The sequence below is a fragment of the Globicephala melas genome, chromosome 8 (assembly GCF_963455315.2).
Source record: "Globicephala melas chromosome 8, mGloMel1.2, whole genome shotgun sequence".
Lineage (NCBI taxonomy): Eukaryota > Metazoa > Chordata > Mammalia > Artiodactyla > Delphinidae > Globicephala > Globicephala melas.
In genome coordinates, this window is record NC_083321.1 from 107,224,490 (window position 1) to 107,503,207 (window position 278,718).

General features: G+C 50.4%; 6 protein-coding genes, 1 long non-coding RNA gene and 3 pseudogenes across 15 annotated transcripts; 5 read left to right on the top strand and 5 right to left on the bottom strand.

Moving 5' to 3' along the window:
- Positions 1-11,081: 11,081 nt before the first annotated feature.
- Positions 11,082-11,269, bottom strand: LOC115841514 (small ribosomal subunit protein uS14-like; annotated as a pseudogene).
- A 12,805-nt stretch (positions 11,270-24,074) lies between these two features.
- Positions 24,075-33,907, bottom strand: LOC132597743 (glutathione S-transferase Mu 1-like; annotated as a pseudogene).
- Positions 33,908-45,265: 11,358 nt separating this feature from the next.
- LOC132597728 (uncharacterized) lies at positions 45,266-56,529 on the top strand. Its single transcript, XR_009565025.1, has 3 exons — positions 45,266-46,225; positions 48,149-48,299; positions 53,119-56,529. It is a non-coding gene; the product is annotated as an uncharacterized lncRNA (long non-coding RNA).
- On the bottom strand, positions 52,024-52,948 carry LOC115841520 (protein FAM162A pseudogene; annotated as a pseudogene).
- A 5,090-nt stretch (positions 56,530-61,619) lies between the features above and the next one.
- Positions 61,620-120,296, top strand: JAM3 (junctional adhesion molecule 3). Of its 2 annotated transcripts, XM_030841808.3 has the most exons (9): positions 61,620-61,721; positions 113,106-113,171; positions 113,652-113,765; positions 116,845-116,997; positions 117,412-117,614; positions 118,145-118,244; positions 119,059-119,188; positions 119,270-119,324; positions 119,597-120,296. In XM_030841808.3, exons 1-9 carry the CDS (start codon positions 61,673-61,675, stop codon positions 119,630-119,632), a joined length of 906 nt encoding a protein of 301 aa, XP_030697668.1. In that variant the 5' UTR covers positions 61,620-61,672; the 3' UTR covers positions 119,633-120,296. The 2 variants fall into 2 exon arrangements, with proteins under 2 accessions (XP_030697668.1, XP_060160301.1); XM_060304318.1 differs by lacking the exons at positions 113,106-113,171; positions 113,652-113,765 and having other exon boundaries at positions 61,663-61,721.
- Positions 120,297-122,238: 1,942 nt separating this feature from the next.
- On the bottom strand, positions 122,239-180,182 carry NCAPD3 (non-SMC condensin II complex subunit D3). Of its 5 annotated transcripts, none has more exons than XR_009565028.1 (35): positions 180,059-180,182; positions 177,604-177,758; positions 174,830-174,992; positions 168,449-168,633; positions 167,662-167,829; positions 167,493-167,551; positions 167,210-167,297; positions 165,020-165,153; positions 163,717-163,789; positions 162,862-162,987; positions 162,475-162,727; positions 162,014-162,070; positions 161,663-161,752; positions 155,588-155,661; positions 154,925-155,059; positions 153,676-153,896; positions 147,347-147,538; positions 146,925-147,022; positions 146,713-146,828; positions 143,276-143,383; positions 141,084-141,198; positions 140,873-140,983; positions 138,275-138,513; positions 137,541-137,620; positions 132,843-132,980; positions 132,570-132,703; positions 132,190-132,389; positions 129,871-129,981; positions 128,191-128,373; positions 127,577-127,731; positions 127,306-127,433; positions 126,180-126,257; positions 123,301-123,490; positions 123,058-123,214; positions 122,239-122,334 (listed from the first exon to the last, which is right to left on the bottom strand). XR_009565028.1 is itself a non-coding variant. In XM_030841682.2 (34 exons), the coding sequence occupies exons 1-34, from the start codon at positions 180,120-180,122 to the stop codon at positions 123,109-123,111; spliced, it is 4,527 nt and encodes a 1,508-aa protein (XP_030697542.1). In that variant the 5' UTR covers positions 180,123-180,182; the 3' UTR covers positions 122,513-123,108. The 5 variants fall into 5 exon arrangements, 2 of the variants coding, with proteins under 2 accessions (XP_030697542.1, XP_060160300.1); XR_009565026.1 differs by having other exon boundaries at positions 122,259-122,334; positions 123,023-123,214; XR_009565027.1 differs by having other exon boundaries at positions 122,314-122,337; positions 123,023-123,214.
- A 619-nt stretch (positions 180,183-180,801) lies between these two features.
- On the top strand, positions 180,802-202,240 carry VPS26B (VPS26 retromer complex component B). The gene is made up of 6 exons (XM_030841793.3): positions 180,802-181,205; positions 188,834-188,990; positions 193,228-193,392; positions 195,390-195,565; positions 197,013-197,155; positions 197,550-202,240. Exons 1-6 carry the CDS (start codon positions 180,983-180,985, stop codon positions 197,694-197,696), a joined length of 1,011 nt encoding a protein of 336 aa, XP_030697653.1. The 5' UTR covers positions 180,802-180,982; the 3' UTR covers positions 197,697-202,240.
- THYN1 (thymocyte nuclear protein 1) lies at positions 199,946-204,521 on the bottom strand. Of its 2 annotated transcripts, XM_030841830.3 has the most exons (7): positions 204,236-204,519; positions 202,707-202,888; positions 201,896-201,964; positions 201,454-201,546; positions 200,846-200,941; positions 200,449-200,599; positions 199,946-200,147 (listed from the first exon to the last, which is right to left on the bottom strand). In XM_030841830.3, the coding sequence occupies exons 1-7, from the start codon at positions 204,276-204,278 to the stop codon at positions 200,101-200,103; spliced, it is 681 nt and encodes a 226-aa protein (XP_030697690.1). In that variant the 5' UTR covers positions 204,279-204,519; the 3' UTR covers positions 199,946-200,100. The 2 variants fall into 2 exon arrangements, with proteins under 2 accessions (XP_030697690.1, XP_030697683.1); XM_030841823.3 differs by having other exon boundaries at positions 199,946-200,599; positions 204,236-204,521.
- A 118-nt stretch (positions 204,522-204,639) lies between these two features.
- On the top strand, positions 204,640-222,657 carry ACAD8 (acyl-CoA dehydrogenase family member 8). Of its 3 annotated transcripts, none has more exons than XM_030841745.3 (11): positions 204,642-204,822; positions 209,112-209,212; positions 209,648-209,817; positions 210,434-210,543; positions 210,943-211,019; positions 211,333-211,470; positions 214,824-214,959; positions 215,042-215,139; positions 218,543-218,695; positions 219,263-219,365; positions 221,843-222,657. In XM_030841745.3, exons 1-11 carry the CDS (start codon positions 204,714-204,716, stop codon positions 221,893-221,895), a joined length of 1,248 nt encoding a protein of 415 aa, XP_030697605.1. In that variant the 5' UTR covers positions 204,642-204,713; the 3' UTR covers positions 221,896-222,657. The 3 variants fall into 3 exon arrangements, with proteins under 3 accessions (XP_030697641.1, XP_030697605.1, XP_060160302.1); XM_060304319.2 differs by lacking the exon at positions 204,642-204,822 and adding an exon at positions 204,845-205,271; XM_030841781.2 differs by lacking the exons at positions 214,824-214,959; positions 215,042-215,139 and having other exon boundaries at positions 204,640-204,822.
- A 16,818-nt stretch (positions 222,658-239,475) lies between these two features.
- On the top strand, positions 239,476-277,315 carry GLB1L2 (galactosidase beta 1 like 2). Its single transcript, XM_030841882.2, is given in 20 exon segments — positions 239,476-239,595; positions 249,473-249,670; positions 251,877-251,945; positions 252,503-252,598; positions 254,593-254,701; positions 260,931-261,023; positions 263,688-263,769; positions 267,174-267,193; positions 267,195-267,245; positions 269,968-270,052; positions 271,284-271,421; positions 271,903-271,983; positions 272,383-272,489; positions 272,987-273,126; positions 273,362-273,434; positions 273,668-273,746; positions 275,360-275,447; positions 275,680-275,791; positions 276,177-276,293; positions 276,437-277,315. Coding segments are annotated over 20 exon segments (1,911 nt in total). The 5' UTR covers positions 239,476-239,509; the 3' UTR covers positions 276,524-277,315.
- The last annotated feature ends 1,403 nt before the right edge of the window (positions 277,316-278,718 follow it).

Genomic DNA, 278,718 nt, shown 5'->3' on the forward strand with positions numbered 1-278,718 from the left:
TCATCCAAAGAAGGTGATGTTGTGTATATGGTGGGATTGGAAGGGAGTCCTCTATTATAAGCTCCTTACGGAAAACCAAACAATTAATTCCAACAAGTACTAACTTGTTGGAACAGTTAGACCAACTGAAAGCAGCACTCAACGGAAAGCATCTGGAATTAGTTAACAGAACACACATCATCTTCCATCAGGATAACGAAAGACCACATGTTTCTTTGATGACCAGGCAAAAAGTGCTACAGCTTGGCTGGGAAGCTCTGATTCATCCGCCAGGATGAATATTCACTAGACATTGCGCCTTCGGATTTCCATTTATTTCAGTCTTTACAAAATTCTCTTAATGGAAAAAAATTCAATTCCCTGGAATACTGTAAAAGGCACCTGGAACAGTTGTTTGCTCAAAAAGGTAAAAAGTTTTGGGAAGATGGAATTATGAAGTTGCCTGAAAAATGGCAGAAGGTAGTGGAACAAAACAGTGAATATGTTGTTCAATAAAGTTCTTGGTGAAAGGAAAAATGTGTCTTTTATTTTTACTTAAAAACCGAAGGCACTTTTTGGCCAGCCCAATATTTTATATACAGTAGTGTGTATATGTCAATCCCAATCTCCCAATTTATCCCTCTCCCCCATCATAGTTAGTTTAAATTTAAAGAGCCAGATGTGGCTTGTGGGCCCCATATCAGTTGGTGACCGCATGGCCCCCAGACACCACCGTCACCCTGGTGTTGTCTGGCTCCGATCGATGTCCAGCCCATCCTTCCCTGTCGGTTACAAGATCACTGACATTGGAACTTAGGTTTAAACCCCTATTTAGTCCAAGAAGAGATGCCTTACTTTCATCATATTTGCAAAGCAGATTTATATCTTTAGCTTTTCATTATACCTTTAACCTGCTGGATGACCTGTGTCTCTTCAGTTTAGGGTATAAATTCTGCCGCTTCCCCAGGAGCTGCTCCCCCATGTGTGCCTGAGAAGCTGAGACAAACTGCCTGACAGGAAGGGAGAAGATAAAGTTATGTCATGAAGACTCTCAACATCAAGAAGGAATTTAGACACAATGCCCTAAGACGTGAAAAACTGTTGGCAATTTCAGAGCCGAAAGGGACAAAGGAGGCAGGCATTTAAGGAAAACCTGGTAGATTTAAAGCCTAGCAGAGCTGAATTCGAGTCCTTTAACCAGCTATGAATAAGCGACTTAACGTTTCTGAGCCTCAATTTCTTTGTCTGTAAATCGGGGATAATTCTCACCTGTATTTGTCAGGGCTCTCCAGAGAAACAGAACCAACAGATGTGTATAGAGAGAAGTTTATTTTAAGGAACTGGCTCACGTGATTATGTAGGCTGGAAGTTCCAACACCTGCAGGGTGGAGGCCCAGGGGAGCAATGTTGCAGCTCAAGTCCAAAGTCTGTCTGCTGCAGAATTCCTTTGCTCAGGGGACATCAGGCTTTTGTTGCATTTGGGCCTTCAACTGATTGGACGAGGCCCACCCACATCATGGAGGACACTCTGCTTTATTCTAAGTCCACCGATTTAAATGTTAATCTCATCCAAAAATACCCTCGTGGAACAATCAGACACACTGCAGAACCACATCTGACTTGCATCTGCACACCTTGGCCCAGCCAGGTGGACACACAAAGTTGCCCATCACTGCCCTGCAGTGAGGGTCACAGTCACTCGTGTATTTGGCAGTGTTTTGTCAAATGCTGGAAGAACGTCATCATGGGGGAAAGAGTGTCCATGGTCTGGAGGCCGCGTGCGGAACTTAGTGAGAGGGTGAACGGGGTCCTCGCTGGCAGGAGGTGGGTCAGTGCAGAGACAGCTGGGATCTCGGGGCCCTGGATGCATGTGGAGCAGGGGAGAAGTGAGCGTGGGTGGCGCCTTAGGACACGAGAGGACGCAGAAGACAGATCCCAGAGGTGGTCTTGTGGCTGGGTTCCGGGGGCCGTGGACACTAAAGCAAGGACTTCCGTTTACTCACAGGGGCAGGAAGCCGACCCCAGGCCGGCCTCCTCTCCTAAGCAGGTCACTGTGGCTGCCTCTGCCCGTGCTGTGTGTTCACGGGAACCTCTTCCCTCAGCTTCCCTGCAGCCCCTGCCTCACACTGCTCAGGTATCTGCTGGACATAAATACGCGTCTGGCGCAAACTTCCCTGATCGCTCTGCATGTAATCTCCGTGCCTGAGGCCCGACCTCGGGTTTTTTTTGTAAAGCAAGTGCCTGACAGGCTGTGACTGCAAGGCATCCACTTCTGGGCAGCAGGGGTGGGGGCATCTCGCGTAAACACACGGCCAGACCCCAGCCAGGCCCCTTTGCTTTAGGGACCCTGGTTGATTTCAGTGACTGACGGCTTGGGCCACTTGTTTTCTCTCTTTGCGCTTTAAATTCCTGCTCTTCTGTTTTAAATTCACCAATAAAGCCTGAGCCTGTGAAACCCCAGGCCCCCACCCTCGACCCCAGTGAAAGCAGAGCCCCAGGCCGTGCTCGCTCGCTCACCCCCCACCCCGCAGCCCCTCACAACTCGCTGTGTGGCCCCAGGTGTGCCGTGTAATTTCCAGGACACGATGGTTGTTGCTGAGGGCATCTTGCAATCAGTAAGAACAACAGAGCCTGTCCTGCCACAGCGCTGGTTACGGATAGGCCGAGACCAGCAGACAACAACCACACACAACAACCACACGCTCAACAACCGCACACGCAGCAACCACACGCGCAACGACCACACGCGCAGCAACCACACACTCTACAACCACACACGTAGCAAACACACATGCAGCAACCACACGCGCAACAACCACACGCGCAGCAACCACACGCTCTACAACCGCACACGCAGCAACCACACGCGCAACGACCACCCACACACAACCACAGAGAACAATCTCACATGCGACAACCATACACAACCACACACAACCACACACATAATCACACAGCCACACACAACCACACACACAGCCACCACACACACCCCATCTCTAACCCCCCAGCCTCGCCCTCGCCCTGGTCTCCCTCGTCACTTCCACGCAGTTTGTGCACCTGCTCCCTGTCCGCCTCGCCCAGGAGCAGGACAGCTCCGAGAGGGGAGAGCGTCCCTCATCTCCACCGTGTCTCTGATGCCCAGAGCCGCAGCTGGCATGTATCAGAGACACAGATAACTTGCTGAGTGAACAAATGAGTGAACAGATGAACCTGTGAGGAGGACGGGAGAGGCCGGAGCCGATGCTCCAGCCCATCCTTCCCTCCCCTCCCCCGCCCAGGCTGTGGTGGACCCGCCCAGTGTCACTCGAGGCCCCGAGGCCGTGGGCGAGCCCGGGCTGCTCAGCACTGCGGGGCCTCCTGGCAGAGCAGACGTGGCCGTTAGGAGCTTCGTCTCCAGGAGCGAAGCGGGAGCTACTCTCACGTCTTGGCCTCCAGACGGCAGGTCCTGACCCAGAAGTGGTGGCAGGGATGCCCCCTGGTGCCCGGCTCCCCCTGGGACTCCCTTCAGGGACAGTCATCACCCACCTCCCCCCAGCAGCCCCATCCCCATGACCCCTTGGAAGGAAGAGGCCTGTGAGACGGGCTAGGGGGGCCTCCACCTCCCTCCTTTCTCCCAGCCGAAGGGAAGCAGCTTCCCACAGGAGTGATTTTAAAGAAAAAAAACTTCATGAGTAATATTTCCAGATAAAAAGTGCCAGGCACGTAGGAGGAACTTATTATACACGTTTTAAAGGAAAGAATAAGGAAACTTTGCCAGCCTCCGGGTGGGGTGGGGAGCCACGCCGGACCACAGCTGAGAGCCACGGCCGGCTGTCACGTGGCATCGCGTCACCTCCCTCAACATGCTCCTTCCCGCCCACCTGTGAGGACAGTGTTGCTGTCTGTACACAGGGACCTTAAACAGGAAACAGGTGCAGCCCCCCTGGGGCTGAGAAGGCGTAATTACAGCTTTTCCAGACCATTCGCCACTGACCGCGTGATCTCTGGGCACTGGCTGGGAGGACCCTCTTCCAAAGTGGGGGGTCCGCTGCGGTGCCGGCCGAGGCAAGGCCACGGGACAGCCGTGGGGGGCAGGCCAGTCATCCCGCCCCTCTGGGCAGGACCAAGGCAGACCGTGGCCACCTCTAGACCCCTGCACGGTGCACACTCGCCGCCGAAACAGAGGACTCCACGGAGGCCCCTGGGGATTGAGGACCAGAAGACCTGCTTCTGGTTTCAGCTCTGCCTTGACCTCGGCGTGTGCCCTGAGCCTGGGTTTTCATCTGTCTTCTGGAAGGGGGCAGCGACACATCCTGAGGCTTGAGAGGATTTCACGAGGTGCTACATGCGAAGGCTGAGCACAGGGCCGGGCCAGTCCACGGCCCCCTCTGGCCCTGCCCAGGAGGCCCTGCCTCACTGAGCGACGTGCCTCCGTGACCTGGTGGAGGAGACTGGCCCCTGGATGTCTACCCCCAGCTCTGTCCCTGAGTCTCTGGCCATGAATCGCACCCTTACCCCGTCACCGGATGACAACAAGAGGGCTTGTGCAGGAGGCGCTCAGGAAGCTGTGTCCGCTGTGGCAGACGAAGTGCCTGTCCTCTGGAGGCAGCAGCACGGGGCGGGGCGGGCACGCACGGCGGGAGAAGGCCGCGGGTCTCCAGATCCTCTCCAGGTCCGCACGTTCGTTTGCTTGCTTGGTGAGCGGTCGAAGCAGGGGCTGAGGGGACACAGGGACGCTGGTGGTAACGTCCCACGACACCACGCTTGCACTTAACGTCTCCTCTTGTCCCAGAGCCCAGAAAATCCTGGTCGGATGTGACACCTCTACCAGGAAAGGCTTTGCGACAAGGCCGGTCTGCTGGCTGGAGGCCTGCGGCGGCATCATTAGTACCTTCCCGGGGTGACCAGCCATCTCAGCTTACTGGGGACCGAAGTGTTCCCAGGACGTGGGACCTGGGTGAGTGTGACAACCAAGACAGCCCTGAGCACCACGGTGGGCTGCCCCATCCTTCCCATCCCAGCGAGCCCCCCCAGTCATTCCAAACCAGCCTTCCTGCTTGAAGCCCTCCAGCCCATACCTCCCTCCATCCCTGCTTGCAGCAGAGAGACAGGTGGGCAAGGCTGTGCCCGTCTGTGTCTCGGGCACTTTCAGGGCAGGACTAGTCTTTCTAGAAGCTGAGCTGGGTTAAGGACTGAAGGTGGACTCCAGAGGTGGGTGAGAAACCAGAGGCCTGAGCCATTTTATTAATGAAAAACCAGCCACTTTGTTCACAAAGCTGGGCCCAGCCCCTCCAAGTCTCCCCCTCAGGACTGCGGGTTCCTACTTCCTGGCTGTACTTGAGAAGGCGGTGACGTGCTGCTAACAGATCTGACGAAAACACGTGTAATTTAGACACAGCAGCAAGGCGGTGGTCTCCTCCCTGGGCCTGCGTCCCGGGGGTCTCCTCTGCCCCCTCACCAAAGGAGCTGAGGGCCAGGACCAGGGCTTAGCGGCCTGGGTCACAGCCTTGGGTCTCAGGATCTAAGATGTTTCCTACTTTCAGAGCATTTACGCCCTTCTAACTGCGACAGTCCTTACCTCACCTCATTTTTTTCCAGAAGAGGTTTATTTGTTTATTTTTCCAGCTTTACTGAGATGTGATTGACACCGAACATTGTGTAAGTCAACTCATCACTTCGTACACCTTGAACACGTCACCCCTTGACCCCGCTCAGCCTCCTGAGCTCCAGCCCCCGCGTGAGCTGCACCAGGTCCAGCCTGTCTGCTCGCTGCTCAACAGCATCATCTGGCAAGCCCGCCAGGCTCTGCGGCGGCCCAGGCAGGGGAGGAGAGAGTCACTGCCGCATCCTGATGGGTAAACCACAGGCTCCAGTGACCTGAGACGCGGCCCAGATGTCCCCGCCCCCAGGGGCCCCACTTTATCCATCTCAGCCAGGCCTGAAGCCAGAGGAAATACCTTTCAGGACAGACTGTACCTGCAGAGCTGTCGGCGAGAAGTCTGTGGGTCTCTAAATGCTGCGCTCGTTCAGACAGATACCAAAATATAACAGAGGTGTCAGCTTTTTAAAACTGCATCTTTTATAGTTTTCTCAAGTTGAAGGAGCTTACAGCAACATCACGTCCTCTGGGTGATTGCCTGCAAAGACCACACACGTGCGCACACACACGTGTGCGCGCGCGCACACACACACACATGTGCACACACACCAGTGCTGAGGATGGGTGGGCTGAGGTTCTTCCCACAGTCCTTCTAAGTTATCAGCACTGATGGAGAGACAGATGTTGGAGAGGCAAGTGCAAAGGACAAGGACCCCCCCCCCAATCAATTGCTGTGACCTTCTTTGAATCATCATGACAGAACAATTCTTATTCCAAACAGGAAGCGTTAACTCTTTATTTATTTACATCTTTATTAGAGGATAATTGCTTTACAATGGTGTGTTAGTTTCTGCTTTATAACAAAGTGAATCAGCTATACATATACATATATCCCCATATCCCCTCCCTCTTGCGTCTCCCTCCCACCCTCCCTATCCCACCCCTCTAGGCGGTCACAAAGCACCGAGCTGATCTCCCTGTGCTGTGCGGCTGCTTCCCGCTAGCTCTCTACCTCACATTTCGTAGGAAGCGTAACTCTTGATGGCAAACCAGAGGATCTGGTCTGTGGGACTCAAGCCACACTCCCGAGCATCGTCCATTACGATTTCTCTGCGCGGAGGCCACCGAGAAGGGTGCTCACGGGAACTTGACATGTGTCACTTTGTTACTTATTTTTTAAAAAGCCTTGAATACACAGGTATTAACCCCTGTTTTACAGATGACGGGGTAGTGGCTTAGAGAGGCTGCGGGGAGACTGGAGGTGTAGGCCCTGAGGAAAGGCTGGAGATGGAGATTGCTTTCAAAAATACAAACTCTGGGCTTCCCTGGTGGCGCAGTGGTTGAGAGTCCGCCTGCCGATGCAGGGGACACGGGTTCGTGCCCCGGTCTGGGAAGATCCCACGTGCCGCGGAGCGGCTGGGCCCGTGAGCCATGGCCGCTGGGCCTGCGCGTCCGGAGCCTGTGCTCCGCAACGGGAGAGGCCACAACAGTGAGAGGCCCGCATACCGCAAAAAAAAAAAAAAAAAATACAAACTCTGCTTGAAGCTTCCACAGCTTCTCACGCACTGAGTCCCGAGGCTGCCTGTGGCTGCGAGGCCCCACCCCAAGCCCATCCACGCCCCCCTCCTGTCACCCTGCCGCACCTGGCTGGTACCTCCTCGGGGCCACCCCCCCAGACGTGACTGTGAGAACGAGGAAGAGGCGCCCACCCTGGGCGGTGCCGGCCATGCAGGCCCTCAGCCTGGAGAACAGGCTGGGCTTGGCTGCCATCCCTCCCACAACAGTCCCCAGAGCCGTACAGAGCAGCCACCAAGCTCAAATATTCCTCAGAGAGGCCCCCGGCCCCTAGTACTTGCTAAGTCACGATTGTATTTTTTACGTGTTTATTGGTTCATATTTGTCACCACCCTCTTGGCTCAATGAGAACAGGAACTGTACCTGACTGAAGTCCATGGTACACACTAGGTATTAAATAAATATGAATTACATAAATAATTGAATGAGTGAATGAAACAGCAAGGTATGCTTAGATTAACTAGGTCACCTATCGGATTCTGAGAGCATCTCCGATCAGGGTAAAAGACTCTGATGAGATGGACGGAATGGCCCCAACCAGACAATCTGGACCTTCTCCTTGTGCTCAGTGTCATATTCTAAATTTCCAGAAGAGCTCTACTTGCTCACAACTATTTCCCCCGTGGGGACCACAGTCCCTGACACACGGTAGGTACTTTATACATTTTTGTTAAATGAACAAATGTTTCTGGCAAGTGTGGTTTCAAAGCAGTCACATTTCTGTGTTTAAGCCAGAGTCCTGTTTCCTTGATCAAATATTAACCGAAAATCATATTTTCTGGAAATTATCAGAACGATCCCTAGAAAATTCAGGGTCTGAGCATTCAAACATCAGGATGTTAAACGAGTAGATCTTGCTGTCCTGGTCTCTTTACAAACAACAATAATACAATGCACACAGTAAATGCAAATAGTCTCCAACCAAATCCAGTCTCCACCATTTTCCATCAAGGGCCCTTCGGAAAAGCGTCTTCCCTGAGCCTCAGTTTACGCACCTATAAATGCAGGTAATAAGGATGCCTACCACCTAGGGGAGCTGTGAGGATTAGACTAGGTTTCTCCTGGTACATGTAAGCAGCTACTATTATAATTGCTTGAACAGAAGGCATCACTTCAGAAGGAAGCCGTATACAGCTCTGAGAAAATATTGTAGAAAAGTTTTCCTGACATCATTCTATATACAGAAAAAAGTCAGGCAGTTCCTTGAAATGCGCTGCCCCAATGAGAGTATTCCCTCCTGATGCCACTTCTCTGGCAATCAACAATCCAGTTTGAGGTGGATTCTGATTGGAAAAAAAAAAAAATTGGCAACAAAAATGTATATTGCAAAACAAAATGTGTTGCTTTTAAAGTGATTTTGGAGCCTCAGTAATTAGTCTAGCAGGTTCCAAAGATACATTCTGTAGCTGTCATTCAGTATTTGTTTCCTTTGGTTATCTGCCTTTCTTTCAAAATAAATACATAAATAAAAATAAGCTGGGGAAACATGTGTTCTGAAGCTGCCTGGGATGACAGGGGCCCCGCCCTGGTGGGCTCTGTTTTAGGAGGAGCCCCCTTGGATCCCACACTCTGTCTTCCTGGCAGGCTGCTCTTGGGTCACTTCTCAGCTCTGGTGGCTGCTGAAACAAGACAGATGCTGCTGTACAAAATAACTTGAGAACATACCAGAGCCTGTTGCTTCCAGCACTTGGAAAATCTTGACATTCAAATATGCAAATATTTTATGGCACGAAGCGAAAAAAAGGAGAGAGAAGGAGCTGGAAAGTCACATTTGAAATGAAACATACTCGAGATGTAAGCAAACTCTGGATTATAATTAAACTGGTGCTATTATCAGAGAAGACCTCGGAATTGGCTGCGATCCGCCCAGGGGGTCTCCTGTGTCTGCGAAGCCACTCAGTGGGTCCTCAGCCCCTCCAGGTTGGCCGGCGCGGCACACGTGGAGCCGGGTGCACCTCCTTCTCTGCCGGCCCCCAGCCCCGTTGGCTCAAAGGGCAGCCGGCAAGTGAGAACACTGTCTTCCTCCATCTTCAACAGTGTGATATTTATGTTTATTTTAAAAAGCAGGATGTCTTCAAGGATGTGGATTAAAACTCTGTCACGCATCCAAGTCCTCATAAGCTCTGAGTGCCCTTCTAGGAGCTGTGGAGATGCACACGGTGGGTTGTACCCTCAAACGGTGGTGTGAAAAGAAAAACAAACCGGAAGTCCCAAACCAACCTGGTCACACCACTAACAGCTGAGCTAATTCCATCGTCTCGTGACTTTTTAGTCTCCATCTCCTCAGGTGTGTTAGAGGAGCTCGTCTAGAAGATTCCAAAGCCGCCTTCCCGATCTTGGGTTCTGTGAACAATGGTAGTGGGAATGTAACAGAGCAGGACCATATGGGCCCGTATCCTCGCCCGTATCCTCCCCTGGGCTCCCCTCTGAAGTAGCCAGATCATAGTACCTGATGCACACTTCCTGAGTTGCTTTACAGATGCTAAAACCACCACCAAATGGAAGATGTTAACTACCTGATGACCCAGGCCTCCTGGAGCCTCAGGATTGATAATGTTGACCCTGTGACCTCACCATCAACCAACCAGAGAACTGCGCACGAGCTGCTCGCATGCCCTGCGACCCGTCCCCCTCACCTGGCCTTTAGAAATGCTCTGCTGAAAGCCTTTGGGAGTTCGGGGGGGTTTGGGGGCATGAGCCACCGTCTCCTTGCTCAGCTCTGCAATAACCCTTTTTCTGCTCCAGACTCCGATGTTTCGGTATTGTTTGGCCTCACTCTGTGTCAGGCACATGAACTTGTGTCTGGTAACAGGAAGACTGGAACCAGGCAGATTCTGGTCTGAATGATGGTCTCATGATTTTCTCGATTATGTGAAGTTGGCCTGTTGCTTAAGAGAATGGACCCTGGCTCTCATCTGTAAACAGGGATAACAGCTCCCATCTCACAAGGTCGCCATAAAGTTGAAATGTAGCTTTGTAAGCAATGCATTTGCCATAGAGTAAATTCTGGTTTTGAGACAGGCTGGGTCCTGGGCCCTTTGCTGCAGGACCCGCACCTGGACAAACATCTCCTTGAGCAACAGATACAAAGAAACTATAAGGGACTAAAAATAACTGCACGCCTGCCTCAGGGGGTGCAAATTATCAACAACAAGATACAAAAAGGTCACAAACCAACAGCCACTTCTGAGGTGCCGCAGGCAAGAGCAGGGTCCTGTGTACAGTCCCTGCACACAGCACCACCAATGGGGTGGGCAGACCACCTAAGCCCCACCTCTGGCCGGACCCTTGCGTCCATCCCTACCCTCACCCCATTTAAGGGACCAGCCCGCCCTCCTTGGGGAGCAGCAAGGGCACCTGTTACTTGCTTACACTCCCTGTGCTGCAGGGGCCCCAATAAAGCCTTGCCTGAATTTCCCCTCTGGCCTCTGATCAATTTCTATTGATTAATGAGTCCAAGGACCCAGGTCATTAACAGTTTCATTCCCTCTTTCTTAGAATTTCTTCTCCTTTGTCAAGGAAGCCACAGAGTTCAGCTAGATGAGAGAAGTGAGAGTTTGTGGCTGGGAACCTGCAACGGTGACCCCATGGGTGCCATGTTCTAGACGCCCGAGGTAACTGTGAAGGTCTAGGCTCAGATCCAATCATCCATGGGACTAGTCACTTAACTGAAGGACCACCCTTGGCACTCTTTATATATAAGTTGCCATCCTCTGATGCCAAATGCACGTCCAGTGCCGCAACATCATCAGGTGGTGTGTATTTAGCGAATAGCAGTCATTTTTATTATCAATCTAGCAGTAAGAGGTAACCTTTACCACCTGACTTCCCCTCCCCCATAAATCACATGAAGATATCCAGAAATGAGTTTCATCGTGGGTTTTTCTGAAGTTTAAAAATTTTATTTTATATACAAAGAGTTAGTATTGTTTCTGAGGAAGGTAGATATGCTTGATGACCCACTCAAGAAGTTCACACTTAGTCCAACCTAATGAAGCCGATGTCCTTCGCGTACGGGCAGAAACACGGGTGGCGTATATTGAGGCCATATTCCCGGATCACACCGTGCCGGTCTGAGCGAGAACCCTGGCCAAATTTTCCCAGATGGCTCCAGTAGAGCTACTGGTGACCCATGTTGCTTTCTCAGCTGCAACGAGGTAAAAGCTCATTGCGGTTTTTTGGGGTTTTTTTTTTAAATAAATTTATTTATTTAGGGCTGCGTTCGGTCCTCACTGCTGCCCACGGGCTTTCTCTAGTTGCAGCCAGCGGGGGCTACTCTTCATTGTGGTGCGCGGGCCTCTCACTGCGGTGTCTTCTCTTGTTGCAGATCACAGGCTCTAGGCGCGTGGGCTTCAGTAGTTGTGGCACACGGGCTCAGTAGTTGTGGCTCATGGGCTCTAGAGCACAGGCTCAGTAGTTGTGACTCATGGGCTTAGTTGCTCCACGGCATGTGGGATCTTCCCGGACCAGGGCTTGAACCCCTGCGCCCTGCATTGGCAGAAAGATTCTTAACCACTGTGCCACCAGGGAAGCCCCTCACTGTGTTTTAACTTTATCAGTAACACTTATTTGACAGATACTGAAATTTATTGATTTAATTAATTCGCCTGATTCCTCTGGCATTTGCTCCATGTTTTTTAATACTGAGACAAGCTATTTACCAGGCACTATGCTAAGCCCACAAAATAAATGAGAGGAACATTCTTCAGTTTGATTGGATAAAGGAAGGCTGATTTATCAATAGGCTCGGCTCCAGTAAGACATTATTGGGAAGGGCATGGTGAAAGAAACCTCGTCACAGAGAAGCACACCGTATCAATAATCTACTGCTGTTTTACAAACCACTCCGAGAAAGAAACAGTTGCTGAAAACAATGAACATTTATCGTTCTGCACAGTTTGTGGAACCCAGGAGGAAGCCGACAGCAGCTCTGACGGATGGTCCCGGCTCAGGGCGTCTCCTGAGGCTGCAGGCAGGTATCAGCCGGGGCTGCGTCACCTACAGGCTTGACTGGGGCTGGAGGACCCACCTCCCGGCGGCTCAGTCACACGCCGGGAAGTTCCCCTGGTTTTTGGCAGGAGCTTGTCCCTGGTAGACCCCTCCACGGGGCTGCTGGGCTACCTCCTGACGAGGCAGCCGGCTTCCCACGGCTTCCCCCTTCTGTGCCTCTACAGCTTCCGACTGGGCACCCAGGTGTGGACGGGGACCTCGAGGGGTGTGGGTCCCAGCAGGTGAGGGTCATCGGGGGCCATGCTGGAGACTGGCCATCACATGGATGATTGGAGAAAGAGAATGGACTTTAGGCCACGGAGGGGGACAGGGGACAATAATTCTAACCAAAGGCAAGGAGAGGCAGGAACAAAGCCATCCACTTTGTTGGATGGGATAGGGATAGAGATCAGAGAGCATGCAGAAGCCACCAACGTTCGCCCCGTTAGGAAGGTGGGTGGTAGTCTGGCCATCAGGAGCCTAACCCCGCCGCAGGGAGTGAAGGCAAGACAGAGGCGGGGGAGGGGTCAGAGGCAGTGGGAGGGCTGATGCTGCCTTGGGGGAGGGGTGGCAAGCAGAGAGAAGGGGTGCTGGTGGGGGGGAGCGCGTGAGCAATGCAGTCAAAGCTCTGGGACACAAAGGGGAGGCGGGCAGGCCTGGGGAGGGACACGCCATCCTCCTGGACGCTCAGCTGCCGTGCTCTTTCCATCAAAGGAAACCATCCAACTGGTGCTCGAAGCCCACCCCCGGCTGGGGCTCCGGTCTTCCCTCGTTCCACAGTCCAAGCCTCACAACTTTTCTTTCCTCATGTGGTCCTAGGACAATGCCAAGAAAGAAGCATTTATAAAGACCTCGAACTAGGAATTTTCACCAGGACATCAGCCTCCATGAGGCCCAGCAGCTTGGACACTGACACTGGGTCTGGCTGGGATTTTTCTCCCTTTATTGATTTATGTGGTCGGTGTTGTAACAGAAATCACCATGAGTTACATTTAAAAGCTTTACCCGCACGAAGCTTATCCGCACGAAGCGGATAAGTATGTTTCCTGCGGCTCTGTGTCCTTGCCTGGGGCGCATCCCTCGGGAGTGCTTCCAGACTGGCAGGCCAGGTCCGGAAGGCTGGGCACAGGACTAGCGAGGCAGCCTGCAGGCACTGAGTGGCCCTGTGGCCTCTGCCCAAAGTGGTGCCCCTGGAGGCTGCACCCAAGCCCACAAGCAGAGATGGCAGCGGCTCGGCTGCACTTTTTTTTTTTTTTTTTTTTTTTTGGCGGTAGGCGGGCCTCTCACCACCGCGACCCCTCCCGTTGCGGAGCACAGGGTCGGGACGCGCAGGCCCAGCGGCCGTGGCTCACGGGCCCAGCCGCTCCGCGGCATGTGGGATCTTCCCAGACCGGGGCACGAACCTGTGTCCCCTGCATCGGCAGGCGGACTCTCAACCACTGCGCCACCAGGGAAGCCCTCGGCTGCACCTTTGAGAGGCTGACGGCGACGAAGCTGGCCTCGCAAATGGAAGGAAGGCGAGGAAGGTGCGGGGAAACTGTCCAGCAGTGCTTCACTCTCTGCCTGGGCCACCGCACAGAGTGGCTGTGACCCCGGCCCCCAGCTCCATGGGGGCAGTGAGTCTGAGCTCAGAGACCATGGGTTGTGATGACCCCATTTACCCTGGTGAGTAATAAAATCAGGGCCCATCTGCTCAGATGCTTTGTCCCTCGAGGGAGGACCAGGGGCAGGACAGGCCGACGGAGAGATGGAAGGGCAGCCAGGACCTTGTCGCCCACGAAATGACGCCATCTGACAGGAGAAGCCGGCAGAGACCGACCTCAGACCCCCTGGGGGAGGAGAGCTTCTCCACCAGCTCCCACACTCTTCAGGGCTCGAGGTCGGTGAAGTAGGTGTCGGGAGCCCTGCCAGGATGCAGCACATCTGGCCAAGATCACATTATGCAAACGGGACTGCCAGAGGAAGAGCTGAGACGCAGATGCCCAGATCCCGAGGGCAGAGAAAACAGCATCTCCCCGAGCCCTCGGTTCAGCTCAAGGCCGTTCACCATCCCCATCCCAGTTGCCTGGGAAAGCCCCACAGTCATGGCAGACTCCCCGGGAGGGGCTCAGCCTCTGGGTCCTTTCCCTCCAGCAACGCCCCACGGCAGAGCCCCAGCTCCACTTCCTCGAAGAGGCTGCTGTGGTCAGGCCCTCATGTGGGGACTTTGCAGGGCTCTGCTCTCAATCCAACTCCTATACGAGGTGCACTGGTACTTACAGGAATTTCCCAAAGAACGACACTTTGGGGAAGGAGCGGGGATGCTTGGAGGGACTGGCATGTCCTTCCTCATCTGCTCACTGCCTCCCAGGCATCCACCGTGTGTTGAGCAGCCCACAGGCCACACGGGGATCTTGGCTCCGGGAAAAGCAGAGCTGCTTCAGCGTCTCCAGGTTCCAGCCCGTAAGGAACTTACCATTTCTCCATTCACAAAATGCGAAGCCTTCAGAGTTTCTAGGTAAAGCAGAACCTACCTACCCCCGAGGTAAACTTGTTGACTTGTAAGTAAGACCACACACACTGTGTGCACAGGCTATATCCATGCTGCGCTCAAAAGGAGAGTTTAACAAAGGGGTCAAGGCTGAATAAATGAAAACAGGTATTTTACCTTTTTGAAAACCTGCCCAAAAGTTCATCACTAGCACTCAGCTCTCTCGAGTCACCCCGTGACCTCTTACTCAGTCCATCTCTCACAGATGACAAGACAGCAGCAAGATGCTACAGCCAGAAGTTTACCCCTATCTGCGCCTCTGTCCTCTAAGTCTTTGAAAATAATTTAGGATCCAAGGGAGGGAGCGTTTCCTGAGGGAGCAGCCAGGAACAGATTAACCAAATGATATCAGAGTGCAAACCCGCTTACCTTAATGTATGCATCATATAAATGCTTAATGTCTAGTGTTACTTCTTTAAAGTTTGCTCTTTTTGTCCTGTGGATGGCTGCCCATATCAGGATGTCTGTCTTTAGACTTCTGATTCCTCAAAGACAAGTCTTTGTCTCGAATAACAATTGTTATTTTATTTTATTTTTTTTTATTTATTTATTTATTTTGCGGTACGCGGGCCTCTCACTGCTGTGGCCTCTCCCATTGCAGAGCACAGGCTCCGGACGCGCAGGCCTAGCAGCCATGGCTCACGGGCCCAGCCGCTCCGTGGCATGTGGGATCTTCCCGGACCGGGGCATGAACCCGTGTCCCCTGCATCGGCAGGCGGACTCTCAACCACAGCGCCACCAGGGAAGCCCACAATTGTTATTTTAAAACATGAAAAAGTACATGATTCTGAGTGGTTTTCACCAACATGGAGAACAGGGCCCTCAGGAAGAAAGCAAGACTGTCCCCCTACTCAACATTCCTCCCCCACCCCACACCCCCTGCTCCTCAAGTTAAGAGAACCTTGAGGGGAGGCCTTTGAGATTTGACAATGTATCGAGCAGAAGGGTTGAGGGGAGTGGGTCCTGCTGCCCGGAGACCATTAAGCTGCTGATGGAACCCCTGGAGGTTAGGGGTGGGAGGATGTGACAATGGTAAAATGTTCCCAGTAATCAGGAACAGAGGGTTCGTAAAAGCAGACAAGAGAAGATATTTGTCAGGGACACGTGATTAAGTGTTAGAAGGAGTACGATCCTGAAACTGGGGTGGACAGAGAGCCAGAAGCCACCAAAGCCAAGCTACACTTGTCACCAAGGGCGAGGGGAGCAGCAGGTTTCACAGTTCACGTTCCCAAGGAGTGGTGTGTCCTCCCCTGTTAGTTCCAGGCACATGGTCGGTGCTCATGAGACACTTGTGCACAACAGGACTGGAGGATTCAAAAATAAAAGGGTCTAAAGCCAGAAACATCCACTCCTCCCACCTGTGTCAGACTGCCTCGGGGTTCAGCCCGAGGTGTGCACGGCAGGCTGGCCCCCGTGCCCGAGTCTCACACCTTCCAGGGGGAGCTCACGCCCAGCTCTGCATTCCTCCTTGACTGCGCTGTTCCCTGGTATTTTTAGCTTGGCTTCTTAGCAGTTCCTCAGATGCTTCAAGATGCTCACGGGTACGTCTCGAGAACTACATAGTACAAAACTGAGGAGCTCTCCCAAGGCCCGCCCACTGCATCTTTATTCCACAGTCCCACCTACGAAGGTCTCTGTCTTGTTCTCCTGCCAGTTTTCCTCTCTGACGGGCTTGGGTGCCAGAAGCCCAGGCTGGATCCACCCCATAAATCAACCTGAACTCTGGCATGAAATAAAAGAGAAAGCTTTTAAAGATATTACTTTTCTGTCATTAGGCAAAGAGACAGTTCTCCAATGGACTGACAACCTTCATCTGACTTTCAGGGGCTAAGCAGATGGCTTATGAGCAAGGAAGCTCTCTTATGTCAACTTCAACAAGGGAAGCAAGGCTCGGGGAGGGCAGATTTGCCTATGTGACACCCAGTGATAAACACATAAGGGTATGTATAAGGTGGGACCCCCTTTCTCTCTTTAGGAAAGATGGCAGCAAAACCAATGAAAGTCAGATGGAAAGACTTTCCTGCTCTTAGGATGGCCCCTCCCGTCTTAGAGGTTTAGAGACGTCTGGATCATCTTCTGCATACGAAGCTTAAAAACACTTTCCCTTATAAGAAGTTCAGGAAGAGGAGAGATGACTTTAAAGCAATTACATCTAAAGGTGAGCGCAGGGTGAACTACAGGTGAGTTGGGGTAGGGGGAGAACGTTGAGGAAGCCCTTGGTCACCTCTGGATTTCAGGTTCCCCTTCTCGAAAAGGTGAAAATCGTGAAGACCTCTTCAGCCTCTAACACTGCATCGTTCTGGAGATCTCACCCAACTTGAGAAGAAGTTGATTCTAAATGGTGAGTCCTGGGGTTTATAAGTTTCCACCACTGGTAACTGGCAAGTCCGTTTCTCAGTCATTCGCAGTGGAATCTTGGACGCCTCTGATGCCACAAAGAAGAGGGAATCGTGGCCAGGCAGAATCCAGCTCTCAGAAAACCCGCACTAACAGGGGCTGCGGGGCCAGTAGTCTTCTAATTAAATGAAGACCTTTTCACTTGGCGGGGGTTAGTGAGGATGATGGGGGCTGGGGAGACTGAGGCAAGAAACTAGGGGAGGAGAGCCAAGACCTTCTTTTGAGAAAGCTGCCCCCTTTGGGGACTTGGAGGGGAGGGGAGGGGACCAAGGAAGAGAAAAGATTATGTCAGAGGAGAGCATGCAGTATTTATTCCTGCACTCCTGGACAAATCGCAGGTGACCCTATCATGATACTCCTGCCCGGATCCTCAACATGCATTTAGACACGGGGCAGGTGACAGAGAGGGCGGACCCGCCGCTCCCGCTCTCAGCAGCAGTCACCCGGGCTAGAAGCGTGGCAGGGTCTTAAGACGACTGTCCTCTAGTCAAGCCTTTGTGCCAAGTGCCTGTTCTGCGTTGCCCTCATCATCTGGAAAACCCACCTCTGTGTTCTTGGAGCAGATCCATCGGTCCTGGCTGAGCAGACAGCCTGGTCAGAGAGCACAGTGGTTGGCTTCTACACAGGCGTCTGCCCTTCCTTACGAGAACTCCCGCTCTTTCCCTCTGTGAAATCATAGGCGTCCAGCAGGCAAATGTGCCCTCCCTGTGGCCCCTTCTCCTTCCTCTGGTCAAGCCTTCTCTTGCTGAAGTTAAGGAAGAACTGCTAAGCTCGTAAGCCATCTGGTTGGCCCCCGAGGTCACGTGATGGGATAAGTACCTCTCGCTGAGATGCTCCCTGCTGAAGGAGGCTGCTGTCACCACACGCTCTCTGAGCATCTTCGTCATCTTAGACTAAGTTGCCACAGAAAAGACATCCCCGCCTCTCGCCACCTGGAACAGACATCTTGCTTCTGTCTGTTTTATTGGTTGCTGCCTTATTCCCTTCCTTGCTTAAAAAAAATCTTTCCTCCCTTGCTGGTGTCTTAATTCCCCTCTCCTTTGACTGTAATTTCGGCAGCTCTGCTATTTAGCTCCGTGGTGTCATAGCAGACTGTTGGTGGGGAAGGAACTGTGCTAAGTGACAGAACGTCAAAATCCAGGACTGGCTCTGGGTGGTTAGCAAGCCTTCTTCAAAGCTCGCTGCCATTTCATAGCTGTGCAGGGACTTCCCTTTGGCGAGAGAAGAGAAAGCAGCCTTAATCCACTACTTCCCACTCCTACACGTCTAACACGCCCCCCCAGGCGGTGTCCAGTGGGCCTTTACTGCCCGCAGGACATGGCCGTGACCATATTCCTCCCCTGGTGGAAGGAGACATGGCAGCGGGGGGGGGGGGGAGGCGGAGGGTATGGGGGGTTTGGTGTGGCCATCCTGCTCCAGAGCCCAGAGGGCCCAGCACTGCACTTCGGAACTTGGAGAGGCCGCCTTCTCCTCTGTAGCCTCAGCCTGCTGACCCATAGCTGAGCTCACAGAACCATCCAGAAACCACTGCCTTGGTCCACACACCAAAAAGACTCAGGATGTGGTAGAAAAAAGAACGAGCCTGGAGTCAGTGTTCCAGCCCGACTCTGTCGCTGCTGACGGACCGAGGGCCAGATGCGAAGTGGGAGTCAGATGACGAGAGGTGTCGGCCTTCCAGTCACACACACCTGTTAGAGGGTTTTAAAGAGAAGGATTACAGCTTATGCTGTGCAGTCTGTAAGGAAGTTGGCCTGGGACTTTAAGACCCCTATGTTTTGACAGTTCACAATTCCGATTCTTTAATAAACTCATAAACCCTGAAACTGGGGTTATAACCATCAGCAATTAGAAAACCAGTCATCTATTGAACACATACTGTGTATCACTCTGCTCTTTCCCTTGAGAGGCTTGAAATGCAGACGGGCTATATTTTTTTTAGGTCAATGAAATACATGCTAGCATATGCTGAGTGACACACGACAGCATTGAGAAAGCAGAACGTCCCCCTGGGTTCCGAGGAGGAAGCAATTACCCAGAAGGCCCCAGTGACACGTCTGCCCAGCCCAGCCCCCCTACACGACCTTCACCAATTTCCATCTCAGCCAGGAGAAGCCAAGCACAATGGATTATTGGGAGGATGTTTTGAACTCCAGGTTTTTCTGTCTCAAGGACACAGCGGGTGGTCCCAGGCCCTGCCTTCCATGACAACGTCTCTCTCGCCAGCCCTGCGGTTTGGGAGCAGAGCTAACAGGAGGTGCCCGTGCTGGCCCCTGGAGAAGGGGCGCTGCTTGGAGCTGTGTCCATCTTTCTCAGATGCGGAGAGCCAGCCAGCAGGAGACGTGGCACCATTTGCATCTAATCCGTCACCCAGCCAGGACCCAAGTCTTTGCATTTCCCTGGGTTCGTAAACTGTCAAGAATTTCCCCCTGCATTTCAGGGGTGAGGAAACTACAGCTCGGAGTGCAGAATGACGTTCACCCAGGTTTCAAATCCACTAGAGCAGCGCCTTGCTGACAGTACTGTTTGGTAAGGCCCAGTGTCCGGGCAGACTCTCAGATGAAGCCTCCCTGGCCAGCCCTGCTGTCATCCCCCACCCCCCGCCGCCCACGAGTGGGACCTGGGACCGAGCCCAAGCACAGTGGGCACACCGAGCTGGGGCGGCGGCTTGCAGGGGACAGACCTCTCCCTAGGGAGCCAGTTACTCTTGCTGCTTGGTTTATGTTTTTGGAATAAATCACTGGTGTAATAATAGAAATGAAGGCGCTGGAGTGAAACTTCGTGACAGAAGGGCTCCCACTGGCATCTTGATCAGCTGTGGGTTTCTAGAGCGGTCTAGGGGGAGAGGACAGTTCTGGGGCTGGAAGGGACTTGAGAGACCATCGTGTCCAATTTTCTCATTTTCCATGAGGTCAGGGTCAGTGACTTGCCCCGGGTCCACACCTGTATCTGACTTTCCTGCTGGGGGAAATTTCCACCATGACACCCTCCCCCCGGTGAGGAGAGGAGAGATTTCCAGTGAGTTCCAGGCAGCTGGACACCCGCCTGGCGCTGCCCCTTTTGCATTTTCCCTTCCCTCACACCCTTCCCCTAGTTGACCCCCAGTGGTCCAGCCAAGCACCACCTTCTCTGGGAGCTTCCTGCTCCCCAGGTTGACTTGACTGTCCCTCTTTTTTGCTTTTAAACTCCTTTTGCCTGTGTCCATTATGGCCAAACATGGGTCATCACGCTGCAGTGAAGCCATTGATTTACCTGGCGGCTTCCTCACTCACCTGAGCACTGCTCGAGGGCAGAGACCCGGTTGTAGCATCGTACCCAGCACATAGCAAGGGTGCACAAGACGTTTGCTGAGTGTGTGCAGAAGAGCTCACGTGGCCAGCAGGAGTCTGGTCTGCAGAGAGGTGGGCGCCCCTCCCCGGGCAGGAGCGAGGCTTGGAGAGCACGTCTGGTGGGGACAGAGCAGCTGCACCCGGAGCAGCGCGTGGAGAGGAGGCGGTGGGGGGCACACTCGGGCTCAGCTGTGGGAGTGTGATGATGACAAGTCCAAGTGTAAGGAAGTGATGGCATTGCCAGGAAAGCCACGAGCCGCCCTGGAAGCAGGAGAGATCAAGGAAATGGGAGGCACAGAGGCTGCAGCAGAGACTGTGGGACTTCCACAGAGGGTTGATTCCTGCAGAGTCAGGAGGCTTATCCAGGCTGAAACCCCAAAGGGTCCAGTGCCCCCCGTGCTCCACCGCCGAGGCTGTCAGGCCAGGCAGACCTCAGGACTCCCGTGACACTCAGTGCCGGGCACGGGATGCCTGAAAGGGGTCGAGGTTACACAGGGTTGCCACTCCGCCCCCAGAGCTGGGCCGCCACGTCATGCTGGGCGGGACGGCCTCTGCGGTGGCAGGAAGGCCCAGGCGTCTGATGACCTGAGCGTAGTCGTGCTCTCCCGCCAACGAGCATGAGCTCCTAAACAAACCGATTCATCTCGCCAGGTGTCAGCTCCCTCACCTGGACTCCCACGTAGCTACCCTGAAGCTACCTGCCCCTCTGGCTCCCCACGGAGCGTCATCCTGGGCCCCAACCCTCTGTCCTGTCCCCTCCCCCCACCCCGGGGGGACAAACTCTGCATCTTAAATGCCTCGTGGTTACAGACTCAGCCAAGTTTTGCTTGTGGCAGAAATTCACAGGAGGACCAAGACCCGATATCCAACTAGAGGATGGACAGGAGAAATCCTTCTAGCATGGGGGACGTGTCCTGAGTGACAGCCTGGGACTGACAGCTGGAGGGGACAGAGACAAGCCAGTTTGTCTTCCTGCTCCTTCCTTCTGCTCCTATGGGGGGCGGGCACTGTGATAACCCCCCATCCAGGCCCCTCCCCTTCTCCTTGGCACAGTGGCAGGAGCGGCTGGTTGACCCCCCGTCTGAGAAGCCACCTTGCCCCTAGAAGAGCCCACCTCAGCTCTGTAACCCCCCCTTTCCACTCTGCTCTCCCCGTACTAGCAGCTCAATCGATACACCGATGGCTGTTGTCCTGGCCTTCAACGGCAAGAGGCCACAGCCCACACATGCCAAGCGAGGAGGAAGTTTCCCAGGAGCGTTTTCTGCGGCTCTGAGGCCAGTGGAGGCCGGGGCGTGTGTGAGGAGCTGGACCTTGGGAGAAGGACTGGGCTTCTGGGGGCAGAGAACGGTGCTTCACGGGCACCAGGCCCCTCCCACCGGCAGGTGCAAGAACCAGGATCTTGGTGACTTGGTTCCCAATCTGATGGTTCAGTCGCCCTGACTGTAGAGCCCTTGGGTCTGTGGGGCTGTTCTGGAAGCATTCTGCATCCAGAATTCAGACAGGCCCGAAGCCCAGGCCTCTGCCAAGGAAAAATGGCCTTTGCTCTTCCCAAGGTCATAATAAACACCGGGAAATAGAAGGAAAGCTGTGTGTGAGTGCCTCACACTGGCTGAACAGGCCGGCTCATGGCAGCGGTGCCCAGAACGGTCAGGCCGTCGGGGTGGTCAGGGCAGGAGGGAGCCCACGGACACCAGGATGGAGGCAGCATCTCAGCGGGAGCCCCAGCAGAGCCCTGGCCCCCTCGGGTGGGTGTCCTCAGCTGTGATCTCACGGGGGCTCTGGGACTGCCGGGTGGTCCGCTGGTCTGGGATCGCCCTGCAGGCTCTGGCCGAGGCCTCCTGGAGGTTAACGTGGTGACATCCCGAACTTTGTACCTTTGCACCTCGTGTCAACCACCCCGTGTTTGCATTCTGGCAGCCACTTGAAGTCCCATCCTTGTTCTTCTCACCGGTCAAGGATCCTTGCTTCTCCTTTGGGATAAAGAAAAGTTGGAGGGACTTCCCCGGTGGCACAGTGGCTAAGACTCTGCGCTCCCAAGGCAGGGGGCCTGGGTTCGATTCCTGGTCAGGGAACTAGATCTCACATGCATGCGGCAACTGAGAGTTCACGTGCCACATCTAAGGAGCCTGCGAGCCACAGCTAAGGAGCCTGCAAGCCACAACTAAGACCTGATACAACCATAAATAAATAAATAAATATAAAAAGCTTATTAAAAAAAAAAAAAAAGGAAAGAAAAGAAAAGTTGGAAAAGAATTAGACTCTCTTTCAAGGCATATGTTTGGTGTCGCCCTGGCCTGAGATGGAGCATTTGACGAGAAACCTCCAAGGTCTAGTATCTTGATTATTTATGAAAATGGTATCTTGATCATTCTACACTGAATGTTCACACTTCCCCGACTTCTAGTTTCTAAGACTCCGAACCCAAGCCAGAAGGGGTACCATCTAGGTCTCCTCAGAAGCCAATCAGGCATTTTCAAGATATGTGCACCTTTGGTACCTTCCCAAAGGTGGCTGCCGATAATAATGCGGCCTCTTTCGTTAAATATTTATTGGGTTTGGGGGGCAATTTGCATCATTGTGTCACCCAGCTTACTGTTCCACTGTGACCACAGTGTACTATAAACCTGGTCCCCTTGGTCAGGATTTCTTCCTTGTCTTTGGAACAGAGGCGAGAAACTGATGAAAAGTTACCTTCTTCGTTTAGCGCAGATGCTCAGTGCTGCCCTGCCCGCCTCTGCTGCTACAGTCTGGTCCCCACAATCCCTATGAGCAGGAATTCTATTCTCTTCTTATGGGTGAGGAAACAGCCTCAGAAAGGCGGGGTCACCTGAGCAGAGCTAGGGAGTCCAAACTGGGTTCATAGCCAAGTGCCTTAACTGGACAACCTGCCAGCCTCTCCCATCAGGGCCGTCCCCAAACCCCTCACTTTTCTGGTGTGGGCATTATCACTGCTTCGCCTGTCCAGGGCCCTGGCAGTGTCCACCCTGGGCTCCGCCCCTAATTCTCAGAAAAGACCCCAACCTCCTCACATTACCATTGGAAAATGAAAGAAAAAAAAAAAACACCTTTGATTCAGAATCAGAAGCTCATCAGCTTAGGAAACGCTGCTTTTTAAAGTGCCTCTGAATCACTCACCTTTCCCACAAGCCTCCCCCTCCAGCCTGCAAGCGGGGCAGGTGAGGCAGGGAACAGAGCAGCCACGAGGAAGCTTCAGCCCTGAGTCAGCCGTGCCTCCCAGGCTTTCTCCTCCGTGGATTAATCACCTCCGATTACGGCTCCTGACTGGGTGCGAGTCACTCACGGCGTCACCTCCTTTGTCTGACCCTCGCCTCCCTGCCATCCGGCTGCTTGTTTGTCCAAGATGCTGGAGCGTGCTGTACTTGCTGGTACCCCCAAAAGGAAGCCCGGCAGACAAGTGACTCAGGAATCAGGACCCACCAGCCTCCCCCTCACCGTCTGCTCTCAACACCGTGCGCCTCTGGGGCAAGAAGAGGGGCCGTGAGATTGCTCCCCCCAGAGCCTGCAGATGACTGATCCCTCGGCTTGCGGATCGGATGGTACCCTGTGCTTCTCCCCAGCAGTGACAAATAAAGCCATCATTTCCCCATCACCCTCTGAGAGGATGCCAACAGCCCACCCGGCCTGGGGGCGTTCCAGGGCTCCCCCGCAGCTCCCCTCACCTCCCTCTCTAGCCCCCCTACCACCTGCCAATGAAGCCTGGGGCGGCTGGGCCCCTGCTGCCTTCCCGCTCCCTCGGAATCGCCGAGCCTCCTTGCTCTGGCTGCTGATCCAGGCACATGGTACCCAGAGGCACCGTGCCATCTGCCTGCCCAGGGACACCCACCCAGGGACACCAGCCCGGGCTCTCTGCCCTGAGCCACAGGCATGGGCGCATCTCTGTAGCATGGCTCAGTCTACAAGGACGCCCTGAGGTCGCTTGCTTTGACCGGCGCATAGCCAACAGTGACTCTACACAGCGTCCCCCAAGAAAATAGGGTACACTGTGACCCCTGCTCCTGGGAGACAGGGAAACCCAGCTCCAGGAGCCCACGCACCTGTCCCACCTCGGTGTTGTGGTGCCAAGTGTGGAGCAGGGACTCCGCACGTCGTGGTCCGGCCCTGGAGAGATGACGTGAAGCACCGTGAACACCTTCTCGGGCGCCTGAGCGCCAGAACCGGACAGAATGTGGCTGGACCCTGCTCTGCCTCTGCTTCGTTTGGTGGCAGGGGCTGTTCTAAGCGCTTTTCAAATGTCGTGCTGCCTCTTTTAACTCCTTTGGGGTGGGACTCGTCAGGATCCTTGGTGTGTGCCTGGGAGACCGGAGACCGGGCCCCGAGCTCGCAGGCTGGGGTCAGGCCGGGGCGCCCTGGTCCACGGCCCCTCGCCCCTCCGACGCCTAACTGCATCGACTTGGCAGATGGCTTACTTTTTTGTTGCTTCAATATTCTCGTCTCTAAACATCAGTGGTGAGGGAACGTACTCCCCCGGCGTGAGGGTTGATGGGACCCTGTGGACAGGTGTGGAAGACGAGGAGCTCAGGGCCTGGGCACAGCAAACACACGTGGTTTACACGGCCGACCTCGGGGGAGAGCTGCGAGGCGGAGGAGGGCGGGAAGGACGGAACATTCAGGACGGTCAGGAGGGTCACCCCACCCCTATTCCCAGAGGTCCCCAGTGGGGCAGATGGTAGGTTTCAGTCCCCGTGGGGGTCCCCGGGTAGCACGCCGTCTGTCCCTACGCTGCCGCGCTCACCCCTTCCTCTGTGCGTACCTCCCAAGCCTGTGGATCAGCCAGTCCCTGAGATCATTCTGACTCTGAAAGCAAAAGCCTCTGTAATTGCGGCTCTTACCTACTGGGGATCTTAGTCTTCTTTGAGAGTTGGATAAAAACTATAAACTCTTTCTCAGAAAAATCCACATACACAGAGATACACAAACATGTTCTTAGAAATCAGGGGTGATCATCCGACCCCAAGATTACGAGCTGCTTTTCCATGTAGTCATGAAGGATCCCGGGGCCGTGGCAGCAAGGCTGGCCCAGGCTTTCCCCTCCCAACCTCATAAGCACCTCAGCTCTGCTGGACATGCACTCCCTGCCTCCCCCGAGAGCATCTCTGGACAGTGCCCCACTCCCACGCCCAGCCGCCAGTGCAGAAGCTGCAGCGGTGGCGGCGATGGCGCTGGTGACGGCAGTTGCTAAGGAGCCAGGAGGCTGGGTGGGGGAGGTGAGTGGGCAGCAGCCCAGCAGCGCTGCCCCTTATGCAGGTCTGAGCGCCTCGGGCCCTGGAAACGGTGCTCCCAGCTGGCTGCCATGGCAACTGGCAGGCTTGGGAAACTATTCATCAGGGTCTGGACAGATTTCTCCAGCTCCCCCTGCTCTTTCTTCTCCCTAAGTGGCTAACTGAGGTGTGAATGGGTCTGCTGGATGCAGGCCAGGGGCACAGAGGGCAAAGGGCTGGTCACACACCCCACACGGCAGGCTCCCCGGGAGGCTGAGCGACCGGTGACGGGCCTGAGCCAGCTCCCAAGCGGAGGCCCGACCCCAGAAGCAGGACGCTCATCCCTCTTCCAGGGGCCCCGGCCCCCTCCTGCCAGGGACCGCTGGCTCCTGGCCCAAGGAGTCACCCTAGGAGGGAGACCTACCTGCTGTGCCCCAGGTGAGCCAGCGGCCAGGTGGGATGGGTCTTTTCCAGCAGGGCCACTCAGAAGATGCGGGGACCGCGGAGGGTCAGGCTGACAGGAGGAATCAGGAGATCGGGACTTAATGGCACTGGGTCTGATTTAAGCGAGGCAAAGGGACAGAGGAGGTCAGAAGTTAGTGAAGTACACAGTCAAGGCCACCAGTCACTGGTCTGGCTGTCGGGCCACTGAACACCACCAGCATCTGAAGCACCGTCCAGTCATCTCCACTGGGTGGTGATTAAATGGTGTGCCTCTCGCGGCTTGCTCTTGGAGGCCGCCTTCCGAGTGAGCCATCGTCCTCCTTTTGAGACCAGAGAGCTGGGCTTAGGGAGACCAAGCCACTTGCCCACGTTGTGCGGCCAGAAGGTGATAAAGCTGAGATTTGAACTGACGTCTGTCTGCCTGCAAATCCGTCTCTTACTGACGTGCCAGCAGGTGGCAGAGGGACCAAGGCTGCGGGGCTATGACCTGTTCACCTCTCCAGACAAGGGCAGGCCCGTCCGAGCTGGTCTGGGGTTCAGGGCGCTCGCGGTCAAAGTGGCCCCTCGCTGTGCATTGGTCACCTGTGGCTTTAGACCAACAGTTACATTTCTCCTGAACCCCGGGATCTGCTGTGCGACCACTTTGCATCATTGTCTTTAAGACACGTGCCCGAGAGTCTGTGACCGGGGCTCTGGTGCCTGGCGGTGACTCCAGGAAGCTCCACAGGAAGAAGACCCTGGACAGGAATCACTGGGCCCTCCTCTGTCAGAACAACTGGGGCACCTGGAGGATGTCACCTGGTCTCGGCTCTCAGAAGCTTGGAGGGCAAAGCGAGGGGGCTGGGCCAGCTGGGATCATGAGAGGAAGGGGACTAGCAGTTAGAAGCACCTACTACGCTCCAGGGATTCTAGTACATTTATTGCTGAATCTTTTTTCTTTTTCCTGCAGGTATGTTGAAAGCTTTACTGGGGTTCAGACAGGGCTGGGCCGGAACCACACCGGGAAGCAGGGCCAGCACACCAGGCCAATTCCAGTCTTCAGGGCAGGGCTGGGCGCTCAGAGCGAGCGCTATGGGCCAGGGGTCTGGCTGGGCTCCCCATAGCAGAAGGCACCATGGAAGGGAAGGGTCGTCTGGTTGTCTTTAGTGCAGGAGGGACAATGTGGGGTGGGGAGGAACTTTGCTGAAGAAAAGTGGGGACGGAAGCTTTAAAGGATAGATGAAAAGGGAGTTGGGAGGGAGATAAGGGGGCCGAGAAGGCATCCAGAGTGAACAGAAGGAGGAAGAAAAACACAGATGGTTCTGGGTGCACGAGATCCAGCTGTTTTCCAGGGCACCAGCTCCCCACTCCCGTCTCCTGGTTCCAGGACACTACTTGTTACCCCACATAGAGCAATCTTTAGAAACAGGGGGCCTGGAGGCAAGTGAGTGGACTTCGTGTAGGCAGAGATCTTCTTCAGGCCCTCAAAATGGGAAATGAAGTCTTTCAGGTTTGGGAACTCATGCAGGCGCTCGGGCTCACGTATGCAGTGCACGTCGGGATGTTATAGCCAGGAAGTCCACATAGGTGAGCTTGCTCCCTGCAAACCAAGGCCTCTTCCCCAGAAAATCTGAGAAGAGCCTCATCTTTCCAGGGGTCTCCTTCAAGCACGCAGGCTTCAGTTTCTCACAGTCAGAGCTGTAGCAGGTCCTGGCCACGTACAAGCGGACATCCAAAACCTGGTTCTCCTACATCCACGCGAATCTTCTCTCGCTCTGTCTCGCCGCAGGTCGTGCTTGCGAAGGACGGCGTTGCTCTGGGGGAGCTCGTGAGCCGCATCAGTCAAGTGGGGCAGATTGGGGAAGTCCAGGCCCAGCTTGGATTTCTCACTCAGCCGCTGGCTCCTGTCATAGTCGGGAGCATCCCCCATCGTGTACGTCCTCTCCACATCGTTCGAGTCTGTGTACTCTGGGAGCAGGCGGGCGGCGTGCACCAGCCCGCGGATGTCCCAGTAACCCAGGATCGTGGGCCGGGTGCTGGTTTCTGTGCTCCGAGTGGAGATGCTTCACAGGAGCTGGGCTGGAACTTTATTGTTGAATCTTCACTCGAACCCTTTAAGGTTGGTAGTGCTACCCGTGTTAGGGAGTGAGCTCAGAGAGGTTGGCGATTTGACCCAGAACAGCAGGACTTCAGCCCAGATTTAACTGGCTCCAAGTCTGTCAGGTTTCTCTTCTATTCTCTGACCTCCCACAAGCACGGGCTGCTCCTCGGGCCTGTGGACGCCAGGGAGCCCCGATTCAGCCTCTTAGCTGGGAGCCTACATAGCCTCCTTCCTCCTCAGGCCCCATCACTACACGGCAGATGGGCATCCTTCATCCTCCAGCTACTTCTATTTCTCTTTCCATTCTTCTTTCCCTCCTGGCTCCATCCAAGCAGGAGACCAGGAGGCACAGCCAACAGGCAGAAGCCAGAGCAAGGCTCTCACCCCATCCCCCGCTCCGACCACAGCAGAGGTGGAGACTGGGGTCCTCACCAAGCCTGAGTACAAAGGAGGGTCATCGGGGAAGCCTGGAGACGGGGTCTCTGCCCCAAGCTGCAGGCTGTGCATCTCCAAACTTTCCTCCACATCTCTGCTTCCTTGGGAAGCCTTCACATCTGCAGGCCACGGCAGGATCTCAGGGTGTCCTCAGTACCCCTCTCTCTGGGATGGACGCCTTCTGACCAAGCTCAGCCTGTCTCTGGAGTCATGTCCCCTTTTGGAATTGTTCCTTAGGGGGCAGCTTGCAATCCTGCGAAGCGCTCAAGATTGGGGGTCAGAAGATCTTTGTGCTGTTCCCACTTCTGCCACCAACAAGCTGGGTGATCTTGAGCGTCTGGGCCTCGGCTTCCTCTCCTGTAGTCTCTGGACTAGCTGGCCCATCCTAACACCCTGCACTGTCCTCCAAGCTCTGCAGTTCCTCGGCCCCCTCCCAACCCAGCGATGCCTCCACCCCCAGCAGCCAGGTGCCCCTGTCCTGTGCCAACCTGCCAAAATGCAAAGTGCGCAAGGCATTTGGTTTGTTGGTGCTATGATTCCTTTTGAGGCAGGAAGTCGAATTTAAATTGTGCCCCAATCAGCACAAAAGCCGGGAAGCTCGGGCCTTCCACACAACGGATTATATAGAACAGCTCAGCTCTTCTTCCCTTTATTTCCCTCTCTGTATTCCTTCTCTTTCCCAGTCATTCAGTCAAGTAACCTGTATTAAGTGGATGTGTCCGCGAGGCTGGGTGCAGACGTGTGATCCAAGCCGACAAGCGCTGTCGGGAGGACTTGTGGTTCCCCAAGAATACGGCACAGACCGCGGAAGGACAGAGTTCCTCAGTGCCTCTGCTCCCGCACCAATGGTATTTGTCGATTTTATAGTGAGATCATGTTTTCTGTGCCCGCCTCCTGCCTTCTCATCCAGGCAGGAGATCAGGCTGCTCTCTTGCCGGGGCCTCACCTCCAACCTGGATGGGCTGACCTAGTTCCCGCATCTCTGGCACCAAAGACGAGGGTCTGAAGATGTTGATGTGCTAGCCGTGCCCATCCAGGCAGATGACGGGACGCTGATGGAGCTGGTGGAGGCAGTGACGTCGCTGGCCTCTCCGGAGGCCCCGGGCATCCGTGCTCCTCGCTGAGCCCCCCCGAGGGCAGGGGATGCCCGTCTTCCCCGTGCAGAGGCCCCGGGCATCCGTGCTCCTCGCTGAGCCTCCCCGAGGGCAGGGGATGCCCGTCATCCCCGTGCAGTGCTGGCGCCTCGGCATTCCACGCCTGCTTCTCTAGAGCTCTGTGCGTGCACCCAGTGCTCGCACCCCTGCTTCTTCATTTCATCTTCTCGGCAACGCGGCGATGCAGGATTCTTACTGTTGCTTCCTCACAGATAAGGACCTGAGCTCGGAGAGGCTCATGAGCGCCCCAGACCTCACAGCTGGACCGGCCGGGCCGAGCTGGGCTCACTGAGCTCTCACGGCACCAGCTGCGCACTCGGGAATCTCCCTGGGGAATCCGAGGGGCCCCAGCTCACTGCTCTCCTAAAACTGACGACACCTGCAGCCCCAGGGCAGGGGGCCCGGAGACCCCGAGCCCAAGCTCTCCCTCCACCGCCTCACACTGCATAGGAGGCCAGGGCTCGGGACACGAGAGCAGGGGGGGTCAGCAAGGAAGGCAGCGCTCATGAAAGGGAGCCACAGGGCACGGCTGCCCTTCCCCACCTGAGGACCACACCGACGGAACCTCCTCGGTGGGATAGAGTGTTTGAAACAGAGTGGGTGTTGAAGGGTTTGTTAGATTTGTTTTTCTTTTCCAGACAGAAATAAAAGAATGTTTAAGAGAGTATTAGGACATTGGCCCAGGAGTCCCATGTAAAACCGAGGTAGGTGTCTCGGGGCGGAAGTGTCCTCTTTGGGCATCGGAGGCTGGCTGTGTGGGCGGGAGGGGCTGGCGGGAGCCTTCCCTGGAGAAGAGGAGGTTTGCCTGCACCGCAGCTGCCGGAGGCCCCACGACCAGCCTCGAGGCGAGTCTGTGTGGCCAGGTGCCCGTCAGCTGGGTGCCGGGGCTCATAAGGAAGGGGTGCACGGGGCCCACCCTGGGAGTTTAGACCAGAGTCAGGAGCTGTGGAGGAGGGATGCGGTCCCCTCCGACAGCCCACGGGCTTCATAAAGGAGGGTTGCCCCAGCCACCTTGAGGCTGCACTGACCACGTTGTCACTGAGAGACAAAGGCCGGGCAGCTTACGAGGAGGTGGTCAGGGGGCAAAGAGATGTGAGGAATGGGAAAGACGGAAGAGAAAGGGAGCAGAGGTGGGGGCTGGACCCCGAGGATGGGGGAAGACGGGCAGTTGCTGTGAAGGTTAGGCAGAGAAAGAAGAATAAAGCAGAGAAGGAATCCCAGGGCCAGAAGATAAAAAGGCAGAGAGAGGAGCCGGCAACCAGGGGGGCCGGGTGATCATGAGCCCCGCCCCACCTCCCAGGCTTGTGGCCCCTCCGGGCCTGCTCCCCCCTCCTCCCTGTTTTCCCCTCCCCCCGGGGGGGCCGGGGGGCAGTGTCTCAGGCCCTCCTCCCTCAACTGCCACTTTTCTCTGTCCTTCACCGGCCACGGCCAAGGGCTGGCATCCCAAGCCCAGCTGTTTGTCCAGCGCTGCAGGTGCTGGTGGAGCAAGTCCCGGCCCGAAGCCACAGTTCCTTCGTTTCTGAACCTCCCACACGAGTTGTAAGGGGGGTGCAATAGGGCAGGTGTAAAAGGATTGTCAGTCACCAAAGGGTCAGGTGCTTGGGGCCTACGTTAATTTCTAGGACTGAGCTCCTCAAATCCCTTCCACGGGAACCTGTCCCCGAGGTGTGGGGCTTCCTGCCCCCTGACCTCACTGTTTTGCTGGTCCTCGCCCTGCAGCGCAGGCCTCACACTGGAGGAGGCACCGAGAGGGTAGGCGGCCTCACCGATACTTGCCAGGCAGTTAATCCAGGCTGGGGTCGGAGACAGGGACGCAGAATTATGGGGTGAGAAGTTTTATTCTTTATTCCTGAAGCAGATCCAGGCTGTTAGCACTGAGAATAGTCTAGGTGGATTTTCAAGGAGCTGCTGAATATGTATGATGGAGAGAATCTGAACACGGGAGAAACAGCAGAGACGCGAGAAGAAACTGGATGGATGAAGGCCGAGGGGAGGAAGGTGGGACTGTGGCACGGATGGACGTGGCTGGACAGGGATGGGGGGAGAGGCAGGAAAAAGGAGGCTCAGGAGAAAGGAAAGGGAAGAGGAATAGAGGCCAAGGGAGCGGGCCAGCAGCCGGCGGAGCGGCCAGACGGAGCAGCACACGGCAAGGCCTGGCCGCCAAGCCCCGTGGCTTCCGAGGGAAGCAGACGCTTCCAGGGAGCATGCGGCGGATCCTTGTTGACTCGGGCCCAGCGCAGCCCGGAGGAGCGACCCAGTCCCTGCCCTGCGAGGTTCTGTTCCCTCCTCTCCACCCTCCTTCAGGCTCCGCCAGCCCCTCGTGGGTCCTGGTGGAGGCAGAAGCCACCACATCTCACCCGGGAGATGCGCTCTGGGGGTGAGTGTGTGCAAGGTGTGTGCGGGTGTGCAAGCAGGCAGGAGGCCAGGGGAGGGGCAATGACTCGGGGGCGATGGGCCGGGGCGGGCCCGACCTGCCGGCCGAGGGGAGGCCAGCCTGTCCCGTCGTGCCCACCGGGAGCACCTGCAGCTTCTCGCTGCCACCGACTTTCCTTTCACCCAAACCACCAGACTGCCACGGCCCCGCTCGGCAGGAAGGGCTGGGGTCCACCCCGGGTTCTGGGGCTTCCCTGTCCTCATCCTCTCCTGCTGCTACTCACGGTCACTTTCCTCCCCCTGCTTCGGGACGAGGGCAGTATCTACATGGTGTCCCACCCACACCCCGGCCCCTCCGCAACCCAGCAAAGCCCTTGATGGGAAGGACGCTGAGAATGACCGGGGAGGGCGGGGTTCCCACAGGCCCCAGCCCCCTCCTCAGTCCAGGCCCCTCCCACGCTACCCTCCACCACCCACCTCAACCTCCCTTCCCAAGGGCGGCCCGAACACTACAGGGACACCGATGCCCCTCACTGCCCCTCCACCCAAGGTCAAGGGCTCCCTCGGTGGCCCAGAGGGGAGAGCCAGGCCCTGGGAGGGAAGTGGTGGAGGAGGACAGCGGGGCGGGGGGCACCCGCGGGAAAGACAGGTACCAGGGAGCCAGATGGGCCTGGCGGGAACAGAAGTTAAGTGGGAAGAGACGGATAAACAGCAGACATCAAGCAACCAGCCAAGCATATGCTCCGCAAGCAGGCGCCACCGGCCCCCAGCGGGGTGGGGGGGTGTGGACCCACGGCAGGCGGCCCCGGCACCCAGCGGGGTGGGGGGGTGTGGACCCACGGCAGGCGCCCCCGGCACCCAGTGGGGCGGGGAGGTGTGGACCCACGGCAGGCGCCCCCGGCCCCCAGCGCGGTGGGGAGGTGTGGACCCACGGCAGGCGCCCCCGGCCCCCAGCGGGCTGGGGAGGTGTGGACCCACGGCAGGCGCCCCCGGCACCGTGTGGGGTGGGGAGGTGTGGACCCACGGCAGGCGCCCCCGGCCCCCAGTGGGGTGGGGAGGTGTGGACCCACGGCAGGCGCCCCCGGCACCCAGCGGGTGGGGAGGTGTGGACCCACGGCAGGCGCCCCCGGCACCCAGCGGGTGGGGAGGTGTGGACCCGCGGCAGGCGCCACCGGCACCCAGGGGGCGGGGAGGTGTGGACCCACGGCAGGCGCCCCCGGCACCCAGCGGGGTGGGGAGGTGTGGACCCACGGCAGGGCACGGTGGAGTTGCTGCGGCTGACTGTCGCCTGGCCGGAACCAGGGGTCGAGGCCCCCTCCGTGGAGCCTCAGAACCACGGAGCAGCCTGTGCGGGCCGGGTGGGGAGGAACGCCCGGCCGCCTGCCCCAGGGATGGTCTCTGGCGGAAGAACCGAGCCCCAGACTTGGACGTCTGAATATCCAGGTGCCGGCTCCAGGACCCCAAAGCAGAGACCCAGGGCCCGAGCAGGATTCAGGGGATGAGCAGAGAAGCAGGCCTGGGCTACCCAGGAAGTCCTGGAGCCCCGCGGTGCCAGCTTCCAGATCGCAGCCCAAGCAGGCCAGAGCCCTCACTCGGGTGATGTCATCCCTTCGAGCCGCGGGGCGGAGCCCGGCTGGAGCTCTGCGGACTTCACAGGCTCCACCCCCACACCAGCTCAGCTGCAGGCCCTGTCTGCCCGGCTCCAAGCAGGCCTCCAGGCCAGCCTGCCTTCGGGAAACTGCAGAGCCCGAGGAGGGAGAAGGGAGGAGGGGCCCCGCACACTCACCCCTGCAGAAGGCTTACCTGGGGCCCTCATCCACCCCATCGCTGTCCACCTAGGGGAACCCCGAGCTTCCAAGGCCCCGAGCCTGCTGGCAGGAGGCCCTTTTCCTGGTATTCCAGCCTCAGCCTCCCTCTCCCCCCAGAAAGTCCAGAAATGTTCGTCTGCTCTGCAAAGTACCAGGTGTCCCAGTGGAATGTCTTCTCTAAATAGTGCTGCGGGAGGACGACCAGGGAGACAGGCCCTGTCCTGGGCTCATTAGCGCTGAGCTAAAGGAATAAAAGCTCTGAGCTGAATCTGAGACTGTTCTGAGCCCCAAAGCCAGACAGCCCTCCTACAGAATGGCCCCATCACCTCTCACATGCTCCTGTGGACAAAAGCCAGCTAGAGGCCAGCTGCTGGCCTCCTTCCATAGCTGGCACTGGCCCCAGCGTGCTGCCCGCCCTCCTTGCGCTACCCCGGCCTGTACCAGCCACCATGGCACAGCTCACTGAGGACTCAGGCTCGGCCAAACCCGGCCTTCCCACGCCCGGCTCAGGGTGCTAGTGGGGGTTGCCTCGGGGCAGTGGAGCTGGGGTATCGCAGATTCAAGAGCAGCCCATCCGCACCACAGGGCCTCCCGTCCTGGCAGCGGCTTGGCACGGCTCCAGGGCCCAGGAGCAGAGAGGAGCTCTCCCAGGCACAAGCCCACAGGAGCCTGGGAGCAGGGCCCACGTGAGCCCACACGCCCAGGGCAGATGCTGGACCCCGTGCCGGCACTCCTGGATCTTCCTAAGCCCTTGGCCTTGTAGCCAGGACGTGTCTGGGGCAGACGAGAGTGAAGATGAGGGTGACACCAGCGGGAAGGAAGGGGGACTGGGAGTGAAATTTCTGCTTTGGTTCACTGAGCCCTGGACCAGGAGCCCTGGCAAGAGCAGCTGCGGGACCCACTCACACCGGGAAAATGCTGCCCCTACCTTTGCTGGCTCTCGGACTGGACATCACACATGGGCCCAACGGCCCTAAGAGCCCATGTGTCACGCGTGTTACACTTCCCAGGCTGCTTCCTCATATATCAGGGCTGGTTCCCATAACATTGCCATGATGGAGATAAAGCGATGGTACTTTCATTTACTCTGTGGATGAGGAAAGTGAGGCTGGATTTGAGTATCTGTTTATTGATGGCCTCACAAGGCAAGTGAGGTTATGCAAGGATAAATGAACCAAGGAACTTAATATGAGCCGGGCTGAGCGGACAGCCCAGGCTCCCAGCCTCCTTCCCCACATGACATTGCTGCCCGTACTCAGCCCTGAGGGAAGAGGCGCGGCTGGGAAGACGTGTCCACCCAGGGATGCTGCTTGAGGAAGGAGGGGGTGTGTGACGGGTGGACTGTCACCCTGCACGGGGCCTGGAACAGAGGGGCTCAGGGCGTGTGAGCACGCACTGCACTGCGCGTTTTCAAGGTGAGCTGGGGAAGGCACGTGAGCGTGCTGGAGGTCACCGTGCAACGTGCATGTCGGCCCCCGAGCCATGACAGACACGGGACGGGAAGATGCCCAGGGAAGGGAAGGATGTCTTCCTGCGGAGATGTGAGCAGGGTCTGGGTGTGTTTGTCTGGGTGACGGTAAGAAGGAAGTTCTGCAGACAGGTTCACGCATGTGTCCACGATCGTGGCCTTTGCGTCGGGTGTGCACACGTGGACCTGTGTGTGGGCGCCGGTGAGCAAGTGTGTAAAGGAAACTAGCACACCTGGGCCAGGCGCTTCCTGGTGCTGCCGCTAAGATGCTGAGTCAGGCGCCTCTGCTGTCCTCTCCCAGGGGCCTCAGGGCGTCTTCCTCCCCAGACAGAAAGGTGAGTGAGCCTGCTCCCCCTGCAGAAGCACCTCCACTCTCCGCCCTCCACATCTGCCGTTCACAGAGGACCTGAGTGGTCAGTTAGAGACATTTAAATTCCAGGAGTGCCGAGGAGGCCCAGGAAGAGGGAGGAAAAGGCGGCGTGGATTCCGATGGAGGGACTGGAGTTTGCAGATCTTACCACTCGGCACCTGGAGCCCCTGAGTCCTGTTGAAGCCACGCTGGGCCAGAAGCACAAAGGCCAGGTGGCGCCAGGACCTGCCCCCTTCCATGCCCAGAGCCGCAGCCCACAGGCCCTGGAGCAGAGGGGCTGCATCTCCCCCGCCCACCCCGTCTGCTCCCAGCAGGTGCCCCAGGCTGAGGACGCGGGGCGTCCCCCGTGCAGGGCGCCCAGCTGCCCAGGAAGCCGACCCTGTCGAAGCCCACCCCCTCCATCTCCAGGTGTCTGGGCTGCACTGATCTGTGAGGCCGTTACCTCTGTCAGAGCAGGCGACCTCGGCCTCAGGCCTAAAGTGGGGGGGTGGGGGGCGTGTGACTGATGAAGGAGGTGAGCCTGCGGGGGCCGGGTGGCCGGGAGCACAGCGCGGGTCTGGGCCCAGGTCCCAGCCCCCCTGGGGCGTCAGCACATGGAAGCTCTTCTCCCCGCCCCCTCAGTGGAGGACACACCTGTAGGGACCACGGCAGAGATTCTGGGCACATCCGTGCCGGGAGGAGCCTCAGCTCTACTTCAGTGTCCAGCCCCCTCATTCCACAGATGAGAAAGCTGAGAGCCCCGAAGCGGGGGGGCTTGGCCAGGGTCACAGAGCTTGTCAGGCCGCACCACGACTTTAATGTGTTAGGATTTCTGCAAATGGGTCTTCTATAGTTTGGTAGGACTTAGAAATGTTTCCATAGCCTGGACTGTCTGGGCCCTAATCCACACTGTGATTAAAATTCAGCCGCACACCTCTCGCTGGGAAACGCAGCGATGGAGCCCTCAGCCCAGGCCAGGCAGCTGCTTCTGCTCCTCAAACAGGGCCTCCACGCACAAGGCCCTGCGTCAGCTTCCCGGGCTTGTGAGCCCTTCCAAGGCTCGGCAGACTTCTGAATGTCTGTGCTCTGGACATTCTTCTGGAGAGAAGCTTACAGCCTTAATTGATTTACAAAGAGATGCGGGAGGTGAAAGGTTGAGAATTGTTGCCTGAAAGCATCAGGAATCCAGACGCCAGAGAAATCAGATCTTCACAGCCAGTTGCTAAGCGCCTTTGCAGCATTTACAGACATAAAAGCATTGGGCTCCTGTGCCCTGGGTTTATGCGTGTATATTTTTCAATATGAAAGCGCTTCTCAGCTCTAGGATGTAAGTTCCTCAAGGGCAAGTTTCTGGCCCACTTGTTCACTCTCTAAGCCATCCTCGGAGCCTGGGTCAGGGCCTGGGCAGATGAAAACGCGATTAATGTATTGATCTAGGCGCTTCTCTTCCATGCCCACCACTACCTGGTCTGCAGAGATGACAAGAATCGCAGTCATATGGAGGCAGTGACTCAAGAATTGCACGAATTAGTTTATGATTCAGTGCTGATTTTTCAGCACCCTTTTCATCTCCTGTGAAAGACTGATCACCTTTGGGGAGGTGAAGGCAAACCCAGACCTCCTGACGCATCCTGGGAGGCGTTCCACCACTGCCCAAGACCATTTGGTGGGGTGCGGGGGGGAAGGTTGCTCATGCAGACAGGAGGGCAGAGCTTCCAGAAGCAGGGCAGCTGTGCCTGGCATGTCTCAGACCCCGGACCTGGGGAGTCTGAGTCCTCAGCTGCAAAGAGAAGAATTCTGAGTCCACCGAGGACCAGCGTGCCTGGCCTCAGGACACAGGCTGCAAGCCCCGGCCTCTCCACCTTGCCTCTGACCCTACTTTCCTGTCCCACTTTGTAGCCTCTGCAGCTCAGCCACTAAGCCCCCCGGGGATTAAGACACTGGAGGAGGGGGCCGGAGGGCAGCTCATCTGGGGGCGGGGCCGCCTTCCCGGGAGGGAGGGAGGACGGACCAGGAGCTGGGGTCCCAGGCCCCCTGGACCCGCCCTCCTCTCCTTCTTCAGGCTTGCCTGGGGGCGGGACACTCCTTTGGGGAGCCGAGCTCTGTGCAGTGGCTGCACAGCTGCTGCTTCTGTCTGGGGCTAAAAATAGCCTCCTCTCTGCCCTTGTCCAGCTCAGGCTGGGCCAAGGCTGAGAGGGGGACTCATGGGCAGGAGGGGAAACAGGTGGGCAACACTCAAGTGCTGCCCGAACGGGCACAGCCTAGGGGACACAGGGGACCCCCCAGGGGGGACAGAGACCCCCCAGAGGAGATGGGGGACCCCCTGGGGGTAACGGGAGACCCCCTGGGGGAGACAGGAGACTCAGGTCCTGCATATTGACTCTGACGCCCCAGAAACTCCCCCAGGGAAGGGATGGGGTTCCTCGGGGCAGTGCTTCTGAGGGGAAGGAGGCGTGGAAAGACTCAGCCAGCTGACCTGGCCCTTAGGAGGTACTTGCCAGGTGCCTGCTTTCACTGGTTGAAGCACCACAGACATAAAAGGACCCTACGATGTAGGTGGTGGTATTATTATTCCCTTTGGCAGTTGAAGAAACAAAGGCCCAGAGACACGAACTCGGAAGCCACGGAGCCATCAGGTGGAGGCCGCAGCCCGAATGCAGAGCCCACCCCAAGCACGGCGACGCCCAGCTGGCCTGGGTACAACCGTCTGGGAAGAGGACACGGGGTCCCAGAGCTGCCCCGAGGAGACGGGCGCGGTGGCCCCGGCACCACCCTCCAAAGGGCTCATCGTAATCCTGGACACAGGACACGTCCCAAGGCCCAGAGCCACTTCCTCAGATTTGCTCCGAATTTTCAGGTAAATCCTCTCTGGCCACCACATCCCCGTTTCCTGACAAGGCCCAGGGACATGATGTCCAGCTAAGTCCTGGTGAGTAGGGACCCCAGAAGATAGGGTGGAGACTTTGCCTGCCAAGCTCCCCAAAGCCACAGGACCCCCCTTGGAGGGTAATTTTACCTCTGAGGACAGAGTGTGAGACCGAGGGTCTGTGCAAGGACTTGTGCACGACTTGGAGACAGGATTGTGTACGTGTGTGTGCGTGTGTGCTCAGTCTGGAAAACTGGTGACTCATTGAAAAAGGGAGATTTCTGACCCAAAGAGCTTATTTTCAGCTATTTTTATCTCCTTTTGTATCTTGGCCCTTTTTCCCCTTGTCTTTTTCAGAAGTGGAGGAATTTGGGGGCAGTGAAAGCTGTGTGTACGCATGTGAGGCAAAGTCTGGGCTGAGAGGGGACCCCTGGGGGTGCAGGGACGGTGCACACAGGGGTCTGCGGGTGCACACTGGTCCCCTGCTCTGGTACGTGCACATGTGGGCGTACAAGCAAGGTCCCTGCCCTTCCCCCACCTGCAGGAACGCTCTGACGGAGCTGGGCTGTATCTCTGCATTTTCCCGTTGACCTCTGCCTCCTCCCAGGCCCCAGCCCCTCACACCCACCCAGGTGGGTGCCCTCACGTGAATATGTGGACACAGACACAGTCCTGGGCCCCTGTCTCGGGAGTGGCCCTGGACCCTGAATTTTCTCTATTCTCTGCCCTGCCATCCTCACCCCAAAACACTGACATCTTCTCAGGAAGGTCTTTCTCTGCTCTTTCTCTGCTCTGCTAGGGAACAAGAACTGGGCTTCTCTGGAGACTCACCCATCCCTCCCACCCACCCACCCACCCACCCGCCTTGGCCCTGAGAGCCAGCAGTGGTCCGGCTAGCTGGGGCCAGCTTGTGCAGGGGTTTGGGGGCCTGGCCACTGCTCAGAGAGGCTGCTCAGAAAGAGGGACAGGAGGAGGGGAGGTGTTCTCTGATTTCTCCACCTCGGGACCTGCCCCTGCAGAGGCCAGAGCGGCCTCCTCTCCCCCCCGCTCCACAGGGACAGCGCAGGGCGCAGAGTGTGTCCTTCAGGGATCTAGAAGGCCTGCGTGTCCCTTACCCAGGGTCTATGTGGACGTGACCATATATGAGCACGTGTCCTGGTGTCACGAGGCACACGTGCACACGTGCAGATTCTGCACAGCGTGTGACAGACACTCTCGGTGCCACTGCGCATGGGCATGGCCACCTCCGCCGGGGCGGGGGGGGGCGTGCAGGTGTGTGCCCACTGTGTGTATGCGTGGGCAGACAAACCGGACACATGGCAGTGCCCTGTGCTGCTCCCTGAGAAGCAGAGGGAGCGGAGGACGCTCCGGAAGGCCTTCACCGGAAGCCGCTCTGGCCTCTGCAGGGGAGGGATGGAGGGGGGGGGACAGAGGGCCAGCCCCTCCGAGGGCTAATGCCCAGTGTCCACTGCACACCAGGAGCTACAGAGCCTCTGGGCATCCTGAGCTCCGCTACGTCCCGCTGAGCTGGGCTGTAGTTCACGCCCGGCTCAAAGGCCCTGGCCAACGGAGGGGCCCGAACCCAGCCCGTGTGCCCGGAGGGGCCATGTGTCCGGTTTGTCCGCCCAGACAGTGCCTGGGCGTGGCGGAAGGAGCAGGCCGCATGGGGCGGGGGTGGGGGGAGGTGGGGTGGGGTGGAGGCAGACCCCGCCAGCCGGCCGCCCAGTTTCTGGTCCTGCCCTGACTCTGGCTCGGCAGCCTGGCCTCAAGGAGAAGAGGTATTGAATTATAATCCTCTCTTCTCACCCTACATGGAAGGGAAAATCTTTGGCTTTCTTGAAAGATCTGAATCCCTTCCAAGGGGTGCCTTCTAAGCGTCTATAAAATGGGGATCCTGATGGGGCTGCCCCACAGGGAGGTTCTGAAGATTCATTCAGGGGAAGGGTGAAATACACACTAACTTATTAGTCATTATCATCGGCCTGCTCTGTGAGCGAAGACAGTGGTTCTCAATCGATGGTGTCCCGGAGGACGTCTTGCAGTGTCTGGACACATGTTGGTTGGTGAAAGCTGCCGGGCTGGGGGAACTGGCCTCTAGGTGACAGAGACCAGGGATGCTGCCAGCGTCCTGCGGAGCACAGGATGCCCCCGCACAGGTGACAGAGACCAGGGATGCTGCCAGCGTCCTGCGGAGCACGGGATGCCCCCGCACAGCGGAGCACGCAATCCGAGAGGCAACTAGTGCAGAGGCTGGGAACCGGGGCGAGGAGCTTGCGTTCCTCCTGAAGGCAACACGCTGATGACGAGCTGAAGCACAGAATGACACAAGGAAATCTCGGCTCTAGAGAGAAAAGTCCAGCCAAGTTGTGACATGACTACAGAGCTCAATTAGGGGCCCTGCAGACCTGCAGATCAGCAAGGTGCCATGAGAGGGGCCCGGGGTGGCAGGGAGACCAGGAAGGGGGCACCCGGAGAACTGGCCGGCGCCGGGGAGGGAGGACTGGTGGGGCCGGGGGGATGCTAAGGCTTCTAGCTTGTGGGACCGGGCAGGGAAAGACTCTGTCTGGCCTCCAGGAGTCGTAGTTGGGGCGAAAGCACCTCCAGCAACCTGGACATCAGCCGTGTCCCCTCCACTGCCCCCACCCTTCCCCCAAGGCCCCCTTCAGGAGAACCCTCCGCACGCCCCTGGGGCCCCGAGAGATGGGCATCAGATCTCCTCCTCCTCCCCCATGGATGAGTGGAGATAGAGGCCCCTCAGCTGACCAGCGGCAGACAGAAGAGGACACTCTGGCCCCGAGGCCAGCACCCTCTGCAGCTTCCCAGGGGCCGGAGCTGCTGGGGGCAAACGGGAGGACGTGAAGCCAGGTGGGCTTGACCAGCACGCAGACTGAGCCCCCTCTAGCCCCGGTTCCCCTGCCCCTTCACACAGGTTCTGAAGACAAGTTACAGGACACGGGGAGAAACCCCCGGCGGCCACGCCATCAGCAGGTGAACAGGTGGAGTCCTGAGCTGACGCCAGAGCAGTTTAAGACATCACCTCATGGGGAGGGCAGAGGACAGCCCGAAGACAGAGAGGCCCCGGCGTGGTCCAAGGAGCACTGGGTAGGGACTAGACCAGAGCTCCAGCCCACACCGTGCAGCCCGCAGCGGGTTCCTCACCTGTGCGGGTGACCTCTGACTGTCTAGGTTAAGGATGGTGGTAGCACTTCTGCCTGGACCACTGGGTTGACAAGGACTCTGAGGCTGTGGTTGACTTGTGACACCTGTGGGGAATGCCCGGGGATGCTAGTCAACATGTTGCTACTTCTCTACCATCCTGATTAAGAGCAACGGACAGGGGTCATTTGTAAGGGCTCTTCCTGCCCGCAAACTCTATCATTCTATGATTTCAATGTTAAATTTCCAGGCACTGGCTGGAAACACAGTAAGTCAGAGCAGGAGGGGATTGAGTGGGTTAGAACCCTCAGCGCGGGCTTTGGGAAGGAGGCGGCACTCCAAGAAGCCGTGCGGCTGCCTAGTGCATTTTCTGTACTGGAGGTGGGAGGACATTTATGGGCAAGAAAAGGCGGCTGAGCAGGGGCTGTTTCCGGTGCAGGAGGAGGAGGCTGGCGCCACGGGAACACGCGGTCTCCGTCTGGGCCAAACAGGATCACATGTGTGAGGTCGGTGGTGCGTGAAAACCAGAGCCAACTCCGTGGGAATCCAAAGAGCCAGATGTCCCTGCGCACGTCATCCCAGGGGTCCTCGCCCATGCCCCCTGGTGAGCGCCGTCAGCAGCCTCCCCTTGAGGAGGGCACACAGGTCAGGGCCGGGGGTGACTGGCTCAGGGAGAGCCTGGGGGTCAGCCTGGCTCGGGTTCCGACGTGCAGGCGGGACCTCTGCTCTGTGGCTCCCTCCTCTTCAGAGCAGTGGAGATTCTCTGAGATCCAGAAGGAGGGCAGGGACAGCTGCATCCCAGGAAGAAAGACCTGCCCGGGGAAGTGGACTGCCCGACAGACCTCAGCCAGGGACACCGGTGTGGGCGCTGACCACAGTGAGCGCCTCAGGCTTGGGTCCCGGCTCCTGGACGCTTTCCCCAGGCCCTACCTAACCCAGACTGCAGAGAAGGCAAGAGGGCCTGAAATTCCAGGACCTCGGGGCTCAGCCTGTGAGGGTGAAACAGATCCTGCCCGCCCCCCCCACCCCCCCACCCCACCCCCCGGCTCCACGGCAGCCCGAAATGAAATTCCAGCTCACTTCAGAAATCCTGGCTCAGCTTGGCCCCGCCCAGGGCCGCAGCTCCCTCCCCTGCACTGTCACCCGCGCCCGCCCCCCCCACCAGCCCTGCTGGTCGCTGGGCACTTCTGTCCTTTCTCCCTCTTCTCTGCCTCTCCTGTGCCTGCCTTCCCTCCCAGGTCTCCCCAGCTTTTGCTCAATGGGACCCAGGAAGGTCTGCTGTGCTTCTCCTGCTGCCAGGTGCCCGGGCAGAGGGAAGGCTGTGTCCTCTCCTCTAGGACTTGTCCACATCCACCTGGGCCATCTGGGCCCGGCTCACCGCCTGCCTCCCTCCCTGCTGCCCACCCGGCTCTTTCTCAGCTGGTCCCACTCATCTCAGGGCCCCTTGAGGTCCTTCCTCTAGCTCCCCCGTCTAGGCTCAGGGCCACCTGGGCCCCCATGAAACGTCCTCGCTTTGAGGAAGGGGCAGAGGGTCGCGATGGGCCGGAGGCTCCCGCGGACCACCAGCTGCTCCGACTGCCCCCCCCAAGCTCTCCTTCTTGTCCACAACATGCTCCCTCCCAGGCCACTGGGACCGTGTGGCCATCCTCACCATCGGGAAGTCCATCCTCACTCCCAGCCTGGTGTCACTCCCTCTCATTCTGGGGAGTAGCCGGCAGGACGCTGCAATGGTGTCGCCCCCCAAAACACACCTCCTTACTTTCTCCACTTTTCCAGAGCTTCCAGTCCCAGCCCCCTGAACCTGAGGCAAAAGAAAAAGCGCTTTCCTTCCAGCAAGTCGTAAAGGGCAGCAACACTGGGCATCCCCAGGGGCCTCCGGCTGCCTCACAGAAGCCCGTGGAAGCCCCTCGACTCTGCATGGACTCCCGAGCCCTGCTTTCTCCCGGGGCCCCGGGGCCTGCGTCCCTTGGCCAAGCCTCTCCCCAGTCTGTCTACAAAATCACTCTGGGTCTTATCTGGGCTCCCTGACAGAACCATGTTGTGACAGGCAAATGGGCTCCGGTGTCAGAGACAGGAAGCCCAAAGCTGCATCTCCCTCTGCCTGGAGAGTGAGGTGATAAGAGAGCAGAGAGAGGGCGGCCCTGCAGCAGCCAGGGACCTGGGAGCCGGCCCTGACCTCACCTGCCGCTGGGCTCGGGCGGATGCAGGAGTCACAGGGTGCTGTGGGCGCCCCATCTTCCCATCAGCCCCGCCTGATGCTGGACTAACAGGAGGGAAAGGAAGGCATCCCCACGGGGCCTGTGAGGGTGACCTAAACCCCCTTCCAGTGGGAATAAACGTCAAAGTGCTACTTCTTAAAGGGGCCACCACCTGGCTGGGCAGGTAAGAGGGGCTGGAGCAGGTAGATCCTGCTGGGGGTGCAGCAGCCATCCTGGCCCATCAGGTCCTGCTGTCTTTAGAACAGAGGCCCCGTTACATAAGCTCCAGCTGACTTGGTAGAAGCTATGACTAAGAAAACTTTCCAAAGACAGTTGGTGGCCCTCCACCCCCTCTGAGTGGTGAGAAACCCCCCCCCCCCCACGGAGAGGGGGGCAGAGATTAGGGCTCTGAGGCCCTGACTCACCACACACACAAACACTCCCCAACACTCTTTCCCAAAACGGTTCCCGCCCACCCGTCCGCCCTCCTACCCGGGCTGGTGACAAAAAGAACACCCCAGAGATTTTGCCAAGTTCTGGGCCAGGCTGAGCCCAGGGAACATGAAATTCCCTGTGGAGTGGGAGGCCGGATCCCCACAGAAGCAAACAACGTCCAGTCAGGGGACAACAACGACTGCAGCCCACCAAGATCACCGTGTGGTTTCTCTAATAGCCGGGGCTACTCTCCCTCAAAGAAGAGCTCCCAGCTCTGTAATCACAAATATTAGCTTGTAAAGGGGTCTTAAAGACCACCCTTAGCCCGTCCGCGGCCACCCCATTTCCAGGCACCTACCCATCCACGCACGTATCCATCTATTCCGTCACCAGATAGTTACTGAGCTCCTACCATGTGTCATGAACGGTCCAGGCAATGGTGACCCAAAGACTAGTCTTTCCTCAAGGAGCTAATCGCCGTGTAGGTGAGAAAGGCAAGGAGGCAGCTGCAGCCCGGTGCGCTAAGTAGGGGACAGGAAGAAGGCTCGTTCTAGAAGCAGCAGGGGTGGGGTGGGAGTTGCGTGGAGACTTACTGAGAGAAATGACACCTAGGCTGAGATATGAACGAGAAGGACATTCCCCTTTATTCACTAAGGGGTCTGCTCAGCACGCAGTGTGGCCAGAGCAGTGCCAGGCAGGCTCCGCAAAGACGAGCTAGGATGGTATCCACTAGTGGAGCTGGCCGCCTGGCAAGGGTGTAAAATAGAGGCCCAGACGCCCGGGCTGTACGGTGAAGCACCACCCAAGAGAAGGGTCCGTGAGTCCCCGCGTGGGTCCAGGAGAGGACGAGGGGATGGATATGCAGTTGGGAAGGTCAGGAGAAGCTCCAGGGAAGGAGTGGAATTTGGGTTCACTGTGGGGATGGATGGAACTTAGAGGCACAGATGAGGTGGGGTGGGCACCCCAAGCAAACGGAAGGACACCAGCAGACTTTAAGAGCCAGCGCTGTCTGTTTGGGAGGAGGAGAACAGACCGGTGTGACTGCAGCATGAAAGAGGATGTGATGGCGGCTGTGGCTTGAACACAGACCGAGGCCTTACAACGGGTGGTTCTAAAATTTAAGGCGAGGCCCAGAGAGGCCAAGCAGTTTTCTCAAGGTCACAGAGTTAGTAGAGAAGCAGAGTTCACCTCCAGCGCTCCTTCTGCTGGCCCTAGGCCACGGATTCCCCTCCCAGGCTTGGGGCCCCTCCCTGTGGCCCACTCCCCTCTCCCCCGCCACAGGGGTCTTGCCCTCACGGCTGGTAGATCCCAGGCTGCCAGTGCAGGCTGCCCGGCTCCCAATCCTGCATTTTTAGATGAGTACGGAAATGCTCTTAAAGAGGGTAGAAAAGTCATCTCACAGCCTGGGTTAGGGACTCGGCCCGGCCCAGCCCAGACTGAAATACCTGGAATTTCCCTAGCTGGCCCCTCTCCTCTTCCTCACCCGACCCAGATCGCTGACCCGTGGGTTTACTATAGCCCTTTCTGTGCGCCGTCCACGTCAGTCCCCAGAAGTCCCTCTGAACAGTGGGCACAGAACCGACAGCTGGGGTTGGAAGACAGCGCTGCCTGCGTTAGGGCGGGGTCGGTGGGGAAGGAGCCGTGGTGGCAGGAGCGGCCGCCAGGTGGCGCCATGAGCCTGGCGCCAGGCCAGCCCGTTGGTGGCCGACACCTCCTGTCTGGGCGGCCGGGTGGCTGTCCCGAGGGGCCACGGTGGGCTCTCCAGCGGGATCGGAGCACGGGGGAGGCCCAACCCGGGGCTACCCTCTGCCCCCTCCTCTCCTTTGTCAGCCGTTGGGGACCACGCGGTTGGATCCTACTCAGGTGGGAGGGCCAGCGTGGGGAGCGGGGAGCTGGAGGAGGGTGTGTGTGTGTGTGTGTGTGTGTGTGTGTGTGTGTGTGTGTGTGTGTGTGTGTGTGTGTGTGTGTGTGTGTGTGTGTGTGTGTGTGTGTGTGTGTGTGTGTGTCCTTGGAGTTGCTTTTTTTTTTTTTTGGCTGCCTTGGGTCTTCATTGCTGCGCACGGGCTTTCTCTAGTTGCGGCTAGCGGGGGCTACTCTTTGTCGTGGTGCATGGGCTTCTCATTGCGGTGGCTTCTCTTGTTGTGGAGCACAGGCTCTAGGCGCGCGGGCTTCAGTAGTTGTGGTGCATGGGCTCAGTAGTTGTGGCTCACGGGCTCTAGAACGCAGGCACAGTAGTTGTGGCGCACGGCCTTAGTTGCTCCACGGCATGTGGGATCTTCCCGGACCAGGGCTCAAGCCCATGTTCCCTGCATTGGCGGGCGGATTCTTACCACTGCGCCACCAGGGAAGTCCCTGTCCTTGAAGTTTGAGAGTCAGGGTGGGACAGGTCAAAGATGCTATTTTCTTAGTCTAACAAGCTTCTTGGAAACAAAGCCAGTTCTTGGAGGGAAGCCAACCCCTGGATGTTTGCTGCTGCCCCAGAGTCAGATATTTTAAGGGGTTTACCCATGAGATAACCATAAAAGGGAGTCAACTTCCGGTTGGGTGCTTCTAAGAAGCTTCCTCTCTGTTTTTCATCCAAAACCCAGCCTTCCCAAAGTCCACACAATCAAACACTTCTCCCACCTCAGTTCATTTCTGTGGTTAAATATGCATTTCTACAAATGTCATTTTCCACACACACACACACACACACACACATACCCCCAACAGCTTTCTGCAACACACAGCTCAGACACACATCTGCGCACATGGGTTCCTCCCCACACCAGCCCACATCCCCCCGACTCCACCTCCCCACGCTTCTCACACGGGGGCTCCACACAGAATTCGTGCATGTTACCTCATAGGCACTGCTCCACGCAGACAGGCAGATGCACACCCCTGTGCACGCACATGCGCGCATGCACACACACACACACACACACAGAGACACCGAGACAGCAGACACAGGGTGATGCAGAGACAATAACAACCCCACGCAGGGTGAGGCCTGATCACCGTTTGACCTTGGGTGAGCAGTTTGTTTCCCTCTCAGCACAGGCTGGCTCTGAGCTCAGCTTGAGGAGGGAGACGAGGAGAAACAGGACAGTCTGTCCTCGGCAATGAGGAGAGGGAGCCCCGGCTTTGGAATCTTCTGTGAGGTCAGGGATGAGGGAGATGCGCTCGGCTCCGCAGGAGCCAGGAAGGGTTGCCTTTGAACTTGGCCTTCGCAGGTCAGCCAAGGGAGTTTGTTGATGCAGGAACAGAAGTTACAAGAGCGTGGGGCTGCGTGTGTTCAAAACAAGGGGGAACCTGCAGGAGAAGGGAAGGACCACACCACAGAGATGGGAGCAGGGCTGGGACGGTGGGGACCAAGGAGCCAGTCAGAGAAAAAAAAAAATCCCAGACGCGGGAGAGGGGATGGAAGCTGAGGGGGACCGGAGGAGGACCAGCCTGGGACTGGGGCGATGGGAGCGCGGGGGCGGGGAGCCCGGGCGGCCGGTTGGCAGCTCAGCCGCTACTTAGGAGCACACGCGCCCCTCAATCCTGATTAACAGGAATTAGTGGCGTGCGCCTAATCCACCCGCGCTCCGTTAGTGCTCTCAGGCCTGCAGAGGGACCTGGCGGCCCTCCCCACCCGGACCGGCCTCCCTGCATCTGCTGACCGGGGCGTCTAGCCAGGGGCAGGAGGAGGACGTGGTGGCTGGAAAACTTTCTCCACCGAGCTGCACAGAACACCCATGCACTGTACGTGTGCCCTTTCCTTTTCCTTCTTCCAAAGTCCGTGTCCCTTGTTTCCCGTAGATCATCACAGCACGGGAGACCACGCGATCCATGCCCGTGAAAGAATTAGGAGAACAAACCCAGAGAGCTGGGAGAATTTAACCCAGGACTGCCTGCTCAGTGGACGACTCTGGGCATCCTTTCTCCCCGCCCAGCCCAGCCTGAGATGATGGTGCCTGATTTGCTCCTGGAGGAAGGAAAATAGGAGATGGGGTGGGGGGAGGTGGGGGAGTTGGGGGGAGGTAGGAGGAGGAGGGGGGAGGCGGGGGAGGGGAGAGAGGCGGGGGAGGGGGAGGGGAGGAAAGAAAAGAGCTGGAGAGACTTGAACTTGCGATGGTGGCTGGGTCAGAGTCAGCATGCCCTGAGCCCAGACCCAGTGCTTTGTGACTGAGGACCCCGACCTCCTTCCGGGTAGCGTGGGAAGCAGACTCAAGGTGATGAGGATTTGTGTGGAAGAGAGTGCCCTCCCCCCGCCCCCGCAGGGGGCAGTCAGAGGGTGGGGAGAGAAAGGGTGCCTTTCAGGCAAAGCCTCAGCCCCAGCCCATCCTTAGAGGAGCCTGGAGGGAAAGCCAGGGAGCTGGGCCTCATCCTAGGAGAAGAAGCCCCTCCCCACCTGGGACACTGACTCCCAGGCACTGGGCTCCCTGAGCAGGGGAGTGCTCCGGGGGCCCCAGGCAGTGCCCTGAAGAGGGGTGGGCCGGCCACCCAAGGGAGGGAACAGAAGCTGGGGGAGCATAGAGCCGGCACTCTCTGCTACTCACAGAAGGCTTGCTGGTGTCAGACCCTCACCATTCCCATAAAAGATAGCTAACTTAGATTTCTGAAATGTTTCTTCCCTTCAGGAGTTCACAGACCAGAAGAAAGACAGTTGCATGCTATATACACGTGCACATAAATAATGACATACTGTGATAGATGCTATTTCAGAGATACCCTCCAAGAGGCTTTGGAACACGGCGTAAGTGCTTAGTTCTGCCCAGGGTGTGTCGGGAGTGTAAGGTGGGGCTCGATCCCCTGTTAGAAAGCCTTCTGTAATTCCCGTCTCCCGTGGGATGTGGTACAAAGCTCAGCCTGCCATCCAAGGACCTTTGCTGGAGACCCCTTCACCTCTCCACTGATCTGGAAGTTGAAAACTTCTTTCCTTTTAAGGAGCACCCCCTAAATGTTCCAACTCCATATGCTCGAATTTTAAGTCTAATTTAAACATTAACTGTCCTCCCTATGCTCTAAGTGTCTTCCACCCCTAGTTTTTTATGTTATTAGTGTCTAGTAGTTTGGCTTTATTTTTCAAAATTCACAGGCTAGGTTACTATTATTATTATATTGTTGCGTGTTTTTAGAGCCAGTGCTTACTTGCAGATGCCCACCTGCTTTTACCAAAGCTTTGGCTCATCTTTGCGTCTTTCATCCCGTTGCTTCCTTCTGGATTGTCTCCTCCTTTTCCTTTTATGCTTTTCTTTTAGAGCATCCTTGAGCAGCTCTTTCAGCACATGAGCAGCTGATCTGCTCTCACATTTGTACCCTTACTCTTGAGCCCTGCTTTACTGGGAGGTAGAATCCTGGACTGACTCCTCGTTTCCCTCAGCTCTTGGGGGCAGTTATCTCCTTTTGTTCCAGCCTCTACTATTGCTGCTGTTATTCCCTTGTAAATAGCCCATCTTTTCAACGTAAGTAATTTTGGGATGTTTCTTCTAGTTTTGGGTTCTGATACTTCACCCTGTTATATCTAGGGATGGTCCATGTGGCTGGGTGATTAAACGAAGAGGAGACATTTCTTTATCCTGGGCTATCATGTGGGATACCCCCTCAAACTAAGGATTCATGTCTTTCATCAATTCTGGAATTTCTGAGCCATTATCTCTTCAGTTACTGCTTTTTCCTTGTTCTTATTTTATTCCTCTACAATTCTTATCCTCTATTGCACATCTTAACACCTTTTTCACATTTTCATGTCTTTACTTCTCTGTGCCTCATCCTGAGTAATTTCCTAAGATCTCTCACTTTGCTAATTTTCTTTCAGTCAACTGTCAATTCATCCACTGAGTTCTTTTTTTCCCCCCTAAATGTTTCATTCCTAGAAATGTGAGCAGGACCCCATGGGGGCCTTCCCGGGACAGGCCCTCCCCCAGATCCTCTGCTTTGCTCCTCTCTGAAGTACCTAGATAATAGTGTTTGATGCACATTTCCTGAGTTGTTTTGTAGATGTAAAAAACCCCCCTCTCCAACAAATGGAGGAGGTTAACTCCTTGAGGACCTTGAGCACATAACCCCAGGCCTCCTGTTGCCTGAGGACTGATAATGTTAACCGGTGACACCACCCTGCTGCCTCACCATCAGACAGTCGGAGAATTGTGCACAAGCTGATCATATACCCTGCGTCACCTCCCCCCGCCCCCCCACCCCAAACTTTTAAAAGTGCTTTGCCAGAACCCTTCAGGGAGCTCGGGGCTTTTTAGGGCATGAGCTGCCTTGTCTCCTTGCCTGACCTTGCAATAAGGCTTTCTCTGCTCCAAACTCTGACGTTTCAGTTTGTTTGGCCTCGCTGTACATAATCGGGCACACGGACTTGCGTTAACAGAAACTCTCTGTGGCTCTTTTTCTTGTCTTCTTAGTCCTTCCGGTGCCCTTTTATTCCTCCATATTTTTCTAGTCCTCTTATCTCTGTGCACTTTGTAGGGCAACTTATTTTGTTGTCTCTTTTGGATTATTTCATTATCTCAGGATTTGGGGGGAGTCTCCCGCTGGTCACGGGCTGCCTCTGAGGCAAGCTGCCTTCTCCGGAGCTTGTAAATCATGCTTAGCATCCTTGCCACGTTGTTTATTCTGCGGGGCCTTTACAGGAAGAGTTGTCGGTTTGCTTCAATTGGTTGCCCCGAGGTTTCCCCATTGTGAGAACGAGTTTTACATTAATTTTGGGGTTTGGGGATTTCCACACCCTGAGAGATGGTGTAAGTTCACATCCCACACCTGGAAATTTTTTTTTTTTTTGAGCTTTGACTTAATCATACATTTTATTTCAATATATCTCCAAGATACAACACTTTAAAATGCTTCTTTAGAAGTTAAAAATGGTATTGTTCTATGAAGAAAGATGATACACTTTTAAAAAGAAGTACAATAGATTTTACCCATATTTAAAACCCGTATTTAGATAAGACGTAACATAAGTGTTCCAAAATAATCAACACAAACTAATCTGCTAAAATGTATACAAAGCAATGCTTTCTGATGATACATTTGCAAGTGATAAAAATCAAAGAGCTTGATATCTAAGATGAAGCTAAGGTTAAAGTACTGTAAAGTACGTAGACAGACACAATTAACGTCATCGGATAGATTATGGAGCTGTAGGTAGAGTGGTGCACTACATTTTACTGAGTATTTTATTAAACCAAATTCCCAAACAGCTGCATATATTGCTTTTTAATCTGCTATAACCCTCTGAAGAGAACCAGCAGGTTGGGTTGTTTATGCGGACCTGCCACCCGTTAATACTCTTGAAGCACGTGAGAATAAATGAAATGGAAACCGGCATCCATACGTAAATGTGAGACAACCTGGCACCCTCGTCGCACTGTAAGTAAGATACACAGCAGATGCAAATGCTTAGTTTTCAACACTAATTCAATAAGAAAATGCATTTGATAGATTTTCATAACTGAGAAATTTAGTGTAAAGGCAGACGGAAAAGGACCGGTTGGGGATTGTAAGCCGTGGAGCAGAAGAGGTGACTGTGCGGGTCCCAAGCAACTCCACAGCGCTGGGATTTCAAAATCCTCAGAAACTTGTGGCCAGACCTCCATCATCACCTTGCCGGGACTTTTTCAAAGACTGTTCTCCTAAAAGCCTCTGTCTACCAACCAGCACGTCTGACAAAGGCATAGTGTCGTCTGGCTGCTTCCCAGGGCTCTCGAGAAACACCAGGGTGTTTGGGGAGGTTAGCTCTCCAACATGCACCTGGGCAGTGTACTCAGCTGGCCCTCCTTCTCTCTTCATAAATGAGGACACAGAAGAGAGAGAAATGCAGAACTAGAAACCATTTGGCTTCTGGGGAGATGTCACTTTGGTAATGGGAATTAAAGTAAGGTACGGGACCTGACTCTCTAAAGAAGAGTTAATATTAAAGTTCAAGTAAGTTGTCTCACTTTTCATTCTTTCATTTTTCTCAAAAAAGCTGAGGCTGCTTTTAACCTGGATCAAAGCCGTAAAATATAGACAAGTCATTTCTTTAAGAAAATTTATTTGTAGCTCTAGAGCAGAATTAGGGAACTCATACCACATTCATTTGAATAAGGCCTGTTACTGCAACATTGTTTCTAGATTTTCCAAATCCAGCCAACATGGATATCTCTGCTACTCTGTTTTGGCCTTCACAGCAGCTTCTTCTCTCAGACCAGCCTTCTTTTCTAGGTTCAGGCTTGTTAAAGACTCGTTTCTTTTGGCAGCCTCCTTGCCCTCAGTAACCATCAAGGTGCATCCTGCCACTGTCTAGGCAATCATTACATAGCCGATCTTCACCCGGACCTTGTTCTTTGCAGCATCGAGCATCTCAAACGAGACAGTCTCTGGGATTTCATCTTCCTTTTTGAAGCGACCTGACCATGTTAGGATCTTCTTCTCCCAATCCGTAGGCTTATGCAATGGCGCTCTGTGGCCGTAAGTTTGGGCTGGAGGCTTTGGACTTTCCTGGAGTTTGTTGCAAAATCCATTTATTCTCTTCAAATCAGAGTTTCTGGTAAGCCTTAAAGATGAGAAAGCATCTCTTTCACAGAACCTAAAATAACTTCCGGCCGCTGGGCACAGGCCAAGGAGGCTCCCCATGGCCGCCTACTCCGCCGACCAACACAGTGCCCCAAGGCCGGCAGTGGCACAGGTAAGCTCAAGGTCGCCTAGCGCTGCGAACAGAGACCCGAGCAGGACTCTGGGGCGGGGCTTCCCACACCTGGAAATTTGAGTTTCTCACAGGAAACTGTTTTCTTTTTCTTACCCAGAGCCTAGGGCAGAAAATGATGGATGGAGATTTTTCCTAGCCAAACTCCCCTGAAGGAGCCGGGATTTCCATCCAGAGTCCTGCTGCCCATGGGTCCTAAGGCCTGTCCCCTTGCCCGGTGTGGTGATGAACTGCTCCCCTGGTTCTGCACCCTCCTCCTCCCGTTAGCTTTGCCATGGCTTCAGTTTGCAGACTTACTATTTTGGCTTTAAATTCCTTCCTCGTTTCTGTTGCTTATGGATTTCTTTATTTTGAACTCAATATGCATTTTAATTTTTCGATCCTATTTTATGGAGACTCTCCCTGTGTGATGGAACAGAGCAGTGGAGATCCATGGTAGCTCATTCTGTGAGTTACTTGATGCCTAGGGCATGATTATTTTTCCTCCTCTCTCTCCTACCGGACTGTGGGCTCCTTGAAGAAGGAAACTGTGCCCATATTATTTCTGGTTCTTCGCTCAGTACCGGGCACAAACACAATACGCATGGCCTTTGCCGGGTGGATAGTTAAATGATGGAAGGTGACTATCAAAGGTTATACAGCTCTCTCCACATCTCCAGGAAGAAGATTTCCTCAATCATTCCGAACACAAAGATATTCTTTTATTCTGAAAAATCTTTTACAGGTGATTCTGTAGCATATGTCATTATTATGACATCTATGTGCATGTGTTTCTCAACATTCTAATGTGGTCATCAAGCCAGCACCGCGTGGCAGGCCCTCAGAAGACGTGACACAAGGCCAGCACTGACCCGTGGTCCTCCAGCTGGAGGCCGTGACTTGGAAAGCATGTCTATCACGTGATCGTTTGCCATGATTTCACTTATGGAGAGGACTGTGTTTGTTTGGAGGAAAATGTTCACCAGGCCTACTTGGGAGAGCAGCTAAGCCTTCAGGGAACTTGACAGGGAGAGGCTGCTGAGGCCTGAGGCCGACAAGGGCAGCATTTTCCTGGTTGAGGCCGAGGCAGAGGGGGAGGGGAGGAGTGGAAGCCAGGAGGGTGAAAGCCACAAGCTTGCCCCATGCTGTCCTCGGGATGGCACGGTGCTCCCGAACCTGTGCACGTGTAGCAAACATAGAAACGCAATGATGAGAGATCCACAATCACAGCCTGATATTTAACCAAACTTTCCCAGATATTAATAACTAAAGTAAAAAAGGAAGGCAAAGATATGGACCTTAAGTGGCACAATAAATAAATTTAACTGAATGTATATCCAGGAGTCTGTACCTAACTGAGGCAGGAGACGGACGGGCCCCAGGCTGAGCAGCTGGAGTCTGGCCCCTGTGGACAGAGACCCCGAGATAAACATCATAGCAGGAGCAGGGAGAAGCCTCTTCCCCTAACCCCAAACCCTGGAGGAGGGGTTGACCCCCAGAGGGACTCCAAGACAGACAGCCTTCCTGCAGCAGAAGAGGACACCCTGGTCTCTCTCCGGTGCCTCCAGGAAGTAAACACTCCGTCGTACCATTTGTGTGAAGAGAAAATTAGCTCTCATTGGAGGGTTGGGGTAAAAATATCTCCAGTCTGTAAACACATCGGTTGGGGCATCCTGGAGGCACACGACTGGAGCACCACGGGCTGCAGGTGCCTGTCTGCCCTGCGTCTTCTCACCCCCACAGGTGCTCCTGGCTCTGCTTCAGGACAACCGGGTCGCACACGTGTCCCCAGCCCTGGAGCATAGATTAGGAAAAGTTTCTCACTTTTCTCCAGGTCAGTGGAAAAGTTCTTGAGACCAAGTGGAGGGAAAGAAAGAGCTGGTCTGTTTTCTGTCTCAGCAGATGTCCTTCTGGAAGGCGATGGGGGGTGTCGTTTACCAGCATCCCTGACCCCTCTTCCCGGGCATCCTGGCACCCAGCCAAGCCCTGTTTCTCTGCTTTCTCAGAGAAGGTGCTCAGGCTGACACCCCGACAGGGAGCTGGGGTTCCTAATTCTTAGGGCTCTCAGCCCGGGAGAAGCAACTCCTATGTCAGGCTTCCTCGTGGCCATGTTGCTGTCCATCCCTGTTGGTGGTACCATGGCTGCCTGTACCCCGGTGAATAAAGAGGCCCTGACTGATGCTGACCCTGGGCAGAGGGGAGGGGCTCTTTCTTCCACCCACAGCATGTATGATATCTTTACTTAAACGCACACACACACTGACACACTCTAGCACATGGCACAGAGCCTCCTTCGGGTGAAGCGTGTAAGGCCTGCTCAATCGCTTCTTAAAAAAGTTTCTCTCTAGGAAGCCACTGTAAGCCCAAACTTTAGCATTAATATGACCTTTTTCGAGTGAACCCCTACAAAGGAGAGGAACGTGCAAATAAATCAAAGTGCAGACTTTGCTTCTTAATCCAGCATAAGCAGCATGTCTGGTTGGTACCCCCAGAAAAATGGGGTTCACTTCTTGGTGGGTGTGGAGCCAGAAGACACAACCAAGCCAGAGAGTGGGAGAAGGGAGGGTTTATTACTGGCAGCAAGTGAGGAGAACACAGGGGATCTTCCCCGAAGCAGTGTCTCCCGGAAGAGCAAAACTGGGGAAGTGTTACCCTAAGGGTCACATGCATCTTCATGAAGGGGCTTGAGCAGAGGCAAACTCAGCATAGAATTGGGGCAAAGGTCAACAGAGTCCACGCTTGAGGGTCCACATCATTGCTCTGTCCTCCTCCTGGGTGGGGGCCTTAGTTCCTGCAGAACTCAGAGACTGGATCCCATGTTATATGTAGCCCTTGAAGAGGAAATGGGACTCTGTTCTACTTCTGAGCTGTTGTTTCTTGACTGCTTTTCCTGTGTTCCCACATTCCCTTACTTCTCTGAGAGCATTGATTACTGAGACCTGTTCAAGGGCAAGCGCTGTGGCCAAGATTCGATCACAAAATGGCTCAGGCCAGAAATGCCTTCTCTTATGTCTAGAAAGCCATGCCTGGTTCTCTCTCTCTGGGGACACCCTACTCTATCGTTAAAGGGGATGTCTGCTACTTGCACACACAAAAATTGTTGCCTGCCATTTCAGTAAACAAAGAATGCTGCCTGCCATTCTGGTAAACAGTGAATGCTGCCCACCAGCAAGCCATCAGACGCTGCAGCCCACCCTGCTGTGAGCCCTGAGAGGAACTCAGGACGGAGGAGAAAAGGATACAGGCCCTAGTTAAGGTGCACCTCAAAGGACTGATTTCAATGAGCCCAGACTCTTGCATCCTCCCATACATAGAAAAGCACTACAGTCATTAATTTGAGATGTCTGTTTATTTTTGTGATTAGCAGTCATCTTTTGATGTTTGACTACCTGTGATTTTTTTTCAGCAAAAACTTCTCTACATCCTGGCTCTCCCCTACCTCTTTGGAGCAGTCCCTCAGAGCTATCTGCGAGGCTGTCTCCCCAGCTGTTGACCTCAGTAAGGTCCCGAATAAAACATAACTTTCAACTTCCAGGTTGTGCGTTTTTTTTCAGTCCACATACTGTTTCCTCAGGTTATGGAGACGTGTCCTTCTATTAAAAAAAAAACGAAGGAAAGACATTGAAGAGAAAGAGAAAATGGTAGACGAGACAAATATGCGAGAACAGAGTTGGAAATACTGCAACAAGTTGGGACTTGACGAGAGGGAACCTGGAGCCACAGAACCTTGGATCAACCCAGCGGGCGTGCTTACTGGGAGGCTCTGGGGTCAGTGACTTCCCTCTCAGTGGATCCTGCTCTCTCCTTCCCGGAGGCTGACTTCAGGTCGTTGCTCTGGTGTAGAATGCACAGCAAAGGAGCAGAAGCACAGTCCTGTTACTTTTTCAGAACTTAGTCACACTGAAACTGAGCAGGACCCTGTGGGGCCTCAGGACACAAAAGTCTTTCTGTGTTCCCCATTTCTTGTTTGCAGGAAATAGGCTTCATTCAGCCTCCAAGACCTTCCCAGAGTTCCAAAGGGCAGGTTCAAACAGATGCTAATCAGGGAAGGGAGGGGATGCAGAGACAAGGGAGGAGCAGTCAGGAGACAATAGTGCAGCCTTGAGGCAGGGTCCTGGTGCCCCCTCAGGGGATGCACATAACAATGTCTTTGAGCTGTTTTGCAGAGACTGAAACTCCCACCAGGTGGGAGAAGTTAACTGTATGCTGCCCACAAGCATGTAGACCCCAGACCAGTTGGAGCCAGGTTGATGACGTTGACCCCTGATTACCTCACCACCAATTCTTCTGATTGCAGAAGAATGTCCACCAGCTGATCACACCCTCCTGTTTCAACCATTACTATAAAACTCCTCACTACACGCTCCAGGTTGGGACACACAGTTTTGAGGGCATTAGCGCATTGAGGCCCCCTTTGCCTGGCAAGACAATAAAGCTATGCTTTTCTACTTCACCCAAAGCTCTGTCTCTGAGATTTAATTCAGTGTTGGGGTACAGAGGCTGAATTCGGCATCAAAACGAAAAGAATAAACACACTTTGATGTAAATCTCCCTCTCTGCTTCTCATTCCTTCTGACCCATCTGCAGACTTAAGTTTCTTTTCTTTATCAAGACTTTCCAGGACTGTTATACCATTTTGCCCAATCTGAACCAAAATAGTAGGAAAGGGAAGGGGTCCAGGCAACAAACATGTATTGAGCACCTGGTATGCTCCAAATCTTTATCTCACATGATCTTCAAAATGACCATTTGAGGTGGGTATTGTTATCCCTATTTTACAGACAAGGAATCCAAGGCTTAGAGAAGTTAAGCAACTTTCCCAAGTTTACAAAAACCAAGAATTGGAATCATTGTCCTTCAGACTCCAGAGCCCATGTCCCCCCATGTTGCTTCCAGCATCTCTCCAGTCTGTTTGGAGGTGAGTTTTTTTTGAACCCAAGTTCGTGTGCTCGACGCACAGTGAGGCCAAACAAACCGAAACATTGAAGTTTGGAGCAGAGAAAGGTTTATTGCAGGGCCACGCAAGGAGAATGGGTGGCTCGTGCTCAAAACCCCCATACTCCCAGGTGGTTTTTGGGGAACAGTTTTTAAAGGCCAAATTGGGGGTGAGGGCTTCAAGGTGTGTGACTTCCTTCTGTTTGGTTGGTGGGGACGTAACAGGGCAGTGCCCCAGGAATCTTGTGCTCAGCCTGAAATTACCATCCTCCACCTGGTGGGGGCCCTGGTTCCTGCTGAAGAACTCAAAGACGTATTGTTATGTAAATCCCTTAAGGAGGAAACAGGACCCCTCTTTATGGAAGCACTACGGTTTCTCAGCTGCTCCTCCCTTGTCTCTGCAGCCCCCCCCTTCTCTAATTAGTAACCATTTGCATCTGTCCTTTGGAACGCAGGGAAGGTCTAGGAGGCTGAAGCCTTTTCCCTGCTGTAGACGAAGAGTGTCGGCCGCCATATCAGTAAACAAAGGATGTTTCGGCCATCAAGGCCTCAGCCACTGCAGCTGCCCCCAACTGTATACTCTGAAGGGACTCAGGAGGGAGAAAAACAGGATACTGGCCCTAGATAGTTAAGGAGCATATCAAAGGAATGATTTCAATAAGTCCAGACTCTTGCATCTTCCTATATGTAGAAAAGCACTTAATTCCTTAATTTGAGATGTCTGGTTTTTCTTTAATTAACAGTAATCTCTTGCTGTTCTGACCATGTGGTTTTTGTTGCAAAAATTCCTATATATCCTGGCTCTTCCCTCACCTCTTCGGAGCAGTGCCTCAGAGCTATCGGAGAGGCTGCCACCCAGGCTTAAGTCCTCAGCAAGTCCACCAAATGAAACCCAATTGTCAACTTTTAGGTTGTGCATTTTTTTTCAGTCAACACTACAAATAAGAAACGGGGGACACGGAAAGGCTTTTGTACCTAGGGGTACCCCACAGGATCCTGCTTGATTTCAAGTCTCGAAGGAAAATTCAACTCCCCGTTTGCTACTTGATTTGCGCTTTGTGTTGGTTTGAAAAGCATTGCAAATGCTTTTGTTCAAGTTTAGCACAAATGTATTTAGTTCCCTGAGCTCTTTTAAGACATGTATCTCTCCTTAGTAAGCCACCATTAGAAACAAGCGTAGTTAGTTGGATAATGTGGTGATAGAAGCACAGACTCCACAGCCTTGCTCACTGAATGCGTCCAGGGCTCTGCTGCCTTTCTGCACAGGGCCAGAGCTCTCCAGAGAACAGTGAAATCATAAGGAGGAGCAGATCACTTGACAGTCAAGTGCCTCCTACCATGTCACTAGTTAGGCTCCATTCCAGGATCCTGTCTCAGCCACTAGTCATGACATGTGTACTCCATCTGTGAAGGAAAATCAGTGTTTTACAACGAAGCACCTGCATTCACTCTCATAGGAACCTCTGCTCCATATAGAATATTCATGGAGCCTTTCTCTGTGATCTCGTTCTGAGTTTCAAAAGATTCCCTCGCGGAAAAGACCATTTAACAGACAGAACAATTTCACAACGCAAACACAGGAAATTCAGCAGGAGAGAAGAGGCACTGATACTGAAAACTGCTCTTTCCACAATCAGACACCACCTCAAATTTCCCAGGTCACCACAATGGCAAACATGCCTGAGCATATAAAGGGAGCATATAAAGGGAGCTAAAGGGAATGGCAGAGCAAAGAGAGAGCAGAAGGAAAGTCAATGAGCCTAAGTAGAATTCTACTGTTTCTAATTTCTCTATTGTGTTTAGTGATGGGACAGACCATCACCATAAAATAATTTTTACTTGTGACTTGGGAACATGGTAAACTAGAGCAGAAAGAAGGTTTAGTAAAGGAAGACAATAGAAACACAATAGGTGATGGAGTTATTTCAATATTTTTATTCTGTCTTTATGAGATTTGGAGGAATGTAATTAATTCACACTTACAAAAGTGTGAGCAGTTACAAAGACATAAAGAAGATCATATACTGATGACAGTTGAAGCATATCCTTGTCAACAACGTCAATCTATTTCATGTTTCTTGGCATTCCTAATTTAGTATAGTAAGTTATATATGTGTATACATACTTATTTTTTAATTAATTAATTAATTTTTGGCTGCATTGGGTCTTCATTTCTGTGCGTGGGCTTTCTCTAGCTGTGTCCAGCGAGGGCTACTCTTCATTGCAGCGCGCGGGCTTCTCATTTCAGTGGCTTTTCTTGTTGCAGAGCACGGGCTCTAGAGTGCGGGCTCAGTAGTTGTGGCGCACAGGCTTAGTTGCTCCGCGGCATGTGGGATCTTCCCGGGCCAGGACTTGAACCCGTGTCCCCTGCACTGACAGGCGGCTTCTTAATCACTGTGCCACCAGGGAAGTCCCTGTATATATATACATATATACACACTTACAAAATTCTACTTTTGTAAAACCGATGCAGGGGACACGGGTTCGTGCCCCGGTCTGGGAAGATCCCACATGCCGCAGAGCAGCTGGGCCCATGAGCCATGGCCGCTGAGCCTGCACGTCCAGAGCCTGTGCTCTGCAACGGGAGAGGCCACAACAGTGAGAGGCCCGCATACCACAAACAAACAAAAAAAACCTAGGATGACTGTATGAAAAATGAAGTCCCTAAGTTAAACATTAAAAAATATTAGTCATTGGAAAGAAACTCTGTCATATTTTACTAATAACTATACTGAGAATTCTGTTTTGACTCTGTTGCTTCCTGGAGCATTAGGGATGTACTTTCTACGTTGGATGTAAAACAAGCTATTTCAAGAATTTCCCACAGTGGGACTTCCCTGGTGGTCCAGTGGTTAAGACTCAGAGCTCCCAATGCAGGGGGCCCGGGTTCGATCCCTGGTCAGGGAACTAGATCCCACATGCCGCAACTAAAGATCCCATACGCAGCAACAAAGATCCTGTGTGCTGTTACTAAGACCCCACGCAGCCAAATAAATAAATAATAAAAGAATTTCCCACAGTATTAAATGTATCAAGATCTCCTGCATCCTTGAGTCCAATTTCCAGTATGTTTAATCCTCTTCATTTTGTGTGTTGGTCCTCAAAAGATTCTGTTCCATTTTTCCTCCCTAACCTTAACATTTCCCAATATTCAGAAATCAGAGCAAAGAATTATCTTGCTTTTCTGCATAACAAACTATTTGGTATACCATCATGCTTTTGATCTAACACAGAAACGAAGGATTATGTTTATTTTAGAAATACATCATTTTTATGTACTGTATAATGCACGTCTTGCTTATGTTTTATACAGATTTCAGCGCTTTCCCCTCTCATCACATTTACAGTCTGGGCCCCAAAAGAGGCGCAGGCAATAATGCTTCCACAGTAACTGGGCTCCATCCTTATTTGTAAAATAAGAAGCACTTCATTTCTCAAATTTTAATGGAGCGTTCCTTCCCGGATCTGTAGTGACAGATTCATTTTATAGATGTGGAAATTAACCCCGCCCACTCTTGAACGCGCTCCTTCACCTCCTTCCACCAAATTCTTTGAAAGAGACCCCGGTATCCCGGTCCAGAGCATCCCTGCCTCCATAGCAACCAGACTCGTCTCGGGCTTCCCGTGCACCATGGCGACGGCGCGCCGCCGTGGTCGCTATGGTGACCGGGGCGGGCGCAGGGCCGCGGGCAGGGCGCCTGCGCCGGGAGCGGGCCCTCGGCCCCTCAGCTGCTCTCGACATGGCGCTGAGGCGGCGGCCCGCGCTCGCCCTGCTGCTGCTCCTGCGGGGTGAGTACGCGGGCCTCCGCCGGGCGCGGCCGGAGGAGTCCGGGCGGAGTGGGGGGCGGGCGCGGGGGCCCGGGGGTGGGTGGTGCGGGAGGTCCTGGGTTCAGGGAGGGGAATCCCGGGGATGCGGGGGTCCGGTCCGTGTACGGGGTCAGGGATGTGGGGGTCCCGGGGTCCGGGAGGGGCGGGGAGCGGCCCCGAAGGTGCGGGGGCCCCAGAGGTGCGGGCCCCGGGTCGGGGTAGGGGGTGCGGGCCGGGGAAGAGGTGCGGGCGTCGGGGGTCCCAGAGGTAGGGGAATCCTGGCAGTCTGAGGGTCTGGGTGCAGGGCGTCCCGGGGTGCGGGGTCCGACCCGGGGCCCGTGGCCCTGCGCTCCATCACTCCTCGAACAAAGCCGACCCGTTCCCGGTCCCCTTTGTCCCGCCGGCGCCCAGCCCTGCAGCCCGCCCTGGAGTGGCCCGGGGGCGGCTCGGACGGGGCGTTGGTCTGTCCTTCCTCCCCCCAGCCCACCCCCAACACCCCCAACCCCCGGCTGGAGGCCCCGGGCAGCCGGACGGCGAGACCACACGCTGGGGGCCGTCGGCGCGCGCTAGGCGCTCGAGACCGCGGTCCCACGTAGTCCTCAGAGCAGAGTCCAGAGAGAGCACTGAGCCCGAAGTCTGCCCCCGGGAGCAAGGGACACTCAGACCCGGGGTCCCGAGCGCCGCGCCAGCCTCGCCTGGGGCATCAGCAGTTTCCCCCCGTTCTCGGGTCGGTCTGTGGTCTGCTTAGTTGCCATCGTCATCCCGTGATGTTTGCCAGAGTGTACACAGCGAAGCCCCAAGTGACTGTTTGGGGGTGGGGTGGGCGGCGTACTAGGAAAACAAAGGCTCCTGTGTTGGAGGCTCATTGTGGGGTGGTCCTCGGGGGTGACGTGAACAGTGAGGGTCCGGGCAGAAGCCGGGGAGCAGGGCTCTGTGATGAGGACGAAGTTCAGGGAGTAGATGTTGTCCCTATGCTGTGCTTGAAAGTGGTTTCCACAAACGTGTGGTTGGGAGAGATGAATGATCAAAGGCTAGCCAGGGGACAGGGGTGTCAGGAATGTCCCCTCCCGGCTTTGTTGGTCACACTGACAGTGTCCTATTCACAGACTGGAACAACTCCCTATTGAGAAGATCTGTTCACATGAGAGTTTGCAGTTTTTATCGCAGAAACATTTGGCAGTTTAGTTCAGGAATGAGTTTCAAGTTGGTGGTTTGTTAGTAAAACTAGTGGATGCTAAAGGCCTTCACATCCCCTTAACTTATTTTTAAAAAAATTCTTTTTAATTTAATTTTTTTTTAACCACTGGACCGCCAGGAAAGTCCCCATTAACTTCTTATTTTGGTATCCCGGAGGGGCTACTTGTGTGCTAAGGACTGGTATTCACCTGTAGAACACAGGAGGGATAATCACAGTTTTGCAAAATAGCACTAATGACAAAGAATAGAGGTGGTAGGATGTATTAATACACTTTGAAGGGATGTAGCTATCATTTTTAGTAGGGAGCTCTTTTCTGTTATTTGCTTATGCTCTAAATATACAGTAATATCTTGAAAACTGTATTCGGTCACAGGGCATCACAGCTGTGTCTCTTCTATTTTCATGATTACACTTTTCAATTGCTATTATTTATGCGTGTTCGCATTTAAAAAAAAATCTGGTTCCTGATATAATACAAACATTCTTTATTAGCTACCCTTTGCCAGGCTCTGTTATAAAAATTTAATATGTATTAATTTAATATTGATAACTCTAAAAGGTTGTTAGTATCATCTTGCCCATTTTGTGGACTAAGAAACAAGTACGGAGAGATTCAGTAACTTGCTCAGGGTGACATCCCATGTGTTTCAGATGTGGAAATCAACCATTTGTGTTAATCCATTTTTTTGGTTACTTGTACTATTCTGTTTGACATGGAGTTCTTGTTATGGATCATTTTAACCAGATTTTTAAATGTTCAACGCTGCGTGGTTTGTAGATAAAGTATTCTTTTGTTGAATTGGTGACAGGTGCAATTCATCTTTGCAAATGTTATATACCACATGTCTTTTTTGAATGATTATGTGGTAATTATTGTCGGGTTTCCAAATCTTTTGATGTCCTAGAGAAGTGCTTCATTTAGAGTTAAAACAGTTACAGTTTGTGTATTCTTGGGGTAAGACAATCTGTGTGTGAGAGTTTAGCAAAATCTGAAAATCATAATTTCCAGGAAATTTTTGAAAAAAATTGTAAATTTTCCATTTGCATATGTTTGGACCTCTGAAACATTTTTAAATGACCTATTTTGTGTTGTTTTCAGTCTTTTGAATTAATTATATCTGACTGATATAAGCGTTATCAGACATGCATGTGCATGTGTGTGTTCAGAAAAACAAGGACCACCTGCCCTGAAGCATGCACTGCTACAGATCAGCTGTTCATTCCTGAAGGGCCTGTTGAAGGCATTTGTTCTGAGTGCTTCAGGCTGAGGAGACTGAATGGGCAGCTATTAGAGATTCTTAATCACAAGTAATTGCAGCGGTACAGACAGACAGAATGTTCACACACCCAACCCCAAGCTCTGGGAAACTTGCTCTTAAGGCAGCCTGGCGGGGCAGGCTTCAATCAATTCTTTTGAAAGAAACCAGGTTTGTATGAATAGCCCACTTTCTGAGATGGCCATATAATGTGACCGGAGAGGCCGTCGATTTAGTACAATCCAGCCAGCAGCTGTTAGCGATGTAATCTTAGCAAATTCCTTCTCCATAAATTCTTTGCATTTTTTCACAAGCACAAGTGGAGTAAAACAAAGGAAAATTTGTGTGTGGATGAAGTCAGGATGTATGGAGTCTGCTAAGTGATACCCTAGTCATGACACTGGATTCTCTTTAAGACAAGTGTATAATCAGGTGGTGAATGTGATGCTGTTAGGGCTGAAGCCGATTTCACATCTCCTGTGTTTACCCCCTGGATGCTCACAGTACATGCAGATAGCTTCAGTGGAGTCGAAAGGGTTCCTGAAAGAAAGTTTTGGTAAGCACATTCTTTTACACCTAGTTTAGTAAGGACAGTATCCACTGTGGTTCTATATGTGGAGATCTAAGGCCTTAATCTTCTGCCTTTTCCCACATGTCATGACACACACAAAGCTTCCTGAGAATTAGCCCTTGTTTCTGATGTCTAGGAATGCTGTAGTACTTTGTGTTGGTGTGTTTTCTTTGTTTTTAAGTAATATCTACTATGTGTTTTATATATATATATATATTATTTTTCCCATGAGTAGTTAGTATGTACAGCTGAGGTTTCAACGCTGTTCGTGTAGAAACATCTAACTCGTTAATAGATTAGGACTATACAAACATTTTTTTCTTATGCCGTCTTTCATTTTCACAGCATCCCAAGGCTTCTATGGTTCAGCTTTCTTTCTGCAAAATATTGCTCAAATCAAGTTCTGCCATGTTCACGTTGTCTGCTTTGCCCAGCTTAACCTCAGCTCACAGTGATCTTTACTATCTCTGAAGCGTAGCTTGTAGTCTGTAGCTCTGTTCAGTACAACAGACATTTACTGAGTATCTGTAATATGTCCTTCATGCTAGGGGTGCAGAAAGGGACAAGGCATCCCAAGCCCTTGAAGAGCCAGGGTTACTGCATGCCGAATTATGTTGCACTTTAGTTGTTGGGTGTAAATGCATTTTATCTTCTCAGTGTTATTAAAAATCCATTGGGAACAGAGGCTGAATTTAATTTCTTTTGTATCTTTCCAGGGACTATAGTAAATATTGCCTTTGTCACTTGAAAGTCAGTTGACATTTCTTAAACACTTCCTATGCGTCCAAGCATTTTTTTATGTATCTTATCTCCAGTGACCCCAGAAACTTTTGGAAATTCTTGGTTTTTACTACAGTAAAAACAGGAGTTTTTGTGGAAGAACGAGAATGGCATTTCTTGACTTGGTTTACTTTAAACATCTTCTTTCTCTCATCTACTCTATGTAGTTACATGAGGTTATGAAGAAGAAAAACATGGGGAAATGCTTGTGGAGTCATTTAAGTAACACAGTCATACACCATAGGATTCCAATTACACAAAACATCTTTTCCTTAGAGGAAAAACATCTGGAAGATAGTGAACCAAAATGTTGATAGGTGCTGTCTTTGAGTAGCAGGTCTTATGGCTGATTTAAAAAAAAAAATTATTATTTATTTACTTTGGCTGTGCTGTGCAGCACGTGGGATCTTAGTTCCCTGAACAGGGATCGAACCTGTGCCCCCTGCAGTGGAAGCGCGGAGTCCTAACCACTGGACCACCAGGTCTTATGGCTGATTGTTTTCTACTTTTCTCTTGTTTTTCTGACTGATTCTTTTGGGGTTTTTTCCCCCCAAGTTTTCTTTGATAAGGATTTTTTTTATATAATGAAAACAATTGCATTTTGGGGGCCTCCTAGACAAAATAGTGGAATTTTAATTTTGACACTTAGTAAAGATTTTCTTTTAAAGTGGGAAAACTTAGTTAAAAGTGATAGCATGTGATTGTGGCTTTTTCTAGCTCTTGAATTAATGTCAGCTGCAGTGCAAGAAGGACGGGCAGCCTTGAAGTTGGGTTTGATCACGCATTCTTTGTGACCCATTTGAGAGATTTGCTGTTCCTGGCTCTTGGGTTGGGCAGCCAGCTGTGGCATCCTCCGCAAGTGCTTAGCTGGAAAACTGAAAGAGGGTTGATGAGAATACCTGCCTCTTCCTTTTTTTGAACAAACAAACGGAATCATCTGAGGAGCTGCTTTGCTCTGCCTTTTCGGCATCAGCCCGTGTTTACTGGACCCCTCGTTCGTGCCAGCCGGGCAGCTCCTGGGGGACTGTTTTCTTTGTCTTGGGTGATACAAATACCAGGCCAAATTGACTTCCTTGGGAAACAGACTCTGAAAGATGTTTCCTGAAGTAAGCTGACAGCTGAAGTTCCCTTATCACTTCTTCCTGCCCACCAGGACTTCCTCGTGGGATGTCTTTCTCTAAGGAAAATATTTGACGTCTTTAGAATGAAGTGCAGCTGTCTGGAGGATTACAAGGAATGCAGCACATCCTAAGACAACTGCCTTTTCTTTCCTTTTTTCTTTTTTTTTTAAATTTGGTGCCATGTTTTTCCTCTAAAGTGTCTCTACCAGGGCCCTGGAGCTCAATCAGCCAATCCATCATTATTAGGCAAAAATCTCCGTTTTCATGGCAGTAGAGCTTTCCACAGGCAGAACAGGGACAGCTGAGATAAGCGCTTCCCCAGACCAGAAACATCACACAGTTTAGGTAGTTAATGAACAGAGTAGCACTTTGGGTCAATGTTTTACGTGTTTAGAAGTGAGAGCACTTACTTTGGGCTGGCCTGGTAGAGGAAAATTTCAAGAAGCAGCTGGACTTTTGGCAGTAATTTGGTTGACTTAGTGCAGATTTTTGGGGAATGGACGTGTTAGGGGCCAGTGAAGTGGAGGAAATACCGTGAGCAAAGGCGTGGCGTTGGGAATGCATATGTTGTATTTTGGGACCAATGAGTTATCATAATGATAACTAGTAACAGCTGCCAGGCACTGCGGAGAGCGCTACGGTACGGGGGTCTTAGCCCATGTCAGCGGTCAGTCCCTTTAGGGCTCACGTTGCAGGTGCTGAACCTGAGGCTCAGGCAGGTTAGTTACCTGGCCCAGGTCACAGCTGGTAAGTTGAGGAGCCAGATAGATGGTCATGGACCTTATTATGTAGGTTCTAGAAATTCATGTGGCAGTTTGAAGCAGGAAGTGATCTGATCAAATGATTTTACATGTGTTGGAATGATATTATATTCAAGATGGTGGGAGAGGGTAGGTCAGTTAGGAAGCTTCTAGAATAGTTCACAGTCACTCCCTTTAGGGTAGGTCTATTGATGTTGAATTCATTTTTGTTTATATCCGAAAATATCTTTATTTTCATCTTGTTCTTGAAGTATAGATTTACTAGGTATGTAATTTTAGGTTGACAGTTATTTTGACTTGGAGCCTGGGCTCCATTACACGGATGCTTTCTGGTTTCCATCGTTCCTGTTGTGAAACCTGCCGTCACGTCATCAGCCTGTCTTTCTCCAGCCACTTTAAAGATCTTGTCTTCTCTTTGGCGTTCTGAAATGTTACTGTGTGTGTCTAGGGTGCATTTCTTTTTAATTATTCTACTTGTTAATTTGTTACACTTTGTGTATCTGTGACTTTATATCTTTCTGGAGAATTCTCAGGTAGTATGAGTTCAAATACTGCCCAGCTTCTATTTTCGTAACTCTTTCCTTTTGGAACTCTGATTAGGTATATTCAGTCTTCCATCTTCCAAGACTGTTAACCTTTCTGTTGTAATTTCATGTTCTTCTTTCTTTGTGCTGTTCTGGGTTATTTATTTAGTTTTGTTTTACAATTGTTTCTTTTGCCAGCCATGTCTAATCTGTTATTTAACCAATGTATGAAGTTGTTTTTTTAACCCATTATATTCATTTCTAAAAGTTTACTTGATTCTTTTTATAATCTGGTTTCTTTTGCCTGCTCATTTTCACTCCTTTTTAATTTTATTTATTTATTTTTGAAAAAATAAATTTTATTATTTTATTTATTTATTTTTGGCTGCGTTGGGTCTTCTTTGCTTCGCACAGGCTTTCTCTGGTTGTGGCAAGTGGGGGCTACTCTTCGTTGTGGTGCACAGGCTTCTCATTGCGGTGCTTCTCTTGTGGAGCATGGGCTCTAGGCGTGCAGGCTTCAGTAGCTGTGGCTTGCGGGCTTCAGTAGTTGAGGCTCACAGGCTCTAGAGCACAGGCTCAGTAGTTGCGGTGCACGGGCTTAGTTGTTCACGGCATGAGGGATCTTCCTGGACCAGGGCTCGAACCCGTGTCCCCTGCATTGGCAGGTGGGTTCTCCACTGCGCCACCAGGGAAGCCCTTACTTTTTTATTTTTAAACATTTCACGTACAGCTGTTTTATATTCTGCATGTGAGACTTCAAATATCTGACGTTCTTGGGGGTCTAAATCTAATGTTTGTTGTTTCTTATGACCCTTACTTGCAGTGACTTGTTTTTCTTTACTCGTAAATGACGTTTGGTTGATCGCAGATCACAGATCTGGGGACGCTTTGTGTGAGAGACATGGTCATCTGGGATGGCTTTCAGGGCCTGGCAGGGTTGGGAAGTCTCAGGCTCAGCTCTGCCTTCCTGCTGGCCCATTGGCGCAGTCTCCCTAATGACCCTCAGGGTCATGCCCCACCCATCCTATTATTTTCTGGGTTCAGCCTACAGCTATTTTACTTGCTGCGTTAAAGATCGCCCCCTTCTCGAGAGCCCAGAGGTGCAGTAAAAACTGCAGTTTGCTTGCGTGGGCTCTCCAAAGTTGGAGTGCCGAGGCCTTTTGGAGAAGCTAACCCACAGCTGGAGCTGGAAACAAGAACCTCGGCTTTACCTAACGTAGGCCCCCTTCTATATAACTTAAGGGTCACACACCTTCCTTTAAAAGTTTATATTCTGAAGGTAATGCTTTTGTTTTCATTTTTCAAGTATAAAATGAAATTAAAATATTGGCTCTGCTTTTTCAGAGCACATATACGCCCACGAAGGTCTGATAGGGTTGGGGGAAGGGGTTGAATGAGTCTTGCTAAGTAAGCATCACTGCTGTCAGGATGGGGCTGTCCTGTTATAAAGACATATATATACCCAACTGCACAGCCGTTATCCCCATCCTTGGGTGGGTTTATCTGAAGAGTAATGAGCATTGATCATTTGAGACGCAGCAACTTAAAATTTGGAGAATTACTGCTGTCCCACACTATACAGGTGTCTGGGACAGCAGCTCCCCACTCTGCTGGTAACAGGACAGGTGAAGAGCTCTCCAGGTTTTCAGATTCAGATGCCTACAGGGTGAGGTGAGAGGGACCACCCATCCCAGGCTCCGCTGTCCGCTGCCTCTCAGATCCTTTTCTGGGTGGAGGAGGGAGCACACGTGGGTGTCAGGAACTCTGGACCCACTTCCCAGCTTTGCACGTGATTCATTTGGGGACCTTGGGGAAATAATATTGGTTTTAATCCAAGTCGCTTGAAAGTAATTTAAGCAGCATTCCTCTTCTCCTACCACCAACACATTCACATTTCTTTCCCCTGTTAGATAACTCACAGTGTGAATTTCAGATCCAAAGAAGTGGTTTTATGGGAATACCAGAGAATTTTTAACTGATTCGTTGAATTACTTTATTTGTTAATTAAAAATTCATTTGAAGGTTTTGAAAGCCCAGTTCATAGAAATGTCTTCCTCTTCTGAAAGTTTGGAAGTTTTTAGAGCCGGGTAACCTTGGTTGGAAGCCCTCTTCTACTCCAAGAGGTTAGGAAATTACATCTTTCAGAAGCTCAGGTTTTGTGTTTGTTTGTTTTTTTAATCTGCTACAACCTTACTTACTGGATCTAGTGTTTTAAGAGTTCCTGTGTTTGTTTACCAGGAAGAAAAAAATAGACCACTATTTGGTTGGGTTGGTAATCTGTTGTTTGATATCTAGTGTCAGATATGGAGTTTTCACTCTGACCGTATTTGGTCTCGCTTTTAAGTCCACTGCCAGTAGAGAACGTTAGCCGTGAACCTCTAGAGCAGTGGTTCAGTAAGAACAAATGTTTGTGTCTTTAATTCACCAGGTCCTGTTTCAGACCTTCGTCTGTGGAGTAGTTTATGTCAGGAACACCGTGTAGATGATGGAAGTTATGGCCCTTTTTTCCAAATAGTACTTTCATGTACATATGTGGAAATTTTATATACTATTTTGGGGGTTACAACCCCCAGAAGATCATTTGTGACCTGAGGGTGAGAGGCCTCCTCGGGGGCCCAGGGTCCCTGGAGTGTGTCTTCTGAAGTAGATGCTGACTGCATGCAGAGCTCAGGACTGGTATACAAGTGTGTTCTTTTATTATTCTGTTATTTCTTCTTGCCCTTAACTCCGTCCCAGCCTGACTTCTGTGAGGCTGTGTTATGGATGGTGACTGTCCGTGTGAAGCATCTGGTCGTAATTTCCGTACATTTCCAGTTTAGCTCACTCTGTGGGTAGGTCAGAGGGAAGACTTTGATTTAAATGGAAAACAAAGTATGCACGTGGCTTCAGAGATGCTTAATTCTGCGATTCTGCAGTGCTCTGTCGTGTTAGCACAGGTCCAGGAGGTGTGCAGGGTGAAGCCCCAGGAAAAACAGAGAAACCCCTGCTGGAGCTGCCTTTCCATCTCCCTCGGTGTCCGTGTCTGTGTCTGTCTGTCTCTCCCCTAGGCAATGGTGATGAGAGAACAGGCCTAAAGGACGTCTCGTGATGTTGGATGAGGGATCTGGCCCTTGCTGAAGCCAGAACAAATACCCTCCTGGTGGCCCCGTGGCTGACCCCCCTCCCCTGCCCCCTACATGTGGTTTGCAGCACAGAGGGCTGCTCCCCCTGGGCATCCTCAGGCTGGTGACTTTCTCTGGGACGAGTGCGTTTTCGTGTTTTGTTCCCTCTTCCACTAACACATCTGCTTTCTGTGCTGTTCTCGGCAGGTACGTTTTCTATGTGCAGAGTAAATAAAACGTGTTAGGACTTTGGTGTTTCTGTCCTTGTGCGAGCAGCGCCTTTCAGCTCCCAGTTTTTTCTTTTCTTTCTTTTTTTTTTTTTTTGCGGTACGCGGGCCTCTCACTGTTGTGGCCTCTCCCGTTGCGGAGCACAGGCTCCGGATGCGCAGGCTCAGCGGCCATGGCTCACGGGCCCAGCCACTCCACGGCATGTGGGATCTTCCCAGACCGGGGCACGAACCCGCGTCCCCTGCATCGGCAGGCGGACTCTCAACCACTATGCCACCAGGGAAGCCCTCAGCTCCCAGTTTTGAAGCTACTCCTCACAAAACTTGGAGGAAGACTCTTTAACTGGCGCTCAGAGACTCCAGTCTGGGGGTCCTGTCTTGGCTCTCCTGCCCTGCCCCGCAGGACTGGGCTGTACAAGTCCTGGGCTCCAGCAGGGGCGCTGCCTTCACGGGAGAATCGCCGGGTTTGGGCTTCGGGTGGCGGAGACGAGGCACTTTGGCGTCCACACCAGCCCTCTCCGTAGAGGAGTTGGGTTCTAGAGAAGCGTAGCCTTTTCCTTTTCTTCTACAAGATAATGGCTATGTCATAAAGAGAAAATTGACCCTAAGAGTGTATTCACTCAATTCAGTTTTGTCGGGGAAATCACGCGATTTGGAGCATGGTCTTGGGCTCTGTAGAAGTGTTCCATCACTGTCTCCTGAATCACCCTTGTGTGTCACCATTTGTTTTATTGTCATGGCCCATCTACCCCAGTGCAGATCACCCTCTTTCTGTTCAGTTCCACTCATTCCCTGGTATCCAGCTCAACACACTTCTCTGTAAAGGCTTTTTTAGGTCTCTAGCCTGTAGCGATCTCTTCCTTTCTGAATTCCTGTTCATCAGGAAGAACGTAAGCTACACCAAGGTTTGAATCTCAGCTCCACTGTAGGACTTGTCCAGGTCAATCTCCTTACCTATAAAAAAGCAGAAAAACATATAACTTTGTAGGATTGTTTTGCAAACCAGTGACTATATATAGTGTTCCTATCAAAGTTATCTATATGAGTGCTAACAAAAATTACACTAATCGATATAGTAAAATTACAATTAATTACATAATTAAGTGCTTAGCAGAGGGCCTGGTGTAATAAGCTCTCAGTGCTGGGTTTTAGAGATTTACTGTCACTACTAACTGTTGATGCTGCTGCTAATACTCCTATTACTACTTTACTACAATTCATTTAATCCTCAATTAATCAGAGGCAAATGCAAAATGAACCTTATCAAGTGCAGGCTTTTGGACTCCTCCATTACAAGGAGGCCCCTTCCCAGGCCCCAGGTTTCGTCTTAGCAGTGTCCTCAGATTTGCAGCACTTAGACGCCTTAGCTATAATCAGGTAAGACTGAGAAGTTCTCTTCTTCCCCTCTGCTGCCTTCGTGGCCTTGCACTGGCCCAGCACAGGGAGGTGAGTGTCTGTTCTTAGTTGTGGTTTGGGAAAGGGGCAGGGGGTTCACTAGCCATTTTAGATGGGGGCCGACACCTATTTCTATTCAAACAAATTACAACCTGGACAGATGAGAAACCAGGGCCTAATTTGTACGTTTCTTTTTTTTTTTTTTTTTTTTTTTGCGGTACGTGGGCCTCTCACTGTTGTGGCCTCTCCCGTTGCGGAGCACAGGCTCCGGACGCGCAGGCTCAGCGGCCATGGCTCACGGGCCCAGCCGCTCCGCGGCACGTGGGATCTTCCCAGACCGGGGCACGAACCCGTGTCCCCTGCATCGGCAGGCGGACTCTCAACCACTGCGCCACCAGGGAAGCCCTGTATGTTTCTTAATTGTTATTTTAAATAATTTCGAGTCAGAAGACCTGGTTTCTACCTTGGCCTCTGATACTTTCAAGTTTTGAGGCTGTAATTGTCTCCTAATATATCCGAGCCCTCTTCTCTTTATCTACAGATAAATACCCACTTTACAGGACTCTTAGGTGCATCAAGTGAGACTGTACGTGAAAGTGGTCCTGTACATTATAAAATGCTATGCGGATGTAAACAGTGTCGTTCTTGGCTTTATTCCCCTTGGGTTCTAGGATTTTATTAGTCCTCTGGTTCTTTTTTTTTTTTTAATTTTTATTGGAGTATAGTTGATTAACAATGTTGTGTTAGTTTCTGCTGTACAGCAAAGTGAATCAGTTATACGTACACATATATCCGTTCTTTTTTAGATTCTTTTCTCATATAGGCCATTACACAGTATTGAGTAGAGCTCCCTGTGCTATACAGCAGGTCCTTATGAGTTATCTATTTTATATATAGTCCTCTGATTGTTTAGGTTACAAACCTCATTTAGAGGAACTTTCTCATACTAAAGCTTCCCTGATGCCTTATTTTGATGAGATAGCAAGTTTTTACATTTATTTTTTCTGTGTAGGAAAGACATTTCATCTAAAGTACATATTGGTGTCCTGATTTTTTCTTAGAAAAACAAAAATCCAGTTTTAAGTTTCAAGAGTAAAGAAGAAGAAATTATCTGACATTCTTGGATTTAAAAAGTGGTTCAGTGATATTTGTAGAAAAGATTAGGCCTCTTTTGCTTGGGGACATTTTCAGGCCTGCACTAGCAAACTTTGAATAATAAAAAGTTTCAGTGGAAATTCCAGCATATCTTTAAGTAGAGGAGCTGCCAATATAAATCAGTGTGTTTACATTAAAAATAAGCATCTTTTTAGATAAATAGCTATGAAGAATGGATGAGTTCAGGACAAGAAAATGTCACGTGAGTACATAGGCCTCAGTATCCACAGGAATCCCGTGTCCTGGGACCAGGGTGCCACGTGATGGTGGGCGCCCTCAGCTGCGGGCGTGTCCAGAGAAAGTAGGGGAGAAAATGGAAGAAAGCCCTGAGGAACTCAGCAAGTCTCTGCCTCTGTTTAGACCCAAGGGGCGTGTAGTTTCCAAAAAGTGCTAAAACAGAGCATGCATTAGGCATGGAGTCTGGCCTCCCAGCTCTCCTGGGTTACGTCCCTGCTCAGTTCAGGGCGTCAGCTGAAGAGCCGAGTCCTGCAATCCGCCTCTTTCCAGACCCGCGAGATAAGATACTTAAAGCCATTCCCTCTTCCTACGAGGGAGGTTGGTGTCGGACTTCTGTGGAGGAGGGAACCGTCTTACAGGCCTGATTTCTCACCACCTGTCTGGTTACAGGAGGCCTGAGTTCACCCTGGTTTACACTTGGTCTCAGCAAGTCCTCCAATCCTCTTTGTTAGCTTTATACCCAGAGAAGTAGTATTTACCCCTCAACTCAACAGACATGTAGGTTATAGAATTTTGGAGCCGAAAGAGACTGTGAGACAGGGTTTCTCAAGCTTGGCGCTGTTGACATTTTGGGCCTGTTGATCCTTTGTTATGGGGGCGCTGCCCTGGGTGTTGTGGATGTTTAGCAGCACCCCTGGCCTCTCCGTGCCACTACTAGCACCCCCAGCTGTGACACCCAGAGACGACTCCAGGTGATTCTGGGTGACCCGGGTGGCAGGGTCTCTGCGGTGGAAACCCTCTGCTGTGAGAGGCCCAGAGACGCGCAGTGCCCAGCTGGGGTCATGACTCCCGCCTGAGTGGGAGTGTGGAGCTACCCCCACTTCCCAGTTTCCCCTACCTTAACACAGAGTGGAAACACCTCCTAAAAACTATCTGCAGTTGCTGCTCTGCGTTTCAGGGCGTTTTTGCACGTAGGATGGAGTCCTGGCTGGTCACCTGCTCCCTGCCTCATGTGTGGGAACAGGGTCCTTAGCAACACCTTCACCTTAGATTAATGACATTCTCAGCTCACGCTGCTGGGGTCTCTTTCGGGCATCAGTGACAAGCTCAGTGTCTGTTGCAGAGACACCTCCTGGCCTGGGCTGGCCTTGAGCGGGGAGAAGGCTGACTTGTGGCCGTGAGTCAGCTCTACAGGTTTTTTTCTACTAGCGGAGAAGGAAGCATTGTCAGGAACGCAGAATCCAAACTACAAAGAATTAAGAACAATTTAAAACTGTATTTTACTTGTAATAATATTTGTTATATTTCTGACCAGAGAATGTTTACTTCAGGTTTATGTTTTCTTGCTTTCTTTTTCTATTACAAGATGCCACTTTAAAAATCTCCCAAATCATGGAAAGTCATTTTAAGGTGTGATCTTCAGGTTTTTAAATTTAAAACCTATTCTTAATTTTCCTCTTCCAGATCCGTGCCCTTCTTGGTGCCGTAAGATGGATACTGATTGCCTTTATTAAGGGCTCTAGCCCTTGAGTTCGTGAACATTTCATGCTTCCGCAGTTGTGAGCACGGTTTCGTCTTTTCCAGTCATTTCCCGTCCGTGACAAACCTGTCCACTTTGTAGGGCGCACGGGAAACATCCCCCTTGAGCTTCGCCACTTCATCCCCCAAACCTCAGGGTCCCCCACCCCCACCCCGAGTCCAGTCCCTATTTATTGAGTGACTGCTGTATGCACAGGGCATCACGATGAGGTGTGGCCAAGGCCGTGCCCCTCCCCGCCCGGGGAGGAGACAGCGCTGGCCGCTTCTTCCACGCCCTGTGGGCCTCTGCCTGCCTGCGAACGCACGCGGAGGCTGCGGTGTAGACTGCGGCGTAGACGGCTGTTGTCTAAGGAGAGCGCCAGAAAGTTCTCCTTCGGAGAGGAAGGCTCAGCGCTTCCAAGCTAACAAAAGTCTTCCGTTGGAAAGAGGTCTGTTAGTGAAGCAAGCTAGTTCTTACAAAAAGCACAGTAACCAAAGCCAGATAAAACCCATTAGAAGGTTCACGTGAGATATTCGGAATTTGCAAAATTAGCTTTAATGAGACGGGAAAGGTGCAAACTGTTTCTTCCAGGGGAAGATCTGCTTTTCCCAGGCATGTAAAGCCAGAACCAGCGGTCCCTGAGCCGAAAGGCTCCCAGGCCGAGTTCCCTGTGCGGTGGGTCGGTGTCACCTGTCACAGGTGGGAAGCCTTCCGCTGCATCCATCACCCCAGGGCACCGTCAGGGCCCTCAGCTGACGACTGGCTGTGAATTAGACCAATAGCACTGCCTTCTCTTGTGTTTTCAGGCCTGATTTTTATGGTCTTCTGAAGAGCCCGCGCTGGCCCCCGCCTCCGACCTCCTGCAGAGTCTGCTCTGGCCTGGGGCGCGGGTTACAGCAGCACCAGCCTGGAGGGCGCCGAGGCCGCTCCTGGTCTAGATGTTCTTTTCCTCACCCCCGCCCTCTACGTGGTGGAGGGTCCGGTGCACGCGGTGAAACATGATGCAGCCGGCCGGGTGAACTCTCCCCAAGCTTCTGCTTCCATTAGGAGAGGGCTTTGAGGTGACCCCCTGTCCCCCTTTTTAGTGCCTTTCTCTGGACCTTCCGTGGAATGACCACTTTTCTGATCCAGACGAGTTTCCGGGACTTAATTGCAAGGCCCCGCGTTTCCGGAGGCATGGCTGCTCCCCCGCTGCCCCTGCACCAGCCCCACCCCAGGGCCCAGGGTCCACCCACACAGCCTTTCCTGATGACGACGAGGGGGCGCCACGCAGGGGAAGCACAGTGCTTTTCAGGCCCAGATGACGAGGAAGATCCCTCAGGAAGCTGTACGCTGAACGGGGTTGGGGGCGGGGGGGTAGCAGGATGAAAAAACCTGTCATCAGGCTCCCGTTAGCTCTAAGACCACCTTGCGGTCCCGCTCTTCGTTTGTGTGTCCCAGCAGGCGGCGAGCTGGTACTCCTTGGCGGCAGCATGCGTGGAACTGCACGCGGCAGAACAGCAGCCCGGGCGAGAGTGCACGTGTGGGGCCGCGCCGACCCTCTCCGCGGGCTCTCCTCTCTGTTTGGGGGGCGGTCATCACAGGGCTGCCTCACGGGGCTGCCCGGAGGACTGTGAGAGCCCAGAGCCTGCAGGGGCCGGTGCTTGGCACGCAGGCATGCTCCTGAGGACGTCGGTGCGCGTGCGTGTGTGAGAGATGGCGCGCAGCCCTGTATCTGTGTGGACATCTGTAATTCATGTCATGTACACACACACACTGCATTCTTGTTTAGTGTATGGCTGTAGTTTTCACTTGGAACCTGCATGTCATTCCTGTTCCCGAGTGTACAGCTCATTTTAAATTGCTTTTCTGTGTTAAATGTTGCCACATGAGAGGGCTGCTTGTCACGTACAAGCTATTTTCTGTTTTTAGAGACCTGCTGTCTTCCTTGGTTCTGAAACCGCCCTCGCCTTCATGTGATAAGGAGGCTGGGGAGGAGGGAGGAGAGGCTGGACCCGGATAGCCGAGTTGCTTGGCTCAGGGAGTACGCTGGGCCTGAGTTATAACAGTGGGAGATTGGGCATGTGGGTATCCTGTTAATTTATGGATCTACAGAAACGAAAAAATGAAACACTTGTCTGCTGAGACAAATTATCTAAAAAGAACACAGAGATTCCTGCTTTATTATTTATCTGGAATGAGAACAACACATTTTTTTCGGAGCTCCAGTTTGCTTTTTCCATTTCATTTTGCAAATTATTTATTTTTGAGAAATGAAAATCAAATACATTTAAGGTGCATGTATATGTGCCATGTAATTTTTTTAATTGGATTACAGTTGTTTTACAATGTTGTGTTAGTTTCAGGTATATAGCACAGTGATTCAGTTATATTTTTTTTCAGATATTTTTCCCTTACAGGTTATTACAAAACATTGAGTATAATTCCCCGTGCTATACAGTAGGACCTTGTTGTTTATTTTATATAGTTTGCTTTCTTAAAAAATTTTATTTATTCTTTTGGCTGCATTGGGTCTTCGTTGCTGCACGTGGTCTTTCTCTAGTTGCAGCGAGCGGGGGCTACTCTTCCGTTGCAGTGCGTGGGCTTCTCATTGCAGTGGCTTCTCTTGTTGTGGAGCACAGGCTCTAGGCACACGGGCTTCAGTAGTTGTGGCACTCAGGCTCAGTAGTTGTGGCTCATGGGCTCTAGAGCACAGGCTCAGTAGTTGTGGCGCACGGGCTTTTTGTTGCTCCGCGGCATGTGGGATCTTCCCAGACCAGGGCTCAAACCCGTGTCCCCTGCATTGGCAGGTGGATTTTTAACCACTGTGCCACCAGGGAAGTCCTTACAGTTTGCTTTTAACTTGTGATTTTTAACCATTTCTGCACTTCGCCATTGTTTGCTTTATTCCTTGGTACATTGTAGGGTCCCATTTTAAAGTTCAAAGACAGGGCCCAAAACTTAATTCTGGCTGTGTGGGGAAGATTGTTACATGGTCTGAGAAAAATCAGGAGCTCCTTCCTTTTGAAAACTATGATTTTACTCACCCATAGGATCATGCAGAAGGACAGAAATGAAAGTGCTTGAATTGTCACTGGTGTCTTTCTGTAGCTGAGTTAAACAATGGATGTGTGGGGTGCAGGCAGGCGTGCAGCCCCGGTGTAGGAAGGTGTAGTGAGGACAAAGCGGCATCTTCAGGCAACCGTGTTGTTCCTGTATCCTTATGCCCTAAGCTCCTCAGAATGGAAAAAGTCCGGGTACCTCTGTACCTGTGCCCAGTCTTGGGAGTGAGGGCTCTGGCTTAGACCTGCTGCATCCTTATTCTGCAGGTCACCATGTCACAGGGCCACCCACCTGAACCTGTTTTTCAGTTTTGGAAACTTTTAGAAAACAGTTGAGATGTAATTGACATATAATAAACCACACGTATTTCGTGTAGTTTGTTAAGTTTGGCCTGTACATGAACTCCTGTGACTTCTGCCACAGTCAAGATTTTGGTTCTGTCCACTGCTACCAAGTTTCCTAGTGCCCCTTCCTCTCTGCCCACCGTCTCCATCCCACCCCATCCTGCCCTGGCCCCAGGAACCACTTACTGTTTTCTTTCACTGCACGCTGGTTTGGATTCCACAGAGCTTTGTGTAAATGGAATCGTACCATAGGTACTCTTTCTCATCTGGCTTATTTCCCTCAGTATAATTATTTTGACATGTTGCAGCAGCATCAGTAACTCACTTCTTTTTACGGATGAATGGAAATAACTGCAGTTTGTTCATCTGTTCATTGTTTATGGTTGGTTGTGTTGTTTCCAGTTTTTAGCTGTTACAAATAAAGTTGCTGTGAATATTTGTGTACCAGTATTTCTTTGAACATCATTCTCTTTGGTAGGTATCTGGGAAGAGGATGATATATAGATAAATAGAATGAACCAAATGATAGGCATGTGTTTAAATTTTAAAGGAACTGCCAAGCTCACTTCCAAAGTGATTGTGCCATTTTACACTCCTACCTGCAGTGGTTGAGAAATCCAGTTTCTCGCATCCTTGTTGCGAAAAGACTTGACCTAGTCAGTCTTTTTAGTTTTAACCATCCTAATAGGTGTGTAGTGGTGTCTCATTACTTTAACTTACGTTTCAATAATGGCTAAAGATGGGGAGCATCTTTTCTTGTGTTTCCTTTCCATGACGCCTCTGTCTCAGTTACCCTACTCTGCCGCTTTGGGGTGAGAGCAGTAAGTAGATGAATGGGTGGGGCTGTGTTCCAGTGAAACTTTATTTATCCAAATAAACAAACAACAGCAAGAGAAAACAGGGAGCAGGATGTACACGGCCTTCGCATCATAGTTTGCTGACTCCTGACATAGATGATCCAGATGTCTGCAAATAAAGATAGATTTACTTCTTTTCCGATCTGGATGCATTTTAAAATTCTTTTCATGCCTGATGGCACTGGCTAAAGTGTCCAGTACAGTGTTGACTGGAAATGGTGAGAGCAGATATCCTTGTCCTGTTCCTGATCTTAGGGGGAAAGCAGTCTTTTATCATTAATCATAACCAATCTTAGCTGTAGATTTGTTGTGGATACTGTTTATCAAGATTAGGAAATTCTCGGGGCTTCCCTGGTGGCACAGTGGTTGAGAGTCCGCCTTCCAGTGCAGGGGACACGGGTTCATGCCCCGGTCCGGGAAGATCCCACATGCCATGGAGAGGCTAGGCCCGTGAGCCATGGCCACCGAGCCTGCACGTCTGGAGCCTGTGCTCCACAACGGGAGAGGCCACAACAGTGAGAGGCCCGCGTACCACAAAAAAAAAAAAAAAGATTAGGAAATTCTCTCAAGCTGGTTTGTTGATTCTTTTTTTTTTTTTTTTCTGTTTTCTATCTCAGGAAGTTCTTTTCTATTCCAAAAATTTTTATCAGGAATAGTAGATAATGGTTAGATGGTTGGTTAATGGATAATGGTTAGATTTTGTCAGATTATTTTTGGATTTATTGAGAATGTCATATAGTTTTTCTTTTTTAGTATGATGAATTATATTAATTGGTTTTCAAATGTTTAGGCAAGCATCTATGTTCATGAGATATGTTGGTCTGTATTTTCTTTTCTTATAATGTGTCTAGTTTTGATATTGGGGTACTGCTGGCCTCATAGAATGAATAAGTTGGGAAATATTTCCTTTTCTTCACATTTCTGGAGCAGTTTGTTCAGAATTGGTATTATTTTTTCTTAAGATGTTTTGTAGAATTTACCAGTTAAGCTGTCTAGGCCTGGAGTTTGCTTTTGTGGGGAGGTTTTTAACCTCTATAAATTCTTCTTTTTTTAAAAAAAAAAAAATTATTTATTTATTTTTGGCTGTGTTAGGTCTTTGTTGCTACGCACGGGCTTCCTCTAGTTGCGGTGAGCGGGAGCTACTCTTCATTGTAGTGCGCGGGCTTCTCATTGTGGTGGCTTCTCTTTGTTGCGGGACACGGGCTCTAGGCGCATGGGCTTCAGTAGTTGCGGCAGGCAGGCTCAGTAGTTGTGGCTCGTGGGCTCTAGAGCGCACGCTCAGTAGTTGTGGTGCGCAGGATTAGTTGCTCCGCGGCATGTGGGATCTTCCCAGACCAGGGCTCGAACCCGTGTCTCCTGCATTGGCAGGTGGATTCTTAACCACTGCGTCATCAGGGAAGTCCCTAAATTCTTTTTTTTTTAAATAGACATATAGATATTCATCTCTTTATTAAAGAGTAAAGGAAAGTAAAAGTACTCATAAAGTAAAACTCTGAGTGCAAGTTACTCATTTCTTCTTGAATGAGCTTTGGTGGTTTGCGTCATTCAAGGAATTTATTTACTCTGAGTTGTCAGATTTGTAAGCATAAACTTGCTCATAATGTTGTCTCAATGTTCTTTTAATGTCTGTGCAGTTGTAGTCACCCCTCTCAATTCTGACGGTGTTACTCTGTGTCTTCTATTTTTCCTGACCAGTCTAGGTAGAAGCTCATTAATTTTGTGATCTTTCCAAAGAGCCACCTTTTGGTTTTATTAGTTTTTCTCTATTTGTCTGTTTTCTCTCTTGTGGCCTCTGCTTTGATCTCTGTTATTTACTTTATTCTGCTTATTTTGGATACAATTTGCTTGTCTCTTTCTGCTGTCATAATGTAGAAGCTGAGATCGTTGATTTGAGACCTTCTCTTCTAATATAGGCCTTTACTGGTATAAATTTCACTCTACTGCTTTAGTGGCCTACCACAAATTCTTATGTCATGTTTTCATCTTCATTCAGTTTAAAATACTTTCTAATTTTCTTTTGATTTCTTCTTTGACCTATGGGTTATTGAAAATTATGTTATTCAGTCTACAAATATTAGGGATTTTTCAGATACTTTTCTGTAATTGATTTCTAGTTTAATTTTATAGCTAGAGAACAGACTTTGTATGACTTGAATTTTAAAAAATTTATTGTGGTTGGTTTTATCTCCCAGAATATGATCTACTTTGGTAAATATTCCATGTGCACTTGAGAAGAATGTGTATTTTACTGTCTTTGGGTAAAATGTTCTATAAATGTCAACTAAGTCACATTGACAGTGCTTTTTAAAATCTTCTGTATCCTTACTGATTTTCTTTCTACTTGTTCTGTTAATTACTGAGAGAAGTGTATTGAAATGTACCCAATAATAACTGGATTTATATATCATATAACATAGCTTTGTTATTAGGTGCATAATTGTTTAACATTGTTATGTCCTATTAACAAATTGAAGAATAAAAATCATATGGTAATCTCAATATATGCAGAAAAAGCTTTTGACAACATTCAACATCGATTTATGATAAAAACTCTCAACACAGTGGATATAGAGGGAACATACCTCAACATAATAAAGGCCATATATGACAGGCCCACAACTAGTATCATATTCAGTGGTGGAAAGGCAGAAGCATTTTCTCTAAGATCAAGAACAAGACAAGGATGCTGACTCTCACCACTTTTATTCAACATGGTATTGGAAATCCTAGCCACATCAGACAAGAAAAAGAAAAGGAATCCAAACTGGTAAGGAAGAAGTAAAACTGTCACTGTTTGCAGATGACATGATACTATACATAGAAAGTCCTCAAGATGCCACCAAAAAAACTAGAGCTCATCAGTGAATTCAGTAAAGTTGCAGGATACAGAATTAATATAGAGAAATCTGTTGCACTTCTGTATACAAACAGTAAGCAATCAGAAAGAGAAATTAAGAAAAAAATCCCATTTACAATCTCATCAGAAAAGAATAAAATACCTAGGAATAAATCTATGGAGGTAAATTACTAGTACTCAGAAAACTATAAGACACTGATTAAAGAAATTAAAGATGACACAAACAGATGGAAAGATATGCCAAGTTCATGGATTGGAAGAATTAATGTTGTTTAAATGACTATACTACCCAAGACAATCTCCAGATTCATTGCAATCCCTATCAAAATACCAGTGGCATTTTCCACAGGACTAGAACAAATAATCTTAAAACTTGTTTGGAAACACAAAAGATCCCAAAGAGCCAAAACAGTCTTGAGAAAGAAGAACAAAGCTGGAGGTATCATGCTTCCTGATTTCAAACTATACTGCAAAGCTACAGTAATCAAGACAGTATGGTGCTGGCACAAAAACAGTTGCACAGATCAATGGAACAGAATAGAGAGCCCAGAAATTAACCCACACATATATGGGCAATTAATCAATGACAGGAGGCCAGAATATACCTCATCAATAAATGGTGTTGGGAAAACTGGACAGCTACACACAACAGAATCAAACTGGACTACTTTCTCACCATATACAAAAATAAACTCAAAATGGATTAAAGACTTAAATGTAAGACTGAAGCCATAAAACTTCTAGAAGAAAACATAGGCAGTACACTCTTCGATATCAGTCTTAGCAATATTTTTTTTTTCAATCTGTCTCTTCAGGCAAAGGAAACCAAAGCAAAAATAAACATATGGGACTACATCAAACTAAAAAGCTTTTGCACAGCGAAGCTTATCAACAAAGTGAAAAGGCCACCTAGTGAGTGGGAGAAGATATTTGCAAACGATATATCTGATAAAAGGTTACTTTCCAAAATATAGAAAGAACTCATACAACTCAACATCAAAAAAACCCCCAAACAACATGATTAAAGGATGGGCAGAGGAGCTGAACAGACATTTTCCCAAAGAAGACATACTAATGGTCAACATGAAAGGTGATCACCATCACTAGTCATCACGGAAATGCAAACCAAAACCATGATGAGATGTCACCTCACAACTGTCAGAATGGCTGTTATCAAAAAGACAACAAATAACAATGTTGGTGAGGATGTGGAGAAAAGGGAGTCCTCATGCACTTTTGCTGGAACGTAAATTGATGCAGCCACTGTGGAAAACAGTATGGAGATTCCTCAAAAAATTAAGAATGGAACTACCATGTGATCAGCAATTTCACTCCTGGATATTTATTTGAAGAAAACAATAATACTAATTGGTATTACTAATTACTAATACTAATTGGTAATACTATTGGTAAAAGGTATATGCACTTCTGTGTTCATTGCAGCACTGTTTACAGTAGCGAAGACATAGAAGCAACCTAAGTGCCCATCAACAGGTGAATGGGTAAAGAAGATGTGATATATATATATATACACACACACACATACATACATACATACACACACACATACACACACATACACACATTGTGGAATATTACTTGGTTATAAAAAAAAAAGGAATTAAATCTTACCATTGGCAACAACATGCATGGACCTAGAGGGTATTATGCTAAGTGAAATGAGTCAAAGAAAGACAAACATTGTATGATTTCACTTATGTTTGAAATCTAAAACACAAAACAAATGAAGAAACATAACAGAGACAAGGTCATAGACACAGAAAACAAATAGGTGGTTGCCAGATGGGAGGGGGGGGAAGGAAGGAAATAGGTGTATGGGTGTGAAATGTGCAGTGTAGGGAATGTAGTTAACAACTGTGTAGTATCTTTGTATGGTGATGTATCGTAACTAGACTTACGGTGATCATTTTGAAATGTATAGAAATATCAAATCACTGTTGTGTAACAGGAACTAACATAGTGTTGTAGGTCAGTTATACTTCAGTGAACAAACTCATAGAAAAAGACATCAGATTTGTGGTTACCAGAGGTGGGGGCTGGGGGAGGGGGAATTGGATGAAGGCAGATAAAAGGTACAGACTTCCAGTTACAAGATAAATAAGTCCTAGGGATGGAATGTACAACATGATAAATGTAATTAACACTCGTATGCTATATATGAATGATGTCAAGAGAGTAAATCCTAAGAGCTCTCATCAGATGAAAAAAAATTTTCCATTTCTTTAATTTTGTATCTGTATGAGGTAATAGATGTTTACTAAACTTACTGTGATAATCATTTCATGACGTCTGTAAATCAAATTATTATACTATACACCTTAGACATACAGTTCTATATGTCAGTAATATCTCAAGAAGACTGGAAGAAAAATAAAAATAAATAAATTGTAATTATATCCTCTTGATGAATCGACCCCTTTAACATGAGTGACCTTTCTAAAAATCCCTGTTAATATTTTTTGCTCTAAAGTTTACTTTGTCTGATATTAATATAGGTACCCCACTTTTCTCTTGACTAGTGTTAGCATAGTATTAGGTGGGCCAAAAAGTGCCTTTGGTTTTTTTAAGTAAAAATAAAAGACACATTTTTCATTTTCACCAAGAACTTTATTGAACAACACATTCACTGTTTTGTTCCACTGCCTTCTGCCATTTTTCAGGCAACTTCATAATTCCATCTTCCCAAAACTTTTTATCTTTTTGAGCAAAGAACTGTTCCAGGTGTCTTTTCAATTCCAGGGAATTGAAATTTTTTCCACTAAGAGAATTTTGTAAAGACCGAAATAAATGGAAATCCAAAGGTACAGTGTCTGGTGAATATGGCAGGTGAATCAGAACTTCCCAGCCAAGCTGTAACAGTTTTTGCCTGGTCATTAAAGAAACATGCGGTCTTGCGTTATCCTGATGGAAGATTATGCGTTTTCTTTTGTCTAATTCTGACCGCTTTTTGTGGAGCGCTGCTTTCAGTTGGTCTAACTGGGAGCAGTACTTGTTGGAATTAATGATTTGGTTTTCCATAAGGAGCTCATAATAGAGGACTCCCTTTCCAGTCCCACCATATACACAACATCACCTTCTTTGGATGAAGACCGGCCTTTGGTGTGGTTGGTGGTGGTTCATTTCACTTGCCCCATGATCTCTTCTGTCCCACATTATTGTACGGTATCCACTTTTCATTGCTCGTCACAATTTGTTTTAAAAACGGAACGTTTTTGTTACATTTAAGTAGAGAATCGCATGTGAAAATATGGTCAAGAAGGTTTTTTTTTTGCTTAACTTATGTGGAACCCAAACATCAAAGTGATTCACATAACCAAGCTGGTGCAAATGATTTTCAACGCTTAATTTGGATACTTTGAGTATGTTGGCTATCTCCTGTGTGGTATGATGTTGATTGTTCTCAATTATTATTGTCTCGATTTGATCGCTATCAACTTCAACTGGTCTACCCGACTGTGGAGCATTGTCCAGCAAGAAGTCTCCAGCATGAGACTTAGCAAATCACTTTTGACATGTTCGATCAGTCACAGAACCTTCTCCATATGCTGAACAAATCTTTTTGTGCGCTTCAGTTGCATTTTTACCTTTCTTGAAATTATAGAGCATAATATGCTGAAAATGTTGCTTTTTTCTTCCATCTTCAGTATTAAAATGGCTACACAAAAATTCACCAATTTTGATGTCTTTTTTTAAATGCATGCTGATATGACAGCTGTCACATACAATCTAACAAAATTGTTTCGAATGAAGTTAAAGACAACTAAGTGCTACTAGAGACATCTTACAGAAAAAAATGAATGGAACTTTTGGCCCACCCAATATATTCTCTTATTTCTGATCTTTTTGTATCTTTATATTTAAAGATGTCTTGCATTTTAAAGAACTCTGACAATCTCTGCCTTTTAATTGGGATGTTTACACCATTTACATTTAATGTGATTATTTTTTATAGTTAGGTTTACATCTATTATTTTTCTATTTGTTTTCTACATGTCTTTATCTGTTCTTTGTTCCTCTTTTCTCACTTCTTTCATATTATTATTTTATTTTATCTCCTTTGTTAGTTTCTTAGCTATTACTCATGAGCTTGACACATTTAAAGAGTAGTGGTTGGGTATTTTGTAGAATGTCCCTCAGTTTGAGTTTTTTTGATGTCTTCTCATGATTGGCCTTGGGTTATAGATTTTGAGGGGGTAGGTGGGAGAATTCCATAGAGGTGTAGTACCCTTCTTATCATCATATTACCATGACATTTCACTGATGATGTTGCCTTGATCTCTGAGTTTAGGTGGTGGCTTCTGGGTTTCTCCCCTGTGAAGTTACTGTTTTTCCTTTTTTGAACACTATTAGAGGTTCAGCCAGCCTACCTCAAGGGGAGGGCAGAGTATCAAATAGTTTGTGGACGTATGAGAAACCACCACAATAGCTAATAAGTATTTGGTGGGATCAGATATTCTGAAGCTGTCCAAATATTCTGTTTCTCTTTAAAGTTTTTCAACTAAGTTTGGCAATCATCAGTGGATCTTGCCTGAAGCAACTATTACTTTGTTGTTCTAAAGGTGGTTTTCTGTTTCCCTCATTCATTCTACATTATTAATTGGGATTCTTCCGTAAAGAAAGTTCTCTGTCTCCCTTCCATTTGCTTATTCATTCACTTATTCCTATCTAATGGACTCATGGATACTTATTTTATTCTTTGTGTGATAACAGTCTATCGTTTATTATTCCTATCTAATGGACTCATGGATACTTATTTTATTCTTTGTGTGATAACAGTCTATCATTTATTATTCCTATCTAATGGACTCATGGATACTTATTCTTTGTGTTACAGCAGTCTATCATCATTTATTATTCCTATCTAGTGGACTCATGGATACTTATTTTATTCTTTGTGTTATAACAGTCTATCATTTATTATTCCTATCTAATGGACTCATGGATACTTATTTTATTCTTTGTGTGATAACAGTCTATCATTTATTATTCCTATCTAGTGGACTCATGGATACTTATTTTATTCTTTGTGTGATAACAGTCTATCGTTTATTATTCCTATCTAATGGACTCATGGATACTTATTTTATTCTTTGTGTGGTAACAGTCTATCGTTTATTATTCCTATCTAATGGACTCATGGATACTTATTTCTCTATTTGTGTATATTTGAAATAAACATTGATTTGTACTAGTGTCTCTGACTGGTCCAGCCCTACAGGGCTACTTCTGGCTTCTCTCTTTCATATTCATAACTTTCTTTGACAGTGAGAAACGTGGCTCTCGTTATTGATGACATCTTTATAGTTTTTATTTACTCAACCCTGTTATACATGTAAAGTATTTTCAGAGTTGCTAACCCACGCTGCTATGAGAAGTAAATTTATCAGCTAGAGTGCAGTGTTTGTGCAAAATTCTTCTCTTGGTAGCCTTGTTATATCCAGTCAAAACACTGTTTCCCAAAGTCATTTATGTCAACTCCTTTCTTCCCCATCTCCTTCAGTGAGGTTATTTTACTTGTAATACAGTTAGCTTCATTTCTCAGAGTCCGCATTCCATCCTGGTTCCCTGGACATTTTGTATGATGCATATTTTTAAATGTTCACGCAGTATAATGTTCACTCTCTGTGGTGTAGAGTTCGGAAGGGTTTGGTGAATGCTTGGCCGTGGATTCACCGTCATGGTACTGCACCCTAATATGTCCATCAGGCAGCCCCTTGCCTCTTTTTAAAAATGAAGTTATTTATTAAAATAAGTTATTACATGGATCCTTATAGTGTATTTTGGTATTAAAATAAACCATATAATGCTAAAGTCATTTCTTCAGAGCAGCTTTTGACATGAAATACCGTGCAGGTCAGCCAGAGCTGGAGTTCTTGTTAGGTTGAAATCAGCAGAGAAACAAGCGAAGACAACCATGGCTTTGCTCGCTTTTTGTCCCAGGGTGGTAGAGTCTTTGATGTGGCTTCCCAGGGAAGAATTTCAGAAAATCAGCATCTCTGATCTTCCTGTCCATAGTGGAGCTGGTAAAGACCAGGTTAAAAAAATCAGACTGAAGCTGCCACAGCAGATGTTTGAGCTATCTCTAGAGCCGACTTTTGGTCTGTGTTCCATTTCCTCTTCTATCTCCTTTCTTACACTTCTGCACTTTCTCCCTTTTCCTATGTTTGTTTTTTTTTATGCTATTTCTTTTCTTCTTCTTCTTCTTTTTTTTTTTTTTGCTGTGCTGCTTGTGGGATCTTAGTTCCCCGACCAGAGATCAAAACCATGCCCTTGGCAGTGAATGTGTGGAGTCCTAACCACTGGACTACCAGGGATTCCCTTCCTGAATTCATTTGTATGTGCATTTATTCAGTAAACTTTATGTATTTAGTCGTGACTGTGCCTGTGTCACTAAACTCTAGATTTTTCTCTCATATTTCCTTGTTTCTTTCTGTCTCCTTACAACTAGCTTTAATGTAAAATTAAAATATTTATTTTTTAGCATTATATTTTTGAATATATATGTTTAATTTGGTCTGAATTTAAAATATAAGTGGATTGAATGTTTCAGTCTTTCTTGAGACAAGAAAAAGCAAATTAAATTGCTTTATAATGATTTGTTTAGTTTGTGTATGACTCAGTGGCCATCCTCCCATGTTAGAGAAGAAATAGAATCTATTCTTCCACCTCAGGTGGGACGGTACTAAAACCAGTGTGTATAGACTCCCCCCACCTCCCCACCCCAGCACTTTGGTCCCCACTGGAGTATTTCATAGCTTTTCCAACATGCTGACCCTAAAACCCACTTACTGTAGCTCAAATTTGTTTCCTCTTGTTGGTGGATCAGTGGAATAAAACAGGAACAGAAACAGCACCAACAGGGGACTTCCCTGCGGGTCCAGTGGTTAAGAATCTGCCTTCCAATGCAGGGAACACGGGTTTGATCCCTGGTAGGGGAACTAAGATCCCACATGCCACAGGGCAACTAAGCCTGCACGCCACAACTACTGAGCCCGTGCGCTCTAGAGCCCAAGTGCCACAAGTAGAGAGCCTGCATGCTGCAACTCCTGGGCCTGCGCACTCTAGAGCCCAAGCACAACCACAACTAGAGAGAAGCCTGCGTGGCACAAGGACAGTCCTGCGGCAGCTAAGACCCGACGCGGCCAAAAGAAACATCGGGTGCCCTGCCTCCACTGTGGTCCTCAGCAGTGACACACCCCTCGGGCCTTTGACCCAAGCAGCAGGCGACCCCCAGCGCCTCTGGGATGGGCTGCACAGACACACTTGGAGGGTTTCTCTGCGGCTGCGAGCATTCGTCCTCTAACCCTTGGCATTCTCTGACCCCAGAATCTGTAATAGCAGAACGGGGCTCACGCTCAGGGCCAGGTTTGTGGGACTTATTTCCTGAGGAGGCGTTTTACAGAATGACATGCTTGACACATGGTCTGTGATGGTCACACATACTTGTCAGACCCCAGTGCCTCTGAGGCTTTTGTGTGTTGATCTGGGCTTTAGAGCCAGGGCTGGCGTACGTTTGGTCCGACTGGTCTGCGGTGCTGGGTTCATGTGACGATGGTGCCCGCCGTCCACCAGGCCCACTGGAGCCCGTGCAACTGGTACCCGTTTCAGCACAAGCCCAGCTCATGGGGAGAACAGGGCCCTGCAGCATCTCTGTCCATGCACAGACATGCCTGGAGCTGCTGCAGACACCGAGGACCACTGCACTGGCGCCACAGGCGTGCTGCCTGCCTGGGTGCCCTTTCCCTTCCTCTCCCAGGCCCTCTGCCTCCACCCCACTCTGCTCGGCTGCACCCCCCTTCCTCTACCCTTCTGGGCCGACTCCCCAAGCTCTGGTTTACTGAATGGTTTGACGCCAGTGGGCGTGTAGGACCCAGCCCTTCCCTCTTTCCCCCCGGTTGTCCCCTTCGGCTTCCTTTAGTGACGGGGACTCCTCCCTCGGTAACCCCGGACGGTTTCCCTGGACCGTGCCTGAGATGAAAGAAGGAGGGGGGTCCCTCCAGAGCATTAGCTCTTCAGACACTCTGTCCAGGTGACCGCTTGATGGACTTGTATCTGCTTTGACCTGGCCCGGTTAGTCGGACTCATGGTCAGAAATCTTCCACGGCTTTGGCTTGGAGATAGAATTAAGTGAACTCACGTCAGTAGTGCCTCAGCTGACGTCTTGCTGCTGAGCCGATCCCTGGAGCAGGATGTGACCGTGCCGAGACTGTCTAGTGTCGCCACTGAGCATTCTTCATGGGGCACATGTGCAGTTTCCGATAAACTCGGGATTTAGAACAAGACACGCCGTGGCCAGGGTATGAGTCAGGGCTCTCCAGAGAAACACAACAAACAGGATGTGTGTGTGTGTGAACAGAACACAGTAGAATTTATTTACCTTATGTATATATCTTCTGTACAGATAAAGAGATTGATTATAAAGAACTGGCTTGTGTGATTATGGAGGCTGGTGAGTTGACACTCTGCAGGGCGGGCTTGCCGGCTGGAGACCCAGGAGGTCTGAGGGTGCCGCCTGGTGGAGAAACACCCTCCAGCCTGGGGAGACTGGTCTTTTTGATTTGTTCATGCCCCTCAACTCATTGGATGAGGCCCCCCACATTATGGAGGGCAGCGCACTAAAAGTTCACAATGTAATGTTAATCACATCCAAAAACACCCTCCAAGCTGACACTTGGACCATCACAGCCAGATTTATTTGGAATTCCATGATGTTTGGTTGGGTCTCTTTATACTTTAGTATGTATGTATGTATGTATTTTTGTCTGCACTGGGTCTTCGTTGCTGTGCGTGGGCTTCTGATTGCGGTGGCTTCTCTTGTTGCGGAGCATGGGCTCCAGGCGCGCGGGCTTCAGTAGTTGTGGCATGTGGGCTCAGTAGTTTTGGCTCACGGGCTCTAGAGCGCAGGCTCAGTAGTTGTGGCGCAAGGGCTTAGTTGGTCTGCGGCATGTGGGATCTTCCCAGACCAGGGCTTAAACCTGTGTCCCCTGCATTGGCAGGCGGATTCTTAACCATTGCACCACCAGGGAAGCCCTATACTTTAGTTTTAAGGGTCTCTTTGGATAACAATGTAGTTTAGCCAGAGTAACAACGGGCCATCTTTTTTTTTTTTTTTTTTTTTGCGCTACGCGGGCCACTCACTGTTGTGGCCTCTCCCGCTGTGGAGCACAGGCTCCGGACGCGCAGGCTCAGCAGCCATGGCTCACGGGCCCAGCCGCTCTGTGGCACATGGGATCCTCCCGGACCAGGGCACGAACCCGCGTCCCCTGCATCGGCAGGAGGACTCTCAGCCACTGCGCCACCAGGGAAGCCCTACAACGGGCCATCTTTAACCAGAGCTTCAGCTGCCTGTGTTCTTGTCAGAGCCCGTATTTGATGGGTTTACTGTGGATTCTTTGCTGTGTGTCTGGAAAATATCACTGACATGGACTTCTCCCCCTGCTCTTAAATTCCTCTAAAAATCGGTTAAGGAACCAGAGCAGTGTTGAAAACATGCTGTGGTATGGGGTACTTCTCTAGGACGGGTTCTGCTAAGCAAGCACACAGAAGTTGTCTTGAGGATGGCCATGCAGTGTTCTCGCTGGAGAGCCTGCACTGCCGTTTATATTTAGCCTGGAGCCCGGGGGAGCAGCGAGGCCCGCAGTGGAGCCACCGTGCGCCCGCACTGCTCCAGGCCTGGTCGAGAGCGGGGGACATGCTGGATGGAATGTCAGAGGCTAAATATAACTCTTTACAGAGCCAGACACACATGTGACTTGGAGTGGAAACATTTTCTAAAAGAGCTGCTTTTTGCTCTCAGTTTACAGTAATGAATAGAAACCCAAATCAGTTTGACTTCTTGTTGAGAGCTGTCTCTGCAGTTAAATGATCTCAGGTGCTGTTGAAGGTAGAAGGAAGGCCCTCACCCCGTGCCCATCCAGGAGCCGGCAGGCCTGTCTTGCTGTGTTCAGATTGGTTTTGTTTCCACAGGAGGAAAAGATGGGTAGTTTCCACTTCACACCTTGATGTGTCTGGATGTGGGTTGAGTGGTGGACGTTGGCATTTCGTTTTCCCTTGGTCTCACTCTGCGCCGGGATGCGAGCACCGGCGTGGGCTCCTGGGAGAGCTGACCACAGCAAGGCAGGCTCTGCTGAGTCAGGGAGCCTGGGGCCGAGACTGCCTTACCTCCACAGCTGTTCCGGCTTAAATGTACTTTTTTTGTTTTTGCGGTACGCGGGCCTCTCACTGTTGTGGCCTCTCCTGTTGTGGAGCACAGGCTCCGGACGCGCAGGCTCAGCGGCCATGGCTCACGGGCCCAGCCGCTCCGCGGCACGTGGGCTCTACCCGGACCGGGGCATGAACCCATGTCCCCTGCATCGGCAGGCGGACTCTCAACCACTGCGCCACCAGGGAAGCCCTAAATGTACTTTTTTATAATACTTTCTGTTGTTATTAGTTCCTTTGCCTGAGGATTCACAAGCACTGTGTGGTTAGTAATTTCTTGAGAAAGTAAAGGGGAGCAGGCAGCGTCCTCAAGCCCAGCCCCAGGGCTGTGCCTCTGTGGACCTGGCTCTCGATTTGGGGTGGCCCTGACTTCATGAAGGGCTCAGTGGGGTTGCCAGATGGGCCGCACATGAGAATCACGTGAGAGGCTTGGAGAGACACAGATCCGGGCCTTTCCTAACCTGCTGAGTTAGAATCTGGGGCGTGTGCTCTCGGGCCGAGGAGGGGGGTTGGGAAGCGGGCTTTTAAACGGGCCCCCTGAGGTGATCCCCCCACAGCCTGCCTGGCACCAGGCCCCCAGGCCCTGGCACGATTTCTGAAAGTTCTCCCGCAACCGCAGTAAGAAACTGTACTTGTCTCTAAGAGCCGCTGGGATGGTTCCAGACCAGGAGAGAGGCGGGCAGACGGGGGGCCAGGAGCCACTGGGCGCAGCATGGCCTCCTCCCCATCTGCCTGCCCCTCCACTCCCCCGGCTTCCCGGCGGGAAAGGGTGGCTGCTGGAGATGCCATCGGCCCGTTGTTCCCGAGGCTTTCTCAAGGCCGCTTCCCTTGCGCCTCGGCTAAGGGAGGTCCGGAAGAACAGTGGGATATGAGCTGGGCTTCCGGGTCTGACCCGGGCTTCCTTAAGCTCCGGTCCCCCTCACACACCCTTGTTGCTGTCTCTTCTGGTTCTGGGCGTGTTCCTTCTCGTAAGAGACTGTGTGAGCCAGAGCCGGGAAGTAGGAACTGGCTTCTGGTTCTCGCTCTGCGCTCACAGACGTGAACCAGCTGGGCTCGAGTAGTCCCCCTGCCCCACGACGGGAGCTGGGGGGCTGGAGCGCGTTCAGGAGGGGCTGGAGCCGACGCACAGGATGAGACGCCCGCAGCACCTGGGCCTTCCCACTCCCTCCCGCTTGGTTCCTCTCTCTGTGTTAGGTCATCCTGCAAGCTGGGCATCGGTCCTGTTCCGGGGAAAGGCCCCAGCGGTTCAGTTATCCTTTTCAGCATCGTCGTGGTTGAGCCGCAAGCAGCAGCGGACCCGCACGCCCCCCGACTCCTTGTGTGCCTCGAGGCCTCGCGTTCCCCGTCCGTCAGCTCCTCTCCCGGAGCCCTGCTGGTGGTGAAGTTTATTCTCCATGCGGCACCCCTGCCCCAGCCCACCCTGGTCGTCTCAGGAAGAGCATGTTTCCCTTGCCGGCCACTGTCCAGGGGGGTGGCATCCTTGACATCCTGGAGCCCAGCTGCTTAGCCAGATGATACTGGAACTTAGAAACGGACCCCGGTCCTCTGGCTCTTACTCTGCATCTGCTGTGCCGGGCACCCCAGCCAAGGGGCAAAGGCTGCTGTCCAGGGCACTGACTTATGCAGACGATGCCTCCGTGTGCCTGCCCTGCCGCCATCGCTCTGTTTCTTCCAGCTGAGCCCGCGCCGCAGGGCCCTTTGGGTCCCTTTTTGTGCATGACTCTGTCGTCTGTGTCTGAGTGCAGGCCTCCTGACCCGGGGGGCCTGTCCCTGAGTCCTCCAGGCGGGATTCCCGGCTGGGGCCCTCCCTCACAGCAGTGCCTTGTCCCTCACGCTTGGCAAGCAGATACAGGAAGGGGCACTGCTGGGTGGTCTGGGGACGAGTAGTGGAGATGGCTTAGGACGTCTTTGACGAGCCAGGGCAGCAGTCAGCCTTGGTCAGCCCTAGCTTCCTACTAGAAAACTTGTGCCGGACGCTGCTGTTCACGGCCTGGGCGTGTTCCCCGTGTCACCCTTCTGAACCTTGGCTCTGTCTCTTCCTCCCCAGGTCCTGCTGCTTCTACCTGTTGGGCCTTAGGAGAGTGGGTGGGTCCTCCCTGCCGCTCTAGTAACCGGGTGTGGCGGGCATCCACAGAGCAGAGGTAACCTGGCCGTTGGGCCATTTTAGTGTCACTTCGCATTTGGGGAAAGAAGTAGTTAGATTGTAGAGGACAGATCCTCAGACTTCTGTCATCTGCCACATTTCTCGTCACGTGTGCATCACACATAAAACCAACCGCGTTTTCTTTTTTTTTTTTGGCTGCGTTGGGTCTTTGTTGCCGTGCACGGGCTTCTCACTGCAGTGGCTTCTCTTGTTGTGGAGCGTGGGCTCTAGGCCCGTGGGCTCAGTAGTTGTGGCTCACAGGCTCCAAAGCGCAGTCTCAGGAGTTGTGGCGCACGGGCTTAGTCGCTCCACGGCATGTGGGATCTTCCCGGACCGGGGCTCCAACCCATGTCCCCCTGTATTAGCAGGTGGATTCTTAACCGCTGCGCCACCAGGGAAGCCCCCGACCGCATTTTAATGAATTCTTTCATGGAGTCACAGGGAAAAGAAGGAACTGTAGACAGTACAGTGAAATGGGAAGAGAGTTGGACTGAGTCTGAGGATGAGCTAGAGGACGAGCTGCATCCTCCCCTGAGGCCAGTCCCTTAGCTGCTGCTTCGTAACCTGGAAATGCCACTCACCCTCACCGTCTTGAAGGGTGAGCTGAGGAAGGAGTCGGAATCATCCTCACCTCTGTCCCCAGCCCTGGACTGTGCCACCTCTGATGGGCGTGGTTTCAAGAATAAATAACGCCATTGTAATAAGCCACTTCAAAGCATGATGCCTCTGGAGATACAACTTAGTTTAACATTTTTCAAACAAGTAGGCCCAGTGGAGAATAGAGTGACCACTGCTGCTCCTAGAATAACGTGAAGAAGGGCACAGAGGACAACAACAGGAAGAGAGACCCACGAGGCTGGACATCCTGTCCCCGCATGCGTCGTCAGCTCCTGACCCTGCCCTCCCTGCCCCGGTGTGTGGCAGCGTGGCTGTTCGGTTGGTATGAAGTACCTCCCGGCAGAAAGCACGTATCAATTCTCACAGTGAGCCAAGTGGTGGTATTTTTTGCTTGTAAAAATAAAATCAGAGCCTTTTGGGTGTTATTTACAAGAAGAAAAAAGAAAGGGAAAAAAGATTTCCCTCCTGGGTTTTAGCCTTGGCTCAGCACTGAGCTGGTATATTTTTGTAATTATTATCAGCTGGAGAACACACCAGCTTGAGGTCAGGTTTTCTCCTTAACATAGTTGGAAATGCCATTCTGTGTGGTTTCATAAATCCTTTGTCATCTCTGCTCACTTGCAGAGATGGCCCTCCCAGGAGTGGACCCCAGTGTCTGCATCCTCAGAACTGATCTGTACCCCAGCTGGGATTAAACACCATCGAGCCAGAAGACCAACAGCCTTTGCCAGCTATGAATTCAAGCATATTTTGATGCTCAAAAATTTAGAATTTCTGGATTTAGTGTAAAGTCAGGAATCATCACTTTGATGTTTTCTTTCTTTTTTCCTTTTCACTGCCTTTCAGTCCTCTTTTTTTCAGTTCTTCTTGTTCCCCTTCTTTCTTTCCTTTTTCTTTTTTAGCCTGTCTCTCCCTCTCGTGTCTTAGACGTTGTATTGAATTTTCTTGGAATTCTCATTTGTATTATTCCACTCATGGTATCCAGGGTTAATATATTTTCTGGCCTCTGGCCTAAAGCCATTAAGTATGAAACTTACTGTTCCTTGGGCCACTAGAAGAATGTTGGTTCCTATAAAGCAAGTATAATAATAACAATGATAATAAATGACCCCTCTTCTAAATGTTTATTTATCAATTATTGGTGAAAGAAGGGTAAAGAGTAATATTTTATAGTTGGAAAAAATGAGGGGTGCAGAATCACACTGAAAGTCAATAAGAGTATTAAAAATAGGGCCCAGGGCTTCCCTGGTGGCGCAGTGGTTGAGAGTCCGCCTGCCGATGCAGGGGATGCGGGTTCGTGCCCTGGTCCGGGAAGATCCCACATGCCGTGGAGCGGCTGGGCCCATGAGCCATGGCCGCTGAGCCTGCGCGTCCGGAGCCTGTGCTCCGCAGCGGGAGAGGCCACAACAGTGAGAGGCCCGCGTACCGCAAAAAAAAAAAAAAAAAAAAAAAAAATTGGGCCCAGATTCTTGATAGTAGTTCATAGCTTTAGCATATAGAAGAGCTTTGAAAATGAAATTAAAAGCCCAAGACTGACTGGATCAGTCCTCTGTTCTGGACTGGACCGCCTAGTTCTTCTGTGTTGAAAACACATTTGTCAGTCCTACTTGAAGCAGTGAATCCTGGGAAATCATGGAAACCAAACCTGCCAGTTTCCCAACTTACAGTGAGAGGTGCACTGTCAGAAGTGACACCAAAAGAGCAAAGATGGTGAGTTGGACAGTCCTGGGCTTGGATCCTGGTTCTCCGGCCAGCTTCACTGTGCTCTGCAGGCTTCTTTGTGACATTTATCATATTCTATTGAAATCGTGTCTCTCTTCCTCACAGTCAGTTACATTTCCAGAAACTCTTGCATCTCAGGTATGGTGGTAGGGAATTGGAGATGCATAATAATGGCTGAAATAAAAAAGAAAAAGAGCAGCAATTTTCACCTGCAGTGAAATCAGGAAGAGGTAGAATAGGAAACTCCAGGCCCTTGTTCCCCGACAGAAACATTGGAGAAACAAACAGGAGCTGAAACAACTGTGTAGGAGATCTGGAAACAGTCGAAGGTTTATAGCAACCACGTCAGTACCTGATCAAGAAAAAAAGATCTTCAGAGTGGTAGGAAGGTTTCATGAGACATTTTCTCAACCTTGCCCCACCGTCTACCCAGCACATCCTCCTCCCCTCCTCCCACCAAATTGGAGGGAGCAGAGCAAACCCTATTTGCAAATTATTGTGTCTGTCATTCTCACCTGCCTGGGGATACCTGAAAGGCTGAGACGAGGGGCTTGTCTTTGTCTCCTTGGGATGTAGGTGGGAAAGGCAGCAGGCACTGCTTGTAAGAGCTACAAGGGGATCACAAACCCACAACTGCCTGAAGAGATTCTGGGGGAGGCACACAACAGGCCATCTGAGGCTCAGGAGAGAAACTGTGGTGAGACAGGGAAGGTAGGACAAAAGCAACCACATCGCATCTCAAGGTGACCCCTACACTCTGAGCAAGCCTAGCTGAGAGGTGAAGGAGTACCTACAGAGCCAATTTGCAAAGACTTGGGAGAGGGGGCTCCTCCCTGCCTCCCTCCCTCCCTCCCTCCCTCCCTCTCTCCCTCCCTCCCTCCCTCTCTCCCTCCCTCTCTCCCTCTCTCCCTCTCTCCCTCCGGGTGTTTTTGTTTGTTTTAGCTCTTGGCATTCAAGGGAATCTTAATCAGAATGTTATTTGAAGATGAGGTAAAGGAACCTCAGTTATCATGCTTGAAAGGAAATAGTGTTTGAGAAAAAAGTTTGGAACTCAAAACAAATGCACTCCTATAGCCTTCAACAATAATAATTTTGAATACACACATGTGTGCGCATGCGTGCGCACACACACACACACACACACACACACACAGGGCACAGGATCTGATTTCCAGAGAAACTGCTTTATAATAGATGCCCAGTTTTCAACCAAAAAAAATCACAAAGCATACAAAGAAACAGGAAAACGTGGTTCATTCAAAAGAGCAAAATGAATGAACAGAAACTGTCCCAGTTTCTGAGGAGGCCCAGATATTGGGCTTACTAGACAAAGACAAATTGTCTTAAATATGCTTAGACTAAGGGAAAACATTATATGAGCAACAAAGTATCAATAAGGAGAAAAGTTATAAAAAGGAATCAAAAAGAAATTTTGGAGCTGAAAAGTGTAGTAACTGAAATGAAAAATTTACTGGAGGGGATAAACAGCTTATTTGAGCAGGCAAAAGAATCAGTGAACTAGAAGATAAGAAAATTGAAATTATCATGTCTGGGAGAAGAGAGGAAAAATAATGGAGAAATGTGAACAGAGCATGTATGTTTGCTAGGCTGCCATAACAATATCACAGACTGAGTGGCTTAAACAACAAATTTATTTTCTTACAGTTCTGGAGGGTAGATGTTCAAGATCAAGATATTGGCAGAGTTGATTTCTTCTGAGGCTTCTCTTTGGCTTGCATATGGCCACCTTCTTGCTGTGTCCTCGCATGGTCTTTCCTCTGCACACACATCATTCTATGTGTCCTAATCTCCTATTTTTATAAGAACACTAGTCAGATTGGATTAGGGCCCCTAACAGCCTCATTTTAACTTATTACCTCTTTAAGGACCCTATCTCCACATATAGTCACATTCTGGGTTGCTGGGGGTGAAGGCTTCAATATATGAATTTGGGTGGCAGGGGGACACAATTCACCCCATACAGAGCCTAAGGGCATTGTGGGGTGCTGTCAAGCTGACCAAGATATGTTTTTTTTTAACATCTTTATTGGGGTATAATTGCAAGATATGTTTTATGGGAGTCCCAGGAGAAGAGGGAGAGAGAGAGGCAGAAAGGTTATCTGAAGAAATAATGGCTGAAAACTCCCCCAATTTGACATATAGCATTTATCTACAAATTCAAGAAGCTCGGTGAACTCTAAGTAGGATAAACCCAAGAGGACCCACCCTGAGACACATTATAATCAAACAGTCAAAAGCTAAAGACAAAGAGAGAATCTTGAAAACAGCAAGTGAGCAGTGTCTCATTACATACAGGGGATACTCAACAAGATCTTAAGCTGATTTCTCATCAGAAATGTTGGATGCCAGAAGACAGTGGGATGAAAGATTTAATGTGTTGAAAGAAAAAAAAACCCAACAACAACACTGTAAACAGAAGATTTTATATCTGGCAACACTGACTTTCAAAAATGAGGGAAAAATTAAGACATTCCCAGAAGAACAAAAGCTGAGGGAGTTCATGACCACTAGCCCTGCTCTACAAAAAGTGCTAAAGGAAATCCTTCAAGTTGAAATGAAGCAACACTAGACAGTAACTCAAAGCTGTATGAAGATCTAAAGATCTCCAGTAGAGGTAATTAATGGACAAATATAAATGCTAGTCTTATTATAATTTCGGTTTGTAACTGCACTTTTTATTTCTGTAGAATTTAAAAGATAAATCCATTATTGATAAGGCACACAATGTATAAAGACGTAATTTGTGTCTTCAGTAACATAAGGGGTAGGACAGAGATTTTGTATACAATTAAAGTTAAATTGGTATCAATTCAAGTTTGTAATTTTAGGATGTTATGATAATCCTCATGATAACCACAAAGTTTGGTTATCATGAGTATACACTAAAGGATAGGAGAAGGGAATCAAAATGTGTCAGTACAAAAAAAATCAACAAAATACAAAAGAAGGCAGTAGTGGATGAAATGAGGGACAAAAGAATAATATACACAGAAGACAAGTAGCAGAACAGCAAAAGTAAGTCCTTTATCAGTTAATTAAATGAATATGGATCAAACTGTCCAGTCAAAAGGCAGAGATTGGCAGAATGGATGAAATAATGTGATCCAACTTTATGCTGTCTACAAGACACTCACTTTAGACCTAAACACAAATAGGCTGGTAAAGTGAAAGGATGGAAAAAGACATTCTATGCAAATAATAACCAAAAGAGAACTGAGGTAGCTATAGTCATATCAGACAAAATAGACTTTAAGTCAGAAAACAGTTACAAGAGACAAAGAATGACAATGTATATTGATTCACCAAGAAAACATAACAATTATAAACATAGGCATGAAATATCTAAGCCCCATAATATATGAAGCAAACATTGAGAGGATTGAAGAGAGAAACAGATTGTTTTACAATAATAATCGGACATTTCAGTGCCCTACTTTCAATAACAGATAGACAAGATAGAAGATTAATAAGGAAATATAGGACTTGAAGAACAATATGGACCAGTCAGACCTAACATATACAGAACACTACACCCCAAAACAGCAGAATACACATTTTCCACATGTGCAGATGGAACATTCTCTAGGATAGATCATATGTTAGGTCAAAACACAAGTCTTAATTTAAAAAAATTTTTAAGCATATAAAGTATCTTTTCTAATCACAGTGGAATGAAGTTAGAAGTAAATAACTGAAGGAAACTAGAATATTTACAGATACGTGGAAATCAACATACTCTTAACCAATGGGTCAAAGAAGTTAAAAGGAGGTTAGAAAATACCTGAAGAAAATGAAAATGAAAACACAACATACCAAAACTTAGTGGGATTCAGCAAAAGCAATACTAAGACATGTAAATTAAAAAAAAAAAATATATATATATATATATATATCTCAAATCAGTGACAATCTTACACCTTTAGGAACTGGACAAAGGAGAACAAACTAAACCCAAAACTAGCAGAAGGAAGGAATTAGTAAAGATTACAGCAGAGGTTAATGAAAAAGAGAAAAGAAAAACAGTAGGGAAAAATCAATGAAAACAAAAGTTGCTGTTTTGAAAAGAACAGCAAAATTGACAAACCATTAACTAGATTCAGTAAGGAAAAAAGAAGACTTGAATTACTAAAATCAGCAAAGAAAGTGGGGCTATAACTACTGATTTTATGGAAATAAATAGGATTATAAGACAATGCTATGAACAAGTATATATCAACAAGTTGGATAACCTAGATGAAATGGACAAATTCCTAAAAACATAAAATCTAGCAAAATGTAGTCATTAAGAAGTAGAAAATCTGAATAGAACTACAGTAATTAAAAACAGAAAAGCTTGGACCTGGTGGTTTCATTGATGGATTCTACCAAACATTTAAAGAATTAATACCAGTCCTTCTCAAACTCTTCCCAAAGATTGAAGAGAATACTTCCTAACTCATCTGTAAGGCCAGCATTACCCTGATACTAACACCAGGCAAAGCCACTACAAGAAAGCTGTAGACCAATATTCCTTAACATTGATGCAAAATTCTTCCAAAACATACTAGTGGATGGAATTCCACAACACACTAAAAGGATTATACACCGTGAATGAATGGAATTTGTTCCCAGAATGAAAGAATGGTTTAACATATGAAAATTACAGTAATGCATCGCATTAATAGAATATAGGAAAAGAACCACATGATTATCTCAGTTGATGCAGAAAAAATATTTGACAAATTCAACACCCTTTCATAATAAAAACAGTAAACTAGGAGTAGATGAGATCTCCTTCAACATAATAAAAGATATATGAAAAACCTTATAGCCAGTGTCATAATTAATGGTGAAAGACTGAAAGGTTTTTCCCTAAGATCAGGAAGAAGAGTAGGATACCAGAGCTCACCACTTTTGTTCTACATAACATTGGAATTTCTAGCCAGAGCAATTAGGCAACAAAAAGAAATTTAAAAGTTAATCCAAATTGGAAAAGAAAACATAAAATTATCCCTATTCATGGATGACTTAATCTTATACGTGGAAAACCCTAAAGATTACACCAAAAACAAAACAAAGAAACAAACAACCCTGTTAGAGCTAATAACAGGAAAACAGAAAACAAAACCAACATACAAATATCAGTTGCATTTCTATACACTAACAAAGAACAATCAGAAAAGGAAATTAAGAAAACAATCCCATTTACAGTAGTATCTAAATGAATAAAATACTTAGGAATAAATTTAATCAAGGAGGTAAAAGACATAGTACACTGAAATCTAAAAAACACTGCTGAAAGAAATTAAAGGAGATACAAATAAATGGAAGATACTCCATGTTTATGGATTAGAAAATCTAATATTGTTAAAACTATGGAAAGCCATCTACAGATTCAATACATTCTCTATCAAAATCCCAATGGTTTTTTTTTTTCAGAAATAGAAAATCCCATCCTAAAGTTTTATATGGAATCTCAAGGGAACCCAAATAGCCAAAGTCATCTTGAAAAAAAAAAAAGAACAAAGTTGGAGGACTCACACTTGCTGATTACAAAACTTACTATGAAGCTACAGTAATCAAAACAGTATGGTACTGGCATAAAGATAGACGTATGGACCAATGGAACAGAACAGAGAGCCCTGAAATAAACTCTTGTGTATATAATCAAATAATTTCTGACAAGAGTGCCAAGACCATTGAATGGAGCACAGTCTTTTCACCAAATGATGTTAGAAAAACTGGATATACACATTCTAAATAATGAAATTGGATCCTTGCCTTATAAAAAATTAAAATGGACCAAAGACCTAAACGTATGATTTAAAACTATAAAATTCTTAGAAGAAAACAGTGGAAGATATTCATGACATTGGATTTGGCAATGATTTCTTGGATGTGACATCAAAAGCACAGGCAGGCAACAAAAGAAAAAAATAGGTAAATTGGACTTCATTGAAATTAAAAACTTTTGTACATCAAAGAATACTATCAAGAGAGTAAAAATACAACTTCGAGTGGGAGGAGGTATTTGCAAAGCACATATATAACAAGAGATTAATATCCAGAATATATAAAGAGCTCCTACAACTCAACAACAAAAACCCCAAACAATCCAATTTAAAAAATGGCAAAGGATTTGAATAAACATTTCTCCAAAGAAGATATGCAGATGGTCAATAAACACATGAAAGGATGTGCATTATTAGCCTTTATGGAAATGCAAATAAAAACCACAATGAGACATCACTTCACACCCATTACGATGGATATTATTGAAAAAAAAAGAAAAATTACGAACATTGGTGAGGATGTGGAGAAATTCGAATCTGTCTGCATTGCTGATGGGATCATAAAATGGTGCAGCCACTGTGGAAAAGCTTGGGAGTTCTTCAAACAGTTACACATAGGATTGCAATATGATCCAGTAATTAAGCTTCTAGGTGCATACCGCAAATAGTTGAAAGCAGATAGATATTTGTGCACCACTGTTCACAGCAGCATTATTCACAATGGCCAAAAGGTAGAAACAACCTAATGTCCATCAACAGATGAATGGATAAACAAGACATGGTATACAGTCAGCACTCTGTATCTATGGGTTCCATATCCCTGGATTTAACAAATGCAGATCCAAAATGTGTGAAAAAAGATTCCAGAAAGTTACAAAAAGCCACACTTGAGTTTGCCTCGCCCTGGCAACTTTTTATATAGCATTGGCATTGTATTAGGCGTTATAAGTAACCTAGAGATGATTTAAAGTACCTGAGAGGTTGTGTAGGTTATATGCAAATGCTAGGCCACTTCATAGGAAGGACTTGAGCATTCATGGATTTTGCTAGCTGAGGGGTGTCCTGGAACCAGTCCACTGCAGATACCGAGGGATGACTGTATACGTACAGTGGAATATCATTCAGCCTTAAAAGGAATGGGCTGCTGCTACATGTTACATGGATGTACCTTGGAAACATCATCCTGCATGAAGTAAGTCAGACATAAAAGGACAAATATTGTGTGATTCCACTTGTGAGGTCTGTCAAGTAGGCAAGTCCAGAGACAATGGCCTGGAGGTTGCCAGCGGCCAGGGTTCCGAAGAAGTGGGGAGCTGCTGTTTAATGGGGATGGGGTTTCTGTTTGGTACGATGAGCAAGTTGTGGAGACAGATGGTGGTGTTGGCTGCACACATTGTGCATGTACCTAATGCCGCTGAGGTTTTACACGTAAAAGTGGTTAAAGTGGTAAATTTTATGTTGTGTATGTTGTACCAGAATAAAAAACATTGTTAAATAGTGATGATGGTGAGACAGTGGGAAAAGTGGAAAACGCAGTGAGAGTACAAAGGGCGGAGCCCCACGTCTCACATTCAGTTGTAAGAATCTCCTGAGATAAAAATACCACATTTGATAAAGGGGGAATCTTGATGTCACCCTGACTCCTGTTTTCTCTGTTCACCAACCTTCAGCTGGGTAGGAACAGCAGACTTTCTACTTGCTGCTGCTGCTTTTTAGAGTCCAAAAGCAAAACCTCAGACATTACTGTTCAGTGAAACGCACTGCAGATTATTCATGACCACACGAGTATTCCTTTTATATACTTTGCTCATGAATACGGTTACGCCAGTTGATTTAATTTTTAAAAAACATTTATTTATTTGGCTGCGTCAGGTCTTAGTTGCGGCACACAGGCTCTTTGTTGCGGCGCGTGGGCTTCTCTCTAGTTGTGGCGCGTGAGGTGCGCGAGCTCAGTAGTTGTGGTGTGCAGGCTTAGTTGCCCTGCGGCATTCGGAATCTTAGCTCCCTGACCAGGGATCAAACCCGCATCCCCTGCATTGGAAGGCGGATTCTTAACTACTGGACCACCAGGGAAGCCCCATGCCGGTTGATTTTTTAACTGATGTATTCACTGAAAGAATTCAGGAGACCTTACATAAAAATTTTTATCTAACTTTAAATAGTTGTTAAGTATATATATGATTTCTGGTGTATTGTGAATATCAATGCTTTAAAACTGTTACTTCAGTTTTTTGCATACCCAACCGATTCCAAATGCCATACTGATTTCACTATCATCATTTTAGAAATAGAGAAGTGTTCTACGATTTAATGTTGAAATAATTATAGATTCACAGGAAGTTGCAAAGGTAGTACAGAGTGGTCCGGTGTACCCTGCTAAGTTTAAAAACCAAAATTTAGAAAGAAAACTTTCCTACAATGAATTTTTGGTCCAGCCCAACTCTGGAAAACAGTTATTAGTTTCTTTAAAAAACTAACCATGCCACAACATACGACGAGGGTTTGTGCTCTTGGGCATCTGTCCCAGAGAAAAGGAAACTTATGTTCATACGAAAGTCTGTGCACAAATGTCACAGCAGTTTTATTCATCATAGCCCCAAACTGGAAACAACCCAGACGCCTTTCCGTGGGTGAGTGGTTAAACACAGTGTGGTGCATCCCCGGTGCGGAGCGCTGCTTGGCTGTAGAAAGAAACAAACTGTCATTACACACAAGGTGGATGGATCTAAAGGGCTTTATTCTGAACGAAAAAGTCAGCCTCAAAAGGCCACCGACTGTGTATTTCCTGTTATATAGCATTCTCCAAATGACAGAATTATGGCCATAGGGGACAGATTAACATTTGCCAGTGCTGAGGGATGGTGAGGGCCTGCAGGAGGGAGGTCTTTGGTGATGGAAGAGGTCTGTGTCTTGACTGCAGTGGTGGTTACAGGAATCTTCACATGTGATAAATGAGGTACAACCATCCACATACACTGTACACGCGTCAGTTTTCTGGTTTTGATACTGTGCTGTAATTATGTAACCATCGGGGGAGGCTGGGTCAAGGTCACATTAAATGAACACAATATACTTGGAACTTACCACACCTGCCTCCAGAGGACAGTCTTAAATTTCTTTCGGAGGATTTGAATAGAAACAGACAACTACACATGTCTTAGATTCCTTCTAAGTCCAAGATTTAATAATGGATTCCTGGGCAAGATGAAAAATAGAGTAGCCACATTACAGCTCTGTGAGCAAACTGAATTCAACTAAATGATTTTCTGGAAAACTCAAGGAGATCCAATCTAGAACATAAAAAATGCACATTGATTTATTCGGTAAACACTTTTGGAGTCCCTGCTAAATACCATTCCACACTAGATTTGAAGATAGATGAGTGCGTATGATACTTGTTTCTTTGTACTGTTGATAGAATGTAAGCTCCATGAGGGCATAGATTTTTATCTTTTATTCATGTATCATCCCTCATGTTTAGGCCAGTATCTGGCTTATAAAAGGCAATAAATAAAAAATTGCTGAATGACTGGATTGTCCCAAAGAGCTTAGAGTCTGGTAGGCGCAAGCCAAGGTTGGTATGAAATTAAAGAGGAACAGCTGCATGTGATGTATGCTGTAATGGATTTTCCCCTTTTCTCCTTCCGTCCAAAATCCCTTTGCTGAGTCTTACATAATGTAGCCTCAGTGTATTCCGACAGCACCAGGAGGTTGGCTTATGTCAGAACCTCATGCCCAGGCACTGGCTCATATCCGGAGGAGTTATGTGCGATGTCGTCAAGCGTTTGGTCTGGGGCTTCCAATCCTCACAAACACTGTTCTGATACACAAGTTACTTCTGTATTTTAAAGTGGGACCCTGGGCTGTTGGAGGTGGGCAAAGTAAGGAACGTAACCGTCTTTACATTTAAGCACAGCTTGGGAGCAGAAGGAAATGCTGAGGAGAGACTCAGCACGGGGCCTCGGCAGAGCCAGGGCCCGGCTGCTGTGAGCCATCGCTTCGTCTAGCTCTGCCCTTGCGCATGTGGTTGGGCAGGAGAGAGTCAGGCCTTGGGGTGCATTCACCTTGGCCACAACGCAGGGGAAGAAAAGAGGTGATTATCTCCATCATCTGGGGCTGTGTTACCTTAGCTTCTTTTAGGTTATAAGAAACAAGTGGTCTTGGTTTCCCTAAGAGGTTTATTGTGAAGAGTTGGCCCCCGTGACAATCTGACCTTTGTGGACACTAGAGGAACCTCAGTGTCCCCTTGTCCCCTGGCTCATCTGTCGCCAGCTCTGCATCCTCAGGCTCTACTTTAGCTGTTTCTCTCATGACTGTAAACTCTCTAGTTTATTCTCTTATTTCTCTCAGCTTCATACTTCTCAAGAGAAAGCCTCAGATTGGGTTGTCCTGTCATTATCCAGTCAGGCAAAGCTCTGGTGACTTACCTCTAAGGCCCCTTAGGTGGCCTTTGGGTCGGAAGCTGATCCCTGGTCATAGTCATTTGGGACCACAGTTTTGGTGTCTCATCACCTAAATTACAGTGATCACACTGAAGGGACTGTCTGAGGTCATTTTCCCTAGAGGGAACCTGTGTGGCCTTGGTAGATACTCAGAGCGTCCCGTGTTCCTCTCTGTTAGTGGGTCCCTGGCGGCTTCTGGATGGAAGGAGCAGTGGAAAGGGCTGCATTAGTGTGGGTGGGTTTCCCCAAAAGGAGTAGCACGTGGTTACAAAACAAAACAGAGCAGGCGCCACTTGTCCTGGATCTGAAATCTAAAGTAGAAGTGACTGTTTTAGCAACTAATGACAGTTCAAGTATATTATACTTCTTCTTCTTTTTTTAATTTTAAAGTTTATTTATTTATTTATTTAGGCTCTGTTGGGTCTTCGTTGCTGTGCGCAGGCTTTCTCTAGCTGCGGCGAGCGGGGGCTACTCTTCGTTGCGGTGCGCAGGCTTCTCATTGCGGTGACTTCTCTTGTTGTGCAGCACGGGCTCTAGAGCGCAGGGTCAGTAGTTGTGGCGCACGGGCTTAGTTGCTCCGCGGCATGTGGGATCTTCCCAGGCCAGGGCTCGAACCTGTGTCCCCTGCATTGGCAGGCAGATTCTCAACCACTGCGCCACCAGGGAAGCCCCTATACTTCTGATTTTCATCCCTATTATTACATTCTTTAAGGCTTCTGCTGTAATTAATGAAGTCTTACTAAATAAGACAGGAAGCATCAAAACACATACTTGGAATGTATACATGTAGCCGAACCATTAAATAAGATTTAAAAATTAAAAAAATGGATTGTTGTGACCTGCAGCTCAGAGTACAAGTCTTCACATTTTCTTACCTGGTGTGGTAAGCTGAGGTCCAGGGACCTTAATGAGGGTTAACGTAGGAAGGCCTTCTCTGGGGATGGCATATTCTCCTAGAGGCCAAGTGGCTGAAGAATGACATTTTGTAGGTGGTCAATGTACCTAGTTGATCTTGTCTCCAAGAAATCAGCTAAGACATTTTGAGACCATGATAACTGATTTCAGCGTTGTTTAAACACGTGGATAGTCAGGTGCTAATTTTGAAAGAGATCACCATGCAAATAGCATATTTTGATTCCATCGATAGCTTCATTCAGCTAAGCTTCATGAAAATCGCCATGTTGTTATTTTTCTTATTTTACCAAAGACTGGTGCAAACTTTTTAATGGATGGAAATCACGGGTTAGATAAACAGCTAATCCAACAAGGTGGTCTCTTACCTGGTTGGTAACTGTACCCAGAATGTCCATGCCATCATGCAGGGGAAGGTACCAGGCAGGAGGGAGGAATGACAAGAAGGCCCATGTAGGTCTGGGAGATGATGAAAAGAAAATTCTTAAAAAAATTTTTTTTATTGAGGTAACATTGATTTTAAAACATATAAGCTTCTTGTGCACAACATTATACTTCTACTTTTGTATCCACTACAGCAGCTTACCACCAAGAGTTTACTTTCCACGCATCACCATATTGACCCCCTTTACCCATCCCCACCCCCTCTGGTAACCATTACTCTGTTCTCTGTATCTACGTGTTTGTTATAGTTTGGTTTGGTTCATTTATTTTGTCATTTTGTTTGTTTTTTTATATTCCATGTATGAGTGAAATCATATGGTATTTGTCTTTCTTCACCTGATATTTCACTTAGCATAATATCCTCAAGGTTCATCCATGTTTTTGCAAATGGCAAGATTCCATCCTTTTTTATGGCTGAGTAATATTCCATCCCTCACACACATATATACACACACATGCCACATCTTTATCCATTTTTCCATTGATGGCCACTTAGGTTGCTTCCATATCTTGACTACTATAAATAATGCTGCAATGAACATGCATATATCTTTTATAATTAGTGTTTTTTTCTTCTGATAAATACCCAGGAGTGGAATTGCTCAGTCATATGGTAGTTCTAGTGTTAGTTTTTTGTTTGTTTTTTGTGGTACATGGGCTTCTCACTGCTGTGGCCTCTCCTGCTGCGGAGCACAGGCTCCGGACGCGCAGGCTCAGTGGCCATGGCTCACGGGCCCAGCCGCTCCGCAGCATGTGGGATCTTCCCGGACCGGGGCACGAACCCGTGTCCCCTGCATCGGCAGGCGGACTCTCAACCACTGCGCCACCAGGGAAGCTCCCTAGTGTTAGTTTTTTGTGGATCTCCATACTGTTTTCCACAGTGGCTGCACCAATTTACATTATCCACGTGCACCGTGGTTTCCTTTTCTCCACATCCTTGCCAACACTTGTCATTTCTTGCCTTTTTGATAACAGCCATTCTGACAGATATAATGTGATATCTCATTGTGGTTTTGATTTGCGTTTCCCTGATAATTAGTGACGTTGAACATCTTTTCACGTCTGTTGGCCATCTGTATGTCTTCTTTGGAAGAATGTATGTTCAGTTCCTCTGCCCATTTTTTAATCAGGTTATTGGGGTTTTTTATTGTTCTTTATATATTTTGAGCATTAATGCCTTATTGGATATATGATTTGCAAATATCTTCTCCTATTTGGTAGCTTGTGTTTTCATTCTGTTGTTTTCTTTGCTCTGCAAAAGGTTTTTAGTTTGATGTGGTCCCATTTGTTTATTTTTGCTTCTGTTTCCCTTGCTGAGGAGGCATATCTAGAAAGATATTGCTAAGACTGATGTCAAAGGTATACTGCCTGTGTTTTCTTTTAGAGTTTTATGGTTTCATGGCTTACATTCAATCTTTAATCCCTTTGGGGTTGATTTTTGTATATGGCATATGATAGTCATCTAGTTTCAATTTTTTTTTTTGCATGTGGCTGTGCAGTTTTCCCAACACCATTTACTGAAGACTATCCTTTCTCCATTGTATGCTGTTTGCTCCTTTGTCATAAATTAATTGTCCATATATGTGTGGGTTTATTTCTGGACTTTCAATTCTGTTCCATTGAGCTATATCTGTTTTTCTGCCAATATCATGCTGTTTTGAGTTCTAAAGCTTTATAATGTAGTTTGAAATCAGGGAGTGTGATATCTCCAGCTTTGTTCTTTTTTTCTCAGGATTGCTTTGGTTATTCAGGGCCTTTTGTGGTTGTATATGAATTTTAGAATTTTTTGTTCTATATCTGTGAAAAATAAAAATGCCCTTGGGATGTTGATAGGGATTGCATTGAATCTGTGGTTGCTTTAGGTAATATGGACATTTTAACAGTGTTAATTCTTTCAGTCCATGAGCACAGAATGTCTTTCCGTTTCTTTGTGTCTTCTTCAGTTTCTTTGAACAATGTCTTATAGTTTTCTGTGTACAGGTCTTTCACCTCCTTGGAAAAATTTATTTCTTAGATTATTTTATTCTTTTTGTTGCAGTTGTAAATGGGATTGTTTTCTTAATTTCTCTTTCTGCTAGCTTGTTGTTAATTTTTAGAAATAGAACAGATTTCTGTATGTTGATTTTGTACCCTTCAACTTTACTGAATTCATTTATTATATCTAATAGTTTTTTGGTGGAGTCTTTAGGATTTTCTGTATATAAAATCATGTCATATACAAATAGTGATAATTTCACTTCTTCCTTTCCAATTTGGATGTTTTTATTTATTTTATTAATTTTCTTTTTTTTTTTTTTTTTTTGCGGTACGCAGGCCTCTCACTGTCGTGGCTTCTCCCGTTGAGGAGCACAGGCTCCGGACACGCAGGCTCAGCGGCCATGGCTCACGGGCCCAGCCACTCCGCGGCATGTGGGATCTTCCCAGACCGGGGCAGGAACCCGTGTCCCCTGCATTGGCAGGTGGACTCTCAACCACTGTGCCACCAGGAAAGCCCCTAATTTTTTTTCTTTTTTTTTAAATTTATTTTTTGGCTGTGTTGGGTCTTCGTTGCTGCACACGGGCTTTCTCTAGTTGCGGCGAGTGGGGGCTACTCTTTGTGGTGCTCGGGCTTCTCATCACAGTGGCTTCTCCTGTTGGCAGAGCACAGGCCCTAGAGCATGTGGGCTCCAGCACTTGTGGCGCATGGGCTCTGTAGTTGTGACTCGTGGGCTCTAGAGCGCAGGCTTGGTAGTTGTGGCGCATGGGCTTAGATGCTCCATGGTATGTGGATCTTCCCGGACCAGGGATCAAACCTGTTTCCCCTGCATTGGCAGGCGGATTCTTAACCACTGGGCCACCAGGGAAGTCCCCGGATGTTTTAATTTTCTTTTCATGGCTAATTGCTCTGGCTAGGACTTCCTGTGTTGAATAGGAGTGGTGAGAGTGGGCATCCTTACCTTGTTCCCAATTGTAAAAGAAAGCTTTTAGTTTTTCACTGTAGAGCAGTGGTCCCCAACCTTTTTGGCACCAGGGACTTGTTTCATGGAAGACAGTTTTTCCTCAGACTGGGGGTGGGGGGATGGTTTAGGCAGTAATGTGAGTGGCAGTCAGGCGGTAACGTGAGCGATAGGGAGTGGAAGATGAAGCTTCGGTCGCTTGCCCGCCGTTTACCTCATGCTATGTGGCCTGGTTCCTAACAGGCCTACCGGTCCGCGGCCCGGAGGTTGGGGACCCTTGCTGTAGAGTGTGATGTTAGCTGTGGGTTTGTCAATTGTGGCCTTTATTATGTTGAGCTTCCTTCTATACCCATTTTTTTGAGAGTTTTGTCATAAATAGGTATTGAATCTTGTGAAATGTTCTTTCTGCATCTGAGATGCTCATATGGTTTTTATCCTTCATTTTGTTAACGTGGTGTATCATGTTCATTGATTTGTGGATGTTGACCCATCCTTGCATCCCTGGGATAAGTCCCACTTGTTCATGGTGTATGATCTTTTTAATGTATTGTTGTATTCAGTTTGCTAATATTTTGTTGAGAATTTTTGCATCTATGTTCATCAGAGATAATTTTCTTTTTGTGTGTTATCTTTGTCTGGTTTTGGTATCAGGGTAATGTTGGCCTTGAAAAATGAGTTAGGAAGTGTTCTATCCTCTTCAATTTTGGGGGATAGTTTGAGAAGGACAGGTATCAAATCTTTGAATGTTTGGTAGGATTTACCAGTGAAGTTGACTGGTTCTGGACTTTTGTTTGGGGGGAGCTTTTGATTACTGTTTCAGTCTCCTTACTAGTGATCTATTTAGATTTTCTTTCTTCATGATTCAGTCTTAGAAAGTTCTATGATTCTAAGAATTTGTCCATTTCTTCTGGGTTGTCCAGTCTGTTGTTGGGTAGCTCTCTCTTAGAATCCTTTTTTAAAAAGTACATTCTTAGAGGAAGGTCTTGAAAGTTCTAGGGGCTTTGTTCTGGGACTAAGAAGGAAAGTGCACTCTGAGAATTCTCTTTCTCCTGGGTTCCTTCCAGTGAAGGTCAGACTCAGAAAGCAGTCACCCTGCTGTATCTAAGAGACTTTGTTTTGGAACATGACATTTGACATCCTCTGTGGTTCGTGACTGAAGCCGCCATGAAGGGAGAGTCTGATGTCAAGTGCGGGTTCTCTGCTCTTTTAGTGTCGCGTTGTCTCTGATTTTACTTTTCTTTTTTCCCTCAGGCTGCTTGATAGGGGCTGTGAATCTCAAATCCAGCAACCGAAACCCAGTGGTACAGGAATTTGAAAGTAAGTCCAAGGAAGGGTTTAGGCAAAGGGGCACCACTTGGTGATCTGGCAGCTGATGCAGGATAGACACACACGGATGTGTCCTGCCCAAGAGGCTTGGGGGTGGCCGGCTCCCCAGCAGCCATCTGACGTGCACGTGTGAGCGAAGCACCGCTTCAGCAGCCCGCGGGCAACTCTGCAGGCTTTCTGTTGGCTGAAACCTGATTCCTGGCCTGGCTTTGCGTTTACAGAACCAAGAACGTTCTTATATACAAGCAGAGTATTAGGGGGAACGTGTGCTCTCTTTAATAAAAGTCTTTGCTAATCATCTATATTGTTTTTCTAGCTAAAACTAAAGTCTCTTGGAGCCTGGAGCTAGCTAGATTTTTAATCTACACGACAGACCTAAATATACATGTAGCTTGCAGGGTCTGGGTATACAAGTGAACCTAAAATTGTTCCACATTCACTGACAGTTCTCTTTCTTCCCTTGCTCATTAGGTGTGGAACTATCTTGTATCATTACGGATTCACAGACAAATGACCCCAGGATTGAGTGGAAGAAAATCCAAGATGAACAAACCACATATGTGTTTTTTGACAACAAAATTCAGGGTATGATCCTGTGGTCCTCTCGTTTGTACAGAAGGCCCAGGCATGCACTTGTGGCCAAGACTTTGCTCTAACTGGACCTGCATCTGTAGCCAGGATTGGTGTTCTGTCTTGTTTTACATATGGAAAAGTCAACATGCAAAAATAGTGAGAATAGTGTATGGAACATCCCTGCACCTGTGACCCTGCTTCAGTAAATATCACGTAATCAGTTAGGATTTTAGTCTACACGCAGCCGTAGCTTTTGAGGTATCTGAGTGAACATTCTCCGAGGCCATCTCCCTATCGTGACCCACGACTTTATAAGTGACTTCATTAGTAGGACAGTATGGAACAGCAGGGGGACAGCAGCGCCCACTGTACACACCTGGGTGCTGAGCGCACCATGCGGGAGGGCAGGGTACGGGCTGCAGGGAGGCGCTGGGCCATGAGCACGTGGGGCAGAAAGACGTGGAAGCGCAGGGAGCTTCTCGGAGGGACCGCTGGCTCTCGGCCCAGCAGGAGAGGGCGGACACGAGGTGGATGGCGCTTGGAAGGCCTCAGGAGGGGCGTGATGTGGTCCCACTGATGCTTTAGAGAGGGGGCTGGTGGTGGGCACAGCTGAGAGCAGGGCCCAGTTCAGGATTCTTCTGCAGAGGCCAGGAGGGGGTCAGGGTAGTGTGGATGGGGCGGGGGATTGTGATGGCGGGAGGGGGCCACCCCGGGGGACAGCAGGCGGATGGAAGAGTCGGCGCAGCTGCAGAGGCGGGCAGCCCCGATCCCTCTGAGAATGTGACAGTGGGGGTTTCAGGGAAGGGGTGGAGACTTTGCGCATCAACCTGAAATTACGGCCTTTCTGCCTCAGGTCCTCCACATCATCGGGGGTCATGGGCTCTTAAAAACAGTTCTGTTTGCCCACCAGTATCCTCCCACCTCTGGTTTACGAAGAGATGGCAATGCTATTCTCAGGAAACAAATCGGTTTTCTCTGGCAGCTTCATCAGGCTGTTCTTGATAAGCCCTGACCGAGCGGGAATGTTCTTAAGCAACTTTCTGTTTCTTCCCCCCCCCCCCCCCCCAGAAATTGCCACACAAAATAGAGGCCTGGAGGGAGGCCTTGCCTAGGGCAGGGCTGTGCCACCAGCGCCTGGTGGGTTTGCGTTTACTTGTTTCCCACACGGTGGACGCTCTGACCCCTGCTGGTGCCTGGATGACGAACCTTCCCGCTAGAAAACACCGTCAGAAACGTTCGTTCTCTTAGCAAAAGCATTTTGCCGTTTCCATCACGTGTGGTAAATCCTTCCTAGACTTGTCACCAATTAGCAGGTTTAGTAAATTCGTTTCTAATTTTTGTGTCATTTTCTTTTCTAACTCTTTCCCTATTTGTCAGTGCCCGGGTTCTTTGTGCTTCTTTGAAAGAGTTACTGTGTCCTTTATGCTTTAAAAATGTTTTAATTGAGACACAGTAATTCACATAGCATGAAACTCACTGTTTTGAAGCGTGTAGTTGGTGGTTAGTGCATTCAGCAAAGACGTGTGGCCGTCACTGGCAGATTCCAGCACATCCCCGCCCCCAAAAGAAACCGTGTCCCTTCTTCCCCAGCCTGGCAGCCACTAATCCACTTTGTGGGTCTGCCTGTCCTGGATGCTTCCTATAAATGGAGTCATACAATATTTGGTCCTGGCTTCTTTCACTTAGTGCATCGTTTTCAAGGTTCATCCATGTTGTTGCAAGTGTCTGTACTTTGTTCTTTTTAAAAATATATATTTATTTGGCCTTGTCGGGTCTTAGTTGCAGCACGTGGGATATTCATTGCGGCATGTGGGATCTTTAGTTGTGGTGCACGGGCTTTAGAGAGCACAGGCTTAGTTGCTCCACGGCATGTGGGATCTTAGTTCCCTGACCAGAGATTGAACCCATGTCCCCTGCACTGGAAGGCGGATTCTTAACCACTGGACCACCAGGAAAGTCCCTGTTCTTCTTTATATCGATGAATAATATTCCATTATAGATATGCCGCATTTCATCAACTGCTGTACATTTGGGTTGTTTCCATTTTGGGCTATTATCAATAATGTTCATAAACATTGTACAGGTTTTGGTGCAAACGTAACTTTTCACTTCTTGGGGATAATTAGCAGGAGCACAATTGTGGGGTCATGTGGTATCACATGTTCAGTTTTTTGAGAAACGGCCAAGCTCTTTTCCACAGTGGCTGGACGATTTTACGTTCCCTTGGCTGTGTGTGTTTCCCCGCATCCTCAGTAACGCTTGAGATTATCCATTGTTTTGAGTCCAGTCATCCTAGGGGGTGTGAAGTGGTATCTCGTTGTGGTTCTGACTTGCATTTCCCTGACAGCTAATGATGTTGAGAATCTTTTCACATGCTTATTGGCTATTTGTCTATCTTTTTGGAGAAATGTCTATTCAAATCCTTTGTCCATTTTTAATTAGGTTGTTTATTTGTTGAATTGCGAATTTTCATACGTTCTGTATGCTAGTCCTTTGTCAGATATATGATTTTCTCCCAGTCAGCAGATTGTCTTCTTACTTGCTTCTGTCCTTTGAAGCACAAAAGTTCTTAATTCATTATGAAAGGCTCATGAAGGCTGATATAACTTTGTGTGTGTGGGCTTGTGCTTTTGGTGACCTAAGAGATCACTGTCTAATCCAAGGTCATGGTTATTCACGTCTCTGTTTTTTCCTAAGGGTTTCAGTTTCAGCTTGTGCAGCAAGGTTTGTGTTGTGTGTGGTGTGAGGTAGGGGTCCACGTCATTCTCTTGCATGTGGGTACCCAGGTGTCCCAGTACCATTTGTGAAATGCTGTTTGTCTTTTAATGTTGTTTGACTTGTTTTCTCTTTTAATGGGGAACCCTTTCTGGGAATGATGAAAAGGAAAGGAGGCCCTTGCCTTAACAACAGAGACACATGGCCAAGTCCTCTTACAGCCCAGGCACTCCCTTGGTGCTCGGCATTCTCACAGGAACGGAGACGAGCCAGTTGCAGTTTTCCTGCCGAGGCACCAGAGATGGCCCCAGAACCTCCTCCTTCAAGCAGCAGAGCTGTCTGTAAAGAGCCCCTCAGTGCCCTGTCTTCTGTACAGGAGACCTGGCCGGCCGTGCAGAACTGCTGGGGAAAACTTCTCTGAAGATCTGGAACGTGACCCGGACGGACTCAGCCCTTTACCGCTGCGAGGTGGTTGCTCGGCACGACCGCAAGGAGATTGATGAGATTGTCATCGAGTTAACTGTGCAAGGTGCGCGTGCACGTGGGGTGGTGGCCCCTGCCCTCGGCTCACGCGCCTGCCTGTGGGGAGAAGACCAGCTTCCTTCCTTCGCTTCTACGGTCACGTCCCCGAGGGTGTGGCGCTTGGCGGGGCAGGGTGGGGCAGGGGAAGCTCAGGCTGCCTGCGTTGGGTTGGAGGTGAGGAGAGAAGGGGAGCTTCTGCCTCTTCTGTCCACCTGCTAGAGGGGGTGGAGGCACTGGGAACGCTGGGGGGTCACCTACGGGGGCAACCACAGGCAGTGCGAGCCACGGGGGAGCAGGCCTGCCCGCGACGCAGCGTCTGGAACCCGGCTGGCTGACTCGTTTTTGGAGCAGGTTCATTGTGGGCTGTGGTAAGAACAGGGCCCTGTTGCTGACCGTAACCCCTGCCGTGCTTCTCCTGCAGTGAAGCCGGTGCCCCCAGTGTGCAGGGTGCCAAGGGCTGTGCCTGTGGGCAAGGCGGCCACGCTGACCTGCCAGGAGGGCGAGGGCTACCCCCGGCCACATTACAGCTGGTACCGCAACGACGTGCCACTGCCCACAGATTCCAGGGCCAACCCCCGGTTCCGAAACTCCTCTTTCCTCTTCAACCCTGACACGGGCACCCTGGTAAGGTCTCTCAGAAGGGGGGCGGGTGCACACGTCTGTGTCGTGGGAAGAGCAGTTATTAAGAGACAGTAAACTTTACGAGACAGCAGCTTTGAGCCCCGCACATCGGGGACCCTGCCCTCCCTTTATAGACAGAAAAGTTGTAAAGTTGTAAGGGGGCCAGGGAAAGGGGGCAGAGCCAAGGGGGGGACAGTGACTGAGGAGGGCGTAGGTGGCCTGGCCGGTGCTGTCCTCGGGACAGAGTCGGGAGGCAGCTGGGACTTACTCCCTGGCCACACGTCTGATGTTGAGGAACTGCTGGCTGCATTCAGCACGGTCGTGATGTCGTGGGCACGACTTTTAAAAAGTCCTTCTAGAGAGACACAGATGTTCGTGGACGACCCCGTGGTGGGGAGTGAGGAGGCAGTGGGTTGGAGTCACAGGCACGTGAAGCCCGGCTGCTGCCGGCTCTGGTGCCCCTGGCATGGAGGGGGCTCACTGTGCACCAAGCCCTGCTGTCGGGTCCCCATTCACTCCCAGTCCCCAAACAGGTGTTCAGCGCCATCCACAAGGAGGACTCGGGCCAGTACTACTGCATCGCCTCCAACGATGCGGGCTCAGCCCGCTGCGAGGAGCAGGACATGGAAGTGTGTGAGTGTCTCTGCCGAGCCTTGCCCTGCAGACCGGCGGGTGCCCCTCAGCTGTGACCCCCCCCTGCGCGGGCACACGGGCTCTGCCCGGGTCCGGTGGGAGGAGGCGAGGACACACCAAGGAGCAGCTGGAGGACTGACACGCTGGTCCTCTCCTCATCTTGTAACTCTTAACGACGTTCCATGAACTCCATTTCTTTGGTAACTGATAGAATTATCGAGATACAAGGTTCTCCAGAAATGTATCAAGTTTAACCGTTTTGCAGTAGCGGTAAGCTGAAACCCAGGGTTTAGCCCCAGTAATTCTGCCCTGTTCGGGTGCTTCTTTCTCTGGGGGTGTTGGCTCTAAGGGGGGTTGAGGGCAGGACGGGGTTAGACTTCAGGGCCCCCCTCACCTGTGGAGTCAGCCTCCAGGCGACTCTTCTGGCTGCTGTCAGATTTGGGAAGCTGCTCTCGGCAGGAGGAAGATTCCTGGGCTTTGCCCCAGACCTCTGGACTCTCTATGGATAGAGCTTGGGAACTGACGTTATGAAATCAAAATTTCAAAGACTTATTTTTAAAAGTGCACTCACATTCAAGAACGCTGTACTAGATAAGGGAGAATTTTTTCTTCCTTAGGACTCTGGCTCCTAGCTGTCTTTGTAGTATAACCATGTCGTCCAGTAATAATGTCCCCAGATGATTGTTATGCCCCGCAGGCAGTGCCACACGGCTTTGGCGCAGCGGGTGGGTGTCGTGGCCTGTGGGCGGAGGTGTTCCGGGCCGGGAGGGGCAGGGGCAGCAGGCCGCGTCTTCTGACCCCTTCTCTTCTCCAGATGACCTCAACATCGGCGGGATTATTGGGGGAGTCCTGGTTGTCCTGACTGTACTGGCCCTGATCACAGTGGGCATCTGCTGTGCCTACAGACGTGGCTACTTCATCAACAATAAGCAGAACGGGGAAAGGTGAGCCTGTCCTACCTGCACAAAGCTCCAGTGGGCATTTCTGTGGTCCACCGGTGGTCACTCGGCTTCCCTCTGTTTCAGCTACAAGAACCCAGGGAAGCCGGATGGAGTTAACTACATCAGGACGGACGATGAGGTAAGGCAGCCTAGAGGCTGCAGTGTCCCGAGCAGGGAAGATGACATTCCCCTGAGAACCAAGCAGGTCCGTAGAAGAGATTTCTGAGTCACGTCCGAAGCGCGAGCCCTCAGCCCTTCCCCTGGCTGTGCGCTTGCGGGGCACTCAGTCCACAGGCCTCACGGCCTCTCCTCAGAGCACGCTGTGGGGAAGCGGTGTCAGGCTCCCTTCCCACCGCACGCTGGGCCCTGCGTGGCCGCGGGCTGCCCTCTAAGCCAGTGTTGGCCTTGCAGGGCGACTTCAGACACAAGTCCTCATTCGTGATCTAGACGGCAGCACGGCCGCACGCACATGTGGATACCTCCACGGGGGACCCTGCTGGGAGCAGCCCTGCGAGGGGAGCCAGACGGGGCTGGACACGCGCACGAAAGCTTTTTGTTTTGGCCAAAGTTGACCGCTACTCCTTTCTTACTTTTTAACAAGCCACACGAATAAAAGAGTTTTCCTCAAGATGGGCACAGTCACAAGGCCAAAAAGTGACCGGGTTCTCGAGGCCGACCCCATCGGGGTCTGGGTGACCTCAGGGCGGGCGCCAAGGGCCCGGGAGGCACGGTGATCTGCTCCGTGGCATCGGCATCGGTATCCAAGGGCTGGCAGAGGGGGGCAAGGCATGAGCCTCAGCTGCAGTGACCTGGCTTCACGGTGGCCAAGTGGTCAGGCCACTTCATCCTGAGGCTTTGCTGTCACTGTCCTAGTGTCCATCTTGGGGAATCTCTTTGGGTCAGCATTTTATAACAACAGTCCAAATCAGGAAGGTAAATTGCTTGTTAGAAGGAGGGAATCTTCTTACCTGTAGGAACCCTGCTCATCCATGGCGGGTCCCAGTGTTGAAGGAAGACCTTCATCTTATGCTAAATCTGAAATGGTACTGATACTATGTTCTGCTTTTCTATGGGTATTTTATAAAATTTTACATTCTAAATTTTTGCTAAAGGTGTATTTTGATTATTGAAAATTTCTATTTAAACTGTAAATAAGTTGTCATACAATGTTAAATAACCTCTTTTTTTAAAAGTTCAACTTAAGGCAGGAGCCCACGCTACTCCTGTTCAATTGGAAACACCACTCAGTGTTCCTTGTGCTTAGGAAACCTTTAAGAAAATTCCAGTTGAGTACTGTCTTGGTCTGTTTGCGTCTCTCCAGAAGAGACATGAAGGGCTCTCGGGTTGGCTTCAAGCTGCCTCTTCCTTGGGCTCCTCAGACCACCTCTGCCCCAGACCCACAGACGCGGTGTGCAGACCGTGCTGGTTGGTGCCCGGGGTGGGGCCGCATACCTGCTCGGAGTAGCATTGGCTCCTGACTCCAGGCCAGTCCGACGCCCCGACGCTGGCCGTGCGTGGATCAGCCCTACCTAAGGGTGCCGTTCACGTACCACGTGGGTCAACCCAGGATGGCGGCAAGGGCGGGGTCCTCGGTGTGGCACCCCAGCCTGACTTCCCTGGGACAGAGGTTTTTGGTTGAAGATGGCTCAGGAAACAGCAGCCCTGCTGTCTGGCTTTTAAATTCATTTTACTTACTTGTGTAGTTCATACGACGGTCCAGGGCCAAAGGCAGTTTTGAAATCAAATCTGTTAAAGACAATGAACCCCACTGTCCCTCTCTGCCATAAAGACAGCGCAGGTTCTGTCTCGCCGCACAGGAAGCTGTTGTGCAGGGTCGCGAGGCCAGCCTCTGAAGAACAGCAGGAAGGGCGGCCGGCGACGGTCTGACTGACGATGGGCAAAGTGTGTGCCTGAGTCAAAGGCAGCTTCCTGATCGTGCCCCACATGCTGCCTGCTTTGTGGGGGCGTCAGGAACAGCACCCTTTGTTCTTAGCCTCAGACACGCTGCTGTGTTAACTCAGCGTGAAGCCCTTGGGACCAAGGAGCTTCTCAGAAGGATGCCTCCGACTCTGTGTTACAGGATGGTTTTTATGTAGAAGAACATAGTCATCTTGGGATGAAACTTTCAGTGTCTTACTTGAATACTCGAGACTTGCGTTGCCCTTTCTTTTCTGAGTCGTGTGAACGCTGTCATGGAGTATTGGCAGCAGCAGAGGGCAGCACCTCGTCATGCTAGGGTGCCTGACTTCTTCCATCTGTGTCTTGAGAGCGCAGACAGACCTAAGACTGTCCCTTCATCCTCAGCTCCTCTGGGTGGAGAAGGGTAGGGCCCTTCCACCTGTGGGGGCAGCTCCAGCCTCCTCCTCGGTTGTCATAGTGATGGGGTAGTCTTCTTGTACCCTAAAACCTCCGCCCCGGTGCCATGTGACCTGGCTCTGGCTCTGACGGAGGAGAGAGGAGTGTGGGGTCTGGGAGGTTGCTGCCCGTCACTGTAAAAACGCAGACAGAAAAGGAGCATCGAGTGATTTTAAGATGTAAACGTTGCTGGAGACGCGAGGCCACATGGGCTGCTGGGGCCTTGGTGTGGCTACAGCTGTACACAGTGCCACAGACCTGTGCTACTAACACACCTGTGAGTTGGTATTTCTTAAACCTCATTTATAAAAGCTTCTAAAAAAAAAGCAGCTCGGTCTCTTCATTTCTCTCCTTCCTGTGTCATGTCAGGCATGGCCCTAGGTTTGAAGTGCTGGACGGAGGTGAGGGTATTCACTTAGGGGCAGCCCTGTGACTGACTCCGTGCATGCGTGTCAACACACACGGGAGCTGGGGGGTCATGACGACATCCACCCTCTTCATCCAACCACCCCGTCATGTGCAGGACACGCAAACAGCAACCCTGTGCTTTTACTTCTGTAGAACTGGGATTAAGACGTGAACCAACCAAATTTCTTTCTGGTCATTTTTGGACAAAACATGCACATACAAGGGTTTTAAGGTTACCTGATGGCGCCAACAGAGGAACCTAAGGCCACTCTCCTGCGGGAACAGCCCTTAGCGGACTACGCGCATGTCATCAGCGCTGCTGTTGCTCCGGGTAAGAAACACAGAGGGTTTTCTTAAGCAGAGACTTGTAGTCTATGCTAAGATGTCTGCTGTGAGGAAAAAGACAGAGGCAGGGGCAGAGGACCTGGACGTTAAAGACAGATTGAGTCCTTTTTCCCTAACGGGGAAAGATTTGGGTTCTTAAACACTTTATGTCAATTAAGTACCAATTAAAGCCCTGCGCTAAAAATACTCGAAGGCTGTACTCATACTTTTATTCATTTGAAAAAGCTTTAAAAGTCTGCAATTTATAAATAAAAATAGAAAAAATATTACAATCAAGATTTTGATATCAGATACGGGAAACTATGTACTTCGTATAAGGAACTGAAACCAGCTACCAGAAGCTTGACTATAGAAGAGAAAGCTCAGGACTGTGTTCTTTAAGGACCAGAACAGCGCTTATGAGAAGGGACTGGATATCTTCAAAGTTTTTTTAAATTCACAAATCTCTCGGTTTATTGCACACAATTAGCACATGACACAGGTTGGCAGAAGTCGGGAAAAGAGGGTCACAAACCACGGTGGGGAGAAGCCAGGGAAGGAGGCCTTTCTGCAAGAGCAGGACCTCCAGTCCAGCAAGGGTCCCTGGAGAAGCAGAGTGGGAAGCCGCCCTCTGGCAGCCTCCTTCCATCTGGAGTAAAGTTACAGTATTAAATGCTTAAGGCATTTCTCTAGTATTTTACACTTTTTAGCCAGGCATTTCATAAGGAGAAACTGAAAAGGTTGACCAACCACACAGGTGAAAAGCTGGGCGGCGCTGGACTCACAGGCGAGCCCTTTGCTCACAGTGGAAGCGTCTGGGGCCAGGGGCACAGTGGTCAGTTGGCTGTTTTCAGGGGGGCCTTGCGGCGTGACCTCCTGGGGGCTGCGCTGTCCTTTCCTCTGGCGGGAGATGTCACGTTCCACTGCGGGGGCTGCGGGGGCCTGGGGGGAATAGGCGTGTCACCTGGGGTGGGACAGCCCCCCGCCTCCCAACGGGAACACCTCTGGGCGGGGGCCAGGGAACTTACGGCATGTCGGGCAGTGACAGACAAAGAACGTTGTCCCCGTGGCCCGGGGCCTCTGACACCCCCAGACTTCCTGGGGTGCCGGCACGGCTCGTGGACCTGGCCGGGGGGGAGTGGCCTCTGACGGGAAAGGGTGTCCGGGGTGAGCTGATGTAGCTGAGTCCCGCTCCAAACGTGACATTCTGGATGGTCCCTGGGTGGAGGGGAGAGTCAGTGGAGGGTTAGTGAAGGCCTTCAGGGAGAGAAACTGAGCAAGGTCAGATGCGGGTCTTGCTATGGGTCCACCCAGGCCCACGCGGTGCCCAAGCCCGGCCTCCATCATCGGGCCACCCTGCAGGACCAGACCGCTGGCCTGACCGCCCTCCGAGCACCGGCGCGCACAGCCTTGGCTTCTCAACAGCCACTTGTCGTGCCTGAGGCCCCACCCGCAGCTCAGATCCCCCTGCAGAGCCCCCTGCTCTTCCTGTCACTGCTCCAGAGTCCCCTGAAGATGCTGCCCTGCTCCCTCCCTCTGGTCACTGCAGCCCTGCTGCTACCCCGGATGTCCCCTCGCCTGCCACCTCCCCTCCCACCTTGGTCAGACTTGGGCTCTGCGTCCCACCGGTTGTGTGAGCTACCCTGGGAACCTCGAGTTTCTTAATCTCTAAAGGGGAAACACATGCACCTCCCTGAGAAGAACTGCCAGGTTTGAATGAGATCACTTGTGTTAAGTCCTTAACACAGTACTCGGTACAAGGTAAGTGCTGAAAACACTGAACCACGACTGTCGTTTACTACCTGGGTCCCCCCATCCCCAGAGGCAAATCTGCCCAGATCCGCGTGTGCATCCCGGTGGCTCCGTGCTCAGGGGGCCCGGCCCCCACTGCCCCTGAGACGCCCCCACCCCGTACCCGGTAGGCACGCTGTCACTGCACGCGCCAGGACGGCCAGGCTCTGGGCATCCCCTGCACCGTGGCTGGCTAGCGTCAGTGCATCCCTGGTGCCGTGGGCCCAGGAGCCTCTCGCGCCCCCTTAACAGGCAGCAGCAGGGTATGTTTCCACCGCTGCTGTCCAGACCCTGGGCCCCTGGGGGCTCTGAGCCCCCTCCCCGCATATCCTGGCACGTCCAGGCAGCAGCACCTTCGCCACTGACTTACAGCCTAAGAGGGACTTGCTACCCGCCGCCTCCCCCCATTTTCAGTTAAAATCTGGCTCTGAAAATCCCTCATTTCCACTCAGCAGGAATGCCATGTCCACACCGAGTGCAGCCGAGACCACTTCCCCATGGTCACCCCACCTGAGAAGTGGTGACAGAACCGGTACATAAACCAGAGAAGGCAGAACGTGGGCTTCTTAAGTTATCTGGTAATTCTCAGAGGAGGGAGAGCTAGGAGGCAACCTTCCAGCATTTCTTTCTGGTTCAGTGTGAGGAGAGAGCCCCAGGAATTTTACATTCAAGAGACTCGAGAAGTAGTCTCACTTCCAGTGCAAATCCGAGTGGCAGCAGCCGGGCCTCCTGTGAGGGGCACGTGCGGCCAGGACAGAGCAGGGACTGGGGGACAAGCAGAGGACGGGAAATGCACTCCCTCCCACAGCATCTGGCACCAAACCGCCAGGACAGGAGCACAGAGCATACACCGCACTCTTCTGCTTGAAAAAGGGTGACTTTTTACATATATAACATTAGACCCCAATTACCCCTGCTCTTCATGACAAAAGCTGTCACGATTCAGGCATCATCTGGGGAGGGGTGGGGTAGGAGTTCTGTTCATCCATTAATCTCCCTTCACAGGACGACGGATGAAAATCATCTCTAACCCGTTAAGTATTCTAAGAGCTCACAGGTAACAGAACCACCAGGCAAGGCGCAAGAACACAGCAGGTGCCCAGTAAGTGCCCGCTGATGGAGCACGACTGCACGATGGCCCAATGCCCTGAGGCCTCGACACCACAGGGAACGGCGTGTTCCGCTCCTCCTGTAATAACGCCTAGGACCAGTGCCGAGAAAGCAGTGGGGCCGGAGAGAAGCACCCAAGTCCTTGCCCAGCTCGGCCACCACCTGACCTCTCGTCCCGCCGGCTCGCAGCCCTTGCCGTCCAGGCCCGGACAGCACCCCCAGACGTGGTGGAGAGCAAACAGTTACAAACCAAAGCCAGACGGACGGTGAAGGACTTGCAAGTGTGGTGCCAGGGGCACCTCATCCACTCTGAGGGTCAAACGGGGCTTCTTCTGGAAGTGAAGGGGTGATGGCTGGGGGAGGGGCCCCAGGACGCGGACGCCAGGAGAGCGGGGCTCCTGCACCCTTGGGAGGACTGCCCACACTGGGGTGCAGAGCCAGGGGCAGGTGGCGGGAGATGGGCAGAGGCCCATGGGCCACGCCAGGCGGGGCCTTGCAAACATACTACAGACTCTGGACAGGCAGAGTTTCTTCATACTGCAGTAATTTTCTCAATGGTTTTTATGGGTTTTGAGATAATAGGCTATATATAAAACGAGTGATAGGAATAAACACACTTCTAACTCACCTCTATTTTCAAATAGAAGGAAAGCACGGGACATTAGAAAAACCTCCCAGTAGGAGAGGACACAGGCTCTCCTCACGGCCGGCAGGGGAGGCCTCAGCCCACTCAGGCAGCCCGCAGTGACGCGCGGTGCCACGAGCGCTGAGGCCTGGCCCCTGAAGCGGGTGGCCTGAGGTGCTGGCCACCTGAGGTGCTGGCCACCTGAGGTGTTGGCCACCTGAGGAGTCACCAGGTGTAAAAGCACCTGGAAGAGGTCGGCGGTCAGCTGTGCCCAGTCTGACCTGATGCCCCGCGACGTGGCTGAAGCAGCTCTGCTGCGACCCCCGCACACGCGGTACCTGCCGCAGTCAGAAGAACGGCTCGTCCCCGCGAACCACTTACGGTCAGGGGTGCTGATCGCCCGTTTAGTTATGAGGTCAAGAGCTCCGCTGGACTCCTGCTCCAAGCCCTGCGAGGACACTGGGATGAAATGGGAGAGCGTTACCTCTCCGAAAACCCAAACAGCCCCAAAGACAAAACATTCCAATGAGAAAAAATACTTGCAAACTACACAACACACTTACTGTCCCAAATAAAGTATTCTTTTAAAGAGGTAATTCAGAAAGATACAAATAAATGACAAACACGAGAAACAATGGCCTTTTCTCACTGGGATTCAAACAAGTGGAAATGAAAATGAAAATTTTGGGTCTATAAAGCTCAGCAGAGGGCTTCCCTGGTGGCGCAGTGGTTGAGAGTCCGCCTGCCGATGCAGGGGACACGGGTTCATGCCCCAGTCCGGGAAGATCCCACATGCCGCGGAGTGGCTGGGCCCGTGAGCCATGGCCACTGAGCCTGCGCGTCCGGAGCCTGTGCTCCGCAACGGGAGAGGCCACAGCAGTGAGAGGCCCGCGTACCGCAAAAAAAAAAAAAAAAAAAAAAAAGCTCAGCAGAGAAAGTGGAAAATTATGAAACCAGCGTTTCTCTGTAGGACCTGGGCTCTCATGGGCCACGGCAGGGATGTCACTGAGGGGAACTGGAGACGACAGTTTCACCATCAAAAGGTTAAGACGTTCAGGGGGGTTAATCCTAAAGATCACACACATACAAGACTGTATGTTCCAGGATGTTCTTTGTGATGTGATTTGTTTCAAAACGTTGAGAAAACCTACATTTCCAGGAATGGGCAGGTGAGCAACACGTCATGGCTGCCAAGGCACTGCAGAAGGGTGACGGGAAGCCCTCCCCGTGTTGCTGTGGTCGTGGGATTGTGTGCACGACAGTTACAAAGCCACGCAACCTCCACCACAACTGCATACACAAAACCACACACACACCTCACCGCTACGGCTGGGTCTCCACATCACCCCATTCTCCAGATCTTCCATCATAAACAGGATTGTTTTACTCCCTGTGACCCCAAGTCCCCAAAGTCCCTTGTTTAAAGACAACAAACAGAAATGCTTTGATGGGGAAGGAGAAGGGGGCCCGGGTCTCCGAGAGCCCTGGAGCCGCCCGGTGGACTCACCGCGCTCAGTGGGCTCGCCTGGGCCCTCGGGACACATGGTGAAGGGTGGCAGCCCCACGCTCCGGCCGCTCGACTCCACGGCCTTCTTGACAGAATTCAGGATGGCGATGGTGCTCGGCGACATGGGCCTGTTGTCGCAAAGACACCAGTGAAGCACAGAGACGAGACGTGCCCTCATCCTCCCTCAGACCCAATCTGCGCCAACATGCGAACAATGCTCAGGGTGACCTGGGAGGTGCCTCTGGGGATGTGGTGACTCGGCCCTGCACACCTGGCTTTGGGCACCAGCCTCTTCAGTGGCCCAGTGTCCAGGGACAGAGGTGCGTGGGCAGCATGGGGCCTGGATGTGGACGCCTGGCTGGCGGCGGTGCCCACGGTGCCATTTTCTCGGCCGGCAGGAGCTGGCATTTCCAAACTTGGAACAACCTGTCGCAGAAGAGAAATTAAGACTATGTATCTTCCAACACTTAACGTCAAGAAATGTTTACACCCTCTGAGCAGTTCCGTCTCAGACCCCCGCCCCCGGCAGCTGCCTGGCATGGCACTCACAGGGCTTTCAGGGATTCTGGGAGAGAAGCTCACCCCAAGGGGGCTGTGGGGGAGACCAGGTTCTCTGCCATCAAAGAGCAAGGACCCTCAGCAGGGTCCTCGCTCTCCAGGAACTTGCACGCTCCCCACACTGGGACTCAGGACTTTCCAGATGGGCGGGGGCGACGGAGAGAAGGCCCTTGGCGATGCTGTCCACGGGACACGGGAACACTGAGACACCCTCAGGCCTCCAGCCACCCCAGGGCCTCGCTCAGACGACCGCGCTCACAAGTGCATGCTGGGACACGCTGGGGAGGCGGGTGGCAGGGAGCAGATGGAGAGGGGCCGCCCACTCACCTGCCCGGCCTGCACCCCCTGGGCGCTCGCGGCCGCCCTGTCTGCATCGGCCTGCCTCGCCAGCTCCTGTTCCTGGGCCAGCTGCTCCTGGTACCGTTTCATGTCGTACTCGAGCTCTGAGGCCAGCTGCTTGTCAACCGCGAAGAAATCCTTGATTTCATCTCGGTAATCCTGCATCACCTCCTAAAACAGACCCAAGGCATCCGTGAGCATTCTCTTGAATAAGTGAATGAGCTCTCCCACATGACATCATCAATAACAGGAACATGCCGAGACCAGGCGGTTCCCACTACATCGACCAACCAGTGAACCTGACGGTATCTCCCCAGGAAGTGCCGGCTGCACGGTACTGACCACACGAGCAGGGGCCTGAGCCCCTGGACGCTTCCCACATATCTGCCAGGTAACCCGAAATCCCACATTCTTAGCCTAAAGCAGCCCGTCACAGGGCACAGAACTACCCTGACAGCTGGATGGGGGTGGAGGTGTATCTGGGCAGCCTGGCTCGGCTCTGGGTCACCCACCAGTTCAAAGGGTCTTGTGGTGCCATGAGGCAGCCCCTCAGGAATCCCAGCCAGAGGCTGGGGAGCGGGCAACACACAGTGTCCTGGCTGGAGCCAGTCACGGGGGGCTGTCCACACTGGCTTTCTCAGGGGATGTAGCTGCGGCTCGGAGCCAGATATCTGTACAATCTGACAGAGGCTATGAGTACATCAGGGCGAGGATGCTCTCAGGTCTTAAGGACGGATGCCAGGACCCAGCCTCTCTGCCTTAAGGAAGAAACCATTTTCCCTAACATGTTGGAGGGAGAAAAGATCTACTGTGGCCCCACATTAGGGGATGAGACCCGCCCAGTCCTCCAGCCGCCCCAGGGCTCCCAGGTGGAGGAGAGGACTGCGGGAGCTGCTCCGATGGGGTCCACACGAAGCCGTGCCACCCTCCTCGGTTAAAGCCGTGTGGCCGTGCTCGGTGTGTGCTCAGAAACGGGGACTTCCTTTCCTCACGTGTTTAAGGAGTCTACCTAGGACCTAAGCTCTTTTTATTCCTCTGAGGTTTAGCAGGGCAAAAAAAACATGAGTGACCTGAAGTCCTCATTTTCTCCACAGTCAGCCTGTCTTTCCCACCTTCACTTCTGTAGGATAAAGAGATATTTGAAAAATCATTATTAAATCTAATTTTTCAGCGCCCTTTTTGGAAAAAAATGCTTAGCATTTTTTGAGGAAGAAAATAGCCTAGTGTAAACAAAAAGGAAAAAAATGCTGCATTTCTTTCTAATTGAAAGATTCTGCAGAGAGGCCTGAGGCCTCATTTATGTCCGCTCTGCATGTACGCGTGCCCCACTGCGTAGACCAGGATCAGGACGCCCCGAAGCCACTGCTCTGGGCAGCATCTCCCGACTGGGAACCCAGAGAGTGAACTAAGACGAGGGCTCTGCTTGTAGCCGCAGCTGAGAAGCTTCAAAACTGAATGTAATTGTCAGCAAGGACACAAGACTCAACTGCCCGCAAAAGGCAGGACCAGCTTCTGAAGAACCTGTGGAGTCAATCTGTCTTCCCCCCAGTCAGAGGCCGGCCTGGGGCACAGCTCCGAGCGCGGATGCACCCACGGTAAGGACTGCAAGACACCCTGAGTAACCAACAGGGGCGTGGCACCAACCACAAATCCCAAGGCCGACTTTACCCTGAGATACTGCATGAGTTCCCGCAGAGCTGGGATCTTATTCTTCTCTAGTACAGACTTCAGGGAGGTGATAATTGGAATAATATTTTCTATGAAATTCCTCTTCTGAACCTGTGGTAACACAAACGAAGACTGTTTGAGATGCACAAAGTTCTGAAAGACAAAGACTTTCCCTCAGCCTAGTTCTGCCTGCGTGGCCGATCTCATTCACGACCTAAGTTTACTTTTTATTTTTGATATGATTCTGGGGATTGGAGAGGAACGCCACCTCAGCCGGGGAGACTGTAAAACCATTACCTCAAAACGCTCAGAGGGCTTTGTAAAGCAGGATGCAGACAAGTACTATTCTTATTTCTAAACAAGAAAAAGAAACTAGAATTACAGTTAACCCTTGAACAACCCCAGTCTGTAAGTTATCGAGATTTTCAACTACGTGGGAAGAGCGGGGTGTCGGTGCCCCAGCCCCTACACTGCTCAAGGGACAACTGAATGAAGAACTTGACACAAGCTCCAAACCTCCCCACAATCCACCACGGGCCCCTGGCTCCTCGCCGGGCCCCTCCTTTCAACATCCTCCCTGGGACTGGGGACATCGCGTGCCTGCAGGTGGGAGGGCGATGCGGGGAGGGGCCGGGCCTGGAGACGGTTTGCGAGTCCCCCTCTGTAACTCTGCACACGTTTAGAACGTGCTGGGTATTTTACACAGTGCCTTCGCAGTCTTCACCAAGAACAATCACTAACCACAAAGGTCTGCACTAAATCTCTTAGAATTAAAAATAACTCATTACAGTAGCCCACACATGCAAGACTGTCATTCTGAATCTGAAAATTATTCTTTTCCTCATTTAAAGTCACTAGTGTATGTTCCTTACTTGTAATCCACTCATTTCTAAAAAATCTTATCAGAGTTCTTGAAACAGGAGAGCAAAGACTAAAGGAATAAATAATTTAATAAAGATGAGTCTGAGCAGAGGCTAAGTATAGGGACAGCCTTAAAAAATGGCTTAAATGCATTCACTCCACAAATATCATCCAACACCTTCTCTCTACCAGACACAAGGCTAACCTCCAGGGCTACAGAAATGAAGCCAAGAACTTTTGCCTTCAAGTTACTTCTAGGCCAGGCTGTGCGTTACAATGTGTGGCCAGGTGACGAGTGGCAGGTGTTAAGGGACTTTGGAAGAGGGATGCCTAAGAGGGAAGGAGGAGGGCGGGATGTGTATCAGGGAAAACCCTGGGGACGTGTAGGGATTGGGTGGCAGCAGGGGAGGACGGGGTGGGACAGGGCACCTTGGGCAGAAACGGCAGCACACAAAGGCACAGGGCAGGAGAGCACGTCTCCACAGAGGCCAAGAGTCAGCGGACTGGAGGGATGGGAGGAGGCGTGGAGGGAAGGGCGTGCTGTGCACAGAGGAGTTCTGTGTGCCTTGAAGAAGAATTGGGATTTTATCCAGAAGGTGACAGGAAGCCACCAACCCACTTATTAAAGATATCATTGATGAGGTGTAACTTACATACCACAACATTTGCCCGTGTTATGTGAACAGATGAACGAGTTTTGGCACAAGTATATGCTGAGTAACCAACACTGCATCTAGATAATCACCCACGATCCATGGCCCCAAAAGTGCCCTGCTCCCCCTCTCTGCCTCAGTCTATTTTAAGCAGGAGAATAAAAAGATCAAATCTGCACTTAAGAAAGATTACCCTGGCAGCAAGGCGGTACACAGCCCAGAACAAAAAGAAACGAGATGGAAATGGTACAGGTTAAATAAATGTGGAGCTAGTGGGAACGTGAGACAGACAGATTTGTGGGATGAATGGACAGGACCTGGGGACACACTGGATGTGACCAAAGTCCACTCCTTTGGGTTCAGAAGGCTTCAGGGCTCAGGTGGCGATGCAGGCTCGGTACCAGAACCTGGGCCTGGTGAGCACCACAGCTGTTGTTCGAATCCCAATCCTCACACGCACCGGCCAAGCAGCGCTCTGTGCCTAGCCTGCCAGACTCAGGCTCCCTTTAGGGTAACTTGGCAGATAAAGGTGCCCTTCTCCACAACAGAGCCCCCGGGAACCACGATGAGAGAGACACGTAGGAGGGAGAGATGACCAATTCTGCCTGAGATGCCCGCAGCACAGCCAGGCCACAGGCTCGCAGGTCCAGGCTTGCAGGAGCCGCTGGAGGCACAGGCACAGGTGGAGAACAGCACCCCCCAGGTGAGCATTGAGGCCAATGGGAAGAATGAGGCGGGGCCTTGGCAGACACCCGGAACTCGGGGCGGGGGTCGCACAGGCCCCTTCAGGGAGTAGCACACTCACCTGGGAGATGAGCTTCTTCTGCGCCTCCTGCATGACCACATTGGCCAGGGCCAGGTCCTCCTCCTCCACGAGCTGGTCCTTGTCCGGTTTAGCCCTCATCGCCAGCAGCTTGATCTCCTTTGAGCTGAGCACCTCGAACGCGTCCGAAAGCAGCTCGCTGGCTTCCATGTCCAGGGGCAGGACGCCGTCGGCAAAGCACGCTGGAGGAAGCAGAGATGGGCTTCTGAGAGACGCTGCCGGGGGCGGGGCAAAGGGGGATGCACAGCCGGTGGTCCGTCGGCCTGCACGGCACAGCTGACGGCCAAGGACATAAGGGGCCCTGGCTGCAGGGGAGCTGGGTCCTTCACACATGTCTCATCCCCCACGCCGGCCGGTCCTACCCAGGATGCTCAGGCAGATTTTGGAAGTGATGTTGAACCGCTGCTCGTCTGTGAAGTGCTCCAGAAGGAACTTGTAGATTTTCATCCGCTTCTCCTTGTTTGTCTTCCCCTTCAGTGAGAACAGCCGCTTCTCTCTAGGGCAGAACAGGACCCTCTGAGCACTGCCCGTGGGCAAGGCCGAGAGGAATTCACTTCCAACGGCAGCTGGAGCCACCCGCACGCCCAGGAGGTGATGCTGCCCGTCTCCCCACACTCCGCCCCAGCGGCGCTGACCTCTCCGACTGGGGGAACCTGTTGTACTTCTCATGCTTCTCGTAGCTGCTGAAGTGGAAGATGCACTCGATGAAGTGCTGGAAAAACATGGCAGGGTTCCTCTTCAGCAGGAGGTGGGCCAGGCAGAACTTCCCAGTGCTGCGGAGAAGGGGACAGGGGACCGTGTGCTACCGGGAGACAGCCTCTAAGTCACACCAAGACCCTGCAACAGAGGGGACCGTGGAGAGGGTGGGCGACAGCTGCACTCCCGTCACTCGGCTCCTTGGCCCATCCTGCCCTGTGAACCCAGGTCTCACCACCAGCTCTCCCTGCAAAGCTCACAGGCCGCTGTCACTCACCTACACCTCACATGTGGGACTCCCCCCCACCCCACCGCCAAAACCGCTCCTTCAGGCGGACCCACTGGCCACGACCACCGCGAGTGAACCTCACCCTCCCACCCCAATTGAACTCTGAACCTTCTCGAGCACCGGGATTAAGCACAAGAGGTTAGTTTGGGTCAGCAGGACAAGGATCTGCCACAGGCGGCAGCTGCTCGACCCAGGCTGCAGAGGGACACATAGGGCCCAGCGCCCAGGACCCCAAAGCAGGCACACGTGGACAGGCGAGCGAACGCCCAGGCCTGGCCTCCGCTCGGGGGTCAACCCGAGGCAGTGGAGGCTGGCTCTGATCCGGTCACACCGGCCAGACCAATCTGTTCGAGCTCAGTGGAACTTCCACCCGACAGGAGCCCCGCCGCTCCTGGGGGGAGGAGCAGCAACAAGCACAGTCTGAGCACTTTGCTCTTGGCCTTGGGATGCGCAGGACCCCAGGAGAGCCCCTTCCCCCGATGCTCTCCTTCAAGCTAAGGGTAAACTCAGTCTGTTCACAGCACACACACCCACTACGAGTCAGAGGAGGCAGGTCAGAGATCTCGACAGTGACGTGACCTGCTGCCAACAGCAACCCTCCAACTGTTCACCCTGACACCCTGCAACCACAGAACAGCGAAAACTCTACCTACCAAAGGGAGTTCCCTGGGGAGGAGGCCTGAGCGCTGTTAAGCGCCCTCAGTCCACTCCACACAAACCTGCTCAGCCTCTGAAAGCAGGCTGGAGGCGGAGGCCACAGGGTCAGAGGAGGGGCTTTCCTGACAGGGTCACTCTGCTAAACCAGCAGTGACCACGAATGGAGAAAACCACTAAACAAGCAAAAACATCCCCAAGAAACAACCTGGCTTCACCCCTGAGGTATCCGATGACAGTTAACCCTTCAAGGGTTTTCGCAGCTGCCAGACTTGGAAGTCATTCCTATGAATACGTACAACCAGACAGAATCCAGCGATGCTTCTGCGAGAAGACGGGCTGCTTTAGGCTTCCATTTGATGTCACATGCTCATCTACTCACTTTAGGTCAAGAACATGTACAGGTGGTGACTGATGGGCAAGCACCCTGGTGAATAACCAGCTTAAACAACTGTACAAATAAATTCCACAGTTTAGGGAATTCCCTGGTGGCACAGTGGTTAAGAATCCACCTGCCAATGCAGGGGACACGGGTTCAAGCCCTGGTGTGGGCTTGAAGCCCTGGGCAGGCTGCTGGTGAGAAACCACATCCTCCACCAGGCTCACACGAGGCTCAGCCTTTCTTCTGGACGCTCCTGCCACGCGCCTGTTTTGACCACTCGGTAAGTACTTCCTGGTTTTCTCCATTCCAAACCCCAACATCGCTGCTATGGTCTGAATCCCAGTTTGTATCCCCCCGAATTCCCATGTTGGAAACCGAGCCCCCGAGGGGGTGGTATTAGGAGAAGGGCCTTTGGGAGGTGACTGGGTCACGAGGGCAGAGCTCTCACCGACGGGGTAAGCATCTTATAAACGAAGCCCGAGTCCCTCCTTCCCTTCTGCCCCGTGAAGACACGGTGCCGTGAGGACAGGGTGAGAGGTCTGCTCTCTGGAAGCGCCTCACCTCACACTCTCCACCTCCAAATGCAGAGGGGCAGTTCCTGCTGTTTATCGGCTGCCCAGTCTGTGGGACTTGTTCTAACAGCCCAAAAGGCCTGGGACAATCTCTCAGAGCCGTTTCAGTATCCACACAGCCTCCTGGTCCCCCAGCTTCATCGACTCAGGGACCGCCCCCCACCAGGACTGTGTGTCACAACATCAGAGCCCCCACTTCTGAGGTCGGACAACCCACCCTCACCTGCCGACCCATGAAGCTTTCTGACTCCCTCATCCCCTCACGTGTCCTGCAGGGAGCCCTCTGGATCCTCAATTCCTCCTTTTTCTCCCAAACCAAGCCATCTCTGCCTTACTTCCTTCTCTATCTCCATGGCCCGTCACTGTAGTCACCATCTTGCCCTAAACCCCTCCGGCCCCTGCCTTCTTGCATGCCCAGAGCATCTGCCCAGCTCCCCTGAAACAGCCCACCAGCCACCTGGCCATCACCCAGACTGCTGTGCTACACGGGCACCACCTAGTGGACAGACGAGGAAACAGGTCATATAATTTTGTAGCCCTCATATTGGGGGTTTACAGGACCAATTAAAAATGTTGTGCAAGAAAACCATAATTCGAAAAGATACATGCACCCCAATGTTCACTGCAGCACTAGTCACAATAGCCAAGACATGGAAGCAACCCACATGTCCATGGACAGAGCAATGGACGAAGATGTGGTACGTATATACAATGGAATATTACTCAGCCATGAAAAAGAATGAAATAACGCTATTTGCAGCAACATGGATGGACCTAGAGATTGTCATACTGACTGAAGTAAGCCAGACAGAGAAAGACAAATATCATGATATCACTTACAGGTGGAACCAAAAAAAATGGTACAAATGAATTTATTTACAAAACCGAAAGAGTCACAGATGTAGAAAACAAACTTATGGTTACCAAGGGGGAAAACGAGGGGAGGGGTAAACTGGGAGATTGGGCTTGACATACACATACTACTATATATAAAATAGATAACTATTAAGGATCTGTATAGCACAGGAACTCTACTCAATACTCTCTAATGACCTACAGGGGAAAAGAATCTAAAAAAGAGTGGATATACGTATATGTATAACTGATTCGCTTTGCTGTACAGCAGAAACTAACACAACATTGTAAATCAACTATACTCCAATAAAAATTAATTTTAAAAAACGTCATGCAATTTTGTTCATGCCAGAATTGCCAGGAAATCTACCACCTGGACCAAAAATAAATTCACAGGGCTCTGCCGCTATAGTCTCTTGGGAAGAGCTGTCTTAGCAGATACATATGGAAAAATTAAGGTGTTTAAAGTAAGCAGATAGGCCTGACCTTTGGCCTAAAAATAGAGGACAGATTTAGTTTTTCAAACCTTTTCAAATCATGCTCCACATTTTTACCATGGTTCAAACAAATCCAGATCGCAGGGATAAAATGGAAAGATTTAAGGGGGAGGGAGAAAATGTTACCAGAAGTACTGGTTTTCTCACTACAGTGGAGATGTCTGCCTGTCCTAGTTTCCTTCTGACTCATGCTCTCATCACCTGTGGAACAGGCCCTGCATGCGGTCTACGGAGCGAACAAGGCTGTAACATACACGTGGAGGAGCTGACGCAAGGGGAAGACACCAACGTGCAGGTTAAACACCCACCCTCCCCTCCCGGGTGTGTCCTCCCAAAGCCCCCCAGCACTGGTGCTCCTGCCTGCTCCTGGGCCGCACGTGGCACACGGGCTGCAGGGCCGGCCTGGGGCAGAGGGGGAAGGTGAGAGGGCACGGCATAGCTGCCCCATCTCTTTCCCAATTATACACAGAAAAAGAAAGCATAGCAGCCTTAGCTTTTTCCTCTCTGACTCTAGACGTGCTAATTAGGATGTTAACCTTCTACCAGTTTACTATGTAAAATGTTTCTCCTTGGAAAAACATACCCAAAGGAAACCGAACAGAAATCCTTCCATGGGACTAGAATAAACCACTGGTGACCATATTTAGAACCAGAGGAACCCATTACTATATGCTATTTATAGTTAATGAATCTGTAAAGACCTCTTCCCAACTGTGGTAGCTTCTGCCATGCATTCAACATTCTATTTTCCAACTGCAGACTTGCTTTAAAAAGAATTACTCATGTAATATAATCAAGGTTAGCAAATTCTGTGAGATCATGTCTAAACCCCTTGAAAATAAATCTTTAATTATAGAAGGGGAAGAATTAACAGTGGCAAGGCAGTCCCCCTGCCTTCCAATTCTTGGGAAACACCCATTTCCAAGGAGCCTTGTAAACTATATGATTTCACACTGCAATTCTGTGTTAATCCCTAGAATTTCTTCCTTACAGTTTCTGCACTTAGAAGAAAGTCTGAACTCTTACTGTACTGGCCTAGAAGTCAACAGTTACTGGCTTCTGCTCTGACAGCTGACCACAACAGAGGCTCACACTGCTCTTCACTCCTCCGTTTGGAAGAACAAAGTGTCAGCAAATGTGGTCAGTGCTGGGATTATTCGATGGTCAATCTGGACAAGGGCTTCTTTGTTTTTTGTTTTTAAACTTATGTGAAAACTAAAGCTTTGTTACACAGCTTAGCATTTTAAAAATCGGCTAATTTTCCGGCAACTGCCGAAGGTTCACTAAATCCTAAATAACACAACTCTAAACCAGTTTTAAAGAAAAAGAGATCTTTTCCAGAAACTAGGCCAATCACTCGGCTGGCTGGCGTGAGGAAAAAGACTCACCTGGCGATGTCTGGGTGCGGGTCCACCAGCGTGCTGACGAACCGGAAGAACAGGGAGCCCTTCCACTTCACGAAGTCCTCCTGCTCGAGAGAACAAAGGCTCACGCTTACAGGGGCCTCAGCACACAGCCCTCTGTCCCTGGGGCCATGGGCGCTCACATGGGAGAGTGTGGGCAGGAGAGCCCGACCGTGACTCAGTGCCCCTGCAGGCGGGGAGGCGGCTGCACCCCGCACGAGACAGTGAGGGCATGGACGCATCAGAACAGACACACAACTCACTTAAAGATCAAATAGCATTTTCCCCTCACATCAGGCTACACACGCGCTCTCGAGCTCTGTCCACGCAGACGTGTCTCTGCAGGCTCTGGGAGCATGTCTGCAAGGTCACTCGGGCAAGCGCAAGGGCCCTCGTTGTACAAACGATGAACGTCCGTCTGGGAACACCGACCGTTCACAGAATCGGAACCAGACCTACTCGTCTATACGTGCTTTTCTCTACGTGCTGTTTACTTGTGAAAACAAACTTCACCCTGCACAACGGGATCTCTGGACAAATACTCAGAAAGAATATTAGGAAGTATCAATCTGTTTAAACGTCTGTCCGGAACGTCAGAAGAGTGGTATGTGAAACTGCACGTGAGCAAATACCTGTGCCTCTACTACGGTGCAGCCCGACGCCTACACTGCTCAGACCCCCGAACAGGAGCAGCCGGCCCGGCGAGCCCTCATGCGCACCTGCAGGAGGTTAGTGAGCAAGAAGAGGGTCTGCTTGCGGATGAAGGGGTCCGAGTCCTTCAGACACACAGAGATGTTGGGGATGTACTTGTCCACCATGACCGTGTACCGGACGCAGAGGTCGCACAGGACGATGACGACGTTGTTGCGGACGGCCACATCCCCGCACACCTCCAGCTCCCGCACCAGGGCCGGGATGCTCTTCTTTGCAAGATCCTCGTGCTGCAAGCACAGCTTCCCTGCCACCGAGAAAGAAAGACACCCTGACTCTATTCTCATTCTCTGCCTCACATTTTCTCCAGCTGTATCCTGCTATGGATTTTACTTAATCAAAGTGAAAACATCACATCAACAATCACAAACAAAAACTCTAAGGCAGACAGACCCATACTAAATATTAAGAAGCACCATATACCCCCGGGTTTCACAAGGCAGACACTCTGAGATGTTCCCTCACTTCCTTTTAAAGTCAACAACTGAATTTTGGAGTTATCAACTTACCTGGAAAATGACGAATAAAATGTAACCGATGATACTTTTTACTTTTGATTATACACATAATTGATAGAAGCTGAAAAGTTTAATAATGAACTTGAAATCTGAGCTAGGTGAATAGATAATCGTGTCATTTATTTCACTTCTTGTTCATAGTTAGAAGAAGGAAGGCTGTTGTTGAGTTTTGTGTTTTTTTTTTTCTGGCCCGGGGAACATTTTGCTCTTATTTACACTTCTGAGATTTCTGAAAAATAACCATTATTACCAAAAATTCGTAACTCACGTTGAGTACACAATCACAAAGAAAATTCAAATTTTGTTTGCGAATACTGACAGAAGTCGGTCTTCTTAAGATAAACAACAGTGTGAGGTCATGGAAAGTATCAAATAAACTGTCTCTTTTTCTGTGTCAGTGTGTTAGTTTCTGCTTTATAACAAAGTGAATCAGCTATACGTATACATATATCCCCACATCCCCTCCCTCTTGCGTTTCCCTCCCACCCTCCCTATCCCAACTCTCTAGGTCACCGCAAAGCTCCAAGCTGATCTCCCTGTGCTATGTGGCTGCTTCCCACTAGCTAGCTATTTTACATTTGGTAGTGTATATACGTCCATGCCACTCTCTCACTTCATCCCAGCTTCCCCTTCCCCCTCCCCGTGTCCTCAAGTCCATTCTCTATGCCTGTGTCTTTATCCCTGTCCTGCTCCTAGATTCTTCAGAACCATTTTTTTTTTTTTTAGATTCCATATATATGTGTTAGCATACGCTATTTGTTTTTCTCTTTCTGACTTACTTCACTCTGTATGACGGACGCTAGGTCCATCCACCTCACTACAAATAACTCAGTTTCGTTTGTTTATGGCTGAGTAATATTCCATCGTATATACGTGCCACATCTTCTTTATCCATTCATCTGTCGATGGACACTTAAGTTGCTTCCATGTCCTGGCTATTGTAAATAGAGCTGCAATGAACATTGAGGTGCATGTGTCTTTTTTTTTTTTTTTTTTTTGCAGTACACAGGCCTCTCACTGTTGTGGCCTCTCCGGTTGCGGAGCACAGGCTCCGGACACGCAGGCCCAGCGGCCATGGCTCACGGGCCCAGCTGCTCCGCGGCATGTGGGATCTTCCCAGACCGGGGCACGAACCCGTGTCCCCTGCATTGGCAAGCGGACTCTCAACCACTGCACCACCAGGGAAGCCCGCATGTGTCTTTTTGAATTATGGTTTTCTCAGGGTATATGCCCAGGAGTGGGATTGCTGTGTTGTATGGTAGTTCTATTTTTAGATTTTTAAGGAACCTCCATACTGTTCTCCATAGTGGCTGTATCAATTTACATTCCCACCAACAGTGCAAGAGGGTTCCCTTTTCTCCACACCCTCTTCAGCATTTATTGTTTGTAGATTTTTTGATGACGGCCATTCTGACCGGTGTGAGGTGATACCTCATGGTAGTTTTGATTTGCATTTCTCTCATGATTAGTGGTGTTGAGCATCCTTTCATGTGTTTGTTGGCAATCTGTATATCTTCTTTGGAGAAATGTCTACTTAGGTCTTCTGCCCATTTTTGGATTTTGTTTGTTTGATATTGAGCTGCATGAGCTGCTTGTAAAGTTTGGAGATTAATCCTTTGTCAGTTGCTTCATTTGCAAATATTTTCTCCCATTCTGAGGGTTGTCTTTTCAGCTTGTTTATGGTTTCCTTTGCTGTGCAAAAGCTTTGAAGTTTCATTAGGTCCCATTTGTTTATTTTTGTTTTTATTTCCATTTCTCTAGAAGGTGGGTCAAAAAGAATCTTACTGTGATTTATGTCATAGAGTGTTCTGCCTATGCTTTCCTCTAAGATAAACCATCTCTTTATGATGTGAACTGCAAACTTATTTCTTCATTCCCAGAACTCAGTGCAGTGCCTGGCATACAGCTCTTGAAGAACAGACTTCATGGTGCTACATTATGAGTATAAAAAAATCACAGGTTTGATGGTAATAAATTAAACAGGGAGTGTCCTGCAGAGCTGGGCACTCCTACAGTTACCTCCCGAGCTTACAAGCTTATAAATCACAAAGCACACGTGGAGAGGCTGCCCCGTGTCTCCTTACTCACCCAAGGTGATGACGGCATGTGCTCTGATCACAGAGGGCATGACAGAGCCCTGGAACTGGGAGATGGGCTGGGAGGATGCGGCCTCACTGCTGCCTGGGTCCGACATGGTCACTACAGGAGGGAAGAGAAGGCAGGAGAGGCCTTGCTGCACTGCTACAAGGCAAACCCAGCCCCGAAGCAGCAGGCGCGGAAGGCACGCCAAGGGCCTTACAATGCTCCGTGCTGGCAGAAGCAGCCAGGATGGACTGCATCAGCAGGAAGGCTCTCTTGTCCACTCTGGCTGGACAAAGTTGGGCTACGTCTCCTAAGGTAAAAATGTACTTCACCTGTAAAGAGAATTGGTTTTGCAGTAAGAATAAGTCAAAAGAAAAATGAACTCTAGCTAGGTTAAGGCCATGTCAGTGGAGTACTTTTTCTGTCCCCCAAATTAAATGGCTGTTTTTTTTCCCTGCAACAACACACAGCCATTGTAAAAATCCAGTCACTGCTTCAACTAGGGTGACTGTATAGGTTTATCATCTGTATCTAGATACTCCTGCAAGTCAAAGGGGTGCTATGACAACAGAGTGTACCTCGGTGCTTCTGGGTAAGTGGGGACACGAAACAGCTGACTTACAATCCTGCCACCCACAGACACCATCCTTGTTTTTCTGTATGACTTTCTTTTCAAAGTATTTTTATAGTCACAGGGCTTCCTGTTTGCTTTTCTCACACTTGCCAGTCACAGTAGGTTGAAGTTCGTGATTCTAAATTTCAGTATCAGGCATCCTTTCATGTCAATATATACGATCAATATGTTTAATGACTACATAAATATGTTAAAAACTCTGAATGTCATCAAGGTTGACCGCACTATTACTATACATTTATGTTGACATAATCCCTTCCTGTTTGCATCAGCTCTGATGGACACCTTTGCGTCCTGGGACAGTGTTCTGCCTCCTCAGAGGGGAAGTGCGGGGTGAGAGGGCATATAGCCTGTTGCACGCTTTAAACTCACTTCCAAACTGTCCTCCTGCTTAGCTTACTAGTAAGACTCCTACCAAAACTTGTGAGAATTTGCTTCCTCAAGCCACCACTACTGTGTCTTTATTAAGGACCTTCAGCTGAACAGTTAAGTAATACTTATTTTTTTAATCGTAAAAATACAAGGGTGATGCTAAATAAACAGTAAAATGTTGAATAAAGGCTTTTTAAGAGTAAAAAAGCTAATAATAAGGATGTGTGTGTTTAAAAAGAACTGAACACACTGTATCTCAGTGGATTAGCGGCACATTTGAATTATAGTTAAAGAAGAGTGAAATAAACAATATATATAGGGCAAACTTCTCCATATATTTTGACCAAAGGGTAAATTTTGGTGACATATTTAACAGGGAAAAAAAAAATCTTAGTGGGGAAAACTCACTGGTCATAATAAGCGTTTTTCTTAGACTGGGTAGGGAATCCCAGACAAATTAGCGGAGCAAGACCCTCCAGAGAAACCCTGGGTCGGGACCACTCTAAACATTGCGATCTCTGACCCAAAACATCTGGGATCTTGGTGATCAGGATATTTTTATTACTGAACTGGGTCCGTATTAATGCCTTGGCACAAAGGGTCTTCTCCTCCAACAAATCTAAACACGGCCATCAATCCCCAGGTCCAAGTGCAAGGGGCCAAAGCAGGAATTGAACACAGAAGGGAAGTGCTCTACTAATTTTCAAACAGACAAGGAAAATGACCAGTTTTGGCGAAATGATGGACTAGTCTGAAGGGCATCAAAAAGCAGCTCATTTTTGTCCTTATGGGACAGTGTCAGATGCTGGAATCAGAATCACCACGTTTTGTTGACAGTCAGCTACTTGAACCAGAAAGCGGGCCCCGCGTTCACTGGCTCAAAGGCACCTCTTCACGGCACCATTTCTAAAGCAGGGTGCATGCCACACGCTCTCACTGCTCCCAGGGCAGCAGCTTCTCCAGCTCTCAAATATTCCATTTGTTTTAGACATGACCTGGGAGCTGCTCTATAGTCTGATATTCAAACAGCTTGCCAGACACATTAGACAATTAAAAAAAAAAAATCAAACCAACAAGCCAAAAGAACAAAGAGGATGCTCACTTTACTCTTTTCTCACCTTATTACTTCTGAGCTCACAACACACACTGTGTTTTCCCTGTTGGATCAGGAATCTCACACAACCCAACTGGGAGAAGGATTTACCATCATTTTCCCCCAGATGATAAGTATGGGAGAGAAAAATGAATAGGTCACCGATAAAACATTCTAAAAAAACAAGTAAGCCCCAGGCTAGGAAAATCCTTTTCTTGCTAAGAGTATTGAAAACGCACCTCACAAAGCCGTCTACAGGCCCAGCCGACACAAGCAGGAGAGGAGGACGCCAAGAGCAGCAGCTACTCACCGCCAGGTCTTCGTTCATCCTCCCGGTCCCGTCCTCCTTCAGAACTATGTCAGAGAGGCAGCGCACACAGGCAGAGAGCACGTCCCCGCACGCCTGCACCAGCAGTCCCTGCGGCAAGTCAAAGGCCATCTCTGAAGGGCACCGTGCGTCCATCAGACTGCCCGCGACACACAACTTGCTCACAAGAAACTCTATGGCCTTCAAATGCATAAACCGCAAGCCATGGAAACCCCAGCCATCATGCTTTTGCATCTTTGCTCTTTTAGCAATCTCGCAATGCAAACTGGCTAAGTAGAATTCACGAAGAACACTTATGTATGTTCTTTGTAATATACTATATTTACTACAAACATATATATTTATGTATTATCTTTCTTTCTATTGTTACATTTGCCCTATAAGAGGGAAAGACATCTATTTAGGAAGATCTACTGCCCTAATTTATAAGAGATCTGTAATAGGAGTGCTCCCCCAATAGAGAAAAACATTGCAATTCTTCTGGCATATGTAGATGATGAATTAACTACTGTAATAAAGAGTATATTTTAAAAACACATAGAATAAAAAAGAACAGTTTTTACCCTCCTGAAATGTATTTATTAGAGAGAAGTTTTCAGAGTCTCTTATTAGTTAAAGTGACCTCAAGGGGGTCCCACCTCCGGCCCACACATCTCACCACGCTTATGGGCCAAGTGAGGAGCTCGGTCACACCCTATAACCCGGAAGCCACTTTTCCCAGGAGGCCGTCGCTACACACCCAGGCTGAGCTGAGTGGCTCCGCCCCAGGACCGCCATGTTACCAGACACTCGGTTCTGTTTCAGGAATTATTCTAAGACGTTGGGATTACAGGTTAATGTGTAGGTCTCCCACACTATGCGGCAGGTGCCTTAGGAAGGGGCAGTGTGAACCACACCCCAGGGAGTGCCCAGCAGCAATACCACAAGACGGTACTCTAAGTTTGCCAAATTGCTGGCAAACCACCATCACGATCCAGACATTTGTAGTCTGACTCAGCCTAAAATGTGTCAAAGCTATTGTCTTTATTAACGTTTTACAAAATGACTGCACTTAAGATGTTAAGAGACTGCACAACCTGGAGCTTCTGAAATGCACGTGCTCTGTCCCAGCCTGGCTGAGTCCTTTAGGCCCAGCACCCGGCTGCTAGTGAGAGGAAGACCTCAGAGTCTGGGCGAGCCGCCAGCCAGCCCGCCCTGGGCTCTCTCCATGCAGGGGCTCCTGTCACGCTTCCAGTGTGACTCCCACGAACCAGAGAGACGTGTCCAGAGGCAAGACTGTCCAGTCTAGGCAGACCTCAGTACAGTTTTTCTTCAGTTGGGCAAAATCTGTCTCCTTGCAATTTCCACCCCCTGGTCGAAATCAGTGCTCTGTGACGCCAAATAAATCCAGTTCTCTGTCCTTTGGGTCCTTCATTCATGTGTATTAAGCCAGGCAGCCGGCCTCCCCACACTTCCTTCTCCAGCTAAACACGCCAGGCCCTCAGCGCTCCCAGCCAGCCTGCTCTGTCACCCTGCTGACTGCTCTCCTTGGATACATCCATCTGGTCTCATCCACGTTCTCTGAATGGCTGTCACTGAGACAGAATGGCAGTACGTGGCCTTAGAATCGAGTGTACAGACAGCAGGACGAGCACCTGTTCCAGACACGATCTCTACTCCCACAGTCCACACCTGCACCCACTTCTTCAACGACAGCCTCAGAATGCTATGAGCTCACACCAAGCTTGCAGAGAGCAACGATGCCCAAAGACCAAGCCTCTCACACGTGCTGCTGTTGAGCTACATCTTGATGGTCTATTCTTTGGGTAACTTGTTTTTCTCCGTAAAATACAGGACATTCATTTACAGATAAAAGAAGCCCAAGTACATTTCTGGTCACTTGGATGTAAAGTATCCTGAGATTCTGGGAAGTCTCAGGGCCTTAGTCCACTGCCCACCACCAAGGGAGGTGGTCTTGGCAAAGCTAACACCCTGCTCTTCTCCTAACGCAGCAGTGAGTTCTTCTCCCTTCTGGGTCTCAGTTTCTATGTTTGATGACAACTCAGCCTTCCCCACAGACTAACAATGACACAACTTACTGTTCTAATGACTGTGGCCGGTGGTGGGCAGACATTTAGTCTTTACGGCTCTGGCTCCCCGCAATGCAGACCCTCTCCAGCCAGTGCTGGGGAGCCACACAGCCCCAGGAAGCGGGGCCCGTGGTGCAGGCCTGGCTCCGCACTAACAAGCGACATGCCGCAGACACTTGGGGGACAGCGCCCTCACATTCTGCCACAGAACCTTCATTCTTTCCTACAGCGTTTGTTCCTCATCTTCTTTTGTTTTGTTTTTACCTGTTTTCTGCTATTCAAATATGCTCCCTACTTAGGTAATGTTCCTTATTTAAAAGTTTTTCACACACTTTCTTCGATCAGAGATAAATAGAAAATCAAATAAAGCAAGTATCCTCTTCACCAAAAAGTGCCAAAAGGTTTATGCCAGGAAAACACCAGACACAGAAAGAGCTGGGCATTTTTAATTAACTAAATTTCAACCTGCTTTAAGTCCTAAGCAAAAAAGTTACAGTATATTGTCTTACTACAATGGTTAACTTATCAGGAAAGGACTTTTTAAAAAGAACTTATACAAGAAAATGAAGCTTAGGAAGGTGGCAAGTAGCTCAGACGAAGCAATAATGTTTTTATTCTGGGACATTTAAATATATTTCAGCAATTACTTAATTTTTGACTTCTAAAATCATTATTAATAACCCCCAGTCCGAAAATTTTTCATTATGATTAGCACTGTCTAGGAGTATATTTCATGATAAAAACTGAATACATGGTAGTAAGATAATTTATCATTAGAGATACTTAAATGGATAGCTTTGGGGGAGTCAAAGTAACCCTCTGTGTCACACAGAACGCTGGTTTGGAGTTGTGATGATGAATCCACAGAGAATGTCAGCAGGAGGCTCTGGGAACTCTGGGGACAAGAGATACTAGGGTGACAGGATGATGACTAATCAGAAATCTTCTGGTCTGGAGGGAAGCCGTGACTAGGAGGAAACCGCTTACACATCCTTGGAGTGAGGGAGGAGGGTCTAACAGGCTATTGTGAGCACCGAGGTTACGATGATTAAGACAATCTTGTAGATTCGATCCTGGAAACAGGTGTCCCGCCAGGTGTGCTTCCTAGAAGACACTGGTACTCAGAACCAAGGAGGTGACCTCCTAAAGGAGCTGTGTGTCTTCAGCAGCCAAGATCTTCTTGGGGACTGTCAACTGCTTGTCACGTAGGTGCTTCCTTGGAGAACTAACTGCTGGGGACCACCCACCCTTCCATGTTCTCCGCGGAGAACACGCCCCCAGCTTCAAGGCAGAGCTTTATGTCTACGTACAGACAAATGACAGACACACCCAGGAGAGTCTGTAGCGTACCTGCTCCTCCGCTGGCGTCTCTGCAGATGCTCTACAGAGTCTTTGCAAAGTATCAACAGCTGGGCTGATCAACTTTGGTGACCACCAGAATCCATTCAGCTTACTTTTGATAACATCTAAAAAAGAGAGTTAATTCCCTTGAAGTTTAACACTTAAAAATATATATAAAGTGAGAGGCAAAGCCTTTTCACGATTCTCCGGTAGACACTCACCTGTCACCTTGTTCCGGGTGCTCTGAGGAAGATGCTTTGCAATATGCCCGATAACACAGAGGATGTGCCCTAAGGTGTCTGCATTGGGGTCCTGCTGCCTGTGGAAAGGGCAGAAGAAATATCAGTATAGAACCAAAGTAAAAATTGCTGCCAACAAAATACTTTTCTTCTGGATTACCAGTACTGGAGGAAGTAGGGTAACATGGTTTAGGAGTCGAGTTGGGGAGCATTAAGGCACTTAATGTACTTGGACAATCAAAGCCTAAAAGTGATTCTTTTTTTCATGTTTGTTTTTACGCCAGAATTTAAAGAAAAGATCTGTGTATATTAACAGCTATGAAAGAGCCCACTTCCTTAAGACATGAGCTTTGTTTCCAAGACTCTCTCGTGTCTGGTGGCAGCTAAATCACAAGCATGCGAACCTGCTTATTTTCTCCCAGGACTTTATGATTTGGGTGTAGTCCAGCGTGGGTGACGAGCCAGCAACCTTGGAGAGCAGCATCCAGGCCGGGGCAGAGTGCTCCTTGCCAGTGTGGGAGAGCACATTGTTTACAAAAGTGGAGGAGAACTTATCTTTCTTGGACCAGACATGAAAAGCCTTATCTAAATAGCGGCTGGAAAAAAAGATGAGAAAGCAGAATTGTAACTGTAAATACACAAAACTGTTCAGACCTGCCCCTCGGTGAAGGGTATCAACTTCTGCTCTAGGATTCTGGCACATAAAACATGTAAACAGAGGTTCCTGGCTAGTGGCTCATCTGATAGCAAACTAGGTATCTTTCTAATTATTATTACACTGAATAAGGTATATTTACCCCTCCCCTGCCCATAAAGTATTTATTTTTAAAGAAAATAATAAAATTTCATAATTCACTTGAGACCCTCTAAAATTTCTATGCAAACATATGGGGTAAGTTACCAATAACAGGTACATCCAGAGTCTACAGGGTTTTAGTGACAAAAAAATGTAGACATTGTCCTTTTTTCAATGGAAGGATTGGAGAGAAATGACATCCTAGCATTTAAATATGGTGATATTAAATGAGCTCGACTTTGCTATGACCTGCCAATACCACTCAGAAATACATATATCAAACTTTTCTAAAATAAAAAATGCTTCTGATGTATTAAAGTGTTTGTGTGATGTCATTGCTATTTTTAAACCATTTCTTATTTTACTTTTTCCTATAGCACTGAATGACATCATATGACTCATGAGACAAATGCAGTATTATATATTTAAGTGGAGAGACAAATACATTCCTTCCCCCAATTAATTTCTTCTACTGCTAGGCACACAGACTCAGATTAGCAAGGCTTTCTCATTAAATGAAAAAAAGAATTCTCAAAGCACACAGAAGGCAACTATAAGAAAATAAACACATCTACACACAATAAGCATATGCATATAAATGAATGGTTTTATTAATAAATTAGCTTTTGGTTAAAAATCCATCTAGAGTTTTACTGCAAACGACTAACATAATTTATATGTGACTGCTATCCAAAAGCAAGATACATGAAATCAACAAATATTTAAAAGTTTATGTACAAGCATCACAGAGTATTAACTGAAGTTTACTGCAGGAAGCCCACAGAATGACAAAACATCCTCTGAACTTCCAGGTCTGAGACCTCAAATCTGGCTCCTCTCTGACCACGCACACCCTCCACATGGGCTGGGCCGTCCCCAAAGCCTCCCAACTGGACCCTCCATTAGCCACACTGCCCATCACAAGCAGGGGATGGCGCACCACTCAGAATGCGGTTCAGCAAACACCACCTGGTTTCCTGAAAAGCACTGCCGACGTCTATCCTAATATCAAACCAAAGCAACACCCCTCAGTGCCCATCTCAGCGCCCCCTGCTGGACAGAACTGACCACGCTCTCCCTTACACTCCAGTCGACTTGTTTGACCTTCTCACTAATTCCTTTTCTTCTAATCACACCAACTGCTGATTTTGAAGAGGTCTGTTCTTAGTCATCTTCTCTAACCTACAACCTAACTCTGGGCGATGTCCTCCATCACCAGGATCCTCGCAAGCACACACTGAAAATGGGACTCCATCCCCAGCCCTCCCTCCACCCCCCGCCCTGCCCCACCTCTGCTTTCCGGGCCTTGTTCAACAGCAACCCCACCCAGAAGCCCTTTCAGTTAGGATTCCTGGAGCGGCAGGCCTCTAAGCCTTTGCGTTGCTATTTCCTGCCTGGAGACCCTCACCATTAGGCCTGCCTGGTTACTCTCAACTCTTTCCACCTCTAGGGATGATTGAGGTCACACTACCATCAAAAGGAAGCTACCCTAAACTTAAAAGCAAGAAGAAAAGGTAAAAACCCATACTGCTCCACGTGCTCCCTGCTGGCTGCCGTGACTCCCTTTCCACTGGACTGTGGGCAACCAGAGTGGAGGGTGCAGGGCGTCCTCAGCCCTCAGAGCCCGTGCCCCCTCCCTGGCTTCCCACCGCTGGACAGCTCCTCTTCAGCCAGCTGCTTCCCCTGGACCCGGGTCGCCATGCCTTGAGCTCGAGTCATTCACCGGTGGTCTGTCCTCAGACTCTGGTCACAGACACAGCCGATCCATGACACCTCCTGTGCTATGAACTCCTGGGGCCCCTGCAGCACACACCACGCATGCGCCCGTGGCTCTGCACTGGCTGCGTCCTCCACAAGAGCACCTCCCGCCTCTTGTTAACCGCCAAGGTTCAAACTCGAAGCTCACCTGTTCTGTGAAGTCTCCTGTCCTGAGCAGATCCTGGAATCCTAGTTACTTTCTGTTTATTAAAGAACTTATCACAAGAGTTTATTTATAGAACTCTATTCCACTACCTACTGTTCTCAATCCTTTTTTAAAATTGATTCCCTTGTTCAGTGGCTCTCACACTTTTTCTGCTCAGGGCCCTTTTAAACTCTTAAAAATTACTGACTGCCTCGAAGACCTTTTTTGTTCATGTGGGTTATACCTATCAATATTTGCCATACTAGAAGTTAAAACAGAAATTTAAAAATACTTATCTATTAATTTGTCAGAAATAATAATAAGCCAATTACATGTTAACATAAATAATGCAATTCCTTCCCCCAAAAAACCTGGTATCTTTCTCAAAACAAAAAAAAACTTGGTAAGAACAGTGACATTGCTTTATACTTCTGTAAATCTCCTTATGGACTGGCTTAAACAAAAGACGTGCATTCTTACATCTGATTCTCCATTCAATTTATTTCAATATCATCACATGGCTTCTGGAAACTCTAGTACTGTCAAAGAGTAAAAGTGGCAATGGCACATGACATCTTAATATTATGATAAAGGCTGTCAACTAAAAACTGCCGCTTGCCATCTGCCTCTACAAGGATGAGGTCACTGGCCATTGCAGTCCCTTGACCTTCCACACCTCCTGAGAGGAGTTCTGGGCCAAGACCAGGAATGAGGCCCTCTGTGCTCTCGGAAAACTGGCAGAACAGGCCTTCAGATAGGCAGGTATTTTCAGGGAGATTTTATGAGCCCAATTTCTTGCATCTTCTCATACCTAGAAAAGCCCTAAAATCCATTAACAGACACATCTGCTCCTCGTGACCAGCAGCAACCTTCTACCAAGATGTGTGCTTGATTGCACGTACGCCCCTCACCAAAATCACATATATACTGACCCGCCCCCCCCACACCTCTTCAGAGCAGTTCCTCAGTTACAGAGAGGCTGTCTCCTGGACTACAGTCCTCAGTAAGCCCCAAATAAAACAACTCACAGCTCTCTGTGTATGTGTGTTTTTAAGAGGACAAGAAAGAGTCTAAGCTCCTGAATCCACCACACTTTGAGAACTGCTACCCCTAATTCTACCCTCTCCTTCCTAACTTCAGCAAATACGTTGTTTTCTAAATCGTGGTAATGTACATAACAAACCTTATCTTTTTAACCATTTTAAAGTACAGAGATCAGTGGCATTAAGCCCATTCGCACTGTTGTGCAACCACCCACCTCCAGAGCTTTTTCTCACCCCACACTGAGACTCTGTACCCCTTAAGCAGTTCCTCCCCACCGCCCCTTTCTGCCTCCCAGAGTCCAACTATTCTAGGGACCTCACATAAGAGGAACCATCCAATATTTGTCCTTTCGTGTCTGGCTTATTTCACTTAGCATGTTTTCAAGGTTCATCCACGTTATAGCATCTGTCAGAATTTTGTGACTTCTTAAGGCTAATATTTCATTGTGTGTATAGACCACATCTTATTTATCTCTTCACCAGTGCACGGACACCTGGATCGTTTCCACCTTTTAGCTGTTGTGGATCGTGCTGCTGTGAACATGCTGTACTGGGCAAACACTGAGCATCACTTTATGGAGAAGAAAAAGGCTAAAAGCTCTAGTGTTCATATTATGTCCTCTTTTGTGTTTCTCTCTCCCTGTTCTCTTTGTTTCCTTTTATTTCTGGAGCTCTCTCCTCCTACTTTATAAAGTGTATCCTTTCACATACTGTTTTTTTTTTTCAGAAACTTTATCCCTTTCAATCATCCTCGATATTTTCTACATACTGGTTTTCTGACTTCAAATATGCACAGGTGTTTCCCCCATCTTAAAATGAAAACAGAGAGCCTATGAAGGAAGCTATGACACATCTTAAATGCAGGTAAGTTAAAGACCTAACTATAAAGGGGAAAGAAAAAAATCAAACTTCTAGGAGATTATATGGGAAAATATGTATATGATCCTGAGGTAGGAAAAGATTTCTTTAAAAATACATTAACCATAAAGAAAACCACTGACAAACTGAACTCATCAAAACACATCATTAAGACAGTAAAGAGGCAAATCATGGGATAGGAGAGATATCCGTAATACATACAACAATGCTTGTACATAAATATATAATGAACACTTTGGGGTGAACAAGCAAAAGAGTGACAGCCTAATTTAAAAAAAAAAAAAGGGCCAGAGACCTGGGCAGGTAATTCACAATATGAATATCTAAATGCTAATCCACCTATGAAAAGAGGCTCAACTGCATTAGTCAACATGGCAGTGCAAATTAAAACCACCAAGAAATACCAGTATTGGTCCAAAATGGACCAAAATGGCTAAAAAGGAAGACTGACAACAGGAAATGCAGGCCAAAATCTTGAGTAACTGGAACTCTCATTAAGTGCTGCAAGGAAATGTAACTTGGTCCCACCACTCTGGAAAGCTGTCTGGCAGTAACCATGAAAGATGAGTAAAAGCACACTCAACAGCACTGCTCTTAGGTGTACACCCAAGAGAAATGTGTGCCAAAGATACACATGGGAATATTCACAACAGCATTATATCTCGTAATAAAAAACTGGAAACGACCCACAATCTATTAACTGTTGACTGGATAAATAAGCTGTAGCTTATTCACAAATATCATACACACAGCAGTGGAAGTGAATGAGCTATAGCTGCACACAATAACTTGAATGAATCTTGTACTCCTTTGAGTAAAAGGAGTCGGACACACAAAGAATACATACCACATAATTCCACTTACATGAAGATGAAGAGTAGAGAAAACTCACACATGGTGTTAAAATCACAGTGGTTGTTCCCTTTGAGGAGGGAAGGAGAGCGATTGGAAGGAAGAGTTTTCTCAGGCCGAGCAATGTTCTATTTCTGGACGTGGGTGGTGGTTACATGGCTATATTTTTTTGATATTTATTGATCTTACAGTTTGTACGTTTTTCTATACGTTATATTTTAATATAAAAGTTAAAAAAAAGAAATGAAATAAACCTCCCAACAGTTTCTCATGAGCTAGTATACACTGGGTGTGCACAGTAAGATATCCCTAAGAAAAGCAAAAAAGTAGTTGATTCTACTGCTGGCTAAATTCCTCTCCCTTCCAGGAATTTCAGCAAGGCATATAGTTGGCAGTGATAAAATATTTAATGAGTGAATGCATTTTCAGTCAGATTTTTAACAACAAAAGGGACCTTAAGAGATCGTGTAGTGTAACCGACTCTTTTTACAAATGAGAAAACTAAGGCCCAGAGAGATGGGGTGATTTGCCAGGGCCACAGACGGTATGCTAAATCTATTATTATCTATCAGTATCTATTTTTTTTTAAGTTTTATTTTATATTGGAGCATGGTTAACAATTATTAGTACCTATTATGATACTAAATCTATTATTCTTTTCATTGGATGATAATTCCTCCATAAGTACATGTAAACAAGCAGGGAGGTGTTTCTTGTATGATAAATTTAGAAAAAAAGGAAAGAAAAAGACAGTCAAGGGAGCACAAACACAAACTAGCTGCAAGATTACTGCAGTAGAGCTTAAAATTGATCAGTGCAGGTGCTAACTCTTCACCGCATTGCTCACTGAACAGTGAACACCCAGCATATGTTATCAAATGGAAAAAATGCTGCAGTGTGATTAAGTCAACCGACCCAATAAAATGTCAGAAAAAGTCTAACTTGTCATACCCAGGAAGTCATCTATCATAATAACTAGTATTGTGGAAAGTTAATGTTAACATAGCAAATCCATTAATGTTTTCTACTACATATTAAGACATCAATTCGAAGCTGGAAAACACTCAGAGAAAAGCAAAGGAAGGCTTCACAAAAACTGTCACCACAAAAATGCTAAGAGATTTGAACTAGCTCAAGGGAAAAAGATCAAGATTGAGTTTTCGTATATTAAGCAATTTGGAGAGCTGATTTTCCGAGATCGACACAGGAATTTATAACGAAAGCCCTCCCATAAGGACAACCAGTTGCACACAAACGTACCCCAGTTCCTGGCTCTCTGTGCTCAGCAGTGTCAGCAGCGTCCAGGCGAGCACCTGGCTGTTGTCCCCGTAGTGGAACTGACCATGATGCCTGATGTTCTGCAGCAAGAGCTGGTCGAGACACTCCAGGGCCTTGTCCTGCACGGTGTTCTCACTGTCCATCACGGCCGGGACAACCCCCCCCAGCCAGGCCTTCTGTACCTGGACACACTGAGGCTGTGCCTGAGGAGTTGAAAGTCAGGAAGTCATAAAGACGCCTACGCTATCACAGGTCTGAACACAAATCGGGGAAGCTGTGATCGATGTTTTAGGATATGTTACAAGTAGCTGCTCACATAATTACAAATAAAACATACAGTGGAAAAAAAAATCAACATTCCAAATATACGTGAAAAACAAATTCAAGCTCCAGTAACTGTAAATCAGTAAATACTGAAATTTTAAATTTATTTATTTATTTTTGGCTGCATTGGGTCTTCGTTGCTGCACACGGGCTTCTCATTGCTGTGGCTTCTCTTGTTGCGCAGCATGGGCTCCAGAGCACAGGCCCAGTAGTTGTGACACACGGGCCTAGCTGCTCCGTTGCATGTGGGATCTTCCTAGACCAGGGATTGAACCCGTGTACCCTGCACTGGCAGGCAGATTCTTAACCACTGCGCCACCAGGGAAATCCCATACTGGAATTTTAGATTTACACAGTGATTATCTCATTATTGGTAGTGAAGCAGCACTTTTTCGTAATTCAAGATCGAGAGCAAAGAGTAAATTTTTATCCGAAGGAGTAATTAGAATAGATGCTAACAGAGAAAGTCAAAACATGCATTGCTTAATGCCTTCTATCATGAAATAAAGAAAAAAACTCACTTTTAAAATTCTTCAAAAATTAATTATTTGGCAAAAGTAAATTATATATAGGATTAGTGGATCTGCTCTTTTGGCAATATCACCTATATAGGTTTTAATGGACAAAAATTAATCTAGGCCTCTTACCTAACCAAATTTTAAAATTCACATTTCTATATGAGATTTAACCTGAAGTCAACAGAAAGCTAACCATTAGCATTCTCTAGCATTAGTCATGTTATATTTAATATGAAATGCAATCTAGCGGAGGTAATGGACAGATTCCCTTCTCTTACACTGTAGAATCCTACAGTGGACTTAGGAGAGTTTCTAACAGGTACTTCATCAAGCTCAATTATTTGTAATGTAAAATACCACCCATCAGACACACGATGGCTGCATCTCACCATAAGAAGCTCCGTGAGAGACTGCAAGGCCTGCTTGCGTACAGACACAGCAAGGTCCCGACACCGGTCCTGCAGGATTGACAGCTCTTCTTTCATACCCGAGACGTCACAGTGCTTCAAAATGCTCACTAAGACCTAGAAGGTCATGTGTAACATGAAGGGGTGACTTAGGCATAATGTCAATACAAAAAGCAAAACTGCAGACAAAACACTGCCTTTTAAGTTTGTGATTCTTTCATTTTTGAGATCACAGATCCATCCCTCCTCCCACCTTTTAGAATCTGATGAAATTTAACACCTTTCTGGAGAAAACCCGACATACATTTTATACAAACAAGTACTCTGAAACAATTTCAGGGGTTTCATGAACCCTATCAAAATCCATCCATGGTCCCCAAGTTAAGAATCCTTATTCTAAAAAATGAAATTAAGGATATAAAATTGTGATTCCTAAAAAGCCAGCAACCCAGTAGGAACACGTAAGAACAGATGATCCTTCAGTTCATCTATGTAATTTACATTTAACAGGAACAAGGTGAACTAACATTAAGGGAAAAGTGAGTAATGAATATGGCCGAAGGGTTTTTAAAATAGTCTCTTGTATCTTCAAGTTGGTAGTGCTTAAAAAGAGTACATGAAAAGAATGTCCAGAAAAACTCACACCTGGAGCGCAGACTTCCTGACGTTGGTCTTCTCATCTCCGACCCTGCTCCTCAGCATCATCATGAGACCCCTTCCTGTTGAGGAAACAGCACAGTCATTACAGCCTGAGCACACCACACAATCCTGAGAACATGCTGTAATCCCAGACTGACTCATTAGCTGGTTTTAAATCATAAGAAATCAGAGCATGAAATGACATAGAAAAAGAAGAAAATTCAAATAATTAGTTACTCACAATAATGAAAAAGGTAGAGTAGTAAAATTTTATAAGGGCATAAATTCTGGAAAATTTAATTTTAAATCCAGGCTGCTAAGTCTAAAATTCTGAATGAATTATTCAGATCTCTATTCTGTTTACTACAAATGGTAAGATCTAAACCATCAGGTTTTTTAAAGACTAAGTAAAACAATACATAACAGTAGCTTTAAAACCTTTCCATTAATGGTCCATTTACACTATTATAAATTACTGAAGACTCCTAAGAGCTTTTTTAATGTGGATTATATCTTTTAATATGAATTAGAAATTTAAACTGGGAACTGTAAAAAGATTTAATAATTCATTTTAAAATAACAAGGCATTGTTATAAATGGTATATTTTTTAACTAAAAAATAACTATAGTCCAAAACAAAAAAAATTTAGTGAAAAGAATACCACTGATTTACATTTCTGCAAACTCTTTAATGTCTGGCTTAATAAAAGACAACTGGATACCCATCTCTGCTTCTATCTGCTTCTGCCTGTCTGGGACCTCTGCAATACTCCAAATTACACTTTTGAGAAAATCAGAGTGTAGAAGGTAAATAACATCTAAATATTATTACGAAAACTGTATTAACTTCAAGGACCCACTGAAGGAGGCTTAGGGACCCCAAACCACACTTAAAAACTGCTGAGGTACAAGAAAGAACATTAAAAAATGAAACAGAAAGCAATAAAGAAAATCAATGAAATCAAAGTAGGTTCCTTGAAAAATATCAACAAAATTAACAACATTTTCCTAGACTAAGAAAATAAGAAAGAAGTGTCAAATTGCTAAAATTAAGAATGAACGAGGGAACATTACTACTGACTTTACAGAAATAAAAAGGTTACGAACACTACGAACAATTTTATGCTAACAAATTAAGTAACCTAGATGAAATTTCTACAAAGATAAGAATTAGGGAAACTGACCTAAGAAGAAACAAAGACACACTACCCCCCATACACAAAGGGCCAGGACCAGACGGCTTTACTGGAAAAGCCTGCCAAATGTTAACAAAATCGCCAATTAACAAAAATTAATATCAACGCTTCATAAACTCTTTCAAAAAACATAATCTCTTCTGTTTCACTTTCCACCTCCCTCTGTGAAGCCAGTATTATCCTGAGAGCAAAACCAGACAAAACAGCTCAAGAGTACAACAGACCCAAATCCCTTCTGAATATAGACATAAAATCCTCAGCAAAATATTAGCAAATTAAACCTAGCAAGATACAAAAAGGATTATACGCCATGCTTGGGATTTATCCCAGGACATGGGAAAATCACTCACTGTGATATACCACCATAGAACAAAGGACAAAGGCCACGTGATCATCTCCATAGACACAGAAAAAGTATTTGCAAAATCCTACACCTATCCATGATAAAAACACTCAACAAACTCAGAACAGAAGGAAACTCCTGCACACCGATAAAAGGCCATCCTGAAAAAACTCACAGCTAACCACTCAATGGTGAAAGACGAAAAGTTTTCCCTCTAAGAACAGAAGAAAGACAAGAACCTCTACTTTCCCCACTTCTTTTCAACACCACTAGAGGTCCTAGCCAGGGAAAATAGGAAAGAAAAAGAAATAAAGGCATTCAGGCTGGATAAAACAAATAACTCTATTCGCAGATGGCATGATCTGATATGTAGAAAATCCTAAGGAATCTCTCTCTCTCTCTCACACACACACACACACACACACACACACACACACACACACACACCCTTTTAAGGCTAGTAACAAATTTAACAGTGTCACAGGACACAAGATCAATCATCAAAAATCAGTTGTAAAACCTAGCAATAAACAATTCAAAACTGAAATTAAGCAAGCAATTTCATTTACAATAGCATCAAAGAGAATAAAATACTTAGGAATATGTTTAAAGAGCAAGAGTTATACACTGAAAACTACAAAACATCATTGAAACAAATTAAAGGAGACCTAAATATAGAAAGGCACCCCTTGTTCATGGATTGGAAAACTCAGTATTTTTAAGATGGCAATACACCCCACATGGATTAAGAGGTCAATCCCCATCAAAACGCAAGCTGGCTTTTTTTGCAGACGTTGACAGTTGAACCTAAAATTCATATGGAAATACAAGAGACACAGAATAGCCAAACCAAACCTGAAAAGCAAGAACAAGGATGCAGAGCCCACACTTTCTGATTTCAAAATTACTGTAAAGCAACAGTAATCAACACAGAGTGGTACCGGCATACAGATGGACAATGAAATATCAATGGAATAGAATTGAGAGTACAGAAATAAGCGCATATGCCTATGGTCAACTAATTTTTGACAAGAGTGCCAAGAGCATTCAAAGGTGAAAAAACAGTCCTTTAAACAAAGGGTGCTCCATCAATTTGATATTCACATGTGAAAGCTGGACCCCTACCTCACACCATATGCAAAAATTAACTCAAAACTGAACCAAGACAAAAATGTAAAAGCTAAAACTATAAAACTCTTAGAACACCATCAAGAAAGTGAAAAGATAACCCACAAAATGAGAAAAAGATATGTGCACATTATAGCTGATGAGGAACTTGGATGCAGAATAGATCAAGAACTTTCACCTCAAAAAGATAAGTGGGGGGCTTCCCTGGTGGCACAGTGGTTGAGACTCCACCTGCCAATGCAGAGGACACGGGTTCGTGCCCCAGTCCAGGAGGATCCTACATGCCGCGAAGCGGCTGGGCCCGTGAGCGATGGCCGCTGAGCCTGTGCTCTGCAACGGGAGAGGCCACAACAGTGAGAGGCCCGCGTGTCGCAAAAAAAAAAAAAAGATAAGTGGACATTTGGGTTGTTTCCACCTTTTTGGCTATTATGAACAATGCTCTTATGAACATTCTTGTACCAGTTTTGGGTATGAATATATTTTCATTCCTTGAGGGTGCACACTCAGGAATCATATCAGATCACGCCATCTGTGAACTGCTGAGTCATGTGGTAACTCTATGTCTAGCGTTCTGAGGAACTGCCAGACTGAATGAACACACAAAATGTGGTCTATCCATACAACGGACTATATGCAGCCGTAAAAAGGAACAGAGTACTAATACATGCTACAACACAGATGAACCCTGAAAACGAGTGGTGGATGAAAGAAGCTATCCACAGAAGGTCACATGTTGCGGGATTCCATTTATGTGGAATGTCCAAAATAGGTGAATCCACAGAGATAGAGGCAGGGGGGAGGGGAGAATGGAGAGTGACTGCTCACAGGTATGCGGTTTCTTTTTCAGCTAATGAAAAGTTTCTGGAAGTTGATTACACAATTTTATGAATAGACTAAAAACCACTGAATTCAATACACTTTAAATGGTGAATTTTATGATATGTGAATTCTCTCTCAAAACACAACCAAAAAACACCAACAAAGGTACTTATTAGCACAGTGACTGGCATGTAGTAACTATACAAATTTTTTAAAGTATAGTTAATACCAATAATATGTCACTTTAGGGACTTCCCTGGTGGCGCAGTAGTTAAGAATCCACCTGCGAATGCAGCGGACACGGGTACAATCCCTGGTCCAGGAAGATCTCACATGCCGCAGAGCAACTAAGCCCATGCACCACAACTACTGAGGCTGCGCTCTAGAGCCCACACACCACAACTATCGAGCCCACACGCCAGAACTACTGAAGCCCGCACACTCTAGGGCCTGTGTGCCTAGAGCCTGTACTCTGCAACAAGAGAAGCCATTGAAACAAGAAGCCCGCGCACCGCAACGAAGAGTAGCCCCCGCTTGACACAACTAGAGAAAGCCAGCGTGCAGCAACGAAGACCCAACACAGCCCCATCCCCACCCCCCAAAAAAGTCACTTTAGTTTATCAAAAGTAAGATAGGGGACTTCCCTGGTGGCGCAGTGGTTAAGAATACACCTGCCAATGCAGGGGACACAGTCTCGAGCCCTGGTCTGGGAAGAGCCCACATGCTGTGGAACAACAAAGCCTGTGTGCCACAACTACCGAGCCTGCGCTCTAGAGCCCGCGAGCCACAACTACTGAAGCCCATGCACCTAGAGCCGATGCTTTGCAACAGGAGAAGCCACCGCAAAGAGAAGCCCGCGCACCGCAACGAAGAGTAGCCCCCACTCACTGCCAACTAGAGAAAGCCCGCATGCAGCAACGAAGACCCAATGCAGCCAAAAATAAATAAATAAAATAAACACATTTATTAAAAAAACAACAAACAGTAAGATGGGAACATGGTTGCTATACATCTGGCAAATTTTTATACTTTGGAAGCATCATTAAATCAGTACAACTCAATAGTGTTCGCAAGTGTCTGTGCAAGAGTGAATCTGTAACTTGCTCAGACTGGAATTAAACCAGACATTTTTCCAGATTAAATTTGTTTACATATTTTAGGGAATCTGTTTATACATAGAGTTATTGCTCTGAATTTGAGTAAAACATGCTAATATCTAGTCATTTAAACGTAATCTTCCAGGCTGCAATGATAAGTAATGATCCTCATGGCACTTCACATGTGCTTCAGCATCCATCTCACAATATTACGATTTTACGTACACACATACCTGCCTCTCCCACTGCTCCTTAAGAGATGGAACTATGTTTTGTCACAGTCTGTACCTGCAATGCCTTGCACAGATTGGGAGGGACCACAAACATGTTTATCGAATAAACTAATAAATCTCATTATATCACTTATCCTCTGCAAATGTTCCCTCTTTTTTCTTTTGAAGTCACTTCTCTAAACATAATTTCTATAAACCTGACAACAGCCCTTTGTGAAAGACAGGGAAGGTGTTAGGATCAGAAGTGACAAGCAGGCAGGGAGTTCTGCTGACTCCCATGTCTTGGGTCATGCAGCTCTTTAGTAGCAGTGTTGGGACAAGAATTCAGATTGCCTCTCATTTCTAATGTAGTTTTTCCCCTACTGCATTACGCTATGTCGTAGTATAAGTGAAGGAAAAGCCCAGAAAAGTAAAGTGACTTTCTCAAGACCATACAGTTAGACAGAAACAGAATCTGAGAGTAGCTCCACGTCTACCTACTACCTAGCCCAGGTGTGTTTCTTCCCTCCCGAATCACACTGACACTTTACCATCCCAGATTATTCTGGCTTCCATAAGTCACTGAAAGAGAACAGGCATCATTTGTGTTCAGAATCCCGTGCTGGGATCCACGGGAGAGAGCACCCTATAACCACTCCACACGATGTGTATGACCCATTAAAGAACAGTTCATACTGCTGGTGAAGAGAAATTATCTAAATTCTGAACTTTTTCAATGGAAGCTTGGGCTCACAGTTCCCTACCACGTATTAAAAATGGATTCTGGGATGGCTTAATCAGAGTCAAGATGCCAGGTGGAAAAAGTAATAAGGAATAAAAAATAGACACAAGGGTGAGTACCATAGTACCGTTTATCTTTTCCGCTCTTCCGTGATGACTCTTCTCCAAACACAAATTTAATTTCTACTGCACCTTTCCTAGTAACTGGTCCTTTCTGGCCAGCAAGCCCAAGTGTTCAGAACAATGGACTTCACTAAGGAAATAAAATATTTGCTAACATTCTCTTAAGTGTGACAGAAATACTGGGTTTCAGTACATGACAAGGGAAATGTAGCTTATTCTTTATCTTAAAATGAAATATAGTATAGTGCAAAGACATCAATTAAAGATATAAAATAAAAATTATTCTATTTTTAAGGGAAAAAAAGTTCCAATTCTTGAGGGTGAATTAGTCAGAAAAAAAGTCCAAGGTTTTGAGGCTCTACTTACAGTTGTCTGAAATCCAATAGTTATTACTCATCTGATAGGGATAAAATCTGACATACCCCTATATCCAGCTGTTTCACCACTGTTGTCTATATTGATCACCTCTGAGCCTCCAGAAGGGTTAAATGTCTGCCTCTGATAGGAAAAAGCTTAAAAATAAATTTTAAAAAAGCCCAGTCAGTACAGTAAAAACTTGTTATACCTTTAAGTAATATAAGCATGGCATATTCCACGTTTAAGTTACTACACATCATTACTGAAATGAATTTCAATTTCTTTGATGAAGAAAAAAAGTGCAGTATTAAAACAGGTAATATGGAGATAGAAAAAAACATTCAAATATTCAGCAAGTCCTTTAATTAAAAGGACAATTATTCAATATCTGACAATATATTGACCCATTTCATTACCTGATGAATTTTTCAGTGAAGCGTCATGGTGGCTCTCTATTCCTGAAACTGCAGGAGCTAAAAGTAAGCAAGTAGATAAGAGAGAAAAGTCTTAGTATCAAAAACCATTCATACATATTTACAGAGGAATCAAAACCCAGATAATTAGGCCTGAAGACAAGACAGAGTCTAAATGCTGACAGTTCAGTGTTCTCCTTGCTGTGCATTAAACTGGTCATCAGACCCAATACAGCCAATACCAACGACGCAAAGGAATAGTGACAGCGGCCAACCACCTCAGCCTGAGGTCGAGAATACGTTAACTGCTTAGTAAGGCTCGTCTAAGAAGTCATTCGACACTAAAACCTACTGAAAGGGTCTCTGAGGGTCCCAGTCTATCACAGCACATCTATTATTTCTGCCACCACAGCTTCTGGACCAGCAGGAGCCAGACCCGGCCTCATGGTGCTCGGCACACTCACTGTTCACCAGAAGTTCCAGGACGCTCTCTGACGCAGCTGTAGCAGAGAACTCCAGGCAGTGCGCAAAACTGGACAGTGCCTTGCTGCGCACAGTCGGAGCCTTGTCTACACAGCGGGCAAACATGATTTCCTGCACCAAGAACTTATGCTTCAGGAACTTCTGATGCTCTGGGGGCAGCGTGCCGTCCACCTCTCGTTCAGGCAGTTCCAGCAGAGCCAAGACAACATCAAGAGTGAACACCCGGTACGGAATCTGGTAAAGCAAAATCGCACGCATCTCCGTCAGAGATAAAGAAAACTAATCTTCAGAAACAGATCTTCAGATCTAGCCGTCACTAGAAGGTTGCAGAGCCAGGAGCCACAATTTCACGCAGATGTAGCTCCTACCTTGGCATTTCGTGAATATCCATAAAGCCAGGCCACGAAAGAAGCATATTCCGCACAAGGAAGCTTGCTGAGCAGCTGGACCAGGGACTGAGCTGCACTGGTCCGGTACTCGGATTTATCGACCACCTGAAACACAGACCCTGAGAAGCTGCCCAGCCAGTACCCAAAGCAGGACGACGGAGACGCATGTAGTAGTGCGATCGGATGATCGCTGAGTGAGCCTGGCTCGGCGACAGTGCCGAGCGTTTACATGTTACAGAAATGACTAACCAGTTCTAGGTCTCAGACCCCTTGGGAAACTAGCCTATAAGAAACCTGTACGCCCACTCCTCAGCGCCTAATTTCAAAGAGTTTATGGACCCCTAGGGTCCATAGAGTTCAGGTAAAGAATCATCTGTCCAAACTGTTATAAAAATTTATGAGACAATAGTAGAAATGTAAACACTGACCGGATACTGGACAATACTAAGGAATTACTGTGAATTTTTTAGGTGTGTTAATATTTTGTGGTTATGTTTTTAACGAGTTCTTATCCTTTAGAGAGACATGAAATATTTATGTCTGAAAGGATATGATGAAATTTGCTTCAAAAGAAAAATCCAACGTGCGTATGTGCTGGAGGAGTTACAGCTTATACAAAATCACTGAAGACAGTGTTCGTCACACTATTCTATTTCTATTTGAAATTTTCCAAAATAAAAAGTTGTTTTCCCCCGAAAACCACACTAGAGGGGAACACCTAGTGAATATACTAAATAAAACAACGTTTAGTAATGATGTAGACTCATTTCCAAGAACACACATGCATGTTTACCTTCATGTGTATTTATACACCCTCATTAAAGCAAACAGTACCTTGACACAGATGTGCTGGAGTAAGACACGAAGGACTGGAAACATACTTTCTTTTAGTTCATCCACAAGTGAGCTATAAAAGGAAAGAAACACAGCCATGGTTTGTAATACACCTATAATGACAATAAAGTAGCAATTTTCCTTGAATCTGTTCTCAAAAATAGAGAAATTTCTACCTTTTCAAAATCCTAACTATTAAAAACAATCTACCCCTATACTGCAAGCATTGTGAGTGCATGGATTGTAAAGACAAAGTGTCACAACAGAACACCAGTCACCACGCCCCAGGTGCTCTCCGAGCTGCTGTGAGCAGTCAGCCAGTCAGGGAGGGGCAGGGGTGCAGTCCTCACAGGGCCCTTGGACTGCCGACGACGTTTCATATTAAGGCTGAAATATATGCTTTTGAGGTAGAGGATAGACTGAGACACAGTACCACCTAGTGGTAGCTCAGTGAAATGCATTTCTAACAGCACCTCTCCAAACTGTAACCCCAAAAGAAACTATTATAATGCCCAGATTGGACCCATTTTCAGTGTTAAGTTTCCTTGCACCATTATAGGAATATTACTGCAATTTGTGACATCATGAACTCATGGAAGAACTAAAATGAGTGTTTCTACTTAAAACATCTTAGTTATTTAATGTTTAAAAGTCCTTAATGAGACACTCGCTCAAGGATCAGACAGCAGCCTGCACCTGGACTGAAGCATCCACACCCCACGTCTGCACCCACAGCACGCACCGCGGCTGCTTCCAGGTATGTACACACTCTCACATACACATCTTCCCCTTCTTCCCACCACCTCCATGCTGCTGCCGAGTAGCCAGTTAACAGAAGAAAAGAAAAGCCGAGGACACGGCAAACATGTCTTCCCCAGTAAAGCCCAGACACAGGACTTCACAAGTGAAACTAAGTGACTCTTGAGGGGAGAATTAGTCTATCAATTATTGCTAAAGAAGTTAAAAAAAAAAAAAGTGGCAAGGAACAAAAAGATGGAGACTAAGAGGAGAGAGAAAAAGAAAAGGCGGAGGCAGACTTGGAGCGGCTAACACTAAGGCCGCTGTCAGAACTCAGAGCTGACTTCACAGGCTGGCCCACAAACTGCAGACCCCTCATCCCCGCAACAACACCCCAGACCACACAAACCAGATGAGCTACCAAGTGCTTTATTTTGAACTCTGAACCACAAACAGCCCAGACATTTCTTAGTTTCTAGAGGTGTCAGAAATCCTGGTTAGTACAGGGCCCAGAAGACTGAGGGAGAGGGACAGAGGGTAAAGATCCGAGCTGTGTGTGTTTCACCTGACAAACTGGACTGCCTGGTTTTTACCACTGATGGCCGGAGAAGTGATGGCAAGGGGGGCGTGATGGGAGCCTTTGCCCACTTCTAACATTAATATTACATAGAGCATTCGATGGAAAACACATCTGATAACCTGGAAGAGAAAAGAAAGTTCAGTTTAAGGCATGACAGAGAATTCCAGGGCCTTGGAGACCGTGATGCAGACCACAGTGAACCACTTCAAGGACCTGAAGTTAAATGAGGCTGACACAGGTTTTGCTTCAACACTAAGGATGCACTTCCTGGACGATGACCAGGTATCAATACGTGCACAACGCAGCAGTGTGAAAGTGCTGCGTACAGATAATGATAGGAACTCCAGCTGGCTTCTCTGCTCGGCCTCTCGCACTCCAGCCCAGAAGTTAGGGACTATAGAGAATTAGCTGTAACTTACAAAGGGCAAAGGATGCTACTGATTAGCCCTTACAGAAAAGAGGAAAGTGATTCTTTACACCTGTATTACACCTGAAGCTTACAGAGCACCTTCCAATATACCATCACACATCACTTACTCAGCTACTTAATTCATTCATCCAGTAGATAAAACAATTTACTAGAAACCAAATATGTGACAGGTATTGCATTAAGCACGTCCACGTGTTACTAGATGTGACCACACTTTCTCTGAAACCTCTCAACTCCACGAGGTCAGCAAGGCTTTTCCATTTTGTTAATACTTTTACTATAATCTCTACTTTATACATAATAAAAGACTCCCAAGGTGAGTTGTCCGAAGTCAAGTAATTAAAGGTCAGGCCACAGCCAATGTCGCCCAGCATCAGGGCAGCACTTTCACAATGAAGAACACCATGTCCTTAGAGACACTGTTGCCTGAAAGGATAATTTCCCAACCTCCTTATCTCCTAAAATGTTAAAAAGGGCTCAGGAATTATGTTTTACTGTGAATGCTATCACATCCATATTTCAAACAGAGAAGTGACAATGACATAATAACGAAATATGGGGCGTTTTCTAAACAGCAGGCATTGTACAGAGGCGTTCTTCCCTGTAATCCTCCTCAGAAATCCACGAGGAAGGGAAGCCTTTCACCCTCTTTGTCCAGATGAGGAAACCGAGGCCTCACAGGAGGACATAGAGGCAGTGAGGGGTGAGGCCCAAGTCTGGACAAAATGCAGAGCCCTGAGTGCCCAGGGCCTTCTCATTCACACATCGTTGCCCCTGGAAACTTGGTGTATCGCAGCCACCAAAAGCACAGGACCTTGGTCCGTCACGTTTTTTGCAAACTCCTGTTTCATTAACAACATCCAGGTTTAGTAACACCCTACTGCTTAAAAAGCCGTTAACTCCAGTGTCCAGAGCTGCAGGGCTTCGAAGGTCACTGGGGGCAAATCCATATATGAATGCTAACCAGAAGCGTGTTTGCACAATCATCCACTAAAACACAAACACTAACAGAAATACAGGGGCACACGGGAACTGCTGAGGGAAACTGGGAAGTCTGTGACTGTCTAACTCTTCTTCTCAGAAGAGTTTGGTAAATACTTCTGTAAAAGTAATGCTCAGGGGGCTTCCCTGGTGGTGCAGTGGTTAAGAATCCAGCTGCCAATGCAGGGAACACGGGTTCGAGCCCTGGTCCAGGAAGATCCCACATGCCACGGAGCAACTAAGCCCGTGAGCCACAACTACTGAGACTGCACTTTAGAGCTCGTGAGCCACAACTACCGAAGCCCACGCGCCTAGAGCCTGTGCTCCACAACAAGAGAAGCCACACCATGAGAAGCCCGTGCACCACAACGAACAGTAGCCCCCGCTCACCGCAACTAGAGAAAGCCCGCGTGCAGCAACAGACCCAACACAACCAAAAATAATAAATAAAACAAATAAATTTATTTAAAAAAAAAAAGTAATGCTCAGTAGCTTATCTTTTCCTCTACCCAGGTCACACTGGAACCATTCTTTATGCCTTAACCCAACAAGAACTTCCTGTGGCCACCAGGTACTTGGATATAAGCCTGGAATGAACAGTGGGCACCACGTAGTGATGGGGATGATTTTCATTATACAAACGTCCTCAAGTCATGACAATGACCTAGTGAGTTCACACGGCATCACATCAAAAGCTTCCAGCATCCCACGACCCGCATGCTTTCACTTCAACCAGTAACTCAGTGGGGTCCTGTCTCCCTTACCTTATCTCCTTCTCTGTGAATTGGGGAGCACAGCAAATACAATCCATGATAGGCCAGTTCTGGTATGTATTTTGCTTGGTTAAGGTTTCTAAAAAAAAAAAAAGCAAAAGATTAGTTAATGGATGTGATTTCACTTGGAATAGCTCCTAACCCTATAAGCTATATCTAAATGAATAAATTCTACCTGTGTGCCAATTAGGGTAAAATGGCATTAAGGCTTCTGATGGAGCAAAACTCATTGTACCATAATTAAATGTTAGCACTGGAAGATTTAATGGCTCACCTGGCTTGTGTAACATGAAATTCGTGAACTGGTTCAAAATTAGTCAATGCAACGAAGACCTGGAAAACAGAGACCAAGAAAAGGCCTGGTTTTTCCCACTCTTTAAGTATTAGCCCGTCCGTGTTCTCGCTCTTTGAACTTGCCCAAGGTTCCTGGAATTCTCACTTACCTCTACACAATTCTGTATACATTGTGGCTTTTCTTTCAGGGAAAACTTGAGCAGAAGCCTTAAAAAATTCTTCAAGACGTGAAAGATGGCATTTCGAATTTGACAAAGGTCTCGGGAAGAAAAAGAAATATTCTCTTCATCCTCTTGCTCTTCAATCACTTCATCCATCTAGATTATGAAGAAATGTACAGCTGACTGTGTAGTACTGCCTAACAGTTTGTCCCGACTGGTTTCAATGTACCCAGTCAAGGGTAGTGAAACTCCAGGTGGGCGCTGGGTCGCTGACCAGGTGCCTCGACTGCTTGGGGTCTCCACAGCCGCAGCTGCTAGCCACTGGACCAGATGGAAGCTACTACAGTTTCTAGTTCTATACTTACACGTCAGTGAGATTTCTTGGGTTTCGTAGAAGTTCTGGTGTCAATGAACCTCTACCACCCTACCTAGTCACATAAAAATTAGGAATTAATGTTATTCTATTATGTTCTATGGACGAGAGTCCTCAGGATACTTCGACCACCATCTCTAATGACAATAAAATAATGTGGCAAACACACCTGTTGGCCTGTGGTGAGCACATCTGGGAACAACGCGGGAGAGAGATGATGGGGAGGTTGGGAAGATGGTAAGGGGAACATACGCTCAGCGGTACATGAGGCGACTGCAAGTCCTACGGGAGGGATGGCGGACGGCACGCTAGGGCTTTGGTATAATCGTGACCCCTGAAACCCTACCTTAATATAAATTCTTAAGTAAATCAGATATGCTTCACGATTCCACTCCCTCTTACCTCCATCTCCTCTTTCCTGGGGGGCCTTCCTCTCTTCCTACTCTCCCGTGGGTTGGCCTGAGCATTCTTTGGTTGTTCTTTCTTTCTTTTCGGATTCAAGCTGGATTCCTGAGGCCAGCTCTTCTTTAGAATCTGAATACATTTGTCAAACATCACTGGGTGGAAAACTTGGTTGGCTATACTGCCTATTCAAAAAGAATAAAGAGTAAGCAGGGTAGGTTTAATTGTCTTGAAATACGTCTGTAACAACAACCAAAAATTAAAAAGCAAAACCAGACTTTTCCTTAACTTTGAATAACAGTGAACCTTTAGCAAAAAAGTTCCATTCAACTTCAGCCCTAGGCAGTGAGCAACAGGCCTCATCATAAATAAACAATGAGATTTCCGTAGCTGGCTCTAACGGAGTAAGTGGTTTTACACTTTTCCTCCTGCCATAAACAACTATACAACTGGACAGAAATTTACAAAGTGACCATCTAAGACCCAGAGCAAGAGGTAGCCTAGCCACACAATCCCCGAGAAAAGGGAAACCAGTGAGATAAACCCTAAAATTGACCCGATTCTGTGTCTGGAGGCAATGTCTGGACAACAGCAGAAAAATGATGAACCCAAGCACACTCTGATGGACTTACTAAGTCAGGAATACAAGGATCAGTGTCAGGAAGGCAGGGTGGCTGGAATGTATGGAGCAGAGCACTGGAAACGAGGAAGCCACATGAAGACAGTGCTGAGAAGTCTGCACAGGGCTGACCTTAGCTAGGACGCATGGGGCGAAATCCATGATGGTGGGCAAAGAAAACCTCCAAGCAGGTGGGAGATGGACAGTTTTCGGAATGCACACAGGGGAGAGATACGTCGGAGCCCCAGCCAGCCACAGTGACCTGGAACATTCACGACACACTCGGAGAGAAACACACCTTAACAGCAGGGCTAAACTAGCTCCAGAGTAAAGGCTACTTTACATCTGCCCCAACAAAGCTTTCAAACAAGCCTCAAAAGGACCAAGTTAATGCACCAACAGCTGCCTATCAAAACATACTTAAACACTACTTAAAGGAAAACAACAAAACCAAGACACTCAAAAACTTCACATTCAAAATGTCCAGCATCCAATAAAAAGGTACTGGGCGGGGCTTCCCTGGTGGCGCAGTGGTCGAGCGTCCGCCTGCCGATGCAGGGGACACGGGTTCGTGCCCCGGTCCGGGAAGATCCCACATGCCGCGGAGCGGCTGGGCCCATGAGCCATGGCCGCTGAGCCTGCGCATCCGGAGCCTGTGCTCCGCAACGGGAGAGGCCACAGCAGTGAGAGGCCCGCGTACCAAAAGAAAAAATAAAAAACGTACTGGGCATCCAGAGAGAGGAAAACGTGCCCTGTGGTGAGAAGAGAATCGTCACTAGAAACAGTCCAAGAAATGACAGAGCAAGCAGAGAAGAACCGTAGGGCAGATATTATAAATAAGCTCCAGAATTAAACAGTAGCAAACAAAGCAAGAAATGAAAATATTTTATAGAATCAAATGGAACTTCTGGATCTGAAAAAGAAAACGTCACTGGGTGATCTCAACAGCTGATGAGATGCTACAGGAACAAAGGCATGTGAACTTTAAGAAACAGAAGCACAGAAACAAAAAGAAATTAATAAAGGCCCTGGGACCCATGGGAGAATATCAAGCAATCTAACATACGAGTAATTGGAATCCCATAAAAAAGAGAGGGAAGAAAATACCTGAAGGAATAATAACTGGAAAATTTCCATCTATGTTAAAAACTACAAATTCACAGACCCAAGAAGCTCAATGAACCAAACTATGATGAACACAAAGGAAATCCCACCAAAGGGTAGATAATCTAATCAAATCAAACCTAATAATCTAATCAAATCAAAACAAATAGAGAAAATCTTCAAGGTAACCACGCCAAAAAAAAAAAAAGACAAAAACACACAGAACAGCAATGATAAGAGTCATGCAGACTTCTCATCAGAAGTGAAGTAAACCAGAAGACAATGAAATAACACCCAAAAAGCACTGAAAGAAAAAAATCTGTCAACCTAGAATTCTATATTCAGCAAAAACATTCTGGAAGGTGAAAGATACTTTCATGGAATCAAAATCCAAGACGGTCGATGGCTAACAGATGCACAGCATGAGAAGAGTCAAAGAGAGTTCTTCAGGCCAAAAGAAAATTACGTGAGATGAAATCTTTTAAAAAGAAAAGACATTTATTTTTTCATTTTCTAAAAAAATTATTTAAAAGATAATTCAGAGAAAAATGTTATGAATAAATTGTGTGGTTTACAACACAGAAATTCAACGTATAACTACAACAGCACAAACAGGAGGGGAGAAAGGAAAGCACACTGTCTTAAGGCTTTACGTTATCTATAAATAAGTAGATTATCGGAAGACAGACTATTAAAGTACTTATCGTACACCCAAAGCAAGCACTTAAAACATACACACACAAATAAGTATAGTTAATAGGCCAAAAGGGGAGATAACATGGAATACTAAAAAAATACCCAATCGAAAAAGGGCAGGAAGAGGGGAAAATGGAACAAAAAACAGATGGAACAAACAGAAAATAAATACCAAGAGGGCAGGAACCCAACCATATTGATAATCAATTATCTAAATTGTCTAAATGTCCCATAAAAAGGCAAAGATTGTTGAGAGGATGAAACCCAGTGATGGGCAGTCTACAACACTGTTTAATTACAAATGTGAAGACATGTCACATGTAAATCATGAGAAAGGGTGTGCCAACCTAGGACAAGTCACATGATAACGAGAAAGGCCATTTTAAGATCAAAGTAGATTTCAGCACGATGAACACAACCAGACAAAGAGCGACATAACACCAAAGGGGACACACGCAATCACAAATATGTTTGTAACCAGCAGACTTTCAAAATACCTGCCTTTAAAATTGGCAGACTTGAAAGGAGAAACAGGTAAGTTAAAACTATACTTGGAGATTTCAATGCTCTTCTCAGTAACTGAGAGAACAAATAAACAGACTATCAGAAAGGATACAGAAGACCTGAACAACCGCAGCAACCTACTCAACTTTGACAGAAAAGAGGTCCCCCAAAGGCAGAATGCACATTCCGTTCAAGGGCAAACACAAGATTTACCAAGTCAGACCTTGTGCCGAGCCATTTAAAACAAAAACAAAAAGTCAGCAATTTAAAAGTACTGTAGTCATATAAAGTATGTGCTCTGATCTCAACATAAATAAAATAGAAAGCAATTACAACATTTCAGGAAATTCCTCAAATATTTGGAAATTAAACACACTACTAAATACCTCAGAGGTGTAAAAAGAAATCACAAGAAAAATCAGAAAACTGCTTTGGCCTGAATGGTAATGAACAGATTATCAAAATCTGTGGGATGCAGATAGAGCAGTATATATAGAAGGAAATTTACAATATTACGTATATTAGAAACAAAGAAAAGTGAGAATAAAGATCTTAAGAAGTTAGAATAAGAACAAATTAAACCCTAAATAAGAAGGCAATAAGAAATAAGACCAAAATCACTGAAATAGAAAAGGAACAATAGAGTATAATCAATAACAGCAAAAATGGGTTCTTTGAAATGATCAATCAATAAATCTCTATCTAAACTGATGAAGGAAAAAAAGAAATGCAGATTACCAACATCACGACTAAAAGAGGACATATCACTACAGATTCTACAAACAAAACACTTCTTTCAACGAAAACTCCAGGCCCAGATGGCTTCTCTAGTGAATTCCACCAAAAATGTGAGTAAGAAAAACAACCAATTCTTCACAAACTTCCAAAATACAGAGTAGGCAAGAACACTACCCAACTCATTCCATGAGACTGGTATTGCCCTGAAACCCAAACCAGATGAAGGCATCAAAAAAAAAAAAAAAAAAAAAAAATCCCTTATCAATACAGATGCAAAAATATTCAATAAAATATTATCTAACTGAATCTGGCAACAGATTAAACACTATGACCAAGGTCATGCAAAACTGGCTTAACATATGAAAAAAATCAATGAATATATCACTAGAATGAAGAACAAAAACCACATGATCACCTTACAGATGCACAAAAGCAAATGACAAAATCTAATACCCATTCATAGTAAAACACTCAACAAACTAGGAATAATAACCTGATAAAGGCCATCCTCAAAACACCCCCGGGGGGCATCATACTTAAGGGCAAAAGACTGAAAGCTTTCCTCCTGAGATCGGGAAGAAGATGCCCAACTCCCCACTCCTATTCAACAGTGGACTGGAGCTGTTAGCCAGGGCAACGAGGCAAGAAAAAGAAATAAAAAGCACGCAGACAGGAAAGGAATAAGGAAAATTATGTCTATTCACAGATGACATGATCTTATATATAAAAAATCCTATTGGAACCAGTAAATGAGTTCCACCAAGTTTCAGGGTGCAAGATCAATTATCAAAAATCATAGCCAAGGGACTTCCCTGGTGGTCCAGTGAGTAAGATGCCATGCTCCCAAAGCAGGGGGCCTGGGTTGGGTGGGGGAGGGATGGATTGGGAGTTTGGGGTTAGGAAATGCAAACTGTTATATACAGGATGGATAAACAATGAGGTCCTAGTGTACAGCACAGAGAACTATATTCAATATCCTGTGATAAACCATAATGGAAAAGAAAATAAAAAAGAACGGGTGTGTGTGTGTGTATGTATATATATAAGACTAAATATAACATAAAATTGGAAATCAACTATACTTCAATAAAAAAGATAAACTGTACTTCTATACACCACCAGTAAACAATTGGAAAATTAAATTAAGAAAACAAGTTCATCTACTATAGCGCAGAAAAGAATAAAATACTTAGGAATAAATTTAACCAAGGACGTGCAAGAGTTTTGTACCCTGAAAACTACAAAACAGGGGCTTCCCTGGTGGCGCAGTGGTTGAGAGTCCGCCTGCCAATGCAGGGGACGCGGGTTCGTGCCCCGGTCTGGGAAGATCCCACATGCCACAGAGCCGCTGGGCCCGTGAGCCATGGCCGCTGAGCCTGCATGTCCGGAGCCTGTGCCCCCGCAGCGGGAGAGGCCACAACAATGAGAGGCACGCGTACCGCAAAACAAACGAACAAACAAAAAACTACAAAACATCATCAAAACCAATGAAAGCCCTAAATAAATGGAAAGACGTCCATGTTCACGGATTGGAAGACTGAACACTGCTAAGACAGCAACACTCCCCACACTGATCTACAGAGTCAATGCAACCCGTCAAAACCCCAGCTTTTTGGAAAGAAGTTGATGCACAAATCCTAAAATTCATATGGAAATGCAAGGGATCTTGAAAAAGAACAAACCATGATCAAATATTAAGTATCAACAGCACCCCAACCATAATCCAGAAACATTTAAACACTGAAGGTAACTGGCAGAAGTACGACTTGCTGGAAAGCTGCAAGTGGCCCTACGAGTAACAGCCAGCCCTCAGCTCTGGGCTGAATCTCAACCTTAATCGGAAGGCGCTGCGCCCAGCAAGGAAAAGAAGAGTGAAACTGGGTTTCCAAGGCCACCACTTTGCTAAGAGCCCAGTTACACCTGAGATACCGCTTAGTAAGTGAGTTCTTTGGGAGCTTATTATTTCAAGTCATGATGGGAGCATTAACAGTAAAACAAACCAGTGTTCCAGGCTTTACATATCTCTTCACTAATTCCCAAGTCATATGGAATAGGCCTTTAACATCTACTATGAACGCGCTGACATGAGCAACGTCGAGCTGCAAGGCGGCTGACCCTGATTCTCTTCCACGTGAACTCAAGGTCCCAAGCTGCAGCTCCCTCTGCGCCCCACCCTCTCCTGCCCTGGGCTGGGGTGAGTGGGGAGGAGGGACTCCTTCATGGCTCCCACCCGAAGGAAGCAGGGGGAGCATCACAGAGACACCCCTCCCCCGTGCTTCCTTCCTCAGCCTTACTAACTGTGCTCTGGCCTATTGGATGAGAACAGTCCCAACTACTGTCCACACCCACGCGGGGGAGACAACAGTTCCCTCTCCCCCGCCCCCAGCACTTTTCTCAGCCTGGACAGGGTGTCAGAAGGCAGGGCAGTATCGGAATGGTATGCTGGGTGGGGTGGGTCAGAGTGGAGCTCTGAAACACCCCCTCCAGCCTTACCCCTCTCAGACTGCTTGTATTAGGTTACAAACCCAGCATAACAGCATCAGAAAACACATTTACAGTTAAACAGGAGAGCTTTCTGGAACACCTGGAACATGCCACGTGCTTCACAGATTCCCTCTCACCTAGCCTCCCAGTGAGGAAACAAAGTACAAGTACAAAACAATGGAGACAAATTAAAAACTAAAAGCCCTGTCCTATCACACCAAACACACATACTGTACCTGGTACTTCCAGCAGCAGAAAATAAAGCCCAGCGGCATGAAGGCCAAATTCCCGCTGCTGGGCACTGACGTTTTTCTTAAGGACCGTCTGAACGAAGTGATGGAACAAGGCCATCAGCGCGTTGTGGGAAATGCTGTTCTCCATGAAGAAGGTCCAAATGCTCTGGGGGAGGGGCGAACCATAAGAGCCAATAATTAGAGAAATGGGAAAATCTCCTATTATCTGATTTTTCTGAGTACTTTTAGTGCCCTATAAAAAAGGGAACAGACCATTCTGGCTCCTAATTGTAAATGTTTGTCATTTCACAGGGACTAAAACAAAATTTAAAAGTGTATTATTGAAAATTACAAGGGGAATTCCCTGGTGGTCCAGGTGTGACGACTCCACGCTTTCACTGCTGAGTGCCTGGGTTCGATCCCTGGTTGGGGAACTAAGATCCCACAAGCTGCATGGTGTGACCAAAACAAAACAAAAAAATTACAAAGATAAATAACTATAAAAGAAACTTAATTAACCTTTCAAAATAACTTTGGGTAAGTTTGAAGCACATATATTTCTGAAATTACTATACCTAAAAGCTACACCAAGACTATGGGGGCACCCTATATCAGTAATTATGCAAACAAGTTACTCTCCATGTATGTCAAATGTACCGCAATTCATTTATCACTCAAATTACTAACTGAAGAAATCAGAGCAACTTATTTAAATTGAAATGTTCTATGGGCAATGGGAGCAGGAGAGGAAATACCGTGAAGTGTCTCCCTCAAGAGATTTCAGAAATAGCCTAGGTAAGACAGGAAATAAACCCTAGAGCATAAACCACAATCTTATTAATTTTATCACTGTTCTATGCTTTCTCCTATTAAACATGTGAACAGGAAATAGGTTATTTGTATAAACCAAACATAGCAGGAACTAAATATGGTTTATTCTGGGCTACTTTAAAAAAACATAAGCTCACAAAAGTTCAAGAAATCAGACCTCGTATATACTGCTTCCCTGAAAAGACAGGGAAAACTCTCCTCTTTCCTTCACCACGAAGCTTCTGGAAGAAATGAGTTACATCCTCATCCCTAAGGCCATCTCAGCTCCACTCCACTCACCTGTAACTGTGACCCTGGGGGACCCAATCACCTCTGCAGCATTTCATACCTGATAAAAGCTAAGTTCACAAAACTCTATTAACTCCATCTGAAAAAAAGGCCCTAGTTGTTAGCCCTCCTCCCCAATTTCCACAACCGTAACTCCAGACCATGCCGTAACACACATTTAAAAAAACAGATGAGCAAAACACAGTTGAACAGTTGGCTGTTGAACAACACAGGGCAAGTCCAAAGTCCTTGTGGAATTCATAGCCGGCCCTCTACAGACACAGTTCCTCCACATCCATGGTTCTGCATCCACAGACTCAAACAACTGGAATCGTGGAGTCCTGTAGTTACTACTGAAAAACTCTGCAGGTAAGTGGGCCTGTGCAGTTCAAACCCGTGTTGTTCAAGGGTCAGCTGTACTGTCCCCAGGGACCTCCCTGCGTGTAGCAATTCCCACTTCAGTCCATCTTCGGTCAAGAACATCCGTCTGAAACAGATCTCTTCAAGTCCCTTAGTCTACTGCTCACTAGAACCTCTTCCTCGGAGAGCTGGATGTGAGAATGAGTGGGTTAATCTATGTATGATGCTTAGACCTGAACCTTGTATACCACAAACACCTCACCCTCGAACCCCACTGTGGTCCCCACTTACAGCTCAGTCCTGTGTGCCCCGCCCTGCCCCCATCCCCTCGGCACCCGTTGCACATCCGCACTGTGATGATCCCTCCGTAGGCTACCCTAGGACTCGCATTACTGCAGTCAACATTCTATCCATTTGTGAAGACTTGCCTCCAGCTAGCTATTTTCTTTCTGGGACCCACCCAATCTCACCACGCTCCCTTTTCTATGCCCCTATGAGATGGCATCTAACCTGTCCTAGAGCAGTTTTTACAATGCAGACTCTGGTGGCCTGGTGCTTCTCCATGCCTGCGGATGTGGTCGCTGGACATGCCTAGCCAGTGCAACGCAAGTGGGCCCCCCAAGAGCCAGTGCTTAATTCTCCCCTCTCCCCCAGGTAGGGGGAGGCTCTTTACCTTAACCATCATGTTACCTGCTGAGGTACTTCATGCAGTACTCAGCATTACGCTTAATGAATGTTTAACAGGATGATTTAATTTTTGAACAGCTACATGAAACCTCTAACTGAAATATTTTTGGTAATTTAGATCTTTCAGAGATGTTAATATCTAAGTATTCTTTGTTCTGCTTTAGAGTCCCTCAGTTTTTGAAAAGCAGTTAATGATCTAAACAGTAATAGGTAGAACTCAGTATTTAAAGGAACTCTTTTTTCCATTTTTAATTCAACTCATCCCTTTTCAGTTTTATATCCAGCTTTCCTAAACTTAAGGCATGCCCGAATTGTTATTGCATTGTCCTTGGCCAACTTTTCCTATTTGGTTTATCTGCTTTCCCTCCTTGCCTTGGCCTTTATTCTTTTCCTTTAATTTGCTGTTGTAAACAGTGGTCATGACTTGAAAAAGAATCACAGATTAATACCTTGAACCTCTGGAAGGAAAGCTATGAGGCTACCCCAATAAATGAACCACATTCTTTATGCCACTCTTTATCATACTCCTTCTGAACTATACACTAAAAAGACTAAGCTTTAGATGATAATAGGGCCTTTTATCTTCCACTTCTGACAACTAAATGGCTAGCTTGATTTTTTTTTTTTTTTACCTCTGTAGGTCCACGCTCCCCAGCAGCAAAAGTTAAAAGACTGTCATAGAGATTTGTGAATGCGCTCAGTCCGGTCTGCACGATCTCTGCTTCTATGGTGGGATCCAGAGGCTCAGTTTCCGTGAATTCCAGTTCCCATACTGTGCCCACCCATTCTAGTGGGAAAATGCAATGAAGTCAACAAATGTTCTATAATAAGAAAGACCAATAAGCTTTAGAGGCTGAGTACATTCATGAAGAGAAAAGTTTACTAGTCACAACTCACATTTAACTATACCATACAGGTGAGGCAGAATTAGAAGGAAGCAGAAGAGGTTAGAACATCTTTTTTTAATCATTAACTGACAGCTGGCTATTAGGTTGGTCATCATCTAAAAATATCAAGAAGGAAAACACTTTTCAGATGTAACAGTTTGGGGGATGATCCAGCCTTCCCGTATGTTCAATCTGGAGAAGAGAAGGTTAATAAAAGGTTGCCTTAGCTGTCCCTTTGTGAAAGTCTTACAATCAAGTTAATAAACCCAAATAAAGTGTAGAACACAAAGGGACAGCTGAGGCAAATGACTATTTAACATGCTTTAATTACTCATTCACTCTTCCCTAACTGATCTCCTAACAAATACAATCAGCTTCCTAAAAATGTTCTTGCATCTTTTCTTGCCTTTTTCTCTCATACATTCTCCCACTTATTTTATATGCATATTTTTAAATGCACACCCATATTTCTGACCTCATTTCTGAATCGAAACTACGAAGTCCCAGTGATAAAAGATCTGGAATCAGAAAATCAATATATTCAACAAATGACAGCTATTATCACGTCTACAATGGATAGGTGTTAAAGCCGTAGTAGACAGTACAACAGTAGAGAGCAGATGGAGACTGGGGGAGGCAGGGGGCAGAGGTGGGAAGGAAGACGATCCTTCAGCTGCTCCAACACGTGGGGGTTACCAGGGAAAGAGGTTACCAGGGAAAGAGACACCGAGAAGGGCATCCCAGGCAGAGAGGACCCCATAACAAAGCACAAAAGGAAACAAAGTATCACCTGTTCAGAAACCAACACCATCGTAACAGCACTGAGCTCAGCTGTGAAGGGTGAGTTGTTATCAGCACTTACTCAGCAGGTAGTATAATGCGGCCGGTCCCTAGGGGCCTTCCCAGAACAGCCCCTCCCCCCATGCGCTCCGCCTGCCTTTGTCTGCAGAACAACTTGAGTCAAAGGATAAACATAATGAGAAAACTGAGAAAATGCAGAAAGAGAGAAAAACAGTCAAGCAAAGCAAAATAATAATTAGCCAATAAACAAAGTCAAGGACCTTTAGTTCCTCCTCAAGGACTACAGATACTAGTCTGAGCCATGTCCTTTGAGCCGTTTTGCAGACACTGAAACACCCCCCCAACAGGTGGGAGAAGTCAACTGCTGCCCACAAGCGCGGTAGACGGGTTGGAACCAAGCTGATGCTGCTGACCCCTGACTACCTCACCACCAACCAACCAATCAGAAGAATATTCACCAGGTGATCACACACCCTTCAACTCTCCTCCCTCACCCTGTCTTTAAACTCTTCCCCTGAAAGCCTTTGGGGAGTTGGGGTCTTTTAAGCACAAGCTGCCTGGACGCCTTGTCGGTTCCTGCGATGAAGGCTGCACTTTGCTTCACCACAACCGGGGGTCAGCAGATTGGCCTTGCCGCGCACGGGCCAAGTGGACCCAAGTTTGTTTTGTTAACAGCAGGTGCAGGTATTAAATCAATCTTCACGAACGCCCGCAAAGTAGATCTTAGAACCCCCATTTGACACAAGCGACCGAGGCCCGCGAGGCTCGGGTGCTCAGCGGCGGACCAAGGCACCGGCCCCAGGTCCGACTCCAGAGCTCAGCTCTGGAAAAAGAGCACCCGCTGGGACAGGTGAAGGCTCTCGCCGCAAACAGAGGCTGTGGTAACTCAGGAACCCGAGGGAACCACTGAAGGGTCAGAGACCCGGCGGGTCACGCTGGCCTTTTCAAGGTGGTCCCGGAAGGGGTGTGGGGCCGGGTCGGGATGGAAGTGCTGGCGCCAGAAGGGCAGGAGGTGCCCCAAGCGCCAAGACGGGCCACAGCGAGGGCGCGGGTTGGACCGCAGCCTCGGGAAGCGGCGGGCGAGGCTAGGACGAGGGGCCGCCGCCACCAGAGGCTGGAGGTGGGGGAGGGGGGCACCTCCTGCCCTTCAGGGAGGATGGGCGCCCGGGGACGCCAGCCGCACCCCTGGGCCTCAAGTTCAGGAAGTCGGCCCGGCCCAACAAACAGACGCGCTGCCGAAGCCTCGGCACCTGCGGGGCTGTCCGCGCAGACCCGGAGGCAAGGCCGAGAAGCAGGAGCACAGAGCGGAAGGAGCCCGCGGAGAAGCGCCAACGCCGCTGCCCGGCGCGACCCCTCCCCAGCACCCCCCGCAGCCCGCAGGCCCCGGCCGCGTCCTCACCTGGACTGAGGTCCAGCGGGCACCAGGGCTGCAGGGCGCTCGCCAGGTCCCGCCAAGCCGCCATGACCGCCGCTCGCCTCAACTTTCAAAGCTGCTCCGGCGCGCGCGCCGAGAAGACCCAGCGGGCTCAGGGTGACACGGGGTTCGCACCAACCAATTACCGCGCCCCGCCGGTCCGTCCGCTGGCCAATCAGCAGGGCCTTCCGCCGCATGCGCAAAGGGTGAGGCGGGCCCAAAACCACCCTCGCAGCCGAGGTCGGGGGTCGTTTTCAGCTTTTCCTCAGAACTGGGGGTCAAGAGCTAAATCTAATGTCCCGTCTCCCTAAAAGGGGACACTCTGAAGAGAATCTGAGGCAGTATACTTTTTTGTTGTAATTGTCACCTCTTTCCCCTGTCAAGCGGCATTTCTTGTGCGTGTCAAAGGGCCGCGTTTACCCATCAGACAGCATCGAAGGTGTACACATTCGAGTGTGGGTGGCGGCCTACCGTTTACCGAACTAAATAAAGGAAAAGCAAAACAAGGCATTCAGAAAGGACATCTTTAGTTCTGAATTTTACGGGACATCTGGCCGGAGATCCGGAAGGAAGCCCTGGTCGCCATGTCAACTGCGGGAAAGCCGAGCGGCCCTCTCCCGGCGCGCATGCGCAGCGCGCACTCCGCCGGAGGCTCGGCGGCCTAGCAGGAGAGGCGGGGGCATGCGCATGCGCGCGGCGAGTCCGGCGCGTCCGGCTGAGCGGCGGAAGCGGCGGGCGCTGCTCCCGGGCCGGGCGGCTGGCTGGCTGGTCGGCGCCGCAAGCACCGGCGGGCGGGTGCCTTGCGCCTGCTCTGCGCTGCCCCCGGAACCGCGCCGGCCCGGCGAGCGCGGGCGTCGGCGCCGCGTCCAGCCCTCCGGCCTTCCCAGGCCCGGCCGGCCCGGCGGGGACATGAGCTTCTTCGGCTTCGGGCAGAGCGTGGATGTGGACATCCTGCTGAACGATGCGGACAGCAGGAAGCGGGCCGAGCACAAGACGGAGGATGGGAAAAAGGACAAGTACTTCCTATTCTACGACGGGGAGACGGTGTCCGGGAAGGTGAGCCTGGCGCTCAAGAACCCCAACAAGCGGCTGGAGCACCAGGGCATCAAGGTCGAGTTCATCGGGCAGATTGGTGAGTGCAGGATCCACCCCACCCGGTCCCGCTCCTTGCCCCCGCGCCCCGGTCCCCAACCCTGTCCTCCACCCCAACCCTGACCCGACCCCTGACCCTTGACCTCTGACCTCGCCTCTGACCCCCCCACTCCCACTCACTAACCCCTGGTCCCTGACACGACCCCCGACCTTTGACCCTGCTCCCTAATCCTTGCTTCCTAACCCCCGCCCCCATTACTTCGACTCCGTATCCCCTTTCGCCGCCTCAGGCCGCGCAGCCTTGTTGCCCACCCGGGGTCCGGGCTCCTTTTTCCTGCCTTCGGTGCTGCTGGGCCCGCCCGCAGGTCGTGGCCACCGAGTCCCGCGGCCAGTCCACCCCTTTCTAGTACCTGTGTCCCGCCTGCCTCTCACATCCCACCTTCACCGGGAGCTGTTTGAGAAAGCAGCCCCGCGGGCTCCAGCGTCAGCCCTCTGTCCAGCCAGCCGGCGTCCCTTAGACTTCTTGATTAGAACCTAGCCTTCAGCAGACTCATCTTCTTAAAGAAATGATGCTCCTAAGACGCAAATTAAGTGGTCACAATTTCTCAAGGCTCTAACACTCTTCCAACATGAGTGTTAGCAGTTACAACTAGACAATAAAAGGCAGTAGCTGTACCGAATATCTGAGAGCTGCCAGTCAGCACGGGGTTGTTTCCAGTTCTCTTTGGACTCTGTGTTTATTAAAACTCGCAGGTGCTTCTGAAATAAATTGTCATTGTCATTCGTTCAGGGGTAGATTCACAGTAAATACCCATGTGGCCTGAAAAGACCTCTGGCAGAGAATTCATACCCCATACCAGGCTCTGCACATCTGGCCCTGTTGGGGGGGGGGATTTCCTGTGAAAGCTCGTTGAATGCTCACTGTCATTCCCTGAGAGCCCTGCACAGAATCTTGCTCCCCTTTTACAGAGGCAGGAAATACTGGAGCCCTGGGAAAAGGCCGTGCGGCCTGCCTCTGCAGCCCAGTGCTCAGCCTGGAGTATTGGCTTCTGGTGTTTGAGAAAAGGAAATCAGGTTGAAGGCTGGCTGATCCTATAGGAACCTGTTTGTTGTTACTTTAAACCCAGAATACGAGTGGCCTGAAAGGGAGCTGAAGAGTGAGTTTCAGACCCTCTGCTCTCTTGCTTCCGGCTTGGATAGGGTTTCTCAACAGCAGTGCTGTCGACATTGTGGGCCTGATCATTCTTTGTTGTGGGTGAGTGTTTAACAGCCTCCTCGGCCTCTACCCGCCAGATACTAGAACCACAGGAATGTCTTATATCCGTGTAAGGTAAACTCACTCCTAGCAAAGAGCCACTGGGTAGACAGGATGAACCCACAGCATTCTGTGCTAGGCGTAAGATGTAAGAAGTGGAGAAGTCCTTGCCTACTTAGAATTAGTATTTTTACGTCGTAGCTTTAAGGTTATTGCTGGATTCTTTGGTTCTGCAATGCGAGTGCAGACAGGCATGTCTAGCCAGTGTCTGTACCATCATTCCAGGGGGTGACACCTCGCCAATACATGAAAGGTAACCAGAGTGTCCCCTGCCCCCCTGTGCCCCAGCAGTTGTGAAATGAGCTGTTCAGGGGGGACACTGGCAAGGCCTCCTTGCAGTCTGAATGAAAGGGAGTTGACAAGGTGCCGTCCCTGCCCTGCCTTCTTGTCTGTCTCCTGGCATCCCAGGACAGCAGCCCTGCTCAGATTTCTAAGAACCTTTTGTTGCTTCCATTGATAACTCTCCCTGGGCCCCTGAGCACTCTGGGCTGAGTCCACCCTTGGCTTTGGGGAAGCTGTACCCCTCTCTGAGCCTCAGCTTTCTCACCTGTAAGACAAGGATAATAACAGAATCACCTTGTTGAGATGTGTAGGGACCAGGCTTTGTGCGGAGTGTGGTGTATTTGTCTCCTGTACCTGAGAGGCTCTGTGAACTGACCTCAGGGCACTGGAGCGAGGCTGGTGAGTAAGTTCCCCATGGTTGTGGTCGTGTGGTTTTCTCCTTCGTTGCTTTCTTGATGCTGCATGAAGTGGGTGGAACTTCGGTCGGGCTCTAAGGTCTGGCTGTACGGATGACGCACAGGATGGTCCTACAGCTGGACTGCGGTAAGAACGGCGATGTCACTGTGCTCTGGACACCTTCCTTGTCGGTTTCACTCAGAACTTTTCTTCTTACAAACCATAGTCTCTTGGATTTGCTTCTTTTTTCCTTCTTTCTTTTCTTCCTTCCCTGCTTCCTGGGAAGAGTTTCTGGGAAGAGTTCCACAGCTTGAAAATGAAGTGATTTATGTATTTAACATTCCTATCCTTATGATTAATTTCTTTTTCCTGCTGATGAAAGTGTATGTGTCCGTGGGGCTTCCCTGGTGGCGCTGTGGTTGAGAGTCCGCCTGCCGATGCAGGGGACGCGGGTTCGTGCCCCGGTCCGGGAAGATTCCACATGCCGCAGAGCGGCTGGGCCCGTGAGCCTGTGCTCCGCAACGGGAAAGGCCGCAGCAGTGAGAGGCCCACGTACCACCAAAAAAAAAAAAAGAAAGTGTATGTGTCCTTCTGTAGAAGGACAGCCTGGTGCGTGATTGAGGGTCAAGCAGAGGGTTGCTTAGGTTAGATAAGGCTCCGTTTATAAGGTGCGGACTTTGCAAGGGTCTCGTGAGGACTGCTAGAGATCATCAATGTACATGAAGTGCAGGGTTTGGCACTCATCGCAAATACTCATAATCCCTGTTAAGCTGGATCCATCCAGAAGTTTCCAGGGGCCGGACCTTTAAAACGTCAGCCCTGATTCCTCTGCCGACAGCCCACGGGACTGTTCACACCAGGCCAGCCTCCCTGCACTTCCTGCCCGGTGTGTTCTCCCAGCAGGCGCGCTCGCCCGAGGGAAAACCTGTGGAAGGGTCTCCCCGGAGTCCAGGCAGAGACAGCTGTCTGGTGATCGTTGCATCGGTCCTCTTCAGACCCCATTCCTCACAGCGGCCCAGCCCCTGCTCAGAAAAGCTCCTGTCTCGGTCTTGGTTTGGGAGATGGGCAGGAAGGGGGGCCCTTCTGTCTGCTGGCCCTTCTCACACTGTCAGCTACTCTGGCAACCTCATCCACACCCCTCATTGCAGTGTCCTCTTAGACTCCGATGACTCCCAATCCTTTGTCCTCACTGGACTCTCCCCTGAGTTTCATGCTTGGGTTTCTAACCGTCTGCTAGAGTCCCCCGCTGGATACCCCTCAGGTCCCTCAAAGACACATCCAAACCAGAAACCTTTTTCTCTTCCTGCTCCAGCCCCAGCCCTGCTGCTTCTCCTGTTTTCTCCACTCTGGCCCGTCACCTGGGTCCATTCAGCCTCAGAAATCCGGGAGTCCTCGAGGCCCCTCCCTCCCCCTCCTACGCGTCCAACTGGCATCTCAGTTTGGGTCCTTTCCAGTACCCAGTACCCAGATACTCTAGGGTATCTCGAGTCTGTGCTTCATCTCCGCTCTTGATGCTGCTAACTTTGATGCTTCTGTGTGTAGCAACCTGACTGGCCTTCCTGCCTTTGTTTGCCTTTTCTTTCAGTTCATCTTTTGTAAGAGTGGACTTTCTAAACGTCAGTGCTGACATGGTCAGTCACCTCCTTAAAATTCTTCTTGTTGACTCCCTGCCGGTTGAAGGGGAGAAGTCATTCAGCTCTTTTCCCAAGCTGCCTCTGCCTTTCTCCGGCCGAGTCTCTGCGACCCTTCACTCCTGCCACGTGTGCTTTCCTCAAAGTATCATGTTCCTTTTAGAGGGGTCTTGGCCTCTTCCCTTTGTATATAAACATCCTTCTGCAAAGAATGGCCTTCCACCCAAGCTCTCACTCATTCTTAAAGCCCAGCAGGCATGACACCCGTCAGAAAGCTTTCCCTGACCTCCCCTGGCTGACTGAAGCCCTTCTTCCACCGTTATTCTAGAGGCCTTGTGATTTCTCCCTTAACATAAGGAGTTAAGAGTTGTCAGGCCCCCATTCAGTTCTGCACCGACAGCTCAGGTGTTGCCCCTGATTCATCCACCTGTTGTGTGCATTTTTCTGTCCTCCTGAAGTTTTTGAGCCATGTTGGGATTCTTCCTGTGTCTACTGTGCACTTCCCAGCGGTTTGGTCTGTGTTCCAACACCACCAGCAAATGTGTGGTGAGGGCACCCCCCATGTCACTCGATGGCCCATGTTTTTAGAAGAACACAGTGTGGCACGTAAGGAGTATTGAGGGAAGTTCTGTAATTAGAAGATGGAGAGACCATTTTTTAGGTGGAATCATTGGGGGAACACTCGTGGAGGGTGTCAGGCCACCTTGCAGATGGATGGGGTTAAATAAACCAAAGGTAATTCGACAGTCACACTTGCAGAGGAGGGAGGACCTGAATACCCCTGCACTCCAAAGCCAGAGAGAGAACTTCTGGATTTTTTTTTTTTTAATTTTTTAAAATAATGCCACTGGGTGAATCTAAACCCATCAGCCCCAGTCGAGCCTGTGCTGGTAAGACCCTGGAGGCCTTCTGTATTTTAATTCATGAAGCCATGAGTGCCAAGGGAGAGGCACACTGATTCTCACGTACTCACAGTCTGCTGCAGGGCCTGGAGCAGAGCGGCAGCTGGCTGGGCACGGGCAGCCCAGAGACGTTACTGCTCCCGCAGGCTTACCAGGCCCAGGAGGTCCAAGTGGACGTGGCGAGCGTGAATCTTGACCAGGTGGCCAGTCAGCAGACAGCAGCTGGGAAGAGCAGGCTGTTTGAAAGAGGTGTTTTTGCCCTGGTTGGCTTAGGTTTCTTCCAAGACCAGTGTGAAGCCTAGCCCAGCAGCGAGTCTCAGGGCGCCTTTCACGGGATGACCCCGTGGGGCAGAGCTGTCTCACTTTCCTTCCAAAGTGGCAAATTCACTCCTCAGCCATTGGTGGCAAGTTTCGGTGAAAACATCCTGACTACAGAAGTCATTTCCTCCTGTTGGACGGAGACTGGGAAGTTACCTTAAGAAAGAACCGGTCAGTTCCTCCTTCTGGCTTGAAATGGCTGGTCCCTGTGGGCTTTGGAGGCTGGGGAGAACTCGGGGTAACTTGGGAAGAAAGAGGCAGTTGACAGTCTCTTTAGGGCAGACCTCCTGCTAGAACAGTCTTGGGTTTTCTGTTTTAATTTATGCAAGAGGAAACCAGACTTTCTGGCACGCAGTGAAGTACAGCTGCTATTTCTGCCCCTTTGCCCCACAATGTTTCCAGAAGCCTTGCAAATGGCTTATAAAGTATGCATTAAAAAGCCCAGTCAAGCCCCACTCAGACTATGCACTGGCCACTCTTTCACGATGTCTGGGGGGAGGCGGGGAAGCCCTGGGAGGACATGCTGCCAGGCAGGAAGGCCCTGTCCCCCCGGGGGGTCCCAGCCCAGCTTCTCTGCTGGGACCCCTGGTGCCAGCGATCTGAGTGCTCTGTGAACACTGTGGATCCTTCTCTGGTTTGTTTCTCATGTTGCCTCTGAGGCTGTGTGAGCACATTTGTGTGTTTTTCCATCCTTCTCTTCCCATCTTTCTCTTGACTCCGGGATTTCTCACTTAAAGTTCACAGACGCTGGGGCTTTGTTCCGCCTGCTTCTGTCCCCTGAAACTATGGCAGAATCCAGTGCTTGGGAACGGAGGCACCACTTTCCCCAGTTAAGGGGTCAGTGCCCATCAACAGAGACTCCAGTAGCAAAGGACCAGCAAGAGTGAGTGGACGGGCCTTTGTCACAGGCTGGCCACTGGCTCTGTTCCTACCTGGTCACTGCACTTCCTTACCTTGGTTGAGGGCACAGTTGTTGGATTTCAAAACGAGGGATGGCTGTTCGCCTTTCCCCAGCACCCCCTGCCCGGAAGGTTTGAACTGCCCTCCCCCCTTGGCGGCTTTGTGGGTCATCACTCCCTACCCAGAGCGCTGCCTGCTGCTTGATTCCACTTGGTGTTTGGAAGAGAAGGTGGATTGTTTGTAACGTAAGGTGGATCCAAGCGTAACTAGGTAGGAAATGAGCACAAACTATGCTCACAGGGTGCACTGGGTGTGCATACAGAAGCAGCAGCGCTGGCTGGGGACAGACCGCACTGCTGCTTCCTCTCGAGCTGGACACACCTTAGGAGCCCACTGCGCTTTCCGATGCCTCGCTGCCTGGGGAGAAGAGGCTCTGGGGGTGGCGCTGTCCGGGTCAGCGGACAGGGCAGCAAGGCCGAAAGCACCCCTGGAATCACGTTCCCCTCCCGAGCGTCCCCATGGCAGGCCTGGACACTGTGTTGGCTCTGGGAGGCAAGAGCTCTGGTTTCTTGAGCCCAAGAAGGCTTTGATCCTGGGGGGCTCAGACCTTTGCTGTCTGGGGTCCTCCCTAGCCCCGGATGCTCTGAGAGAGCTGGAGCATTGTGCTCCAGAGAGGCAGGCCAGGCCTGGCGGGCGGTTGTCCCAGGCATGCCTCCCTGTGGCCCTGTCTCTCCCCAGGCAGCCAACAGCAGAAGCGACGAGAGTACACTGCCTGCTGCCTGTCCTGCTGCAGGGTGCCCACGGGTGGTCCCTTGACTGTAACGTGGCCACACAGGGTCACAGTCGGTATTAAGTGTCCCTGCTGCACAGCCAGGGACTGGGGGTGCCAGGAAGCTGGGGACATAGGCCTTATCTCTAACGACCACGCCTGGAGCAAAAGTTAACACATAGCAGAGTACAAACAGGCATATATAACCTATAGGTGGCATGACTCATAATAAACAGCAGAAGTGTTTCCAGAGGAGGATGGGTGAAGAGCAGTGCTCCTCAGACTGTGGTCCCTGGACCAGCAGGAAGCATCTCTGGTAGTCTGTTAACAATGTCCATTCTCAGGCCCCACCCCAGACCCCCGGAATCAAAAACACTAGGGGTGGGGCCCAGCCGTCTGTGTGTTAACACAGCCCCCGGTGATTCTGATGTTCACAGAAGTCTGGGGACCCTGAACTTAGACGTGGGGCATTGTTACAGCCCCTCTGTCCCGTCGGCCACATGGACTCCTCTCTGAAGGGCAGAGGCAGCTAATACTTCTGGAGCATTTGCCGTCTCTTAAGTACCACTCCAAGTCCTTTACCTGCATCGCCTCGTCCCGTGCTCACAACACCTGGCGTGCGTTATGTCGCTACCCCCATTTTGCCAGGTCCTAGAAGTAGACGCGGTCCAGCGGGAGACCTGGGACCCTAGGCCAGTCACCGACCCCACTGTGTCTCAGTTTCCTTGTCGGTTAAATGGGTGATAGGGCTGTCCTAGCTATCTCACAAGGTGGTTATGAGGGTGATGTGACCGAATAACTATGAGTATGCTTTCCAAAGTTAGAAGTAGTTTTGAATGTGTTTTAGGAAATGTGGCGTTTTGATCGCGGTCCCCCTGCTGTGTCCCTCACGGGTGCTGCCCGGTGCCCTGGAGCAGGAGTATGTCGGGTTCTGGCTGTGCTCCAGGGACAGGGTCTCTACGCAGGGTGTTTGGAAGGGGCGGGAGAGGGCACCCAGGGTTCTGGGCTGCAGTGCAGGGGCAGGGCAGGAAGCGAGGGAGCCATAAACCAGACTGGAGGCTCTGTGTGTTGGCAGGAGGCTCCTGTAGCTGGGAGCCCCCTCGCCGGGCCACATAGCTCAGGGTCTGGTAGAAGTGGTCAATGCTCTCCCTGCAGAACTCTACTACGACCGCGGGAACCACCACGAGTTCGTGTCCCTGGTGAAGGACCTGGCCCGGCCCGGAGAGGTCACCCAGTCACAAGCCTTCGACTTTGAGTTCACCCACGTGGAGAAGCCCTATGAGTCCTACACTGGGCAGAACGTGAAGCTGCGGTAAGTGGCGCCCCCAGGGTGCCCCGTGTGGACGGACCCTGACTGTGTCCCGTTTCTGAGTCTCTGTGTGGCTGTAGGGAAGGTGTGCTGCGGGGGGGGTTGTGCAGTGGGCCTCCCTCCAGGAGGAGTGCTCCTGGCTTGTCTGTCCGTTTCTGGAGTGTCGGTATCCCCACCGTGGCCACTTTCGAGCCACTGACCCAGCGCCCCTGAGTGCAGAGTTGAGAGGTACGCACCTGCCCCTCGACAGCACACTGCTGCACAGGCACCAGACGTCACCACCACCACCCCTGGCCCAGGAGCAGAGAGGACTGTGACACACCAGAATAGCTAGGATATTAACCTTTGTTCTTAATAGAATTCGAGTGCAGGTGTCTGTAATTTAATTTTAAATGTTGTGATTAACAGCTGATTCTGAAAGTTCCCGAAAGTTGGATACTCGGCTTTCACACACCCCTGGCTGGGCCTCAGGGCCACTGATCCTCGTCCAGCTCTGCACGAGATGGTGGCGGAGTCCTGAGCTCTGTCACTTGAGAAGCGGGTCATAGATTTGGGTTCTAATCCTAGACCCGTCCTCTCCATATTTTGGGACAATGAGGGAGTAAAACGTAACACAGTAGGACAAGTTTTAAAACATTAATACACACCTTTTAAGTACATGGGATTGTTTTCCTTGTTCCAGTCTTGGAAACTCTGCAGGGGGAGACTGATTCCATGGCCTCCGGGGTATGTGATGTCACTCTGCATGCCTGGCTCCAGGTCTTGGGTGTCACCTGAGGCCTGCATGTGGCATGGTGTGGGCTACTGCAAGCTCTCCCCTCTCCCGTCAGAAGAGGAGCTGCAGGCTCTCCTTTCCAGCCTGTGCAGAGAGGTCTAAGCACGGGTGCTGCCCCACTTCAGCAGCGTTGCGTGACTGCACTCAGAAGGGCAGCAACAGTGAGGAGTATCTAGTCATCACTTAAGCTGGGCTTGGGGCCTATTGCTATTGAATTTGATGTTTTGCAGTGGACTTCTCATAAATGTTCTTATGTCAGAAAGAAAGGTGTTGAGAACAGTATGGTGCTTCTTCAAAATAGAATTACCGTATGATTCATCAATTCCACTTCTGTGTATAATCCCAAAGAAGTGAAAGCAAGGACTCAAACAGATTTATGTATACTCACATTTGTAGCAGCATTATTCACAATAGCCAAAAAGTGGATACAACCCAAGTGTCTATGAGTAGATGCGTGGATGAACAACATGTGTATCCACACAGTGGAATAGTATTTAGCCTTGAAAAGGGGGAGATTCCGACACCTGCTACGGCATGGATGAGCCTTGAGAACATTGTTCTCAGTGACATAAGCCAGATACAAAGAGACAAATACTGATTCCACTTCTGTAAGCAGTTAGATAGTCAAAATCATAGAGGTAGAAAGTAGAATGGTGGTTGCCAGGGGCTGGGGAAAGGGGCTGGGGAGTTAGTGGTTGATAGGGCAGAGTTTCAGTTGGGGAAGGTGAACACGTGGAGATGGACAGTGGTGACCGCTGCCCAGCACCTTGAGTGTACTTAATGCCACTGAACTGTGCCCGTAAAAATGGTTACATTGTGTTATATATATTGGAGGGGAGGAAAAAACTTTTCCCTCCACCATGTCAGGTTCATTGGCGCGGGCTCTGCAAATCGGACGGATGGAAGACAGATTGGCCAGAGGCAAGCAAGCAGGTGTATTCCCGTGTTCATTGTGCTCCCACCTGAGCTCTGCCCGGTGACTGAGGGGCAGTTGAACTTGGGCTTATGCAGCATCTTAACAGAGAAGTGAAGAGGCAGAGAAGGGGCCCTGCGGCTCGAGCTATGGGAAGCACGGGGAGAGGCTTGCTTTGGTGAGGAGCGCTCTGTGGGCAGCACCCCCAGCAGCTCCCAGGCTGCGCAGCCTCTCCTGGTGGAGAGGGCCCCGGAGTCTGTCTTGTGTGCACTGTTTCCCTGTTGCTTTCAGCTCAATAGAACCCTCGTGCCAGAGTGGCATGTTTTGGGGTGCATGCTCTGCACCCTGTATTTTGTATTTTATCACAATGAAAGAAAAGTGTTACTGTCTAAATTAGACAAAGACTTCCGGATTCATGCTGAGAAAGGAGGTAAAATCGGGAACATTAGTTAATGGAAGATGTAAGTTCCAGATTAAGGGCTTGTGTCTTATTACAGGCAGAGGGGAAACATGAAAAGATTATTTTGGACTCCTTTTCCTTTGTTTTTAGGCAGGGCGGTGGTTCTGTTAGAAGATTGAAGTCACTATGTCATATTTGATGGGTGGGTGGAGTGTTGGGTCAAGGCTGTGGGAAGGTTTGTGTGAGGTCCTGAGTTTTCCTTTAGTGGACGCCATGGGAACAGGCAGAAAACAAGGAATTTAATAGACACCAGCAGAATTGACCATTGAGTGGAGATGCAGACATAGGGCCACCAGGAGGAGGAGATGACCTGTGAGGCGATTCATCCAGTTCCAGGGAGGAGTTTGAAGCACTGGCAGAACAGACAATTGGAAATCAAGCCTGTCGCTCAGGACAGAGGAATGCACTGTCGGAAATCACCTGCTCAGAGGTGGTAACTGATAGGTTTTTCCAGGAGGGGAGCTGTGGGAGAGGAGAGCCCGGGACCTACTGGGACTCTTGGGGACCCTACTGGGACTCTTGGGGACGGAGGAGGAGTGGGGTGATGCTTGAATGAGAAGGGAGTGTTTTACGCTCTAATGCAGAGCTGATGCCAAAAAAAAAAAGCCCCTGGACTTGGCAGCTGTGAGCCCTGTGCTCCCTTTGGGAGGGCAGCTCCTGTTGGGTGGTAGAGACGGAAGCTGGGGCGAGGCGTAGGGCCTGGGGACGAAGCTGCAGGGTTAGAACAGGACCCCCGGACAGCTGTTTCTGAGGAAAGGTGGAGTGTGGGCCCTGGGGAGTGTCCTGGGGATTGATGGCTTTGGGACTTTTTATAAACTCAGGAAGAAGCTTTAGCTGGAGAGAGATTGGATGTGTTGAGAAAGTTGGGAAGTTGAAGCATCAGGATGCCAGACAGTAGTTCTCTACCAAGGGTCCTGTGTTAGAATCATTGTGGGGGGGGGCTTTAAAAAGTATACATCCCCATGTCCCTGTCCAGAGCAATTATGTGGCAGACGCGCCCCGGGGTGAGTCCCCTGCGCCTCCAGACTGCTGGCGCAGGGGAGGCGCTCGAGCAGCTGGAAGCTTTGTGGAGCCTTCCCTTCTACACTGCTGCCAGGCCCCGCTCCACAGGGCGTGGGGGCTTGAGGGCCTGAGCCGTAGGGCAGGCTGGAGCCACGTCTGGGGCTGCATGGAGGGAGCAGGAAGGAGAGGGTGGCCGGGGGGTGGTGAGGCTGCAGAGGAGGGCCACCAAGGTCCCCACCAAGGCCTACCGTCCCAGCGTTGTTAGAGGGCCGCACAGAGTTAAGGGGACGAGGGGTGCGGGGGGCGCCACAATGAAGGGCTGGCTGGCGGTCAGGCATGGCTCACTGCCTTTCAGCGCTGTGTCTTTCCCTCTTTCTAACGTGTCCCAGGACCCTAGGCTTAGCCGGAGACCATCCTTTTTCAGACCTGGGGCTCTCCCACCTCTGTTGCTTTAGTTCTAAGGCCTGCTCCTCCTGAAGGCACCCCTCTCTCCCCACAGCACTTGATTCCTGCCTTTGAATGGACACTTTCCATGTGTTCTAATTTTTCTGTTGATCTGCCCATCTCCCCCAGGGGACGATGAGTCCCTGTGAGACTCCATCTTATCCGTCCTAGGCCCGGCAATAAACGTGTGCGATGCATCGCTGACCTGATTTCTCCATTATCTTATTCCTGTTGTTTAACTGTGAGGGACTTGAAAAATGCTCTTTGATCGAATATTGTTAAATAAACAGCATGCAAACATGAGTATGCGATCCCTGTGCCCAAAGAGCCGGGAGTTAGTTGAAGAAATGGAAGCTGTACACGGTGCCTGGCAGGTGGCAGCGAGGCTGCTCTTGAGGTGCAGAGAGAGGCGTCACCTCTTACCTAGGAGCTCAGGCTTAGAGGAGGGTTGGGGAAAGGACTTTGATCTCCCTGGAATTGTGATTGCAGGATTTTGTGTCTCAGTGCATTTTCCTGGGAAGGGGGTACCCAGCGGTGAATTCTCAGAGCAGTCAGAGCCCCAGGGGGTGACCTCTACCAGGGGTCCTCTGTGGGGTGGGCTCCGGAGGCTGGGAGTGGCCCTTCACCGCACGTCTGCGTCCCTCAGGTATTTCCTTCGCGCTACCATCAGCCGCCGCCTCAACGATGTTGTCAAGGAGATGGACATCGTGGTCCACACGCTGAGCACGTACCCGGAGCTGAACTCCTCCATCAAGATGGAGGTTGGGATCGAGGACTGTCTGCACATCGAGTTTGAGTACAACAAATCCAAGTGAGTGTCGGGCCCGGCTGGTTGGTGGTGACCTGCGGGGGCGGCCACAGAAATAACGCGGTGGATGTGTGTGCAGGCCGGCCGAGGTCACGGGTCAGGAAAGAGCTGCATCTCACTGCAGCTGAACTGTACTAACTTAAGAGGGCAAACTTCAGTTAAACATCCTATGAGGTCTTTCAAAGTCAAGCGAAACTAACTTTAAAGTATTTGTTTTGGATTCTAGGTACATCTGTTTCCTTCTACTGATGAGATTAACCTCAGAATACCATTCTATTATCATTTGTATCCTGTATACAGTGAGTCTTTAGAAACCAAAGTGAGGAAAGCCAAGTTGACTGCTTCCTCCTTGAATTAAAATGAATTGTAACAAAGAATATCTGATGCCTTTTTATAAAGGTCTTTAAGTAATTTTATTTTAACTGGCCATATATGTTTTAAACTGTGCCTGCTATTACAACATCCAAATACGTAAGTGCTTGTAAATCACAAAACTTGCTGACAGTTCAAAAATGTACTGCAAGCAGCTCTCTTTTTAATATGATACATTCCGGAAAATGTTCGAGAATCAAATATGCAAAAGTAAACGTGTCTTCTATTCACAGAGAACTAACCCTCCCCCCTGCGAGTCTCTAATGAGGCTTCTCCCCGTGGGGAGGCCTCACCTCAGACCCGCTGGCCTCCAGAGGCTCGGAGGGTGGAGGCCTGAGCAGCGGCTCTCCCGTGAAGGGCTGGGAACACACGTGCTTCCCAGGACAGGGGGAGGGAAGGCCGTTTCCCGCCTGGCCTGGCCTGGTGCTGAGCGTGGCCCCGATGGGCCCCTACAGGACAGGCAGGGCGAGTCTGGAGCAGGCCCCTGCGCTTCCTCCTCATGGTCTTGGGTCTCACGGGCCCTCCTGAGACAGAGGCCCCCAAAGTGCCTGCCCACCAGCGCCCCAGCCTCCTAGTGAAGGGTGTGCCACCTCGAAGGCGCTCAAGCAGCCGCAGCCAGCAGTGCAGTCAAGACCAAGGTGAGCGTGAGACAGGCGTGTCACAGGCTGGACGGGCTGGACCGGGTCCTGCCCTTGCAGAGCAGGCTGCCCTGTGAGTGCCAGGCCGTCTGAACAGACAGGAAGAGCCCGGACCTTAGGACAGCGTCCCGTTCTGCCACTAAGGACTTAGGCTCAGGTTAGCAGGTACTAAGACTTCTGTACCTGGGGTTTCTCATCTGAAAAATGAGGGGTTTGGTCAGGTCAGTGGAAAGGTGCTGTGAAGGAGGAGCGGGGCCCGGGTATCACACGCGGCTCCTTTGTGTTTCTTGTGTGTAAGATTTCATTTAGAACAAAGGAACGTTCAATCTTTAAACGTTTGAATGCCCAGAGAATCTGTGCTCTGAGCATTCCTTCTAACGCGCTGCAAGCAGCAGAGTTCTGCTCTCCTCAGTCCTTGTGCGTCCGCCATCTCCCCAGGCAGGCTGAAGGCAGAAAGGTGGCGTGAAGTGGTGGGGAGACCCCAGACCTGCAGGTTGGGAACCTGGGTCCACACCCGCGTCTGCCCCTCCTCGGATCCCACCACGTCATCTGTCTTCTTTGCACTCCCTAGGGCTCCTCCCCTGTGATCCGGGAGCTCGAATCCTCAGGTCCCCCGTCCTGAGCTTCAGGTTGAAGGTTTGCTTTCTGCGGCCACACCTGGTACAGAGCAGCCCTGCTGCCGGCTGGCCCCGGGGGAAAAGCCCAGTTCCTGGAAGCGGGAGGAAGAGCCGGGACCTGGTCCCCACACTTGCGGGTCAGCCTCTCACACCAGCGCCTCTAAAACACATGCACTCGTTAAAGCGCTGAGCAGAGGGTGACGGAACCATGCTCTGAGGCGCAGGCGGGACAGCAGAGGGGAAGTGACGCAGGTTCAAGTGTAGAAGGTCGTTGGGACTCGCCCTGCGGGGCAGCTTGGGGGGCAGCGCCCTCTCCTGGAACCAGGAGGCCTGTCACGTGCGGGGGCCGCACCTCTCACCTTCCTCTCCGCAGGTACCACTTGAAAGATGTCATTGTGGGGAAGATCTACTTCCTGCTGGTGAGGATCAAGATCAAGCACATGGAGATAGACATCATCAAGCGGGAAACGACAGGCACGGGCCCCAATGTGTACCACGAGAACGACACCATTGCCAAGTACGAGATCATGGACGGCGCGCCCGTGAGAGGTGAGCTCCGGCCCCATGGCCTCGGCCCAGCCCCAGTGTTGGAGGGGCTTCAGGGATCATCCTGTCAAAGTTAGGGGGCCTGGTAGCCCGTAATTTCTTAATCTCTAACTGTGCACTGTGGGTCCCGAGAAGGAGGAGAAGGAGGCTGGGGGTGTGGAGCTCAGGCCCCGCTCACCTTCACCCAGCAGACGTCCGAGTGGACCTCGTTTATAGACTGAGCTTGTACTGCAGTTTAAATCTCAAGAGTTATGTCTTAAAAAAAATCAAAAGACGTTTGAAAAGCACCAGTTTAGCAGATACAGTTTGAACACTCTGTTTACACTTTCCTATTGACATTCTGAATTTCTTTGCTGCGGGGGGGATGGGCAAGAGATTAAAGCAGAATCCTCATTTCTGTTACTTAGTTCCTGCTCAGGTAAAACGAGTCATGCTCTGAATTCATTCGCTAAGTCCACACACCCTGACGGACACTTCTAGTGCTGCACACAGTGCCGGCGTGACCTCTGGGATGAGGGGAGCTGAGAGCTGGGTGGGAAGTTGTGTGATTGTTAGGAGGAGCAGTCGTGTACATTCTTTGTTGGCTCTGCAGCAGCTGATGATGAAGTGTTTTCACGTAGCAGTGCTTGGCGCTGCTGAGGTTTCATTCAGTTTTTTCCCAGTCTGCTCCACGTGGAAGGAGGGGTGTCATAGCTTTCCCAGGCCCTCGGGCGTCACGAGCGGGGTCCTCGGGGCAGGGCTGAGCCATCCTGCCTGCTTGTTCCATGTTTCCCCATCCGAGCAGCTGGGCTGAGCTCACCCTCCCAGTGGCACTGACAGGACACCGAGATGAGCACAGAACAGTGCGAAGTGAAACAGGGTTCGTGTTTGGCTTTAGGCTGCACTGTAGGTTTGGACTTTCTCAGCAGAATTCTGCCCTGATTTTGTTCCACTTATCTTAGGAGAGGCACAGTGTTAGAGCTGGAAGTGATCTAAAATATTACGTAGCCTGATATCATAATTTTCCCCATGAGAAAATGAAAGTCCACGGAAAGCACCAGACTTACTCAGAGTCATACCTCGGGTCAGTGGAGAGAACTGGGTCCAGAGAGAAGCTTTTCTGTTTTCCAGACCACCACACCCTGCCAACTCGACTTAGAGGGGAGGCGTACGGGGTGGGGGCTATGCTAATTGGGATGGAGGGAGGTGGCATCAGAATTACTGGGTGACGTGGTGGGTTAGCTGGGGTTTGACAATGGCTCTTAAACCCAACAACTATACACACTAAATGAGTCAGAAGATGCTTACCTAGCATTCTTGTGCTGTTCACACTCACCAGGCAGCGGCAGGCGCCTCCCCGAAGGCAGAAGCGTTAGCCTGGGTGTCCAACCCCCCCCTCAGGCAGCCCCTCCACCGCGGTGTAAGGTGGGGCCCCCCTGCCCTCGCCCTGACTCCCGCCCGGCCCTTGCAGGAGAGTCCATCCCCATCCGCCTCTTCCTGGCGGGCTACGAGCTCACGCCCACCATGCGGGACATCAACAAGAAGTTCTCTGTGCGCTACTACCTCAACCTGGTGCTGATTGATGAGGAGGAGCGGCGCTACTTCAAGCAGCAGGTGAGCTGGCCGCCCCCAGAGCCCCGGCCGCCCAGACAGAATCAGAGGGCATCGTCCCCGCCCAGGGCAAGCAGACGGGATGGGGATGGGGGGTGAGCTGGTTAGTCTCTGTGCCACTTAGTTTACCCCGAGCCCCACAGCAAGGACGGGGGTTCCCAGTTGACGCCCAGAGTCTGCTTTCTCGGGCCCAGCCCCTGCGGCTGCTCTGCCCTCCCGGCCACACCGTCAGCAGGCACCTGGGGCCCAGAGGTGTGGACGGCTGCTGTCATTGGTGAGATATGAGCGGAGGCTTTTGCCTAAGATTCCCGGGAGAAGGCAGAGCCTCTGGGACCCTCCCCAGGCCTCCCTCTCATGTGTCGCCTGCCCCCCCCACCCCCGCCTGCCCATCCTGCAGGAAGTGGTGCTGTGGCGGAAGGGTGACATCGTTCGGAAGAGCATGTCCCACCAGGCAGCCATCGCCTCGCAGCGCTTCGAGGGCACGGCCCCCCTGGGGGAGGCGCGGAACCCCGGCCAGCTGTCCGACGGCAGCAGCAGACAGTAGGCCTGGGGCCAGGGAGCTGCTGGGCTCCCACGCCGGCTCCAGGCCCACAGGCGCCAGCAGCCGGGCAGAAGATGCTCAGCTGGCCCGCTATCGCAACCTGAAAACAAACCATGTTCTGGATGTCAGTTCTTTTTCCTGAAGAACCTAAGGGGTTGGGGTTGGGAGGGAGTGTCTCTGGGACGCTGTGGCTGATGGGAACGTAGGGAGAGGGGGCGTCCCGGGGAGAGCCGGCTGCGGGGCTGCCTGGGCCGCGGGAGCACAGCGCGGCTGGGCTCTGAGCCTCCCGGGACAGGAGCTGGGGGCTGGGGGCGCGTCCCACGGGTGGTCCTGTCTCACACTCCCCTCCCCCGTCCCTTAGCGAGTGGCAGAGGGTGTGGCGCCCGCCCCGCTCTAACTGGCGGTGAGGGTTCAAGACCAGGAAGCTGCCTCCTTGGGAGTCTCGAATGTGGTGCTTTGGAGCCTCCACAAGCCACCCTCCTTCTGGCCCTTCTCTCACCGCTGGGACCGGGCACCTCCCAGGGACTCTGGTCAGTCATGTCCTGGATGGAACGGGAGCTTGTGGTAGGGGCTTTGGCTGATGTCCCTGGGCACAAAGACATCTGTGTCACCCGTGGATGGCAACCGGGTGGACCTCGGCGGCTGTGCCTGGTGCGGGCAACCCTGAGGGCCAGAGGTCCTCAGCCCCGGGCCCTGAACAAGGACATCTTTCCCCCGAGGAGAGGTCCGGGAAGGGCCCGTTCTCTCCGCCTCCCCGGGAGTGGACCCTCTTGGCTCCCTGCTGCCCATCTCACTCCTGGGAACCGGCACTTGTTCTCACACGTAGAAGCTTTGTGCTCACCCTGCGAGCTGGGGGGAAGGGGAGGGCCTCCTGAGCCGCCATCCTCCCCACCAGCCGGCTGACCAGAGCTTAGGACCGTTGGTGTTCTGTGTATGTGGACGCTCTCATCATGCTAGAGAGGGTCTCCCGCTGTTGCACTGCACCGCGCCTGTCCTGTTAAGGGTGTGCATGTCCTTCCTGTCTCCTGTTGGCCTCTCTTCCCTTCTAGAAAGACCAAGCAGACCCCCATGGCCAGCAGGTACAATAGTTGGTGGTCTGAGTTCTCTGTCATTTGGGAAGCAGAGGGGTTGGTTCTTGTGTCATCTTTCAGTTAGTGTGGAAAACGGGGACCCGTCTCTTCCTCGGAAATTGGTGCAGCGGTAGGCCTCGGACTGGGCAGGGCTCACGGATCAGAGCTGAGATGGGAGGGAAGGGCGTTTGGGGTGACGCTCGAGGTGGACTGGGGGCAGAAGAACCAAGCAAGGGAAGCTGGTTCCCCCAGGCTGGACCCCGGGTTCAGGTGTGAAGGACAGTCCCCGTGGGGACAGGACCACCTGTGCGACTGCCCCTGGATTATCAGGGTTGGGGGCCTAAGCGTGGGAGAGGCAGCTCCTGTGTCCCTCGCCTTCTCCGGAGCGTGAGCTGGGGCTCTGGCGCATCCCACGACAGCTGGCCCCTTAACTACTAGGTACCCGCCGATCCCTCTGCCTTCCAGCCGACCACAGATTCACTTCCCAACCTTCCCGACACCTGAAGCCTGTCTCCTGAGAGAACTAGAGGTAGAATTTGCTTCTGTCCTCTCGGGAGCTTCTGTTCTTTCCCCTGCCCCATTCTCTGCCTCTTTGTGCATCGGGGAAGGGGAGGCCCATCCCTGGGACCCTGGCAGAGCATAGGGACTGAACCAAGCAGTGCGGCCTGGGGTTGAGCAGCTGCGGTGTTTACAAGTTTCTCAACGTGTGTCTTTTCAATGGCTGTTTTAAACAAAGCAGTCTGTTTCAGCTCTCTCCCTGATTAAAGCAAGCCCCTGGGCTCGGAGGCATCATGCCCACGGTCCACCAGACTCTGTGGTCTCTTCTTACTGCCCTGCCGCACACAAGGGGAGACGCCCCGCCCTGACCCACGACACCTGCCCTCCTGGTGTCTGTGGCCCCTGGTGAACAATGACACCCACTCTATTAATGCCTGTTTTAGACAAGCCCATGGCTGAGAAAGGCATTCTGGTTTTACTCCAGTCTGGCAACTTGTCCTGAAACTGCTGGTTTTACCCACTCTGGGACCAGATACTTCAGGGGTGGGTTAAGGAAGGCTGGTGTAGAGACAATCCATGTTAGTGGGTGTCAGCAGACTGGGCCCTGCATCTGGCCGAGGGGATGTAAAGACGTGCAGTGGAGTATTCTACCCCCGATGCTGATTTTAAAGAAACGCCTCCAACTCAAACATTCATGTTTTATTAAAAAGGACCCAAACCCGACGTCTACACACAACGCCAGGTGAACACAACCAGCATGTTCCCCACGCCTTCTTTTGTCTTGTGGAAGCTTGACTTTCAGGCAGCATCTTGCCCACTTCAGCAGAGCTGTGTCTCCATTAACTCGGTTCCTTTTCCTCCAGGCTCAAAATAAAATCAAACTCCTCTGCCGAAAAGGGCAAGAAGAAGAGGAAGAATTAGGTCTGTGTCTCCTCCTGAACAGGGCAGTCATGGCAGGCATTTCTCAAGTCACGAGGCAGGTAGTCGTTCACTCAGAACCCTCAGGGGCGTTTCGCCAGGTGCCGAGCACAGCTGCCCTGGGCAGCTCGAGGGGGCTCCTCCCTCGTGGGAGTTACAGGTGGGAAGACAGACTCAGACCTTAACCACCGTGCTTAGGGTTCACCAGCTAGTACATGTGAATTCACGGTCACTCTGGCATGTGATCAAAAGGCGAGAGCCGTTCTTACCTCGGGTCAGGGGCTGGACTGAGAGTCTCTGGCGGGTGAAGAGAGCCATGTTTTTTAAGGGACCGCCAGTGGCTCTGTGCGCTTGGTGGTGGGTTTTGAGCTCAGCCAGTGGGATGAAACGCTTCATCATCCGAACAAACTGTACGTCCACCTACATGGCAACAGTGTATGGGACAGAAAGGCACGTCCAGCTGGACTCTGCCTCCTGTGTTTTAGCTGCTTGCAGGAGGTCCCGTGGGCCTGGCTGCCGGTGTTTGTCCTTCTCTCCAAAGGCAGGGTAACCTCATCGGACTGAGCGGGGCTCTGTGCCCTGGTCTAAAGATACCCCAGACCTTCTTCCTCCCTCTCTGTCCATCCTTTCTCTTTTGTGAAATAGGAAGAATAGTAGTATCTTTACCATGGACCATTTGGGGTTGTCTTCTTTGCTGGATGGATCATAATGGGGATTGTTTTTCTCAAACTGTGTGTGGTCTGGGTATGCCTCCTTCACAATCTGAAATTAAAGCCGAGTCTCCAATCATTTGTCTGTCCAGTCAGCTCCATGGCCAGGCTTTAGTCCAAGTCCAACTGTCATTTCCTACCCTACGTATTCTTACCCCATCTGTCTCGCTGTTGAGCCACTGAGGGCTCAAATATCTGGAAGTAATACACAGTCTAAGGTAAGCAGAGGAAATCAACCCTATTTTGACAAAAATCTTAAAAGTATGTTCTAAAACCAAACATTAAAGGTTATTATTGGTGCCACTGTTTCTCCACCTACAGTTAATTCTATCCTGGTAACTCCTGGCCTGGAAGAGCTACCATCAGGCCTGTTTTTGAGTGAAAGACCAAGGTGCAGAAATGGAGAGGTCTGTGCCAGCGGGGCCTGAAATGAAGGCCTGCCTTGCTGCAGTCCTGTCACATGTCCCTGAGACAGCAGGGATGGGGAGGAGGGTTACCTGCCTATGCTGTCTCCCTAACCTGCATGAAGGGAGAGGGACTCAGACCTAAGCCTGTACAACCGACCTTCATAAGCCCCGCAATGCCTGGCTCTCTGCAGTTGCTGTGGTAGAAGAAGGCTTCTTCCTCCAGCTTCATGGCTCTCAGGAAGTTCCGGGCCTGTTCCAGCAGAGAAGAAACAAGAACTATCCTCCCACCAGCTAGAAGACACTAGCCCTGGAAATCAAGTCTGCTTTTATTAGATGAGATTTTGGTTTTCGCAGCTTCCCCCCACACCCTGCAGTTCAATTCTTGCCTTTTACCCAGAGCTGTATCAGGACACTGGCTGGAACACAGGCCATTTGAAAACTGCGTGCAGTCAAAGAAATCAAGGCATTTGTTAATATATTTTCAGGTTTGGGTTCTGGGAAAAAACAACCTGAGCCAAGAGATTTTGCTACTGAATAAGTCAGAAGGAAGCAGGCTTTTATCCCCTCCCGGGTCTCGAGGTCCTGTCTAACCCGCTTACCTGGTAGTTGCGAACACCATCCCAGCATGCTGTCTGCTTGGGCTGTGCTCTGAGATCCTCAATGCTGAACTGGGCAAGAAATAAGGTCATTCAGTAAACAATCCTGGGCCAATCGGTAAGAATATATGGAAGCAGACAAGTTCCTTCCCCTATAGGGTGTTGCCAGCTGGAATGGCATGTGAGCTTACTGGGAAGCTCTTCACAGAGCCACTCATACTGCGCAAGTAGAAGTTAGCTTTGTGTTACCTTGTTAGCCTTGCTCATTGAGAGGATTAGATGAGTGGATAATCTGGTAATTGCTGACTATCTGTATTTCATTTATTAAAATATTATATATGCCTTCTATAGTATCTCTAATTTTATTTTCTCCAGGCTACTATGAAATTTGATTTACATTCACCTCCTGTGTACCAGCTGTTGGCAGGGAGATACCTAGGAGCGTGGCAGGTGGCAAGAGAAAGGCAACCTAAGACTGAATGTTGCCTAGATCAGGGGTTGGAAAACTATAGCCTTCAGGCCAAATCTAGCCCATGCCTGATTTTGCTGACAGTTTTATCGGAACTCAGCCACACTATCTGTCTATGTCTTTCTTGTGATGCCAGCAGAGTTGCAACAGCACCACCTGGCCCTTTAGAGAAAATGTTTGCCAACCCCTGCCCTAAGTAGAAGATTCACAAAACAGAGAGTGGATGGCAGTAAATCCTGCTGATTCTATCCTTTATCACCTTTTCCTACCCTTCGAAGGTAAGAAGTGGGTGATGGGACCCTGTGGTGTCCCCCGTGCACTCTGGAGACAGGTGCGGGACCTCACCTTCACATCTACCCCTTTCTCCAGTCGGCTTTCTGGCTCTGACTTCATCAGCCAGTAGCTGCTTAGGTTCTTCCCACAGTCTCTAGAGGCTGAAGTCTCCTGGAGGCTGGAGTTCTCCACCTTAGCTGATGCCTCCCCTGGGTCCTCAGTTTTGGTACGTTTTCCGCCTGGCCCCTTCTTGTCTGCAATAGGAGAAGAAAAAAGAAGAGAACTTTCTTGCTTGTTGAGAGAGAAAGTTCTGTTGCAGGAAAAGCACATGCTTTGGAGTCAGAGCTGGACTCAAATTTTGGAGCTGTCAGTTACTAACAGTGGCAGCTTCATTGCTGAACTTGTTCCTCATCTATAAAAATGGGACCAGAACGCCTACCTTACAGGACATCTTCTGGGTTACCCATTCAGTGGGATAAGGATAACTCCCGTGGCATCTATTAAGCAGTCAATGTTTTCTTTTCCTCACCCTCTCCTCTGCCTTTGCTGGGGCTGTTCTCTCCAACAAGGCACCTACTCCACGGACTTGCTTATATGATTAAATAAGATAATACAAACAATGGGCTGAAGCAGTGTCTGGCGTTACCATAAATGCTCAATAATATTAGCTATTAGGTCACCTTGACTTCTTCCTTCCTGCTCAGTATGCTCTGTGGCCTGCCTCCTTTCTACTCCTTGAAGGTGCCAAGAAAAGCTGGATAAAACAGCCACTTTGGACTCTGCAGACATGGTCAAGACTGGACTTTATCCTACAGAGTGAGGGAAATGTGCCTGGAGCAGAGTGGGTGCCCTGTAACTAATAGCTGTTAAATTCTTACCCTACGCCCTATGTGTTACCACCCTCACTGTAACTCAGTCTACACAATCTATGAGGTGTTCTGTCCATCTATAAGATATGTCCCAGATCACACATCAGGGCCTGCCACGCTGGTCTATCTGAATCCACTAAACGACCATCCTACGCAGCCTCTGAACCAAGTCCAAGCTCCTACGTATGCCATCAGGATGGACGTCTAACACGTGGAACCTTCCTAGGGTCCTGGTGGTCCCCCTGGACTTGATCGGCACACTGTAAACACCGTGTGTGCTGTTAGCAATGTGTTGTGGGCAACTCGGAACCCTCCCCAGTCTCGAAAAAGCACTTTCTCTGTCGTGCATTGCTTTGCTGCTGCTCCTAGAATGCCACTCATCCTTGTGAACACAACGGGTTCCTACGCATTCTTTACGGCTAGACTCAAATCCCCTCCCTCTCAAGGCGTCCCCCCAACCCCTCCCTGCTCTCACAGCCCCAGTGACCCCTTCCTTCCTCGTCTGGCTCTCCGGGGAGCGGGAACAGTAAACGACCGGCCTGCCAGCCCGTGTCCCAGCTACTTTTCGTGCTTTCCAAACAGCTACCGCTCGGACGAGCAAGCAGCAGAGAGGCCCTGAGCATAAGCCTGGTGGGCGGCTCGGGACATCGGACCTCAAAACGACCCACTCGGGCCTTTCCCCACGCGCAGGGGCGGAAGGTGAGCGGCACTGAGCAGCCGGGCGCGGCTCACCTGGCCTCGCGGCCCCCGCCGGCCTCTTCCGGGCTCGCGGCATGGCGTCCCCGCGCGCCGAGAATAGAGGGTCCCGCCGTCGCCCAGGGCGCCCGGAGAATCCTTCCGCGTTACCCACACCCGTATGTCCGCCTAGCACAGACCGCCGCTGAGCGCCTCCGGTGGTCTTCTTTCTCAATCACAGGTACCCCCGCGAGTCCGCAAGCCTTCGAAGCACTACCCCAACCCACCTCCCCGCGCGCCGCAGGGCGCTGCACAGCGTCCCCGCGGCGCTTTCTAGTCTTGGCGCGCGCCCCGGGGAACCCCTGGGAGTTGTAGTCCCGGCTCCTCGCGCAGGCGCCCCGGGTCTGCACGCGGGGCCACGGCGCGCACTACAGCTCCCAGCGTGCGGTGCGGCGCGGCCCTTGTGGCCGGCCGGTCGGGGTCACCGGCGCTCAGACCTCGGCCCGAGCTGAAAGGAGTGGAGCAGGCGGCGGCTATGTTGTGGGTCCCGTGGTGGCGTGTCGGGGCGCGGCTGCGCGGCTTGCGCGGCGGGCTCCAGGCCCCCGCCGAAAGCGGTCGGCGGGGCGTGGTCTCCTGCATCGATCGTAAGGCTCGCCCGGGGGTAGGGGTCCGTCCACCTGGCCGGCCCGGCCGCCCTCCTAGCCGGCCTGGCCGCCCTCATTCACCGCGTCGGCCTGTCCGGGCGCCCCGGGCCTAGTGGTCTCCCCGGCTTAGACGTGGCGCGGCCCCGGGGGCGGGCGACCCTCGGCGGCTCAGCCCGGTGGCCGATGCTGGTCCGTCCTTGTACAGACCGCCCTTACCGTGCTTTGCGTTATGAAGCTGGCGGTACGTTTCGCGAGGCCGCCCCTGCGACCTTTCCTCTCACAATTCGGAGCTACGTCGTTACCCATCTGCTTTCGGATAACGACGGGCTCCGCCGCGGAAGCTCGTGACTTTGTTTTTTTAAATCACAACCATCGGTTCTAAAGGCAGTAAGAATGTGAAAAGCCCGGGGCTGGTTGTGATTGGTGAACAAAATCTCCGGTGATACAAGGTTTGCTCCCATATATAAATTATAGAACAACACCTGTAACTACAAAACACTTCAACTGTTGAAATTTCTGCAGAAAAATAACCTGTTGCAAATGGGAAACTACCAGAGCTTACAGATCTGAATGTCTCCTGGCACCAGGCAAATAATTTCGATGCCAGTAACGGAGTGGGGGGGACCTAGGCCGCCTAGGGTGTAACCAGACACTTTGTGACGTTGTCGGGCGCCTAACCACTTTTTTCTTTTGAAGTCTTTCTTTTTTAAAATTTTTAATAAATGACAGTTTTGAAAACAGCAGAGTAGCTTGTGAGGGCCTTAGCTCGACATCCAGAGCTGTAAAGGACGCCAAGGTATAGGACAGTTTTCTTCTCAATGTTCTAAAACACCTTCACAGGGTGCCACCCTATCCTAGCCCTTAGAATTCGGTAAGCAAGGTCACCTTTGTTGATTGGCAACAAATTGGTTAAATATAAGTATATCCGGTGGCTAGTGGTGTAACTTTAACCAGTTGAAGGTGCTTTTTAATGCTCTTTTAATTAGTAAAATGAAAGAAAACTGTCCTTTAGGTGTATCATTCTACATATTAGAATATCAAGTTAATGGAAGTGATCAACAAAGATTTCTCATTGATTCATGGCATATTTTAATGTGAAAAGTAATTTTTAAGAGCGTTATGATTTTCATTATATCTGATATATCATTTTACAGATGAGGAAACTTGCTCAGTGTCTAGTGCAGCCCCCTGGTTTTACAGCAGGGCACCTGAGGCTGAGGGAGGAGTCTGGAGGCCTGACTTCCTGAAAATTGTATAATTAATAGTTGCAGACCCAGATCTTGAACACCTGGTTCCTTGTCCAGTGCTCCCTCATTGTGATTTGCTGCAGCTTCCCAAGCGTTCCTTGAGCTCCAGGATTCTCAGAACTGTTGAGTCTCTGGCTAGATTTGGCCTTTGGATGCATTCAAAGATTCTTTTCTTAATAAATTTATTTATTTATTTATTTTTGGCTGCATTGGGTCTTCGTTGTTGCACGCGGGCTTTCTTTAGTTGCAGCGAGCAGGACTACTCTTCGTTGTGGTGCGCAGGGTTCTCATTGCGGAGCACGGGGCTCTAGGCACGTGGGCTTCAGTAGTTGTGGCACAGCGGTCTCAGTAGTTGTGGCTCACGGGCTCAGTAGTTGTGGCTCGCGGGCTCTAGAGCCCAGGCTCAGTAGTTGTAGCGCACAGGCTTAGTTGCTCCGTGGCATGTGGGATCTTCCCGGACCAAGGCTTGAACCCGTGTCCCCTGCATTGGCAGGTGGATTCTTAACCACTGCACCACCAGGGAAGTTCCTGGTTTTCGTCTTGTTTTGTTTTCCAGTGCATGTTTTCTGAGAACTTAGGTATTTTTACTCAGTAACCATGCTTTCTTGTGAATAATTTACTTTTTAGCTTGCCATTTCCACTTTTTTTCTCCAAGCAGTATTCTCCTTTTGTTAGCATTCCATTATCTAGAATTGATTATTATCTATCTTAAATAAATATGTAATTATGTTGTATTTATACAGGTGCACCTCAGAGATACTGCAGGTTTGGTTCCATACCACTGTAATGAAGCAGATACTGCAATAACGACTTTGTTGTTTTCCGGGTACTTGTAAAAGTTATGTTTACACTGCACTGTAGTCTATAGTGTGCAGTAGCATTGTGTCTAAGAAAACAATGTCCATACCTTAATTTAAAAATACTTCATTGCTAAAAAAGCCTAACCATCATTTGACAACACAGAGTTGCTACAGACCTTCAGTTTGTAAAAAACACAGATTCTGCAGAGAGAAATGAAGGGCAATGAAACAAGGTGTGCCTGTACATCTGATTTGTGTACACCCATTCCCTCTTATTTACTTTGTATGCAATTCAGATCTACTTCTTAGACCTTTTATACCCTGAACTACTTGTTTTACTCTGTCAAATACTAATAATAATATCTGTAGACACATATTGAGCTCTTGCTGGGACGGAAGTATTGTAGCCCGTGTACAGTCAGATGTTTGCTTTCTCACCACTTATGTCATCCTTTGGGTGAATGGACCATTTTCATCTTTGACACCCCAGCACTGCTCCATGGTAGACAGTCAGTATTCTTTTGTGAATGGAAAATGACCCGACTCCCAGGCAAGGAACCATGAATTGTTTATCCCTAACCACATTTCCGAGAGCAACACCCAACGTAGTTTTCTGCTTTGGACTTCTCAAGGTAGCGTCATCTTTAATCCTCACAACTCTTCACTTCTCAGTTTCCCATTTTGGTGAGGGTCCTGCTACAGACAGACAGCTTTGTCCTGCTTCACACAGCAGCCACTCCTGAGGCCCAGGTCTACCCAGAGACACATGCTGCCACCTGCCCTTGTTCTCAGTGGGAAGGGCCGCGCAGGACAGTCGGGCACTGAAGGAAGTCGTGGTCGGGTGTGCTCTTTAGCATCACCCCAGGACCAAAAGGCTGAAACCTTAGAAAGCAGTGGAGAGCCCAGCACTTCCTCTTCCCCTGATGTTTCCTCAGCCACCACTGTGCCTCTAGCTGCAGCAGACACTCCGTTCTCTCTTCCTGGCACATGTGAGGCAGGCGGTCCTTTCAAAACGGCAGTCCTAAGAAAACAAAAGAAAGATAACGTGAGCAGCGTAAGTCTGTCACCCTGTGCAGGTTGCTGACCCTTCTGCATGGTGGCTCCCAGGATTCATGGTCCTTTCATTTCTAGATTCTCTACACGGTTCCCAAAAGGTTGTGGTTTTTCACAGGAGCTTTGCTTAGGTTCTTCCCTTTTAGCTTCTGGCCTGTCTCTAGCTGAAAGTCTTATCACCTTGCAAAACGGGAAAGCTATTTCAGGCCCACATGACCAGCTAGATGGCCTGTCGCTCTGCTTTCCAATTGAGTCCTACCTCATTCTGCACAGTGTTTGAAAAAAAACATAGAAAATAAATAGTGTTCGTGTCATTCGGGGAACTGGCTCTTTAAAGAAAAGTTGTAAAGTAATGACACTGTGAATTGAGTGGTCACTATTTCACGTAGGCTCATGCAGATATCTTTCTCCTAAAGAGTATCAGCCTTGATGAAATACTGGAATAGTATAGTCTTTTACAAAATGTTTAAGGTTCTAGAGAAACTTGTCCACTACCTGTCTCTTGGTATTGCTCAGTCAGTTCATTTCCTTAGCTTTTAAGTAGCTTAGACCTGGAAGTGAAGGAGTTACCCAAAGTCACAGCATTAACAGTTAGGAAAGAAAATATTCTAAAAATTGTGAATCCATTAGGTGAAGACGGATTTAGGAAGGCCTTAGCCATGTTTTCAACACTGGAAGACTCGTTATCATTGTTATCAGTGACTGTCAAATGCACAGCTTTGTTACAGGATCTTTTCCTTAATTTGGAAGGTAAGCCAAAGTACACGTATCTTCCTTTCCTGACTGATGTTTTAAAATGAAACTGTTGTAGCTGGTAGACAAATACACACAGGTTCCAATACAGAAAATGCAGGACATCCTGAAGGAAAAATATGTTCATCATAATTTGAGGGTCAGTGTGTTTATTACTCCTTTAATGTGGATTCGTGAGGAGGAAGAGATGAAGATGAGTATTGAAAGAATAAGTAACAAGGTAAATGAAGTCAGCCAGTCTGTTTGGGAGTAAAGAAGGAAGGAGGCAGGTGATGCTACATCAAGACGCTGATTAACGGTGGGTGCTGGAGGTGGTGTGCCCTGTGGGAATGCTCTCGTAGGTCCACCGCCGGCCCGGGCTTCGTGGTGCTTCTTGCTTGCAGTACACTTCCCTGACCCCTGTCCTGGTTCTGAGTAAATGCCGCCTTGCCCACAGCTTCTACGGGACTAAACGAAGAGCAGAAAGAGTTCCAGAAAGTGGCGTTCAACTTTGCTGCCCGGGAGATGGCGCCAAACATGGCAGAGTGGGACCAGAAGGTGCGGGTTTTCCTGTGCTGGATGTCCCCACAGACACCTCGTGCAGTGACCCTTATCTCCTCCTTATGATCCAGATTGTTTGGTATTTATTCTCCACTTAAAACTCTCACAGCGAATGCAAGTTCCAGGAGTGGTGTGATTCCTTTCCTGGAAAGCATCTTCCGCATCCTGTAGATATCATTTCTTTTAATTGCACAGAGATTTGGGCACTCTTAAACCAAGGCAATTCTATTGATGATAAAAAGAAACTTTGATGCCAGAAACCAGTCCTTATAGAATGCATTTTAACTGGTTCCACTATATAGATGACAAAAGGCATGTTAAGAGACTCCCTACTCTCTCCCGAGTGCAAACGTCTTGATCCTTCCTTGTGCCCTCTAAAGAAAAGGCCGTTTGTGAATAACTTGCTGATGACCCTGCGCTCTTTGTACGCAGGAGCTGTTCCCAGTGGATGTGATGCGGAAGGCAGCCCAGCTGGGCTTTGGGGGGATTTACGTACGAACAGATGTAGGAGGGTCTGGACTGTCACGGCTCGACACCTCTGTCATCTTTGAAGCCTTGGCCACAGGCTGCACCAGCACCACAGCCTACATAAGCATCCACAAGTGAGTGGCCAAGATCGGGAAGCACGGTGACGTGCTCGTGCGGGCTGGCTGGGAAATTTTATATAAACAGGGAAAAGGTTGCTCTTTTCAGGTTGGCTGTCCTTGAAGGACTAGACAGTTAAAAGTTCGCAGTTAGGTCTGCTGCTCCCTGTTGGACTTGAATCTGTCATCTTGTATGTTGCTTAGAGAATGCTGGCCTTCTCCCAAATTCCAGATTGACCTGGTACCAAACAGACTTCTCCAGTAGAGTGGTTGGGGCCTGTTCCCTTTTCCTCAGCCCAGAGATGAAGCCTCCACTAATTTGGGAAAGGACATGTGACTCCTTGATTTTTAGGGAGCTCAGTTAACCTAACTAGAAATAGCATGAACAGCATCCAGGTGGGAAATACCTTGGCCCTGGGTACGTCTGGGTAGTATGTGTTCCAGGAATATGTGTTAATCCAGGCCTTTGCTTTAAAGATGAATCTTCTCAATTGTGACTTTTCCCTTCCCACTCTGTTCTGCTTCACTCTACTTTGCTGCCTTTGTTCTCTTTCCCCGTTCCCCTCCCCCCTCAAATTTCCTTTTCTTTTCCCTCTCTATCTCTGTCAATGTCTCTTCTTGGTGTACCTGTCAGCATGTGTGCCTGGATGATTGATACCTTTGGAAGTGAGGAACAGAGGCACAGGTTTTGCCCTCCACTCTGTACCATGGAGAAGTTTGCTTCCTACTGCCTCACTGAACCAGGTGGGTTTGCCATGCAGCAGGAGGTGTGGCTCATGGGAAATCACGGGGCGTGCCTTCTCAGCCCCGCACGTGTAGCCGTTGTTGACCAGGAGTGCCTGATGGCCGTGGCCTGATGTCACAGGCTAAGAGCTCTCTAGGGCAGAGTCTTTCCAGGCTGCAGACCAGAACCTCCTTGTAGGAGGCTCCTTGCAAGCTAGTGTGATGGGAGATGGAAAAGGGTCTGATTGCCGTATGCAGTTTTCACAAGTATAGAGAGCTTCTCAGCCATATGGATTTTAAAGTATCAAACTCTGAGGTGTTTTTTGTAAGGGAAGATTTCTCAGGTAGAGCCTTGCCGGGGCTTCCTTACCTTCCCAGGCTCTCTCCCACCTCTATGCTTCCCTCCTGTCCCTGCCATAGGCAGTGGGAGTGATGCCGCCTCCCTCTTGACCTCCGCCAAGCGACGAGGAGATCATTACGTGCTCAGTGGCTCCAAGGTACAAGCATGCCGTCCTCGGTCCTCCCCGGGCAGACTGTCCCCCTCCTGCCTCCACAGCCTGGACCCCAAGTCCGCGAGTGAACGTTCCCGGGGGTGGTACGTGTGGGAGGGAACCTCAGGCCGACTTCCCGTGTTCACTGTCTCTGTTTCTCTTCTGGTCTCAGTCCACTTAGTTCCGTTCACTAGTGTCTGTCCTTGCTACAGCCTCAGTGCCGGCTCTTTGTAACCCTCCTTAGTTTCTCTGTGCCACCATATCTCTCACTGTCCCATCGTCAGAGGACCGCAGTGTTTTCCCCTCTCCAAACCCGCAGGCCTTCATCAGTGGTGGAGGCGAAGCAGACATCTATGTGGTCATGTGCCGAACAGGAGGACCAGGCCCCAAAGGCATCTCGTGCATAGTTGTTGAGAAGGGGACCCCTGGCCTCAGCTTCGGCAAGAAGGAGAGAAAGGTGAGTGCGGTTGGACAGGGAGAGTCAGGTCGTGAGCCTCTTGCTTCTGCCAGACCAGCCTCTGCTCTGTTTCGGGAAATGGGTTCCACACTGGCTCACTGGCCTTCAATTAGGGTTTCCACAGTGTACCAGCGGGATAGGGCGTCAGAGTGCGCTGGACCGCTGGTGAAGTGGCAGCATTTGCCAGGAAGTTCATCAATAGGAGGGGTTTCTCTGTCATCTCTCCTGCAGCCACTTTTGGCCTGTATCTCTTATCTACCTTCTTATCTTGATGCCCTCTTGTTCCCCCAGGAGGAAATGCTTGCAGAAGACTAGAGGTCTCAGGAATGAAAAGCATATGGGCCACTTTTCTTCTCTAAATAAAAATACAGTAAAACTCACTGGAAGTGATTGTGGGTCTTTCAGTAATGTAAGAGGAAGAGTGTTTCCATAGGCTTCGAGAAGACGTTTTTAGGATTAAGAAGTAGCAAGGCCATGAACAGTAGACCTGTGGTTATGTAACTGTCACTGGTGATGAGGGTGGGATCTAGTCCGGTGGGCCAGGCCAGGTGACTGGCCTCCACCTCCAGCAGGTACTGTTAGAGTTGGAGCTTTTGGAGAGAAGTCAGTAATGAAATGGCCCCTAATCTACCTCTCCTCTCCTGGCTCCCCGGTTCCCCATTCGTCCCTTCATGACCTTCCTGATCCTTTCTAGCTGCTAGGAGTTCAGAGGTTCAGTGCCCCTTCTCTTGTACAGGAAAGCAGGACCTGCTAGACACAGACTCTGCAAAGGCTTACACTCGCTCCTGGGGGTACAAGAATCACCACAGCTTGTCTGGGATTCTAAGACATCGGCTTACCTTTATAAGCTATGTAAGCTGTGTACACGTGGTATATGAGATAGGTAGCTCTAAGACTTCTTAATCCTAGGAATGTCTGTTTGGGATTATAAGACAGACTGACATGGAGCCTGACATAATTTTACAGGACCAAGTCATACTGATTCTGGTGTTTGTGCTTGTAAAGATAGTGATGATTATTTCAGCACATCAGTATTTCTGGTATCGGTTGATAGCATACCAAAGCTGACAAGGTTAGGGCCTGGAGAAAAACTGTAAGTAAATTCCATAAACAAAAAGCGTCTCTTTACCTTTACTTTCTGTCTCCTCTCGCTTTTAAGCATATATATCGTATTTCTTTTTGCTTGTTTTCTTCTTAATTATTCGTCTTGCTTTACGTGTCCTATAATGTGTGGGGAATTTGGAAGGGTGTCTCATTCATTGAGCAGCTAGCAGGGGTCCACTGTACCGAGTGGTGGGACAGAGCAGGGGCCCGCACGGACGCGCCCTGCCCTGTAGAATTGGCCTGTTAGCAGCAGGGTGAAGGGCGGGCGCAGGAACCAACACGGTACCTTCCATCAGCGCTCAGGGCAAGGGAGGAAGGCAGGCTGGAGGCTACGTCATGGACGGAGGAGAGCTTCTCAGGGTGGGGACAGACGACTCTCTGAAGATGAGGTGTCCTTTGAGATGAGGTCTGCAGCGTCACGGGAGCCGGCCGTGAGGACAGTTCTGGGCAGAGACGGCAGTGGGACAGAGGGCCCGAGGTGGGGGCAGGATGAGCCTGTTTGAAGAAGCCAGAGCCTCTCCGTGTGGCCGGGGGGTCGTGAGCAAAGGGAACGGATGAAGTTGGAGAGGCAGGCAGGGCTGCGCAGGCCGGGTGCAGGGTCACCCACTGATCGCCATGGCTGATTTGGCTGCCGTGATGGCCTGAGCAGCGGGTCTTTCTCTCCAGCTGCATGGCCATCTTTCCTGCAGGCACATGCTTTGACTTGGCCTACTGAGCACATTTTGTAGCTGAGAGCTTTAAACAACCAGTTCTGCATTGGCTTTATGGGAAAGTGGTGTGAGGAATTGTTTTATGTTGGATTTAATTGTTAAAAGGTTTCGTACAGAAGAATGCGTTTTCCCGTAGGAGGGGTGGCAGTGGGAAGGCAGTCTGTGGAAGGAAAGACAGATGGACGGGACAGGGCTCCCCTGGTCCTGGGCGGCCGGGGCTGCCGGAGGGGTGGGGAGGAGGGTCTTCTTTCTGGCTGCAGCCTCCCAGGGGCTCTGGGGGTTGAGGAGCGGGGTTCTCTGCCCGGGGGAGAAGGGAGCTGCTTTCACAGGAAGGGGCTAGGAGGTAGCAGCTGTTTGTATGTGGTTCTCTTATGATTGGCTGTCGTTAAGGTCTGCCCGTCTGCCCCGTTCCACGTGTGTATGTTCTGGATGGGAGGTAAGTTCCAGGGAGACCACACAGGCCAGTGTGGGAAGGTTTCAGACTTGGGGGCCTGAAAGACAGCGAGGTCAGTGCTGGCTCAGGCGACCGGAAGGGCCTCAGGAGGTTCCAGTGAAGCTCGACTTTGACGGAGGTTGGAGATGGGAGTGCTTCCGGGGAGGGAGAGGAGAAGCAGAAGTATGGTCAACAGGTCAGCCGCACAGGTCGCAGAACAGTTTGAGTGGAATCGAGGGTACAGGGTGACGGACAGAAGAGAAGGACTGAGCCCTTCTCTTGGAAGAAAAACCTTAAATAAAAGGCTGTGGGTGGAGCGCCTCTTCCCACGGCAGGGAGCCCTGAACGAGGGCAGTGGGGCTCTCAGCTGTCGGGGAGCCGGGGGCTTTGTCTGGTCTTGTGCTCTTCAGGATCTGCCTCACTGAGCCTCAGCTCCCTGGGAAAAGCAGACACCAAGAAGCCCCTCATGTGCAGTGTTTGCCAGTTTCTGTGGTGGAAATACTCTCCCCGGACCGATTTCTGGCTTCCGGGGTGATGTCACCGGGATGATGTCACCAGGGTGACGTCACCGGCAGCCAAGCTGAGAGAAGGTGTGTGTGATTGGCTCCCACGCGCCAGTGCCTGCATCTCGCCGGGTCCGTGCAGCCGATGGCCAGCGTGGTGGACGTTACGGCACCACGTGCAACAACGCTGAGCTCTTCAAAGGACAAGGGTGGCTCTTGGTCATTATGATCCTTGCACTGTCCTTATAAAAGGACACATACTCCGAGTAATCCTTATACCGTCAATGTTTTTTATAGAAGAATATACTCATGGAGGTGCCACAAAGGAGGAGGGCTCTGCCCGATCCTGAAGGAAGCGGTGGGAAATGTTTGGGGACAGGTTGGTCTGGTGGAGTGGGCGCTAGGAAGTAGATGCTCGTAATGTGTTGAAAATGTTGAGCTGAAAGAGAAAAACCTGAGTCGACAGATATTTGTGTGACCTTTCTATTTTTCCTCATTGAAGTTCCCGAGGGACTAAGTCCAGGGATAGGAGAGCCTGGTGGACAGGACGCTGCCCTGAGCGGTCAACTTCTGGGCAGCCACACAGCCCCTGATTTTTGCCAGGTGGGGTGGAACTCACAGCCGACCCGAGCGGTGATCTTTGAAGACTGTGCTGTCCCTGTGGCCAACAGGATCGGGGACGAGGGCCAGGGCTTCCTCATTGCCATGAGAGGACTGAACGGGGGGAGGATCAATGTCGGTGAGGACCCCAGGGGGCAGGAGCGGCGGGCGGGCAGCACGGTCCCCTGGCTCACTTGACGTGTTGGTACCGTCCTTCCTAGCGTCCTGCTCTCTGGGCGCTGCTTATGCTTCGGTCATCCTCACCCGAGACCACCTCAAGGTCCGGAAGCAGTTTGGAGAGCCCCTGGCCAGTAACCAGGTAACTTCCCCGGTGTACTAGCTTTTGCTTTTGTCTCTAGAACATTCTCTACAACTGTGGGGCCCGGATGTCTCTTGTGGGTTCTGCCCCCATTTCAGCCAGAACTTGTGCTCTATTTCTGTCAATAATTGTTTAATAATTTTTGCTTATAGTCGTGAAAAGATTCGAGATACATTGACTGGCAAGAAAAAGCACGACATTTTAGAGGAGTATGCTTCTGCTTTGTTTACAGAATACATGAATATGTATAAATTTTTTTTAATTAATTTACTTGTCTGTCTTTGGCTGCTTTTGTTCTTCACTGCTGTGCACAGCTTTCTCTAGTTGCGGCGAGCAGGGGCTTCTCATCGCGGAGGCTTCTCTTGTTGTGGAGCACGGGCTCTAGGTGCGCAGGCTTTGGTAGTTGTGGCTTGAAGGCTCTAGAGCACAGGCTCAGTAGTTGTGGCACATGGGGTTAGTTGCTCCGCAGCATGCGGGATCTTCCCAGACCAGGGCTCGAACCCGTGTCCCCTGCGTTGGTAGGCGGATTCTTAACCACTGCGCCACCAGGGAAGCCCTAAATTTCTTTTAAAAGATTTTTTTTTTTTTTGATGTGGACCATTTTTTTTCTTAAGTCTTTATTGAATTGTTACAATATTGCTCTGTTTTATGTTTTGATTTTTTGGCAGCAAGGCAGGTGAGATGTTAGCTCCCTGACTGTGGATTGAACCCACACCCCCTGAATTGAAAGGTGAAGTCTTAACCACTGGACCACCAGGGAAGTCCCTGTATAAATATTAATGAAACACTTTCAGGGATACATCTGAAAAATGCAAGAAGTAATTATTTCAGGGGGATGGGATTAGATGATTTATCTCTTTTTTCTTTTGCTTGTGTTCCAGTTTTTCTTTCTTTTTTCTTTATTGAGGTAATGCTGGTTTATAACATTATATGTTTCATGTATACATTTTTTTTTTTTTTTTGCCTGCACCGTGTGGCATGTGGCATGTGGGATCTTAGTTCCCTGACCAGGAATCAAACCCGTGTCCCCTGCATTGGGAGCGTGGAGTCTTATCCGCTGGACCACCAGGGAAGTCCCTCACGTATACATTATAATTGGATTTCTGTATACACTACAGTGAGCTCACCACTGAAAGTCTGATTTCCATCAATAAGCATAACAGTTGATCTCCTTTACCCATTTCACCCTCCCCTCACCCCCTTCTTCTCTGGTAACCACCAGTCTGTCCTCTGTATCTATGTGGTGTTGTTTTGTTTTGTGCATTCATTTATTGTGTGTGTTTTAGACTCTTCGTATGAGTGAAATCATATGGTATTTGTCTTTCTATGTCTGACTTATTTCACTTAACATAATATTCTCTAGGTCCATCCATGTTGTCACAAAAGGCAAGATTCCATTCTTTTTTATGGCTGAGTAATATTCCATTGTATACGTACACCCCGTCTTCTTTGTGCATTCATCTATTGATGGGCACTTAGGTTGCTTCCATATCTTGGCTGTTGTAAATAGTGCTACAGTGAACATAGAGGTGCATGTATCTTTTTGAATTAGTGTTTTCATATTCTTTGGAAAAATACCGTAAGTGGAACGGCTGGATTGTAAGATAGTTCTGTTCCGCCCTTAGCCTAATGAGGTTCCTTTGTAGGTTATTGCCCTTTTTTTCTGACTGCCTTTAAAATTCTTTCTTTGTCATTGACTGTGGACAGTTTTAATATTATGTGTCTTGGAGAAGATCTTTTTGCGTTGAGATAATTAGGTTTTCTCTTAGTTTCACGGACTTGTGTATCCAGTTCCTTCCCCAGGTTTGGGACACTCTCAGCTATTACTTCTTTTTTTTTTTTTAATTTATTTATTTTATTTTCGGCCGTGTTGGGTCTTTGTTGCTGCCCACGGGCTTTTCTCTAGTTGCAGTGAGCGGGGGCTACTCTTCCTTGTGGTGTGCGGGCTTCTCATTGCGGTGGCTTCTCTTGTTGCAGAGCACGGGCTCTAGGTGCGCGGGCTTCAGTACTTGTGGCTCACAGGCTCTAGAGCGCAGGCTCAGTAGTTGTGGTGCATGGGCTTAGTTGCTCTGCAGCATGTGGGATCTTCCCAGACCAGGGCTCGAACCCGTGTCCCCTGCATTCGCAGGTGGATTCTTAACCACTGTGCCACCAAGGAAGCCCTCAGCTCTTACTTCTAAACAAGCTCTGTGCTCCCTTCCCCTGTCTTTTCCTTCTGGGATGCCCACTGTCCTTCTGTTGCTCTTCCTGATGGAGTGGGATAGCTCTCGTAGGATCCCGTGTTTTTAATCTTAGCTCTCTCTCCTCTCCTGCCTGAATCATTTCTAGATTTCCGTCTTGGAGCTCACTAGTTCCCTCTTCCTTGTGGTCGGCTCGATCCCCATTGCCCTCTAATGCATTTTCCGTCTCATTTATTGAGTTCTTCAGCTCCAGAATTTTGGTTGGATTCTTTCTTAAGAGTCTCAGTCTCTTTGGTAAAGTAGTCCTTCTGCTCATTAGTTTTATTCCTGAGCTCATTGAACTGCCCATCTGACTTTTCTCGTAACTCATCGAGTTTCCTGATGCAGCTATTTTGAATTCTCCATCAGTTAGGTCCCAGTATTCCATGACTTTAAGTCTAGTTTCTGGAGAATTGTCGTCTTTCTGTTGTCCCACGTGTTACCGTGCTTCTGCATGGTGCTTGGTGAGTTGTTCCTCTGCTGGCCCATTTGAAGTAGCCAGTACCTTCTTGGGTAGAGCTTTTTTACTTGGTTCTAACTTTCCTTTGGTTTTCGGCAGGTGGCGCTGTAGTGTGGGCTTTGGTTTCTCTTGCCTCTGCCGCTGCTGCCAGAGGTGCTGCGCTGGGCGTGCTGGTGCTTGCTGTGCCTGGGGCTGTGCCTGTGGCTGATGTCGCCTCAAGGGGCACCGGACGGCGGGCACCTCTGCCACATTCGGGGTTGCCTGGGTCACGAGCACTGCCACCACAGCAGGCGGGGGGGGGGGGGGGGGGCGGGGCCGGAGCTGGGGTCGCAGGCGCCCTGCTGTGTCTAGCTTGTTGGGTTCGGGGCGCTGCTATGGCCTGTGCTGTTGCTGCCGGGGCAGGGGTCTCGGGCACCACGTCCACTGCTTCCTGGCCCTGCCCGTGCTGGGTCCCAGCCCACCCCCCGTGAGGTGTGCAGGGGCTCGGGGTCCCAGGGCGTGCCGGGCAGAGCTGTGGGCGTTTTACTGGTTGTAGGTGGAAGGGACAGACGGAGGGAGCATCTTCCTAAGGAGGCGAGATGCTGAAGTGCAGGGAGTGCAGTGGACTTAGAACTTAACGAGGCACATTCTTTGTGGAGCCTGGGGCCCCTTAGAAGCGGCCCGGTTAGAGGTGGCTCTCTGAGCTTGTCTGTGTGTCTGGTTCTCTTCTCTCCTCTCACTGCAGTACCTGCAGTTCAAACTGGCAGATATGGTGGCCAGGCTGGTGGCCTCACGGCTGATGATCCGCAACGCAGCCGTGGCTCTGCAGGAGGAACGTGAGGATGCGGTGGCCCTGTGCTCCATGGCCAAGCTCTTCGCTACAGACGAATGCTTTGCGGTGAGTGGTGCTGCTGTCTGCCTCTCTTGGGCGACCGGCCTGTGGCGGGCCGCCCGGCTGCTCCTGGAATGCTGCGTAAGGCGTCAGTTATTCAGGAGAGGCCCACGTGGGCGCTCAGCCGGCACTTCACCTGCTCCACGCCGCCGCACATCAGGTTTTGTCTCTGCCCTTTGGCTGTGCGCTGGGTGAGATGCTGCCTTTGGAAGAAGGGTCAGACCACAGCACTGTTTAAATGTCAGGGACAGAGCCATTTCCACAGCGAGGCTGCATCTGCCGCTCACCAGAACTCCAGCTGGTGTGGGGCGGGCAGCCTCTCCCTGCAGACAGCAGGCGAGAAGGGCAGAGGCCTCTGAGTCCCTCGTGGGTGGGGACTGGCTCGCTCAGGAGGCAGACTTCCCTCGTTGTCCCTGTGCACACAGAACCGGAGACCCTCTGGCCTGGCTGGCACCTTCACCTTCCTCACGTTGGCTCAGGGCAGGCAGCCAGATCAGGGCTGGGGCGGAGAGAGGAGCCCCTGTTCCGGAGCCTTCTCAGAATCCGAGGTATCTAATCCCTTTGTCCCCGCAGATCTGCAACCAGGCCCTGCAGATGCACGGGGGCTACGGCTACCTGAAGGACTGCGCGGTCCAGCAGTACATGCGGGACTCCAGGGTCCATCAGATCCTCGAAGGTAAAAGTGGCCAAGGTGGTTCTCTCCCTTTCGGAGCCGTCACCCCTGCCGTCTGTCGCCGTGCTTCCTGTCTTCCTCCTCCCTCCTTGCTCCTGGCCCCCTCTGGAGGGGCCTGCTGTGCCGTCCTGACCTGGCCTGGGGGCCGGGAGGCCCTGCTCTGTCCCCACGGAAGTCACCGAGTCACCCCTCTCTGCTCTTTGCCTTTGGCATTTATAGAGACAGCACAAACGAAGATAACATCCGAGAAAGCATTTTGAAAACTGCAGCAGCGGCTGTTCTTCACTGTTGTAAAATACTTGGTCCTCAGGGGTCCCAGGACTTCTCCACAGTAACTTCCAGGGTAGATGTGAGCTAGTTTGATCTCCAGCCTCTACACACTGATCATGACCATCAGTGTTGCTAATGGAGCTTTCAGTAAATTAATTGTCACACATGGGCATCTTCTTGCCGATCACAGGCCCACGGGCAGGAGATGGGTAAGCTGCTGGCGTCGGGCTCTGCAGGGCCTTCCCCACTCCACGCTGATTTGGAAGTCTTCAAATTACATGACTGTTGTTTAGCCAGTAGGCAGCTGAGGTTGTTACACTGTAGCAAAGGCAGCAGATGAGGCAAAGGCTTATGGAAGTGACTTTGAGTGAAGGAACCTGAAGGAAGCACCAGCCTCCCTGTGGCTTCTGAAGCATCCTTCTCAGACCCGACCAGCGTCAGGACCACTGGGAGGATTTGTGAGCACAGAGCTTCTGACTCCATGGGTCTTGGTGGGCCTGGGGATCTGCATTTCTAACGAGGGTTCAGGGAGGTTGCTCCTGCCTGTCTGGAAGCCACATTGAGAGCCACCACGGGGTGTCACGTCCAAGTCACAGGCTTTAGTATCTGCTTTCTGCTGCAAACCTTGTCCCTAAAGCGTGTTTATGAGCAGGGTTGCTAGTGCGCAGGCCAAACCCGTCGCCGCATTCCTTCTGTGACCAGTCGTACGTGGCTGTTGCTCTCCAGCCTTGGTGAGTGCGGGAGACTTCCCTTCATTCTGACTCTTTCACCCCTGTTAGAATAACTGAGAAAAGCCAGACATGCTTATTTCAGGCCACACCATCACCCACTTGTAGGAAGATGTGCGCACTGGTCTTCGTGACTTGTTTCCCCCCAGACTTTGTTATTGGATAGATAGGAAATTTCAGCTTTGATTTTATTCGAGATGTGTGATTAGTCATTCCTCATGGTGGGGAATATTTCTTTTTGCATTAAAAAGAGTGGAAATTAAAAAATAAACTAAAAAAAAAGAGTGGAAAAATGAAGCAAGCAACTGACCCCCCCCTTCTTTCAGGGAAAATGTTTTTGTTTTTTTAAAATTCAGTTTTCTGATTACCAGTGATGTTGGTATATTTATTGTTGCAGACTTACAAAATATAAGAAAAGTTAAAAAAGATCATTCATGTTTTGACATCAGAACTAATACTTTGGGCTCCTTTTATATTTAAGACCAAAAATATCTTCTTTTGGACCTTTTTCTGCGCTTGTATAGATACATTTTTTAAAGTTAATTTTTATTGGAGGATAGTTGCTTTACAATGTTGTATTAGTTTCTGCTGTACAGCAAAGTGAATCAGCTATACATATGCATGTATCCTCTCTTTTTTGGATTTCCTTCCCATTTAGGTCACCACAGAGCAATGAGTAGAGTTCCCTGTGCTATACAATAGGTTCTCATTAGTTATCTGTTTTATGCATAGTGTGTATATGTCAATCCCAATCTCCCAATTCATCTCACCCCCCATAGATACATTTTTTTGAAGTAGAGTCATACTACGTATACTATTGTATGTTCTGCTGTTTTATTTTGTTTGCTTTGACTATCAGGAGAGGTTACTTTTTTTTTTAACATCTTTATTGGAGTATAATTGCTTTACAGTGGTATGTTAGTTTCTGCTTTATAACAAAGTGAATCAGCTATACGTATACATGTATCCCCATATCTCCTCCCTCTTGTGTCTCCCTCCCACCCCCCCGTCCCACCCCTCTAGGTGGTCACAGAGCACTGAGCTGATCTCCCTGTGCTATGCGGCTGCTTCCCACTAGCTATTTTACGTTTGGTAGTGTATATATGTCCATATATAGAGGTTTTTTTAAAAGTAAATTTTTTCCTCACTTCCTGACATCTTTCAAGATAAAAAGCGATGTTGCCGGGCTTCCCTGGTGGCGCAGTGGTTGAGAGTCCACCTGCCGATGCAGGGGACGTGGGTTCGTGCCCCGGTCTGGGAAGATCCCACGTGCCGCGGAGCGGCTGGGCCCGTGAGCCATGGCCGCTGAGCCTGCGCGTCCGGAGCCTGTGCTCTGCAACGGGAGAGGCCACAACAGTGAGAGGCCCGTGTACCGCAAAAAAAAAAAAAAAGCGACGTTGCCCTTTACATCCCTAGCCAGAGCTTTGCTGACTCTCAGGCCCGGCAGCTCCTAAGCCCCTCCATCCTCTCTCGCTCTTGCAGGCAGCAACGAAGTGATGCGGATACTGATCTCAAGAAGCCTGCTGCAGGAGTAGCCCCTGGACTGAGGCTCCGATGGGAGGATCAGTGTCGAGTGGTTCCATGTGGACGGCACTGTCACAGTGAGTCCAGGACGCGCTGGAAGGGCTGTGCTTGTCCAGGGCACCATCACAGCGTCAGCTGGAGGGCGGCACCTGGAGGACGGCAGGAGCTGCCCTGGCTGGAACGTTACAAGAAGACGTGCCGCCTTGTTTTCCTGACGCAGAGGGTGACCAGTGAACACTGACCACGAAACCACTGTCCTTTCCTGGATCCACAGTCTTGATTTGTCTGCATTTTGCTGGTTCACCAGATTCCTCTTCTGGGAATCTGGGTACTTCTGTTGAGGGTTTTTCCTGACTGTAAAGCAAAGGTGTGGGAAAGGAGAAATGGAGAGAAAGCGTCTTCCTGTCTTTTTCTGTTCTTTGTGCCTCGGCTGAAGATGCAGAAGGTTTCTGTGGGCTGCTCTTCCTTTGCAGCAACTCCTCCTCTGAATGTAAATCATGATGAAATGAGCGTTTGGAAATCCTTCTCCTAAGCTGAGATTTAGGGCGTATCTGCACTTCTGGACTATCTGGATATCAAGGGCTGAGATTATTTGGAACTGTGAATACTTGTTGTTTTAGAAGCATGTGGTCTGGGAATGGTATTCAAAGTTCCTGTGACATTTCCTTATAAGTGCTTTGAGTATACTTTTTTCCTGAGTTTTTGCTTTTTTGCTCCTCTTTTTAAATGTTTTTAATCACTACATTAATAAATCTACCCCTCTCTGTACCATTTTCAGGTCTACTGGTTTTTATTTTATCTTTCTAAATAAGCCTTCACGACTATTTTTTAAATTTTTATTACATTTAATTAAACATTTAACTAGACTTTGGGATAATAAACAAAAATCTCTCCTTGACCAAGTTGACTTTTTAAAAGTAGGTTCCTTACATTATTAATAGCCTTGTAAAGCAGGTAGTGTTTATGATTTATGAAAGTAGATTTAAAATAATACCCAAAGATGTAGACTTTTTAGAGAACCCTGTTATAAATGATCACCGCATTATTTCATCTCATCTCTATAAAAGAAATATCCAAGGTATTTTTTTAACTATAAGTCAGTGTTTAGAGAGACCAACATCTGTGCCCTTAGCTACGACAGGTGTTTTCTGTTTTGACCTCGAAGTCTAAGGCACTGTACTGGGTAGTGCAGGGGGACAGGCTGTGGGTCTACCGCGAAGCTGAAGTTAAATTTCCACCTTCAGAAGCCTAACTCCACAGCTGCAGTGCAAGATAATGATGGGTCTACGGAAGAGAGAATGATGCCGCACAAGTGTTGTAGGAAGGAATTCATGGAGAAAGTAGGAATTCAAATTAAGCCTTTATGATGATGTGTGGTATTTAAAGATAACCAAGAAAGTCAGCTTCAGACAGGAAAGAACCGGGAGCAGGAAAAGTGCAGGCTGTGAGTGGGAGCTGTTGACACTTTGCTTCTGCGGGGCGGTCCCGGGATGGAAAGATTTAAGTTCAATCTGGATGCAGCCTTACGAAGGCCGAGCACTGGAGAGCCACGGAAGGCTTTTAATGAGGAAGATGTGATGAGATTAATCCACTGAGAGGAACATTCTGGGATGCCTGTGGGGGAGGAATTTGAGTGGGGAAAGACAGAGCGTGAGGCCGGCCAGTCAGTAGGTTCTTGAAGCCGGCAAGATGAGACTGTTTGAGCCTGAACTTGCCAGGTAGCAGGAGAGTGGGTGTGGTGCTGCCTTGGGGCCTGGATGGCCTCCCGGTCCTCGGGATGCTTCCAGCACCCAGTTCTGACCCAAGGCCAGAGCAGGTATGCTGTTTGTACCCTTGAGAGCTCTGTGAGCCGCTGGGATTCTGCACACACGTGCTTCGCCTTTGGTTACTTATTAGAGCTCAGCTTCCCAGCAGCCTGAATTCGGGCCCTGTGGCAAGAACACAGTGAACTTGGAGCTCATCTCTGTCATCGACCATTCAGCTGGTCCATAAGCGAAACCAGCAGAAGCAGAGCAGACAGGTCCTGAGGAAATCCACTGCCAGGGGCCCTGGTGGGCGCAGGACGCGCACAGGTGACCAGATGCAGCCCAACATGGCTGGATTTGACGGGCTGGAAGGCTGCTCGGGGTGTGGCATCGAGGACCAGGCCTACAGAGTGCCCGGCCGGGGGTTGGGGCTCGGGGGTGGTGGGGGGCTTGAGCCAGGGACGCAGTGCCTCAGTTACAACCGCACCTCCAAGGGGTCTGAACTCTTCCAGGTCTCCTCGGGCTGCCTCTACTCTGACCCTGTCACGGGGGAGGGGAAATTAACCACTCCAGTATATGGATGTTTGAACAGAGGAGGATTTCGGTCACCTGTTAAAAACGTCTGTATCCCTTATAGATTTGAGAAATTAGAAGTCCTGTCTCTGCTCAGTTATTTTAAAAACAGTAGGACTTCTCCAAAACACTTCCCTGTAAACTATCTCCTAGTTTTCACAGGGGGGTCCTTGCACGAACAGACACCCAGGAGGTTACACCCAGGAGATGTTTGTTGTGTTAATTTATTGGAATTGAATTGCAGGACAGCCCTGCTGAAAACGTGCTGCCGTCCCCTTGAGCCTGGGCTCTGGAGTCAGACTCCCCCGACCTCTGATTCCCAGCTTTGCCACCAACTGCGGCTTAAAGCAAAATCGCTTAAATTCTGCCTGTTTCCTCCTGTAAATTGGAGAGAATAAAAGTTCCTCTCTCATAGGATAACTGGTGAATCAAGTGAGAGAATCCACAGAAAGGGCTCGGAATAGAGTGCAGTAAGCACTCTCATCCCACAGACAGCACAGTGAACTGCAGGGAGGTTAAGTGTCTCGCTCAACTTGCACATCTCCTGACAGACTTTAAAATATTTAAATCATGACTCGTGGTAGTCAGTTTGTGCTGATTACCAGCTGTTCCCCGTCTGCCTCTTCCAGGTAAACGGCAGGATTGCATCTCCCTTTGCCAACATTACAGAAACACAGAAGCACAAGAACAAGTCACTGAGGTTTCTCCCAGGATCCCAGAAGTCTCAGCTTCATCAGCTCCACAGTAAAGATCCTGTGGTCCATCCTCTGCTTTGTCTGAACATTTCCATATATATTCTTCTCACCCAAAGTTTGTCGCCTCTTCGGCACTGGAAAGGCCTGTCATTCCTGGGAATTAAGATCAGCCAGACGCCGTGTGAGTGAATGCTGTCTATGTCAGGGGGACAGGGTCGGCTGCCACAGGGCCATGACAAAGTGTGCATCCCCACGTCACTCCCCAATACTACCTCCCCCTGGGAGGAGAGAGGAGAGGGCCACTGAGGCCAGGGTAGAGTGGGAGACCCAGTGGACAAGACTTTGCAGCTGGAAACCTAATCCTAGATGCAAGTAGTGGGTGAGCAGGGGAAGAGGGGACCAGGGCAGGGTCCCCGGGAGCCAAGGTCATCTCCGCCTCAGGTGTGTCCAACCTCACTATCTGTGAGCAAGGTGATGCCCCATGTCCTCTGGTCCTTCCACTGTCTCCTGGCTGGTGTCTTGTCACCCAGCTCCGTGGTCCAAAGCCCAGGGGGGATTTCTAGGTGACGCCCTCCTGTCCTCACAAACAGGGAAGTTCATCCCCACAGGACAGGAGGAGCAGCTGCCCGTTGTCTCCAGGCTGGCAGAGGGCAGGGGAACCTCCAGCCGCCAGGCCTTGGCCGCGTGGGGCCTGCGGATCATTTCCGGTGCAGTTCCGCTCAGCTTGGATGCGGCTCTCACTCCTCAACTTCACACCATTACAGCATCGTCACATTATCAACATCACCATTTTCTCAGGCGTTGGTAAAGAGCCGTATACACAGTACAAATGTAAACAACACGCCTGGACAGTCCACTGGTTACCTTCCTCATCCCTCACCTGGATCATGGCCCTGAGCCCCTCACACTATTCTGGGCTTTCCACAGAAAATCTGGAATATCACTGTTTTCCATTTTGTCTATAAATCATCCTGTGGGTCTAATGGGTTGTAAATTCTTCCACAGGCTTTAAGCTTGTCAGAGTCAGAAATACACCTGATTGGGGCTTCCCTGGTGGCGCAGTGGTTGAGAATCCGCCTGCCAATGCAGGAGACACGGGTTCGAGCCCTGGTCTGGGAGGATCCCGCGTGCCGCAGAACGGCTGGCCCCGTGAGCCACAATTACTGAGCCTGCGCGTCCGGAGCCTGTGCTCCGCAACGGGAGAGGCCGCGATAGTGAGAGGCCCGCACACCACGATGAGCGGTGGCCCCCGCTCGCCGCAACTATAGAAAGCCCTCGCACAGAAATGAAGAGCCAACACAGCCATAGATAAATAAATTAATAAATAAAATTAAAAAAAAAAAAAAAGAAATACACCTGATTCATCTCTCTCTCCTTGGTGTGTTCCTGGCATCAAGCAGGAACTCGATGTTTATTGAACAAATAGAGAACAACTGGAGAAAAGCTATCGTCACCCATGTGATACTGTAGCTGGCGGCCAGTCCCATGCAGGAACGGGCAAGACACATCACCCAAAGTCGGCTAGACACTAAGAACTCGGATGGACCCCCAGGGAAGCCAGGTGAGTGCAAAGGCAAGCTCGCAGGGCTGTGCACGTGCGACCCCTTCATAGAGCATTCCAGAAATGATGCTGCTACTGAGATGGAAGCCGGGATTAGACAGGGAAGGGGAGGAGAGGAGCCGCCATCAGGGGTGCAGGAGGCTGTGGGGATGGAGCAGCTCTACACTGGGATCATGCTGGCGGCCACAGGGGCCATGGATGGGAGACAGTCGCGTGGAACTCTGCACACACTGGTGGCACCTGGACGAGCCCGGGTTGCGCCCGCGCATCTCACGCTGCTGATGCCGTGAGCGCCAGGAGCCAGTGTGGGGCACTGGGGATCCCACGAACGTCCACGTTACAGCTTCCTGTGAAGCTATACTTACTGCAGAATAAACACTGTTTCCAAGTCCGCTGGCCAGCAAAACCGCACTTCCCGGACCCAGCCTCCCGGTCCCCGCTGTCAGGGCAGCTGCGGTTTGGGGCCATGCAGGTGCCAGCAGGACGCGGGAGGCCGGAGAACAGGGCACGGTGGGCGGGGGTCCTTGCGAGCGGGCTCAGGAACCCCCCACGGCCCCGGAGCTTGCTGGGGCAGGGGGAAGAGCAAGACCCCTGGGGCCGAAGGCTCGGAGACGGTCACTGTCCACCCGCCGCGCCCCATCCCCCAGCAGTGTTTCCCTGTACAGGTCTCGTGGGCCAAGGACTTGGCTTCTATTCTGTGACAATGGAGAGCATTGGATGGATGGGTGCTGAGCGGGGAGGACCTCAAAAGATCTGCTTTTCAGAAGCCAAGTCTGGTAGAGGGGCGGGGCCGTCCTGAAGCTGGATGTCCCGTTCAATTGCTGCCTCTCCAGCCAGGAGGGGGACCACGGGGCCTGCCTGCAAGGGGCGTGGGGAGCTGCCAGCGAGCCTAAGACGGGGACCCCGAGAGACACAAAGTGAGTGTGGGTGACGGTAAGCGGGGAGCTGAGGAGGACTCCGGGGAGACAGGGGAGATGAGAGAGCAGCAGCAGAACAGCAGGTTGATGGGGGAGGTGCCGAACTGCATCGTCAACAGGCCGAGACGGTGCCCGCTCGAAACAGCCGTGTATCAGGGCCCTCAGGGAAAGGCCGGCTCCAGCAAAAGGTCAGTCTGTCCAGTCCGGGGCTCCCTGCTGTCACCTCCCATGGAGCTTCCCATCAGCTCTCACGGCTCCTGGAGGGGTTGACAGTCCCCTGGGATCCAAGGATCTGTTCTCTCTGCCCTCTCTTCACAGACTCTCCACTCTTTCCCCCATTCCTTGATGCTTTGCTGGTCTACATGTGAATGAAAGAGTTTTCTGTGTGTATAAGCCCTCAGATACTTTTTTTTTTTTAAGCGGAGGTCTTCTTAGAAGCCCGTATGATTTAAATTTATTTATTTATGGCTGTGTTGGGTCTTCGTTTCTGTGCGAGGGCCTTCTCTAGTTGTGGCAAACGGGGGCCACACTTCATCGTGGTGCGCGGGCCTCTCACTATCGTGGCCTCTCTTGCTGCGGAGTGCAGGCTCAGTAATTGTGGCTCACGGGCCCAGTTGCTCCGCAACATGTGGGATCTTCCCAGACCAGGGCACAAACCCGTGTCCCCTGCATTGGCAGGCAGATTCTCAACCACTGCGCCACCAGGGAAGCCCCCTCAGATACTTTTTGAACAGTGTGTTTAATAAGATGCTATGAGCAGAGCTCACAACCAGGAAAGTGCTGAAGACTCACTGTATTCAAGACCTGCCTTGTCTCACAGGTGGCCAGAGAGCAGCTCGTGTTGGCTGTCAGAGGACCTGCAACCTCTTCCATCAGAACCGTGGCCGCAGCACCGGGGGAGGTTTCGGGCACAGCTAGTGTGTTAGTGCCTCTCTGATCTTCTAAATATTTCATACTTTCATAATAGAAAAATTGTTTTCACTCCTCTTTTCTGACTTGACCTGGGTTTCTGGTCTTTAACGAAACTCAAGCCACCTGTTCTGAGCTGGAACAATCCCAGCATCACCACATACGCTCTACTGCCGACCAGACCGGGACGAGGACCTCAGGCTCCCCTTTTTATGCAACAATATTGAAGAGATATCTCTGGGCAAAAATAAATTAGTCCTGCCTATCTCACCATCACTTTTTTCTTAGAGCTCTGTACACTTTGATGGGTTTTCCTGGACAATTCTCTTACCATAAACCAAAACTTAGCCTCATCTGAGTTACAGATGTTATTATGGTCATGATTTACATGCACAGAGGATTTGACCATGTCAACTTCAGTCTCCAGATCCTTCATTTCCTTACACCACAGGTCAGAAGTATGTACATAGACCTGTCTTCTGAAGCATCTAAGCCCTCAGTGCTTCGTGGTCTGATAACTGCTTTTATTACTCTCACCTTCCCGCAGTGAAATTAGCATGGACGACATCCTCAAGGGCAAAGTACCGGTACAAGAAGTTCCGGCAAAGCTGAATGCCGTTGCCATCGCAATCCCACTAAAGCAGGCCTGCTTCTTTAGCTTAAGGGAAGATGAGTCATTTCACAAAGATCCAAGTTTATTTTTCTAAATGACCGCTTGTTTTGAGCCATTAAAGGTGGCCCTTGCTGCTCACTGGTCCCCAAACTGCACCCCTGCTCCAGACCCTCCGGATTTTCTTCATCTTCATCACTGAGGCTGATGTTTCCCTTGATTCCGGAGGACTTCATCATGTGGTTCCCTAAATTATGTAGTCACTCAACAAACAACTACTGAGAGCCTGGCATAAAATAAAGTAAAATAAAATGTGTCTTTGTAAGAAAAAAAAACACAAGGATTTTTTAATATAGAATCCCCCTGACCTAACAATTACTTCATTAACAGCACTTATTTTCCTGGGATGGGGAAGTTGATTGAGAATAGAGTATTTTCCGTCACATACAAACTGGTGTTTGGAGAGACTAACACTTGCGTTTTCAACTAAAACTAGTACTTGCTGATTGTTGAAGAAGTGCTGCGTGCACTTGTCAGGCGCGGGGCAAGAGGCTGCGTCAGGGACACAGATTTGCTTAAAATACAGTTCCCGCCAGGAAAGCACTTAGCAACACTTGTCCCCACTGAGGAGTAGCTCCTGGGGCTGGGGTCAGAGCCTTGGGTCCTGGGTGCCATGTGCTGCCCCCGCAGCCCGCCTGACCCCGTCCCCATAGCACCTCGGAGGCAGGAGAGCCCTGCGGTGACCTGGCAGAGTAGGAGGCCATGGGCTCCCATGGAGAATCTTCCTGGGGCTGAGATGTGCCCCCTCTCATCTGCCTGCCCCCCCCACCTGTCTGAGCTTCCAGCCCTTTCTGAATGGCAGCTGACATCCCACCTAGCACAAGCCCCCCGCTCCTGCCCCCGTCCCGCAGGCTCTCAGAACCCATGTCAACCTCAGAGATCCCTGAATCTGTTCCCTCTACAAATGGATGCAAGTTGTTTTAAGGTTTTGTGGCTCCTCTGTGGACAAATCAGATCCACCCCCGTCTTTCCCAATGTCACCCATTCTTTGGTGGCCCCTTGGTCCTACATCTAAGCCTGACGTCCGTCCCATCAGTGTGGAGAGTCCCAGGTATCAGACTCCACACTCCTGGGCCTGAGATCTCACTGTCCGCCGGGACGGAGCAGCTGTTACCTCACACAGGTGCCTGCCGGCAGGGTCGCCAGGCATGGGAGCTAAGCCCTCCTCAGTCTGATAGCCACTTTTATGTCCCAGTCCATTTCCCTGAGAAAAAGCTCGAGTAGCCACTGTTCTTCATAACAATGTTCCGAAGACAGAAGGCTACGCCGCATGGTTTACAACTGCCTGTGGTAACTTGTTGCCTTTCTTAAAAAATAACTTTTTTTCTTATCAAAGTTACATATGTAGGTCAGAACAGTGCTTTGGAATATAGTAAGTTCCCATTAAATGTTTTTTAACTTAGTGAATAAATAAAAGTTAAAGTGTGGCATCGTCCGGAAAGGGAAACTCTCTAATTTTTTCAGGCCCCAGAAGAGAGATATTGAACACTATTGAAATACCTTGTGTTTAAGTGGGATCTAATTATAACTTGAACTTGATGAAATGATTTTAAAATTTATCTGGAATAATACATGAATAAACAGGAAGCCTCCTTAAATAGAATAACAAAGTCATGGACTTGAGCTATGTAGTGTGCTGTGTTGTGTAAGAATATTCGAATCTATAGAAAACAAATAGAAAGGATAAGACTCGTAAGATGTGTGAAGCATAGATAAATTAGTCACCTGTGGAACTTGTTAGATGATATAGGTAGATCACATGTGTGTAAACACAGAAAGGGATAGAAGGACCAAGCATGGACTAAATATTTATGACGCTGAGAGTGAGGGCCTCCTTAACTTTCGCACCTTGTTTACCCATTCTAGTCCCAGCCCTGTACCGTGGACATAGGCCTGACTGTCCACGGTACGCTAAGTGTGTATGAATCATACAAGGCCCGCAGTACTCATGAGGTCTAATTCCCTCATCCACTGGGGATACTCATTCTGTCCATAGGGTCCTTGACTGCAGAAACACAGAGAAAACCCGTGGCTGTTCTGCAGACTAAATGGAGGACCATTTAGCTATTGGCCATCTCTCCCGTGGGATAAGTGGTTGACCTTGGCCCAGGCACCTTCCTTCTCATGGGGCCTCCTGGGTCCTCATAACCACACCATTAGCAGGACTCAGGCAGTGTCCTTCTGTCCATTGGCACTCTATCCTCAGAGTGCTAACCTACTCTGTCTCTTTCGCTTTTCACTATGTGTTTTTCATTTATTTATTAAACCATGTGATCTGAGTTAATTTGGTCTGTAAGCCTCTCTGTTCCTAGACCTTTGGGATAATTTGCTGGTAGTGTACCTAGAGGCCTACATTGCACTAAAGTAATTTCCCAAACAAAAGGCATTGAAATATTAAAGTATATACTACATGGCCCAGAGGTTAACAGCACAGGCTTTGGAACTCTCTCACCAGGGATTGAATCCTGGGTTTGCCACTAACTGCTGTGCCACCTTGGGCAGGTTACCTAAACTCACTCTGCCTCAGTTCCTTTTTTTTTTTTTTTTGCTGCACTGCACGACTTGTGGGATCTTAGTTCCCCAACCAGCGATTGAACCAGCACCCTCAGCAGTCAAAGCACGGAGTCTTAACCACTGGACTGCCAGGGAATTCCCTGCCTCAGTTCCTAAATCTGTGAAATAGGGATAAAAAGAGCACTAGCTCATAAGGTTTTAAGGATGATAAATGAGTTCACAGGTAGTGAGTTTAGAACTGTGTCTGGCATAGTGTAAATTCTCTTTGCAAATTGGATCTGGTCAGACAGATCCAGTGGAATAAATGGAATAAAATACAGAATCCAAAGCAGACACAAGTATATGATAATTTAGTGTATGATAAAGGTCTTTGCAAATTAATAAGGAAAGAATTACATTTAGGAGTAATCTGATAGCCATTTGGAAAAAAACGAAAGGTTCATCCACATTTCAAACTTATATTAAAATAAATTTTTGATGAACCAAAGATTTAAATGAAGAAACAAACTGCAGAAACATTAGAATAAAACATAGGCACCATGGCGTAATCCACAGAATTACTGCCATAATAAGATGTTTAGATCTTAAATGACAGGACTGTAACGAGATCTACAATCAATGCCAAGTGAGTGAATAATTAATATATCCATACAAGCAGCAGTACATGTTTTGCAGGAACACATACAACAAAGGACATACAGCCATCTTTCAGTATCTGGGGGGATTGATTCCAGAAACTCCTAAGATACCAAAATCCACTGGTGCTCAAGTCCCATCAGCCCTCCACATCCCCAGATATGGAACTTGTGGTACAGAGGGCCAATTGTACAAAAAAACACACTAGAGTGACTAACCATGGAAAGTAGAGGAAAATTAAAGTGGGGAATAGGGATGCTGAAAATTATCTAACAAAATTAAAAGGAAATACAAATTACAAATAATAAATATAAGTGTTTAAATACAGCTGATATTTTAGGTTAATTTTTAACGATTTTTAAAAACTTTTTAAACTTTTAAAACTTTTTCAGCACTTTTATTTTTTTATTTTTTGCGGTACGCGGGCCTCTCACTGCTGTGGCCTCTCCAGTTGCGGAGCACAGGCTCCGGATGCGCAGGCTCAGCGGCCATGGCTCACGGGTGCAGCCGTTCCGCAGTATGTGGGATCTTCCCGGACCGGGGCATGAACCCCTGTCCCCTGCATCGGCAGGCGGACTGTCAATCACTGCGCCACCAGGGAAGCCCAATTTGTTTGTATTTTGTTGAGAATTTTTGCTTCCATGTTCATGAGAGATATTGATTGTTGGTTTTCATTTCTTGAAACATCTTTGTTTGATTTTGGAATTAGGGTCACGCTGGCCTCATACAATGAATTTGGAAAAACTACCTCCTTTTCTATGTTCTGGAAGGGATTGTGTAGAATTGTTAGTATTTCTTACTTACTGTTTGGTAAAATCCACCATTGAAACCATCTGGACTTGGTGCTGACACCCTTCTTGGCTTGTTGGAATTCATCCACAGGCAGTTCTTCAGGAGGAAGGTTTACATCAAGAATATCAAATACAGTGTTGCCTACAATAGCAAAAATGTGAAAAGACCCTAGAAAGTCAACAGAGAAATTGTTATGTATATTATAGTAAATCCATATGATGCGATTTTAGGCTTTAAAAAGTCTCCAAAATCTTCAGTGACTGATTTGCCGGTTAGATGCTGAACATTTAGCAAGCTTTATTTTCTACACAAATGTGCTTTTAGGCAGACATGAATAAAATAAACACATTTTATTTCTGCCTCCCCATACTCAGTTGGAAAGGAGGCATCTTTGGCCAAAGAGAGGGTAAGGAGAGAGGGTGTTGTATATGCTGTCTGCAGATTCCTGGTGTGTGTGTGTGTGTGTATGTGTGTGTGTGTGTGTGTAGTGGGGGAGATGCAGGGGCAGTGAGAAATGTCTTCACGCTTTTCCCTGCAGTCTGTGTGTCTCTGAGGTGATCTGCTGGGTCACATCCAATCAGAGAAGGAACAGCAGTTTGGTTGTTGGTTCTGGTGTGTGTGTGACAGCAGAACCTGGCATGGAGTGTCTGATCACTCCTGAGCCCTCTGGGTGTAGTCAAAGCTCTTACTGGTAGTGGATGGATATTGGTGAGAGAAGCCACATAGGCACGAATACTGCAACCAACTTTCTCAAATGACATCACTGGATAACAATCACATACAGTCATCCCTCCGTGTCCAAGGGGGGCTGATTCCAGAACCCCCTGTGGATGCCAAAGTCCACAGATGCTCAAGTCCCTTACATAAAATGACATACATACTATTTGCATGTAACTTACACAATCCTCCTATATACTGCACTTTAAATCCTCTCTAGATTACTTATACTACCTAATACAATGTAAATGCTATGTAAATAGTTGCTGGCCAGGGACAAATTTAAGTTTTGCTTTTGGGAACTTTCTGATTTTTTTCCTGAGTATTTTTTCTTTAAAGTTTTGGCTGCATTGGGTCTTTGTTGCTGTGTGCGGGCTTTCTCTAGTTGCAGCTGAACAACGACTGAGAATAGCAAGGTAAGAACTGTTTTGAGAAACTTCTCATTTAGACTCCATAAACTCAGCTATAAGAAATTGTCTTAAAGGACCATGAGAAGCCGTCCTTTTGCAGTTTGTTCAGTGAGAAGAAAATGTGCCTGCTTTTTGTTTAACACTTGCATCTATTTTTCATATATTTATTCTGTCTGGATCGAAGACGATTCCTCACAGATGCAGCTGCACGTCACCTTGGAACTGTTTCTCCTCATGAAATTTCAAGGTAGTAAGAATTCCCAGAGAAGATCTTTTCTCCCAAGACTCACAGCTAGAATGAAATTAAGTAATTAAATCCAGTTTATAAAAAGCATGTTGTTTAATGATAGGAATGGTATACATCAAACAGTTCAACAATGATAAAAACTGGTAAAACAATCTTTTAAAATATACCTTAATTATTATCAATATCTTAAATTTTACATATTATATAAATATATGTCTATGTATTTTACATTTAAAAATTATCTATTTCATATACATTTAGCTATATCTATTCTTTGTTCAAAGAGGATATTATAGTCTTCCTACCCTTATAAAGCTAGTGTACTCTCTTAATATTCTTATTAGCTGTCAGTGTATTTCCCCATGTGCTTAATTTAAGTATTTGAAAGTTCTTAATAATTGTTTTAGTAGCTTATATTGATAGTTTTCATAATAATCGTTAATCATTGCTTTATTTTACTTCAACTTAATACAATTTTACTTTATTTATTTTTAATTAATTAATTAATTTTATTTTTGGCTGCATTGGGTCTTCATTGCTGCACGTGAGCCTTCTCTAGTTGTGGAGAGCAGGGGCTACTCTTTGTTGTAGTGTGCGGGCTTCTCATTGCAGTGGCTTCTCTTACTGTGGAGCACGGGCTCTAGGCATGTGGGCTTCAGTAGTTGTGGCACACGGGCTCAGTAGTTGTGGTGCACGGGTTAGTTGCTCTGAGGCATGTGGAATCTTCCCAGACCAGGGCTCGAACCCGTATCCCCTGAATCAGCAGGCGGATTCTTAACCACTGCGCCACCAGGGAAACCCCAATACAATTTTAATGTTTCACTTTACGTCACATCTCAGATGCATACATTCAGATATTAACAACAAATTCAAATGACAAGGCTAGTTCTCATTTCTGATTAGTGTCACACTGTTTATATTTGAAATCTGTCTGTCGCCGAGAAAGCATGATGTCTTGAGTGACCCTGTCAGCTCACCCCAGAGCCTGCCCTTCACAGGCCACTAACCTGTCCACGGCACCTACTCAGATGTAGCTCCAGGAATTCCCCCACTGTCTCTCCTGCTTCAGTGACTTTTCAGTCTCTTTGATCACGATCATGTCAGTGTACCATGCTGTGGTTTCTCCCACCTGGAAATGAAAACAGGGCATTACCCTCGACTCAGGGTCATGAGCCACCAGCTACATTCCCATTTATTTATTCCTTCTTCCAGCAAATATCCATGAACGAGACTCATCTGTATCCACCGAGATTCCTCCACCTCCTCTAACCCGTTCCAGTCTCCCCAATCCCCCCCACCCCCCCCCCACCCCACCCCCCGCCTGCATCACAGTCACCAAAGTCTTATGTGGCGTCTCCACCTGCACGTCTCCTTGATGGCTCAACACCCCCCAGACTGAGCTGGGCTTCTGGGACTCGAACACCGAAGAGCAAAATAGGACTCCCTGTTGGACCTGTTTCTTTGACGTTAACCTTTGCTTTTCGGTGCTTTTGTTATTATAATCATACACAATGGCCTGCCTCAGGGAACCCTGCCCCGCTGCCTGAATGTTAAACTGAAGTGCCTTTGTTCAGCTCACAGGGAGACAATCTGACCCTGCCCACCTGTGAATGGCTGCAGAAAAGAAGAAATTAACACATCCCCTCCTGGAGGCTGGCCAAGCCAGGCAAAACCAATGGCCTTTTTACTTTACTTCCTCACCTCCTCCCCCTCTCTGTTCTATAAAAGAAACTGGCATCCCAACGTGATGGAGTCGTTCTTGAATCCTCTTGATTTCTCTCACCCCACAAACGATCCAGGAATCCAGACTCGTCTCCACGCCAGCTGCCACTTGTCTGAACAGCAGCACCTGGCACGCGACCCCTGCGGTAGCCCCCGGCCTGGTCTCCTGTTTTCGACTGCTGCCAGCCCCTGGCACCTGAGTGACCTTTTAAAGCGTAATGGATGCCACGCCCAGAGCCTGCCCCGGTTCCGTTTGTTTGAGTCAAAGCTCTGCCGCCGAAGGCCTGCCTGATCTGGCCCTGGTTCCTCTGCCTCCCCCCACCCCCTGCAGTCCTGGAATGCCGGGCGTCACCCCTGCCCGAGGCCTTCGCACTCGAGGTCCTCTCTGCTTGGCTGGCGGCCCCTTCCTCGGCACCTGCGTGCAGGTAATGCTCCTCGTTCTGGTCTTTGCTCCGTGATGCCTTCTCTGTGAGACCTGCTCTGCGCACCCCTCCCCCCAGTCTTCCTTTGTCCGCTTCATTTATGCTCTGGATTTACTACCTTTGAGACAGGCTGGGCCCTGGGCCCTGGGCCCTTTGCTGCAGGACCTGCACTTGGACAAACATCTCTAACAACAGATATAAAGAAACTATAAGGGACTAAAAATAAGTGCAAGGCTGTGCAGGGGGGCAAATTATCAACCACAAGATACAAAAAGGCCACAAACCCAACTGCCATTTCTGGGGTGTTGGGGGCAAAAGCAGGGTCCTGTGCACCATCCCTGCACACACAGCACCAAGGGGGCGGGCAGACCACCTAAGCTGTCCCTCAGGCCAGAACCCCTGGACCTGCCCCACCCTCACCCCATTTAAGGGAGCAGCCTGCCCCCCTCGGAAGCAGCAAGGGCACCTGTTACTTGTTCTCGCTACCTGGGCTGCAGAGTGAGTCCCAGTCAAGCCTTGCCTGAATTCCTGGTGTGGCCTCTTATCAATTTCTGTTGATTAAAGAGCCTGGGGTCAGTATCACCTTTGAACACACTTTATGGTTTACTAATTCATTTGTTGATTTTTGTTATCCTTCTTCCTCAGCTGGAACAGAAATTTCAGAGGGAGGGGATCTTTGTCTGTTTTGTGCACTGATACCTCCCAAACACCTAAAACAGTGTTCAGCACACAGTGGACATTAAAAGTTGTGGATTCCTTCTCAATGAACGAAATGCTGTTGAATCAGACCTTGGCTTTTCAGCCTGAAAAGTGGCATCTTGGCGGCTCTAAGGCCAGCACTGAAGACAGTGCATCCCCCACAAACACACAGGCCCCTCCCAGCCTCAGCGACCTGCCTTTGGGGTGAGAGGCCTTGACTACCCATCTGAACTTGGATCTGTTTTCCTTTTTCTTTTTCCAAGGACAAGGACTTTCTACTTTCTTTTCGTCCAGGGTTGAAATTGCACTCATTTAGTCCCAGGAATTCCCCCTGTTCTTAAGTGTTTTGGCTCAAGACTCTTCGGCAACTTGAGTAAAGGAGCTGGAGGGGGTGAGGGCCCAGGGCCCACAGGACTGTTCTGACACAGAAGCCCCATCCTGCGTCTTGTCCTAGTGACTTGAAGGGAGATTTTGTCACGTGTTTTCCTACAATTCAGATACACTATATTTAAGGCATTAACACAGTGCGCTCAGAAATAAGATATGCCAATGAATGAATATCTGATCTATAAACCTGTTTGTCACCTTTAAAAATCAAAAGTTAAACAGCCGATGCCGTTAATTTGACGTGACTATTTTGACTTTTTCCGGAGAGTCGCCCCATGCTGACTCCAAGCGAGCAGCTCTTCCTCTCCCAGCTCCTCGTTCACACCTGCTTCCCACCGGCAATGCGGGCTGCGGGAATTCTCAGGGCGGGTCTGCGAGCTCTGGGTCTGTTGGAGTTCTGACTCAGAGTGGTGGCCTGAGGATATCAACGGGACTTCATTTTTTTAAGAAAACGTTTTTTTTTTCTATTTTCTGAACCCCTGGCATCAGAAAGGCAGCCTGTGCGGTTTATGATCGCCCTGTATCAGGTCCGATCTTCCCACACACCCAGCCAGACCACTTGGTTTACAGCCCCATTAGACAGTTCACCTAACTGTAGCCTCCATGCCCAGTGATTTGAGTATTTCACGGTCCGCTTGGGGTCAAGATCAATCAAGCATTTTGCAAAGGACTGTCTTGAAGGTGTATCTTGCTACAATTTAAAAAACCCAGTCTTGTCTCCTCAGCAAACACATCTGGATTAGAGCTACCTCTGCAGCACCGTCCTGCTATCACAAAGTCCAGATAAAGTAAAACTGTTCTTAAACTGTGAGTAGGGTGTGTCTACAGGTCTGCACTTCCCAGCAGGTTAAGGGGTAATGATTTTTTCTTTAGCACTGAGTTATTTACATTTATCTCTCATAAGTAAAAACAAAGGACACAGGGCTGGGCTAAGGATTTCAGGGTTTTTATAGCCCATGTTAACAAGTTTAAGCTAATATCTGAAAAAAAGAGGAGATGCTGGGACTGTTTAAATACCTTAAGGATGCCCTGGTGTTTAATGGACTGTGCTGTTCACTGCTTACCAATATCACCAGGAACCAGGGCCGACTGGGCGGGGGCGGGAGGGAGCGTGGCTGGGGTGCGCCTCCGTGGGTGGCAAGGGGACTAACCTTTGACACCTTCCCCATATGTCTCATGGGCCACCTTTTATCCCAATTACACCAAAATACCTTCATCATAGTCTTAACAACTATCACGCAGTTATGGCTTAAAACGTGGACAGAAGGTACTGACTTTGGAGCATTGGCGAAGGGGGAGAGACTGCTCTCGAGATCCCCAGGGGCGGCTCTGGCCCTGCTGTCAGCCCCAAGCGAGCCCCTGCCACTGCACTAGGCCTTCCCCCCTTTGTTTGTTCATTTTTTTTTTTCTCTCCTGGGTTTAATTTTTGCTACCTGACTAAATATTTGCTGAATGCTACAAAAAGAACACTTCACACTAAACTCGCCTTGTTTTGTTCCAGAAGTACAATCTCATTGTATTCCTAGCAGCTTTACGAGCACAGGATATGGTTTGAAAACATGCAACGGGGTGTGTGTGTGTGTGTGTGTATTTTCTAGAAACTCTGATGCTGTGAAGAAACATCAGCCTCCCTAGAAAATGTTTCAGATTTTCTTTTAGTAAAATCTGAATTCTGTTTTTGGGATTAGGTGGGTTTGTGATTGCTAGAAAGCATAAATTTTGCCCACATATTACACAGGCTCCTTTGTGACATAATTCTGTGCCAGAATAAGAATTTTATTCATCCTGGGCGAAGGTGTGGCTGGAAACGGCAAGGGCCACCGTCTGCCACTCTCCGGCGCGTCCTCGGGCTGCAGGCAATGAGCACTGGGGGGCGGGGCTCGCGGCGGTCTGTTGCCCCGGCGACCAGCGCGCGGCCCGGCGACCAGCGCGCGGCCCCGCCCCCGCGCCGAGCTTCCGCTCAGAGTGAGGGCTGGAAAGCAAGCGGGTCCAGGAGCAGCGGACGCGCGATGCCCAAGTGGAATGTCCGGCGGAGGCCCGGCCGCATTCTTGGACTGCTGCTGCTGGTGATCTTGAGCATACTGGTGCTCCGCAGGTGAGCAGACGCCCTGTCCTGCACACCTGCTTTCTCGCCTCCCCTCGCGCCGGGGGAGCCGGCCCGGCAGCGCGCGCACAGCCGCCCGCGGAGCCCGAGTCCCCACGGGGACGGCCCTGTGGTCCCGTCTGATCTGGAGCGCCAGCGCCCGGTCCCTCAGCGCCCCCAGTGCCCTGGGTGACGCCAGGCTCTGCGCTCCCGGTCCCCGGGCGTCTGTACCGAGGGCTCCCCATGCTTTTCCGCGGGAAGTCCGCAGACCTGGCCTCAGACCCCTCTCCGACACTCCCAGCTCTGTGCGCCCCTAGCCCTCTTGCTGAGCCCCAGATCCCCAGCTCTTCTCCCAGGTCCCCACATTTCCTGCCAAGCCTGCTGCGAGGCTTCTCTGTTCGGCAGAGGCCAGAGCTCCCAGGGCTCCCAGCGACGGTCCATCTGGCCGGCCCAGCGCGGTCACGGGTCCTACAAGCTTCTCGCTTTGGGTGTAGTTGCCCCGTTCTCGGATTGATGTGTCTTCTCTCTCCACTCTTCCTCCGGTCACCAGCTCATCCCTTCCCACTCTGCCCCCTCCCTTGCAAAGAGTTATCTGGGAGTGCGTTTGGTGATAGAATGATTTACCCACTGCCTGTGTGGGTGCCCGAGCCTAGAATTTTCCTAAACTGTGTCTGTGACCCTATTTTTGAGGTCGATGCCTGGCACTTTCCATATTCAAAACCTCCAGTGTTGCTGGCAGGCCAGCAGCATTAAGAGCTTTGGTAGGGAAGTTAGTATGGAGGCTGCAGGCTGAGCCCGTGGACCTGCGGCGCACACGCCACCCTCAGCTTTATCTTCTTCTGCCCCCCTCGTGGCTCCTCTGGACTTCCTCAGGGAGATAGGGACGTTTGGGAGGGAGAGAACTCTTTCCATTTACGCCTTTCCAAGACTTAGGCGTCGTCTCTGTTTTGGAGATGGGGAGGGTGTCACAGGGTTGTTGGGAGAAGGAAATGGTGCTCTTCTCTCTCTGGGCTCAGAACACATAGGAGGCATCTTGTTTGCCCAGTCGTTCCCAAGACTTCCATTCTGTCTATGATCCCAGCCCCTCCTCTTTGAGGACCGGCCCTGGCTCTTGTAGACACAAGGCTGATGCACACCGCAGAGGGATTCCTCAGAGGAGACGCAGCAGGGGCCTCTGGCATACAGCCAGGTATCCAGGAGCCCACACCCCCAGGGAGAAAGGCCCGAGGTGTGCGAGGAGCATGTGCGTTGTTGTTGGAGGTCAGGGATGTAGCAGCCCATGCAGGGAACCCAGACAGGTCACCATGAAGGGTGGCTCCGAGGGGCTTGAGGTGGGCCAGGTAGTACACCCTGACGGTCTGCAGGAGGAGGTGCGGGAAGGAGCCTGGTACTTGTGTCTGGAGGGACAGAAGGTGCAGAAGCACGGGCTCTCACAGGTGAGCGAATGTGTCCCCACCTGGTGGAGTGGCCGCAGGAAGGGTAGGCTGGGGGGAGGCTTGTGGGGCCACACAGGAACAGCAGCAGAGGGTGAATGGCTGTGACTCATGACCTGGAAGAGTTTTGGCATGTTTAGGAAAGACGTGGCTTTTCCTGCTGTGCTGTCTTTCTCAGCAGGTAAGATAGAGGCCAGAGAAGCTCTGAATTAGTTCAGGGCCACGTCTTAGGGTCCTCTGGAATACTTGTCTTCTGGGCTTCGTTTGGACTGTATCACCCTCACGGATGACTTTCGCCCAATTCCTGCTGTCCAGCTTGGGCTGGACACCAAGGACTATGTCTGGAGGCCAGAGCCAGCACCTTCTTTTTTTTTTTTTTTTTTTGCGGTACGCAGGCCTCTCACTGTTGTGGCCTCTCCTGTTGCAGAGCACAGGCTCCGGACGCGCAGGCTCAGCAGCCATGGCTCACGGGCCCAGCTGCTCTGCGGCATGTGGGATCTTCCCGGACCGGGGCACGAACCCATGTCCCCTGCATCGGCAGGCGGACTCTCAACCACTGCGCCACCAGGGTAGCCCAGCACCTTCTTTGTTGCTCCCTCTTCCTACCTTACGCTAAGGTGACCGGGTCACCCCACTAACTGAGTGGGGGCCCAGCTCCCAGCTGTTGTAGGGAATGTGGGTGTAGCCAGTGCGATAGAGGTCACACAGGGACTGGCTGCTCAGACAGCGGCTTTGCCCCTGAGCTGTCAGGATCAGAAGGCAGGTGTTTGGGTGGGGAGGGGCTGCTGGGTTGCGGCTTTTGTTTTTCTCCTGAACTTTACCTTGGGCTGGTTCGTGGTCAATCACAGCTGTTTGATTACATCATATCCAAGAAACAGGAGGACCAAGATGACTTTTGAGGAAGATTTCAACCTTCGGCTTTTTAGTTTGAACGATGGTCTTAAAAAAAATTTACCTTCACTGCAGTATAGTCGTCAGGCAATAAACCGCGTGTTCAGCAGGTGGAGTGTGCTGGGGTCTGTGTGTGTGTGTGTGTGTGTGTGTGTGTGTGTGTGTGTGTGTGTGTGTGTGTGTATGTGTTTTCCACATCTGAAATATTTTTTTCTTCTATTTTTTTCCTTCTTTTTAAATTTTTTTTTATTATTTTTTTATACAGCAGGTTCTTACTAGTTATCAATTTTATACATATTCGCTGATGTGTTGCTTTCGGCCACGGGATATTAGTTGGCATTTTCTGGAGTTTATAGAAGTGTAATCTTCTGTCTTGGTTGGCCTCCCCCTCTAGCGTGTTACTTGGGATCCAGGAACCTCGGCCCTGAGCCTGTCATTCTCCACTAGCACGAGAATGCCTGCTGGGCATGGCTCCCACTCAGGACTTTTCCTCTCAGCATCAGTGCGTCACTGAGCAACGCTCCAGGAGCTCTGCGTCTCTCCAACCCTAGATGTTAGCTGGCAGAGTCAGCGGAGGGGAGGGCCGCCAGGTGGGCGCCTGCCTCCCGCCTCCCACCTCCCTTGGAAACCTGTCTCTTAGCTGCTTCTGCCCTGCTTGTCTGGGTTCCAGACCCCCGTTCCTCCCGTGCCTCTCAGGCTCCTCGGCAAGGGCAGGTCACTTAGCCATGGAACCAGGCCACTTTCTGTGGTCCAAATCACGGCCGGTCCCGTCCTCTGGGGGCATGTGCAAAAGGTCCCTTCCTGGGCATCTGTGAAGTCACTGATGTTATGAGCTTTGCCTGTTCTGGGCACTGATCTGCGTGGGGTCTGAGTCATCGCCCCTGGAACACTCCAGCTCTTTGAGCGCCATCCCTCTTGTGTTCTGGCAGTGAAGCTTACAGCCTCTGGAATTGTCACCCCTGACAGGCGTGGGGAAGCGGGGAGGGGCAGGTATCTGAGCCCCTGTGCCGGACGAGAGGGTGGGCGTTGAGAGTCGGAAGGGGACCCAGTGTCTCAGTGAACGCACGGACAGTGGAGGTGTATTTGTGATCAAGGGACCGGGGTGCCCAGGAGACCAGCGCTAAGAGCTCCAGAGCCTCGGTCCCCCAAGCATCAGGACGTGGGCTAAGGAGTCCTCTACCCCTTGGGGCAAGGAAGGAGCCACCAGTGAAGTAAAAGCACTTCATCTTCGATGATGTGACCCTGACCCCCATCGTATCGCCTGGAATTCTCTTCTGATGAAGAGGCAGGAGATGCTGGGGCTGAGAGAGACCGTCTCATAACGCGTGGGGCCTGCAGAGGACCCTGGAGCCCAGGCCCTGGCCTGGCACCCAGCAGCGGGGTGTTTGCAGCCCCCTCTGCACTCGGTTTTACCTTTTGCTTAAATCGATTGCTCTGAACGTTAAAGGCCATTGAGAGGGAGTCCCCTTACGTGGTGCCTCCCCTGGGATGGAAGGGCCTCCCCTGGGATGGATCCTTCGGGGCTTACGGTAACGAAGCAGATGTTTCTCAACAGGGCTTCGTGGACGGAGACCCTTGGTGGGTGCCCCATGCTCCCACCCTCACCCTCCGAGGGACGGTTAGCAAGGCTGTGCCTTTCAAGAGCACATTGCATTGTTCTTGCAAAGGCTATTTTGTGGGTAGGTAACCTAGGAAGAGGATGAAATCTTCAAATAATATAAATGGGAAGATAAGGCCCCCTAGTTCTGGCCCCTGGGCACCCCTCTCCCTGCCCAGAGGCTTCTCTGATCACAGTTTCTCTCCGGAGTGTTCTGTGCACATAGGGACAGCTGTAGACGTTACCCTGTTGGTTCGTTGGGCTCATGAGTTATTTAAACTGTCCCCTTCTGAAGAGCATCCGTGGCTGCAAACCAAGTCGTAGTGAATATCTGCTGGAGATATTTCCGTCTATAGAATTGCTGACCGTATGAGATACTCATTTTAAATCTTGATCGACATTTATAATAAGTAAGTAAATAGCACATTCTATTTCTGTTGGATCAGCCTGAGCTCTGTAGGCTCAGGAGCAAATTCCGTTTAATCTGTGTGGGTAGAGTCTTTGTGTCCTGTAAGAACTAGCCCAGCTCTCGTCTATCTAGGTAGGTAAGTCCCACGTGTTGGATTTTAAAAACCCATTTATTTACAGTACGTTGTGCCCTGTTTAATGAAATCCTTTTATTCTGATTCCGTGAGTGTCTCTGAGATCAGAGTCTTGTCATCAGGGGTGCCCGGGGGTTAGCTAACAGAGCTTTCCTCTCTTGGCACTTTTCCCATTTATGATGCTGTCAATGGAAATTTTTCCCAAAGTGACAGCACAGTGTCATGTGACATCCGATCACTTTCTGTTGTTGGTATGTGGTTGATTTCGAATGAGGAATTTTTATTGCTGCATGATTGGGTCTCAGGGTTTCCTCTAGTAAACGCTTGTTCACATACAAACTCCTACGGGCTGTAGAAGATGCTGCCTGGCTTGGCCTGCTGGAGCCCGGGTGCGTGACCCACTCTTGACCTACCAGAGCCTTCTCGGAGGGAAGGGCAGAGGCTCCAGGCTTACAGTGGTGCCACAGGCTGCAGGGTGCTGCACGATGGCCAGGCATCTCTGCAGAATGAGCGACTCGCTTTTGGATGGAAGGCCTCAGCCCTTTGGAAATATTAAGGCCTCTCCCAGCAAATCAGGAGCCAGAGCCTTGGGCCCAGGCCAAGGAGCACATGCAGGAAGCCAGGGCAGACCTGGGGACAGTGTTTCTTTTCCTGGGGGCTGAAGCTCGTGGGGCTCCAGGGTTGGTGCAAGAGGCAGTCTTCTGGGTTGGGGACGTTAGGGGCGCTGGCCAGGACCGGAGCGTGGGCGGGCCCCTCCTTGGGCCCCCAAACCTCCCAGCTGAGGGAGGCGTGCACAGGGCTGAAGGCTGGTGAGACCTAAATACCCCCGAGGGGGCAGTTCATGGGGTCCAGCCGAGGAAGCTGGACCTCATGGGAGCCTGTAGCCACATCAGAATCTTGAAAGTGATGAGGAGAAATTTGTATTTTAGACCCAAGTGAGGAGGTTTCTGTGTGTGATGATGTCTTCTGGGCAGTTTAACATGTCCATCTGGGTGATGGTCTCCGGCATGGCCACGTGGATGGGCGGAGTGTTTTCTTGGTCAGCATCTTGATATGAAGCCCTGGACCCAGATTCAGTTGAACATTTGCTTAGGGCAGCCCGAGTGGGGTCACAGTGTACATTATGTATGGAACCAAACTACTGATGCCCGGGACCAGTGAGGACTCATGTTCTGGGGATGGAAGGACTGTTTCTGCAGGTTCCTACCTCGAGTGCCAGCTTGTCCACACCCTTGTTAGCCTGAAATTGTGTGAGCCTGGCCTGGTCGCCGCTGGAGGCCACACGTCCCGGGAGTTGACGATGCTATCTATCTCTGCCGTGTCTGGTTGCGGCGATGCTGTCCTGTCTGGATGTGGACACATGTGTACGTAGGACGGAAGACAAGGGGGTGGCTGTGACGCAGTGTGAGGCCTGCCGGTCCCACCGTGACCTCGGTTGTAGTCAGTGTCTGCAGCGCTCACAGGGACGCCCTCTGGCTCCGCTGGGACGTTTCAGAGCGGTCCTCATCAAACTCATGCAAGGAGGTGGCGGGATCTGCCCTTCTACCTCCCGCTGCCCTGAGAGACCCTCTCCGAAAGCGGAGGATCACTTCCTGGGCTCACCTCACAGGAAGGAGGTGGTAAGCTTGTTACCTGCACATCTGCCCGTTTTTTTTGTTTTTTTGTTTTTTTTTTTGCGGTACGCGGGCCTCTCACTGTTGTGGCCTCTCCCGTTGCGGAGCACAGGCTCCAGACGCGCAGACTCAGCGGCCATGGCTCACGGGCCCAGCCGCTCTGCAACATGTGGGATCTTCCCGGACCGGGGCACGAACCCGCGTCCCCTGCGTCGGCAGGCGAACTCTCAACCACTGTGCCACCAGGGAAGCCTGAGAAACATCTTGTTAAGCCCCTTGCTATATGCCTCACAGAAGAATGTGCTGGACACAGCTGGTAAGGACCATCATGTCACAGGTCCTTCTACTGCATTTCCCTGGTGTCTGATCCCCATGCAGCCCTTGTGAGCAGTCAGGACAGGTGATGGCCCCGTGTTACAGGGGAAGATCATGCCCTCGGAGCCAGGGTCCGTAACCCATGGGTACGGCGCTACCAAGGGGAGGGCCAGGGCTCCCGTCCAGACCCTCCTCTCAAAGATCCTGCATTTGTTTTCACTTCCCCACGTCTGTGGTCCTTTGGGAGAACTGTATTTTGAATTGTCATTTTAAGTCACTTGGAAGGTGGAACTTTTTGGAGAAAGAAACCAGTGCTAGGTTTCCAGGTTATGCACAGACGACCATTCCTGCGATGATGCAGCAGAGCTGGCGTCCACAGCTGCGGTAGAGGGTGTTGGGTGCTGGGGCTGAGAAGGAGAGTAGGTGGAAACTGTTTCCTTTGTCCAGGACTGGCTCTAGACAAACTCCCAAGTGGCCAGTGATGTCTGTGGCACCTTCCGCCCTCTTGGCCTCCTGCGGCCCTGTGTCTGGCCACCTGGGGCCCCCGGCCCTCCTGAAAAACTCAACCCCGCCAGTGGCTCTCAGCCTTGCCCTGAGGATCTTTCTAGGACCAGTGCCTGTACCCACCTCCAGAGGGAGTTCATTGGTCTGCGGTGCAGACTGGGCTTCAGTTGTTTTTAAAAGTTTACCAGGGATTCAGGTACGCTGCCAGCTTTGAGAACCATCGTGGCCGCATGCAAACCCCCCTACCTCTGGTGTAGCTGAGTCTAGCCGGGTGTCAGGGAGGCCACAGTGGAGACTGCATGTGCTCTGGCCGCTCCCACATCTCCATCCGCTTGGGCCCCACGCTGGTACATTGCCTTGGTCAGTGTGCTTGTCACAACTCCGTCTCCGTGACCACAGCTGCCTGAGGCCAGCCCATTGTTCCTGTCTAGAGCTACGCTTCTCAGCTTCTCAACCTGTTACTTGGTGAAATACAATAAAACCAAATTGCTAGAAAAAGAAAATGGAGAGAAAAAAAAAACAAAATACTGCACCAGCCTTTCTTTCTTTAGTTTTTGGGCGCACCCTGCGGCGTGTGGGATCTTAGTTCTCCAACCAGGGATCGAACCTGCACCTCTTGCATTGGAGGGCAGTCTTAACCATTGGACTGCTGGGGAAGTCCCCCCTCCACTGCCCCGAGCCTTTAAAAAAAAATGTTCTTTTTAATTAAAAAAACCTTTTTATTGGAGTATAGTTGATTTACAATGTTGTGTTAGTTTCAGGTGTATAGCAAAGTGAATCAATTATATATACATACATATATCCACTCTTTTTTTTTATTCTTTTCTCATATAGGCCATTACAGAGTATTGAGTAGAGTTCCCTGTGCTATACAGCAGGTTCTTACTAGTTATCTATTTTCTATACAGTAGTGTGTATATGCCCAACCCAATCTTCCAAATTTTCCTCCCCCCCGTTATCCCCTGGTAACCATAAGTTTGTTTTCTACATCCGTGACTTAACTTCTGCTTTGTAAATACGTTCATTTGTACCCTTTTTTTTAAGATTCCGCATATAAGCAATATCATGTGATACCTGTCTTTCTGCGTCTGACTTACTTCACTCAGTATGATAATCTCTAGGTCCATCCATGTTGCTGTAAGTGGCATTATTTCATTCCTTTTTATGACTAAGTAGTATTCCATTGTATGTATGTACAACATCTTTATCCATTCATCTGTCGGACATTTAGGTTACTTCCATGACCCGGCTATTGTAAATAGTGCTATGATGAACATTGGGGTGCATGTATCTTTTTGAATTATGGTTTTCTCCAGGTATATGCCCAGGAGTGGGATTCCTGGGTCGTATGGTAGTTCTATTTTTAGTTTTTTAAGGAACCTCCATACTGTTCTCCATAGTGGCTATACCTGCCCCAGCCCTTGATGATTAGCTTCTGCAGACGTGCAGTCGCTCTTGTCACTGGGGAGGCATCTCAGTTTCTGTCCCGACCTCAGCGAGGACCAGGCGGTGACACCACCCCGGCCTGCACAGCTGAGGAGCACGGGCTGGGGTGGGCCGTGCACACTCCCTCTCCCGTGGACGGTCAGAGCTGAAGCCCTTGGCGTGTGGGCAGAGGAGAAGCCGGTGCTGGTGGCGGAGGTGGGGAGAGAGCCGGAGGATGGCGCATCCGCATGGTGCCCGTGGCCGGCGAGGCTCGAGTGGTCCCTTTGAAGACTGCCTCAGCCCATGCCTGGTTCTCCCGTGTCTCTTTCAATCAGTGTGTGGTTTCAGCTTTTGTTTCAAAATGAATGGAAAGAACAGAAGTGATGCAGGGACCTTTTAATTTTAATTAATTAATTAATTAATTTTGGGGGCTCCGTTGGGTCTTCGTTGCTGTGCATGGGCTTTCTCTAGTTGCAGCGAGCGGGGGCTACTCTTCGTCGAGGTGTGCGGGCTTCTCACTGCGGTGGCTTCTCTTGTTGCAGAGCACGGGCTCTAGGCATGCGGGCTTCAGTAGTTGTGGCTCATGGGCTCTAGAGCGCAGGCTCAGTAGTTGTGGTGCACGGGCTTAGTTGCTCCGTGGCATGTGGGATCTTCCCGGACCAGGGATCGAACCCGAGTCCCCTGCACTGGCAGGCGGATTCTTAACCACTGCGCCACCAGGGAAGTCCAGGACCTTTTTAAAGCAGAGGAAAAGGTACCAACTGAAATTTGCTTTTGCCCCAACTCACTTTTGGTTTTCTGTCTCCAGCTTTCCTAAATTTCCAGCTTCTCTTGCTGCTTCTCTCTGGGCTGTCAGGAGACGGGGTGGAGAAGAGAGGGAGAGGTTCTCGGAGCCCCGAGTCAGGGGGGTCATGTGAGGGCCTCCCCCTGGCCAACCCACAAGACACCAAGAGGCGCTTTTTGGGGACTCACCCCTTCTGGCAGCCCTCCCGGGTGGGGGGCTCCCTGTCCTGCTCGGGTGCCCCTCGGCCAGCACTCCTTCTCCAGGTGTAACAATTAAGACCTGGAAATTCAGTCAATGAGCAGACACCGTTTCTAACCGGTACCTCTTTCCAGGTATCTGCACCTCCAGCCCGGTGGCTGTGACCTTGAGGTGGCTCAGAGGTACTGTGTCAGGTAGCTGCTGCTTTGATGTGTGTCACATAGCCTAGCCGTGTGGGCCATTGTAGGCACCCGCATCTGCCCCCGAGTCCCCCCAGCCCTGGCACCTGAAGGCAGCTTCTCGGCCCCAAGAACCTCCTCCCTGTGCTGTGTGTGCCCTGACTTCCCTCCTGTGAGCACGGCCTCCATGTTGAAGGCCGAGTCTGTCGTGTTCCTGGCAGGCCGCGTGGGCTGGGGGTGTGGGTGGTGCTGCGTCTGCGTGGTGCTGAGTCTGGCCGCCCGGCACAGGCCCGCTCGGGAAGGGATGCCGGGGGCTGGAGAAGGAGGTGGGGAAGCCTGGCTCCGAGGTGCCCACTCAAGGCCCAGGCTGGCGAGGATGGGCACTGAGGCTGCCTGTGCTCCCTGCAGGGTGAACTGGCACAGGCTGACCCCCTTGTGGCTGAGGCATTGGTGCTTGGGGCTGCCGGCCAAAGGGCAGAACTTCATGCTGGAGGACTCGGCTTTCTGGATCTTTGGGGGCTCCGTGCACTACTTCCGGGTGCCCCGGGAGTACTGGAGGGACCGGCTGCTGAAGATGAAGGCCTGTGGCCTGAACACCCTGACCACGTGAGTGCGCCCCGACACCCCGGCCACCGTGCCTTGTCGCCAAGGGGGCTCCTGGGCCTGCGTCCAGGCTTCTCCATCACGTCGGGAGGGTGAGCCCTGCTTGGTCCTCCCCCTGCGCAGCCTGGAGGAGCATCTGCGGGCTGAGCTTTGTGAGGAAAGATTAGCAGGGGCCCAGCCCCTGGGTGGGTGTGAATGGGGGCAGCCTCCCCACCACACACTGTCAGGGGGCCGAGCGGTGGGGGCTGGACGTGGGCTGGGGGCAGAAGGAGCGACACTGGCTGAAAGAACCCAGTGAGCGAGGCCAGCGTACACGCAGCAGGTGGTGAAGTCATCAGTCTTTCAGCCAGCCCTCCACCTTGCGTCTGTACAGTAGGTGCGTGTACACCTCTCCAGCACAGCCCACGCGGTTTGCAACCTTCCTTTCTGGAATCATCTTCAGAGCTTTGGCTTCCACCCTAGAACAAGCACAGGGTCAGCACGTGGTGGTCACTCAGTGCAGCGCTGACATGTGAATCAGTTAAAAGCGTGCTCAGTGGGGAGAAATCTTGGATCATTTTGTGAATTTATTTTTCAGAATTTCCAACGGATATTTGGATCGAAGTCTATGAAGTAAAGTGGGTGATCAGGCTGGGTTTTATTAAAATTTCAGGCAAAAATGTGTGATTACAAGTCAAGGACAAGGATTTTCTTGGTGACGTATGAACTGCTTTGAAGACAGCACTAAGTACGGGGGTGTTCTCACCTGTGACAGCATAGTTGAACAGAGTATGTGATTTTCCAGGAAGATTGCCTAGTGGGATCCATTTATTTGCATGTGTAAGTTCTGATCCTGCGGGTACGTGCTCTTGTTATAGGGCTCCTGAAGCTTGTAGGAATATTGCAGGGGGAGCATTTCGCCTCACGAGAGCAGGATAATCTACATAATCTCTTGAGTGTGAATTGGGAGCCGGCAAGCCCCTCCTTCACCTGGGCACCCTTTGCAGTCAGAGGGGCTCCCCCAGAAGCTGGGGGTGGGGTGGGGTCCAGGAGAGGGGCCGCTGGAATTACTGTCAGCACACTCTACTCTACATCAGGCCCTTCAACGAACTTACTTCATTTCCTTATCCTTTCTTCAGAGTAAGAACGTCTGTCCTGTTCCAAGGTTTGGAATTCTGGAGTTTTCATTAAAAATAAGACTGATGATTAGGGTTTCTTTTTACCCTACTTTTGTTACCGACCAGGGTTCTTGGACTCTTTAACCAATAGGATTTGACAGGAGGCCAGATGAGGAATTCGGGCAAAGCTTGACTGGGACTCACTCTGCAGCTCAGGTAGCGAGAACAAGTAACAGGTGCCCTTGTTGCTTCCCGAGGGGGGCAGGCTGCTCCCTTAAATGGGGTGAGGGTGGGGCAGGTCCAGGGGTCCGGCCGGAGGCAGGGCTTAGGTGGTCTGCCCGCCCCCTTGGTGCTGTGTGTGCAGGGATGGTGCACAGGACCCTGCTCTTGCCCCCAACACCCCAGAAATGGCAGTTGGGTTTGTGGCCTTTTTGTATCTTGTGGTTGATAATTTGCCCCCTGAGCAGGCCTGCAGTTATTTTTAGTCCCTCAGAGTTTCTTTGTATCTGTTGTTGGAGGAGACATTTGTCCAGGTGCAGATCCTGCAACAAAGGGCCCAGGTCCCAGCTTGTCCCACATTTAACTGATTTTCCTATAAAGTTACTTCTTTTTCTTTGATGAAGAGAGAGGATGATGGGGAGGGATGGGGGAAGAGGGAGTCACCAGATCTCCTGGGCCTTCTCTCCCTCCTTCCAGGGAGAGGACTTGCCCTGGCTTCTCCGAGGTCCCAGGTCTCTTCAATTTGTTCTTGGTTCGAGCCCTGACAACACTAAGACAATGTACTTAAGAAATACATCTTCAGGCTTCCCTGGTGGCGCAGTGGCTGAGAGTCCGCCTGCCGATTCAGGGGACATGGGTTCGTGCCCCGGTCTGGGAAGATCCCACATGCCGCGGAGCGGCTGGGCCCGTGAGCCATGGCCGCTGAGCCTGCGCGTCCGGAGCCTGTGCTCCGCAATGGGAGAGGCCACAACAGTGAGAGGCCCGTGTACAGCAAAAAAAAAAGAAATACATCTTCAACCATCGTGAGGGGTTTTAGGGACGAAGGTGCTCATTTGGGAGACAAAGTGGGATAAGTGGAGAACTCATGCCTGTAGTTATCATTTCTACCACAGCTACGTTCCGTGGAACCTCCATGAGCCGGAAAGAGGCAAATTCGACTTCTCTGGGAACCTGGACCTGGAGTAGGTGCTCCTGCTGTGCGACCCGGCCCAGGGCAGGGGGGTGCGGGGGCTCCTGGGGTGACTGGGATCCCCAGGGGCACCTGGGCTCTGCCGTGAGAACAGAGGGAGCCTGGGGTCTGCAGCCTGTTCTCAGGACCCGAACGCTCTCCAGCCATGACCCCCTTACTCCCGGGGGCCCGGGCCTGCCTGCCCTGAGCCCAGACCTGTTTGCTGCAGCCCAGAGGGGCCCCATCCCCCAGGTGGGCCCTGCTCTGCAGGGTGGTTCTGCCACCGCCGGGGTGGGGGGCCGGCAGGATCAGGCTCCCCATCGGGACCCCTGTGCCCCGTCTGAGGCCCATTGTCCTCATGCCCCCAGAGGTGCTGTGCGGATGTCCTAGACTGGGGGCCACGGCTGTGACCCGGCTGGGCATCCCCTGCTCTGCTGGGGGGTCGCATCCTGCTCTCAGCGCCCCCAGCCCCCCGGGGGAGGGGAGGGGGCGGCAGCTCTGCCCTGCGGTGGTGCTGGGCCATCCCCCCTCGGCTCCGAGGCCTGAGAGCTGGTGACACTGACCCCCCAGGGCCTTCGTCCTGTTGGCCGCGGAGGTGGGGCTATGGGTGATCCTGTGTCCGGGCCCCTACATCTGCGGTGAGATGGACCTCGGGGGCCTGCCCAGGTGAGCGGGGCGGGGGGCCTCAGCTGTGTCCGGAGTGGAACATCACTGACGCTGTAGTCCAGTCTAACGATAACAGCGCCTGTCCTGTGTTTCCCCGCGCACGTGTTGTCTCAGGGAACGCGGTGGGTGGTGACGCGCTGAGAGGCCTGTGCTGCTCCAGTCCCCGAATCCCTGGTTCACCGATGAGATGTGGGTCTTGGTCGTGCAGCCAGGAGTATGTAGGGGAGAGGAAGCGTCAGCTGCTCGTGTTTCTTTCCGGGAGGGAGCGGGGCCGGGGGCCTCAGCTGTGGCCGGAGTGGTCCTGTGCGCTTGTGCAAAATGCTAAGCACCAACGTAGGTTTAATTTGGCTGTTAACCTATACTTTTCATTCTGTGCTGAAGTTCCTTTTCAGAATGAGTGGCAGCCAAAGGGCGTCGTTGTCAGCAATGTCAAAGTTGCTGTCCTCTTCAAATTCCACATGGCTTCCCTGCGCGGGCGCGGGGCTGGCCCTCCTCACTCCTCAGGCCTCTGCTGCGGGGCTGGCCCTGTCAGGTCACGTCTGCTGTGGATGGGCCTCACTTTCTGAAAAATGGGAAGAGTCAAACCCGTCCTTCTGTTTCTTAGGGATGTTACCAAGCATTTTTTAAAAGTGCAAGCATTTTGACAAAGTAGAAGAGAAACAAGTTGTTTTAGTTGTAGCTTTCATCTTCAGATCTCGGGCCCTGATGAATTACCTTGGGGTGTGGTCTCCAGGGGGTCAGTAGCGGGTCTGTGGTCAGGTCAGGAGTCAGGTGGGATCAACTGGCACCACGGCCGGCCCTCGTCCTGGTCGTTACTACCACTGGTGTCCAGCACAAGGGTTTTCTGTTGACAGGCACGGCGTCCTGTCCTCCCAGCCTCCGGCCCCGCCGCCCCAGAGGGAAAGATGGTGCTTTGCCTCCTCCGCCCGCCTCGCTCTCATCTCCAGGGCGACCTGGGCCCTCCCTGGGCTCAGGCCGGCCCCCTCCACTGCCTCACCACCCAGGATCCCTTCTCTGTCGCTGGGCCATCCTGCTCGGCGAGGGGCCCCCGACAAGGCTCACACAGCCACAATGGCCTCGGCACCCCTGCGGATTAGAAACCCGTGTGTCAGTGATGTACCCGGGCTCGGGCCCGGGACGAGGACGGATTAAGTCTGAGCTGAGAAGCAGCTCAGACCTCCCTGCGCCCACCTGTCCACTCAGGTCCGGTTGCGTTGGGGAGGGACTCGTGGGTGGGCACCCCCGGGAGGCCGAGCTGGGCGCGCTGGAAACAGGCAGAATCCCAGTGGGGACGAGAAACCCGAGCTGTCTGCGTGCGATGGACGTGAGGTGTCAGACCAGAGGAGACTGCGCTCTCGTCCACAGTTACCTGACACAAATTGGTAGTTTTCTGAGCCTGTTCACTTCTTGCAGATGAGAACGAGAGAAGCATCAGGCCGTTTGTAAGAAAATACAAATGTTTCTCAGAATTTGGAATGAGAAGGGAGAATACCTTGGTCACGCTCTGTGTTACCTGGCGAGTGTGATCACTACAGACAGGTTGGGGGCAGCTGGACCAGAGCGGGGAGACCAGGGCTAGCTTCTCAGCTGCTGGTTCAGGCTTCTTTTTCTGGGTGACACTGGAAGATGGCACATGTGTCCTCCAGTCCCAGTGATTCCTGACCCCTTTGTCTTCACCTCTTTGCGATGAGATTGTAGTGTAAACGCTTGAAAAATGGGCCTTGGGTTCAATGAGAAGCTTTTCTCCCTCTGGCAGCCAGACCTATAGCCATGAATCAGAACTAGAATGGCCACCGGTGCTGGTGTCCTCGGGTGGGAAGCAGGCCCAGATCCATGCCCGTGTCTGCCCCGAGTCCTGGCTGAGTGGACGTGGGGGGAGACTGGTCTCCACACTCATTCCTGGGCTCTCTGAAGCTGGTTCCTTTCACCCATCACCCTGCCCAGGGCAAATCCCCAGACAGTAAAACTAATCACCCCTCCCCTTTTCATTCCAGCTGGTTACTCCAAGACCCCGACATGAGGCTGAGAACAACTTACAAGGGCTTCACCAAAGCAGTGGACCTTTATTTTGACCACCTGATGGTCAGGGTGGTGCCACTCCAGGTAAAAGCGAGCAGACCCTTCTCTGCCCTCCCCGTCCTCCCACTGGTGGTAAAGAGTCCAGGTGAAGCTCTCAGACCAGGGCTCGCAGCCCTTTGCACACGGGACACCTTCCCCCCACTGCCTGGGACGTGCATTTGGAGGGCCTTGAATGGTGGTCTTTGCAGAGGTCTGTCTAGTGCAGTGTTGCCTTAGGTGGGATGCAGATGTTGCTGGCGCAGTGCCAGGGCTGCAGCACTTGACGCCTTGGTAACTGGAACACCCACCCATCTGCGTCCCAGCAGCACAGTGATCCAGCTCTGCTAGAGGGGAGCTTGTGTGGATAGGCCCTCGCCTGTGAGATGGCAGGACTTCTTGTCATTATAGTTACCACTGATGACTTTCCAAAGTACATGCTTCTGCTACCAAAAAGGTGCTGCACGGTACATGATTATTATTCAAAACATATGTCTTAAAATGCATTTTGGGGAGAAGGTATCTTAACTTGGCATCTAATAATTGGAAGCAATGAGAAAGCAGGAATGGGAATAATTAATTGCTTCTGTAAGTGTGACATTGAGAAATTTGTACATCAGTAAAATATTAGTTCATCAATAAAAAATTGTTTTTTATTTTTTTGCCATACGCGGGCCTCTCACTGTTGTGGCCTCTCCCGTTGCGGAGCACAGGCTCTGGACGCGCAGGCTCAGCGGCCATGGCTCACGGGCCCAGCCGCTCCGCGGCATGTGGGATCCTCCCGGACCGGGGCACGAACCCGTGTCCCCTGCATTGGCTGGCGGACTCTCAACCACTGCACCACCAGGGAAGCCCTAAAAATTGTTTTTGAGTCAGTGGTTTGGGATATTCACAGCACACATAGATCAAAGGAACTGTTGGTCATTTGTAGCGTAGGCAAATAAAACACAGGATACCCAGTTAAATGTGAACTTCAGATAAGCAAGGAATAATTTTTTTTAATTAACGTATATCCTAAATATTGCCGGGGACATACTGACATTAAAAAATTCATTGCTTATTTAAAACTTTCATTGTAAATTCAAGTAGTGTAACTGGGTGTCTTGTATTTTTATTGACTAAATCTGGCAGCCCCAATCATGAAAGAAGCAAGAAGCTAGGACTTTAGCCTAGACTTTTACAAGGAAATGGGATTACCGGGGTGATTCAGTGAGCTGTAGTAGGTTGGGGGGTGGGCGTGGGCATGGAGGCTTTGTCAGGAATGTGGCCCAGAAGCATTCTTAAGCATGGAAAGGGCATCCCCAATCCATTAAAAAAAATTTTTTTCTGGGTATAACATAATTATTTTATTTTTTTATTACGGTTAAATATACGTAACATAAAATTTACCATTTTAAGCATTTCTAAGTGTCCAGTTCAGTGGCATTAAGTGCATTCACATTGTTGTGCAGCTGTCACCACCGTCATCTCCAGAACTGAAACTGTCCCCATTAACACATTATTGACTGGGGGATTTTTGCAGAAACTAACGCCTGTGGCCATAATATGTCTCCTGTCAAGAATGTGTTAAACATGAACTCCCATTCTCCCTTCTCCGTAGCCCCGGCACCCACCATTCTACTTTCTGTCTCTGTGAACTTGACCCCTCTAGGGACCTCATCTAAGTAGAATCGTACAGTACTTGTCCTTGGGTGACGGGCTTATTTCACTGAGCGCAGTGTCTTCAAGGTTTATCCATGTTGTGGCATAGGTCAGAATTTCTTTCCTTTTTAAGGCTGAGTGAGATTCCATTGCACGTATATACTGTTTTGCTTTATCTGTTCATTAATCAGTGGACGCTTAGGTGTTTTTGCTCATTGTGAAAAAAGCTGCTCTAAGCGGACTGTATGGATATCTGTTTCAGTCCGTTTTCACTTCCTTTGGATATATACCCAGAAGTGGTATTGCTGGATTACACAGTGATTCTGGGTTTTAAGTTTCTGAGGAACAGCTATAAGTTTTCCACAGTGCACCATTTTACATCCTCAGGGGCAATGCACAAAATTCCAGTTTCTTGACATCCTGGCCAACAGTTGTTGTTTTCTGCTTACTTTATAAAAGCCATCCTAATGGGTGTCAAGTGGTATCTCGTTGTGGTTTTGATTTGAATTTCCTAATAATTAGTGATGTGGAGTATTTTTTCATGTGCTTACTGGCCATTTATATATCTTCTTTGGAGAATTATCCAGATTCTTTGCCCATTTTTTATTGGGTTGTTTGTTTTTGTTGTTGTAGGACTTCTTTATATCTTCAGTATCTGTCAGTATCTTGTCAGATGCATGATTTGCAAATATTTTCTTCCATTCCGAGGGCTGCCCTTTCACCCTTGTTGATTGTGTCCTTCCATGCACAGAACTTTTTAATGTTAAGTCACACGTATCTTGTTTTTCCTTTTGTTGCCTGTGCTTTTGGTTCCACCTCCCAGAAATCATTGCCAAATCCAGTGTCATGAAACTTCTCCCCTGTGTTTTCTTCTAAGAGTTTCAAGGTGTTAGCTCTTACATTTAGGTTTGTGATGTCCTTTGAATTAAGTTTTGTAGATGGTGTAAAGTAAGGGCCCAGGTTCGTTTTTTGCACGTGGATATCCAGTTTTCTCACCACTGTTGAAAAGATGACTGTCCTTTCCCCATTGAATGGTCTTGTCATCCTTGTAGAAAATCTTTTGGCCATACGTGTGAGAGTTTATTTCTGGGCCCTCTATTCTATTCCATTGGTCTGTATGTTTGTCTTTTTTTTAATTAATAAATTTATTTATTTATTTATATTTTTGGCTACGTTGGGTCTTCGTTGCTACTCACGGGCTTTCTCTAGTTGCGGTGAGCGGGGGCTACTCTTTGTTGTGGTGCACGGGCTTCTCATTGCGGTGGCTTCTCTTGTTGCGGAGCATGGGCTCTAGGTGCACGGGCTTCAGTAGTTGTGGCACTTGGGCTCAGTAGTTGTGGCTCACGGGCTCCAGAGCGCAGGCTCAGTAGTTGTGGCGCACGGGCTTAGTTGTTCTGTGGCATGTGGGATCTTCCTGGACCAGGGCTTGAACCTGTGTCCCCTGCACTGGCAGGCAGATTCTTAACCACTGCACCACAAGGGAAGTCCTGTATGTTTGTCTTGAGGCCAGTAACAACACTGTTTTGATTACCATAGCTGTGTAGTAAGTTTTGAAATCAGCAAGTGTGAGACCTCTAACTTTGTTCTTTTTTTTTTTCCAACATTGCTTTGGGTATTCAGAGTCTCTTGAGATTCCATGTGGATTTTAGGATGGCTTTTTCTGTTTCTTCAAAAACATTGCAGTTTTGACAGGGATTACATTGAATTTGTAGATCACTTTGGGTAGTACTGACATCTTAACAATATTAAGTCTTTCAGTCTATGGACACAGGATGTCTTTCCATTTATTGGCATCTTCTTTAATTTCTTTTGGCAACATTTTGTAGTTTTCAGTGTCTAAGTATTTTGCCTCTTTGATTACATTTATTCATAAATATTTAAATCTGTCTGATGCTATCGTAAGTAGCATTCGTTGGTAGTGTATAGAAGCAACTGATTTTTTTTGTGCATTGATTTTGTATCCTGCAGGTTTGCTGAATTTGTTTATTAGAACTAACAGGTTTTTTTTTAATCCATTCTGTAAATCTGTTTTTGGTTGGGGAGTTTAATCCATTTACATTTAAAGTAGTTACTAATAGGGAAGCACTTACTTTTGTTGTTTGTGTTCTGTATGCCTTATAGCTTTTTTTCTCCCTCATCTCCTCCATTACTTCCTTCCTTTGTATTTAGTTGATTTTTTAATGACAAGTTTTTATTCCCTTTTTTTTCCCTTTTGTGTATCGTCTACAGATATTTTGGTTGTGGTTACCATGGGGATTATATACACAGTCCTGCAGTTAAGACATTCTATTTTATATTTATACCAACTTACCTTCAATCACATACAAAAACTCTACGCTTTAAAAGCTCTGCCCCCTTTATATTATTGCTGTCACAAATTATATTTTTATATATCATGTACCAATTAATATAGATTCATAATATTTTTATGCACTTGTTTTAAATCCTGTAAAAAATAAGAAGTGGAGTTATAAGCTAAAATTACAATAATAGTGGATTTTACATTTTTTCACATATTTACCTTTACCAGAGAACTTTATATTTTCATTTGATTTTGAGTTGTCATCTAGCATCCTTTCATTTCAACTTGAGGAACTCTGTGTAGCATTTCTTGTAAGGCAAGTCTAGTGGTGTAATGAATTCCCTCAGCTTTTATTTGTCTGAGAATGTCTTAGTTTCTCTTTTACTTTTGAAGGACAGTTTTGCTGGATATAGAATTCTCACTTGATAGGATTTTTCCTTCAGCACTTTGAATATAGTATCCCACTGCCTCTGTCCTACAAGATTTCTGATGAGATATCTACTGATAGTCTTATTAGGGATAGTTAGCAGATATTTGGTCCTGTCCAAAATGTTCATAAGACATTTGGTCCACACTAACAGGGCTTTGATGTTTGGTTCTGTCCAAAACCATTTGGCACGGACCAAATATGCTCATGGACATTTTGGATAGAACCAGATTTCAAGGACCTTTTGGCATGAACTAAATATCTTATGGAATGAATGTCTTACGGACGTTTTGGACAGGACCAAATGTCCTGCAAGGTTGGGGCTCCTTTGTACATGTCTCGTTGCTTTTCTCTTGCTCCTTTTAAGACTCTCTCTTTGTATTCTGACAGTTTGATAATGTGTACTGGTGTGGGTCTCTGGTTTAATGCTACTTGGAGTGCACTGAAGCTTCTTCGATTTGTATATCCATGTCTCCTCCATTATGTCTTCAAATAATCTCTCTGCCCCTTTCTTCTCCTTTTGGGGTTCCTGTAATGAGTATATTTGTCTGTTTACTGATTTGCATAAGTCTCTCAGGCTCTGTTCACTTTTCTTCATTCTTTTTTCTTTTTGCCTGTCAGACTCAGTAATTCAAAATGACCTGTCGTCAAGTTTGCACACTCTTTCTTCTGCCTGTTCGAATCTGCTGTTGAACTCCTATGGTGAATTTTTCTATTTAGATAATGTACTTTTCAGCTTCAGAATTTCTGTATAGTTCTTTTAAAAAATCATTTCTGTCTCTTTATTGATATTCTGACTTTGTCCGTAAGTCCTTTTCCTGATTTCTGTCCGTGTTTTTCTTTAGCTCTTTGAGCATATTTATGACAGCTGTTTTAAAGTCTTTGTCTAGTAAGTTAAGCACATGTGTTTCTTTAGAGACTGTTTCTAGCTTCTTTACAGACTGTTTCTAGAGACTTATTTTGTTCCTTTGAATGAGCTACGTTTTCCTGTTTCTTTGTATGCCTTGTGTTTTTTGGGTGAACATTGGGCACTTATAAAAACAGTCCTCTCTCCCAGTGTTTGCTGTCTTCTGGGGACACCTTTACTATTTAGTGGGCTCCTGAGCCTTGAGATCAGCCTGGGGTGCAGGCTTTAAGATCTTCTCAGATATTTTCTTGGCATATGTCCTGTCTGGCCTGTGTGTGTACTTTTCTTCCTTCCTTCCTTCCTTCCTTCCTTCCTTCCTTCCTTCCTTCCTTCCTTCCTTCCTTCCTTCCTTCCTCCCTCCCTCCCTTCCTTCGTAATCCTTTGCCCCCAGGCATCCATGGGTTTGTAGTCCCCCTGAAATGTTTACATGCTGTGACCCATCACTGCCTTCTGCAGCTTCCAGCCTGAGGTCCAAACTATGCCAACATTTTCTGTCTGATCTCCAAGTCAGATGAGACAGAAACTAGTCCCCTGGGGAGCCTACAGACAGCCCAGGACATTGCAAACAAGTTCCATCTTGCTCCTTCTGTCCTCAGGGAGGGAACTGGAAATAGGGATGCGTCCTTTTGACTGCCCCATGCTACGCCAGGGAGCGGGTGGGACAAAGGTGATCGAAACCATGGAATCTCCTACCATTTTGAACATGTCTTTTTCTTGATTGGGTATTCACTCATTTGCTTAAACATTTCACTTGTTTCCAGAGCTCCTGTAAAGTTATTTCAGTCAGTGTGCAGTTGTTTGTTTGATGTTTCCATAGGGGAACGAGGGCCTGGCGCTTCCTACTCCCTGTCTTACTGACACCACTCAATTATATACCAAACCTTTTGAGACTTGCGCTTTCTAATGGGTTGTTTTGCTATAATTGGCAGTAAGTGTGGTGACATTAGCTAGTACGGTTCCCACTGCACACTCAGCTTCTGATTGTTCTCTCTTTTCCCAGTACAAGCACGGAGGACCCATCATTGCTGTGCAGGTGGAGAATGAGTATGGTTCCTACAACAAAGACCCTGCCTACATGCCTTATGTCAAGAAGGTAAGAGTCAACTTGGGTCACCTCTTCGTGGGGTGTTCTGGGCTCTGGTGCAATGTGAGGGTCTGATGTCACCCAGCACCATTTATTAATTGGTGAATCTTTTCTCCAGACCTTTATTCCAACAGGGTCCTCACTTATTTGCCCTCTGTTGGCTGAGTTTAATGGGGATCGCAGTACATACGGGGCTGAGAGTAATGGAACTACCTTGATTGAGGGCGATGGCTGGAGGCCTTCCTGGAGGGGTGGGTTGCTCCTCTCACTCCAGCACCCAAAGCAGCGGCCCCACTGTCGGCTGCACATTGGCTTCATCTGGGGAATCGTTTAAACTCACTGTGCCCCAGGCCATATGCCATCCCATTAACTAAGGGTCTTGGGGGTGGAGCTCAGACATCTGATTCCAGCGTGTGGGTGGCTGGGAGCCCCTGACTGTGTGTCAGAGCAGGGAGGGGCAAGCCCAGGGCAACACTTAGAAGAACAGGCTTCTGCTCAGAGGTGGTTCCTGTCACTTGGTGAATGAGACCTGGAATAAATTGCATTCATTTTTCTAAACCCCCACTTCCTCTTCTGTGCAGCTGGGCTAACGAGAGGATTTGCCTCTCCGCATTGTGCGTGTAGTGAGGTTGCAGACGCAGTGCCGTTCCAGCATCCGGTGAGCAGTCAGTAAACAGGACCATGATGTTATCAGCAACACGGGTGTTTTGTACTTGGAAGGGTCGGCACCCGTGTGAGGCGAGGAAGCTTTAAGTGGCCTCAGTGACTCCACTAATTTAATTAGAGCTGCTCCGGCCCCTGGTGTCCTGGGTGGCATCCCTTCTGCTGTCACAGGCAGAGTTGTGTCCATCTGGAATTCCTTTAGTCCCTGCAGATGGCTTGTAGGTTCTTACCCACTCTCCCCTGCCCCCCACGCCCCCGCAGAAGCCCCTGGTGTAGGGGCAAGGCTGTCTCTGGGGAGGGTGGTGTTCCTGAAGCTGGATGGGGAGAGATCAGTCCTGACGGTCAGGCCCAGTCACACCCTGGCCTCCTCCTTGGGGTTGGCTGGAAGGAGCCCGGCCAGGGCTCAGGCCAGGAGGGCATCTACTGCCCCAGCACAGACCCCGAGACTCTCCTGGGCTGGGCTTCCCCAGCAGGTGCTCACTGAATCTCTGGGCTGCAGAGAAGGAAGCTGCCCTGCTGGGGACGGGGGCAGCCCCGCAGAGACCTCCCCTGCGCAGTCGTGACTCTGATGTCTGGGAAGGGGTGCATGTGAGACAGGTGGACAAAGGGACGCCTCTGTGGTCGCAGATGGACGGCCTGTCAGAGCCACTGAGCAGAAGACTGCAGGGCTCCAGGTGGAGGGGCCGGGACCCCAGGGCAGCCCACCCCTCCCTGCGTTGGTCCTCGCTGCAGCCATGCGCCCGGGGAGTTGAGAGGGGCGCCTTGGAGGGTGCGGATCACAGGAGGAAACCGCAGCGCCTTTCGCGTTTCGCGCATTCTGTGCGTGGTGCTGGGGCCGACCGGCGTCCTACCCCGGGAGCGGCGGCCGCGGCTCAGGAGCCGCCGCCATCATCACTGAAGCCCGAGTCGTGCGCAGCTTCTTCGGGGCCCTGCAGATGTGGCGCTGTCTGCGCAGGACGGCCACGGGCAGGGCACTTTGCCCTCTGAGCCTTAGGGTCTCCACGCGCACAGCAGAGGCGGGAGCGTCCTTGTCTTGGCCCTGTGGGGAAGCAGTGAGGTGGTCGGCACAGCCCAGCTCTGCCTGGCGGGTGGCAGGTGCTCGGGGGCAGCGACTGTCCCTCGCGGTGCAGGCGGTCAGTCTGTGCCCCTAGGAGATGGACATTGTCAAATTGTGTTCCCTCCACCCCCCAATGCCGTGCACAGGGGGGCCTGAGCAGGGTCTGCTGAGCATCGGTGACGGGCTGGCTGCTTCGATCCTGCACTGGCCTCCCCCGACTGAAGTCCTGAGAATGAAGGCCTCTCTGCTGCGTCCTCACGGCCTCCGGGCAGATGGGAGCCTTAGTCACTGCTCACTGCCTCACCTCTTTCCAAAGGAGTTTGGTTGAAATAAGCAGTCTTGTCATAATACCTGAGGAAGAAGTGTCGGGAAGGTGCCCTTGCTGGGGTTTCAGGTCTGCAGGCCTCAGGCCCCATGCGGAGCCCGACGGGGATGGACCGGCTGAGGTGCGCACCTGCCCGCCAGCTCTGGACGCTGCAGCCCTTGTCTCTGAGCCTCCTCACCCTGCAGTGAAATGTCAGGTGTGAGGCTGACCAGGACGGCCTGTGCAAGGCGCTTGCGGGAACGCCCACATGATGGTGATTGTTCCTGAGCCGCGGCTGCTGCTCCCGGAGAAGGACGCCGGTCAGCCCCAGCACCACGCGCATTCCCGCTGCGGTTTCCTCCCGTGATTTGCACCCTCCAAGGCGCCTCTCCCATCTCCCCGGGCACGTGGCTGCAGCGAGGCCCAACACAGGGAGGGGTGGGCTGCCCTGGGGTCCCGGCCCCTCCACGCGGAGCCCTTCAGTCTTCTGCCTGGCGGCCTTGCCGAGTGGCTCTGACAGGCCATCCATCCGGGACCAGCAGCCAGCTGCCCAGCGCCCCTCGGGCAGCCTGCGCGCGGTGGGAGCTCAGCGTGTGATGTGGCAGGAGGTTTGAGGAGCAACAGGCTGGCTCATCTCACTCCCCCACAGGCCCTGGAGGACCGGGGAATCGTGGAGCTGCTCTTGACCTCAGACAACAAGGACGGCCTGAGCAGGGGGATTGTGGACGGAGGTACCTGCCTGGAGGCTGTGTGCAGGGATGGGGACAGGGGACGGGATGGCGGCCTGGCCTGGCTGTGCTCCCTGGATGGCCTTAGCCACAAAGGAGTCTCTGATGCCTGTTATCCTGTGTGCGTGGGGCTGGGCCCCAAAGCTCAGGGCCTCGGGGCTGGAGGGGCTGCGAGAGGTGGGCTTGCGTAGCCGAGTCGCTGAGCACCAGGGACGCTCAGGGCCCTGCAGGACACGGGGCAGCGGAGTGGGCATCGGACACGGTCCTACAAAGAGGGCCGGGCAGACCAAGTGCTGGGTGTCCCGTGGGGACAGCTCGCTCAAGTCCTGCCCGGGGCTGCGCAGCCCACAGCGCCGGCCGGTCATCTGGGCGGCGGTGTCCGGGGGTGAGCGCGTGGCTCTCGTCCTGTGTCCCCGTGCCCCTGCTCCGCCTCTCTCCCTGTTGTTGTGGACGCCCCCACCTGGCACCGCTTCCAGGTCAGACGCCCCCACCTGGAGCGAAGCCCTTTCTCCTCCTGCCCTGCCCACGTCACCCGATTTCCCTGCCCTGGGTCCTTCCCGCCTGCACACGCCTGTGTAGCTGTTTCCTCCTGAGAAGCCCCCCGACCCGTTCCCCGCAGAGCTGTCTCTCTGTCGCCCCTTGTAACCACTCTCCCCGCGTCCACGCTCACTGGCTCCCCGGCCCCTTTCCTGCTGTCTTAGGTCCTGTGATCATCTCTCCGCCGACACCACCCTTTGCAAGGTCACAGTGACCTCCACCTGACACATTTAAGTTGTCGTGCTCATCACCTCTGACCCGTCTGATGGGACCTTTGGTCCCTTTTCTTCTCACTGGCGGTCTGGGGCACCATTTCTCCGACCTTGAGCTCGGGCAGCTCGGGCAGCTCGCTCTGTCCTGTTCTCCTCCTGACAAGTTTCCCGTCGTGTCCACGCGGTGGCGCTGTGTCCCCGTGGCTGCTTCCAAGGCTCCTCGCGGTCCGCCTGTCGGGGTCGGGTCAGGGCCTGGGAGGGGCTGTGGGGCTTGAGTCCTGCGGGCGGGACCCTCTGGAGGCGGGAGCACGTTTTAGCCGTGGCGTCCGCAGAGGGGGCCTCCTGGGCTTCTGGTCCCCACGCCCCGTCCACCGCAGGCCCTGCCTCTCACCCCGACCCCGGCGACCCCGGCCCCTGCCCCACGCCTGCCACCTGGATTGACTTTGTTCAATTAGTTAAAAATGTGATTACAGGAAGGCTTTCACAAGGTGTGAAAGTAAAACCTTAGAGATGCTTATGAAGAAGCCTCGCCTGCCCAGGAGTGACCATTCTGAGCTGTAGCGTTCCCTCCTGGCTCTTCCTCCATGACTGTAAATACCACGACGCCCAGAGAGCTCTGTACTTAGGGACGTAAAACACTTGTTCCGGTTGAGGGCTCAGGTCTCTCCTGCCACCCTCGTCCCACGGCTTTCCTGGGGCAGGCCCCCCCCTCACGCCCCCCGCCCTCCCCAGCCCTCATGGACGCGATGCTCGGGGCCTGCGTTTTGACATGTAAACGCGGCCGGGCGCTGCGACCGTTGTTCTGGACAGTGTGGTCGACTCGCTTCCAGTGTAGTTATCTCATTGGTTTAACTTTCCTTTTAAGTTCTTTTTTGTCTCTCCTTCTTCTTGTCTCTCTCTTAAACAAACACTTTACCAACAGCTTCCAAACCCCCATCATGGTGTTTTTAGGCGCCTCTGTGTGTCGGATTCTGATCCAGTCCAATGGCACCGGCGCCCCACTGTCCCCAGCCTGATGGCAGCCCGGGTCCCCTGGAGTCCCACGTCCTGGGACGTTGAAGCTGTCGTCCTGTCGTTTTCTGCGATCCGCTGTCGCTGCCAGAGGACGAGCACGTCCTGTTGTGGGATTCGGGTTCAGGGTGTCTCTGAGGGACTCGCCCCTTCGCGGATCTGACCTGGACAGTGTGATGCTTGTGGTGGCCTCTCCCTGCTGTGCTGTCCTGTCTCTTCTCTGCTTTGCTTGTTTCCTTCTACTTTCTGGGTGACCGCCTCAACTCTCTTCCCCCAGTCCTTCTGCTTCCTGCATCACGTTCTTCGTGGAGACATTTCTTTTCTCACAGCGTACTTGCCAGCAGCTGTGACCAGTGGTCCCCGCTGTGGGGAGCCAGGAGTGGGGCTGGGAGGGCTGTCTTCCGTGGGATTGACTCCGGAGGGGAGCCCTTTGGGCCGTCATGGCGGGTATCTGGGGGCAGGAAGGGGCAGGAACCACCTCCTGAGCTGTCCTCTTCCCGTAGGCCCTGGTGCCTGGGGCCGCCGTGCTTGGCTTTCCTGGGGGGCTGGCCACGGGGCGGTGGGGAGGCTGGAGGGGGGCAGGAGGCAGGGTCCGCGGGAGGTCTTGGGCTGGGGTGGGTGGGTCACCTCCGCTCCCGCAGGCTGGTTACAGGCCCCCAGACCCTTTTCAAGCTCCCAAGGTGAATCGTGGCCTCTGCTGTGTCTCCCGCCCCGTTCGTTCTCCCTGTGGCCGCCACCTCCTTCACCTGTGTTCGCCGGGCTGTCGGGGTGGGGGGGGGAGGGATGGGAGCAGGTGCGCTGGGCTCCGAGGTTTCTTCTGCCGGGTTGGTTCAGACCAGCCCCCTGTCTTCAGGGGTCTCCACTTTAGGTGAGGAGGGTCTGGATGTGGGGTACCCACATCGGGTGGGCCTGCTCCCCGGCGCTGTGACCTTGAGGCAAGTTGTTTGGCCTCCCGGAGCCCCCGCTGCCGTTTGTTTGTCTCTAATCACTGGTGATCGGGGCTCGGGTCTGACAGGAGGGCGTCAGGGTGGCTGGGCGGCAGGCTGGTCCAGTGACCATCCCGCCTTCCCAGGTGCAGCAGAGCTCAGGCCCAGGCATGCGAGACCCCCCCGTCCAGGCACAGGAAGCAGGCGAGGAGCCTCAGAGCCAACTTCTGCTCCAGGGTCGGCCACGTCCATGGCCGTGGGCAACACATAGCACATCTTTCTCGGGCGTACCTCTCCCTGGTGGAAAGCCATGGAAAATATTGCTGGGGTGGGACAGAAAACTAGCTCTCATCTGAGATGTGAAAGGGGAATCTTCGCTTAGATCGTCACCCAGTGCCGGAGGCCGGAGGTGCAAAGTAAAGATCAGACTCTGGGCTCCTGCAAGGAGTAATTAACAGAAGTGCACACTCTGGTTGTAAAAATTCCATAAATCGAGCACAGATGCTTAGAAGTGGATCTCTGTGAGGTCTGTGCTGAGTGGTGGTATTTCCAAGATGAACTGGCTAAGTCTCCTAGTGTCAGAGGAACTAAACTCTGGTTGGAGGTGGAAGATGGTGTCAAGATTAATTTATTTGCAGGTGAGTTGAGAATGGTCAGGGGAATTCTGAGTCCTCCTGGCTTTTGGGTGATAGCTGTTCTCTCTTTTCCTTTCCACCTGCAGTGCTAGCCACCATCAACTTAACAGTCACAACATGAGCTGCAGTTTTTAACCACCTTTCTGCTGAGTGTCCAGGTGAGTCAGGAGGTGAGCTGAGCCGAGCCTGGGTGTCAGGAGCTTAGCTGGGCCAGGGGGCCTCTGGGCCCAGCCTTGCAGCTCTCAGCCCCCCTTCCCCCTGCACGGCCCACGCCGCATCCGTGTGGCCTGCCCCTGGCGACGGAAGCGGTGTGACGGTTGCTCTGAGGGGTCGCTGTGTCAGCTGGTGCTTGGAGGTGGTTTCCAGCTCCTGAGAAGGGGCCCTTTCTGAAGCTGTAGGCGGGTGTTGTGCTCCCAGAGGCCTCTTGACTAGAGTTCTGTGGACTCAGCTGGCCCCAGATGGGCTCAGTGTGGGCCCTGGGGATCGAGGGGAGAGACACGTCCCTGCCCTGTGTCTGACCTTCACTGGTCAGGCTGCTCTGGGCCCAGAAGGACTGCTGTCACCTGCCAGACGGGGGCCTGGTCCACCCAGGCCAGAGGAGAGAGGCGCGTCGGATGTATCTCAGCATCCATGGGGCTGCTGGGAACTTGCAGTGAAGTCCTGTTTTGTTGATTTCTCCTCTCCCCTAAGGGGAGAGAAGGTCCAGCTGAGGCAGCCCATTGGCAGCATGGAGGCCGCCTTCACCCTGTGTTGTGTACGGGGCCTGGATGCCGCCCTGAGGCCTGTACCCGGTGGGGATGTTGGAGGGTTCGCTCCCCCCACCCCGAGAATAGATGCCGGCAGGGGTGCGGGGGTGCCTCCCGTTCCAGCTACTCCTTTTTTAGAGCAGAGGTGGCGTCCAGAGGCTCGGCCGCAGGAGTCCCCCAGGGCAGTGTGAAGCCCCCAGGGCTGAGGGCCACCATGTGCTGCTTAGAGGGACGGGAGGGGGGTGCCCAGGAGGAAGCAGGATGGGGCGGCCCGGTGGGCTGCTCAGCAGACTGGGGGCGACAGCGTGCAGGTGGGTAAAGGCCCAGCCCCCTCCCTCCTTCCCGCACCCTGTACCGTGCTTGCTGGGCGTGGGTCCGCGACCACAGGGTCTCTGCCCTCGGGGAGTTTGTGACCCACTTGGAAGAGACGTGTTAGGTACGTAGTTGCCCAGGATCTGAGGAGGGTCGTCCTTGATGTTGTCCAGGACAAGGACGGTGCTGTGACCCTCAGCTTCTCTTCCCTCTTCTGTGAAGTGGGGATAGTGCTGGCACCTACTCGTAGGGCCGTATGAGGGTCAAAAGGATGATGTTTGGAGAGCCCCCAGAACACCCATGCTCCCCACGGGCGCCTGCAGAGTCGTCCGTGGAGAGGTGGCCCCAGGCTGGCTGGCCTGTCCATAGCGCCTGTGGCCACCGGCCTCGCTCCCGCTGCTCAGCCACGTGTTTTCCTCCAAGAAGGGGCCGTGGACTTGTCCCTGTTCAGATCAGAGGCCCCTGCAGATGGTCACTGGTGGCCCTGCTCCGCTTCACTCAGGGTGTCAGGCTGCGCCTTGCCGGCCCGGCCCGTGTCCAGTGACGGGAGCCTGGATGCGGGTGTCTCTGGGCGCTTCCCAGGGCCAGGCAGCGTGTGCTGAGGGCTCCAGGTGCCTCATCTCATGTGACTGTCCCAGTAGCCACGTGACTGGCCTCCGTGTAGCCGTTTTACAGTTGAGGACACAGACTCCAGGACGGTGGCCCCCGGCAGTGGCAGGTCAGGGCACGTAGCACAGGCGGTGCCGAGCCAGCCCTGAGCCACGGTGACCTGGGCCGTTTGGTGGACGGCTCAGCCCAGCCCTCAGGGCCCCTCCTGGCACTGGAGGCTGCTGACCTGTGTGACGCAGTGACGCTCTTTAGTGACCCAAATGTGGTACGAGTGTCCCCTCGGGCGGTAGGCAGCCCTAAGAAAACCAAGCCCCGGGCCTTGCTAGAAAATCGTCGTGACTTATGTGGCCTCTCCCATGGCGTGTTTGGGACCTTCTGCTCCACAGACCCTGAATCTGCTGCCCCCTGGGTGGGGCGGTGATGCTCTGTGTGCCTTGGCCCCGGACGCCAGGCCGACAGCCACAGGGGGTGCTCGGGGCGGGAGGAAGGCTCTGTGGCGCGGAAGCTGCGGGGCCACCGTCGGGGCAGCACCTCCCCTGCTGCTTCTGTGCACGTGGGCAGAGCGGAGCTGGGCCCGGCTGCTGCGTCCTGGGGGCAGCCTTGTGCAGCTTCAGGGTGCCGAAGCAGTGTTAGACCTTCGAGCGTCCTGGCCGAGGCTGGGGGGCCAGGCTGCAGAGCCTGCACTGTGGTAGCTGGAACGCTCTCATGTTCTGGTCCAGTTTTGCATACTTCTGTTGAAACCAAGCTAGACCCGGGAGCGGGGCCGCTGCATAGCCCCCTGACTCCTCCGGCCAGAGGGACGCAGCATCTGAGGGTCTGTGTCCATGGTGTGGCTCTCAGAGATGGGGTTTCCCCGATAGAACATCCTCCTGCCCTGAAGAGGACGCACGGGGCTTGATCAGCAAGCCGCTGTCAGGACTGCAGGTCAGGTGCTGCGTTCTTGAGAAAGCTCACCTCGGGCAGGTCCCCGGGTTCCCCGCCAGCGCCGCATGCAGCACCGAAACCACATTAAGGCCTCGGGCCTGCCGTGCCCACTTTGGTAGCTCCATCCACCCCCTGCCACGTGGCGGCCGCATGTGGAGGACGAGCCAGTGCGGGTGCATTGGGGGCTCCCCTGTGCTCTGCTGGCAGCGGCCTCGAAGGCCAGGTGTGCAGCCAGGGAAGGGTTGGGAGGACGGAGGTGCCGGCTAACTGCTCACTTTGTGGTGCGCAGGGCGTCCAGCCCAGGATGGTGATGGAGTGTTGGACGGGCTGGTTTGACTCGTGGGGCGGTCCCTACAGCATCCTGGATTCTGCAGGTGGGTGCTTGTGGGGCCCCCGTCCAGCATGTGTGCTGGCCTCAGACGCAGGAATAAGTTCCAAATAAGGTGCTAATCCATGTGAATTAGCTGAGGGTGTGGGGCTCCGGGAGTCTCTGCGTGGACAGTCAGCCCTGAGCGTCCAGAGCTGTTTGTCTTGACAGGGGACACGAGCGGTCAGATACGGCTTTGGGGTGTCTCTATAATTGCTCTGGAGTAATGCATGCCAATTGCAAACGTCTAGCCAATGCAGGACGTGTATAAAGGAGAAATAAAAACCCCGGAGCCCAGAGCAGACGTTTCGATGTGTGTAGTGTGGGCACCCTCTGTCTCTCTGTCTGCCGCCCCGGGTGCACGTGCAGGTAGAGGTGTGGGCAGGTGTGGGCAGGTGAGGGTGTGTCTGCTCCACCTGCCTGTTCCAGTGAGACACGCGGAAGCCCAGCTGCCTACACTGTGAGGTGTGGATTCCAGCCCTGTTCTAGAGAATGCAGAGAACCCCGTTGGGCTGGTGTCGTACCCACGATCTCTTATTGATGAGGACCTGGGTGCTTCCAGGGTCTGTGTTCACAGACCCCGTGCAGCGGGCGATCCTGCACGTCAGTTTGGCTCACCTGGCGTGTTTCCCTGCGATAAGTTCCCGGCAGTAGCCCTTCTTCCTCCACGCGGGTTTGATCTGTGTTAACTAAACTGCCCTCCAGGAAGAGGACGATGCTCCCTCCCCTGTTACACGAGATGCCCATCCCCTCAGGTTCATCAACGCCGAGTGTTAAATGATGCCCCTCAGATTCATCAACGTCAAGTGTTAAATGATGTCAGCGTTTGCTGTCTGATAGGTCCTTGTGTAGGTCTCATTTCTTTGACCAATGCCGGGGTTTTAAACTCTGTATAGATATTTATTAACCATTCATATTCCTCCTCCGCTGTTTCTGTCTGTGTCATGGGCTCATTTTCCAGTCCAGGTGGGGCAAGGAGGTGGTCAGAACCGTGTCTCTAATTAGGTCTCTCTAACTGAGCCAGGTGGGCCTGAGCCGCAGCCCGTGTGAGGTGCAGACTCGCCTGGGACTTGAAAGCAGCTGGAAGCCGGGCTCTGGGGCCGGGGTCCCGTCCTCCCGCCATGGACTGCGGTTGGGTTTAGGGAGACCTGAGGACGGAGCTGTGAGGGGGACCCTGAGCGGGGACCGGGCTCACGGCGTCCCAGGCGCCAGCTCTGTGCACCCTTCTCCTCCCACAGAGGGTTTGAAAACCGTGTCGGCCATCATCAACGCTGGCTTATCCGCCAACCTGTCCATGTTCCACGGTGGCACCAACTTCGGCTTCATCGGTGGAGCCGTGCACTTCCAGGACTACAAGTCCGATGTCACCAGCTACGGCAAGTACCCCCGACGTGGCGCCCCACGTCCGTGCCTCGGCTCTCGCGGGGCATCCCTCGGGGACAGCGGCTGGCACCTCTAATGTGAAGGCAAGGTTTTGTCCGGACCGTCACTTTTAAGCTGCCAGGGCTGTAGGCGACAAGCCAGCTGACGTGCCTGGGCCTTTGGATGCCAGCTGGGGAGGGGAGGGGGGCCCAGGCCGGGAGGGAAGGCCCTCAGGTGGGGGTAGCCCCTCCCCTCCTCAGGGGCTTGGGATGAGGTCACCCTGGCCCCTTGCCTGGAATTTAGGGTTGGGCAGTTTGGGGGCATTCGTTAGTGTCTAGCGCGTGTGGTATTTTGACTGACAGCTCACATCAAGTGTTCTGCCTGCCGAATTGCTGGGGCGAGGACCCTGCTGCCCCACCAGCTCCTCCTGTCTCTCTTTGCCTCCACAATGCTGTCCTGGGGGCTGAGGCCCGTGACACGGCTAGTGTCTTGCAGACTATGACGCGGTGCTGACGGAGGCCGGGGATTACACGGCCAAGTACACAGAGCTCCGGGAGTTCTTCGGCTCTGTCTCAGGTAGCTGCACGCGCAGGCGCAGGCCCAGCTGGGCACCGGCTGGCTGTTGCTCTGAGACCCCAGGAGACTTGCTGCTTCTGCCCCCAACCCCTCACCCCCCGCCTCAGCCCCAGGTGATGCATGTGGAGGAACGAGGACAGGCAGGTCTGAGCGACCGTTCTCATCCGAGTTGGGGTCTTGCCGCTTCACTTTCTCCTAGGTGTCAAGGTTCCTGAGGATGTGAGCAAGCCCCTGCCTACCTGCCCCCTGGCCTCGTCTTCCTGGCGGCGTCTCGGCGGGCTGGGAGGGGCCTGTTCTGCTGGGCTGGGGCAGGAGCTGGGGCTGGGGGGGGGCGGCGCTGGAGGCACAACGACTGTTGAGGTCCTTTGGGGACGGCTCTGCCGTCTGCTTGTGTTGCAGGGGCCCCGCTTCCTGCCCCACCTGACCTTCTTCCCGAGACGGCGTGTGAGCCAGTGATGCCAGCTTTGTACCTGTCCCTGTGGGACGCCCTGCCCTACCTGGAGGAGGTGCGTGCTGCTGGCGGAACGGGCTGGCCCAGAGGAAGCGCCACCGCCTTGGGCTCCACTCCCCAACCTTAGAGCTCAGAGGAAAGAGGACAAACGCACGTGGGGGAGAAGCAGGAGGGACGAAGGGAACCAGAGGAGGAGCTGGTAGCACAGCGGGCAGTAGGCAGAGAGGAGGGAGGAGGCTGGGCGCATTCCCCAGCGCCAGCTCAGGGCTGCCGTGGTGCAGAGATGACACTGGTCACAAAGCGCCGAGGCCACCGTGCGTAGCCTGCCTTCTGTCCTTATCACGTGCCCTCCGTCGCTGTCCCCGAGAACCTGGAGAGCCTTGCAGACTGTGACGAGAAACCAAAATCAGGATTGTGTAATAGAAGTCAAATAGAGAAAACGTTCCACCCCCGCGTGCTGACCCCCGTGGGGGCTGCCGGCTCCCCGCGCCCCCAGAAGGCGAGGCCGCCTTTCTGTGCTGAGCCTCTGCCTCCCGTCTCGTGTCTGTGCAGCCGGTCACCTCGGAGAAGCCGGTCAACATGGAGACCCTCCCGATAAATGGGGGAAACGGGCAGTCTTTTGGGTACACGCTGTACGAGACCACCATCACCTCTGCTGGCATCCTCAGTGCCTATGTGCGGGACCAGGGACAGGTAGGGGCGACCCTCTGAACCGCCGTGACCCACCGCACACCAGACCCCTCCTCTGAGGCTCTCATGTGCAGCACCCGTGTGCGGAGATGGCCCATCCCCGCCGGCCGTGCTGCCCACTGGAACCTGGGGCCTTCGTTTCCCCCCGGCCCCTGTGCCATCACCTCTGAGCGCTCGGCAGGGACCCCCACGCCTCCCCCCTGCTGACACGGGGGGGTCTTGTCTGCTCCTCTGGCCGGTGTTTGTGAACACAGTCTCCATAGGGTTCCTGGACTATAAGAGGGAGAAGGTTGTCATCCCCTCGATCCAGGTTTGTCCCCGGGGTTGGGAGGCTGGTGCCAGGCGCCTCCTGGGCAGGTGTGGCGGGAGGCCTGGAGGGAGGCCTGGACGAGGGGCTGCTCAGCCGCAGAGCTGGGGGTGGGCATGGCTTTCTGATGAGCAGGGACCCCCATCCCGTCCTCAGAGTTCAGGGAGGACTGGGCTCCACAGCTGTGAGCCGGTGGTTGGGAATCAGGCTTCGTCAGCGCCTTCTGCTCCCAGCAGGGGTTCACGATGCTGAGGATCTTGGTGGAGCATCGCGGGCGAGTCAACTACGGGACTAATATTGACGATCAGCGCAAAGGTGGGTCACAGCACACGCGTGGCTGTCCCTTCTCCACAGCAGCACCTGCAGGTCATGGAGGCTGATGCTATAGGTGGGGCCATGGGGGCCCATCGCGGGGAGGTGGGTCCTGGAGGCCCCTTGGAGGGAGGTGGGGTCATGGAGGCCACCGGAGGGAGGTGGGTCCCGGAGGCCAGTGGATGGAGGTGGGGTCATGGAGGCCACTGGATGGAGGTGGGGTCATGGAGGCCACTGGACGGATGTGGGGTCATGGAGGCCCCTGGAGGGAGGTGGCTCATGGAGGCCCCTTGGCGGGAGGTGGGTCCCGGAGGCCCCTTGGAGGGAGGTGGCGTAGGACCCGTGCCTTCTTGGTTCTTCACACTGAGTTTCTTTTTGATTCACCTTGGAAACCTCTGGGTGACCTCCTTTGTGGTGGGGAGGAGGGTACAGGACGTACGTGAACAGCATGCTCTTGGTGGCCCTCCCCGCGGGAATATCCCACCGGGCTCTCTAAACCTCTGCTTGAACTTGCCTCTTTCTCATCATTTATCAAAATGTGGGTGGTTTTATGTAAGTTAGGAAATAGGACCTCGGACAATAAATCCTACCCTGGAGCAAGCCTGGTGGCCTCCTAGGTCTCGTGGCTGTTTGCTTTTGTCACCTCGGGGAAGTGCTGTGGCCCATCCCCGGGGACTTCCTGTGTCCTGGGGATGTGCCCCTCCAGAAGGGCCTCGGTGTGCATCCCCTCCCCTCCGCTCCCCCCACCGAAAGCCCCCCGGGTTCCTCCCTCGGTCTCAGCTTCTTCCCTTAGGAGCTCGTGGTGCTGGCCGCCCTCACTTCCTCTGTTCTCCTGGGGGCAGAGAGCATGGCAGCCTGCCCAGTCGCAGGCCCTGCCGGGGGTATGCAGTCCTGTCCTCTGGAAGGGTTCAGTGTTCACAAGTCACAGACCTCCTGTCCAGAGCCGTGTGCACCCCCTACACCTGCACCTGCAGTTCAGGAGGGTCTGCAGCCCTCTGAACACCCCCAGCCTGTCTGGGTTCCCAATCTGGCGACTCAGCAGCTCTGTGACTGAGAGGATGCAGGACACCCAGTGGAACCCACCCCGAGGTGCTGGGAAGTCACTGTTCAAGTGTGTGCAGTGCCTTAGCCTTGGGCATCCTGGCCACGGTGCTGTCTGTTCACAATTTAAATACTTGAAAAAAACCCTTTAATGCTGACTTGTGTAGAAGATTTCTGGCTGAGTTACTAGGTCTGTTTCGTCTGGGACTCCACTGAACAAACCTCGAAGCTAGGCTGGAGCCACTGTGACCTCTTGGAGGACTCCTTTCATGGTGTTGGAATTCTCAGCCCCCAAAAGGGAGCGTCCCCCTCCCAGGGGCCGGAGGCCGACACTGCCCTCGGGCGCCTCCTTCCCTGCACACTAGGGCCTGGCAGGCGCTGCTGTCACTTGCTCTCATGGCTTTGGGGCTGCAGGGAAAGGTTTTATGCGTGCAAAGAGCCCCCTAGGGGTGCTGGCCCTTCAGCAGGAGTCCTTTGTTGAACCTTCCAGAAACGTTCTGTGTATGTGCCCAGCCGGCGGGTCAGCCGTCCCCCCACCGTCGGCCTCGCTCAGTGTCTCTGCCTCGTCCCCACAGGTTTAATCGGAAATATCTATCTGAATGATTCTCCCCTGAAAAAGTTCAAAATCTACAGCCTGGACATGAAGAAGAGCTTCTTTCAGAGGTGGGTCCTGCCCTGCACAGCGTGGGAGCAGCTGGACGGCCTGCAGGAGAGCCAGGAGGCCCGAGGCTGCCCCAGGCTTGGTGCCCGCCCCACACCCCTCCGCCACGGCCTGAGAACCGGAGCCCGAGCGCTCCCCTGCTCCTCCGCCCGGCTGCCACTGCTGTGCCGGTTCACAGTGCGGGAAGGACCTGAGAAGGCGCCCCCCACCCCTCATCTTCTGTCCTGCCCATAGGTTCCACGCAGACAAGTGGAACCCTGTCCCTGACGTGCCCGTGTTCCCTGCTTTCTTCTTGGGGCCGCTGTTGGTCTCCCTCTCCCCCTGTGACACCTTTGTGAAGCTGGAGGTTTGTAGCCCCGCCTGCCAGGTGCTCTGGGCTCCGCTCCTTGGGCCCCCAGCCTGGTGCTTGGCCTCCTGGAGCCCCCCTACCATGTGTGCCCGGAGGGTCTCCGTCGTGGCCTCCCTGGGTGGGGGTGGGATCAGAGCAGAGGGACCACCTGGTGGGCTTCTCAGGTCCGGGCTCCGGTGGTCCGGGTGCCCTGCCGGGACTGAGCGCTAGAGGGAAACGGGCTCTGGCGCTCCCCTCCCGGTACCGAGCGGCTGTTGGAACGAGTCTGGTCCCTGGGAAGCTGAGAGGAGAGCTCAGGGCCTGTGTGCGCCTCTGCCTCCCGTGTGACTCTACGTTCGGTGGTTTGTGTGGTCAACTAACACCTCCCCTCCTCTGCTTAAAGGGCTGGGAGAAGGGGGTTGTATTCATCGACGGCCAAAACCTTGGACGCTCCTGGAACCTCGGGCCCCAGGAGACCCTCTACCTCCCAGGTGCCTGGTTGGACCAAGGCCTCAACCAGGTGGGAGCACTTTTCCTGGGACCCCTTCTCATCCCTGCCCTCCCTGTCTCACGGTGTTTCTCCGGGGGCCCTTGGTGGGCAGGAGAGGACAGAAGTTCTGACGGGCCCGATCTGGCTCCGGGACAGACTGGCCGTGTCCCCAGGTCATTGTCTTCGAGGAGAAGAGGGCGGGTCCGGTGATACAGTTCACGGAAACGCCCTGCCTGGGCCGGCACCAGTACCTGAACTGAGCAGCCCCCAGGCCTCCTGGCAGGGCAACAGCAGGCCCTCCTGCCCACGGCTGCAGTCCAGACCCTCCCCTGCACAACCGGAGAAGCAGGTTGGGGGCGAGGGAGGGCCCCTCCCCGAAGAGCTTCCCGGCTCTGTGGCTGCTGCCGTCCACCTTCACTGCTCCCGCGGGCGGGATGGGGGGTCTGGCTGGGACTGTCCCCCGTGGGGGTGAATGGGGCACAGCTCCTGGACAGTCTGCTCGGAGTGTCCCCATGGGCCCTGTTTCTGAGCCGGGGCGCGTCACCATTTGTGGAGGGTGGGGGCACCTGGGCCAGCCTTCTCCGCCATCCAGGGAGGAAGTCGGTGCGGTGGAGGGACCCCGGCCCCCTTCCACCCCGCTTGGATCGCCTCTGACGGTCAGGAATGCTGGGCCTTACCTCCCAAGACAGCATGTTTCCCTCTCATTCCACGAGGGGCAGTGCCAGCCCAGGAGGAGAGGCAGCTGCTCCGGAGGGTCCAGGAGGCTGTGGGCAGAAGGTGCGGTTGCAGGGGCCTGGGCAGGAGTATTGGGGTCCCGGGGCCCCCGCCCTGGGCCAGGCGGCGGGCCAGGGGCAGCCTTCCTTCCAGTTGTCCGTCCAGACCCCAGACAAGCCCCCACGGGATGAGTCCCGTGTTAGGGCTCAGGTTCGCTGCCTTGAATTGCGGTAAAGCCACAGAGTTGCATCTCATCCTCCTTGGTGGTGTTTCTCTGACCCCGCTTGTGCCGGGCACACGCTAGCCCGGCCGTCGCCGTGTCGACGAAGACTCGGCTGTTGTGGTGTGGTGGGCAGGGTGGGGCCGTGTTGGGTGGCCAGGAGCGGCACGTGCGCTGGCCACAGTGCTGAGTCTGCCTCCCCAGCGATGTCTGGATCCTCCTGCCACAAACGGACGATCTCCATTCATAGTCCAAGTGGAAGAGCGGATTCCTCCGGGAGTGGGGACCGGGTGGGGAACAGCAGGCTGAGAGCCTCCCAGCAGCGCCCTCCTCCCCACGGCCGGGAGCCCGTGCTTGGCTCAGGAGGGGTCTGCACGGGGGCAGTGGTGCGCAGCCCCTGGGCCCAAAGAGTGGAGCCGGGTCAAGGGCAGACGGTCACAGGGGGCTGGGCCCAAGGGTCCCGCTGGGGGCAGAGAAGTGGAGCTTATCGAAGTGAACTTGGTGGACCATGGCTGGGGGTCCCAGTCCCTGATCTCGTCCAAACTCACCAGCTCTTCCTGTGCCGCCTTGAACAGGGAGCCCGGGGCTGGGCGGTGAGAGCGGGGTCTGTGAACGGGGCCAGCCTGGGCGCTGAGCCACCCTGCCTGACTTATGCCGCGTCCCATGAAGCGCGTGGGGGGCTTCCGCTGGGGAGTGTGCACAGAGCTTGGGTTTGGAAGACTCAGGGTGACGCCGTCTATGTGATGAAGAGTCCCCTGGCATTGCTTTTCCGCACCCACCTGCTCGCAGACGTGCGGCCCTTCCTGGGTGAGGTCCCTGGGCCAACCTGCCTGCCCAGTGACCCCAGCTTCCTGTCCAAGCACCTTGGCAGGCAATGCCCTCCTCGTCACCCCGGCCTCCAGGTGCTGGGCATCTCAGGCTGCTCCCAGGCCGCCTCTGCCCTCACTCGGTGTGGAGGCCTCGCCCACGGGCCTTGACAGCAGTCTCCACACTCGTTCTCTCCCACGTTCATCCCCGTCGGGGCTCCAGGCACCACTGTCCACTCACCTCTCCTGTGAGTGTAACAAGCACATGACCCCAAACTTACTGTCACGTGGTCCCCTGCAGTCTGCCCGGAGCAGTGGACACAGTCCTGTTCTGTCTTGGGAACTCGTGGCTGTACTTGCACCTCACGTCCAGCCCATCAGCAAATTCCTGACCCGCGTCCAGAGCCCGCCCGCTGCCCTCTCGTCAGGGCTGCGCCTCGTCCGACTCACCGTTGTCTCGGGCCACCTGCCCGTGTCCTGTTTGTTGGCAATACAGGAAGCGAGCGCTTCTTCTAAAAGGCCGGTTAGACTGGGTCCGTCCTCTGCTGCAAACCCTCCGACAGCCTCTGTTTCACTCCCTAGCTGCAAGCTTCGCCCTGGTTCTGGAGCAGAGTGTCTGTGCCCCCTGCTCCCACGTGTGACCCACCCCCCACCCCCAGAGAGCTGCCCTCAGTGGCCTGTTAGCTAAGCGCTCTCCCGCGGGGGGAGCTTCTCT

Bases quoted from the DNA above. Each gene is read 5' to 3' on its own strand.
- NCAPD3 (XM_030841682.2), bottom strand. From the start codon at position 180,122: ATGGCGGCTTGGCGGGACCTGGCGAGCGCCCTGCAGCCCTGGTGCCCG. The intron at 167,298-167,492 runs GTGAGCCATTAA...TTTTTTTTTTAG, and splicing joins TTTCATGTTACACAAGCCAG to AAACCTTAACCAAGCAAAAT. The intron at 162,728-162,861 runs GTAGGAGCTACA...TTGCTTTACCAG, and splicing joins GATATTCACGAAATGCCAAG to ATTCCGTACCGGGTGTTCAC.
- JAM3 (XM_030841808.3), top strand. From the start codon at position 61,673: ATGGCGCTGAGGCGGCGGCCCGCGCTCGCCCTGCTGCTGCTCCTGCGG. The intron at 117,615-118,144 runs GTAAGGTCTCTC...GTCCCCAAACAG, and splicing joins ACCCTGACACGGGCACCCTG to GTGTTCAGCGCCATCCACAA. The intron at 119,325-119,596 runs GTAAGGCAGCCT...TTGGCCTTGCAG, and splicing joins ACATCAGGACGGACGATGAG to GGCGACTTCAGACACAAGTC.
- THYN1 (XM_030841823.3), bottom strand. From the start codon at position 204,278: ATGCCGCGAGCCCGGAAGAGGCCGGCGGGGGCCGCGAGGCCAG. The intron at 200,942-201,453 runs GTCGGTTGTACA...CTTTAATTTCAG, and splicing joins GCATTGCGGGGCTTATGAAG to ATTGTGAAGGAGGCATACCC. The intron at 200,600-200,845 runs GTAAAGATACTA...GTTGCCATGTAG, and splicing joins ACAACCCCAAATGGTCCATG to GTGGACGTACAGTTTGTTCG.
- VPS26B (XM_030841793.3), top strand. From the start codon at position 180,983: ATGAGCTTCTTCGGCTTCGGGCAGAGCGTGGATGTGGACATCCTGCTG. The intron at 193,393-195,389 runs GTGAGTGTCGGG...TCCTCTCCGCAG, and splicing joins TTTGAGTACAACAAATCCAA to GTACCACTTGAAAGATGTCA. The intron at 197,156-197,549 runs GTGAGCTGGCCG...CCCATCCTGCAG, and splicing joins GGCGCTACTTCAAGCAGCAG to GAAGTGGTGCTGTGGCGGAA.
- ACAD8 (XM_030841745.3), top strand. From the start codon at position 204,714: ATGTTGTGGGTCCCGTGGTGGCGTGTCGGGGCGCGGCTGCGCGGCTTG. The intron at 210,544-210,942 runs GTGGGTTTGCCA...TCCCTGCCATAG, and splicing joins CTACTGCCTCACTGAACCAG to GCAGTGGGAGTGATGCCGCC. The intron at 211,020-211,332 runs GTACAAGCATGC...CCAAACCCGCAG, and splicing joins ACGTGCTCAGTGGCTCCAAG to GCCTTCATCAGTGGTGGAGG.